Genomic DNA, 288,358 nt, shown 5'->3' with positions numbered 1-288,358 from the left:
GTATTCTGTTAGTACTCTGCTAGTATTATGTCAGTATTAAGTCAGTATTCTGTCAGTATTCTGTTAATATTCTGTTAGTATTCTGTTAGTATTTTGTGAGTATTCTGTTAGTATTCTGCTAGTATTCTGTTTGCATTCCGCGAGTATTATGTCAGTGTTCAGTTCATATTTTAGCAGTATTTTGTCAGTATTCTGTCAGTATTCTGTTAGTATTCTGTTAGTATTTTGTGAGTATTCTGTTAGTATTCTGTTAGTATTCTGCTAGCATTCTGCTAGAATTATGTCAGTGTTCAGTTTGTATTTTATCAGTATTTTGTCAGTATTCCGTTGGTATTCTGTTGGTATTCTGTTAGTATTCTGTTATTATTATGTCAGTATTAAGTCAGTATTCTGTCACTAATCTGTCAGTTTTCTGTTGGTATTCTGTCGCTCTACACAACTTTTTTGTTTCCACTTATACACCTTCAAATCCGATGATTTTCACTACTGGTTTTTCCTTCTTCAAAACACAATCAAGTAACAAACAAAACAACAACACTCTGAACTCTCGCGATTATCTCAATAAATCCGGTAGTTTCACTGTTTTCTTCTCCTTCAAAACACAAAAAGTAACAAACAGAAACAACAACAACACTCTGAACTGTCGTGATTATCTCTATTAATTCTTCATCGAGGCCGTTGACCTTCAGGGTATTACCGGTGGGTAATTAAGTCTCTTCGATGAGTTTAAACACGTAGTAAGAAAATAGTCCACAATGGCTCTTCGACAGAGTCAATAAGAAGCTGTATTCATTCTTACTCAAGGAACGCGATAACAAATGATCCCAGAAGAGACGCCGATTTGTAACTGACGCTCTCAACTAATGTCTCTTAAAGGGGCAGTCCCGTCACAAACAAATCTCGAAATTAATTTTAAGGGAACGAAACACAACCTCCTACTTTGCTGCGAAGTATACATATGTTGAAACAAAGTTGAAACAGATACATATGTTTCCTGGTCGCCATAGACCAGATGACGTCATGAATATGTTGCGCACTCTTTCCATTGAGTCTCGAGCGTGTCGGCAGTAGACTTTGCCTCAGATGTATATGTATTTGTTTTGATTGGTCTGAGGTCACCTCGGACGACCAATCAAAACACAGACATGGAAAGCTAAGTTTCGGTCGTATAGGCCTACATGCTGTGTTCGCGTATGTGTGTATTGTATACAGTACATGCACGTACAGGCATGTGCATGTACTTGCATGTAATGTTGATGTAGAATTTGATTGCGTATCTCTATGTGAAATGAATGTAGGTCAAAGGTGAAGATACACGCCGGCTGGAGGCCGGTTTCTGGCGTTATTCTCGAGCCTCAAGGTGTGACGTCAGATGTTCAAGGTATGTCGGCAGCAGCACGATCTGCCAAAATTTTCATTGAAGAAACTATATAGTTGGGTTGAAAGATGTTTATTTCAAAATTGAAACACATGTTTCCTGATCGTCTTAGACCTGATGACATCATAAATACTGCGCCCTCATGCGATTGAGCTATAAGGCGTGTAGACAGCAGCACGTGTCTCTGTCATTCATTGAAGAAACTACATCAAAATGTTGTCGAAAATCTTCAAACTTCTTCTCGCCCCCGGCTTTCCCCGAGACCATGCCTCCACTCGTCACTTGTAAACCGTTGCATCCCACCTTACACAAACAGGTATATTTGCAGAATTTGCGTATGGAACAACAACGACCGGACGATTGGAAAACAGCTGACGGGGGTCTGAGGGTTTGTAGTATACGAGGGAAGCCTTACACCTGGCGTTAATAAGACAGGTGATTCTCGCCACCTCGCACGCCCTCTTGCAAAGTTATTTATAAGATACACCCATAATGACGCAGTGAGTGAGAAAATGTTCTCTTTGCCAGCGTATAATTGATTTCTCAGAGGAACATACATGCATTCTATATTGTATTATTCATTGTATTTATAAACCATACCCCTTGGGGTGGAATATTATCTTTGGAATGGACATGGAGAGTGCTTGTAATGCTACGACAGCGTGTTTTGATGTGCGATTTCTTCGCTTACAATCAAGATAAGGTGCAACATCTTTGGAATGTTGGCAAAAGCCTGCTGTCAGTTGCACGTGTTAAGTATTCTTAAATAAAGGTACACCACCAGTGATGGTTCTTATAACAAATAAGTATGAAATCAATAAAGTGGTTTACTATATTTTGAAGTGCCTGATGAATTGAATTTGTTTATGGCACTGATTCCCCCTGATTTATTTGTTTGTCAACGACAGACACATATTTTGTTAAATGTCCTTTGGGTTATTACGGATGCGAAATATGCAAATAAGGAGTTTGAAGAACGAAGCCGACGAAAGCAGCTGCTACTGGTATGTTTACTCTTTGAATCAATATCAAGCAGTGTAGAGGTGAGGTTTGTATACACTCTGGACTAGTGTTTGTGTAAACTCTTGTTGAGTCAAGATATTGTACGGTATTATTGAGTCAAGATAATGTACGGTAACAATGGTGGCAATGGAGGTAGTTTTGCCTAAAAACAGTTTTGTCCGGATCATTTCACTATTTTCCCAATTCACCTGACGTTATCATCAAAATAATCTTGGCTGCGCTAAAATAAACCTTATGCGCTTGACGTCATTAGAGTAGGGCGCCCTCATATGCAGGTCAAAAAGAGGCTTTTTCATTGGCCAACCATGTGCGCCACGTGTACAAATCTCGGTTTATTTCCAAGATGGCAGTCAATGTCACCATGTGTATTGTGTGCCAAGCGCACTTTAGGACAAGCTCGGCTGACCGTAGCCGCGTGTGTGACATTGGTACGGGGGGGGGGGGGGGGGGTCCATAGATCCCTTGATAGGCTGCCATCCCTTAGTCACACAATGGAAGCATGCGCATGCGTACAAGCCATATCCAACTTTCAGCCAATGGTAGGTCTTCCCTTGACCTCAGTCAAGGTGCTATTTGAGATTCTGACGTCATACCCAACCTCCTCTCATCAGGTTGCAGAAATGCCAATATCTGTAAATCTGCTGCAGCTGTAGGAGCTATTCATACTCTCTTTGAATCAATATACAGTACACAATCGGCAATGATAACCTGCTACATTAAGAGTGTGCTAGGGTTCCTTTAAATATTCTGAGTGAACCAATGCAATTTATTAATTTACTTTTGTTGTTAAAACCATGACTACGTTTTAAAACCATCTCTGGGATTTGATACACAACGTGCTTCGACACAATGAGCCGGTACAGATTACTGGTGTAGTCCGTGTGTAATTGCGTGCAAATTGGCAACCTACGCTAACAATCTCAAGGACCTCTCAACACAAAACCCCTTATGATTACCTTGATATCCATGGCCATTACAGTGGCGGATACCCGACCAGATGCTACCTGCACATTATCAAGACAAATCAATAGAGGTTATAGTCTTCAATGGATCCAATTGTAATCGGCTGAGTTCATAATAATATGAGAGGAGTGGGATTTTGTTTTATCATACACACGACCATTATCAACATTGATATGTTACTCTTTTTTCTTTTCTTTTCCATTTAAACAGGAAGTAGAGAGACAATAAATGAATATATTTTGAGAGGTTGAGATGTGTGTTGGATCTGAATGTTAAAGATGCTATGTCAGATTTTTGGTCGATTTTACCCAAAAATTTGATTTAAAATTCAATAGGTATTTTGATGGAGGTCGAGAAAGTTACAAGCTTTCATTTGAGCCATTGCTCGAAAAAGTCCGCCAATTATTAGTAGCAGTGAAATAAAGTGCTCAAAATTAGTTTTTGTCGGGATCCCGACAATATATCACGTGACCAATTCTTATGTGTTTTATAAGAAACGTTTTAATTTTGTTCATGGTTCCTGACCATTAAAAGTAAAAGTTTACCTTTTTTTTCGTTAGAGTTGGGTGACACTCTTTGAAATACCTTTCACTCAAAAAAATTATATTTTTTAATGTCTGTGGCAAAAAATCTGACATAGCATCCCTAAAAGTGGGGTCATAGATTGGTGACTACTCCAAGGTGTGAGGATACTTTGTATTCGGAATCGTATCTACTACACCTCTATACTTCTTAAAGTATGGGGAAATGAAGACAATGCCCGACAATTATATATCTAATCTAGAATTGATGATGGGTCTCACAAGCTTGACCATATCTTACTTGGTGAGAAGCACTGCAGCTGTTGATAACAACTATTTTGAGAAAGGATTCCCCTCAAAGTTGTAATAAGTTTCGAGAAAAAAAATGCACCCAAATATATTCGAATCTTGAAGGTGTCATGGCCGAGCGGTTTAGGAGCATCGAATGCAAGTTCTGGTGGTTAAGTCATCGGGGTCTGGGTTCAAATCCCGATCATGGCACTTGTTTCATTGAGCAAGTTGCTTACATTTGCCTGTCTTCACCCAGGGGGATAAATGGGTAACTGAAAGGGGGGACGAGAATGTACTTTGCTCCAAACTTGGTGACATATCCCAAGGGAGCCCAATCATCGATGTCTTCTCTGTGTACAATATCAATAGTAAATGCTGATTTTAAAACAGGGGCACAGACTATTTCCCTTCCAGACTCGGTTTGGTTTACATTGATCTGTGTGGGAGAGGAAAAGATTCCTCAACTATTTCCATAGAGTTTTTTTACAAACGCTTCTTGAAATTGCCAGACAGTTTTCTACACATAGTGTCACTAGACTCGCGGATTCTGTTTATTTATTCCCTGGACGCTTTTGGTAATATTGTCAAAGTCTCAACATATTATGCATAAAATAACAAACCTGTGAAAATTTGAGCTCATTTGTTAGTCGAAGTTGCGAGATAATAATGAAAGGAAAAAAAAACCTTGTCACACGAAGTTGTGTGCTTTCAGATGCCTGATTTCGAGACCTCAAATTCTAAATCTGAGGTCTCGAAATCAAATTCGCGGAAAATTACTTCTTTCTCGAAAACTACGTCACTTCAGAGGGAGCCGTTTCTCACAATGTTTTATATTATCAACCTCTCCCCATTACTCGTTACCAAGTAAGGTTTTATGCTAGTAATTATTTTGAGTAATTACCAATAGTGTCCACTGCCTTTAACTGTTGGCCTTGTGATATACATCAGTAGTGGGAGTCAGTGCTCCTGGTTTTGGCGGCAAAATGTTTCACTCTCGTCTTTTATATTAAATTTACACTCGGACGATAGCTCTTGACTCCACGCTCCAAATTTGCTCACCACGCCGTATAAAATAATCACATTTGTTCCGGATCGTTCCGTGTCGGGGTTGTATTAAGCGTCCGGGTTACACAACTCCTGAGCACGATGTCCTATAGCTAAGACACAGGTCGGATCTGTGCTGATGATTGATCGACCCCCGGACGTAACTGGAACACGTTCTTCATTCTTTTGAATAGAAGCGCATAATTCAAGTTGTTCACTTTGATCCGTGGAGAGGTTCGGAATAAAAAATAAATTCGAAGAGTAGCTCTCCGGAATACACACAAAAAGGGTAAATGGAATTCGTGCATCTCGGAGACCTTGGGGAAATTACAGGAAGTGAAACATGAAACACAAAATCACAGAAGAAATACGAACAATTTGGTTGCATATTGACAATTATAATTTACCTCATTCAAATATAGATCTCAGAATACCTCTAACTAGATTTTACACATATTTGGGTTAAAAACGTGAGAATACCTCTAGAAAACCGTCCGCAAGAGCTGTTTCCTTTTGGAGTTTTATGCGGTCGCTTTCTCTTTTTTTCCACGACCTGACAGTTTATTAATTTAATAAGACAGTGATCGTCTTATTGTCTAGTTTCCACGACACTGGACACGTTTGGTAAAATCAAAGACCAGTAATCTCACTTGGTGTATCACAACATAATGCATAAAAGACAGAATCTGTTAAAGTTTGGACTCAATTGGTCATCGAAGTTGCAAGAGAATAATGCAAGAAAACAAACATCCTTGTTGCAGAAAATTGTGTGTTTTCAGATGCCTCAAACAGGCTTCAGGTCTGAAATTTTTTAGTGAGAAGTTACCTCTTTCTCAAAAACTATACTTAAACGAACACGTTGCCTTGGATCGGACGAGTTGGTCCATAAAAAGCGTTTGTAACCGTTTTTTTATAAAATACATATGGTTGGAAAGATGTTTTAAAAAGTAGAATACAATGATCCACACAAGTTTGCCTCGAAATTGCGTGGTTTTCCTTTTACTGTGCGAACTAACACGGTCGGTCATTAATTTTATGGCAGTCAAAAATTTGACTCCCATAAATGGCCAACCGTGTTAGTCGACGAGGTAAAAGGAAAACCACGCAATTATGAGCGATACTTGGGTGGATCATTGTATTCTACTTTTAAGATATCTTTCTAATCATATGCAGTTTATAACAAACGGTTACAAACGCTTTCCAAAAGCCAACTCGACCGATCCAAGGCAACGTGTTCCTTTAACTTCAGAGAGAGCCGTTTCTCACAATTTTGTATCAACAGCTCGCCAAAGTAAGCTTATTTTCCATCGAAGCAAAGTTTGTGAACGTTGAGAAGAATTTATCCGAAAACTCTAAATGAAATAAAGTACCAACCAAACTCAACTGAAGAAACCCAAAAGTCACCACTCTCCCCTGTGTATACCTTCTTCTGTTTAAACTGTCAAACGCGAGGTCGTAATTGATGGTGAAATGTTCACTCAAAATGATTAAAGCGTAAATCTAGGGCAGATTTTTTACACAATACGCTGCCAAACCGTGAGTGTGAAAACTGACAACGTGGGTGTTTCACATATTAGATACCCTAGAAGTGAATCAAAATTAACATCATATGGTTTAGGAATATACATCGGTGTACATTGACTGTCTTGTTGTATATAATATGACAAACCCATTGTGTAAATTATTAAATTATAACATCACAGTGTTTCCAGTGTGGATGGTAGACAACAATGATGTGGCCAGACATTTATTCGTTGCGAGGGGACATGACGTGGGGATGATCTTTTGAACATTTTAAGTCTCGGTCGTATTGGGATTTTTTTTTGTTTGGGGGGGGGAAGAGGTGGCCAATGGTTCTAAGCAAGGGTACCCCCCCCCTCCCTCGCTATCCGAAAAGTCATGTAACTCATGGATTCACACGTTCTTAAATAAATACGAATGATGCAAAAAGACAAAAACTCTCCTTGCAAGTATTGCTTTACGCTTTGCATGGTGTGGAAGACAAGTAAGAAGAAACTTTAAATAAATAGTAAGCTTGATGGTACAACCATGTGTAAATCTCTTTAGTGTGAGTGTTGGCTCTGAAAAGAGCCGGTATGTTCTCGACGTTTCGAACAGTTTAATCTGCTCGTCTTCATGAGAACTCTCTTATAGCCATGGGAAAACAAAACCAGACGAAAAGGTTGACCTACGACGAGTTAGTCTTAATAAACTAACCTGAATTCCCGGGGCATGTTATTTTTAACTACACGTCGGTCGTTTTCCCGCCAGTTTGAGTATGCAAAAAAAAATCTTTTGGGTTTTCTTTCCCCGACAGATGAGCCAGATGATCCGAGGGGTTATTTGATTTAATACAGAATCGCAAATCCAACCGCGGTCGCAGATAAACTCCTTTCCATTTGCATAATTCTACTTTTCTCCCGAGCCTTTGAGAATGGGCTCGTCCGAATTGAACCACTCTTCGAATTTATCAACTATGTAAATTGACATAAATTTAAATTAATTGCTTTTCCTAAAGAACTCCTATGTTTCCTTGACCAGGTTTTTTTTTTTTTTTACGGTCTTGATTTATCAGTCTTGTTTACTCGAGACCGTTGAATCGAGAGTGACTTTTATACGAGGTTGAATTTAACGCACGCCTTCATTTATATCCGTTTGAGGTAACTCTGGCATGGATGATCGAAGAATGTGCCAGCCATTAACCGGGTTGTGTTTTTGTCTGTACTAGCCAATCGTTTTAAAAGCTTGGACCAATAAACCAACCTTCATCAATTAAAAATACATTCCAGTTATTATGTTTGGACAAACCTTTTTCCTATAAGCAGTTGTTATTGTAAGTCGAATTCATATTTATTTATTTATCATTTGCTTTAAAGGCAGTGGACACTATTGGTAATTACTCAAAATAATTGTTGGCATAAAACCTTTCTTGGTGACAAGTAATGGGGAGAGGTTCTTGTGAGAAACGGCTCCCTCTGAAGTGCCATATTTTTCGAGAAAGAAGTAATTTTCCACGAATTTGATCTCGAGACCTCAGATTTAGAACTTGAGGTCTCGAAATCAACCATGTAAACGCACACAACTTCGTGTGACCAGGGTGTTTTTCTTTCATTATTATCTCGCAACTTCAATGACCGATTGAGCTCGAATTTTCACAGGTTTGTTATTTTATGCATATGTTGAGATACACCAACTGTGGAGACTGGTCTTTGACAATTAACAATAATGTCCACTGCCTTTAACATTGTATTAATTTTGTATACTTAATGCGCTTCTGTTCAGTTCTTATATTGTACTATTTTCCAACAAGAGTATGGAATTGAATTGAATCTCTACGGCTTAGGCCTGTTTTATTAAATATATTTGAATATTTTGTAAGGGTATAAAAACCCATCGGGAACCATGGCTCTTTTTAATTTGTTCATTTTGGTCCCTTTTGAGATGGAGAGTCGGCAACCATTGTAAAATTGTAGCAATGCAATAAATTAATTAAAGAGTTATTGCGCCGAAACGTGTTTTGCTCAACTTTTCGTGTTGGTTATAACCCCGGTGTTAAAACAACAGACATGACACTAATGTCTTTCTGATGTCATTGTTGGTAATAAACGAAGTTTAATCTTACCTTGTTGGAAAAAGCAAATGCCCTGTTGTTCAACCCGATCACCGGAACACCAAGAAATCCACCAGCAACGGATAAGCTAAACTGTGTTCTCTCATTCGCCAGAACCACCACCGCCGAGACATCGGTGCCGGCCAGCCGTTCACAAGTCTGTCTGTATACGTCCATGGGGTTAGGATGCGCGGAGAGCACCACCGGGCCCAGGTGGAGGGGCATACCGAGCTCAGAGGCGTTCACCTCCCGTATAGCCGTCAGCACCTGCTCCTGGAACAGGGTAAAGTTTGCGGAGTTGTCGGACACCACGGCCACCCGGACGTGTTGAAGCTGGGCGGAGAAAGCATGCTGCGTAAAGACAAACAACACCATATACTTGACGACATGAAAGCCGACGAGCCAACGAGAAGTTGGTAGCTTAGCTAAGGCCATTGTTGAAGCTGTTCTCCGACACGGGTGAGGGGTGTGTAAAGCTACGGGTGACTCGACTCAGCCGAGAAGGCGAAATGTCTCCGACAACGTTTACGCGGTTAAGTGTATCTCCCCCCTCCGAAATGTTCGAAGCAATCCACTGCAAGCGATTGTAATAAGAATCCCAATCTGAACGCTGCAACGGCTTGAGGCAATTAAACAAGACAACACCAATGCACTGCGGGGCAAGGATCCTTACTACAGAGCGATATGGAAATTACACAAGTCTATCAATCCGGGATCTGGTTTCATAATCTAGCTGAAGCAACAGGGGCTTTTCTGTAAGAAACGTTTCGATCACCGAGGATGGTATTACAAGATTCTCAACTAGTGTTGTCTAGACTCTCAATACAACGCCACTGGTCAAGTTGGGTGTATTGATGACCGGAAGGAGGCTGGGTAGGATTCGTGTCAGCACTCGGATCGGTTACCCCGGGACTGACTGACGGCACCCCACTTCAAACCAAAATGCCAAACTCCCCCGAAATGAACCAAAACACTTGTTTTTTAGAAAACAACGAAGGAGCAATTTCCATGAGCAATATATAGTCAATTCCACTCGTGCAGCACAACCCCAACTCACGATCAGTCCGTCAAATGACAGCCCTCCATCTCTCCAATCGTACTAAGGCCTGTTTCCGATACATTTCCCGCGGTCATTTTCTTTGCAAATGATATTGAAAACGGTTGGAATTACCCCAAAGTTCCATCATCACTGCCAAGGATCCACTGCAGACGGAGCGACTCGTCCTTTTTTTCCTTCTTCTTCTGTGGTGCAGCCAATCAGCCTCACGGCGTCGCACTTAACTTCGATCCACGGGTACTGCGGTGTGGGGACCCGGGTCAGCATCTACTACACGACTGAACGCGGTGTGCCGTACTGATACCTTTTACGATTGATGAAGGAGATACCAAACTGACTACCGCTGACGTGACCACGTGTACCCGCACAGGGCCCCAGCCAGACACTGCAAGCGAGGTAAATCATCGCACTCTATCCTTCTCGTTCGATCTATACCCATCCGTGACTTGATCTACCACAAATCCACGTATGATTACACCACTTCTTTTAATGGATAAATGCAACCTGGTACCCGGCGAGGATTCAACTCGAATTTGCTGTCGCGTGCCGTCGACCGGGGGGAGTTCGCTGCAATCACGCGCGTCACGTGCAATGAGTATTGCTTTCATGTTGTTTTGTGTGTTTAAAACGACTATTAAGGCGGACAAATTGTGCTGCCCACTCTGCTGATGATTCGACAGCCTCCCGCCAAAGTAAAACAAAAACAAAGCATTCCCTTAAATAGAAACACGAAAGCGAAAACATCATGAATATTTAGGGAAAAGGGAAATATATTCAGGTGTCCTCCGCCCGTAGATGCCGATTTAAACAGATTAATTTGTATGATGGTTATTGAACGGGTGGATTGAAGGACAAATTTAAGGGTTGATGATTTTTGCAATCAAATAATAATTTTATTCTGAAAGATCATTGATCATAAAAATTCATTTACCATTTATTTCTTTTTCACAGAAATTTTTCCGTTTGAAATACTGTAAAAGTCAATTGAATTTCATTTGCAGACCATCCTCACCAGGAAACAAAATCAATATTGTGTTATTTCAGTTGCCACAAGCGAAATAGATCCAATGTGAACGTGTACTAAATGGACAAGGCATAGAATATGGTTGTTTTCCACAGAACCGGATGAAATTTTTGAAAGCTGGATTTTACGATGTGTTATATTGAAATTATGGTAGCACGGATTTACTCATATGAACAAATTGTATTATTTTTTCTATAAAAGATCGCCTATACATCGCATTGCCTGGCGGCCACTTCAAGGTGAGGGAACTGATTTGGGTTGTCGACCCAAACCAAATGTCACTAGGGGTGAGTTGCCACCTACTCTTAGGGCTGAAACAGGCTTATCCCCATCACATTCCGTATAGGCATGGGTATATATGCCTTGGTAATAAGGATGTAGGTATGGGTATCATCCACTAGGAGCCTGGCTGGTAGGATACTGTCCCAACTTTGTACGAAGCATAAGTACCTTGCTCAAAAGGGCACAAGTGTCATGACCGGGTATCGAACCTACACTCCGCTGCTGATGACACTAGAGCTTTGTGGACTAGTCCGTTCGGCCACAATGATATTTTCTTTCATTGAGCTTCGTACTTGCATTGTGTACATGTCTAAAGATTGAAAATAAAATGTACGTCTCTCTCTCTCTTACAACAAAAAAGCAGCAGCAATCAAGTTGCAATCTATAATGTAGAACAAGTTTTATCCATCAGTGGATCATTCCCGATCCCTTCCATCCAACCGAGGTCTCCGTCATTTTCATTGAAGTACACGTTTTATCCATTACAGTTCGTAATGGGAACTATATTAATAGACCATTTTCTTGCATAATACAATGCAATCTTAATAAAATATAGGACTTCATGTATTCTTTCTTTGAGGTGTGTACAAATCATGCCTGTGTGAAATCCATGATGTGGCTTATTTCTATACATGTGACGTCAAAGGTCACATGGTGTATGTTTAACTAGCGATGCGTTCCATGTTTTCTAAAACATATGTTTAAAGGCAGTGGACACTATTGGTAATTACTCAAAATAAATATTAGCATAAAACCTCACTTGGTAACGAGTAATGGAGCTGTTGATAGTATAAAACATTGTGAGAAACGGCTCCCTCTGAAGTGACGTATAGTTTTTGAGAAAGAAGTAATTTTCCACGAATTTGATTTCGGGACCTCAATTTGAGAATTTGAGGTCTCGAAATCAAGCATCTGAAAGCACACAACTTCGTGTGACAAGGGTGGGGTTTTTTTCTTTGATAGTTATCTCGCAACTCCGACGACCAATCGAGCTCAAAATTTCACAGGTTTGTTATTTTATGCATATGTTGAGATACACCAAGTGAGAAGACTGGTCTTTGACAATTACCAATAGTGTCCAGTATCTTTAAGGTTAGTATAAAGTCACAGAAAGTTGTTGCGATTTTTGTTCACTGTAATGTTTATGGTTATCTATTTTGTTCTTATTTTTTAGAGAGGGCTTGAGAGGCAGAGGAATTTCCGATGTTTATGATTTATTTACCTTGGGTGGTTGAGTAAAAAAAAAAATCTTTTTATCCATTTTTTGTTCAATAGTTATTAAAACATATGGTTAAAAATCTGAAGAAGACAAATTGAAAACAAAATAATATCCTCAAATAACAAAAAATAGTCAGACAGCTTTACTACTACCATCCAAAGGCCTTGCCCCCTTTATAGATACCCCATTTTGAGTTATTTTAGAAAATCTGTTAAAACAACCCTCATTTTTCGTCACTACCCTTTAACAAGACTAGCATTACATGGCCACTGAGCAAATATCCCAGACTGTGAAGATAAACGGTACCTGTATACATTATAAAAGGAAGAGCTGCGAACCAACTTAGGTCGACAGAAAAAAATCCACTTGCACGAACATTTATAATATTATATTTCCATAATAGAACTATCACAATATCCCAACAGTACGTAATAGGCCTAGTACGCAATGGCCTATAGGATAAAGAACCATAAACTATAGATTTTTCTAAACAACCGTTTTTTTTATTGAATCAAATCCTCTCATTCTTAAATTGTCGCCATGTTAGTCTACGTGGATAGCGATACATTGTTCATAATTGTCCAAAGCATGGCTTTGTGAAAGTAAACTAAAGGGGTTTGGGATTTTGAGCTCACGGCAACCTTGACAATTGTATTATGATTTCTTCCATGACGAGTGTGTTGCGTCTTTGCCTTATGGTAAATATTATTTCATACGTGGGTTTGAATACAATACTGACCACATCCTTGACAAATTAACATCACAATAAAGATGCATTTATTTTGCCTAAGATGTCAGGCTTTCATAAAGATAATATGACCTTCTACGCGCTATATCCGAATTGTTTGTTTTGTTGTTTCTCACTCGATCTTGCTCTCTCCCTCTTTCTTTCTTGTTTTGTTTTCAAATCTTCCCTCGGGACTTGAATATTAAAGAGTTTTTGTGTACTACACACACCACATACGCCCAAAGTTTAAATTAAACGGGCATGGTTTAAAGGTTAATGATGGTAGAAAGCTGGCCTCAAAATATTACTTGCTTAATGATGATAATGAGTTTCTCCAAAAAGAGCGGGGTATACTGTTCGAAACGTCGAGACCAAACCGGCTCTCACACAAAAGAGATTAACACATTATGGTTGTGCCCGCATGTTTGCTATTCATCAAGTTTCTTCCTAAATGAGTGTCCTGGATATTACGTAAGAGCCTGACTCTCAGCCTCGTTTTCAGATGAGCTCCAGGTAAATCAAAATGGCCGAACCAATAATCTCGTTCTGTTCCCTGTATTCAATCATGACTAATGCATCGTATAACGCATGAGAGCCAGACTAATGCTATCTCTCAGCATCGCTTTCGATCAAAATACACTGCTGCCGCACAGTGAATGCATGCAGGCGTAGGGATGCACCCCACTAAATAGGAGAAAACAGAGCGTCGGCCTCATTAATATTTTGTAGTCGAACAAAGTATTCTGTATACTTGCAAAATTGAGAGCCCAAGAAAAGACATACGATGTATACGAATATTTCCTAATTGTGACCTTGGGTTGTTGACTTCCAACTTTTGGCATTTTGGATGACAAACGGCCTGCAATAAATGGTCCTGATTGCTGGAGGAGGAATGACTCGACGAGTCCAGGGATTCACCCACATCAACTTGAGGAGCAGATTAACGTTAAATGGTCAATGAATAATGTTCCCTTTTACTGTAAGAAGCTGTGAGACGTCTAAGTTGTGTTCGTGGGTTTTTTATATTGATTTAGCATTTTAGGAACAACTATAATAGAAAGTTGCGAGTACAACCATGTGCAAATCTCGTTTGTGGGAGTGTTGGCTCTGAGGAGAGCCGGTTTGGTCGTGACGTTTTGAACAGTAGGCCTATAGTCTGCTCGTCTGTATGTCATGGGAGTTTATTTTAGTTGGGTGCAACCGTATGTCCCACGGTACGTTATCTCTTTGGTCATAACGATGCGCAATCGATTAAATTTATTCATATTTTATTTTCACTCTTGGGAGATGCTAACACTGTTAATGCAATACACTAGGTAGCTACATCATCACAAAGTCTAGCCGTGCGTGACGTAACAAGATTAAACTTAATCGCGGAAATCTAATATAGAATTATTCGTCCATCCTCTCATAATTTGATGTTTCACCCTTCGTACTCTCTGGGTTTTGGAAAGTGTTATTGCACCGTGTTGCATTGTTCCTAGTTGCCCATGACTGATTGGGCTTTATGGTTTTGTGACCATAGTGGTACATGAACACAATTTATTTTGTACACGCAACGATGACTTTTTGGTGCAGGAAAATTTAATTTTGGTGGGCATGCACAACAACCAACCGGACTCCAGGAAACTGGACTAGAACAAAAGAGGGGACAAAACAGAAGTTTGAGAGAATGATGAACTAAGTAAATATGGGCAATGCTTGGCAACAGACAGCGCAGTATAGAGTAAAATGGGAAATTGGTGAATAGACTTTCCTCCTGCAGTGGAGTGAAGCGGGCTAAACAGAGAGACACAGAAATTAGTGGTTTTTTCTGTTGTTATTCTCTTACAACTTCGATGACCAATACTGAGTCAACATTTTCACAGATTGGTTATTTTTGTGCATTATGTTGGGATTCACTAACAGTGGGAATTCTGGTCTTTGACAATAAACCAAACGTGTATCAAGTGGTCGATTTCACAAAGAGTTAGGACTCGTCTCATCTCGAGTTACTTAGGATTATAAATCTGAAGATCCGCATGCTACAGTGCAGGGTTGGGAAGATTAGTCGTACGTTTAGGAAGAGTTTTGTGAAATCGACGGCAGTACCTTTATTACGCTATCGTCGGCGTGATCAACGATTGATGGCCAAGTTTTTTTTACGCAGCCACTGTACAAGGTAGAAAGTGGAATCCATAAATGCCACCCCATTACAATTGTGCATCTAATTCCATCCAGAGAAAAAATCCTGACTACGTTCTGACTGGGTAACATAAAGAACAAAAGGATTATGATATCTTTGATTAATCATAAAGGCCATTTTCTTAGTGGTATAATCTTACCTCCCGCCACCCATCAAGTCGCAATTATGACACCTTATCCAGCAATCATAATTGGCGAGTCAAACGACCGTCATTCAATGGCTTTTACTGTCTCGTTAGACAAGGCCTTTTACTGTCATACGGCTGTTTCAGTGTCTGTCGCGATCAGTGTCGAACTGCTTGAAGTTACGATTTTACACTGCTTATTTATTACTATCGTGTGTTACTCGATACATAAAACTGCCGTCTGTCAAATCTTGAACGAGCTCAAGACATAAAAATCAATTTGGTTATAACAACCAATATCTCTTCCAATGCGGGGCCTTGATCTACGAAATCACACCATTTTCCAATTTCGACAATTTGTCACGATTTTGAGATTTTTATCTCGTTATTTAATTTTCCACTGGGAGTCGTTAATGTCATGCAAGGAAATGTTCCCACTTAGCCATATTTTTTCTTCGTCGATACCAAACGTTGTTTTGAGTCCTTCAACCGCGGCGTGTCAAGAGCGTGATATCCAAGGGTGTAAGTGACACGGCTGGATGTGCTAATGAACATGTAATCCAGACTACGCTTCGGTTGTTTTGGCGCGAAAAAAAAACACCCGATCGGCTGCGAGAGTCATTGCGCGCATTGTTATTGCACGTTATTGTTGTGCACAGGTTGTTGCCGCATTGTGTTTCAGTTGTTTATATTCTCTGGGTGTTTAGGGGCTCGTTTTTGTTTTGTTTGGGGGTTTTCGGGGAGAATGGATGGGTGTTTACCCTTCATAGTTATTGTTGCTATTTCATCATAACTCAAATAATTCGTCCTTACTTATAATTATATTGATCTTTATGTTTTAAATACACTGGACACTATTGGAAATTGTCAATATCAAAGACCAGTCTACTCACTTAGTGTATCTCAACATATGCATGAAATAGCAAACCTGTGAAGATTTGAGCTCAATTGGTCGTCGAAGTTGCGAGATAATAATGAAAGAACCCTTGTCACACGAAGTTGTGTGCTTTCAGATGCTTGATTTCGAGACCTCAAATTCTAAATCTGATCGGTCTCAAAATAAAATTCGTGGAAAATCACTTCTTTCTCGAAAACTACGTTACTTCAGAAAGAGCTGTTCATCACAATACTTTATACTACCAACCTCTCCCCATTACTTGTTAACAAGTAAGGTTTTATGCTAATAATTATTTAGAGTAATTACCAGTAGTGTCCACTGCCTTTAAAATACAATGGCTATAATGACGTCACGTTTCAACCTTATAGCAGAGTCTTTCTCAAATACTAAATGATAGCAAATCCGCACACACTTAGTGTACAAGATACATATTTATGTTTACTTTTAATACATGTAGCCTAAGCCTAGTTATAACTCTTGAACTTTTAATTTAACGGCAATTCAGTCTGAGTAGATTATCTGGTTGAAACAATTATGTTAACAAGTTAATGAATACAGTATTATGCTCTCCCTTGACGCTGTCCGGAAACTCGACAAACGCAACACTATAATAATCTTCAGAATTGGGTGATAGGATCGCTTTAATTTGCACTCTTATAGATTCGAATCGGTTACGAGCCACCAGCCTAACTCGACCGAATTACCGGCATATTTTATGTCAAGTTTAATTCTAAATGTTCTCTCTGTGCCGTATTTATCACAGTCCATTAGTGGGTGTGTCAACAATCTAAGAGAAATATGGCCGTGACACAAAATAGAAAAGGAATAAACTTGCAAGCAATTGAGACAGAAAATTGGAGCAAAGTATAAAGAATACAAATCGCGGTCACGTTGCTTTCACGTCCTCTTCTTTTGTCGAAAATGTAATTGAAGTCTAGATGTGAAATACAAGGGCAGGAAACGAAGTCCCCTTTTTACACTAGCCCCACAGGCTTCTTGGATATCGCCTTGTTGTTCATACCTCACGACAACATTTGCACGACCTTAATCGTTTATCGTGTGTGGGAATGATCAACGGCCGTTTGAAGAAGTCATTAAAATTTGCCTTTCGCACTGAAAAACAGAACCAAGGATATACCTGTGGCGGAAGAAGCGATCGATGGAGCAGATTCTCTCTGTAATAGTTTGAGCGGGAAAAGACAGCACTTTCTTCTCCCGTAAGTGCAAAAGTAGGCCTTGACCCCAATCCCTCCTGATCATCCCCCGGCTTCGAGGCGACTTAAACCAACCTCAAACCTGCGAACAAAATGTTCACGGTAGGGTGGAGAGATGTCATATATAGGTCTTTTAACAAGCTCCTTTTATAAAAGGAGATATATTTGATGGGATGAGAGTCAAATTGTCAAGGCTTTGGGGGAGATAACATCTTGGTGTGAATGGCGTGATAGACAAATTCAAGACAATTATCCTGGATGGATAAAAAGCCCCCCTGATAGGTGCGAATCAAACTCCTTTACACTCGGTGACGTGGAAGTACCCTAGCTATAAACCCACGGGCTAGAAAGGTTCTCGATTATTGGACTAGATTTTTCTAACGGTTGGTAGATGAAAAGAATCGATTAAAAGGTATTATACATGATTTGCGAGCTGACAAAACAGACACAACAAGGGAGGGCAGTGATAGCACTTAAAGACTAACTAATTAAAGAATTTCAAAAACGGACTGTCTAAACAATACACGCAGACAGTGTTCACGTTCATCAACCATAATACATGATTAACAAACCTGTGAAAATTTAGGAGAAAATAGTGAAAGACCACGCAAGATGTTCAGCATATCAAAACATTGTTTATATAATAGTTGTTTTATAGGCACTGGGCATTATTGGTAATTACTGAAAATAATCTTTAGCGTAACAACTTACTTGGTAACGGGCAATGGAGGTATAAAACATTGTGCGAAACGGCTCCCTCTGATGAAGTAACATATTTTTTGAGAAAGAGGTAGTTTCTCACTCAAATGCTAAAACAGACTTCTCTTACGGATTGGTTATGATAACAACATACCTGCAATGGTTTTAAATCGTAAATATTATTCTGTTTTTTTTAATTGTCCCGTTTACAGTCAAACTTCCATGATACCAACGCCATCTTCGCCAAGTCATCTGAAAGGAGGTCTGAATAATAAAGTTGGTAGAGTGCCGGACATCCGGAGGTTGCAGGTTCACATCCACTCTTGTAACGTTTGTTCATTGTTCACCCAAAATTTCAATTACAACAGACCCTTTTTCCCTTCCAGCCTCGGTTTGGCAATGTTGGTTCTGATTTGGTGAAGAACAAGATGGCCGCATTCTGATAAAGGTCTCTTCTGTGACTGTCGAAAGTGAACCCAGAGAATCCAAAAGTCATCATGTAATCAAACAAATGGCTCTTTATTTCCCAGGTCTTTTACGTATGAGAGAAGAGCTGATCGTCCCCACGCTGTGATGCAAGTGCATTAAAGCACCAAACAACCAGCGCGTAAAGTACTTTTCTTCAAGCACCGTAACCAAGGCAACACCACCCTCTCTGGGATTGCATCCAGAAGATAAATCATTAGAAGATAAAAAGAAGAGAGGGAGCAAGAGAGTGGAGGGTAAAGAGAGAGAGAGAGGTTTGAAGAGTCAAAAACAGCTTTATGTCGTGAATGTTATACCGCAGGCCAAGGACCCCCATACAGATAATGTGTTCCAGTCGTAAATCAACATGAGCTTTTTCATGTTTTTTATCACGAGAGGGTGTTGGATGAAGACTCAGGCGATCAACAGAGAGCCTTGTCATGTTCGCACATGCTCAGGCAACATAAGGTGGCATTGTGTAGAGAGATCGAAGAGCACGCACGCTAATGTCTCTCCGTGTGTGCCTTTTGCGGTGTTTCACACACTCTTTTGTCCCGCCCAAATCCAGCGGGGATTTCTACGCCGTTCTCATTCACTGTTGACTCAGTAGAGTACATAGGGGGTGTATTTGCTCATGACGTAGACAACATCCGTGTACTGACTGCGTCAATGATTGCTCCGTGTGTGTGCGTTTGGTGTGACAACTTCACTGCGCAACGCACGTGGGAGTTTTCTCGTATTCAAGAAGGTACCAAGAACATGGAGGAGATGCAATTGAACACACAATATCAAGCAACTCTTAAGACTTCAAAGAAAACATCATTCAAGGAACATAGTTGAGATAGAATAAAGTTTTGGCACGCCCGCATTGCGAGGTCAAGAAGCTCTTGGACGTACTCAGACGCATGTAAATTAACTCAACTACCACTGCAAGTAAAGGTTGAGTACTTTTTATGTGGGCTAGTATGCAAATGAAGTTGACTTAAGCCTAATCATCAACTCGAACTCATGGGAATCAAGAGAGCCTATTTATCTAGTGGGTTCCCCTCTGCATTTAAATCATTTCAGAGTTGGGTTCTTATGCAAATAAACCTGACTTCAAAGCCAGACAGCATCAACTCGGTCAAAGGCATTGAGCAGAGTTTTCAGGTTCTCTCTGCATGTAAATCAACCAGCATTAAAGTCAATGGGTAGCTGCAGTTGAGTACCTTTTGATGAGTACGAGGGAGTTACTTTGCCACACTTTGTACTCATGACACAGTACGTCCCTCGTGAGTAGTAGGCCTACGAGTACTAGACATGAGTTTCCATGAGTTCGAGTATGAGCATGATGTTCATGAGTACGAGTACTAGGAGCGGACACTGCCAAGATTACGGGGAGAAAAGGTCTACTTTGTCATACTTTGTATTCACGACAAGGTACTTTGCCTTGAGTAAAGGCATGAGTTTCCGTGAGTTCGAGTATGAGCACGAGTACTTGTTCATTAGTACAAGTACGAATGGAGTGTTCTGCTACAAGTGCGGGGAAATACTTTGTCATACTAGTACTCATGTCAAAATACAAGAGGGGTACTTTGGTATGAGTAGGAGTACAAGTTTGAATCTTACGGCAAACAAAACAATAACCTTTATTCAAATCAATCTATAATTAAAAATAAAAAGCAAATAATTTAGTATGTCATGCACTCCTTGCAAAAAGTCTATCCGCCCTACCCCCCCCCCCCCCCCCAAACCAATCAGCTAGCCTAGTAACCTAGCGGCCTAGTAACTTAGTATGTCATGCACTCCTTGCAAAAAGTCTACCCCCCCAAAAAAAAAAAAAAAAAAAAAAAAAAAAAACACCTAGCCTAGTAACCTAGTAGCCTAGTATACACATCTCGAGTACACAATCATACTCATGGGATCATTCGCTGCCAAAGTTTTACTCACACTTAGACTCGAGCACCTTGCTCTTTCCAACCAAGATGTATTTAACCCTCATGCACCCACCCCCCCCCCTCCCGCCTCCCGACATCTTAAGTGAGTTAAAAGCACAGGACACCTTTGGTAATTTGTCAAAGACCATGCAGTATTCTCACTTGGTGTATCCGTGCTTATGCATAAAATACTAAATCTGTGATTGTTTATACTCAATGGGTCAACGAATTTGCATATGAAAGAAAAAGACACCCTTACACAGTGTGTGCTTTCAGCTGCGTACTTCAGGGCTGAGTGATTCACTAATTGAGGTAGAAATTCCCTCTTTCTGAAAAAAAAACTCCCGAGGGAGTCGATTCTCACAATGTGTTAAATAAAACTATCAAGAGCTCTATTACCAAGTAAGTTTCAATGCTAACCATTGTTTTGAGTAATAACCAATAGTGTCACTGTCCAGTGCCTTTAAACATTTCCCTCCCGTACGCTGTTATGTGTTTCTAATTTGAGTACGCTAATTTAGAGTTCTTCATACGACACGAAAGCCCCACCCCCGTTATTCCATCTTTTATGATAAACTTTCGTAGTACAGCCATCTTGTATGTCTTCGGAACGTGTGTCCATCATGCAGAGGCTGAGGAAAATAATAATGATTTTTCTTTTCATTGAGAAACTTGACCCAATTAAATAAGTTTTGTGAAGCGATATTCACTGCTAATCGGCTGCATGATTGTAATCAGGCGAAGGAATTTTTGCTCGTCTAACTGTTGTGTGTGTATAAATACAAGACTATACGTCAACATAAATAAGGTATTGAGCACTTGTTTTTATACTGCAAAACAGCGATTGAACCCTGGTTATACGTTGAACATTTAATTAGAAAACAAGTTGGTTGTAGTTTCTTTTGTTTAACTGATTGTTCTATAATTTGTAGCACCAATCTGTCGTTTGTGTCGATGATTATTGTTGGAATGATGATTAGGGTAATTTGGAGATGTAGATGCGATCTTGTTTTTAATGAAGACAAAACGTACACCAAAGCTAATATTGTTCAAAGTTTTAAACAAGCGCTGAAAAACTTCTTGGTAATGGAAAGTGACCGACTAAAAACATCTAGATTTAATCAACTTTACAAATTTCTGTGTTTTTTTCAAGATGACAGACTTATCTTTAAGTTTTAATTTTCGCTTTACCTAATGGCTATCATTTTGGGGATTTCCTTTTGAGATTGTTTTGTTTTGTTTTTAATTTAATTAATTCCCTTGTTTTCCTTATTTCGTGAAAATGTCACGCTAAAGTGTTTTTTATATATTTGTTTCGGTGTATATACTAGAATATTTATTTAATGTTCGTTTTTGCTATTTAATAGCAGTATTTAGTATGCTTCTTTATTAATGTGGATTAAGTGATGTATGTTGTCGTTTGTAGAATAAACGGAGTAGAATAACTCCAATCGAAAGAAAAAAAAATAAGGTATGTTTCTTGAGAACGCACAAACGGAGAGAAAACAGTCTCGTCGATCGATCAGGTGGAGACCAAATCGCTTGTCTTTGGGCTATGACCGATATATACAGAAAAAACAACAACCTAGTTAAGAGATAATATTGCCCCAAATGGAAGAACCGACACTTCCGACGATAAACACTGACTGCGAGCCAAGCATGCACGGGGGGAGTCAGGAGTTCAGACCTGACGTCATCACTGCTTGTCAAAAGCTGCGATCTCTAATAATAAGCTGCACCGTGTGGCAGCAGAAAACCGAGATGTGGGTTTATCGAACTGAAAAGGGAAAAATATACACCAAGGCCCGAGAAACAAGGAGAGCTCGCGCGTTAGTCTTAAACGAATATCGTAATTGAAACCGCTGGCATTTGGGATGAGATAGACGGTTTATGCCCCGGGAAAAGTCGATTTAGTCCCCATCGGTAACCTCGGGGTAAGGGACGGTGCGTAAGTGATAACCCATATAACACTAGCGGTGCATACTCCCCCCGTTACCGGTTGGAACAGGCTGTGTATAACTAATCCCCGCGAATTAATTAATTTGTTTTAATCCAACTGGGTCCGTCTTCTAGCTTAGAATAACGCCGAGGTTTAAGGGCTGCCTACAGCGGGATTATCGTCTCTTTTAAAGGGGAAGTTGGGGAGGAATGGGGGATATAACATCATCAAAAAGATGGATTTGTGTGGACGGTGCACGCAAATCCACCAAGTCACTGGGGGGATCTTAGATTTTCTGGGCAAGAAAAACAATAAAGTCTTCTGATAAAATCTTCGCTAATTTAATCTGAGTGGCTGTGGATGAATTCGAGCTGAATGGTACCTCTGGTTTTGTTTGATTTGGGTCACGTGTGTTGGGGAGATTCAACATTTTGTTTTTATTTTCTTAGGAAAACCCGGATCTTTAGTAAGCTACTTTAATAATAATTATTTGGGGTTGTGGTAACAATTAATCTTTGGTGTTTTTGTTGAAAAGCTTGAGTGACTCACTTTCTTAAATTAGCGATTTGAAAGGGACATGTTGCTCAATAAAGCGCCCGGATTTAGGCGCTTTGGACTGTCAAAAGCATGTTTATATAAAAGGAGAATAATAATGATTCACACAAACGAAATTAAGTGGGTTTCTTTTTACTGTGTATGAAGTATTATGGTCCGTCATTTTGTGGAGTCAGTTTGGTTCTACAAAATGACGGACCGTGTTAGTTTACGAAGTAAAAGGGAAAACCAAAAACTTTCAAGATTTTTGCAGATTATTATATTCTACTTATAAGAAATGTTTCCAGCCAATAATCATTGCAATAAAACAAACGCCTTTTTATCGCCAAAAGCGCTCAATCCGCAAGCAATGTGTACCGAGTAGTTTGGCTAAATAAATTTCTTTCTCCACTGTTCTTGAAGTAATTATTGTGTGCGACTCAATTTGAAAGTCGTGGATGTTGACGTTAACGAGAATCCTAAATTAAATGGACGTCATAATTATTTGTTATAAAACAAATACTATTAATTGTGTGTTTACCCATATACACCGATGTGTGTTAGCACTGTATATACTCAGTACTTACCCGAGTTCTGTGGAAAAAAATATCACAGGCATATTACTCGGGTGGGATTCGAACCCACGACCCATGCAACTCTATAGAGCAGTGTCTTACCAACTAGACTACCGAGACTGCCCGGCGGCTAATGGTAGTTCGAAGCCTATGTTTTGGCAGCGGGTACTGCAAACGATATACACGTAATAGATTTTAAATTTGCATCGGGGATGAAAGTATTCATTTTGGTTTTTACCCAAATAAACCGATATGTGTAAGCACTGTATAATCTGTGAGTTCTATGAAAAAATATCACAGGCATACTACTCGGGTGGTAATCGGTATTCAACCCCCCCCCCCCCCCCCCTGCATGTGTCATAATATAGCAACCACACCACCTAGACCGCCCAGCGGCTAGAGGCAGTTCCTACCTGTTAATTGACTTGACCGCCAGTGTTTTTCTTTTCTTTTTTCCTTGTTTTACTTTCTTCATTGTAAGCCAAAATACACACGGGTGAGAATTGACTCGGATCTTGGTCCAAGCGGTGCGTCTGGCCCAGGTTCAGCATAAGCCGAAATTTGTCCCGAAAATGACCCAGAAAGGCCGGGTCAAACTTCCAGAGAATAATAGTAGAGAAATTTATTTTTGACCAGTTTCCGAGTCAGCTTGACCCATATAGGTGGATCAGGCAGGATATTGTTTGTTCTTCTTTGTTTGATATCATCAGTAAGACTCAATCATTAGTGTACAGTGTAATATTGAAGAATTGTGTCCTTATAAGTTTTCTCAGTGATATGCAAATAAAACGAGATCGGACGGGAAGTTAATGTGTTGGTATGGTGCCTATCTCACCAAAGAGGTGAAATAATCAAACTTGGCACAAGTAGGACCTGATGCTCTATGTTGGTGACTCTATGAAATCTGGAAATTTCGAGTATGAATGGATAAAAGCAAGGTAGCCTAATTAATATAGGCAAACAGCAGCGCAAACTTGCCGTATGTACTCCGAAGGCTAACGAGTTCGCTCGTGACAATGTCACGCGTTCTTGTCACAAGGGGGCGCTACATACCATTAGCGGTCTCCCCGATTACAAAGTTCACATTGCCCGAGCGAGGGTAAACTATTATATTAAAAAGTAAGGCCCAATCCGAGCTGACGGCTTCTGTCTATGCACTGCATATTTAAATACAAGTACAAGTATCAATGTTGTCATGTCTCGACCCAGCAGATACGGTCTTTAATTAATATCAGATCTAGACTCAAACACTTGTGGATCCTTTTTCCCCCAGCCCTATTAAATTAAAATTAAATTATTGTTAAAGGAAAGGTACACGTTTGGTAATTACTCAAAACAAATATTAACTTAAAAACTGGTTTGGTAACGAGCATTTGAGAGCTGTTGATAGTATAAAACATTGTGAGAAACGGCTCCCTCTGAAGTAACGTAGTTTTTGAGAAAGAGGTATTTTCTCACCTTAAAAATGCAGCGCATATACTTGCCTTATTAACTCCGAAGGCTAACGAGTTCGCTCGCGACAATGTCACTCGTTCTTGTCACAAGGGGGCGCTACCCACCATTAGTGGACTCCCCGATTTCAACGTTCACATTGCCCGAGCGAGGACACAACTTTTATATTAAAATAGTTAGGCCGTATCTGAGCTGACGGCTTCTGTCTATGCACTGCATATTTAAATACAAGTACAATCAATGTTGTCATCTTTCCACCCAGCAGATGCGGTATTTCATTAATATCAGATCTAGACTTAATATCAGATCTCTAACACTTGTGGATTATTTTCCCCCAGCCCTAAGTAAAATTAAATTATTTTTAAAACCACATGGATTTCCCGTGCAGTTTCATTAAACATTTAAATTATTCATTTTCGTTATCACACATTCAAATTTAGACACTTTACCCTAATCCATTCAAACTAGGGTTTTATTTTTAGCTACTATAGCTATTTCATTCAATTTCGTTTACGTGCGCACGTGACTTCTTTCTTCTCATTCATGTTCGTCTAAAGGAGTTCTTCGGTAGATTGTTATTAGCTGGGATCCATGGGAGATCAGAGTGGTTCTTACTGAATGGATTTCGCGGGATAAACAAGAAATAAACAAAAAATACATAAATATACAAATTTCGTTTTTCTTTTATTTCTACTACTGGGCCCAATTTCATAGAGCTGCTTTAACAGAAACAGTGGTTAAGCACAATGTTTTGCTTACCAGAACATGGTTACCATTCTAATTACACCACGTATATAATATCATATGCTCATATCTGCTTAGCAGAAATAGTTTGTGCTTAGACCTAATTTTACTAATACCGATTACTTTATGTTGATCAGCAAATGCTGCTTGCGTTGCTTTTATGAAATTAAATTAGTTTTGCGGCCTAATGAAATTGAAAGCTCTTATTTTGGCCAGTGAATACTAAACATGTGGAATTGAATTATCCCCTTTGCCTGTTAAATACTGATTCAACTGAACATTCGTTTACGACGAAGAATGAACCAAGGTTGTTATAATGAATGGGTTTTTATTTAAATTTGTCAGGAAAATCTCTTATAATGGATTATTCAAAACGGGGGTTAACCCAAACCCCGTCAGCGAACAAAATTTGCATAGCCGAGCACTTTCATTCTTCTGAGATATTTTCTCCATTAAAAGGCTTACTGCCTGCCATTGTCTTCTTGTGCATTCTTTGAACTGGGGTTTAACTGTGTAATGCCAGGTGGCAAGACCCCCATTGTTGTGCAAGTAACGAGTTTGACCTATAATGGCGATTGCGGCACGAAAGCAGTACGGCATTCAGTAGACCCTGACAGTCGCAGCCTGGAAAGCACCACGCCCTGCAGCTTCAACGTGGGACTCGCACCTCGCCTTTTTTCTGATGAACTTTTACTATTAAATTTCTCGAAAATTCTCACCATGGCAAAGCGAGTGCATTCAGTAATATTTCGGCAAGAACTTTAGCACTTTTGCTACCATGTGATATTCTTAATTCTGAGTCTTGGACTTGGCTAAAATATGAAGTCAAGAACTATGAACCGTGTGCTGTCTTTGTTTCTCGCTAGCTAGACAAAGCTAGAGAGAGCTATGGCACGACTCGCCGTACACTGCAGTGTGAAACTTCGCTTCCAAAGCCGAACACAAAGCTCCAACGACATCTTGTTGAGGTAAGGATTGGGAAACTACCTTCAAAACTATTTAACGAAATTGCGCGATAAATTACACTCTTAGAGATGGAACTGTAATGGTGGGTTTGTATGTTCTTTTTTTGTTGGGGCTGAACAAAGAAAACTTGACTAGAACGGGATTTGAACCAAAGACCTCTCCGGGAAAACGTGCTCGCGCTCTATTAAATGAGCCATCTAGCCCTAAGTTGCCGGTCTCCCTATTTTGTCTCTTTTGTTTACTTTTTATCACACAAAGAATTGTTTAAAATGAGGGTTTTTCCCGTGGACATCATTACTCTAACTCCCTTTTTTTTCTCTTTTGGGTTGTAAAATGCAAGTGTCCTGTATACTAAATCTTATCCCAGTCAATTTGAGAAATTTAAGATTTTATCATGTTATCTCAAGTGAATTTATGAATTAGTTTGAATTAATATTTTCAGGTAAGAGACGGAGAACGAGCTTGGGCCTTTTCTTGAGCTGCAGGGTAGAGGGAACATCACTGTGCTGATGGCCCCCCATGAGAGATGGGTGTTGCATGTCTAAGGATATGTGGTTAGTGGACGTAACATTGGAGTTCGCCAAAGGACCAAGGTCAGGAAAACTTTGCCGTGTATCCGACTTCCACTTTGTGAAGTTCCCTTGTGCTCTTCACCTCTTTGATAAAAAATACTGGACTTCATGTCCCCTTTTTTAAATCCCTCAAGCAACTGTTTAGTAAACCCATTCTAGAAAATAAATGCAGAGAAACCATTAAAATTCATATCTCATATATATTGTTTTATGATGACAAAACTAAATTGGGATGGACGGAATTTACATAAAACTCGGGCCTTTTGAAATTATTATTGGTCTTAAAAAATAAAATATTTTGTATCTTTAAAAAAAAGAAAAAAAAAAAAAAAGTTAAATCAGATAGAAAACAATCCCGATATTGGATGCATTAGGGTGACACTGCTTGGTTTCGGTAGTTTCTATCTGTAAACCCAAGTCAACCAGTGCACTCCTCTTGCTCCACCCCCCCCCCCCCCCAATCCCCTCAAAAATGTCAGTGGAGGTCGGATAACGCAAGTTGGTATTCAAGATCAAGATCAAGACAAGATGAAGACTGCAAAGAGTAAGAGGAGATCTAACCCGTTCTCTTGCAGAGTCCAACCCCTTTGTATCGCCCCTTCCCCCACCAATGTTCGGCGGTCTTGTTGATGTTGTCCTTGCATGTAGTTTCAAGATGACTTCACTCTGTCTTGGTATTTCTTGAGATGCATATTGGTCGAAGCCATTGATGCTTTTTCATTGGGAGACTGTTCTTACTGGAAATTTCTGTCAGGGTTGGTACTTCAAGTCATCAGTTGGCATGTTTATTTTGAATTGTCATAATTGTATACTTCAAACAGTGTGTAATGTTAATAAAGACAAAGTAAAATATCAAACCAAAACTTTTAAAAATATTAGCAACTTTATTTGAAGAAATAAAGCAAGAGAATAATGATACCCTATAGGTTATCAAAGCAAATTAAGTAGATACTACTCTTTCCCCTATAATCGTCCATTTGATGATCAATGATTGATTTAGGAGTATTAAATATATAATTTTGACATTAGCTAAATTGATATTTACCTATTAACATCAGCATTACATCAATTCTAAATGCAGATAAAGTCCTTGAAAACTTATTGACAATAAGTGGGGGAAAATCATATATAAACTCAATGCTCAAACAGACTACAGGTTAAAAAAAATAAGCAAGGTCAAGTCCCGAAATTCAAATATTTTAGGGCTCGTTAATAAGGAGCTTCCTCAAAATGCTTATTTGTGAGCGCTGTGCGCGAGAGAGAAAAAATGGGGAAAACGATTACAAGACAAGACAGAAAAAGACTGAAGAGGACACAAGATGGCCAACAGGGGTTGAACAGGGCAGTTCATCAGTGAAGCGTGTTGCATTGGTAAGTATGAATGGTAAGATAGTCCAGGCCTAGGGGATTTATAGTTAGTTAGACTAGATATAAGACTAACTCTATCTTCTAACATGTTCCTGAGGCAATAGGTAAAGTATAAGGTAGTGTAGTGCTTAGTCTTGATTCAAGTGTCTTGAAGCAAAACTAACTACTATGCCATCATCAGTAAATGCCGTACTTAGATGTCCCTGATGAGTGACTGGAAGCAAGTGAGGCCGGGTGTTTGCAGCAATGGTTAAGTATAACAGGTTAAGTATCAGGGTAGTGACCGAATAACAATTCCATTCTTCAAAGGGTCTAATAACAAGCATTTTTTTCCCAGCCCATTAACAAGCGTTTTCCCCAGCCTATTAACAAGCGTTTTTTCCCAGCCTATTAACAAGCGTTTTTCCGCCCCCTTTTAACAAGCGTTTTGTTACAGTGACTCTCCCTTTGATGTCCATGAGGTTAAGTGTGAAAGAAAACTAACGATTCCTCCATAGCTTTTGACTTTTAATCTGCACTGTTTTAATACCTGACCATCTTTTTCTTTTTTTTCCAGGTCAGTGGGGTCAATGAGGTCAGATCCTTGCAGCAAAGGTTAAGTGCCCAGGTGAAGTATTGGGTAAAGTATCTGGTAAGTCTCCTCCACAGGTCATAACCTTCCTTCAGCATGGTATTAATGATGTTTTTGTTTGTCTTTTTTCAATAGATTGCGACATGTTGTCACTAAATGTTGTTTCAAGCTTTGCAGAGACGGCTGCTTGGGGACACCGTAGCTGACATTGGTTTGGTAACGTATTGAGGTTATCTCAAGTGGGGGGTAGTGCTTTCTGCTCAACAGCCAGTCTTTTGATGATTGATACCCAAGCTTACTTATTGTATGAACTATAAAGGGGGTAACCCTGTTTCAGCCCAAAAAGTAGGTGGCAATGGCCCCTCGAAAATAGTTGATTTTTAACCCCACACCTTGAAGTGTCTTGCGACTAATTGCATACAAAAAAAAATACAAAAACGTGATGTAAGAGGGTGGAGCTGACTTTGCCTAATTGATAAGACCCTAACATGCTAACCTTTTTGATATTTTTTCTTTCAAATTGCAGATCATGTTTTCTTCTTGAGGATGATGAAGTGTGTGTGCGATGACATCTTCACTGAGCCGATGTGATGCTTACAAGCAGGATTAGTGGTCCTGCAGAAGATTTGGTAATGTATTGGTAGTATCAATTACAAGTTACTGATGGAGAGATTTCCGTATCATTTGATAACAACTCATTTTTGAAATTTGGAGGATTGTGAACAAATCAAAACCTTAGTTTATTGATGACTTCGAAGGAAAAACGAAACATGCGCCAACAAAAACTAGGTTTTTAATCTGTTTAACAAAGCAGAGACAGTTGTTACCAACTGTCGTTGGGATTTCTACAACAGCGAATATGAAGGACCAGCCAACTTGAGAACCAGTTAACTTGCTTTTGAAAAAGAATTTCTTTGTACAATCCCAGCAAACTAAAATCCCTACTAAAACAACAGAAGTTTACTCTTCTTGCAGTTTATCGTAAAGATGTGTAAATTCATTAATAAATTTGTTTGTGTTAACTAAATTTACCCCCAGTGTTGAGCAGTCTCTTGTGGAGTGGTGACTACATCTGGAACTGTTAGAATGAGCAGCGTTGGGAGGACACTGGGAGTTGTGAATGTCAACAACTGGACCTGGTTTGATGAGCATCATTTTGAGGACAGGAGCACAGATTCAACAACAGACGACTTGATGGGCCCAATTTTAAAGAGCTGCTAAGCACAACAAATTTGCTTATCATGACATTTCCTTCTTGGTAAAAACAGGATAACCATTCCATTTGTTGCAATTGCTTACTACTAGTATTCAGCTGTTGCTGGCTAGTCCTGAAAATCACGTTGAAATTTGGTTGGCAATCCTATTTTTATCAAGGAAGAAATTTCATGCTAAGCAAATTTTTGTGCTTATATGCTCTAAGGGGTTAATGTTTCAGCATTTGCACTTTTTAAGGTTTCAAATCGTCAATTTGAAAATTTCCATTAATTTTCAAAGAAGTTGGTGGTGAATAAACTACCTACTAAATTGGACAACAACTAAATCTAAAGATTTCCAGGATTTTGAACAAATTTACCTATTCTTATTTTATCGACAACCTTGAAGGAAAAACTATAAACATGCACCAACAAGACTAGGTTTTTAGTTTGTCAAAAAATCTTTTTAGTAACAGTTGTTACCAATTGAGATTCTACAATAAAAGAAAACATGAACGACCAGCCAACCACCTAGAAAAAGAAAACTTGTGAAGAACAAGTTATCTTTTTGCTTTCACTCAATTGTCTTTGTACAACCCACATTGAAATCCATCCCGAGGAAGAAAAAGTTTGCTCTTCTTGCAGTTTATCATAATGAGGTTTTAAAGAGATTATTTTGTCTGTATATTCTCCCTCATCAGTTGAGCAGTCTCTTGTGCAGTGGTGACTACAACCGGACTTTTTCATGAGCATCGTTTGAGGAAACAGGCGTTATGAGACTGTAATACTGCATGGTAAGTTTAACAAATTCATGTAAAACTTTCATTTGAAGAGAAGGTTGTCCCACAAAATGTGGCAAGGGGTATTGTCATCTATTATTGGTTTGCAAAAGTGTATGAATAAGTGTGGGAAGGAAAAACAAACTGTGCACACAACAAAACAAGTTTTGAACCTGCAATCAAATCTGTTAACTGGATACAACTGTTACCAATTGGGGTTATACAACAAGCATGAACGACCAGCCAACCACGGAGCTAAAACAACTTTAAAAGAACCAGTTAACTTGCTTTTTAAAGGCAGTGGACACTATTGGTAATTACTCAAAATAATTATTAGCATAAAACCTTTCTTGGTGACGAGTATTGGGGAGAGGTTGATGGTATAAAACATTGTGAGAAACGGCTCCCTCTGAAGTGCCATAGTTTTTGAGAAAGAAGTAATTTTCCACAAATTTGATTTCGAGACCTAAGACTAAGAACTTGAGGTCTCGAAATCAAGCATCTGAAAGTACACAACTTCGTGTGACAAGGGTGTTTTTTTTCCTTTCATTATTATCTTGCAACTTCGATGACCGATTGAGCTCAAATTTTCACAGGTTTGTTATTTTATGCATTATATTGAGATACACCAACTGTGGAGGCTAGTCTTTGACAATTACCAATAGTGTCCACTGCCTTTAAAAAAATGTATGTGTACAACATCCAAACAAATTTTTGAAATCCCTCCTAAAAATTTGATTCTTCTTTATTTTAGTTTAATATAAATAAATTATGTGGGAAAAAAAATTAGTTTGTCTGGCTACTATTATCCCTCAGTTGAACTGTCTCTTGTGGAGTGGCACTGATTGAATGAGCATCATTTGAGGATAGCCTACAGGTGCAAGGTAAGTTTAAACAAAATTAAATCAAACTTGTTTTTGAAGAGAAGGCACATCCCCAAAAAGTTGAAAAAAGTAAAACGGATGTTTTAAAGGCAGTGGACACTATTGGTAATTACTCAAAATAATTATTAGCATAAAACCTTTCTTGGTGACAAGTAATAGGGAGAGTTTGGTGGTATAAAACATTGTGAGAAACGGCTCCCTCTGAAGTGCCATAGTTTTCGAGAAAGAAGTTATTTTCCTCGAATTTGATTTCGAGACCTCAGATTTAGAACTTGAGGTCTCGAAATCAACCATCTAAACGCACACAACTTCGTGTGACAAGGGTGTTTTTTTCTCCATATTATCTTGCAACTTCGATGACCGATTGAGCTCAAAATTTCACAGGTTAGTTATTTTATGAATATGTTGAGATACAGCAACTGTGAAGGCTAGTCTTTGATAATTACCAATAGTGTCCACTGCCTTTAAGACACAGAAAGGAAACAAAACTAGATTTTGTGTCTGCATGTGCAAAGAGCTCAGAAACTGATTGGAACTGGATGAGAGTTTTCTTGCACATGCTAGCATTTAGACTTAAACTAGTCATCAGAACAACTGATACATTTATTTTGAGAGTTCATCGTCAATATTAATCTTTGACAGTTTTATATTTTCTACCACAGATTGAGACGATGACCAATTGGGCCTTCACCCACTCTTGAAGCAATTAATTGTTGACCGTGCTACCATCCGAAGAAGGACTGTATCAAGTTTAGCCAGACGTTCTTTACACTGCAAGTTCACAACTGTGACTTCAAGAGGCGAAGAGATGTTGAACTGTGTGCCACCAACTCGAAGGACTGAGTAAAGTTTATATAAGGATGACTCTCCAAGAGTGACGTAGCAATGTTGATGAACTTTGAAACAAACACTTTTGAAGTGTCACAACAACTAAAGATAGACTTTTACAAGTCTAGCCAGTGATACTGAGGCCTAACCAACGCTTTTTGGATTGTGTGCAACCAGCTAACCTGGAAGGACTGCTTGAAGTCTTGAAGATGACTCACCACTAAAAGTTTTTTGGATGAAGTGACGTATAGTGATATTGATGAACTTTAACAATTTGGATTGCCACCAACTAAAGATAGACTTTGTCCCGTCTATAGAAACAGCTTAACAAATGTTCTTTGGACTGTGTACCACAAAAACTGCGTGAACACCAGTAAGATGATCTCCACTGCAAATTCAACTGATGAAGTGACATAATAGTGATGTTGATGAACTTTGCAACAAACTCTTTGGGTTTTCATCAACTAAAGATAAACTTTTAGTCAATGTTAGCAAGATGGTTCCCCACAGGTAAAGGGTGCACCACACTTGATGAGTTCCCCATAGCAACCAATACTAAATGCAAAGTTTTTGAAAATTATTAATGAGGCTCCTAGTGCATGAGCTTATTAGTGTAGTGCACCCCTTGAGGAAAGAACCAATCTCAGGCCGTGTCTGAAGTTATGGCTATGGCTGTTGCTGTTGCTATGGACCATAAGTCACATCCGCAGCCACTAATTTAGACAAGCTCTTTTAATGTTTTATGTTTACTTAATTAGCCATTCTGAGATATAGTGGACACTATATACCGAGACACTATTTGGTTTGGGTAAATTTGTCTGTTAGGATTCAAATCCAAACCAAACAGCGACTCCTACGATGTCCACCATATCTCAAAAAGGCTATCTCATCTTGAAGCATCAACATTCCAATACCATTGCTGTACAATGTAGCGCAGTATACTCACATCAGTTGCATAACTGCCAACATTTACATCTTGCTATCGGGGAGATTTTTCCACAATATCTATGAGGTTATTTTATGAAGATATTCAATGTAACCATGGAAAAGTTTCCATAATGATTTTCAAGTATAATGCCTCCCTTGCAGCAGAATCAGTAAGAGTTGGTAGCTTAACTGTGATTAAAAAAAAACGGCACGCCTGACATGCATGCTTCATAAAATGTAGATACATTATTCTTTGGATATTGATGGTGTCAGGGAAACTAGGATTAAAATTATAACTAAATTTATGGTGCAGCTTTTGTAATGAACAAACAGTCAAACAGTTTACAAAAGTGCTAGCTGTGTATGGCTTTATTTGCAGTTAAATTAACTGTTTTTCATTGTTAAAACCCTGAACTAAAAAGTGAAAAATTATAGTTACAAGTTGATTGCAAGTGAAGATTTTACACAATTTGGGCTCAAGTCCTTCAAGGACATTCCAAAACCATGAGAAAAAAACTCTTAAATAAACTTTGTTAAATATTTTATTTTATTAAGGTAAACATCTGCTGAACAAAATCGTTGGACAAAACTATGGTATTGTGCTAAGTATTTAGAGGTAATGAAATTTATTTTATTTTTTTTAATTCAATTTCGAGGCAAACTTTACACATTGCTCCATAAGTATAATTCAAGACGCGTAGGGAAGATAAAAGTTTACACCCGCGTGCAAAATAGACAGAATGCAAGTTTTAGTGAAATGCGAGAGCAGCACTCTACCTGTTGCGATGTAAACAACTAAGCAACAGTACAGCATGCATTTTGTCTATCTAGCGCTCAAAACAAAACAACTTTAGTAATAGTTTTATTGTAGATCATTATCAATCATTGTAATTATGTTGTAGGCTACACGGTTTAAAGGCAGTGGACACTATTGGTAATTGTCAAAGACTAGCCTTCACAGTTGGTGTAACTCAACATATATGCATAAAATACAAAACCTGTGAAAATTTGAGCTCAATCGGTCATCGAACTTGCGAGATAAAAAATGAAAGAAAAAACACCCTTGTAACACAAAGTTGTGTGCGTTTAGATGGTCGATTTCGAGAACTCAAGTTCTAAATCTGAGGTCTTGCAATCAAATTTTGTGGAAAATTACTTCTTTCTCGAAAACTATGGCACTTCAGAGGGAGCTGTTTCTCACACTGTTTTATACCATCAACCTCTCCCCATTACTCGTCACCAAGAAAGGTATTATGCTAATAATTATTTTGAGTAATTACCAATAGTGTAGTTTATCTATTGAACCAATGTTACTGCGACTGTTACAAAGCCCAGGTCATAATAAGCGGAAGGATTGAAATGGCTGTGGCAATACACAATGGTTTATAAGCTTACAGCCCACCTGCGACTTACTATAGTAATAGTATAAAAAGCACTCTGGGAAACATTTCACTTCGAAAATGCTGTTATGTCAAAATATATCGGTGTTTTTTGCTCGAATATTTTAATCCGAGAAGCGTTACCGCAGTTACGCTTCTTCAATTACATTGGGTAATAATGTTCGGGATTATTCTTTCTGCATGGACATAATTCGCTCCGGATTTTTGCCGGAATCTAAAGAATGCGACCATCTTTTATTGATTATTATTGTTAGTTTTATTGTATAATGCATTTATATCTATGAGATTAAAACAACCGAATGGTTTCAAAAAGTACACCTTGTCCTTATTAAGCATTACTTTTTTACATTAATATTATTCTAAAGTCTTATTGTCTGAAATTTGTTTTTTGCATGTTATGATCATTCCTAAGTAAAATTAAATGCCTCCGATCGTATTTAAGGCACTGGACACTTATTTTTTGTTTATTCAAAGTCTTCTCACTTGGTGTTATGCATTAATATGAACAAAATAACATCCTAGTGAAAATTTTAAGTCAAGTTAAATGGAAGAAAATTTTAAGAAAACGCCCTTGTCGCATAAGTTATGTGCTTTGAGATGCATTGAATTCGAGACCCTCAGCTGAGGCCTCGAATTAAATTCAATAATTACTTCTTTCTCAAAAACTCTGTTACTTAATTCAGAGGGAGCCGTTTCTTACAATGTTTTTATTATTATCAACGGCTCTCCATTGCTCGTTTTCCAAGTAAGTGTTTATGCCTACAGTTACTTTGAGTGTTACCAGTAGTGTCCAGTGCCTTTAAAGAACCTATGGGCTGAGAGAAGTTGAGTCAACAGAGGGCGCTATACTACCACATCAAGTTTCTACACAATCTCTGCGGGCTGTAGCACCCCTTGCTGCACTTGCACTGTCTAAATTATTATAGACTACCCAAGCAAATAATACTAAATGCTAAAGATTCAAATATTCTCAAAACAAATTTAAAATCTCTCAGCCTCTTAAAACCAATCAGACATAATTATTTTTAGACAACTAAACTTTTTCTCCGCACCATCGTTCGTTTGTGCAATGGGTCAATAACCTACCGTCAGGCGCCAGTGACGGTCGTATGCGGTATTTGAAGTTATGTTTTGGGGCTTCAATTTGGTGCCCACCATCCAGTCAGTCCATGGTCAGTCCCCGGCCGGCCAGGTACGATTTTAATGTCAGCTGAGTTTTCAACATTCCACTGCTCGTGCTATTTCGACCTCAAGCTGTTCACAAAAGTTATTTTTGTTTTCTCCATCGCTGGTAAGATGTGTTGTAAATATTAATCTTCGTTTCTTATTATTTTATTGTGATGATGAGTTTGAACCAATGTGATCAGAATTACGTTTTATATCGTTTGTGTGTTACTGTTAGCATTCTTTTCTTACAACAGTAAAGGAAGGGGCGGGGCTATTGCTCTAGCTTTAATGTTTTGTTTTAATGTTTCTTCTTGTATTTTTTTTTTTTTTTGTTTTTTTTTTTTTTAAGAGCAAGTCAGATTACATTTGTTGTGCTTTACTGTTTGTGAAGGACGTTTTATATAGTCAAATAAAGGGGTAAAATTACAAATTTGAACTGATGACACATTTTTTTAATTTTTTTTTTCTGCACAAAAAGTAGCTGAGCTCAGCAACAGATGCTAAGTCAGTAAGTGCTTAGCTAAAAATAGGTCTACACCATACGGTTTCCGGCAAAGAAAATTATGTCATGATGTAACAATGTACCATCACAAGCAAGAGTAGATAACGTTACCCTCAAGCAAGAGAATGATCATGCATGGATTTGGATTGTTAGATCATTACAATTGCATCACTCAGTCAGTCAGACTCAGAGCAGTCAGTAAGGACAGGTCAGAGACAGAACTGACTGCCTACGTACTACTCTCCTAACGAAACCGAAATAGTTCTAGGAGTAACTGCCTACCACCAGCTGGCAAGTTAACTTATTAAAGTAGTGAATACTAACTGCTTAACAGTTTCTGCTTACAGGATACAACTAGCAGTCACAATTGGTTACCTTATTCTGGTAACTTTGTTAAGCCAAAAGCTACTTTTTGTGCTTAAAAAAACAAAAAAAATTGAGGCAAACAGATATACAGATGAAATTTGACCTAGGGGCAGGGGAGCACAGAGGCAGTTGCCTCCATTACTTCTGTGTTGTACAGGCCTGGTATGCAACATGCACGCAAAGTGATCAAGTGATTAGACTGTCAACAGGTCTTACGATCACAAGGTTGTGGGTTCAAAGCCGGCCAAGCTAACCACTGAGTTCACAATGACTAGAATTTGCAACTCATAATGTAACCTGTTATACTCATCGTTAAACCAGTGTAGTAACCATCGTTTGTTATACCTGTTGTTTCTGGTTCACATAGCAAACACTTAACAGGTTTCCTTAGGCTTGCACGCTACAGTAATGAAGTTCACTTTTTACATGTATGAGAGGCATCATTGGTTTCATTATCTGAAAAATATAATAATAATAGCAATATTAATTTACATCCCAATCTTTTGTTTCATCCCTATAGCTTGAAGTAGGTGCAAGTGCGGTCATTGACTGATCTTCATTCTGTTCCAAGATGGCATCTTCATATTACGACACTGTCGTGTCCTACGCAGACTTGTACGACACCATTCCTATGTACCCACTGTTCGAGTTGAGCCACTACATTCTCATGATTCTTGCTGTGAGGAGTGACTTTCGTAACGGTATATTGTCTCAAGATTTGTCAAACTCTTTGAAAGCTTTAAAGCCATCTGAGTACAGCGGAATTCTGCGCTTAATGGCACCCCGTAAAACACACAGTTCTAAGGGATGTAAGCGCAGAATTACGCAGTGAGAAGACCCATAAAACTGGGCTCAGGTTTTTGTTTAAGAAATCACACCAAGGGTAAGCAGTAGTTTACCATTCAAGAAAAAACAATGGCGATCAAGTTAGCTTTGTGATATCTTGATCCTGGTACGAATCCCGCCTTGAACACCTGTACCTTGCATGTCGATCCGGTTTACAGTCCCTATATTTAATCATGTGACTTTATTGAGCTGCACGCATACCCCCTCTTCCTTACCATACGCAACTTTAGACCACTGCACTTTTCCCCCCTCTTCCTTATCAGACCGGCTTTAGTCCACTGCAATCATACCCCCTCTTAAAATATTGCAGTGGACTCCTTAGACCACGTGCTGCAACTCATACAAATTGTGCCAAGGTAGCCAGGGATCGCCTTAAAGCGGATGCAACTTTTTTATTTCAAACATCAAGTTTTTACTCACTTGATACCTCACTTGGCAAATAGTGATTTATGCGTGATCTGCAAGTCGGGAAAAAAACATTCTACATGTACTATTGCACTGTCAGACTGGATTTGACCTTTTCAACTAGGACCGTCAGTGTTTCTTTTCATTTTACCCCCATGCAAGGCTTTGAACTCTTCTTGCTCTTCTCATTCCTTTACTTTCTCTCCCTCTCTCTCTCTTTACCTGGCGTAGGTTCTAAGCATCTAGCCCAGACCAACCCCCTGGTGTGCTGGTTCTGTAGTATGCTAAGTAGCTTTGCAGGAACATTCATGGCCAACTTTCTACTTGGTCAGCCAATACTGGCTCCGTTTAGTAATCAGTTCAACATTGGATTGGCAACGGCTGTGTGGTAAGCCCTCATCCCTTCTTCATTCCCTCTTGAGCCCGGTTCATACTTCCTGAGAATGCGAAGTGAGTTTTGACTTCACATGGCTGTTTTTGCAGCCAATGTTTCGCAGGTTCAACTGTTACAAATTATTCATTTGTGACGTCTTAATTCGTATCACATTCGCAGGAAGTATGAACCAAGCTTTGCCCCTCCCCACCCTTGAGCCGCCCCCTACTATCGCAAGTTTTCATTCCATAGTAGTTTTGTTGCCCCGCCCTTACATTTACTCATGAACCACAGGCCCATGGCCAGTAGTTTTGGTGTCGGGCCAATAAACTAATGACTGGACGAGCCTGGACTGTACCGGCTTCAAGTTAGTTTGTATGAGATGAAAATTCTTTCTAAGACAAAAATTTCTTCTTTGAGAACTACATGAAAGAGACTTAAGTCAAACGAAGACTAAGAAATGTCAAATGTAGGACACATGGCTGGGAAACTGTTTCCAGAATTTTTTTTAAAAATTAGAACTCTTTTTATAAAGCACCTAATTGCCAAAGGAAACAAGGTGCTGAAGAAAAAAGGAAAACAAGAAACTTCAAAGACGCTGTTGACCAAGAAAACCAAAATCTTTCTGTGTTCCACAAATTCAGACCATGTTTTTCTCCTTCCAGGTACCTCATCTTCTACTGCCCGGGAGACATCTTCTTCACTATTGTGTCTTCGTTTCCCGCCCAGCTTGTCTTCATCCCGCTCAAGGAAGTACTACGTATGAGAAAGATTGCAGCAGGTGTGGCGCAGGCCGCTATCGTGTACCCAAGTAGCTTCTTGGTCATGCTGATCATTGGCACAGTCAAAGGTGAGAATGTTTGAGCTTAGTTGATGGAAGGAAATGAGTATGGTTGTGGTATTGGGATGGGGTAGCAGATAGCAGATTGGAAGGGGGAAGGAGATTAGAAGAGAGAGGGAGAAAGAACAATAAACTTTTGCCTTGTGGTATGAATTTCCATCTTTGTTTTGCTTATCGTTGGCAATGGTGGGAATGCTGGAGCTAGCTAAATTATAGGGGAAATATGTAAAACGGATTGGTATAGTTGTAGGTATCAATTTTCCAAAAGGATTAGTAATGTGTGATGCCATTATGATGCCATTTGTGAGTTAGATGTTCATAATATTTGGTGCAATGATTTGCTCAGTCCCACGTTACTGCTCTCACGTACTATAGAGGTTGTTGCTACCTCCAACCCACTTTCATTTCTCTTGGTTCAACGAAATGTCTCATTGACTTTTTGCACATTCAAAACCTTGATAGGAACTGGCAGTTTGCAAATGAGGAACATTGAGAGGTTGCTACGGGGATCCACCGGCCCTTCATCCAATCAGCTGACAACACCATCCATGTAAGTAACAAATAACAAACCGCGGCTTCTTATATAGCACGCATATCTGTCACTCAGTGACGCTCATGGTGCTTTAACATAAAGCCTGCAAGTTATGTGGGACTACGTTTTAATTGTGAGATCTACTCCTTATACATAGCACCATGTAATGGTTTACAAGGTGCCGTGGCGCAATATGCAGCCAAACATACCAGGATCACCGGGACGAACCCCTTCTTTTTTTCAATAAGTGCACTGGTTTTTTTTACATGTGTAACACAACACACAGGACCAACGTCTTTACGTCAGAACAAGTGTCACGACTGGGACTCGAACCCAAACTCTGCTGATCAGAAACACCAGAGTTTGAATTTGTTGCTCTTAACCACTCAGCAACAACACTTTCACAATATTAAGTATTTTATTTGTTTTTTTCTTTTTCTTTACCAGCACCATGAAGGCTGCGATCATTATCAGCCTTCTGATGGTTCTACAGCGCTACGCCATCTTGCCCATCCCACTCGTCTTATTACAACTCTGCTGCATGATGGTCCTCACCACCGTCAAGCTTTCAATGCTGTTTGGCATGCGGGATCCGTTCGAGCCAGTAGAGGGCGTGCTCCGTCCAGTCCTGTTCGGTAAGAAACCCAAGGAGTCTGGAGCTGCGAAGAAGGCCAAAGAAACCGAGAATAAGAACAAGAAAGAGTGAGTCCGGTCAGAGGTCATCTGGAAAGTCAGGGGGAGGATATCTTGCAAAAAAGACGGGTTGGCCTTTAAGGTGTCGTACTTTTTACACAAGGTAACATAATCAAAATGAGGCTGGGTGTGGAAATAGGATGGATATTGTATTCAGCAGAAACTTTCTCAGGGGACTATATATTGTATCATTATTGACAATTTGGCCTTTAAATCTGTATTAAGTTGACAAAACAAGGACTAGAAATCAAAAAAGGGGTATGTCTACAACTCAGTACTAACTCAATATTTGTTTTTTCAAATTTCCACAAAGTGATGTATGTGTTTAGGAACTTATTCCTAATTAAAACATAGGCATTGTAGTACTACAAACACATAGACAGTTCTGTACAAACACTCTGCTAGAGTCAAACGTCACACCAATGTTTAGTTTAACTAAAAAAGGGTGGTTGCAAACTAACTTTAAAGATAACCATTAACAATCAGCCAAAACATTTTGTGTTTTTCTTTTTATTGTACTATTATAATATTAGTTGGTTTGTTTTAAAATCAATTTTGTGAGGGTTACATTGTTTGTTGCCTGTCAATTTGCCAAGTTTCCATCAAGGCTGTCAAGCATAACCAACCCGCTTATAAAACGCTCAGAATACTTGTTAAACAATTGTTTATGAAAGATTGTCTATCACCACAGGGCCGAACAGCCACTACCTCAAATATAGGGCTACACTTTGCTGACATTCAAGAGAACTGCCACCAGGGGCAGGTTGCCACCTACTCCTGGGGCTAAAACATTATTACCCCTGGGTAATCATCCACTAGGAGCATGCATGGCTGGAAGAGCAGAATGCACTACCTTCCAAACTTTTTACAGAGCAGTTATGGCCGTCGATTTCACAAAACCTCTTCCTAACTTAAGACTAGCTTTAGGACTTAGGACGAGTCCCAACCCTCCACTGTAGCATGCCGACCTTAAGATTAATCCTAAGTCAGGACGAGTTACTTGTCCTAACTTGAGATAAGACGAGTCCTAACTGTTTGTGAAATTGACCCCTGCTCAAGAGCATGAGTGTCATGACCGAGATTCAAACCCACACTCTGCTGCTGACAACACCAGGGCCCCCAATTTCAATAGAGCTGCTTGTGCAGACAATAGACAAATAGTGTTTTGCTAAGTAAACAAATAAAAAGAATACCAGTCACAGATTCTATATGTGACATGTTATTTTGGCCAGTAACCTTATTCTGGTAAGCATCATTTTGTTTCGCTTAGCCATTTTGCTTAGCTATGAAATTGGGCCCAGAGCTTGGGTCTGGATAGAGCACTGCCACTCCTACAAGCCAGGGGGATTTAAAATGGGTTATTTAGTAACGATATTATGACATTCTTTATGTATAGCCTTAATTATAAGTGATAGTGGCTAGTCGAATGAGTTTTTTTTGCCAAATTTATTGTTGTAAAAATTTGTGTTTGTCATACACCGATGTGCTTTAAGCAAGTTCAAATTCAATTAATATCCCCTTGCAATTTCTGTAGTGCCAAATGACAAAACTTCAGTTTTTGTTTTCTGAAGAAGATCAGATTGTTTTTGATCGAAATGTTGCTTCGATTTTGAAAGCCATATCATAAAGCAATTATTTCCATGGAGTAATGCCACAAATCAGACTAAATTAAACCTTGATGAAATGATTCGGTATGCCTCATGCCAAAGAAAATAAAAAAAAAAATTGGTGAAATTTTTACTGGAATACCTAACAAAGTCATCTGGCCTGATACTTCACAGAGGCATCAGACGCAATGGCCTCCGTTGGCCCTGGTCATTGCCTTGGTGCCCCTTGAAATGGTTTCTTTACCAAAGAGAAAATGCCTCAGTGCCCTTGCCTTTTCAAGAATGAAGCATCAAGCCTGAAATAATGCTGATAATTGTGTTATTATCAGGAGTTATTACAAATAAATACAATTTTTTGTTAAACTATCATTTTTAATAATCTGAAATGCTGCCAATTGGTTTTTGTTTTGTTTTTAAGTCTTGCATGGCACACTTACAAAGCAAACCAAGGAAGAAGGTCATTAGTAAGGACACATTGCCTGGGATCGGACGATTTGTTGTCCTCTAAGAAAATGTTTGAAATCGTTTGTTGTAAAATGAATGGTTTGAAAAATACCTAGAAGTAGATTACAATGATCCACACAAATATGCCTCTAAATTGTGTGGTTTTCGTTTTACTTTGTGAATTAACACGGTTCGTCATTTTGTAGAACCATGTTTTTGACTCCACAACAGAGCGGGGTGGTGCTAATAATTGGACAGATAAAGTTATTACACAAGGCCGAGTTGGACATGGCAAGCAAACTCAACGTGCAACTCGACGCAAAATGCAGTGTTGAAATAGCTATACATTTTGCGTTTTTTTGTATAAATGATACAGACAGTGTTGTTGCCATGGATTGACAAATCAGAATCGTTGATTCAAGTTTGTTTGAAGAATAGCTTATTTACATATAACTCAAATTTAAAATTATATATACAGGAATTCAATGATGTGAATTTAAAAATAATTGTGTTCAATAGATGTTAACTTTTTGCATCGGAATAACAAATTTAATTAGGTTAACCCCTACACCATCTGCTCTAGAATTGCAAAGGTTGTAGGTTCGAATCCCACCCAAGTGATTTGCCTACAGTGAATATTGTTCACAGCTCAGGAAAATACCGAGTATAGAGTAATGAATACACATCGGTGTAAGGGTCAAAACCAAATTTAAATATGTTCAAATGTTGCCTTTGAGTTTGTTAAATGCGTTTTGATTCTGTTCAGTATTGAATTATACTTTACTCAAAAGACAAATGAGGTGAAATGTTAGTCTTCTCTTAGAACTAACTTGTTCAAATTCCAGTTTGGTAAACAAAGTGAGCTACAAACCCTGTGGTTTTGTGTGGAATTTATACCAAATTTGAGTCCTGCAAATAATTTCACACTGATTGCTTTGTTTCCATTTGCCTTTTTAAACTCATAGCTGGTTGTTTATAAGGATTTAGGCAGTGTGAATACTACATAGACTCAAATTGGTTGATTTTGAAGGATTTGGGTTGGGCTGCAGCAATCCGTCATAAGTTTACTCACATAGCAGGTGATTTTGAAGGATTGCGGCAGTAGGAATACTGCATAGACTCAGGTCAGTGGATTTTGTAGGATTTGAACGGCAGCCATCTTTTATAAGTTAACCCATATATATTAAGTGATTTTGAAGGATTGAGGCAGTGTCAAAACTCCATAGACTCAAATTGGTTGATTTTGAAGGATTTGGTTGGCGGCGATTCTTCATAAACTCATACCGGTTAATTTTGTAGAGAATGAGGCTGTAGGAGTCACTTAATTTTGAAGGATTGTTTTTAAATGGCTGTAGGAGTCACTTAATTTTGAAGGATTGTTTTCTGCAACCAGGGCCCAATGTCAAAAAGCTGATTGGGCATAAAAAAAACTAAGCTGAACACAACAACATTATGAGGAAAAGGGTACCAGCTAAAATACCACGTCACATGTACCTTATGTTGCTATAATTATTATTTATTCATCCAATTTATCGATACTAGACAATACAAAAAATACTTCCACATGGGCTTGGAGAAACAAAAGCCAAGTAACTACTGTGGTCCGTAGACCTGCCTCTAAACATCTGGTTGTAAAACAAGTAATAAAACGAATAATAAAATATTTATTACAATTTATGTTTATAAAAAAAGATAGGAAAATGAACTATAAATAAAAACATGTACATCAAAGGTTCACAATTTTAAAATAACAGTGTTCATTATTCCTCGCATTCTATTCGGTACTGATTCTATTTGCACAAGAAGTCACATGTGACTGGTATCGACCTTCTGGTTTCTGCTGAGCAGCTAATGTGTTTACAAGCAATGTTTTCTTCTTATTTAAAGGCAGTGGACACTATTGGTAATTACTCAAAATAATTATCAGCATAAAAACTTACTTGGTAACGAGCAATGGAGAGCTGTAGATAGTATAAAACATTGTGAGAAACGGCTCCCTCTGAAGTGACGTAGTTTTCGAGAAAGAAGTAATTTTCCACAAATTGATTTCGAGACCTCAGATTTAGAATTTTTAGGTCTCGAAATCAAGCATCTGAAAGCACACAACTTCGTGTGACAAGGGTCTCCTTTCTTTCATTATTATCTCGCAACTTAATGATCGATTGAGCTCAAATTTTCACAGATTTGTAAATTTACGCATAATGTTGAGATACAGCAAGTGAGAAGACTGGTCAATTTCCAATAGTGTCCAGTGTCTATAAGAAGCTATATGAAATTGGGCACTGAGACTGGTTTTGGAACGTATGAAATACAACTGATGTGTTTTTGTGCTACCCATTATTATACACTGATGATTGTTAAAGGCAATGGACACTATTGGTAAATTGTCAAAGACTAGCCTTCACAGTTGCTGTATCTCAACATATGCATAAAATAACAAACCTGTGAAAATTTGAGCTCAATCGGTCATCGAACTTGCGAGATAATAATGAAAGAAAAAACACCCTTGTCACACGAAGTTGTGTGTGTTTAGATGGTTGATTTCGAGACCTCAAGTTGTAAACTTGAGGTATCGAAATCAAATTCATGGAAAACTACTTCTTTCTCGAAAACTATGGCACTTCAGAGGGAGCCGTTTCTCACAATGTTTTATACTGCCAACCTCTCCCCATTACTCTTTACCAAGTGAGGCTTAGTGCTAATAATTATTTTGAGTAATTACCAATAGTGTCCACATGATAATCGTAGTATCAGTACTGTCCCGAGCTCTGTGGGGAAAAAAAATCATAGGTTTATTACTCGGGTAAGTTTGATGTGGATATTAAGTTTTGTGACATCAGATTAATATAGTTTGTTTTTTAATTGAAGGAGTAGGGATGTGCACTTTAACATCAGGTATTATATACTTTGTAAGTTTTTGGGTTCAGATATTTAACATTTTGTCAGTTGACATTTATTAATGTTTAATCTTTTGATTTATGCAAATAAAAGTTTGAAATAAAGGACAGTTTTTAAAAAAGATAAACGTGAAGTGTGTGGGTTCTTTATTTTGGACGAGGTAAAGCTCATAGGTAAAGCCGTGGACGCCTTTGGTAATGTTATTATCAAAGCCTTGTTCTCACTCGGGTGTATCCCAAAATAATGCATAAAATATCAAAGCTGTGAACATTTTGACTTAATAGTTGGTTATTCGAAGTTGCAAGAGAATAGTGACAGAAAAAACACCCTTGTTGCACAACTTTGTGTGCTTTCAGATGCATAATAAATGGCTCAGTGTTTCGGATGCCTAGGCTTCAGCTGAAGTGGTTTATTATTAATTGAGTGAGGGAAATTACCACTTTCTCAACAACTACGTTACTTCAGAGGGAGCCATTTCTCACAATGATTTAGACGAGCGTAGTTGGCAAAGCTTATTCCCGTCCACTTTCACAAAGCAGAGAAATGCTCTGCTTTTTCAATCAAGTAACATTGGATTATACTGATGTGGATGGTTTTGCGGTATTGTTGGAATGTTGGGGTCTTTGGGTTTTTTAATAATATGATAATTGAAAATAACGAACTCAAGACATAACTTGAAAAAAAGGTCACAAGAATGTTATTTTGAGAATAATAAGAATGTGGTTTTCAAGAAGTGACACGCCCATTTTTTGCAATGGGACCGTGCAAGCTGTATAGCGCCCTCAGTTGATTTGAACGGGCCATCTTACAATTTCATCGTATGATACCCAGACGCCAATTCTGTTTGTGTCTACGCACAATGTGGCATAGATGCCGACTATTTTTTTAAAGAGCGAAACACGAACAGCTGCCAAATAATGGTGGCCTTGATGCTGCGGAAAATCTCTTCTAATTTTAACACCAAATGAAAACAGAAACGAGTAGTGCAAACAGGGCTCATAGTCATAACTACCTGGAGTTTCCTAGCCCATAATGCTGCAGCGACCGTGTCGTCGTGGTCGTCATCCACCCAAACTAGACGGAGAGAGTAAAGGAAATCAAATTGAATTTTTTATTCAACTCAATAAAGCAAGGTAATAAAAATAGTCACACTTGTCAATTTGTTTTTGTTGTCATTATTTTTATGGCTGAATAAAAAAAATATTATGGTTACTAATCTAAAAGCGTTCTTTTCCAATAAATATGGCTGAAATTGGAAAAGATGCCGAATCCAAATCCAACTGTCACTTTGTCACTCGTTTTGTCCAATGTAAAGTAAAAACACAATCAATGACAATGATCACAATGTTCTTATTAATATTAATTATCAATCATGATCATTGCAGCTTCTTTGTTGTACGTGGTTTGTTTTGTTTGTTCTTTTGGTTTTTGTTTACAAAATGAACGGCTATTGTTTGACATTGAGTGTGCACTTAGTTGCTATAACGTAACCCTCCTCGCCTGGCGGCCGTTGGGAGGAGGGTTACGTTGTCGCAACTAGTGTGCACTGTGCAGTTGTAATGTTGGGTTTGGCATCTAGCACGAGCTGTATTAATTATTCGGCAAAGATTTGGAGAAAGGAAAATTTGTAAAATGTGGTATAGCTAGGGTTTTAAGATCAAGGTGATTACAATTTAGACAACTAAGAAAGTAAACATTTCTTTTTAAAATTTGTGTGTGTGATTGTTTGTTATCAATGAATGTGCATGATATTGAGAACCTTTTCTTCATGATTTAGTGGTTGCTGTCGTCATGGCAACATCCATCAGCGAAGACGATGAGAGATATTGCGACCGGAACCACGCCAAGAATCTCCTGGATGGACTTGACCGCCTGCGCGCTGAGAGCCAATTTTGTGACGTCGAGCTGCGTGTGGGAAAGACCAGCTTCTGCTGCCACCGTGCTGTCCTGTCTGCGTGTAGTCCGTATTTCCAAGGAATGTTCTCTGGGGGGATGAGAGAGGTTCACCAAGATGTCGTTGACATTCTTGGAATTGAGGGCAACGTCTTCAAACTTCTTCTGGATTACATGTACAGTGGTAAGTTTACTAAGGCCATGTTTTACAAAAAGTTGATTAGTATTCTCCACCAACCTTTTTATTTTCAAAAACACTCAGGGTTGTAATACCTTGTTAGATCAAGCTTTTGGCAAAGAAATGAATCCTTGATACTCACTGTGAATGAAGATGTATGTAAAAATTTACCTGTAGAAGTTTCAGCTAAGTCATTAGTTGTCAAGTTTTTGAGAGAGAAAAAGTGAAAATCACAGAGCAATGTTTTCAGGAGAGTCACGTCAATCCATTGCAGTTTTGTCTGTTTGACCTTCATCCAAAGCTTACCATCATTGGATTGAATTGAATTGAATGCTTTTTGTTTAATGCAGGATATTTGAGTGTGGAGTCTGATATCGTTGAGGATCTCTTAACAGCAGCCGACATGATTCAACTTCAGGGCGTGGTAAATCTTTGCTGCTCCTTCTTCAAGACACAACTCCATCCATCCAACTGTCTTGGCATCCTCTGCTTTGCCCGAGCCCACTCCTGTGAGGATCTGGCCGCGACGTGTCTAGCGTTTGCCTGCGCTTACTTCGCTCAGGTATCTGAGCTGGATGAATTTCTTGAACTGTCGCTGGAAGACATCATGACTTTGCTGAGAAGCGAAGAGCTGAGGGTGGACAGAGAGTTTGAGGTCTTCCAGGCTGCCATGCGGTGGATTCTTCACTCGCCAAGTGAGCGCCGTAAGAACCTAGTCCAGGTCTTGGAGCCTGTTAGGTTTCCGATCATCTCGCAGCATCAGCTGTTTGACTACATTAAGGCGTGTCAAGACCTGAGTCTTCGAGTGGCCCTAGGGAAGCTCTTGGAGCGTTTTAACCCCGATAAGCGACATAGCTCAACATTACGCCCTCTGCAATCAGTGTTCTCCAGCCCTAATCTGCACGAGCCTAGACAGAACGCCAGGAAGTACGTCGTGCTGGTAGGTGGCTACCGTAGGAATCCCGGTGATCGATTCTACGACATGGAAACCTTAGACTCCGTGATACAGCTGGACACCTTCACAAACAGTTGGACCTCGATGCCAAGTCTTCAACAGCCCCGTCACGGGCATGGAGTGGCGTTCTTAAACGGGTCACTGTACGCAATCGGAGGAGAGTGTGATGCTCTTATAAACAACATTGTTGAGATGTTGGATCCAGTGACGAAACACTGGAGCGATATGCCTCCTATTATGACCCAACGCTGCGGACATGGGGTGTGTACCGTTGATGGAGTCATCTATATCTTAGGAGGAATAGAAGGGAGTGATGTCTTAAGGAGCATTGAGAAGTTCGATGCGGAACGAGGAGGATGGTGTGTGCTACCAGAAAGGATGCCTGAAGGAAAAAGTTACTTTGCTATTGCAGAGGTTGGCGGTAAGAGACCTAAAATACTAAACTCTTTTCTTACCATTCAGGACATTTTTTGCATTCGTACTCCATGTTACTAGACATAATGTGGGTGTGATCCCTGGCTACAAGGCAGTTAACGGTTGTATGGTTTCTGACTAGCACCCTCGAACAAAGATATTGACAAAATAGGGACACCGCCAATAGAAAGCTCAGTTAGAAAGCTCAGTTGGTAGAGCGCCGGCACGTTAATCCGAAGGTCGTTGGTTCGAATCCCACTCTAGTCAATTCTTTGTTCAACCCCAAAAATCATAGACATAATTTGCTTACATAGCTGAAATTCGGCGCTTCGGCACAGTTAGCAGAGAATGGTAATTGTAACACAAAATATGGTGGTAAGCAGAGCCATAAAATTGGGCCCTGGAGACAAGCTTATTATGAAATCTCTACCCTAGTTCTCCTTGTGCTATCCTACATGTACGTGTAGTACCAAATCATTTATACAAAAAAACTCAACTCGGTAGGTTTTTAAAAATTGCATGGTGACCTTGTATACATGTAGACACCACGTTTTAAATCTCTAATAAATGAGCTGTGGTGGTTCTGAGAGGAGCAAGTGGTTTAGCAACTCAAGTTAATTAAATTAAGGAGTTGTTAAACCACTGATTCTTCTAGATTGATTACATGGTGCCTCCACAAACCTCACTTTACAAACCTAACTGGGCCTGATTTCATGGCTTTGCTTACCGCCAAATTCTGGGCTTGGGATTACCATTCTTTGCGACTGTGCAAGGGCCAAACTTCTGTGCTAGCTGTGTAAGGGGAGAATGCCTAGTAACAAGGAGTAATAAGCATGCGCACAAGCAAAAATTATCTGCTACATGTAACCCAGGATATACGCTTGCCGTAAGCACTTAAAGCCATTGGACCCTTTCGGTAAACAGTGTTGTCCAAGGCCCATACTTTGTGTATCACAACTTCTATATCAAATAACAAACCTGTGAAAATTTAGGCTCAATCGGTCATCGGAGTCGGGAGAAAACAACGGGAAAACCCACTCTTGTTTCCGCGCGTTTCGCCGTGTCATGACATTGTGTTTAAAATAAATCCGTAATTCTCGTTAACAAGAATTTATATTGTTTTGCTGTTTTCTCAAAAAGTAAAGCATTTCATGGAATAATATTTCAAGAGAAGTCTTTCACCATTGCCTTCTGTAAACCCTGTAAGTTATTTGTAAATCTGTGAACTTTTATTTTTTTTCTGAACCGAAAGGGTCCAATGGCTTTAAAGGATTTGGGTACTTTTATTAACACAAAACACAATGTCCACCGATTTACATTAAACTTACACCGTTTGAAGATAATGATAGTAGAAAGCATAACTTAAAATATTAGTTGCTGAGGTGCTGTAGTTTTTGGGAAATGAGTAAAACAATGTCATGAAAATACATTTTTACGTGCTAAAATAATTTTCGTCTCATGATCACTGAGACGAAAATTATTTTCATGACATTGTTTTACTCTTTCTCAAAAACTACAGCTTCTCACAGCAAATAATATTTTCAGGGAAGCTTTCTACTATCATTATCTTCAAACTGTGTAAGTTTAGTGTAATTCTGTGGACATTGTGATTTTTGTCCTACAAAAAGTACATAGACCCTTTAATACCCGGCTTCCATAAGCGCCAATGCTTGCCTGTAAACAGTTAGCAGAGCCATGAAATTGGGCCCTGAACTGACTTGCCTGATGAGACTTTTTCTTTCTTTACCTTTTTGTTTTAATGTAGATTGTTCAAGTCCAGAACATTTTGTTCGCAAGGGAAATGAATTTGATTGTTTTGTGTTTCTGTCGGCCAGGGTTGATTTACCTAGCTGGAGGGAGCACAGACCCAACTGCAACAGGGGTGGTTCTGAGATCGCTTGAAAGCTACAACCCTGTAACGAGTGAATGGAACAGTCTGGCCAGTATGAAGCATAAGAGATCCCATTGCAGTATAGGGGTGTTAGGAGATGATCTCTATGTTATGGGCGGACTCAGTGCAGATAAAAGTGTTCTGAAATCGGTGGAGAGATACTCCATACTTGAGGTAATCAGAGTTGACTTAAATACAACTAAAATTGTCAGTTGATGAAATAATAATAATAATAATAATAATAATAATAATAATAATAAAAAAAGCGATGCAAAGCGCTTAGAAATGACAATGACGTCGACATTTTTACTTTTGAAAAAAGTTTATATATTTTGTAATAAAGTTGGTGGTTCGCATTTACTGGACACTAATTACTCAAAATAATTGTTAGCATAAAAACTTACTTTATAATGAGCAAACATTGAAGTATCTGATTGTTACTCTCTTGAAAAAGACAAGCCCGCTAGACTTGTCAAGTTACAGGTTTTTCCAAGTCACTGGCCTTGAGTTCAAGCCCTGTCTCAAGCCCTGTGGTTAAGTTCAAGCCCTGTCTTGGGCTGCAAGATTTGAGTGGTTTATTTTTTTTTAAATCTATGAGAGTAATAATAAAGGTGTAGGGTGTCATGGTAGAGAGCATCAAATTCAAGTTCTGGTGGTTGAGTCATCGGAGTGTGGGTTCGAATCCCTGTCATGGTTGAGTGGTTTAGAGCATCAAATTCAAGTTCTGGTGGTTGAGTCATCGGAGTGTGGGTTCGAATCCCTGTCATGGTTGAGTGGTTTAGAGCATCAAATTCAAGTTCTGGTGGTTGAGTCATCGGAGTGTGGGTTCGAATCCCTGTCATGGTTGGGTGGTTTAGAGCATCGAATTCAAGTTCTGGTGGTTGAGTCATCGGAGTGTGGGTTCGAATCCCTGTCGTGGTTGAGTGGTTTAGAGCATCAAATTCAAGTTCTGGTGGTTGAGTCATCGGAGTGTGGGTTCGAATCCTGGTCGTGGTACTTGTGTCCTGATGCTTTACTTCCCCCATTGGGTACCTGCATGTGTAGAGGTTGATATTGTGTATTCATGAGAAAGCATGTTGAGCGCTCTGGTTGCCCAGTTTGTATACTCTCAAGGGAACTAAGAAAGATTAAAGGAATGCTATGGCCCAATGACCAGGCACTAATGTAAAGCGCATTGAGACGGTTATTGTGAAATGCGCTTTTTAAGAACTAGTCATTAGTAGTAATAATAATAACCAGTTTTTATACAGCGCTTTTCACACTCGAGTGGTTTCCAAAGCGTTTCCAACATTATTACCCCTGGTCACTAGGCCTTAAATCATTCCTTAAACCATTTCAACTCCCTGGTAAGTATACAGCCTGTGCAACATTAATATGTGCTACTCGGCTAAATCAATCACAAGATCCATCTCTGCCCTCACTACAGTTACCCATTTACCCCTGGGTAGAGAAAAGCAATTGGTAGTATGATTAACAATAACACCACTTTGCCAAACATTTCTGTAATTTTGTTTTATTAATCTACTATTTACTTGTTTGGTTTATTTTTCTAATTGAAAGGACCAGTGGACAAGTGTGAAGCATATGTCGATGCCCCGTGCCGGTGCTTCAGTGGCAACCGTGAATGGACTGATTTACCTCATGGGAGGGCGTTCCTCTGGAAAGAGTAACCGCGCCCCTAAGACGCTTGATTTGGTAGAATGTTACGACACAAGGACCAACTCTTGGATAGATATGGGCAAGATGCCAATAAGTCGTTGCGAGGCTGCCGTTGCAGTCATTTGAAATGAAAACCAGTCATCAAGAACAAAGCCACCCCTTGCCAATTCACCCCTTAGCAAAGCTACCCTTTGCCAAGTCGCCCCCTAGCAAAGTCGCCCCTTCCAAGTCGCCTCCTAGAAAGGTTTCTAAACTCAGGCATGATATTCTTCCTACTAAAGTCTACTTTCTGATTGTTATTTGTCCTTGGAAAATTGTTAAAAATTGTGATTAATGACCTGCAAAGTCTATAAAATCCATCACCAAGCGTATAGGTCAGCCCTTGTACTCCAAAATACAGTATGCTGTCTGGAAACCTTAGATTTTCATTCCTGTAGGAGCAAGGCCCAATTTCATTCAGCTTGCTGACCACAACAATTTTCCAAGCAAAGCCAATTTCATTTTGCTATTTGAAGATAAGCAAATATTCATGCTAACTAAAGCAGAAGAATGTGTTTAAAGACCCTGGACACCTTTGGTAACTGTCAAATACCAGTACTCTAGTTGGTGTATCCCAACATACACTAACATTATGCTAACAATTATTTTGAGTAATTGCCAATAGTATCCAGTGCCTTTAAGCATAAGAGTATTTTCAGGTTAGCAAGAAAGTAAGACGACCAGCTTGCGTGTTCACCATGGTTTTGCATGGTTACATCATTCATTTTCACGATTAAGCACCAGAAGGTTTGCTTACCTTTTTTCTGTACTTGTGGTTTAGCAGCTTATGCAATGGAAACTTTGGCAGTAGCACAAAGTCGTCCATTAAGCAGCTGTATGAAGCTGGACCCAGGGCTCAATTTCTTCCTCAGCAGAAACGGGTGACTCGCCAAAAATCACGAAGGTTACGTCGATGCGACTGGTGCCCTACTCATATTTTTGATAAGCAAAGTTGTTTTCCTGATAGCAGCTTTATTACTGTGGGCCCTGAATAACTCATAGCCCACTCACTTTCGGTAATGCAATTTTAAAAGATTGTTTAAGGTATTATACAGGATAGCTAAGGATAAAACAACATTGTTTCAATTTCAGCCTGAAAAGCTTACAGATATGAGTTTGAAACATATTTCTCTGAAATGTTTTCCTCTAAAATGAAGTCGTATTCAAGAAACCACATCTGCTGAAAACCTTTACAAAAGAACAGCTTATTTTGTTGTTGTAACCAAAATTAATGACAATGGGGTTTACATGTGGAACATTTTGTGCATGGTTCTTCATTATGTTTTCCTGGTTCACACAATGGATTTGGCCCAGATGTGTACAGGTTTGTTAAAAGCAGTGGACACTATTGGTAATTGTCAAAGACCAGTCTTCTCACTTGGTGTATCTCAACATATGCTTAAAATAACAAACCTGTGAAAATTTGAGCTTGATTGGTTGTCGGAGTTGCGAAATAACTATGAAAGAAAAAAACACCCTTGTCACACGAAGTTGTGTTCTTTCAGATGCTTGATTTCGAGACCTCAAGTTCTAAACTTGAGGTCTCGAAATCAAATTCGTGGAAAATTACCTTTCTCGAAAACTATGTTACTTCAGAGGGAGTCATTTCTCACAATGTTTTATACTATCAACCTCTCCCCATTACTCGTAATCAAGAAAGGTTTTATGATGATAATTATTTTGAGTAATCGCCAATAGTGTCCACTGCCTTTAATGCATGCAATTTTTGATCACACAAAACTTGAACACTGTCGTGGACTATTTTGCCAGCTTCTACCAATACTGTATAATACTTTTATTCTGTCTTGTTAGTACATTGCAGTAAAAAGGAAACGCTTTATTGAAAGGAAAGTATTTGAGTGACCAGGAACTCAAAATTTATTGTGGTAAATGGAGTTATGCAAAATGCATTTCACTGTGTGAAATATTTTAAATGTGACAATAAAACATTAATAATATTAATAATAAAATAAAACATGTTTTATCAAAAATGCAAATACTATTTATTGATAATGCATTTCCTACTGTTCTTGAACTATTTTGTCAGCTCTACCAATCCTGTATAATTCCTTTATATAAAAAAAGGAAACACTGCTTTCAAAGAAAAGTGTGTGAGTGACCAGGAGCGTACATTTTATTGTTGCAACTGGAGATCTGTAATTAAAAATGCAAATATTATTTATTGAAAATACATTTCAGACTATTTCGTCAGCTCTACCAATCCTGTATAACATCCTTTATAGGTCATGTTAGTATAGGGCAAAGGAAATGCTGTATTCAAATGAATTTATCGTTGTAAGTATAGATATGTTATTAAAAATGCAAATATTATTTATTGGTTAAACTTTTTCCACTGTTGCCTTGGTTCTTGTTGATGTTCTGTCACAAACTTTAGTTAAATATTTTATAGTTGATAGTTTGTTGAAAGTAAAATCATGTCGCATTTCACCATACTTACTGATGCATATTTTCATCTTGGACGTGTTTTGAGGAGGGGAGGGTGGGTCAAGCCTTTTATTATTGTTATCATTATTAATTATTTTACTCTGACCACCTCTCACAAAAATTCAAACAGGTATAAATACGATATCAATTTCTCAAAGACTAGATATACTACAAGGCAATGGACAAAATGTGGAATAAGCAATGCTGAGGATAAAACATTTTCCTGTAACCAAAAGGTTTAAAAAGGACTATCCACTAGGGGGGCTCTACATGTAGCAGTCAATGCTAATTGCTAAATATTAAACTTTCAAGTCTCTCAGCCTCTTAATAACCAATCAAATTATACTTTCGGACAACTAAACTTCAGATTTCTTTTCAACTTGTTGAAGGTCAGCCGTTTGGAATTGTTGCTTATTACCCCAGAAAAAAAAACGAATAAGTGTTTTCCCCAAACTGACGTGCTGCCAGTTTTCACGACACACCTCTAATTCCCCAGCAAAAAAAGACAAATTTTAAAGCCTAAAACTTTCAAATCTCCTCAAAAGTTAAAGCACATAACCCCCCGCCCCCATGTTGTGGTCACAATAATAAATATTGCTACCAAAAAATATATTAGTGCAGCAATTCAAGCATTGTACATTATTTGTAATTAATCAAAATAATTGTGACAATAATATTACCAAAGGTGTATAGCGCCTTTAAACATTTTAGAAGATGATTACGAAGCGTCCGTATGGAATACATTTTGCAGTATTATTGGCAGTGATAAAATACATGAAAAATACTTGCTTCGATATATTTTTGTGTGTGCTTTGTTGCTTAAAGGAACACGTTGCCTTGGATCGGACGAGTTGGTCTATAAAAAGCGTTTGTAACATTTTGTTATTAAATGCATATTGTTAGAAAGATGTTTGAAAATTAGAATATAATAATCCACAAAAGTATCACTCAAAATTGCACGGTTTTCCTTTTACGTCGCGAACTAACTCGGTCGGCCATTTATGGGAGTCAAATTTTTGACTCCCAGAAATGGCCGACCGTGTTAGTCGACGTGGTAAAAAGAAGACCACGCAATTTCGGGGCATATTCTTGTGTATCGACATTGTATTCTACTTTTACAACATCTTTCTACCCATATGCATTTTATAACATACGGTTACAGAACGCTTTTCAAAGACAAACTCGACCGATCCAAGGCAACGTGTTCCTTTAATATTTCTTGGAAAACTTAAGTCACTTATCGAAAAAATGAATTGATGCAGCCTCACGCTTTCCGCTTGTGCTGATGTTTTAAAAACAAAAGGTCTGTAAATCCGTAGAGTTGAAGGAAGCTTACGGGCCTTCGGACGAAGATGCAATTTTCATGGGTTCGTTACTGTCGTTCAATCTACCATCTCCGCTGGTGATGTAGTCTGTCATTACTCAAAATAGTTATTTGTAGCATAAATTCTAAGTTATTTGTAGGATGATAAATTCTTAGTTAACGGCTCGCTAAAAGATGCATAAAAAACATGATTTGTTTTCCTTTTCCCTATGCCTTAGATGTTTCTAGATCCTGGTAGGGGGAAACATATATAACACTGATGTTTTAACCAGGAATAATTCAACCGAATTTGAACTTTTATCCGAACGGGGGGGGGGGTGCACTCCGTAATACACAACCTCGTTCCCCGCGGTCAATTTGTTACTTATACGTGATCAGCTTTCACCCTCCCCTGGGAGCGACTGTCATTGATGGATCCATCTTTCGGTTTTGAAGCAAACATCATCAAAGGTATAGATGTAAGATTATAGGTTAGGCGCAAGATATCCTTGCTGGAAGTCATTGCGAAGATGGGGGTTGTTTTTATAATCTCAAATTTGATGGAAGGGTCTTATTTTTAAGGTACTGGACTCTATTGGAAAATACTCAAAGTAATTGTTTTAGAATTGAAACTTATTTAGCAATAGCAATGGAGAGCTGTTGATTTGTGAACGGCTCCTCTGAAGTATAGTAGGGGGTTTTTTTTTTTAAAGAGGGAATTTTTCACTCAACAAATTAACACTTTAGACCAGAAGCCTTTAAGCATCTATAGCACACAAAAGGTTTTGTTTTCTTTCTTTCATTACTCTCTTGTAACTTCGACGGCCAATTGGGTTCAAATTTTCACAGGTTTGCTATGTTATGCACATGTTGGGATACACCAAGTGAGAATACTGGTCTTTGACAATTACCAAGGGTGACCTGGGGTCGATTTCACAAAGAGTTAGGACTAGTCCTAACTTAGGACTAGTCTTAGGAGATGTGAAAAACGTACGGCTGGTCCTAAAGTTACGCGTAACGCGTCCTAACTAGAGATAAGACTAGTCTTAACTCTTTGTGAAATCCACAGCAGTGCCTTTAAATCTGAATAGAAAAACTTGCATTTTATCCACTGGCAATTTTCTTTTTAGAGTCGATCAAGTCTCTGGTTTTATCTTCCAACCGAAGGGCCCAAATCTAGCGGGTCAGCCCACACATTCACTATATGAGCAACAAGCCGAGCATGTGTGAGCCGCTATATAATTTTGTAGATCAAGTTTTGTTTTGCCGTGATATATAGGAACCCCAATCATCACTGTGAATGAAGATGTAGGTGATATAGTTTACGGGAGGAAGTTTCTGGCAAAGTTTTAGAGGGGAAAAGTGCAAATCATAGAACAATGTCTTCAAGTAGTGTTGTCGCACCGAGACGAAATTATTTTTTGGGGAAAATGTTTAACTCATTTCTCAAAAACTATCCGTCACCTCAGTAAGTAATATTTTAAGGGAAGCTTTCTATCATTATCTTCAAAGCGTGTAAGTTTCTAATGTAAATCTGCGGACGTCTGGTTTTTGTGTCGTATACCCAAAAGTACCCAAACCCTTAAGGTTTTATTTTTTTTCAGAACCGTTCGATTGTTTTAATCCTAGAACACAAACGCAGATAACTTTAATACAATACAAATTAACAAGGGGATTATGGAAATTTCATTTCAAGAGGTAGTCTCGTTTTTTTTTAGATATCGCAAAAAATCCGGAGCAAATGTCCACACAGGAAAACAATCTCTAATAATATACACTTGATGACAGGTCGTTTATCGCTGCCCCTCAAACACACATTATGCCGTTCATGCAACAAGTCACACAGTGTGATTATCGTTCTTGCAACGGGGTGTGTGTACCGTCCCCGTAACTACACCGCGCTTAACAATTACCGTCTTGACTTCAAGACTATCCTTAATAGGAATACACAATCTGAGAAACCTTACTGGTGGTAATGCTTCTCATTACATAACCGCTTTACTTCAAATTTAAATGATGTCAAAATGCTTTCTATTGTAAAAGCTGCAAAAAGTTATTGTTGCCATTTATTTTCAAGCCATTGAACACTTTCGGAACAGAAAACAAAAATCACAGATTTAAATATAACTCACAGGGTTTACAGAAGGTAATGGTGAAAGACACCTCATGGAATATTATTCCATGAAATGCTTTACTTTTTGAGAAAACATTCAAACAATATCAATTCTCGATATCGAGAATTACGGATTTTATTTTAAACATAATGTCATGACAGAGCGAAACGTGCGGAAACAAGCGTGGGTTTTCCCGTTATTTTCTCCCGACTCCGATGACTGATTGAGCCTAAATTTTCACAGGTTTGTTATTTTATATATAAGTTGTGATACACAACCTTTCTTGGTGACCAGTAATGGGGAGAGGTTGATGGTATAAAACATTGTGAGAAACGGCTCCCTCTGAAGTGCCATAGTTTTCAAAAAAGAAGTAATTTTTCACGAATTTGATTTCGAGACCTCAGATTTAGAACTTGACTAGGTCTCGAAATCAACCATCTAAACGCACACAACTTCGTGTGACAAGGGTTGTTTTTCTTTCATTATTATCTCGCAACTTCGACTACCAATTGAGCTCAAATTTTCACTGGTTTGTTATTTTATGCATATGTTGAGATACACCAACTGTGAAGGTAGTCTTTACCAATAGTGTCCACTGCCTTAAAACTACTAAACTTAAAAGTTAATGTGTAGCAAAAATGAGTTACCAGAAGAAACCAAAATGTCTCCGTTTGGGGGTAATGATTAAATGGGTCTGACACATTTGAAGTTCTTTACAAAAATCCTTTATTGTTTAAAACAATTTGTATTGCAAATTCCTCAGCACAATTGGCGCCAATAACAGGATGATGAATTTCAGACTTTGTAGAAATCCAAACAAATAGGCTAGTTCAGGTAGAAGCAAACAACATAATAACGTTTACTTTTGGTTTGCAAAAGTAACAAGTAGGTTTTGAAACTTTGCATGGTGGAAATAAGATATAGAAGAGTTTGCGGTAACACCATGTAATAACTATCTCTAAATGAGTTGGGGTGGTTCTAAAAAGAACCGTTGGATTAACTCGGCGTTTCGATCAGTATGCTCTGATCGTCTTCTGGAGAATGCTGTAAAAGTAACAAGGTATGAAAACAGCATAAGTTATTAATGATAATAGTAATAAAATCACATTATTTTATTGTGCGCATTTCACCGTAAAATGTTCAAAAGCGCATACAAAAATCTACAACAGCATAAAAATCAGCACAATCGAGAAAAGACAACAACAAAAAGAGTAATAAGTAACAATATTACAACAACAACAAAATTGCCAAAAGCTTAATGTTAAAAAAAAAAGTCTACAAAGTTAAATTTTAAAATAAAAGTAACGTCACCGACCATGTTTTCTTCTTATTCTTGTGAATTGCTCAAGTCTGTTTGTAAATGTCTAAAGAACACAACTATATGTCTTTATGCATAGAGTTTCTCTTAAGCAAAATTTGCTTTGGCCGTTGACAACTAAATGATGAATTCTTACCACTAAGTTAATTAATATATACTTGAGATGGAAATGAAGACTTCAACCCAAAGGTATTTTTCAAAATCTGTTGAAAAATTTCAGTGCGTATACATGTACATACGATTTGTAGTCGAAACTTATTACATTACTGTCCGTCATCAACGATTTAGCAACCATCCGTACAAGTCTTAGGTCACGAGACCGGTCTCGGTCTCCCCACCAGCCCCCCCCCCCCCCCCCCCGGACTACCTGGTCTCGACTGTCACACTGATCCATACACAGCAATTTAGAAACACTTTCGGTGGACGATTGAGGGACCACTCTCATCATATTCCTGTTTGTTGATCCACATCTGAGTGAACGTCGACAGAGAAGCCAAGATAGATCCACCCATCCACACCGAGTACTTCCTCTCAGGAGGTGCTATGGTCTTCACCTTCACAGAGTCGGGAGCAAGGGCAGTCACCTCCTTATTCATCCGGTCAGCCATGCCTGGGAACATGGTGGAACCCCCGGACATCACCAAGTTACTGAACAAGTCCCTGCGAATGTCCATGTCACATTTCTGGATGCTGTTGAAGACCGCCTCGTGGATACCCGTTGACTCCATGCCAATAAAGGAAGGTTGGAACAGCACCTCTGGGCATCGGAACCTCTCACTGCCGATGGTGATAACTTGACCATCGGGTAGCTCGTAGCTTTTCTCCAGGCTGGAGCTTTTCTGTGAAGTGATCATCTCCTGGTCGAAGTCGAGAGCTGAGTAGCAAAGTTTCTCCTTGATGTCACGGACAATCTCCCGCTCAGCTGAAATAGATTAAAAACACGGCCATCAATCAAACTATCGGTCTTTAAATACACACGTCGTACGTTGAAGACTGCCTCTATTCTTCTTTCAGAGAGAGTTGAATCCGTAAGGAGAGAAAAATTCATTCCAACCAAGTACTTTTTAAAATAATTCAATGTTCAAAATAACTTGTTCGTGCTTTAAAGGCAGTGGACACTATTGGTAATTACTCAAAATAATTATTAGCATAAAACCTTTCTAGGTGACAAGTAATGGGGAGAGGTTGGTGGTAGTTTTCGAGAAAGAAGTGATTTTCCACGAATTTGATTTCGAGACCTCAAGCTTAGAACTTGAGGTCTCGAAATCAACCATCGAAACGCACACAACTTCGTGTGACAAGGGTGTTTTTTCTTTCATTATTATCTCGCAACTTCGACGACCAATTAAGCTCAAATTTTCACAGGTTTGTTATTTCATGCATATGTTGAGGTACACCAAGTGAGAAGACTGGTCTTTGACAATTACCAATAGTGTCCAATGTCTTTAAGGCTTTTGCCAACTCCTCCGTCATAATGTAAACTGTGATTTGTATATTTTAAATATTGTTGCAACCCTTCCCCATGGTTATCACATGATTAAAAACACTGGACACTATTGATACTTAGTGTATCTCAACATATGCATAAAATAACAAACCTGTGAAAATTTGAGCTCAATAGATCGTCGAAGTTGCGAGATATTAATGAAAGAAAAAACACCCTTGTCACACGAAGTTGTGTGCTTTCAGATGCTTGATTTCGAGACATCAAAATCTGATTTTGAGGTCTTGAAATCAAATTCGTTTAAAATTTACATCTTTCTCGAAAACAACGTTACTTTTTCATTCATTCATTCATTCATAATTGGTTTATTATTTTAAAAACAAATTCCCTCGGCGACCGGAGGTCGAATTACAGGAAAATATACAGAGATTAAAAAATAAGAAAAAATCACACTATTTCACATTATTTAAGAAATAGTTGATTAAGGAGAGACAAATATTTACAATGTATAAAATAAATTGTTCTGAAAGTTGCGGGAAAAAAAAAAAGAAAAAAAAAAACCTTCAGAATGTTTTATACTATCAACAGCTCCCCATTACTCGTTACCAATGAAGGTTTTATGCTAACAATTTTTGAGCAATTACCAATAGTTACCACTGCCATTAAAGTATTATAGGCCTACCTGAGTTGGAGAATGAGTACCCTCGCTCCGTCAGAATCACCATGAGGTAGTCGGTGAGGTCTCGACCGGCCAAGTCGATTCTCTGGATTGCGTGAGGTAGCGAGTAACCCTCGTAGATCGGCACAACGTGTGAAACACCGTCGCCCGAATCAAAGACGATTCCAGTGGTCCGGCCGGACGAGTAGAGGGACAGGACGGCCTGGATGCTGACGTACATCGCCGGAACATTGAAGGTCTCGAACATGATCTGAAAGGAGAGGATGAGCTGCATTAGAGGCATCGGACTTGTTTGGTTATTTTCAAGGACCAGTATTCTCACCGGTGTACACCCAACACAATGCATAAATAACAAGTATGTGACTAGTTGGACTCAATGGTCAAGAGTTGCAATTAGAGAACACTGAAAGAAAAAAAACACCCTTGTTGCCCAAAATTTGCTGATTTAAGATGCCCCATGAAAAGATTCAGGCGTGAAGTCCTATCAATATTTGAGTGTGAAATACTTCCGAGGAAGCCGTTTCTCACAATGTTTTATACCACCAACAGCTCTCCGTTGCTTGTTACAGAGTAAGTGTTAAATGCTACAATTATTTTGAGTAATTACCAATAGTGTATACATTGAGTAGTTATTGATTAAGTGTCTGTCTCGTATGAACAGAAAATGTGAAATATGAAACAATATAGTCTCTAATCAACTTTAAAGGCAGTGGACACTATTGGTAATTGTCAAAGACTAGCCTTCACAGTTGGTGTATCTCAACATATGCATAAAATAACAAACCTGTGAAAATTTGAGTTCAATCGGTCATCAAAGTTGCGAGATAATAATGAAAGAAAAAAACACCCTTGTCACACGAAGTTGTGTGCGTTTAGAAGGTTGATTTCGAGACCTCAAGTTCTAAACTTGAGGTCTCGAAATCAAATTCGTGGAAAATTACTTCTTTCTCCAAAACTATGGCACTTCAGAGGGAGCTGTTGCTCACAATGTTTTATACCACCAACCTCTCCCCATTACTTGTCACCAAGAAAGGTTTTACGCCAATAATTATGTTGAGTAATTACCAATAGTGTCCACTGTCTTTAAAGTGCAGTATTTCAAAGTGAATTATTTCATTTACAGATATAATGGATATCGTGTTTGTTCTCAGATCATATTTTGCGGGTAAATCTGCACTATGAATTTTCTTTAAAAAAATACCAATAAATATCCTAAATACCTGAGTCATTTTTTCTCTGTTGGCTTTGGGGTTCATAGGTGCCTCAGTCAGCAAGACAGGGTGTTCCTCTGGTGCCACACGTAACTCATTGTAGAAGGTGTGGTGCCAGATTTTCTCCATATCGTCCCAGTTGGTGACGATACCATGTTCAATGGGGTACTTGAGGCTCAGGATCCCTCGTTTGCTCTGGGCTTCGTCTCCGATGTAGCTGTCTTTATTTCCCATTCCCGGCATCATTACCTGCCGAAAAAAAAGGATAATATATCAATGTTAACCTGTGGACTTGTATGTCAATATATTCACACCAACGCATGGTCCTATGAGTCAGGCGGCGACTGTACTGCTTAATGATACTGGACACTATTGGTAGTTGTCAAAGACCAGTCTTTTCATTGCCATGCGCCTTTGAACAGCTTTGCCTGGAATTGTCGCAGTATAAATCAATTTTTTCATTATTATTGTTGTTATTCTCACTTGGTGTATCTCAATACATGCATAAAATAACAAACCTGTGAAAAATTGAGCTCAATTGGTCGTCGAAGTTGCGAGATAACAATGAAAGAAAAAGCACCCTTGTCACACGAAGTTGTGTGCTCTCAGATTATTTCGAGACCTCAAATTCTAGTTCTGATGTCTCAAAATCAAATTCGTTGAAAATTACTTCTTTCTCAGAAACTACATTACTTCAGAGGGAGCCGTTTCTCACAATGTTTTACACATCAACAGCTCTCCATTGCTCGTTACCAAGTAAGTTTTTATGCTAACAATTTTTTTGAATAATGTTGTCCAGTGCCTTTTTAAACAACCTAGACATTTTTTGTGGGGAAATAATGTACCATAAAAAAAGTGAACCTCTTTGGTATCTTACCATATGACGAGGACGTCCCACCACGGCTGGGAACACGGCACGGGGCGCGTCATCACCGGCGAATCCTGCCTTGGTCATACCAGAACCGTTGTCGATCACAAGGGCCGGTATTTCATCATTGTCGAACGTAGACATGATGCTTGCTTGGTGGTGGGTTTTCTTTCTTAAGGTGTGTAGACAATACTCTGTAAATAGAATTATTGCACTGAGATTATTGCACTGAAATAACCATATTGTGTTCTGGTAGCGGTCTTTTCTTGATCTTTGTTGGGGGGAAATCTTAGGTAGAAAATATCCAGTAGGCCTGAATAGAATTATTGCAGTGAGTTAATTTTAATCTTTTTTTTTTATTTTATATTTTGCTCTGGTTTCGGTCATCTCTTTATAGTCGTAGAATTTTTTTCAGAAGTGTCCCTGTTCGATCGTAGGCCTTCACTTCACTTCATGGTATATGGGTGCCAGAGCAATCTTTCAGATAGACCGGTGTCAGATGCAATTGTGTTCGCAATGCAATACTGTCCGCACCGGACACTTTTGCATGTGCAATCGTGTCCGGGGCTATGCAAAAACCGTCCGGCGGACAACATGACTGTACTATGTGAGCGCGTAAGCGAGCGTGCATGCACTGAACCTACGTATATGCAGCATGAATATTCACGTATTATAATTGACATGCACTTAGTCAGCTTGTAAAAAAATGGCGAACGTGTTCCGTCGACCAAGGGCGTTTAATTTACTGCAAGGACGGTTTTGCACGGGGACGGACACAACTGCATATGCAAATGTGTCCGGGTGGACACAATTGCATTATGCAACAGCATCAGGGCGGACACGATTGCATATGCAATACCGTCCGGCGGACATTATTGCATATGCAATAATGTCCTCCGGATAGTATTGCATAGAGGACATAATTGCATGCGACACCGGCGACAGATCGTTCAGAGCTTTATAGATGTAGAAAAGTGTTTTAAACTTGATAACAAAAATGAACACTTAGAAAAAAGAGAAAAAAACTCACCTAAAATGGTTCCCACTATTCACGGCACTGGTCAAGCTGGGGTGAGAGTGGAACACGGCACTTCGAAAATAGTCTTCAAAAAATCTTGAAAATTGACGAGGTTTACAGTATCTTCTGATCTCTTATGCGAAAATAAACTGTTTACTTCGAATGCTCGCAAAGTGGTTTATTGTCTTCTTCTAGCCGAGCTAGCCCATTTTTATACTTTTTTTTTTTAATTTCAGCAAGAAACTTTCATTGCCTAATATGGCAAAGACTGGGTAATCCCTCGGCTACATGTGTTTGAATATTCATGGCTTAATATGGCAAGGATTGATCCCTCAATAATTTTCTCGGCTACCTGTGAGTCATTATAATAGGACTTTTTATTTGCACAGTTACATCATTTCGTTTATCACCCGATGTTTGATCAAGTGATCAATGATGGTTTTTTTTTCATAACACACAACATCACCAGAGGAAGGCTCTGTTAGGCCAAATAAAAATAAAATTATGTTTAGCGTCGCAGCCCGCTTCCTTTTTAGAGGCCGTTTTATTTTTCTTTAAAGGCAGTGGACAATATTTGTTATTGTCAAAGACCAGTCTTCTCACTTGCTGTATCTCAACATATGCATAAAATAACAAACCTGTGAAAATTTGAGCTCAATTGGTCGTCGAAGTTCCGAGATATTAATGGGGGAAAACCTTGTCACACGAAGTTGTGTGCTTTTTAGATGCTTGATTTCGAGACCTCAAATTCTAAATCTGAGGTCTCGAAATCAAATTCATGAAAAATTACTTCTTTCTCGAAAACTATGTCACTTCAGAGGGAGCTGTTTCTCACAATGTTTTATACTATCAACCTCTCCCCATTACTCGTTACCAAGTAAGTTTGATGCTAAAAACTATTTTGAGTAATTACCAATAGTGTCCATTGCCTTTAACAAAAAAATATTTACGGAAATAAATCATCACATAAAAAAAGAAAGAAGGGGTATTTTTTTAATTGTTCATTGCTGACCGACACATTCTTGTATACAAACGCCTGTTTTCCTGAGATCGTTAAAGTATTATTTTAACCATCTCAGGCCACGATTTCACAAAGAGTTAGGACTCGTCTTATCTTGACTTAGGACGAGTAACTCGTCCTTACAGGTCTGCATTCTACAGTGCTGGGTTGGGACTCGTCCTAAGTCCTAAGATTAGTCTTAAGTTAGGAAGAGTTTTGTGAAATCGACGGCAGGAAAAACAGCCGTTTGTATACAAGAATGTGTCGGGCAGCAATAAACAATTTAAAAAAAAAGACCCCTCCTTTCTTTTTTTTCAAAAAGAGAGGACGCGGAACATGTTTTTGTTTCATTTGGCCTTACTATAACTCTAGTCACTGATGTCAGTACAAATGTACATCATGACTCGTATACACACACTAAGAGAAAGGGTTGTTCAACATCTTGTTATTTTTATCGATGATATTTTTTTCCAGGGATTCGAGTCTCTGTACACCACTCGATCGGTGACGTCCCTAACACCATATAAGGCATTCTTGCGATGCATCTTGTTATATTTATTTTGATGAGATGAGATTTTGTTATCCAGGGATTCGAAGCTCCCTACACCGATCGATCGGTGAGGTCCCATAACACCATATAAGGCAAGGTTATACTATAGGTGAGATTAGTCATGGTTTAGTGAGACCTGTATCGTCAAGCTTCAATGGGCACCCCCATTGTACTGTGCCGTGCACACAAACTACATTGGTTTTGTTGGTATTGGTTCTGGTGTGGATCGTTCGTTCCTTGGTCGACCCCGGTGTGTGGCGTTTTCTTTTTCCAGGACGAACGTGTGCAGATAATTACCTACGTTAATAAACAAACAAGAAAATATTACAGTAGTCTGAGTGTACCCCGTTATTGCTGTTGAACAGTCGACAGCAAGGGGTTAAACATGCCGACTGCGAGCATGATTTGTTGGAAGGTCTCACCCAGACTAGTTCCTTTCCAAAATGTTATCAAAATTGTTAAAATAAAAATGATTTTCTTGTCTGTTTTCCATCAATTATATAATTCGCACACTGTGTAACCTTCAATTGTGCATCCATTATTTGGTTTCCTTTTAAGAATCAGCGTGGGCAAAGAGTTAAAGGCAAGAATTATCACAACATGAACAAGTAAAAAAAAAACTCAGCAAATTTGTTTCTTCTATAACAATGGCGTCAGGAATCCCCCGCAAAGAGTTGATGAGATTTGTCCAACAATGTGATGACGTTCGTCTTCGCCTTCTCGCTAACTTGAATCATTGTCAAATACATTTAGATTCATACTAGACATAGGCCCCACTAAAATAAAAACACAGCAAAGAAAAATATGCATAGCTCGTTTTTTAGCAATGAATTCAAAAAATCTTGGTGAAACATAGGCCTTTACTGTCATGATAACATCGTAGTGTTTTTCCCGAAGCGTCTACGTACAGTCTCGATATAGACAGTTGAAATGTATTTGTTTTCGAGCAGGTGCACTTTTAAAGGCACTTATTTGACACCTTTGGTAGAATGTCAAAGACCAGTATTCTCACTTCCCAACTCAAGCATACAACAACAAATCTGCGAAAATGTTGACTGAACTAGTGGTCAAAGTTGCAAGAGAACAATGAAAGAAAGAAACACCATTATTTGCCAGACTAGTTTGCTTTCAGATGCTTTAAAACGGGCTGTAGGGCCTGAATGTCTTTTAATAATGATTCGAGTGAAAATACCTCTTTTACTAAAACTACGTTATTTCACTTTTTTCGTACGGAGCTTTTAACTCCGAGCAGCCACGGGGGGAAACAAGTACACGCTGGATTCACTGGGTGCGATCGGAATTAGGCAAATTGTATTACGGGTAAATATAACTGGCATGTTTGGGGGCACAATTCTTGTCCTAATGGTCTGTGTCTACTTTATCGGGTTGATGGGTATAGTAAATTGCCATAGGCAAAGCCCGGAGAGGGAGACAGATCGGTTTTCCCTAGCCCTATATAGACCTTATCGCAAATACCAATGCGCAAGCGCAGACTGTTGAATGAGGTGCATTGTGGGATACATATGGATCAAATTTTGGATACCAGCTAGACCACAATGCACCTAATTCCAAGCTTTACGCGCGCACCCCGGTATTTGCGAAAAGGTCTATAGGACTATTCCTCTGTCCTGTAGAAAAAGAAAAAAAAGTGTAAGGCCGCCATCAGGGGCCAATTTCATAGAGCTGCTTAAGCACAAAAATTGCTTAAGCACGAAAATAGCTCGCTTATTTTACACATGTTACTGGCCAAAATGTCATGCCATGTACCTTGCTTGAGACTGGTATTTAACTGTTGTTTACTTCGCATAACAAAAGTGGGGTCTTGGCCGATAATCTGATTTTACTAAGCAAGGAATTTTTTGCTTAAGCAGAATTTTTGGCTTAAGCACCTCTATGAAATTGGGCCCTGGTCTAGTTTCACAGGGAGTGGTGTGGGTGATATTTTTCCGACGCGCGTGTTGGGCATTACGGGCTATTACACTGCAAAAAAACTGGGATGTTATAGATACCATGTTTTTTGCATGTCAATGTGAAATTAAGATGAGCACATCTTTCTAAGGTTTACCATAATAAACTTAGTAGTTACCCATCATATAATCAATTAGACTTGATTGGTTTTTGTTTTAGGACACGATCAAAATAAAAAATGGGTAATTTTTTAGCATGTCCTCTGCTCGTAGCACGAGTTACCGACATTCAGAGCTGTCCCATGCATACAACAATTAATTTTTTCTCGTCAAATTACTATGAGGATCTAGCCTTGGATGTTGGCTTTCAAAATACAAAACATTAAGATTCAAATCAAATATCATTAATAACTGGAGCCTAGGGAGGGTATGAAAAAGGACACCATAAAATGTAGCACGAGTTACCGTGGAATTGCCCATAAAATAACAAACCTGTGAAAGTTTGAGCTCAAATTGGTCGTCCAAGTTGCGAGATAATAATGGAAGGAAAAACACCGTTGTTACACGAGGTTGTGTGCTTTCAGATGCTTGATTTCGGGACCTCAAATTCTAAATCTGAGGTCTCAAAATCAAACTAGTGGAAAATGACTTCTTTCTCGAAAACTAAGTTACTTCGGAGGAAGCCGTTTCTCACAATGTTTTATACTATCAACAACTCCCCGTTGCTTGTTACCAAGTAAGGTTTTATGCTAATTATTATTTTGAGTGATTACTAATGGTGTCCACTGCCTTTAATTGGTGGAATGCGCCTGTGTCGTACTTTTTGGGGCGTATAGTTTACTTCGGCAAAGCTCCCAAATTTAATATAGGAGTCCTATAATAAAACAAACATCTGACACATGATTATCGTTCGTGCGTTGTCACAGGATAAACACTCAGTGAAGAGTTGCCATTTTCCATTTTGACGAGGTGAAGTCGAGTGAAAAGGAAGTTTAGTTTCGGCAACAATGCACTCAATTTCGAGTGGCATTTCCAAAGCTATCGTATTTTTTTTTAAGCTGTTGTTTTCGCGTTAAAATGACAGCCTTTTTCTTTATGAGAAGTTAAGATTTCCGTTTGAATTATTTTCTATAAGAAAAATAATAATCTGCTTTAAGTCTTCTTATAAATTTGAAGGCTGAATTGAATAGAGTAGAGTATTAACGAATTACCGAAACAAGAGGCTTACAGAACCCCTCCTTTTTGTTGTTTATTTTATTCACTCTGTGTACGTTTGTACTTCCTGATTTTTACTGTCGGTTGCAAGTTGATAAAGGCCTAAAGGCAGACGTATAGATTCAGACTGGTGAATGCCAACGTAATATTTCTCAAATTATTGGCAACTATCAAGAATATACAGTAAGAGTCATCTGCGAAATCTTCTATTGAATACAGTGTTCCGCTTAAAGGCAGTAGACACTATTGGTAATTACTCAAAATAATTATCATCACAAAACCTTTCTTTATTACCAGTAATGGGGAGAGGTTCATAGTATAAAACATTGTGAGAAACAGCTCCCTCTGAAGTGACGTAGTTTTCAAGAAAGAAATAATTTTCCACGAATTTGATTTCGAGACCTCAAGTTTAGAACTTGAGGTCTGGAAATCAAGCATCAGAAAGCACACAACTTCGTGTGACAAGGGTGTTTTTCTTCTTTCATTATTATCTCGCAACTTCTACAACCGATTGAGCTCAAATTTTCACAGGTTTGTTATTTTATGCATAAGTTGAGATACACCAAGTGAGGAGACTGGTCTTTGACAATTACCAATAGTGTCCAGTGTCTTTAAAGGTACTGGACACTATTGGTCATACTCAAAATAATTGTTAGCATACAAACTTACTTGGTAACAAGCAATGGAGAGCTGTTGATAGTATGAAATATTGTGAGAAATGGCTCCCTCTGGAGTACGTAAAATAGTTTTTTTGAGTCAGAGAGAAAATCAACAAGAGTTGAATGAAACGCAAATGGAAATTTATTTATTTATTTTAAATCTTTAGACATACACAATAGTTACAAGTTGTACAGGGGCTGTCAAGGTTAAAACAAAAGTATAAAACTGTCATCAAAAGAGGTGTAAAACCCGATCCCTGCCAACGATAAAAATATAATTATATCAATATAAAAAAGTGATTGCACTGAAACATTTAAAAATCACAACAACAACAAAATTAAAACACAAGCAAAACCAGACTGTTGAAGAAAACAAACCTGCACACACAACAAAACACCGTAGCAATAAGAGGGACGGACAACAATTTAAAAATAAAAACCATAGAAGTAAGTCGTATAGCCAATATGCCATACTCGTGTTGAATTTGAATGCTCGAATGTTGAAATCAATTGCCCCTGAACTAAAAAAGAAAAAATAACATCAGCTACAAACTCCGGAGCGCTCCGATGACTGAATCTTATTGCACATGTTGAGAAAAGTTTGTATGGTATACATTTATAAGAATATTAATCTCGATCTTGCAATACTGAATGTCGTATTTTTCAGAGAAATTGTTTTATAACCCACCCCTTACGACACACTACCACTCTAGGTACCCAAACGCTTAAGTTGCTATGGGTATAGTCAATGGCTGTCATAGTTCATTGGTTGCTATGGGTATAGTTAACTGGTTGCTATGAGCGAAGCACATCGTGTCTTGCAAGACATTCTGTGAAAAATAAGAACATGATACACTCTTAACCAAATCACAAGGCAGAATTTAACATGATGTTTTAATCATTGTGATGTGCACACGTAAACCCACGGACTCGGCGGGAGGGTGCGGGCCGCGTCAGTCTTGACGTAAATGCAAAACAGCATTGCCAACAGTCTGCTTCACAATCACGCCTACAAAAATAAGCAAGACGGCAAATTGTGCTATTTGATACAAAACCTCACACCGAATGCAATCTTACAGCTACTTTACGAGATCTCCGAGCTTAAAGGCTTCTCCGGCACAGTCACCCAACAACTCATGTACCGTATCCGACTGGAGACGAAATCATCAGAAAACTTCACAGATGGGATCGAGTTGAAGCTGATGAGATTGTTGTGAGTATAGACTGCCACGAGCTTGACTTTGTATCTGACTTTATCAACGGTGATGAAGGACTTGAATAATAAACCTAGTTGAGCTGAATAGACTTTAAACACCCTGGATTGTTAAATTATTTGGTTTGCGGTAACACCATGTGTTATATATCTACTTGCCAGTAGTGTTTTTTTAGAGAACTGTCTTGTTGCATATTTTACTACCGCGGTAGATTTTTGGAATCCGGGAGACTTCTCAGTTCAGAAAAAGAACTGCCGTGCTTTTTAACCCCAAAATCGGCCGGGACTACTACTTTTAGTGGATCGTTTGCACTACCGTGGAGTGAGTTCTCAATTGGTCTCAACGTTTCGACTAGCTTGCTCTATATAGTCATCGTCAGGAGACTGCGTTGGTTTTCAATAACTTGAGAGGAGTTGTGTTCTGAATCATGGGGGAGATAAGGAATGGGATGCAGTGCGAGTACGACAACGTGTTGAACCTCACGGCAGACGCCGAAGCAGCGGGCTACGTTGTCGCCATCACCGAGCAATGGGGCATCATCGTCGGGATGCTCCTGGTCCTCGCCTTCGGTCTCCCCGGCAACCTCGCTTTCCTCTTCGTCATCTACAGACTGCCCCACATGCGTACTATCACCAACTTTTTCCTAGCCAACCTGGCCATTGCAGACATCTCCTTTCTCCTGGTGACTGTGTTCATGTACATGATATTCCTGTCCAGCCCCATCCGTAGCGACTACAGTGTGGCGAGCATCTTCAGCTGCGTCGGTGTTTTCGTGGCGCCTCATATCACGTACTTTACCTCTACGTGTTGCGTTACTGTGGTATCTCTAGAGCGGTTTTACGCCATCTGTAAACCACTCCAACACCGTGCCGTCAACACCAAATCCCGAGCCAAGCGCCTCCTGCTACTCTCATGGGTCATCGCGGCGATATTGACGGCCATCGCGATGCCCAAGTACGGCGTCCTGGAGCTGTCGTGTATCATCTGGCCGGACGACGAGAAGTACCGGGATTTACCATTAACTCTCGGATACTGCCGACCTGTCATCCCGTGGTGGTTGGTTGTGGGTGAGGTTGCAACCCTCTCACCATTCGCCGTGGCTCTCCCGTGTAATGTATTCATGTACGTTCGCATCATCCACACGCTGAGTTCGCGCTCCGTAACTAAGGCGACCAGTTCACAGCGTTTTGCCCCGCAAGCTCTACAGGTCCGCAACCAAGTCGCCCGCATGCTCATTATCAACGGTATGGTATTTTTCATTTGTCAAGCTACAAACCAATTCGTCACTGCTATGTACATCATATCGTCAATCAATGGTGACAATGTGAATGACATCTACGACAGGTATGACACTGTCCTGGACGTTGGTCGCATCGCTGTTTTCGTCAACTCGGCAGTCAATCCGATAATTTACACCTTGTCGAGCCAACACTACCGCAAGGCGTTTAGAGAGGCGTTCAGCATCCCTCCCAAGAAATCGAAAGTTACTTCCAAGAAAGCTGAATTTCCCGCTCCTCGGAAAACTGCCTCACCGGATGTCAATCGCAGTGTCGACCCCGCCTTGCGCTTGCCTTCATTTCGTCTACAACATCAGCAGGGCACGTACTCCACCGAGGACCGAAGCATGCACCTCGGAAACGACCACGACAACAAGTCCAATAAACACAAGTGCACAAACGCTGAAATTGAAATAGGGTTCGAAAATGAAGGGTTTCAGAAAATGCCTAGCGATTTTGAAGCGGAAAAAGGTGGAAGAAATGAGGAACACATGGACGATACAGTTGGTGAATACAACAAAGAAGATGTCGGATTAGCTGATTTGGCTCCATCTACGCCCATCATAAGCTCCACAGAGGACATAAACGTTTCCGTCAGCGACGTCACAAAGTAGAACTGCATATTATTGTTTGTCTTTTACACATTACGGAAGCGTATTGCCGCCACATGAGTAAACAAAAAATTTTCTCAATAAGTTCTATACAATAACTTATCGTGTACGTAAATGGCAAATCCAAACTTATCGTTAACGTAAATGAAACATCCAAACTTATCGTGTATGTACATCGATTTAATGTACACAAGATTTAAACACAAGATTAAAAACAATATATAAAAAAATCGTGTATACGTAACTTATCGTGTAGTTAAACGTACACGATACAAGAGAGATTTTGTTTTATTCATGTGGCGGCAATACGCTTCTGTAATACAAAGCCCTACAAAGCCAATGAAGTTTAAACATAGAGCTTTAGTCTTAAGTACCTCTAATATTATTGTCTACGACGCTTAATCGAAAATTATTCGTTCTAACGAAGCAACACTCGATTTCCATGTTTAATGCACAGTGCACGCACTCTGTACAAAAATTTAGGGAAATCCTTCTCACAAGGGACACTTCTGTTACGCACGTAACACTGTCCTCCGTTTTCACGAAATTGCACAAAATGATGTAATTTGGCCTATGTGGCAAAAGGTGCCTCTCCCCTTAGCCCTATATTATAGGACTCTTTCTCTGTACACACGGCAGACTGTGAGAGACGAACAAAAATGGGAATTCCGTAACGTTGGGAGCTGCATTAGTTCATGAAAATGACGGACTGTGAAGAATATATGACGATCAAAACCCACCGCAGAAAAATATATGCTGCCATGGAATGTGAATCTGTTGAAATTAGTGGTTTCTCGCAGGTATGATTTTAGTTATGAAGCTTTGAAAATTTTCCGCCCCAGAAATGGACCCTGATATCCAGGACGTCACTGTATTATAATACAAAAGTGTAAGGCCGCCAGGGCTACCCCTCCCCTCAAAACAAAATATATCGGAACAGCTCTCATACTTTACATAATTTAAAGACACTGGACACCTTGGTAATTGTCAAAGACCAGTCTTCTCACTTGCTGTAAGCACAAAATAAACCTGTGACATTAATTGAGCTCAATTGGTCGTCGAAGTTGCGAGATATTAATGAAAGAAAAAACACCCTTGTCACACGAAGGTTGTTGCTTTCAGATGCTTTCGAAATCAAATTCGTGGAAAATTACTTCTTTCTCGAAAACTACGTTACTTCAGAGGGAGCCGTTTCTCACAATGCTGTATACTATCAACCTCTCCCCATTACTTGTTACCATATAAGGTTTTATGTTAATAATTATTTTGAGTATTTGCCTTTAATTGAAAACACTCTTGGGATTTTGCAGAAAAGACTTGTAAAAGAAAATAATGTATAAACACCATTTTCTCTGTTTTCTTGTTTTTACCGTATGTACAGGCCACAAGCGTATTTTTGTTTTCGTATCCAAATTGTACCGTCCATGCATATCCGAGGCTATCATCATCAATATCTTCATAAATTAGGCTGTACAGTGTTCAGTCTAGTGTTAAGATGTCCTCGTATAAATGCCATTCATGTCATGCCGTTCATGCTGTTCCGGCATAGTACATGTGCCCAATTGCATAGAGCTGCTTAAGCAGAAAATATTGCTTAAAGTCACCTGATAGTGGTATTTTGTCAAAATATCCGAGGCTATCATCATCAATATCTTCATAAATTAGGCTGTACAGTGTTCAGTCTAGTGTTAAGATGTCCTCGTATAAATGCCATTCATGTCTTGCCGTTCATGCTGTTCCGGCATAGTACATGGGCCCAATTGCATAGAGCTGCTTAAGCAGAAAATATTGCTTAAAGTCACCTGATAGTGGTATTTTGTCAAAATAAAGCTTTTGTCACTAAAATATGTGTTTTGATGAGTGAAATAAAATATGAATAAACAGTTAACTAAGGTTCTAAAAAATTAGTTACCATTTGATTTACAAATTTAAAAGTTGGCCCGACCCGAGAGGGCGCTGTTAGTGACGTCAATCGAGGCGCGGTATTTGAAGAGAAAATGTGTTGTCTGACCCCGTACACTACGTCTGGATACCTGACCGGTATGATGCCTGGATACCTGCTTGATCGGTATGATGCCTACGTATAGAACTACGGTCACGGAGCAGACTGCACGCACTGTATCGCTGCTGTGCGGACGGTACGGTCCACTCGGATTACCCAGCACAGTGAATCGCATACAGTGCTAACACAAGATAGTGACGCTTAGCGCAAGCTCTAAAAACATGCCCTCAAGGTTAAAACAACACCCGATTTTTTATACGTTAGGCAAATGCTCCTTTGGGATCGTCACGTCTTTCAGGTACCTTCTTCGACTTCTCACTAGCTAGAAAAATTGTTGGGATGGCGTCATGTTTTGGAAAATAACTTTTCTCTTCATGTCAAAATGTGTGGTGTATTCTGGATTCCCGACCGGCTCGAAGTGGTTGCTGCACAGCGCTTGAAAAGACGTCGGACCGGACCACTTTGCAAACTAACCCCATCTTTAGTTGTTTGCTGCATCCAGCAGCAATACACCTGGTCGACACTGCCAGAAACTTTTTCTCGAAACGTACAAACTCACGACTAGGACTTGCATGTACTTGCACGTGCGTGTGTTCGATGTTCGATCGAGGCAAAGTCTGCCTTGATTGACGTCACAAAAGGGGTAGGCGGAGTCACCCCAAACAACTTCATCTATTTGTTTAAAAAAAAACTTTATCTGCTTGTTTCGTTACAAACATTACTCAAAACAAATATTTTATTGTTCATAAACGTAATTATACTCTAATGTTTGAAGAAAAACAAATTCTATTTCCAGGTGACTTTAACAATGTCTGCTTAGCAGAAGTGAGCAGGGTAACAGTCAACAAATATGCTCATGTTACGTCGCAACGAACAATGCTCATGAGTTGAAGTGCACTCAACTTTAAAGCCATTAGACACTTTCGGTAAACAGTATTATCCAAGGCCCACACTTTGTGTATCACAACTTATATATAAGATAACAAACCTGTGAAAATTTAGCTCAATCAGTCGGGAGAAAATAACGGGAAAACCCACCCTTGTTTCCGCACGTTTCGCTGTGTCATGACATGTGTTTAAAATAAATCCGTAATTATCGATATCGAGAACTGATATTGTTTTAATGTTTTCTTAAAAGTAAAGCATTTCATGGAATAATATTTCAAGAGAAGTCTTTCCCCATTACCTTCTGTAAACCCTGTAAGTTATTTGTAAATCTGTGAACTTTTTTTTTTTCTGTTCCGAAAGTGTCCACTGGCTTTAACGAGAGCAGCAAAAAGGTGACGTCAAGATTCGCTTTGCATTCGCGTTAACCGAGCTTTACGCACTGTGGTCAAAGAATTTGAAAATACAAAAAAATGTCTTAAAGACCTGCTTGAACGAAAATGTCAAGTCGTGAACTTTGCTGAATTCCACTTAAAATGTTTTCGATGAATAAGGAAATCGAATCATATGATTATAAATAGGTTTCAATTGTGTAAAAAAACAATCATTTTGTATGCCCTTGTCCAGAGCTTTTCTGCGAGATTTGCGAAAAGCCCCGTTACGTAATCACTCTCAAAACGTTTTAAGTAGATAAAGCCGCTTTGTTGCAGCGTGGATGTATAACAAAGCAAACTCCCACAAATGACGTCAGCGGCATTGTCCAAAATTAATATGTTTTATCCCCAATGCAAATTTCCATCTATTAAATGTTTTGATGTCTATAGTGAATTAGATTATATTGTTCAATCATAGAAACAAGATTTAAAGGGAAAGCATATCTTTTGGAATCGTTCGATTGTTTTATTCATTATATCAATGTCGATGTATACAATAAAACTAACAGGTGAAAAAAATTCAAAAATTGGAAGCATTTTTTTAGTTATCGCCGACTGAGCGTTTATCTTATCGTTGATTGCAGTTACAGTAGAACACTTTAAAAAAAACTGTTTCTTAATGTTTCTCGGGGGTCGATTTCACAAAGAGTTAGGACTAGTCTTAACTTTAGGACTAGTCTATTAAGATATATGAAAACATACGGTTAGTCCTATTATAAATTTGGACGAGTAACGCGTCCTAACTAGAGGTAAGTCTAGTATTCACTCGCCCCTAGGACACCTTTGGTTGTTAAAGACCAGTGGGCCTATTATCACTTGGGCCCAATTTAATAGAGCTGCTTAGCACAAAAATGTGCTTAGCGTAGAATTTCATCCTTGATAAAAACAGGACTTCCAACCAAATTTCCATTTCGTTGCAAATTGCTTGTTACATGTATTCAGCTGTTGTTGGCTTATCCTGAAAATCACGTGGAAATTTAGTTGGTGATCCTGTTTTTATGAAGGCAAACATTTCATGCTAAGCAAATTTTCGTGCTTAGCAGCTCTATGAAATTGGGCCCTGGTGTATTCCATCACGCATACACATTTTGAAACAAGAGAACATTGAAAGAAAAACGTTGCACACAATATGCGTGTGCTTTAAGATGCCTTCAAAGGGGCTTCAGGTCTGAAGCATTTTATTGAGTGAGAAGTTACCGCTTTCTCTTTCTTAAGACCTCTAGGCCTACGACATTTCAGAGGGAGCCGTTTCTCACAATGTTTTATATCAACAGCTCTCCAATGCTCGTTACCGATTATTTTCAGTAATTGACCATTAGTTCCCAGTGCCTCAGTGATGAAACGCACCAATCGGTGCTTAATCGTTAAGGCCGAGTTAAGGCCGGTTTATAGTCGGTCGCGCGATGGTCGCGCGACGGAAATCTTGCGCGCAATCCTAAGACTGAGGCCTAAAAACCATGTCTTTTTATGATCGCGCGTCAAGAAAATCTTCACGCGCAATCATAAAAAGACGCGGTTTTTAGGCCTCAGGCCGTGTCCGAAACGGCGACTTCGGCTACAGCTACGGCTAGATCGCGCGCGTCTGCCTATTCTTCAACACTGGTAGACGCGCTGATCTAGACTATAAACCGGCCTTTAGACAGCTCAACTCTTCAATCTCTCTGATGATGATGACAAGAGCAAGCTAGTCGAAACATTGGGACCAATAAATCTCACTCCGCGGCAATGACGTTAATGTCCCCTTGGTATACCACATAAATAGAATCATCTAATCTGATTGATTAAAAATTGAGTCATGGAAATAGCTGTGCCCCCTTTTTCTATCAAGATGACGTCATATTTTATGCCCGCCGAAAATAACGCAACTTTGATATGTGTAATGTACGACGAGCGTTCCGTGTCACGGCGCGACCTTTCTTCGCAGACGACCTTTCACCGTCCGTAGAAGTGTTGTTGATTAGAAGCATCTTTTATTTCGGTGGGAATATTGACTGCTAAATAATCGGACACAGTTAAAAATTACAGGCCCTCGGTGATGTCTGGCTACGCCCTCAGCTTCGCTTCGCCATAGTCATGGTTTTGACATCACCTTGGGCCTATAATTTTCACTTTGCCCCTCATAGCAGTCAATATTTCCATACTTATTGTTAGCATAAAAAACCGTATTATGTTAACATACAATGAAGAGCATTGTAAATCGTCTAAAGTCATTAGTAGTTTTGTTGTACTACCCCCCCCCCCCCACCCTCCCAAAAAAAACAAAAAAAAAACACTCCAATGAGATCATGCTAACCAATAAAACGATCTCTTGAGCGGTATTAATTTTACATAATTATTCTAATTTATCCATAACACAAACAAACCCGTTTCATTCTCAAGAAAGTATAAAAAGCCCGAAAAAGTTACTAGGCCCTTCCAATTTCCAACGGAAAAATAATAACAATGGACGATATAGAGGGCGTCTTCCAACCGTTGGTTTAATAAAATGGCGCCGCCCTGTACCGCTGTGGCCACGACAGCTGCTGCTGCAGTAAACGACACCGTTTTACCGGGAGATGATCTTTCACACCTTCTCGTATCGTCCAAAGGAAAGAAGTTGCGTCTTGGTCCAGGGTTACGGCAGGAAACAGACAGTGTGGTTTCGTGTAAATGTGGAATTTTGAGAAAGAAAGAGCCCAACGTGTACTGGATTGACAATCACCAAAAACGGGTAATTGGCATTTCTCATCATTCGTCATTCGTCATTGATTGCACATGATGATGATGATGATACAATGGGAAAAGTTTCCGTATCACGCCACCACCACCATGAGTCATTCACTTTGGAAAAGTTTCCGTATGGCGCCACCACTTTTTCATTCGATATGAAATAATATAGTATTTAATTTACCTCAATGAGATATCCCTTTCTGTAAATATGAGTGAAAAAGTGGTGGAGCCATACGGAAAGTTATCCTTCACTTTTCATAATCATTCTAATTCTATAGTATAGGCTATCTTCTAATTTACCTCAATTAATTAGATTTAGAATTAGATCTCTTTTTATTTTTTATAAAAATGGGTGAAAAAGGGGTCCTACTACTTGCCGTCAACTCACTTGTGCCGTCAACTCGCCGTCAACTCCTCCAATATACATTTAAAATCCACAAAAGAAGCATAGAACGGTGACTTATCAGCTAAAAGAGAACTTGCGTAAGTTTTAGGTCGTATTTCGGAATAAAAATTTCAGAGTTTTTTTTCTTGTGAAAAAATTATCTCGAAGCAGCAAAACCGTCGGCCGCCATCTTGCTTTTTCATATGGATTAATCTTGGCCCAAGATGTCAATGATTGGTACTTTTTTTATCAACACAAAGTCGTTTTTGTGAATAAATTTGTACCGAAAACCATGCGAAATATGTAGTTCAGCCCAGACTTAACACTTCCGTGCCCCATTTATCAATTTTTCAAGTAAATTCAATGAGTTGACGGCACGAAAATGATTTGACGGCGAGTTGACGGCAAGTCGGCGAGTTGACGGCAAGTAGTAGGAAGAGTGGTGGTGTAATCACTGATTGATACGGATGTCCGAATCCTGCCACCACTTTTTCATTTGGTAATCCTTCATTTGTTATAAAGTAAAATGATTTGTTTTCAAATAGTTATTTCAATTTAAATATACTCAATTCAATATCAACAACTCAAATGTCAAAAGCTCACATGAAATACTCCTTTTTTTGTTTTGAAAAATGAGTGGAAAGTGGTGGCAGATGACTATTATATAGGTATTCTGTGACGCCATGTATAAAAAAGTTTAGTGTAAATTGTGTGCCGCTGGCGCTCTATCTTAATCATGCGCCGTGATAGCCCCACTTTTGTGGCTAACTTTGAATCCTTGGCCACTCGTCCGGATCCATTTTTTGTACAAAAACTAACCAATGACAAAATTGAAGGCGCACTCCCTTTGTTGGGCGGGTCAGCAGTTTAAGCTAATACTTAATTGTGTTTACTTGTGTTTTTAGTACACTAGTCTTACTTGACCTGGGTGTTATGGATGATTTTTTGTAAATAAATGACATTTTTGGTTAACAAAGACATTTGGAGAAATACTTATAAATTCCCTTTGGTTTGGATTACTTCCCTCAATGTTTACCGAGTGCGGTTCGGATTGCTCCCAATCATACCAAGGGTTGCTTTATATCGCTCCAACCAAACCCTGGGGCCGATTTCACTAAACTTTGTTTTGCGATCATCACTAAATTTAACGCAAGCGCGACGCAAACCACAAAATCCATTGCAGTTGCGACGGGCTGCATTTTCGATTTCACTAAGGTATTTTTGCGACCGATTTTATTTACGATGGATTTATATAAAAACCTTCACCTTGAACGAGGCTCTCGCAGGATTATTTGACCTTTGACCCTTCATCGCAGCAGTTTTGTATGAAAACTAAAAAGATCGTCTGCCATTTTTTCAAGAAAACACGTTGAAATCGGCCCTGTTGGTTGCTTTTTTTGTGACGCAGAAAAGTGCTATAGCTATATAGGTTTAATCTGAAAAGAACAGCCACACAGAATCATGTGCCACAAAAACCATCAAACAAAGTTTAGCAAAGAGCAAATACAGCCAATTCGTAACGTGTAGTAAGACTATCCAATGAAGAATCATAAATATTGAATAAAGGAAAACTTACGACTTTGCCTGGGCTGTGAGTGATGTAAACACAATGGTAGAATTACGTCAGAAAAATAATAAAAACGCAGCAGTTTATCGTGACCACACAATGTGCATGCGATCAAAATACTCAAAAACAAAAGTGTTACAATAAGCAAACCACTAAAAAACAATAATTTAACTGTGCCAAGGACGGGCGCGCCTGCAATGTATCGGATGGGTTTACAGAAAATTACAGTCTCTTTTTTTGCACGCAAAAATCAATCGCAAATTTGCCCATTTGCGATGGGCTTGCGACGGGCCTGCAAAGGATTTCAAAACGTCTGACTTTAGTGAAATCAGTTTTTTAAATCCGCGACTGATTTCGCGATTTGCGATGGATATTGGCTGTTTGCGACTGATTTAAAGTTTAGTGAAATCGGCCCCTGGTCGTGATTTGAAATGTGAATAATATAAATAACAGGAGTAGGCCTAAACAACACTAGAACCAGTTAAAATAACAAATGTTTTGTTTTGTTTTGTTTTCTCCCATCTGTGTGGCTGGCTATTTTATAATTTGTCCTTGGGACTCAATAGTATGTACCTGTCAAAGGAGAGACTGTGCTGGGGATTGTGACAGGAAAAGCTGGTGATGTCTTCAAGGTAGATGTTGGCGGAAGTGTCCCTGCAACTCTGTCTTATTTAGCTTTCGAAGGAGCAACAAAGAGAAACAGACCCAATGTAGATGTGAGTAAATTTTGGCGAGTATTTTAAATTTGTATCCAGGATTTTAAAGGCAGTGGACACTATTGGTAATTACTCAAAATAATTATTAGCATAAATTAAAACCTTACTTGGTGACGATCATTGGGGACAGGTTGATGGTATAAAACTTTGTGAGAAACGGCTCCCTCTGAAATGACATAGTTTTCGAGAAAGAAGTAATTTTCCACGAATTTGATTTCGAGACCTCAGATTTAGAATTTGAGGTCTCGAAATCAACCATTTAAACGCACACAACTTCGTGTGACAAGGGTTTTTTTTTCTTTCATTATTATCTCGGAACTTCGACGACCGATTGAGCTCAAATTTTCACAGGTTGGTTATTTTATGTATATGTTGAGATACACCAAGTGAGAAGACTGGTCTTTGACAATTACCAATAGTGTCCACTGTCTTTAACAAAGATATTGACACAATGGGGAGACTACCATTGAAGGGGCTATACAGCTTGATGTGGTAGAGTGCCAGAACTTTAATCCGGATGCCACAGGTTCAAGGCCATGGCCCAATTTTATAGAGCTGCTAAGCACGAAAATTTGCTTAGCATGACATTTCTTCCTTGATAAAAGCAGAATAACCAACCAAGTTTCCATTTTTGTTGCATATTGCTTGTTACTGGTATTCAGCTGTTGTTTGCTTCCTGAAAATTCTGTGGAAATTTGGTTGGTTCATGTTAAGCTAATTCTTTTGCTTAGCAGTTCTATGAAGTTCGGCCCTGCTCTAGTGAATTTTTCTCTGTTCAGTTCAACACAAAATTTACGAATCATTTTTAATTTTTAATTTTCCTCGCCTCCGATTGGCAATATCATCTATGGGCGTCTTGTCGTTGCCAACCCAGACATGAAAACCTGTCATGAAACTTGTGCCGTTTGAGCAGGGGTGGATTTCTCAAAGAGTTAGGACCAGTCTTATCTCGAGTTAGGACCAGTTACTCGTCCTAACTTAGGACTATCCATGCAATTTGTATATCTCCTAGGACTAGTCCTAACTCTTTGTGAAATGGACCCCAGGGCAGTTAACCACAATTGCTTCTGTGAAAAGTTGGTTCAAGTCCTGCCCTAGTAAGCTTTTTCTCTGTCCAACCAAAATTTATGATTATTTTGTAATTTTCCTTTTAACCTCAGATTGGCGATGTCACATATGGACGTCTTTTTAAAAGTGTGCCCTTGAGCAGAGCAGTTTACCATGATTGCTTCGTGAAAAAGTTGGTCCAAGTTCCTGTCCTAGACCCAACTTCAATAAGCAATTGTCTGCTAAAAGCAGAAATGAGCAGGATACCAACTTCAAATTGTACATGTGACACTTTTTTGAGCTTAAGCAGCTCTATTAAAATTTTGCCCCATCTTGTGAATATTTCTCTCTTCAACCCCCCCAAAAATTATTTCACATTTTCTTCTTAATTTAGATTGGCGATGTCGTCTATGGACGTCTTCTAGTTGCCAATCGGGACATGGAACCTGAGCTGGTGTGTATGGACAGCGCTGGAAGAAGTGGGGGCCTCGGGGTCATCACTGGAGGAAACATGTTTCAGTGTTCTCTTGGACTAGTCCAAAAGTAAGTTGTCATTGTGTAATGTGTTGCCTACATGTGGCTTAATAGTTTGTATTTTAGTTTTGTGTTTTTAACGTTGCAAAGTTCCAATTCCAATTTAAATGGCCCTCACACATGTGAAAGTGCCCTTTTTACCAGAGGTTGCTTTACCAATTGCTGCGCCCCTTCAAGAACGACATTCAGGGCTTGTACGTGTGACACAATAAAACAGACTAGGGTCTAAGACTTAGTTCAACTGACGAGTGACAAAACACAGTGTTAATTACATTTTCATGACCAGAATGTTTGCAATAAAGAGCTTTCTACAGAGTTTCAACATGTAATTTTGTAATCGTTGATCTTTATGTGATTTATCATTTAATGCCAACCAAACCGCACAAGAGTAGTTTGGGCCTCTCTGGGAAACCCCGCTGTGTCCACGCATTTTGTTACGTCGGTGCAAAAAAACTGTTTGTTGGTTTTAGTTTGCATGATATAAAGAATTTTCCTATAAACTTTTTTTTATTTTTTTTATTACCCTTCCTTCCTTTTCCTTGCCCCCTCTTCAGAATTTTATCTCCTCAGTCGTCGTTGATGAAACACCTCGGGCAGATCATGCCGATGGAGATAGCTGCCGGGATGAATGGACGGGTCTGGATTCGATGTAAAACAATCGCCGCCACAATAGCAGCTATGAATGCCATAACAAACGCAGAGTTCATGACAGAGGCCGAAATCAGACTCATGGTTCACAAGTTACATGATACAATTCACTAGACTCTTAGGCCCAATTTCATAGAGCTGCTTAAAGTCTAGCAGAGAATATTACTTAACTATTTTTCTGCTGAGCAAAAATGTGCAGGATACTAGACGCAGATGGTACAAATTGTATTTTGAAAGGTAACGTTTTCATGGTTAGCATAATTTTGGTGTGCTCAGCTACTTGTTGTGCTTAAGAATCAGAGAATATTGCGCAACAAATATCTGCTAAGCAAGAATTCGCAACAAACCAGTCACAAATGGTACATGTGACATGGCATTTTGGCTGGTAATCTTGTCAACAAAATTTGTTTTTGTTTTTGTTTACTTTTTTGTGCTGAAACAGTTCTATGAAATTGGGCCCAGTTCCTTTATCTTTAGAAATTAACCAGACCTTAAACACAGTAACACGATCCAGTATATTTTTTCTCTCAATTTTTTGCTATTGCTGAACTTCTAGGTGAAGACTTGGACTTAAGAAGCTCAAGGAGACATGTAAGTAACTCTAAAAAAGTGTAAGTTTGAAATAACAATAGACGGCAGGGCTTGTTCGGTTGCGATGTTGATGGCACAGTGCTGCTTGAATAACTAGAACCTGGGCCCAATTTTATAAAGCCTGTAGGCACAAAAATTTGCTTTGCATGAAATTTCCTTCTTAAAGCTATTGGACCCTTTCGGTAAACAGTGTTGTCCAAGGCCCACACTTTGTTTACCACAACTTCTATATCAAATGACAAACCTGTGAAAATTTAGGCTCAATCGGTCATCGGAGTCGGGAGAAAACAACGGAAAAACACACCCTTGTTTCCGCGCGTTTCACCGTGTCATGACATGTGTTTAAAATAAATCCGAGAATTTATATTGTTTTGCTGTTTTCTCAAAAATTAAAGCATTTCATGGAATAATATTTCAAGAGAAGTCTTTCACCATTGCCTTCTGTAAACCCTGCAAGTTATTTGTAAATCTGTGAACTTTTTTTTTTTTTTTTAACCGAAAGGGTCCAATGGCTTTAATATAAAGACAGGATTATCAACCAAATTTCCACATGATTTTCAGGATAAGCAAACAACAGCTCAATGCCAGTAACAAGCAATATGCAACAAATTTAAATTTGATTGGTAATCTTGTTTTTATCAAGGAAGAAATTTCATGCTAAGCAAATTTTTGTGCTTACAGGCTTTATGAAATTGGGCCCAGGCCACTGGTGAAGAGTGGATTTGGATAAAAACACTAAGACAGTCATAATTGTTCGGTTGTGATGTTACTCGAGTGCCTTCAGACCAACCTAAGACAGTCATAATTGTTCGGTTGTGATGTTACTCGAGTGCCTTCAGACCAACCTAAGACAGTCATAATTGTTCGGTTGTGATGTTACTCGAGTGCCTTCAGACCAACCGGTAACCAACTTTGGTTGGGGTCGCCAAAATGCACTCCAGCTCCATAACTATAGACTGGAAAGACAAATACGCTTTTTATATTTTTTTTCTCAATAACATTAAATTTATTGGGTTTTGGGGTTTGCACTTGAAAAGTTCGAGGAACAAGTAACTCGGACAAAGTGTAAGTTTGGAATAACACTAGACAGCATGACATTATTCGGTTGTGATGTGACTGGCCATTTTTATATACTGGGTAAAAAAAAACATTAGAGAGCAGGACTGGTGACTGTACTGGCCCAGTGCTAGAAAATTAATTACTAGACTCTGGCCAGTGGTCCAGTGGGTATTTTGAAGAACACTAGACAACAGGACTTGCTCAGTTGTAATGTTACTGACTCAGTGCTAGACAATGGCCAGTGGTCCATGGGGTATTTGGAAAAATGAAAACAATTTTTTTTTGCTGTTTTCACTCGATTAAATTAAATTTGTTGGGTTTATAGGGTAAAATTTATGTTGTGTTTGTTCAGAATGACTCTTCCAAAATAAATAGTTATTAATAAAGTATTGTATTTGTTTGAAAAAAACTGTTTTAGTTTAGAGAAAAGAAATTCCGTCTTCTGTCTGTTTTTTCTACATTGTGTCACAAGGTCTCCCACTCCAAGTTTGACCAAAGCTTCCTATTTCCTGGAAAATGACATACATGTGCCCTTTATGAAACTACAGCTTCAGTGCAGTCTCCACCTACATGTATTTTGAAACCTTAAAAGTGCAGATGTTGTGGGTGTTTTAAAAGTTCTTAAAGGAGCCCAAGCCAGAGTCGGTAGTCAAAGCCTTAGTTTCCTCACCTTGAGGAAGTTTGTAAACAAACAGTTCCTTCCGGCACGGAGGGGGCCGCGGAGTCGAGGGGAGATGCCGTCTGCGCGGCTGGGGCTGGTCGCCGTCCTGAACCCGACCAGCCTGCAGTCGGGCCGGGAATGGAGGACGACCACTTCCCTCCCGACGGCCGCGGCACTTCGCCTCTCGGTCGCTCTCTAACTGTAGAACATAATTCTATGGGCTGTAAGCACAACATTCCGCAGAAAGCAAAGCCATGAAATTGAGTGCAGTACGAAGCAGTGTCGGAGGTCTTGACTTGAGGTGTCAATCTCGGTGTCCCCCTCCTCGGTCTCTGAATACTGTGTCTCGGATTTTGAGGTCTTGACTTCAACTACAGAGGAAGAACAGTATGGAGGAAGTGCGGTGGATTTATCATAGAATTTGCCTCTTGTTTTTGGGTGGGTTTTTTTTTTTTTTGGGGGGGGGGGGGTAGGCTTTGTACTCTTTAAGAAGTGAAAGAGGGGTCCCATTATTACTGATAAGTACATTAGTAAGTTGATGTAGGCCTGCTGTACCATGGCATTATTTATTTTTAAATCAGTCTTGGGTTTATGGGTTGCACAAAATGACATTTCATTCGATGTGAACTCCCACTGGGCGGGGGAAGTGTTCCTGGGCGGGGGATTTCCACCAACCTCGCTCATGATAATTACACTGCTGTTCCGAATGCAAGCAGCATGGGGCGGATACATTTACAATGATGAGGATTGTGTGCAGTATACACTCGTGACATTATTTACAAAATTACAGCGCATACGACGCACGTGTTGGCAACTGATTTGTGTACAGCGCCCTCAAGAGAGCGAGTGAAATTGAGTGAACTGGTTCCCGACCAACTCGTAAAAACCGAAGCGAGTTTGCATAGAGTTAGTGCTGTTATAATATACTGTACGGTGAGATCTCACAGGATACCGGTTATACTGTAAATAAAGCAAAAACACTTCGTCTGCTAAACGTTGAAGTTCACAATGGTAAGGAATTTTTAAGTAATAAACTGTGGAGTTTTGTGTTACAGTAACAAATAATTCTAAACTTAAACCTTTATTTGTTATTAACGTTTTATTGCCATGTCTTTTCTTATGTTTAGTTGCCATTATCTCTGCTGAGAACTGCGCAAAACCACCCCATGGTAAGTTTCCATTTCGGACGATCACGATTGGATGAGGATCAATTTATATCATGAAGGCCTTCCATTTTCCGTCTATTTTCGACAGATGTATTTTAACACTCTCGTTCTCTCTGTTATTGTACACTTTCTTGTGTTTGAAAATAAAGTTCAGTTTAATTAATAACACTCATGACACGTTCAAGATGATGTTGTGTCAATGAGCATTGCCACTCATGTCAAATTTAAACCAAACTTTGTAAATCAAAAACTTGAGATACAACAAAAATTATTTTTAATTATATTCATAATAACCATTTTGAGGGAAAGTTGTCAAGTTTGGGAGTTGTGATAATCGTAACCTTCCATTATCTGTGACCACCAGAAGGATGGAGGGTTATGATTTATGAAATTAGTTAGAGAAAAGGTTAAAGGATGCCATTGCCAAGATAATTTGTAACTGAATAATTCATTCGTGTAAAATCTTCTTAATATAATTGTTCATTTTTAAACAATATTTTGTTCTTCATACATCTAATTTTCTTATAAGGCCCATGTATATAAGCAGAATTATGGCATGTGCTGCCTATCTATAAGTATGAGTGACTTTTTAAATGAGTATTTAAACTTTAAAGTTAAAGGATTCTGCTCCTGCTTGTACGGTACTCAACGTCCTGCTGGAGACGACTATCTTGGTACAGTTACGCTCTTAGTCTTACAAATATTAGCAAATTTTAGGCTTGTAGCAAATTTTATTACCTTTTGTTTTCATATATGTAATAGTGGAAAAGTTTCCGTATCACGCCACCACTTTTTTTATTCGATATGAAATAATATAGTATCTAAGTTACCTCCAGGAGATCTCCCTTTTTGTAAAAAAATAAGTGAAAAAGTGGTGGCAGGATACGGAAGGAAATAATTGCCACTAATTATTACACAGTTGCTTTATTTATAAACTGTATTTATTACTGTCATTTTGCAGTTGGTGGAGTTGAAGAATGGGGAAACATATAACGGACATCTTGTCGCTTGTGACAATTGGATGAATATTAACCTCAGAGAGGTCATTTGCACATCAAGGGTACGGATCACATTTTCTTTTAAAGACCCTGGACACCATTGGTAATTGTCAAAGACCAGTATTCTCACTTGCTGTATCTCAACATAATGCATAAAATAAAAAAAACTGTGAAATTTTGAACTCAATTGGTCGTCGAAGTTGCGAGGTAATAATGAAAGAAAAAAACACCCTCAAGTGTCACACGAAGTTGTGTTCGTTTAGATGGTTGATTTCGAGACCTCAAGTCTAAATCTGAGGTCTCGAAATCCAATTCGTGGAAAATTACTTCTTTCTCGAAAACTATGGCTCTTCAGAGGGAGCCTTTTCTCACAATGTTTTTTACCATTAACCTCTCCCCATTACTCGTCACCAAGAAAGGTTTTATGCTAATAATTATTTTGAGTAATTACCAATAGTGTCCACTGCCTTTAAAGACACTGGACACCATTGGGAATTGTCAAAGACCAGTCTTCTCACTTGGTGTATCTCAACACAAAATAACAAACCTGTGAAAATTTGAACTCGATTGGTTGTCCAATTTAAAAGATAATACTGGAAGAAAAAACACCCATGTCACACGAATTTGTGTGCCTTCAGATCCTTGGTTTCAAGACCTCAAAATCTAGTTCTGAGGTCTTCAAATCAATTTCTTGGAAAATTACTTCTTTCTCAAAAACTATGTTGCCTCAGAGGGAGCCGTTTCTCACAATGTTTTATACTATCAACAGCTCCCTATTACTCGTTACCAAGAAAGGTTTTATGATAACAATTATTAAGAGTAATTACCAATAGTGTCCAGTGCCTTTAAAGTCTTGTTTGGGTTTGTGTGGTGTGTTTTTCACTTAAGCCCTTCTAGTTGGTTGATTAGTCAAAACAGTCTAGTCAATGTACTAAGTTGAGCAGACGATGGCAGGAGAAAAAGTAATTAACGAGTGAATGAGACAGACTAAAAAGGGAAAACCTGTGGGGCAAAAAGGAGAAGACAAAAAGTTGTTGGTCATTTTCTTTTGTGGACGTTCAGACTATGGAGTTGAATGGTCAGGCAGGGTTCAAAACTAGCAGTCGCCAGTAAAGCGAGTGAAAACAGAGGGAAGTCAAATCCCTTCTTCACTAGTCTGCTTGGCGAGTCAAAAAATGTTCCTTGTTACAATAAATAAGGGTAACCATGGTAAAGAAAAAGTTGAGGAAAAACTTATTAGAAACCCTTGTATGGAGGCGACTTGTCCAGAAATTTGCCCTGTTAGTTGAGGCAGTGGTCAAGACTTGTATAAATTGCAAGGTTTTAAACGCATGAAGGACATGGTAATATCAATTTCAATTGTAAATCCCCCCCCCCCCTAGGATGGAGACAGATTTTGGAGGATGCCTGAATGCTACATACGAGGCAGCACTATCAAGTACCTCCGCATTCCAGATGAGGTAATAGACATGGTCAAGGAGGAAGTGGTCGCCAAGGGACGTGGCAGGGGCGGAGGTCAACAAAGAGGGCGTGGTAGAGGTGGACCAGGAAGAGGAGGTAAGTGTTTTCTATGCATCGTTTCCGTATTAGAGGCAGTGGACACTATTGGTAATTACTCAAAATAATTATTTACATAAAACCTTTCTTGGTATCAGGTATTAATGGGGAGATTGATAGTATAAAACATTGTGAGAAATGACTCCCTCTGAAGTAATGTAGTTTTTCAGAAATAAGTAATTTCCACGAATTTGATTTTGAGACCTCAGATTTAGAAATTGAGGTCTCGAAATCAACCATCTGAAAGCACACAACTTCGTGTGGCAAGGGTGTTTTTTCTTTCATTGTTAATATCTTGCAACCAATTGAGCTCAAATTTTCACAGGTTTGTTATTTTATGTGTAGTTAGAGATACACTAAATGTGAAGGCTAGTCCTTGACAATAATTACCAATTGTGTCCACTGCCTTTAACACAAATGTTCAGTTGGGGTTGTGTTTTTGTATTCTCTCTTAGTCCTTTGCTTATATTAACATTATCCATCAAGTCCTTAAGGTGATCCCCTGGCTGCTGCTTCCCAGGTTGTATCAAAAACTTAAGTGTGATGCCTGGCTTCTGACTGGCACCAGCAAAGATATTGACAAAATAGGGAGACTGCCAACATAGGGCCAGAAGTTAAGTTGGTAGAGCGCCCGCAAATTAATGCGGAGCCTAAAAAGTCTATTAAATCCTATGCCACATGTACATGTGGGTCAGCCCTTGTTTTAAAATTTCCTTGCCTTTTTTCCAATGCCCAAATTTCATGCCGTTGAGTTTTTGAGGATTTGCATTATTCACATCAATTGTTTTAGGGAAAATAGAAGCAAAACTGCTGTACTGTTTCAAAGTTGATCAAATTGTTTTATCATTAGGTTCTTAAGCTTTTTATTTGGGACAACAAACATAATGGATGTGGAGATGGGATATGCAACTACTGGTTCAAATTACGCTTAACAAAAACACAACTTATGTAAGAATTATAATATAAGTTTAGGCCAAGTCCAAATTTGCGGCTACAGCTACAGCGGGATTGCTACTTCATGCAAAATAGTATTGGGAGGTCCTTAGCAACAGTCACAGCTGCAGAGCTATAGCCAATTCGGATATGGCCATTATACCTGTCAGTCAAGATATCTGCTGGGCTCTTGTGGCCAAACAAATCACAGGAAAAGTCCTCTGTTTTTTTTTTCTGTCGCCCTCTTGTGTCCAAACACTTCTATTGGGAAAGTTTTTCAGGCCATCCAGCACAGGGCCCAGTAGCCTGAACATCTGACGTCACATTTCGAGGCTCGTGAATAACACCAGAGACGTGCCTTGAGACCAGCGTGTGTATTCACCTTTGACCTACCCTCATTTCACATAGAGATACGCAGTCAAATTCTATTTCGGACGTGACAGCAGTGACTGTTTAGGCATCTATGTCACTGCACGTTTATCAATGATATGATTTTATCCAATGGAATTGATGGATCCAGCGGCAGGGACCTGTCTTTATCCTTGCGGATAAAAGACAGGGGCCCAGTTTTATAAAGCCTGTAAGCACAAAAAAAGTATTGCTTAACAGAAACAAGTTACTCGCTAAGTTTACATGTTGTTAATGGTGCCCCACTCAATTTTTACTTTAAAATATATTTGTCAAGCAGTATTTTCTGCTTACCTAATAGCTTTATGAAATTGGGTTTTATCAGGTTTTATCATTTTCTGGGAGTCATGTTTGTTGTGGTCTTCCACTATGTCTGTCGCGCTCTTGTGTTTAAACACTTCCATTGGGAAAGTCTTTTATGAGCACATGTCTTATCATCTTCTGGGAGTTAAGTCTTCCGCTGCGTCTGTCGCCATCTTGTGTCCAAACACTTCAATGGGGAAAGTCTTTTCAGGCCATCACGCACATGTCTTGTCATCTTCTGCCAGGAGTTATGTGTGGCTATGTCTGTCGCCCTCTTGTGTCCAAACACTTAACTAGGGAAAGTCTTTCTCGGGCCATCCAGTTCTTATCATCTTCCTGGAGTCATGTTTGTTGTTGCAAGAATTATGTCTTCCGCTCAATGTGTGAAATTCCATAAATACTGAAGTCATTGTGTCATTGGGTCACAGTGCCAAGCCCATTGCCCCTGAAGGCTCTGATATTAAATCTACATGTAATATCCGTGCTAGAGGGGGATTTAGGGGGAGGGCATTAGGCCGGCTTTGTTCCTTAACGATGGGTGGCTTTAATAATTGGTGGTTGGTGAAAGGGTTGTATTGGGACAGCTTGACCTTGTAATTTTTATTATTGGTGGACCTTCTGCACTTTTAAGTCATGTCTGGTTAGAGTATACAAATGATGTAATCGGTCAAGTTGGGATAGAGCCCATTCTACTTAGGGTACCAAATTTTACTTAAAGGCACTGGACATGTTTGGTAGTTTTCAAAGACCAGTATTCTCAATTTGTGTATCCCAAAATGATGTAATGGGTCAAGTCGGGATAAGGGCCCATGCTACTTAGCGTGCAAAGTTTTACTTAAAGCCATTGTACACTTTCGGTAAACAGTATTGTCCAAGTCCCACACTTCGTGTATCACAACTTATATATAAAACAACAAACCTGTGAAAATTTAGGCTCAATCGGTCATCGGAGTCTGGAGAAAATAACGGGAAAACCCACTCTTGTTTCCGCGCGTTTCGCCGTGTCATGACATGTGTTTAAAATAAATCTGTAATTCTTGCTCACGAGAATTTATATTGTTTTACTGTTTTCTCAAAAAGTAAAGCATTTCATGGACTAATATTTCAAGAGAAGTCTTTCACCATTACCTTCTGTAAACCCTGTAAATTATTTGTAAATCTGTGAACTTTTATTTTTGTTTCTGTACCGAAAGGGTCCAATGGCTTTAAAGGAACACGTTGCCTTGGATCGGTCGAGTTGGTCTTTGAAAAGCGTATGTAACCGTTTGTTATAGAATGCATATGATTAGAAAGATATTTTAAAAATAGAATAACATGATCGACACAAGTATCACTCGAAATTGCATGGTTTTCATTTTTCCTCGTCGACAAACACGGTCGGCCATTTATGGGAGTCAACTTTTTGACTCCCATAAATGGCCGACTGTGTTAGTTCGCAAAGTAAAAGGAAAACCACGCAATTTCGAGGCAAATGTGTGTGGATCATTGTATTCTACTTTTTAATCATCTTTCTAACTATATGCATTTTATAACAAACGGTTACAAACGCTTTTCAAAGACCAACTCTCCCGATCCAAGGCAACGTGTTCCTTTAAAGGCGATACCAGATACATTTGGCTTTTGGAACTGTTTGATTGTTTTAATCCTACATATACTATAAAACTGGTAAAAATGTTGGTGGTGTGTTTTTGATATATTGCATAAACAAAAATCTGGAGCCAATGTCCATGCAGGCAGAACAATCCCTTATAGGAAAACATAATCTATACTCAGATTCAAATTTGGTAACATAAACGCAAAAACACAATATTGTTGACGATCCCAATAAGCCAAGACTTGTAATGAAGTGCCTTAAGAAGGGATAAGCAGAAGACATAATTAATTAAGTAACGAAATAATGAATTAGTTAATTAAAGACAAGTCAAACGATCTGATGTGGACAAATTAAGATAAGAGGCGACTTTAATCGGTAAACCTGCCGGGAGGAGGCAAGTCTGGAGAATACACCAAAGGGAAAGACTCTACTACATATCAGGAGATGAAATACCCTTTGGGTGTTCTATGGGAAATCCTGTAGTGTAGTAAGGCAGATACGGATTTTTAACCGTTCCCCGTAAATTTGTATTAGATTTTTTTTTAAAGTAAGCAATCGGGAGACGATAATTCTAAAGATTTGTTTTTATTTATTTGTACACATTCAATTTGATTCAATTCAGTTTATTTGTCCTATCAGGGAGGAACATTTTTTATCAAAGACATATTTATAAAGACGCGTTTGTTTTTGTTTTGTTTGAACTAAAACACGTTTTTGACTTGTCTTCGCCTTGAACTGAAGTTTCGAAAGGGACAGAAGTTCCCTCACTATTTCAAAAGGAAATTTCTGCTTCAGAAAATTTCAGGATATTTCTGTTTGGGACTTAACAAAGGGGACACCTCTGCATAATGAGAGGCACCATGCTGCTTGCCGAGGGGTAATTTGATGTCTAAAACATAGATGATTACCTGGCCCCAGGTGAGAAAGGAAAGAAAACACTTCAAAACACTTCAATTAATGTCAGAATTGTCGTGAGTCAAGGTGGCGCTAGCTAACGAGTTGCACTTTTGTGTGTACTGATAACGCACACCTGCACTGACCTTGTGTGTTTGTGTTGAAAAGAAACCATCATTTTTTATCAAGGCTGGTTATGTTGACTTTTTATGGTCTTGAACCAGGCGATAATTGGTCAACGACAATATTGTTGTGACAGCTTGCTCCTGTCTGTCAAAGCCAGTAAGACAACTGCACCCAAGTCCAGGAATGTTAAAGACCCATTAATACCAGTGAAGTTGTCCCGTTATTTATGTAAGCAGCGGTTTGTGGCAGTGGTGTAAATATACAGATGATCCAAGAGAATCCGAGTGAAATATTGCTGATGTTATGAGCGAGGTAGGAGGGATGATGAATTTAAAACCAATTTTGTTTATCTAAACTTAAAGCCATTGGACACTTTAGGTAAACAGTATTGTCCAAAGGCCCACACTTCGTGTATCACAACTTATATAAAATAACAAACCTGTGAAAATTTAGACTCAATCGGTCATCGGAGTCGGGAGAAAATAACGGGAAAACCCACCCTTGTTTTCGCACGTTTCGCCGTGTCATGAAATGTGTTTACTATAATCCGTAATTCTCGTTGTCGATAATTGATAATTGTATTAATGTTTTCTCAAAAAGTAAAGCATTTCATGGAATGATATTTCAAGAGAAGTCTTTTACCATTACCTGAACTGTAAACCCTGTAAGTTATTTGTAAATCTGTGCACTTTTAATTTTTTTTTTCTGTTCCGAAGGTGTATAATGGCTTTAAGGGAAGGTATACATTTGGTAATCACTCTCAACATTAATGGTAATCAAAATTTACTTGGTTAGAAAGAAATACAAAATCTTTTGAAAGATGGCATAAAGAATTGTTTCAATTTGAAGTATTGTAGTTACATGTATTAATGTAAAAGTATAACAGTTTTTATCCACAAAAATTAGAAAAATGAGAAGCGTTCTGATTTCCTTTTTGTTTCTCAAAAATATATGGTGTATTCCAATTACGGTTGATTTTTCCTGTGTGGACATAAAGAATTTTGGTCCAGTAAACATTTGAGCCACAAGCCCCTAGTCTTGATGACGTTTAAGCCAGTAACCTGCTTTTGATGAGCAAGATTTTTCTGAGCTAACTTCAGAGAGCCGCTTTAAAAGCAAAACAAGTAACTAAGAGCACAATAAATATGTTAACCAAAATTAAGGTTATCAGCCAAAACATCATCTTACATTTACCATTTATGAGTGGTCTCCTGGTCGCTTTTGCTTAACAGAAAGATGTTTAGCAACATTTCCTGCTTAAACAGCTCTATGGAATTGGACCCAGATAAAGCATTCATGAACTTGATCAGAGGCTATGTTCCGTTGCTGTACTTTTTCCCATAATGGATCCAAAGTTCTCTTCTTGATTGATGTCAATCTATCTTGGCAGTGTTTCACTGTCCACCGCTGCTTATTTATGTAGCGACAGTGTTTGGGTTTGCTGATGACACACACTTTCTTGTGATCAACTTTATCAACCGTGTGTGTGTAATCCTAGTGTGTAATTTCTCAATGTCATGGTACAGTGCAATTGAACTTGTGAACTTTATTAGTTGACCACAAATTACTGACAAATTATCCTCTCAAAATGCAAAACCCCTGCCCACTATTAAAGGAACGTTACAGAATTGGTAAGAAACAAAATCGAGAAGATCACGAATTACATTAAACTTACACGGTCTAATGATGATGATGGTAGAAAACGTCCCTTGAAATATTTCTGTCTGAAATTTCATATTTGATGAGAAATGAAGAATCTAGTTTCGCGTTTGGAGCGTTTTATTCATTTTTGTTTTGGCATCGGTGCAATGCAAAATTTGTAATCGTTTTTCAACGTTCTCTCGTGACCAAGCTAGCCGATGGATCTCAAACTAGCCGATGGATCTCAAACTTCTACAGGTTTGTCAGTTTATGTATATGGTGGATAACATAAAGTGTTTACATTGCCATCAACTGTTTTGCTAGCCAAACCAAATCGGTAATATTCCTTTAAAAAATGGAGGAAGGAATAGGATGTGGGAGAATAATGATAAATGATAACATTTAAAGGCAAAGCACCTTTGGTTTTTGGAACCGCTCGATTGTTTTTAAAATCCTATATAAAAGTATAAATGTATACAATAAAACTAACCTGATGATATCTTTAAAGCCAGTGGACACTATTGGTAATTGTCAAAGACTAGCCTTCACAGTTAATGTATCTCAACATATGCATAAAATAACAAACCTGTGAAAATTTGAGCTCAATCGGTCATCGAACTTGGGATAATAATGAAAGAAAAAAACACCCTTGACTTGTCACACGAAGTTGTGTGCGTTAAGATGGTTGATTTCGATACCTCAAATTCTAAACTTGAGGTCTCATGAACCATCTTTGCCCTCACAGGTACCCATTTACCCCTGGGTGGAGAGAAGCAATTATAGTTAAGTGGGACACAAGTGTCACGACCAGGATTGGAACCCACACTCTGCTGAACAGAAGCACCAGAGCTTGAGTTTGGTGCTCTTATCAACTTGGCCATGACACCCTACTGACAGTAACACTTATCACATTCACATTTTGTGGCATAAAAATCTGATATCTTTTTACATTTATAACCACATTACTTAGAAGTGAAATGTTTCTCAAAATTTTGTTATACTATCGAAAGCTGCTGTAGGCTTCTAAAAAAAAAAGAAGTTCATTGCCATTCATTTTAAGAGTGATAACAGAACGCAAACATTCATTTTCAATCGAGGTTTAAGACACTTACAATTCGTGTAGCCTACATGTAAAGGATGGATAAAGCAGGGTGTCCAAATTTATAACATGGTGTTCAAAAGACATACAGACACCCCTCGGGCTAATTTTAAATTTTCAAGACAAATTTTGTTTTATTTCGATTATTAGTAATAGCACTATGCTGACGATTTATAAAATAGTCATTTAGCCCTACTACTTCATGTGAACTGTTTCATGGTTCTTATAAGATCATGGTTCATAAGAACCTTGTTGGGTTTCTAAGCATCTTGAGTATTGCCTTGTCTGCTTTGGTCTTACATACATGTGTTCTGCATATGTGTTTATTTTTTAACGGAACTCAAATACACAACTCACCAACTCCTTTAAGGACGCTTATCAGCAGCTATACTTTCAAGGCCGCTGCGCCTTTAAGCGTTTGACCTTGCCGGAGCGTGCAGGGGTCGGTCACTTAAAGCAGTGAACTGAACGGGAGGTAGGGCCCACTTCCTTGTGTTTCTAAGTGACTTCTGATTGGCCCGCTGTGAGTGTAATTTTTAAAACGCAGGATCTAGAGGGATCATAGGGTATGGTGTTTGAGTAACCATGGTGCAACTGAGTGTAAAGTTTAACACCAGGAAACTGGGCGATTGCACTTTTTACTGGGCTCTTATTTCACACGCACAAGAATGTCTGAAGAGATGGTATTTTTGTATCTTGTGTAATGACGTGTTACTTCAGCTGGAGAATCTGTTCATGACCACCGAAGAGTTTTATGTGTTTCCTTTGTTGAACCGCCAGTTTCTTGTGGAAATTCTCAACATCAAAGTATCTTGCCGATTGCCTAAAACCATCAATACTAAGATGTGTTTGAAACTTTGTATAGAACTGTTTTGAGTGTTTGTTTTCTTCTAACCTTAGGGAACTTGAAGAAGAAAAACGTACACTATAATATTAACCTGTACCAATTAACACCCCTGGGTGAAGAGAAGCAATGATAGACATAGTAAGTAGCTTGCTCAAAGACACACGTGTCATGACCAGGATTCAAACCCACACTCTGATTTTAACTTAACCAGAACTTGAGTTTGATGCTCTAAAACACTCGGCCATGATTTCCACCCTGCCTCGTTGGTAAAAAGTGAGAAGATCACACAAGTACTGAAGATCAATACCATAAATGCATACCCTCTCTTCACATCTTTGATGTCGAAATTTGTCGCCCTTGACCACCCAAGAAATCATCAATTGTTGCCTTAAGACTCTACTAGACTTTGGTTTGGTCATTGGGTCACTTGAGCCATGCTGAAGCTATGTAATCATCTTGTGTCTTCATAATTCAAGTTTCATGACTTAAGTATACCACTTATTCTCTAGGCTGTTTCTTTTCATACTTCAAAAAATGTCGTCTGTCACCTACCATTCCCACAGTTATTAACTGAATGACTGTCTGTGTTGAATACTTCCAGAGTTACTGGCGCCTTCCACCACCATTTGCAAATCTTGACTGACATTTTTAATGTTTCTTAAAACAACTAACACCTTCCATTTTTACTCTGTTATAAATGTGGACTCGACTGTCCATCCTCGTGAAGCCCAAAAGACTGTCTACCACGTTTGTCAAGTTCTCGGCTGTGTATTCTAAGGCCGTGTCCGAAACGGCGACTTCGGCTACAGCTACGGCTAGATCACGCGCGTCTGCCTATTCTTCAACACTGGTAGACGCACTGATCTAGACGTAGCTGTAGCCGTAGTCGTCGTTTAGGACACGGCCTAAGTACAGGCCTTGACCTTAGCTCTTGAAGGGGCGTGGCAATTCTCCTCTGGTAAGGGGGCACTCTCTGACTGAGGACTATGTAAATTTGTATTGGAACTTTGCAGAGGGTACCACAGCAAAAGCACATGGCGGTTGCTCTGGGTGCCTTTGGTTATTTCAAGGCCTTCTCTTGAGATCTTTAGATTGTCTACTACCTTTGTTAAGATCTAATATCACGGTGTCACTGAACAAAATCTAGATAAACTCCAACGACTGCAAAACCGTGCCGCTCGCCTTCTGTTTTCCGTCGATAGGCGTGTATCAGCTTCGCCTCTTCTTTCCCAACTACACTGGCTTTCTGTCCGGCAAAGAATCATCTTTAAGATTGCTCTTCTCATCTTCAAATGTCTTCACAACACAGCTCCCCAATACCTCAATCTTTTCATCTGTCCATATGTACCTGGTCGTCCTGGTTTACGTTCCTGTTATGACGAAACATGGCTGTCAGTGTCTAGGTCCAGAAACTCCTTTTCCGACAAAGCCTTCTCAATCTCTGGTCCTAAGCTCTGGAACAATTTACCCCAGCACCTCCGAACACTTGACACGGTTTCGACTTTTAAAAAATATATAAAAAACTCAACTGTTTCCAGTATGACCATTATTTATCTTTATCTGCTTTGCTTGCTAGCGCCATGATCTAGATGGAATGGCGCTATATAAATCCCGCTATTATTATTATTATTATTATTATTAATATAAACTGCCTATCCTAAGAAGTGCTAACGTCTACAACCTCCCAAGATCTTGGTTGAGGGTTTCAGGGTTCGTAAACCCTCTGTCTACCGCCCTCTAATAAGATATGTCTAGTCTGTCATCGTGCCTCTACTCATGCTATCTCTTAATATATCCACAATACACCAACAATCTACCACCCTGTAATGTTACAAGGCTGTCTGTCTTCATGTTTCATAAGTTACGCTCTCTATCAGAATCGGTTTATAGCGATCCCTGCCAACGGGATTCTTATTTTGGCTGGGAGGCATTACCAAATTAACCTTCTCGCTCTCTGCACCTGTGGAGATGGGGGAATTTATCCTGTCTATTCACTCTCTCTCTCTTACTCTCTGCCCACCGGGGCCTTCTTGACTGTTTAGCTTTCTCTAGATCCCAGCTGCCGGCAATCTGGACTCTGGAAACCTGACTCGGTGCCAGTTACACCAGTGGGAGTCCCCGGTCGGACTGGTGTCCCTCCTCGTAGTAGAGTCTCCCCAGTTCTCTGGTGTTAGCGTGGAACAATAAACGAAACTGCTCCAGTGTAATCATGGGCTGTAATTGTTAGGAACACTTTTTCTTTTTTCTTTTAGGAGATTGAAGATGGTTGAATTGTTGAGGGTTTCGGCCGAGTGTTTCTGACAGGATTGTTAGGGGTGTGCCATGTTGGATTAAGGGGTGTGTGGATTGTTTGATATGATAACACTTAGTTTGTTTCAGGGAGGTTCTTCGTTCATGGTTATTGCTGTGATGTAAAACAGATTATCTGGACCCAGTAGTTGAGAAATTGCTTAGTGACAGGTCAGAGAAATCTTGCTTGGTTGAGACATCTTGCAAGTTGAAATCAATGTAGGCCTATATTGTCTTTGCTTTGTAGGCAAAGTAGGCCTAATTATACCTTTAATTTTTGGAACCGCTCGATTGTTTGATCCTATATAAATGTAGAAAGGCCTCCACTAAAACTATGTGAAAATGAAATTTCGAAAGGTCACGTTTTTTTCTAGATATCACTGATAATCCGGAGTGTATCTTGTCCATGTAAATTTTTGAGGATAATTTTTTAGAAAGGCCTACACTAAAACTATGTGAAAATTAAATTTCAAAAGGTCACGTTTTTTTCTCGATATCACTGATAATCGGGAGTAAATCTTGTCATGGCAAATTTGTGAGGATAATTTATTTTTTAAACATAATCAAGTTATTTCAAAGTGAAATGTTTCTCAAAATGCTTCATACTATCGAAAGCTGCTGTAGGCTTCTAAATCTAACCAAAACCTTTTATTACTGTTAATTTTAATAGTGATTACCAAACGTATACCTTCCCTTTAAAGGAGGAAACCATTCATTGTTTTGTTACCTACTAGATAATCCTTTGGTGACTTTGCATGTGCATCAGTTGTACCTCATCTTTGGAATCAACAGCCAGTAAAGCTACGCTGTATACAATCGCATAGAGTTTCAAGACATACTTGAAGACTTTCATCATATAGTTAAAGCTGATGCAAAGTTTACCCGACTTTTTCATTAGCCACTCATTTCATATCGTTCCTATTCTTTTCACATTAATTTGTTCACTTCGCTGGGATAAAAAATAACAGTGGTAGCCTTCAGGAGCTATGAATTCTTTCCGACAGTGACATATGATCTTCATTGAGCTTGCCTAGGGTCCTCCTTTGACCTACCCATTGCGCCCCAAGAACCAAGTCCCTTTGCTTTGGATGGGGATTCGATCCTCATGTTGATAAGCAAAACTGCGAGTGTAAATTGGTTTTTACTAGAACAGTCGTGTAGTATGGTGCCATCATCTTTGTCTTGTTCCCTGTTTAACTCACTGGCAATCTTCCAATCACTGAATGCTCTTTACTATTAGTATGGTGCCATCATCTTTGTCTTGTTCCCTGTTTAATTCACTGGCAATCTTCCAATCACTGAATGCTCTTTACTATTAGTATGGTGCCATCATCTTTGTCTTGTTCCCTGTTTAATTCACTGGCAATCTTCCAATCACTGAATGCTCTTTACTATTAGTATGGTGCCATCATCTTTGTCTTGTTCTAGTTCTTTGACTAGTTCAAACATCCAAGCATACCTTCATGGTATGAGAGAGATTGGCTGTTGCCAGCTTGGTTTTGCTGCATTTAGCAGCGTTTCCTTTTCAACTGTATTACAGTTTGCTACACCTACAACAAGGGTGCCTTGAGACCACCTAATAAGCCTTTTTGAGGTTTGGCCGACACACAATGTTTTACGCTCGCGCCCCAAACAGGGGAAACTCATGGATATAGAGTATAATACCTATATCGGCCGAGCGTATACGCGCCATAAGCCGCAGTAGCGTTGTAGAATTGTGTCCGCCATATCTCAAAAAGGCTTATAGGGTTAGGGGGTTTACTGCAAGAGTGAATATCATCAAGCCCTTGTGTTTGTTTTTAAATCTCGGCATAAAGCTTGAGTACTTCCGACCATCAACATCAATTTTCTATTAGAGCTTCAAATGGACCCTTGGAAAGTTGTTAAGAGGGATATTAGAGCCCATCGTAAATTGTGAAACAAACAATAAATGTCAAGGCAGTTTTGGAAGGAATGTTCTCTGGGGACCGACAAGAATCTCTCTCCATAGTCAGCTTTGTGTCTTAATCCAAGGAGGGTATTGTAACTTAACCTTGTTTATGCATTAATGTAAATTCTCAGGAGAGTTTCACATGTCTACTTAAAAAAAAATTTGTTTAATGTACTGTAATACATTTGATAGATAGATTGAGACAACTTCATTGTCCCACCAGGGGAAATTTGTGTGGCTTTTTGACAGTATAACAAAATAAAAAAATACTCAGGAAGTCTTCAAACATACAATGTAATAGTTCAGATGAAAACATAGTTAGTAACACTGCTTAAAGGCAGTGGTGGACACTATTGGTAATTACTCAAAATAAATATTAGCATAAAACCTTACTTGGTAACGAGTAATGGGGAGAGGTTGACGGCATACAACGTTGTGAGAAATGGCTCCCTCTGAAGTGACGTAGTTTTCAAGAAAGAAGTAATTTTCCACGAATTTGATTTCGAGACCTCAAGTTTAGAATTTGAGGTCTCGAAATCAAGCATCTGAAAGCACACAACTTGGTGTGACAAGGGTGTTTTTTCTTTCATTATTATCTCGGAACTTCGACAACCGATTGAGCTCAAATTTTCACAGGTTGGTTATTATGTGTATATGTTGAGATACACCAAGTGAGAAGACTGGTCTTTGACAATAATTACCAATAGTGTCTACTGTCTTTAAGAGAAGATTTATCTCTTCTGTTTTTTGGGGTGATACTCGGCAGGATTGAAAGATACTCAAACTCAACATTTTAACATCATTCTTTGGAGACAAAGATGTTGAATTGAAGAAGAAGAAAAACTTGTAAGACCACAAGACTTGTTCTGTCTTGATTTTACTGGCCTGACACTGAAATTACTGGCCTCAGGCCGGTGTTCCAGTGTAGAATTTGAGGCCTGCTATACGTACATGTATGGGTGAATGATTCAACATCCAATGAGTCTTCGATTAGGAACTTTTGTTTTACACTCAGTGAGCTCAAACGTTTAATGAAACTCGGACTATAGGGTCATTCCGTTGTCAAATCACCCCCAAAAAAGGCAATTTTAAACCCTACCCTCTTCAAATATCGGAGGTCAGGCGCATTTTGACCGAAATCAACGAGAATGAGCGTGCTGTAGCGCGAAAACCGTTCATCGGATGGAGCTAAAATTTAAATTTGAGCTTGTTTAGCCAAGATTACCCCCTAAACCAATTCCAGCAAATTTGAAGAGGGTAGGGTTTAACCCATTGGGTGATTTGACACGAAATGACCCTATAGTCTTGTTATGTGATGGTGCAAGTTTGGCAATATATAAAAAAGGAAATAACGGTTAAAGGTGAAAATATTTTTTTTTTTTTTTTTTATTTTTTTTTTTTTTTTATAAACCCTGGCCTAATTTCAAACATAATTAAAATTACCTACTACTGACAAACCTTTTTCGCAAGTACAAATAGGTTACCAAGGAGTGCTATGTACTGACATTTAATTTGGCTGGTTCCCTACAAATGTCTGCTTAACTGGACAGCTGAAAATCAGACCCCGGGTCAACTATGGGTCAACTTGAAACACAACAAAGAAGCCCAGTAAGCAGATTCGATCCCCCTTTCACAGCTTTTGAAATTAGCCAAAGATATATTTTGTTGGTTCACTGTGCCAGGGATCTTCGACCTGGGACCACAAACTGTCACTCTTCCACACCAGTGCAGTTCATCATTTACAGAGACTGGTGGCTGGGTGACTGGGGTAGTGTAGGGTGATGGCCAGGTTGCACCCACTAGGGTAAAGGTTAACTAGGCGTACAGGTGAGAGCAACCAGGTTTTTTTTAAAAACCGCAACCACAACAACCGGCTGTTTTTGATCGCGTGTGATTTTTCACTCAGAAAGTGAGAATAATTCATTTTTGTGAACATCTGGGGGAGCTCTTAAAATTAATGGCAATACAAACTTTTGGTGAGACGCCAACATTTGCTTTCAATAGTAGGCTCATTAAAGACAGTGGACACTATTAGTAATTGTCAAAGACCCGTCTTGTCACTTGGTGTATCTAAACATATGCATAAAATAACAAACCTGTGAAAACTTGAGCTCAATTGATCGTCGAAGTTCCGAGATATGAATGAAAGAAAAAACACCCTTGTCAAACGAAGTTGTGTGCTTTCTGATGCTTGATTTAGAGACCTCAAATTCTAAACTTGAGGTCTCGAAATCAAATTCGTGGAAAATTACTTCTTTCTCAAAAACTACGTCACTTCAGAGGGAGCCGTTTCTCACAATGTTTTATACTATCAACCTCTCCCCATTACTCGTTACCAAGTGAGGTTTTATGCCGATTATTATGTTAAGTAATTACCAATAGTGTCCACTGCCTTTAAAGCATTTTTGAGAAAAGTTTTCACTTTGAAGTAGTAATTGTTGTCATGTGAAAAGGTATCGGTTTTTATGCCCCAAAATTTGAATCTGAGAAATGTTACTGCCAGTCACTTCTCAGATTGTGTATTCCTGTTACTTGGGAGTACTGTTTTATAATCTACAGATGACAATATTTATTTTTCTCATCATGAAATCAGTAGTTAGCTTGGTAGGATTCGAAACCCACCAATTTGTGATTCCAAATCCTGCAGTCTAACCGCTGGAGCACAAGTTTCCCATTATTATAGAGTGTCCAATTGAAGTGGCCTTTTGCAAAACGAAAATGGCCTTGCCCTCTCAAAGATGAATTGCCAGGCCTGGGGTGGATTTCACAAAGAGTTAAGACTTGTCTTATCTCGAGTTAGGACAAGTTACTCATCCTAACTTAGGACTAGCCTTAATTTTTTGGTATCTCCTAGGACAAGTCCTAGGTTACTCTTTGTGAAATCGACCTCTGATTTGTTTAAATTGAAATCCAGACAGGGCCCAATTTCATAGAGCTGCTAAAGCAAAAAAAATCATGCTTAGTAAAATCAGATTGCCGGCCAAGACTCCTCTCAATTGTTATGGTAAGTAACAGCTGAATATCAGTCACAAGCAACGTATATTGCATGACATTTTGGCCAGTAATGTGTGTAAAATAAGCAAGCTTTTTTCGTGCTTAAGCAAATTTTTTGCTTAAGCAGCTCTATGCAATTGGCCCCAGATCATACATAGAGCAAGTTCCTTGCTCTATGGTAGGATGAACAAGAATGTACCCTAATGCCAAAAAGCAATGATGTATTGCCTTAAACACCAAACTACCCAAGCCTCCACTCCATTTATCCATGTCAGACCATTTATCATAACTAAAATGGCATACCAGTAATACGGGTGCTCCGCCTATAGGGCGTGTAACTTCGCGCCACATCCCGGCCTCCATCAAAGAGCCTCAAAACAATACCAGAGGCAGTCAAATTCCCTGGTGATCTGGAACACCTGGAAAGAATTACCCACTGCTATTGAAACCAAGCAGTAAGGTAAACCGGTGCCCTTATAGTTTGGCTTGACCGTGATATTGAGCCCATTTTTTTCCTTCGGAAGCTTTCTAACCCACCGCGGGCGGTGAGTAAGATCTGAAGATTCTGGTTTCAGTTTTGGCAAACTCTTAAATCTAAGTCGTTGCTCTCGTTTTCGGAAGGAGGGAAGTTGTTGGGATGAAATAAGTGACTTTTAAAGGGAAGGTTATACGTTTGGTAATCACTTTAAAAAATATTGGCAATTCAATGCTTTTGGAATACAAGCCTACAGCAGTTTTTGATAATAGGCAATGTGAGAAACAATTTAACTCGGCTTTCGATAGTAAGAGAAACATTTCATTGTGCGAAACATTTCACTTCAAGGTAATGTAGTTATGGAAAAAGATGTCAATTTTTATCCCCCCAAAATGTAAATATAAGAAGCATTACCGCAGTTACGCTTGAGATTGTGTATTTCTATTAGGGATTGTTCTCCCTGCGTGGACATATTCACTCCAGATTTTCAGCGACATTTTGAAAACGCGACCACCTTTTGAAATACAAATTCCACATGTTAATTCTATTGTATACATCTACATTCACATAAGATTAAAACAATCAAAGGGTTCAAAAACCAAAGGTATACTTTGGTAAGGTAAGCGTACATGAAGAGAATAAACTCAAAACCCAGCAGTTGATTTCACGAAATGCTAGGATTAATCCTATCTCGAGCTATATAGAACTTGTCTTAACTTAGGATCAATTTTAAGTTTTACATGTTACAGTGCAATGCGGGGACTTGTCCTAAGTCCTAGGATTAGTCCCAAGCTAGGAAGAGTGCGGTGAAAGGGACAGCTGATGTAGTATTAACCACTGCTTTCTTGTTGAGTGTGGCAGAGTTGGGGAAGGATTTGGGGATGGTACAATGAATTTGGCACACACCGTTTGGCTGTAGGGCCATCACAAACTATCTAACCAAAAAGCAGTTTTCAAACTGACTGCAATTGGCTCATTATTCTACCTTTATTTTGTCAAGGTCAACTCTGCAATGGCCCTATAGCTAAATTTCTCTTTCTCATGACATACTCCGACTGTGTGTCAAATTCCGGACTTGTACCATCGAGGCACGATGCCATCACCTACCTGCCATGCTATTTTGGGAATATTTTCCCCTCTAGCTTGAGATAATAGTGGCAACTGTACACTGAATTTTTCACTCTTGTTGAAGGGGCGCAGTAGTTTCCTCTTTTCTAGTAAGGGACTTTTAAAGACTCATTTGTTGGAATCTTTCTTTTGTAACAATTGCTTTTTAAAGGCAGTGGACACTATTGGTAATTACTCAAAATAATTATCATCATAAAACCTTTCTTGATTTTGAGTAATGGGGAGAGGTTGATAGTGTAAAACATTGTGAGCGACAGCTCCCTCTGAAGTGACGTAGTTTTCGAGAAATGAAGTAATTTTCCACAAATTTGATTTCGAGACCTCAAGTTTAGAATTTGAGGTCTCGAAATCAAGCATCAGAAAGCACACACAACTTCGTGTGACAAGGGTGTTTTTTCTTTCATTATTATCTCGCAACTTGGACGACCGATTGAGCTCAAAGTTTCACTGGTTTGTTATTTTATGCATATGTTGAGATACACCAAGTGAGAACACTGGTCTTTGACAATTACCAATAGTGTCCACTGCCTTTAATAGTGTATTTTGTCATTGTTTTATGTTTACATAGAGTGTCTCCCGCATTATGCGCAACATAAATGTATCCTTTTTTATTGGTTTATTGGTTAATTTAAAACATTTCAAAAGCACAGCAAAACGCCGAATTGTATTTGAATTACTACTATTGTTATTATTAGTACAATATTAATAGTAAGGGGCACTTATATTGGGAAAATGTGAGTTGTATTGGAACCTTGCAGAGGGCAACCCAACAAATGCTGTGGGTGCTGTGGGTAATTTTGAGGCCTGCTGTGGTACACCACCTTATTCTCGTGGTTTCTTTGTTTTCCAATATTTCATGGCTAAATTTTACTCTCTCAACAATATGATTTTATTTTTTTCTAGCCATAAACTAGAAAACACAGAAAGCACAGAAAACACAGAAAACTCAATATGGTTAGGCCCACCATCGAAAAATATACACGGGAAACGTGTACAGCCTAACTGAAACTTCAGGGGTGGAATGAATTTTCACCCAAAATCTAATTACGCTTTCCTTTTAAAACATAAGCCCTATTGTCAATCTTGTCCATTTTTCTTTTTGAAAGACTTGAACACAACTGTTGGCCACATTGATCAATTTCAACCCCTTACTAACAGGACTTGGCTCAGTTACATTAAGCCTGTAACACAAAAAACATGCTAAGCACAAAACAAATCTTGCTGTCAAAAATAGGTTATCAGCAAAAATGTCATCAAATTTACATTGCTGCCCTTGGTTTTTAACTTGTGTTTTGCTCAGCAAAGAAATTTGCTCAGCATTAGTTTCTGCTTAGCAGCTTAGTTTGGCCCTGTGCAGTTGTCATCTCCAAATGCCCTCGTAAGGTCAGGGATGACCTGGCAAGTCATCCCTGGTCCAACATTTGTAACAGGTTACAGGATTGCCTGAAGGATTACTGCAAATTACTGCAATTTATGGCCCAATAAAAATTAACAAGTGCTCATGTTGGAGTGATTTAAGACCCTGTAGTGACCTGAATGTCAGGACAGCATTCAGCAAGTTAGTCAATTAGTGAGATCCTCTAGTCAGGGTCAAGAAACCCTCCCCCACTCTCCCACCCTACCCCTCCTACCTTTATAGTTGTTCAATGCATTTCATTTGTGCATTGTCACATAATTTACTCACTTGATGAAATCTGGCTTTTCCTTTTCACATCAGAATTATTTATGCTTATTGTAATGCACTCATAAGTATCCAATAATTTGTATAATTTATACATATTAATTTTTTTTTTTTTTTTTTTTTTTTTTTTTTATGCCTCTGACAAAGGATCAAAGTTTGTATCGAAAGCTAAGCTAGGCCATCTCTAGTTTACAGTATGTCTTTATTTTGGTAGGATTAAAGTTCACTTCAGAAGCCAAGCTATGCTATCTCCCCTTCTAATCTAGTTTTATGTAGATTTTTTTGGGGACTTATTATTATTATCTGGGAATGATTAAATTTAATTGCAAAAGACAACCTGATTTATCCGCATTTTGTTTGCACATAAATATGAAATAGGTAGTTGTTTTCTGCACAATGATAAAGTCTGATTTCAAGCCCTGTAGAAAACATTAGGCCCAATTATATATTCTATAGACATATCTTTCAAATTCCTATAGACAACTGGTGGCTCTATAAAGTTAGGGTGAAATCTTAGGTTGTTCTATTAAATTCTATAGACAATTTTTGTGTGGATAGTTTGAATTCTAATATTTTAATCGTAAATTTCACATGTCCAGACTCGCCGTGGGCCTGGCACCACAATTTGTGAATATTTCTTATTCCCTCATCTCCCAGGTTCAAGTTGTTTACTACGGGAGAATGGATGTTTGAAAACCACAAATTTCGGGTCAGGAATAAATCTGTTTTCTGTCCCAATTTACTGCAACTGACCACCTCATTACTGCAGAACCCCACTGTTCAACAAACTCCAGAGGGAAAGAGGGGCATTTTCAGAATAGTTGAGTCATGAGATGGTAGTGTTTGGTTGATGATGGGGTCTTCGGGGGGGGGGGGGGGGGGACTGTTTAGGGTGAAGAGCCCAAGGTGGGAAGGTCGTCAGACCCATTTACACTAGATCTAGAATTTAAAAAAGGTTTATCAGACTCAGATCTGAGCTTGCAGTTTAACTGAAAGAAAGCTAGACTTGTGGACAAGTCGTTAATGGTCCCACGCGGTAACATGGTCGAGTTGTGGCGGTGCTCTCGCGAGATCACTGCTCTTGCGCGATCTGCTGGTTGCCCGACTTCTACTCCCCATTAAATGGGACTATTGTCATGAGAGCAGTAGCCTCAGGGGCGAGAATACCGCGGGAATCGCAGGGAGAGTCAGAATGCTATCACCGCAACAGACATTAAACGACTTGTCCACAAGTCTACAAAAAGCAGGATCAGACCCGGTTTTAGATCCTGCAAATTTATCCACTTTTTGAGGAGGATTTAAACCCTGCAACTGGTGGATCAGATCTGGCACAGTGGATTCCAGAAAAAAAAAATGTTAAGGCAAAGGACACAGCAATTCAATGTTCATTTGGGGTGTTGCTAGGAATTTGTTTTTGTGTGACCACTGAGATCAAAAGTGGGATTAGAGAAACAGGGTCATACATGGTCGGGTCCTAGCTCTATGGTCGTACAGACAGAAGTATCATGTGAATTAGTCAGATGATTGGAATGGGTCACTTTGCGATACTTGGACACCCCTCTAAGACCACCCTACACCCCTCTGGGACCACCATGTCTACATTTTTAGAGCTGTGCTAACAAGAGAATGTGATAAAATCATTCTTGTCACCCTTAGGGGCCATTCGGATTAGTCAATGTTTAAAAATGTCATTTTTTTGTCTTCAAAATTGTGGGTGGGTCAAAAGAAATAACTGAAAATCATCTTGTCACCCTTAAGTATGCCCTTACTGCTGGATGTCCAGCACACTTGATTATTTTTTATATTTTTTATCACACAATTACATTTTATCTCGAACTATAAAAGCCGTAACATTCATCTTATCATGTTCTGAATTTTAACTTGACTGCAGACTAGTGATTTTAACCATGGGCATTAAACCCACGATCGGACATGTTCGGTGGTCATGGGTTTTTCAATTGGATAAAAATCTTTCAATTTCATTGAGTATCCAAGTGTAAAATAACAAGTAAAGTTAAACTCAGTAGAAACTTATGAGAATGCTGGTCTTGTAAATTAATATATTATTTATTATTATTATTATTTATTCGACCAATACAAGGTACAACAAACAAGTTACAATAGCACAAGACAGAACATTAACGGGAAAAAAAAACAATTATGAAAAAGCAAGAAATAAGGAAAATAAATACAGAATTAAATAAAAGAATAAATAAGGTTAAATTAAATTAACTTAAATAAATTATTTGAAAAAGAAAACAAAAGCAAAAAATAAACACAATAAGAGGGCGGCTGAGGGCGGAGCATGCAGGAGGAAAACAGAACCAAATGGGAACGACAACCATAAGGGATAAAAAACAAGGACAAATCATGCGGGTCAGGGCTAACAAAAGTAAACCAAATTACTGTTGCTCGGAAGCATGCTGCCCCACGCATGACCAACAAACACAACTTATTATTTTTAGCTACGAACGGTGCAGTCTTGTGAAAATGTTACGCTAAAATTGAGCCCCACTACTTGAAATACATAATATTCTCCAAACGCTTATTTTTCAAATTAAAACATATATTTTATTTTAAGCTGTGTACTTAAAACAAATTCTGGTCGATTGAAATCTTGGGGCTATACAACCCTTGTAGCATTGTTGATCCCTAAAACTATATCAAGTTCCATGCTTCTCCTCATTGAACCCAAGTCTCGACACTCATGGGGTGACAGGTCTTTTTCTTCAGCTGCGCCACGCATCTGGAACTCTCTACCACTCAATCTTCGATCTTGTGTTTGTACCGCAAAATTCAAGTCTCTTCTCAAAACTTATCTTATGTCACAGGTTTTCAATGACTAATTTTGTTGTTTCTGTTTTTCTTTGTGTTGTGTTTTGTTTTTTGTTTTGTTTTTGGTTTTACTGCGCCTTGAACACCCAGCAGGGTGGATATGTGCGCATTACAAGTCTTATTATTATTATTATTATTATTTTCCACTATTGTTATTGTTATTTTGATGGTAAAGTGACCTTCAAAATAAAGGAAGCATGTTTGAAATTTGTCTAAACGTTTGCGGGACATCACAGTATAGACTGAATTTTCCAAACTTCCCAAAGTCAGCTTCCCCACCAGTCTCTGCCCTTGGGTGCCTGTATTAACAACAGACTGTAGACAGATCTACAAGTATAGTGGTTAGGCATGCTTGTTCCAAGGTGCTAAACCATCAAATTCAATCATTCTGATCAACTGTGAGGGCTTTTATAGTAGATAAATGATGGTTCTGTCCTCCAATTCTTCAGTGACACTCCGCCAACGTCGGCTTGAGATTCATCAAACCATAACATGGTTTTTTTTTCAGGTTTTATGGGTAACCTGTCTGTGCCTGGGTATTATATTGCCATTATTTTGCCAATCTGACAGATATTGGTGCTGGAAGTAAAGATAATATTAAAAGACTTGGCGTGTCATGGCCGAGTGGTCAAGAGCACTGGACTCGAGGTCTGGTGTTTCTGATCAGGCGAGTGTGGGTTCAAGTCGCAGTTTTGACGCTTGTGTCCTGATGCGAGACACAAAACCATACATTGCTTCGTCCTGTGGATGGAACGTAAAGCTGATGTAGGCGCAGAATTTTCTGCTTAAAGTATTGCTTACATATTGTAGGTGTAAGCAGAACCATGAAATTGGGCCTTGTAACCTTCCTAAACCCTTTATTGAATTTTATAAAGTTCAGCAAATGTCAGCTTTTTCACCAATTTCTGTCCTTGGGTGCTTGTACGTTACAACCGGGATACTGTGGAGTCATGCAACGACAGATCTCAGGTAAAGTGGTAAAGGCGTGCTTGTTCCAAGGTGCTAAACCATCAAATTCAATCATTCTGATCAACTGTGAGGGCTTTTATAGTAAATAAATGATGGCTCTGTCCTCCAATTCAGTGGCATGCCGCCAATGTCGGCTTGAGATTCATCAAACCGTAACAGATTTTTTACAGGTTTTATGGGTTGGGTCTGTGCCTGGGTATTTTATTCACATTATTTTGCCGTTTTGACAGATATTGGTGGATGTAAAGAATAGAATAGACCAGAAGACTTGGCGTGTCATGGCCCAGGACTGGAAGGGCAAGGCCATTTTCATTTTGCAAAGAGCACTTCCTTTGTAAAATCTTAAAGTCAATGGAAGTCTTTTGAAGTTGCACCACGGCCAAGACCAGGGGGCAACTGAGGGCATGGCCTGCGTGTTATTTCAGGCCTGATGACCAAGCAGTCAAGTGCACTGGACTCAAGCTCTGGTGTTTCGGATCAGCAGAATGTAGGTTCGAGTCCCAGTCTTGACACTGATGTCCTTTAGCGAGACACTTAACCATTACTGCAACATCATTCAGAGGGGGATGTTAAGCCATTGGTCCGTTGTTGTGAAAGCGAAGAACTGCTTGTAACGTGGAGCAAAAAATTCCCTGCTAAAATCTGCTTGATGTATGGGCAAAAATCCTTACTTCAATAAATGCTGATTGACGCGAAATTGGGCCATGTTACCTTGCCCCTTGATTGGATTTTCTAAACTTCACCAAATGTCAGCCTTCTCACCAGTTACTGTCCTTGGGTGCTTGAACATGTATGTAGTTAAACGGCCGGGAAACTGTGGAGTCGTGCATAGACAGATCTACACTGAAGTATAGTGGTTAGGCATGCTTGTTCCAAGGTGTTAAACCATCAAATTCAATCATTCTGATCAACTGTGAGGGCTATTATAGTAGATAAATGATGGCGTCGCCTCCAAATCTTCAATGACACGCCGCCTGCCTGTCGGCTTGAGATTCATCAAACCGAAACAACATTTTTTACAGGTTTTATGGGTAGGGTCTGTTCCTGTGTATTCTATTCACATTATTTGGCCAGATATTGGTGGATGTTAAAATAATATGACCAAAAGACTTGGCATCTGATGTCATGGTGGGGCGGTCAAGTGCACTGGACCTGAGCTCTGGTGTTTTTGAACAGCAGAGTGTGGGTTCGAGTCCCGGTCTTGACACTTATGTCATTTAGCGTTAATTGCTTCTTCCTTTGTATTGGACATAAAGTGGTTGGTCCTGTGTGTTAAAAAGGGTTTTGGGCCGACGTGGGCTCAATGTCATGGCTCTGCTTACTCCTGAACTCTGCCTTGCGATCATCATTCTTAGCTTACATGGCAAGCGCCGCATTGTTCAAGCTGTGCAAGCAAAGAATCTCTAGTAGTGTGATTAAGTATACTTGGGCACAAGCAAAAATTCCATGCTGACCTGAGAAATACACTTGTTGTAACAGCACAAATCCTTACTTCCATAAACGCTGATTCATTACTTACGGTAAAGAAGGCCATGAAATTGGGCCATGTTACCTTCTCCCTTGATTGAAGTTTTTTCTAAAATTAACCAAATGCTAGATTTCTCACCAGTTTCTGTCCTTGGGTGCTTGTAGTTTAACGACTCGATGCATTTTTGTGGAGTGTGTGTAGACAAGCTACAACTCTAGTGGTTGGACAGGTTTGTTCCAAGGTGCTAAACCATCAAACGCAATCATTTTGGTCAATATGAGGGGCAGTATTCAACTGAAGTGTGTGGTTTGTTTGAGTTTTTAAAGGGTGGGTGTATCTGTGTCTCTGTTGTGTTCAGTGGATGATTTGTGTGCTGAAGGATAAATTTTAAAAAGCCATCATGAATGGATGGGTCCGTGACCTAGAATTGCATGACATCGTCCCCACAATAGTCTGTGCAGGTCTTGCACATAATTTGAATGTAAAAGTGTGTGATGTACGCTAGATGGGAACCAATGGCTCACAAATCTGTTTGAATAGTAGTAGCGCAACTCTCATGGGCTACAATGAGGTTTTGCTGTCACTTCTATCACACACAGTTTCTGTCATGCTCCCCGGGTGCAATGGCGTTAAGGAATATGGATTCTTATTAAACCATAAAGGGGACAGCCTATTTTTGTCATTCAAGACCTGGTTTGGTATTGAAATGGCTTTGTAGTAGTGGTGCAGTATCAGGGAATGATTTTTCTAACAGCAATTTTGCATGGCAAAGTAGAGTTTGAAAATCAAACACTTATACTATCTGGCTGTGCTCCGTGGTCATGGGTTGATGTGGCTGGCTGGCAAAGGTGCTTTTGCATGCCTTCAACTTTTTAGCGGCAAGTAAGGATGACTAGCCTCCCAAATTATTTGATTTAGGTTTTATGATTTTGTTTGGGTAGGTACAGATACATTTTGTGTAGCATGTTGCTATGTTATATACAAGAGTAAGCATTCACTGAGTTTATTTTCACATCTAGGAAGAATGAGACTTCTCAATCATTCTGTGGCCAATTTTTATTTTATTTTTTATTATTCATTCAAACCAATGTTGACCAAACTGAGGCTAGAAGGGAAAACTAGTCTGGCCCCTTTCTGAGAATTCAGCCTATCAGTGTGAACATGGAATCTGACATTATCCTTGTGACCTCCTCCTCATCCCAAAAGATCAACAACCATTTCAGACACCCTCTGAAGACACTAGATGCCCAGGCATTGTAGAAGGGGACACCCAACCCACCCTAGCGTGAAATATAAAGAAAACATTGACTCGGTCCCTAGAAAAAGATCAGTAAGCATTCCTGACATAAGCAGTGTGCAAAAACCCATGAAGTTCTTAATAGGGCCTTCAAGGTGGCATCTGCGGCAAAGGGAAATTGTAGCCCTTGATTTTAGCCCTTTTTCTCATTATTTCACAGGAAATAAAACTCCAGCAACTTCCTTGGGAATTTTAACCCCCACTACTACCCCATTTTCGTTTCACCCCAGGGCTCGAAATTAACACTGGACAGCTACACTCATGCTTATTTGCCAACAATAGATCAGCTCGATATGCTAGCTAAATGTGCCAGAGCTAGAGTATTTCTCAGGACAAATTTCAGTTACTTTCTACAACTGTGAATCAAGTATAAAATCTTAAGTTAGACAAAGCATTCTGATAGGCACTTTGACACCTTTTGTAGGTAAAGTTTTTGGCCATGACATTACTCCCTACTCCTGTGAAAGAAGATCTATACATAATGTAATTTTTTAGTAATTATTAGTTGTCAAGTTTTTGAAGAAAACAAATTTTTCAGGAGAGTCGCATAAATCCGTTTTTACCCGCGAAAATAATTTTCCCTTCGCTGAGACGAAAATCATTTTTTGAAATAGTTTTACTTATTTCCCAAAAACTACAGCACCTCCTTAGCAGCTTTATGTTCAAACTGTGTAAGTTTAATGTAAATCTGTGGAAGTTAGTGTCGTACAAAAATAAACCCTTCAGGAGAATTACTAGGCCCCACAGTGTCTTCCAACGATCACTCAACATGTTGCTTACCAAACACACTCATCATCTCCGACTAATCGTAAGCAAAATAAAAGAGCGGGAAAAACTAAGCACAAAAAAAAAGGGAAAGTCAATGTCAGAAGTTAACTCTACACCTCTGCCATACATGTACATTGACCCCGGCTGCTGGTTCTTTTTGTCCCCTCTCACAGGACCACATCCCTCTACTTTGATGTCCATACAATTTCATGTTGACTTAAGGATGTTTTCTCAGTGCTAAAGGAGAACTTGTCATTCTGTTCAGATTTCCCGGCCGGCGAGCGACATAAAAGAGGGCCATTTCTCACACTTGGCCGGTGATCGTTTTTTGCCTCAGAGCCTGAAAACACGCTCTTTTCTTTTTATTGGATACAGAAAGGTCTCTGTTTTACCAATTGATCCGGTGAGGAGATTTTGATCGGCGCGTCAAATTCCCCGCCGTGTTGTCTGACCAAACAAGGCGAACCGCTCGGCCTGAATGAAAGATTGGAACATGCCGATGGGTCCCTATTAAAAAGTCAGCGCTTTCAATGCCATGTTTACCAAGTGGTCTTTTTGTTGGGTAAAAGTCGGCTTTTTTATGAACGTTCATTTTCTTAAAATTGAAAATAAATAACAGTTGGCCTTTGAAAGATTAGCTAGTCCTATGGGTTAAACATTATGTACATGTTTTACAAGCCTTTCATCTTTCGGTTTAATCTACCTATATGCCAACTGGGCACGTAAATAAGACACTACAAAGGCACAACAAACTGTTGGCAAAATAGAGGAATTTGTCTTGTTTGATGATTTGAAAAGCAATCAAGCGAATAGGTTACTTGATTGTAAAGTGAACTCATAGGAATTTTTGTTCTGATTTATTAAGGAAAAGACATTTGTATACAAATGCTGTTCTTTTATAACAAATGGTTATGCATAAAACTAGGTCGTTTTTATCTAGGTGCCTTTTATTAAACTAATTATCAAAGTACCTTGCACTTAATTGCTAGTAACTCTGTTCAATCCTTTACAGCCATTCTGAATTCACTACTGAAGGGAGCTCGTTGAAATGTATCCAAAAAATAACACAGATAATCTCTACCCTCAAATTACCACCTTTTTACTTCAGGGTTTTGTGACGCAATCCTTTAGAAGAATTCTGAATCCGATCGCCTTCTTTTTCATTCATTGTGGGCAAAAAGAGTATCCTATTTCCTCAAGTATATTTGTTATGGTCATTAATGTGTAGCATGTTGTTACCAAGCAGTCTAGAGCATTGAACTCTAGTTCTGATGGCTGAATCATTAGAGTGTGGGTTCGAATCCCGGTCATGACACCAGTGTGCTTGGATTAGAAACTTAAATGCAGTGGACACTATTGGTAATTACTCAAAACAGTTATTGACATAAAACCTCACTTGGTAGCGTGTAATGGGGAGAGGTTGGTAGTGTATAAAATATTGTGAGAAAACGCTCCCTCTGAAGTGACGTAGTTTTCGAAAAAGAAGTAATTTTACACGAATTTGATCTCGAGACCTCAGATTTATAAGGTTAGGTCTCGAAAACAAGGCATCTGAAAGCAAACAACTCTGTGTGACCAGGGTGTTTTTTTCTTTTGTTACTATCTTGCAACTTCGACGACCAATTGAGCTCAACATTTCACAGAATTGTTATTTTATTCATACATGTATTTTGAGATACACCAAGTGAGAAGACTGGTCATTGACAATTACCAACAGTGTCCAGTGTCTTTAATTGTAGAGGCTTCTCTTCTTTTGGTGGTCAGGTTCGTGTAGTTATTGCCTTCCACCTAGGACCCCCGGTTCGTATCACACTGAGGCACTATGTGGATTTGGTTTGCAGTCTCTTCATGGCTGTGTGGGTTTTCCCGATAATAAATTCTCTGGGGCTTTCCTTCTACATCTAAACCTGAAACTTCTTTCCCTGTCTTCTCTCCATTGGGTTCTTGGCTAGTGCAGTGATTAAGTTTGCTTTTCTGAGAGTCCCTGGCTTCACAACCAGAATAAGTTAAATGAAACAAGGATTGAGATTGTCGATGTAAATGATGAGGAGCCAGTTTGGCTGTCGGTGCTGCATCCATACTCCAAAGGAGTTGAGATGGTTTTAGGAATGCCGAAAGCCCAATAAGCAGGGGGTAGTAACAGTGTAACGCGATGTTTTAAAAGGGTGACTATATGCCTATACTGTATATGATCATTTAAGAATAGAAAAGTGAAGTTCGTTTTCAGCATTTCTACAATTCTAGATTTGAGCGATTCAATGTGTAGTTTCCTGACTGGGATTTGAACCCTCATATATGGTTGACTCAGCCACCAGAGCTTGACTCATTCCCTAGACCATCCTAGACCGATAGGCTAGTTCGGTGACTGAGATTCGAACCCGCATACTGTGAAGATCTTGACTCATGTCCTACACTGGTAGGCAGTACATGCAACACGCAGTGACTTCTGAAAAGTGCAAGTTCCCGGAAAATATCTGGAGGTGTTGTTTTGTAACAAGTTTACGACCCGCAGAATAACACAGTTTCAAAAGCGAGTGGACTCTATTCATCGGTCCCTGTTTAACAAAGAAAAGTGCTACAACCGTCCAGAACACTCAAGTCGAAGGAAACAAAATTGTAAAGCATTTTGTTAAAAACCAGATCAGAAATCCCAAAAGGGAGTTTGTGAAAAGCTTAGAGCATTCAATTTTAAGCAGCATATGGAAAAGGGAAAATAAAACTCCTAACTCATAATTAAAATTGCGTTCTTGGTTAATAAGGAACATGTTTGTTTTAGGGGTGGAAGTTTTCAAAGCAAAGGATACTTCTGCTAAGCAAAAATAAGCAGGATACCAGATGGTGTGATATTGTATTTTGGTTGGTAACCTCATTCTGGGAAGCATATTTGTGTTGCGCTTAGCTACCAGTTGTAGCTCTGAGAAATTGGGCCAAGATGATGGAGTTACGTCGGCGTTCTCTGTTTACATTGGTTTGCCAAAGCCCAGTAAAAGTCCAAATTATGGACTAGTGAAAAAAAGATGAATTGAAAACTGATCAATGAAATGAAAATTTAACTGGTCCTACTGGCTACTCAGTGAAAAAGTTAAGGACAAACCCTGAATTTCTCTCTGTTTTAAGAAAACATACAAAATAGTTTGTTCCTCACTCTGTCTGGCTACCTGTTGCCCGCCTTTTCCTATGTGGAGTAATCGTCATTGCTCACTGGATGAACAATTCTAAAATTCTCACAGCACTGCCTCAGGGAAATTCTATGACCTTCAAAAAAAAAGTACCAAAGACTCTGGCATTGGAATCCGCAAAGGGCCTCTGGAGATTTCCTCTCCACTAAATTAAATAACCACGCACTTGTAAATCATGTTACTCTTATAAAATGTAAATTATCTGTAATGAGTTTTGATTGTAGCTTTAAATTCATTGCATTATTTATTGCCAGACGAGAAAACTGATTTTGGATGAAAACAAAACTGGGGCCTGTCCAATCTGACTTATTCCTATCTGCAAATAAGACTTGTCAAAACTGTTTTTCTTTCAGTTTTAGTCCTAAGACATCTGATAGTGGACTCAATTGGTGTAAATAAAAGGGGATTTTGAAAACGGCTATTTGTGTTAATGCGGTTATACGGCAGGTGTTGTCTTCTTTGAGTAATTCGGGGCGTTCTATGATTGTGACATTTATGACCAAATATTGAAAGGGTTGCGCAGACGATGGCGGGGAAACAAACAAGTGCTTAAATTACCTGATTCGGGACAAAATTCATGGCCTTTTCGTCTGCGTTCTAACACGGAATCCACTGGGGGAAAAACCAAGACCAGAAATCATAATAATATACGTCCCCATGTTGACCACATGAGACCCATGGGTAAGACTAGAACACCAGAGACTGTGATAAGTCGTTCAAAATATTTTTCCATCCGTCTGTGGTGTAGATTATTGACCCTGGAAACAAACCAAAGAACTACCAAAATAATCTCCACAAGCTGTCTATGATAAGTGGGCACATTTTTTCCTGGTAGACCAAGGATTCCTTTGAGGAGTGGGGGGGGGGGGGGGGGGGGTGGGGACGGGCGGACACACACATCATCAGGGTAAAGGGAATATCTTTGGTGGCATTGAAAGTCCCGGCTTGCTTTCACAGTGTAACCTTGGAGTTCATGTACAGTACAATCAACCTGTTTCAATCAATTAGCTCTTGATTTCAAGGGGAAACTATTTAACTAGAGGCAGTTGTGTAGAAACGGCGGTCTTGCCGACAGCTATGACACTTCCACGCAGGAGTAGCCGGTACTTTTTCAAAAGTTGAATTATAACAGGAATGTTTGTAAGTCCGTAGAGATGGTTACTTGATTTCAAAATGGAGTTCTGGGCGGAATTGTTTATGACTCCATCCCCACCCCCACCCCACCCTCTGCACCTTAACCCATATCTGCCTGACTACATTACAAGCCACAGTACTTTTAAAAAACACTGTTCCTGCTTAAGCCCTGGGCCCAATTTCATAGCGCTGCTTAGCGACCGATTTTGTGCTTACTGTGCAATTTCTATTTCATAATAGCGCTGCTAACCGTAAGCACACGAAAAGGCATGCTAACCTTCCGGTGCTTACCGCACGAAAATAAATGACGTCACGATGCAAATCCACGGTAAACATGCAATATGGCCGTCCAATTTTTCTGCTAACCTGTGAAATACGCTAAGGCTTAAGCAAATTTTTCTGCTACAGTAAGCATGCAAATTTGCTTACCGTTAAGCAGCGCTATGAAATTGGGCCCAGGTAGTTTCTATTGCTGTATTACAAGTAACCATTTCTTATGTACTGCCTTGCATGCAAACATTCCCCCCCCCCCCCGACAAACTGAATACAATGGAAAGAGCACGTCATTCTCTTGAATGTGATATATAGATTTTGTCATGTTTGCTGTATCATGTCACAAGTACTAGCTTGTCATGGCCGAGTGGATATGACCACCAGACTCAACCTCTGGTGTTTCAGATCAGCAGAGTGTGGGTTCGAGTCTCAGTTTTGACACTTGTGTTCTCAAGCAAGACACTAAAACATTTATTGCCGCATCCTTCGGGTGGGAAGTAAAGTCCTTGGTCCTGTGTGTTGTGTACTTGTTGTGTAGCCCCATAATGGGTAGTGTGCGAAATCCATTACTGGTTTCAGATGGCTGGCAAATTGGATTACTGTGAGAGATTTACAGGGGTGGAGAGCTTCTATTTGGTCCCCCGTAGGAGGGGGCTGGAGGTGAGACCTTTTATCCTAGTTCCTGAATGATTGTGACAGCCATCACCTGTTTTTGTGGAGGAGGTGAGCTTCCTCTGGTCTGGAAAGAGGTTTAAGCCCTGTTTGCATTGGACTTTTGGGTGATAAACTAACGGAGGAAATAGGTATTTTGACCATTTTCAAGTCCAGTGTGAACAGCCCAGGAAACGTTCACCCAGGTAACTTAATCGAGTCTGTTTGCGTTGGCTGTTTTGGATGATAAACTCACCAAGGAAATGGGTAACTTGACCATTTTCAAGTCTTGTGTGAACCTCACAGGAAACGTTCACCCAGGTAACTGAATCGAGTCTGTTCGCATTGGACACTTTTGGATGATAAACTAACTAAGGAAATGGGTAACTTGACCATTTTCAAGTCTTGTGTGAACATCACAGGAAACGTTCACCCAGGGAACTTAATCGAGTCTGTTCGCATTAGACACTTTTGGATGATAAACTCACCAAGGTAATGGGTTACTTGACACTAAAACATTTATTGCCGCATCCTTCGGGTGGGAAGTAAAGTCGTTGGTCCTGTGTGTTGTGTACTTGTTGTGTACTTGTAAAAAAGCAAGTGATTTTGAAGCAGGGTCGTTAAGCAGCAGAAGTAAAACAGGGCCCAAAAAGTAGCTTACCACAACGAAATTATGCTTATTGCACCAGAGTAAAGTTACCAGCCAAACTACCATGTCACATCAATTCTACCTCCATAGTCACATGAACATCGTCTTACTGTTATCCTGATCATTTCTGCTTAGCAACTCCATGAAATTGGGCCCTGGTCACTCTGGTCCTGTGGGTTTAAGCAGAAGATCTTTAAGATCTCTTCACCCAGGTAACTTAATCGAGTCTGTTCGCATTGGACACTTTTGGATGATAAACTAAAGTCCAGTTTGAACAGCTCATGAGGCGTTCATCCAGGTAGCTTGACTGAGGTTAATGGGCAGTTTAACTGGCCACCTTCTGTCTGGGTTAGTTAACCTGGTCAAGCTAACCCAGTCGAAAGGTCAAGTGCGGACACCTCATCCCATTGAAACCATCATGTTAAGCCATTCCAACAGCTTTATTCCAATATCTTTATTCGATTGTCTTCAATAAGAGGAAAATATAAATTCCTACCCTCAGCTCCCCTGAGTTATTCTCATTGGTTACTTGTTCTACTTAATGTAGCCCCTTAATAACCAAGACTAGCTTTTATTAGCCTTGTTTGGGCAAACTTGCATAATGAAAATATTTTTTTTTTAAATAAAAACATATATATAACAACTCGTGTTAAGATGATTCTTAGTGCGTTGTGACATCGCGCCAACGGTCCCTAGATTTTGTATGAACACTGGGACCTTGATGACCATTTCAGAGAAGTACAGCGAAGATGTAGGTGCGAAGTTGGGGGGTGTAAATTAATAGCAGCTGCTGGGTGAAATCCCAGTGGAGGAAACTTGGGAGTCCTATTCAAGGTAAAACTTCTCCATCATGAGCAAGTGTCAATAGGTCCTTGGTGTTTAGTAGTCCTGATGTTCTGTTGTTAGATTAATCCGGTCCTTGCTCTATGGTTTAAGCTTGCATGTCATCACCAGTATTTAAGAGGATTGGTTATAAGAAATCCAAAATAATAGGTCCATAGTTCGATTCCAGTTTTAGTTCTGCAGGTTTTTTATTTACTTTTTTTAACCGATTTTTGTACATCAAAAAGTACCCATTCCTTAATCCTATCACCCCCAACCTACCACGTCCACAACCCAACAAATAAAATAGACCATGCAAGTTTTGCGCGTGTTTCTTTGTCATACATGTAGGTCGTTACTTACTAAACAACTTCACAATGTTTGAGAACATTTTGCAAGGAATGTAGGACAAGTAAAAATTTGCTGTCCTTTCACATGAAACTCATTTTGTAATATTTCACAAACATTGAGAGCGTTCCTGGCAAAATGTTTGGTTTTTCCCTGTCGTGTAATCTGCATATTTTACTAGTAGCCAATCCTCCTCTACCACTTTTTATTCCCCGACAAACAGGTGGTTGAGCCCCAAGAACGGGATTAAAACCATAATTATTGGCATTAATATCTAGGTTAAGTGGAGAACCGATACCCGAGCAGCGTGCCCAGGTATAAATCACCCTCTAATCAAACCCTAAAAGCCGCACTCCTGCGGGATAAAGAGGAATTAACAACAGGGCTTGTTGTGGGTGTAACTCCAAACCCAAGCAATTATTTTAAGTTCTGACTCGGCTTTTTTATTCTACTGCAAGAGAGCTAGTGTTTTCACGTTATCCTCATGAGTGAAGAATGTTTCTATGTGGTTTGGAACGTTGGGTTTCAAACGCAGTCCAATAAATTATGAATTTGTGTTCAGTCTGTTTGCTTTTTGAAGAGTTTATGTTTTGAAGAGTTTGCAATGTTTTCTTCTAAAAATTAAACTATCAAAAGCTTCAAATGAGCATTTGAAGAAAAAAAAAAGATTCTACATAATCAGAAATTATGAATTGTCAAAAAGATTTTCCCGGTCTCAGTATTTTAAAGATGTGTGTCATGGCTGAGCAGTCTCGTGCGCCAGACTTAAGTTCTGGTGGATAAGTCTTTGGGGGTGTCGGTGTTGAATCCCTGCCATGACACTTGTGTCCTTGAGAAAGATGCGTGCTATAACTTCTTCTTTTTACCCAGGAGTATATGGGTACCTGCAAGGGTAGAGATTGATTTTGTGTTTTAAAAAGCATTTGGGTGTCATTGCTGTCCAACTCTGTGATCAGATTGAGTTGAGATCCGCCATTTTACCACGACCAAAGATCAAAATCTTGTTTATGTTTTTACACCAGTAATTGATCCAGCTCTGATCCCATATTTGTTCACAGCAATCACACACAAAAAACATGCAAAAACCCTGCCATTCCTAGCAAACCCAAATAGCCACATTGAATTGACATGTCTGATCCACTGTTGCACCCTTTTTTCTGGAATCCACTTTGCTGGATCTGATCCACCAATTGCAGGGTGCCACTTTCCTCGAAAGGTGGACTAAATTTGCAAGATCTTGCCCCATCTCTGATCCTTCAGACCAAGTTCCTCAAATTGAGAGCCAATCTCTATGGCTTTGTTCTCCTCTCCTTGTCAGAATAATGCTCCAAATTGACTCCAAAAACCACAAAGTGGTGGTAAAGCTAACAACTCTCTGAAACCAAAATGGATGAGATTTTGAGCAAACTGGTTTCTGATACAGCACAGCTGTCCAGAAAGTAAATAAGTGTTCGATTGTTCCAGCCAACAAAAGGCTAAATAGCTCAGTTGGTAGAGCACCGGCACATTAATCCGTGGGTCGTTGGTTCAAATCCCATTTTAGTCAATTTGTCATTGTTCAACCCCTTATAACACCTTTCCTTACAATATCTGTTCCATTCAAAGGGGAGAAAATTCAAAAAAGTTTTATCAAAAGATCTCTCCCAAACCTTACACCAAATTCATCATGGATCTGGGGTGGTTATGAACCGGGGAAGGGTATCGTGAGAGAACGGAAGTCCGAGAAGTCCACCATATAAAAATCAGTTTTTTTATCGTTCACCGACTCCAATCACCCGAGGGGGTTAAAGGGTTAAACTTAATAAAAATACATTTCAAAATGGGAAATAACAACAAGCATTCTGCATCCTGGTTGGAGTATTTGTTGTTATAGTTGAGTGGCATGAGGAGTTTTTATGAGGACCGGGTCATGCCGAGAGGGATTTGACATGTTGGAATTAGTTACGCTGATTTTGCCAGCTTCTCAGCGGTTCGGGGAGAAAGTATTTTTAAGAAAACATCATCGGCGAGGAAAGTCAACTGTACCAGGAGGCAAGTTGATGGGGGTACTGAAGTCAGGTTTGGGTTTTTTTTCGCTTTCATGGTTAGTTCTGTTTTAAAGGGAACAGTGTGATGTGTTTGTAACTGCCTTGGGTGTAATCAAGTAACCGTTACAGCGTTTGCCCGTAACTTTTTCACTGACAAGCCAGCAGGACCAGTTAGCTTTTCATTTCTCCGATCCGTCCAAAATTCATGTTATTTAAGGATGCTCACTGAGCTATAAAGTTAGACCACTTTGAAAAAATTCTGACCGGTCCTCATGTGTGTTTTAAAGGCAGTGGACACTATTGGTAATTACTCAAAATAATCAGCATTAAACCTTACTTGGTATTGAGTAATGGAGAGCTGTTGGTAGTAAAAAACATTGTGAGAAACGGCTCCCTCTGAAGTGACACAGTTTTCGATAAAGAAGTAATTTCCCCTGAATTTGATTTTGAGACTTCAGTATTAGATTTTGAGGTCTCGAAATCAAGCACCTGAAAGCACACAACTTTGTGTGACAAGGGTGTTTTTTTCTTCATAGTTATCTCGCAACTTCGACAACCTATTGAGCTCAATTTTTCACAGGTTTGTTATTTTATGCATATGTTGAGATACACCAAGTGAGAAGACTGGTCTTTGATAATTACCAATAGTGTCCCGGGCCTGTGTGCTTCGTTTTTGAAAAGGCAAGGGCACCAAGGCTTTGGTAAAGGGCACTCTAGGAGGAAATTATGAATTTCTGCTGTGAGTATTTCAAGGGCATCAAGGCAATGACCAGGGGGCACGGAGGCCTGGTGTCCATTGCTTTAACTGGCATTTGGCCAGTGGACCACTGTAAAGAGAGGACGCTGCTGTAGCCCTGCCGTAATACTGACAGGATTCTGATGTATTAGGGAAGGTGTGAAGCACACCAGACTCAAGCGTAGGTGTTATGATCAGCAGAGTATGGGTTCAAGTCCTGTTCTTGACACATAAGCAAGGCATGTCATCATTATTGTTTCGCCCTTCAGATGGGACATAAAGCCGTAGGTGCGTGTGTTGTGTATATAAGTAAAAGAATGCGGTACACTAATGGTTAAAGGGAAGGTACACGTTTGGTAGTTACTCAAAACAAATATTAACTTATAAACTGACTTGGTAACCAGCATTGGAGAGCTGGTGATAGTATAAAACATTGTGGGAAACGACTCCCTCTGAAGTAACGTAGTTTTTGAGAAAGAGGTAATTTCTCACTAAAATAATAAAAGACTTCTAGCTAGAAGTCTTTAATTCTCATCTGAAAGCACACAAATTCGCCCAACAAGGGTGTTTTTCTTTCATCATTTCCTCGCAACTTCGATGACCAATTGAGCCCAAATTATCACAGGCTTGTTATTTTATGGTTATGATGGGATACACCAAGTGAGGACACTGGTCTTTGACAATTACCAAACGTGTACCTTCCCTTTAAGAGAAGGGGTTTGTTCTGGTGTTTGTGGCAATAGCTGCAAAATGTGTCAACACAAAACAAAACAAAACTACCATCTTCAACTGCCTTTAAATTGTGTGGCTCAAATCCTACTACAGACTGAGCTGGGGTGTAGCCCACTTGCATAAATGTTGGAGACATTCTCTGACGTTGGCTGACAAACAATTGCTGATTGATTTAGTTGACAGCCATTGTGTTTCTGATGGGTCTGCGAGTACTTTGAAAATGGCTGTAGACATTGTGTGTGTGTGTCGTCACAAAACAAAAATGAGAATGTATTTTTCAGTGGTGGATATTACCATTTTGTTTTATGTATTTCACATTCTCATTAGGGTTACGTCTATTTATGTGTTGGAATATTCAGTATGGAATATGAAATTTGAAGGATATGGCATGACTGTGGGCCGCCATATTGACATCGGTTATATGAGTTTTAGGCTCACATATTAACCGATTCCACTTGATGTTAACATTTGCCTAAACAGCTGCGATATGTTTGCTCAAGCAGAACTCGGCCTAGGAACCCTGCTTGTGGATTTGGATTCAGTCCCTGTGTTTCCCCATTTGGACTTTTCTTCCTGTTCCCATCCCTAAATTGAACCTTTCGTCAGCCGGACAGGGTGTAGAGCTTAATAAATATATAACCAGAATATAAAACATGAATAAATACATCTCTGAGGTGCTTCAACGTCCACTATCACTTCCTTCTGAGTCATATCTGTTGGCGAATAACTTAAAGAACTTGGAAATTCATAACTGGTATTGCCCTTTAATTATGATTGACAGGCCGGGCTCATATTGACTTCATCTGTCAATCAAACATTTGCAGATGTTTCGGTGCCCTTTGAAGCAGTGATCAGGGCACACAATAGGGATGTCTCGGTCGGCCGCCCTTCTCTTCCCCGGCCAGTCATGTTATCTTTGCTCAGGATTAGCGTGTGGAGTTGACGGAGTTGACGCTTTGGTTGTGCTATGAATGACAGATTTACATTGTGTACATACCAAAGTACCTTGACTTCTCGTGTAGTTTGGGGGGAAAGTTCAGTGATTTGGATTGAATTGATCGGAAGTGTAATTACGGGCGTTTATTGTCTGACGTGCTGGTATAATGTGAATAAGATTTGTGTAAATTGACGTTGACTCACCCCCCTCAGGTCGTTCATTTCAGTCCAAATTAAATTCCATTTTTATTTTAATTTTCCCCTTTTGGTTTGATTGTTGTATATTACTAGGGTTTTTACATTCAAATATGTTGTTTTTGGTTATTTCCTAATAAATTAAGTATCTGGCTTCAAAATATTCCAAGGTACCCACAGCAATTGCCGTGGTGCCCTGTGCTTTTGCTGTGGTGCCATGCGATTTTGCTGTGGTGCCCTGTGATTTTGCTGTGGTGCCCTGTGATTTTGCTGTGGTGCCCTGTGCATGGTTCCTGTACAAATTTACATTTTCCACATAGAGGTGGTTCTTTACCAGAGAGAAATTGCTGCGCCCCTTTCAGTAGAGAAGTTCAAGGCCTGAAGTATGAATGATAAAAAGTTCTGCACTGGTTTCAGGCTTTTTAAAACTTAAACTGGTAATAAACGCTGAAAGGATGTGTGAAATGTTAGTCTGATTGGAAGAAAAAGAAATGCTTTAAGATTTGCACATATAAATAAGGTCATTTAGCGGGAAACTTCCTTTCGAAATTGTTTTGCTCAAAATGCTATAATATTTGAGAAATGAGCACAGCAATCAGTTTTGATCTCACAAGACCAATACCGAATATTTGAAAACGGTGGGAGCAAGGGTGGTTTTCTTTAACTTTGTGTGACTCTGATGACCAATTGAGCTTGAACTTTCACAGGTTAGTTGTTTTAATGTACATTTGGGTCACACAAAGTGTGGCTACTGGTTTTTGAAAATTGCTTATGTTGTCGTGTGCTTGTAATTGTAAGCACGGTTTGTAATGCAAACTCGTCAACAGCCAGTACCAGAGTGAAAATTGATACACTTCAATCTGCTGATTGTGATGTCTTTTCATAAATAAACCGTTCATCTATCAATCATCACCATCTAACCTGCAACTGTTTAGCGTTGTTTCATCATGCTAAGCTGTTTGTGCCAGCTACTAAGCCAGTGACCTAATCCCATTGAATAAGAGTGGTGAAAAACAAACTTTGGATTTGGAAGGAATTGTGGAGGGGAAATGTTCTATCCACCCTGTTGCATAACATTACCTTGAATTAAGCGAGCCTTGTTTCGTTCTCTTTTCACAGGAACGTTCGGCCGAGGAGGTGGGCGTGGAGGTCGTGGAGGCAACAGGGGAGGAAGGGGAGGAGGTGGGGGTGGTGGTGGTGGACCCCCGTTGCGTTAGTCAATAACAAGATCTAGTCTCGTAGGTAGGATTATTTAGTTGCTGCGTTGAGAATTGGGGGGGGGGGAGAAAGCGGATGTTTTCGAGACAGTTTCTTTTTTATTGATCTCGGTTAAAATAACAAAACTACTGCAGACAGGAAATCTGTCTGCCTGAAATTCTGTCCCCCATATGGCAAGTTAACATGGGCTGAGGAGGATAATTCAAAAGAGGGCGCTATCAGAAGAAGTTTGTAGACAATTTGCCATATGGGGGACCAAATCTCCTGCCTCAGGATTAGTATTAGTAATAACAGGTATTTATGTAGCGCCTAACACGTTAGTCTCTATTCTAAGCATTCAGAGGAACAAAAAGATAGTTACATAAAAAGATGAATTAAACAGAAATGTTGCTTGCAGGGATGGGAAACTTGAGACTTTTATCTGAATTCAGACATGTTGAGTCAGCCTGATGAAGAGCAGTTATTGTTTTTCCTTTAAAAAAATCCTGCTCTTCTACTTCACTAGTGCTGAGGACACTGTTCCTTTAAAAGCTCTGTGAAATCTAACCACAGGGGTTACCAAAAAGGTGGAAATGCCATCATTTCGTTGCACCTTTTGGATTCTTGTTTGAGACATTTTTTGTCAGCAATGGCTCTCACCTCTGCGTGCCTAGAGAACAGAAATAGCCCCCCCCCCCTCAGAGATTTATATACGCTTTCGGTTTGAAGTAAAGTTTATTTGCTGAATAAGAGTACAATTCAAACTGTCTCTTTAAGACTTCTGACTGTCACATTCCGTTAATTTAGTATTTTGTGAGGAGAGAAGAATGAGTTTGACAAGGTGCTTGACCATTTCAACAATTGGTTGGTATCTCCATTGACAATGAATCAAAGACTGACTTCATGGGAGGAATCCATCCCAGACTTGGATTGTTTTTATACAAGACATTAAAAGAGAAAGAACCCCTGTGGTCTTGGGAAATCCAAGATGTCTCGGCCAGGTCCTTGCTCCTGGATCCAAGCCCTGTCTGTCAGCTGGGAGTATCTTCTTAGTGTTCTCCCTTGGGAAATCCTTAAAGAGTGTTTAAGAGTCTCAAGGCTTGTGTCCTGCTCTCCAGCTGGGAGTGACTTCTTTCTTGAGACATTCAAGAGAAAGTTTGATAGGCCTTTTTGTGAAATCCACACTCAAAGCTTCGGTTTGAATCTACCTCAGTTAGACAAGAACTGTCCTGTTGTCTGAAGGATTTTGTTTTTTATGAGCAGCTTTTGACAAATAAGTTTGCTTAGGGATTCCGGTTTATAGGAAAACCATCTTCTTTGGCTTCACATTCTACAAAAGAGGATTTCTGGGTGCGTCAGCGTGGCACTTGTTTGGGTTTTGGGTTTTTTTTTTTTGGGGGGGGGTTTGTTTTTTTGGACATACCTTAGCTGGGAATGCCAATCTTGACGTCAAAGAATCTCTGAAGGCAAGACCGATTCTTAGCGCAGCTAGATTTTGTAAATTATTCAGTCAGGAACTTGTTTTTTTTTTATACAACTGTCACAGAAAATGGAGATAGATTAAAGATCATGGAGAAGTTGGATGGTGTTTTACTGTTTTGTAAATAATTTTCCTGAGTTGTTAACCTTTCCATGCAGAAATACTGTGTCCCCCACCACAATTTTGTTTTTTAAATGCATTTAAACAAATTAACAATAGCCAAACAGAGAGCCATAAATAAATATGAGCTCCGGAGACACCCCCCAAAACAGAAAAAAACTTTATCGTACCATCCCTTTAATAATAAATATAGAAAGATCAAAAGACGCCGGCAATGAGTCAAGATCTGAAGTGTTTCGCGGAAAGGAATCCTTGGTCAAGAAGATAGAGTAGAGGCCATCCACCTCCTATCAATAACAAGGAGCAAAATGTCTCAAGATGGTGTCACCTTTCACTTTAGAGGCCAAGGCTTAAGGAGTATTCTTGGATGATTATCAGATAATGATGTTGTAAACTGAAACACATGTTTAAAACTCTACTGGCGGGGCGTATATTGTATTACAAAATTGCACCATTAATACCAGGGCCCTTCATAAAGCTGCTTGAAGTTAAAGTATAAGTCATACCTTTGGTTTTTTTGGACCGTTTGATCGTTTTAATCCGAAATGTAGATGTAAACACAATAGTGTGCAGTATTTTCTGCTTTACAGCTTTATAAACTTGAGCCCTGCTCTAGTTTGCACTTGTAATGGGTCGAATCTCACTCCAGAAGCCTGTTGATATATTCCCAAGGGGACATGGACAATGATTCAGCAGTGTACAGCACCTTATCACAAACCAGTACAAGGGTACAACCAAAATGAGTGGTTTTTATGTCACATTCCTGGTAGTTCATCTTTGAGAAGGGAAGGCCATGTGCATTATGCAAAGTGCAGTGCCCTTGGAAAATATCAAAGTCTATGGGAACCTTCTAAATGGGGCGCCTAGGTCAAGATCAGTGCCCAATTTCATGGCTCTGCTTACCGTAAGCACAGAATCGGCGCTTACGGAGAAAGGGAATTCTGTGCTTACGGCAAGCGTATTTCACGGGTTAGCGGCGAATTTGGGCTTCTGCGCGTGCATATTCCACGCTACTAGGCATTCTACGCTTACAAGGCTAGCGCAGAAATTCGGCGCTTGCACATAAGCGGGGAATTGTGATCGTAAGCGCAGAATTTGGCGGTAAGCAGAGCCATGAAATTGGGCCCAGGGCTTGCGGAAGCAGGGAAGTCTGCGCTTATGTCAAGCGTATATTTCACGGGTTGGCTGGGAATTTTGGCTTGTGCGCATGCATACTTCACGTTACTAGGCATTCTACGCCCACACAGCTAAGTGCAAGCTGAGAATGGTGATCGTAAGTGCAGAATTTGAAGGTAAACAGAGCCATAAAATTGGACCATACCTCTGTGGTCTCGCTGCTGTAATTCCAGGCATGTATCTCAATGGGTTTTGATAAAGATATCTACAATTGGAGTCAAGTATGTTGCAATTAAAGAAACATGTCTGGGTGGAGAGGAAGGCTAATTGATGACAACCACTTATTGGCTACAAAAGGTAAATAAAACGTGGTGAAAACTTGATGCTCCTATACATTAACCATTTTTATTTAGAAGACCCACTTCTCAGTTGAGTCAAGGAGGAATATTCTACCTTCATGGCTGAGTTCATGCAATATAAAGTGCTGTTTTCTCTTTAAAAAAAAAAAAAAAAAAAAAACACTGTCACAAACCTAACCTCCACTTTAATGAAAAACAAATATTTTCTTTCTCTTAAAAATAATGTATTGTTCATGTTGTCATGAGACAGCTGTCTAGGTGACCTCTGACCTTCCAGAACTTTTGGTATGTACTGGTAGTCCATGTTCAGATTGTTCCACCATCACAATTTGTTTTTTTAAGAAGCTCTTTGAACAGTAACTGCTCAGGGACTTGTTTGCTTGGCATCTTCCTTAATCCGTCAGATAATCCATCGGCATTTTGGACATGTTCCCTGTGTTCAATCGCATCAATGAAATCTGAATCACAGTGTACTGTCTTGGGGCCAGACTGTGCTGCCCTCTCAGCCTCTGTTTGGTTAGCACTGGTCTGAATGGGTGAAAACCAGATGACCTCACATTTACTAACATGTATTTGACTGAATTCATTGATGGATTATGGAAGGTTTACATTGAATGCTTTTTAGTATTAAAGCAAAGTTTAACCAAGTTTTTGTTTGGTTCCCAAAAGTGTAAATAAAACATTGTTGAGTTCTTACTAAAAAAAAGGTTTTTGCGGGTTTTTCTTCTTTTTCATGTGTTTTGTTAAAGACAGTGGACACTATTAGTAATTGTCAAAGACGAGTCTTCTCACTTGGTGTATCTCAACATATGCATAAAATAACAAGCCTGTGAAAATTTTAGCTCAATTGGTCATCGAAGTTGCGAGATAATAATGAAAGAAAAAACACTCTTGTCATACGAAGTTGTGTGCTTTCAGATGCTTGATTTCGAGACCTCAAATTCTAAACTTGAGGTCTCGAAATCTAATTCGTGGAAAATTACTTCTTTCTCGGAAACTACGTCACTTCGGAGGGAGCTGTTTCTCACAGTGTTTTATACTATCAACCTCTCCCCATTGCTCATTACCAAGTGAGATTTTTTGCTAATAATTATTTTGAGTAATTACCAATCGTGTCCACTGCCTTTAAAGTTACAAGACCTTACTCATTCCATCTACTACTGGGGTTTCAGTGATCCATCACATTCCATTCTCTATCACATTACAACATTGTACTTGTTTTGAGTGATTCGCACTTGTGTTGATTCCCAAATAGCAACATGGAATGGTTTATAAATATAGAAGCACACAGTCGGGCCATGTTATTTCAGTACTGAGGGTACGGTGGTCAGATTTGTGCCAGTGTAGTATGTATGCCTATCTGAATCTGAATTGTATAGTCGAAAAAGCATCCTATATGGGAACACCACGCCAACTTTTTGCAGAAGTCAATGAAATTCCAGTGTTAGACGTGGATGAAAAAAATAATACCTTTAGGGTTGACAACCCAGGCCGTCAGGTAGGGACTGAAAACCCCAAGTCATTATGCAAGGCTCTGGTCCTTGTATCGAACCGGGGTCCACAGAGGTGAAAGGCAGGGACAGAAACCACTGAGCCAACCTGACTACCTGGTCAGACCATGCGACTCTCTCTGCCTGTTCTGTTACCAATAAGAACACTTATTCAAAATGCCATGCTGATATTTTGATGTCCCATGTTTTTGTTGTGCTGCCCCTTGCAAAGCTCCAATACACTTTTGCATTTTCCTCGGTCATAGAAGTGCCCCTTGCCAGAGGAAATTTGCTGTGCCCCCTTCAAGAACGAAATGCAAAGCCCCCTATACACATAGAAAGGACACTTTCTCTATGGTATAAGCAACCTTCAACCCATCCGCCTGGTGGCTCTGGTTTTCCCATCGATGTCCTCCACGCTTTGATGTACTGCCGTGACAAGTGAGCGATCACCTACCCCCCTGCTCCACGTCCAAAGCCCTTCTATAGTTCTTGTGATCCTTTGCGCTTGTGGACCAGCGTGAGTTCACAAACGGACCCCTGTGAACATCAGTAAGTATAGCTAAAGTCACTCTTTACCACAGCAACGTATGTCTGTATTTTCTGGAGGAGGAATGAAAGCTTTCAAGTTCCAGTTCATAATCCTTTCAATTCAGTTCCGTAATGGCTTTACTAAAATTTTAATGCAAGTTCGGTGGTCCAAACAAAGCGAAAAGCCACTCTTATGTTGGGGCTATCAAGAAGAAAACATTCAAGATGGAAAATAAATTGGGGAGCTGAAGGTGGGAATTTATATTCCTCTTAAGACAGGTTGTTGTGGAGGGAAACATGCAACAGGCAAAGTGTTTCAAAGAGATACAGAACATGGAATAAAGCTATTGGAATTGCTCTTTGTTCTACATCTCAGCAAAGCTAGAGTGTTTTGGTGAGAGCAAGCAGAAAGCCTGTCGTTTACACACGTAGTGTGATAGTTCCATGTAGAATTGGGATTGCTCCTTGGGGTGGACAACGGAACAAAGAGCTCTTTCGGTGGATATGTCTTTTCAAACATCTTGTTCCCATCTTTTCTCACTTCGTGATCTGGACGAGTCCAGAGATAAATGGTTTGCCCTTCACCCGTAAATATTTATCTCGATTTAGTCTCTGTGTTTACGTCCGGTCACTCAAGGCGAGGATGAGAGCTTCACGTGGGTGATCAGGGAGCGAACCACGGGGGAGGGAACTCTGGTTGGAGTGATCTTCAATTCGAATCGCCGTGAGTGGGCTTTTTCTGTATCCCGAGTTTGACATGGTGGAAAGACACTACAGTAGTACAGGGCATTGATATCCAGGATTTCCACCATGTCCGGAACGCAATTTTTGTTTTCTGTAGGAAAGAATTTCCATCCTCAAAAGTGTTAATTTTAAAGATTCCCTTGTTTGAATCGATTTAGAAGAAAACAAAATTCTCAGTTGAAAAGTACTACGAGAGTGGTAATTTTGATGTACAGGGACAAAATTGCGTCCGGAACATCGTAGTAAAAAAATATGTGTAGCGATGTATAGTTCCACTTCGTTCACTATTTTGGACCTGTACGAAAGTGCAGAAAACCTCATTGAATAGGCCTACATTTACCCAATTTGATGCAAACAGTTGAGAGTCCACCAGAAACAAGCAGGCCTACAATCACCAATCAAATCATTTATATAAAAGTTTGGGCGCGAAACCAACCGTTCTGCACGAAGCGTGTATCACACGACCGTGAGTCTGGCCCCATGTACACCGTGTATGTCATCAATCTGGGCGGACTGCTGACCGACCCGCCGCCACCCGCCGGAAAGGTGGTAATTTACGGCCGCTCGTTACCATCTTTTGTTGACTTGCTAAAGTTTTATGGGCTGGACGTAATTGATGTACTTCAGGTCAGACTGTTAGTTTTTGCTCCTGAACCGAAACATTTTGAGGTGCTGGACACGGACCGTGATACTCCTGGGACCTTATGCCGTCCATCGTGTCGTTAAGGCCCATCACAAATCCGGGGATCAACATACCTCATGAACCCCAGGGTTCCACAACGTGTTCTTTCCTCGAATTCTAGGATTTGTGAAAGGTCAAGAGATAGGGATCTGAGCGCCATGATTATTTGATTGAGCTATCCCTCCAGAATGTAAATGAGCTGGACATAATTTGGACAAGGTCCCTGGCCTTATGCATGTTAACATGTTGCATACTTTACATGAAAACTTAGAAGTTAGGACACAATTCATAGCTGTATCCCATTCACGCGTGGGTAGTATTGGAGAAAACACGTTGGGCCCATACTTTTTTGAGAGACCACACAAAAGTAGCAATTGGTATTTTTGAAAACACCAGGAGAGAATGTGGAAATGCAAAATAACGCAACCCACACGTAGCAATACATGGTGAACTTTGATAAGGAAACAAAACAATGAACCAAGCAGAAATATTAGGATTTTGTCCCAGTGGTAAACGAAAGACCAAGATGGGGCATGCTAAAAAGGAGACTATAACCCCGTTGTGCGATGGCAATTTGTTTATTTCACTCGGAAACGGTGCTTGGAAAATGTATGCATACTGATCCCTGCCCTTGTCATACCTGGTCCCTACAATTTTCTCAGAAGTTGTCTTTTATTAGAGTCATACGGTTAGTCATTGTAACTTGTCACGTTACTTTTTACTTCTGCCTTGTTAATTTACTTTCTTTTATTTTAATCGCAAAAACTTCTTCCGCCTTACTTCACAAACCTAAATGAGCGAAACTTGTTTTGATCGTGTTTGAAACCTCTCACAAAAGTTCCACACAAACAATAACGAGATTATCTCCTCTTCTCTAACAAATAATCAATCCTCCTTCCTGCCTCCTATCTCATCCTCCACTTCCTCGAAGTCAAATTCTAAATAATCTCCTTTGAAGAAAATCTTGCCACTTGAAGGAGCCCTTGTCTGGCGGTACCTTTGATGAGGTGTTGACCGGGCGTTTCGCCGCTTTGAAGGGGGTGTTCAGGGGGGACTCTCGGTGTGCTTCAAGTGAAATAGAACCTATACAAATATCACGCTACGTTTGATTTTTTACGTGGGGGAGCGTTGGCCAACGGCACAGTTCAATTTCCTCTTGTGGTAACGGTAGTTGTTATCCGGAGTTGGTGGTTCCTATTTGATGTTTAGATCTTGGAAGAATTCGATGTTAACTTTCATATAAATCATGGCGACCAGTGTTGACAAAATCACTGCAATGGCACCTCATGCCCTCATCACTTTAACTTTAAAATCAAGTTTAATTATAGGCCTATAAATATGCACCACTTTTAGTTTGGGTAATTTTTGAGTCAAATTATGTGACGACACCGGTGTTGGGAATATGGCATTTGAATATGTGCAAGTGCAACTTATCTTCCCCTGATACAAATCAAGATTAGATAGGCTTTCACCATTGGTGATGCTGGTACTGCTGCCACTGGTATGCCCATTATCACAACATCGAATAAACTCAATCTCAGAACGAAACATTGTTACTATTTCTACTCAAAATCTTACACTGAAATGCCGCTTCAAATAAGTTTTCTGACGAATGAATCTTTAAGAGAAATGCAAGAAAGACCTGTGTTTTCGCGATGTTTTGACCATATTGACTAATCGAGGCTGTTGTAAAAGACCATGAGACATGGCCAGTCGCAGACGAACATCCACAAATGTCTCACAAAATCCACCAGTGTTCTCAAGATGTTTTAAGAGTTTCTTTGCTTGCTTGTTAAGCAGGAGAAAATTGCAACAGTCCTTTTCTGCAAGGTCGTTGAAACAAACAAGAAATAATGAAGAGTCTCCAACTGTGATTATACTCGCCGAAGAAGGCCGGTACATTAAGGAAACATCAACTTCTTCTTTGCCGTCATACTGAACTTATTTACCGGTAGTTTTTCCGGACAACAGTGGGCACCAGAACTTGTGTAATTGGCTTCCTTTTTAATGTCTTTTCGGGATTATATTATGAAGGTTACAAAAGCAAATAACAACTTGAGAGAAAATCTTGAAACAAAATCAAGCATGGCTAATTCTTGTCACTTTACGGAGGTTGGGGAAACCTGTCAGAGATAATCAAGAGGGAAATTGATGTATATCGTTCAGGCTGGCGTTGTGAAGTTAAATAAAATATTGAAAACTTGTAGATGTAGAAACATTTTATTCTAACCACACAAAATAATAAAATGGAAATTAAACAGAGAGAGTATTGAATATTCGCTCTATTTTCTTTAAAGGTTTGATAAAATGTTGAACAGATTAATTAATAGTTTGCCGCTACTATCACATTTCGCCTTTATTTCACCTTTGTATCACACCCAAACAGAAAAGTTTTCCCAGCCATAGATCGTATAAAATTTAAAAACATTCCAAGGTCCAATTTAAGCAATTTTTAATCGTAGGCCTATAAGTGCAGAGGATTTTAAAACAAAGTTACTTCCATTGTTTAATCATCTTCTGACAATCATCATCATTTGAAGAAAAAAAAAGATTATAGACGCAAAATGTGCAGCCGCAAAATATTGCAACCGCTGAGTTTCCATCTAGTTTTAGCGCCACCCAGCCAGTGCGGCTGGCTAGTCGTGTCTGGCATACATGCCTGACAAAATCACATACACGCGCACCCCACGGCTTCAAGATAGCTGCTGCACTAGTGCACCAATCAGCGTAGCAAGCCTGTGGCTGTAGTGTAGCATAGTAGAGATGCAGAGAGGTACCCTTCAAAAACGCCTGAATGCACAGGCCGGCAGAACACGGTGGACTCTCAAAGAACACGGACGGCTAACGTTAGTAAGTGACGTCCATGCGTGAACTGAAACGATGTGACAAGTCTCATGTAAAAAAGGGATGCTCGTCTTCAATACTTACTAAGGAATACATGGCCACAGCAAGGATTTCCTGAAGAAACACTCAAAACACAGACTGCAAGTTTCTCCTGTGTGTTCACCAACAGCTCCGTAGTCCGTGCCTCTTGACAAGGAAGTTTCCACCGGGACGATCGCGCCCTGTGCCCCCGCTAACAAACTCCAGAGATCCCCCTGCGGTAAACATAACTTGGGCTGACAGGTGCATGCGTTATGTACAAAGCTCTTACAACACACGGGCGGATCTACACCTTGGCACCGCTTGTATCCAGCCTGTCAACGAGTATTGATGGTCCTCACAAATGCCGGGAGTAAATCATAGGAAAATGCCTTGCTTTGGACACCTTGTTGTAGTCCTGATACCTGCCGTGTCTCTACTTCTACTTCCCTGGCCGATTTCAGCCTCTGTGGAGAGACTACGGGAAAAGTTACTTTGTGAAAATTCCAGTAATACAACTGGTGTGAGTATTTCTTAGCATCTTCTTTCATAGATCATGACAACAAAAATAGAACTATAAACATTATATTCCAAAGAATTTCCCCAAACCTTGTTTTGTTTTCGCACAGCTTTTATCCCCGTTGTCTGTTTCATTCACACAGGCAGAAAATGTTTTCTTAGTAAATCAGCTGGAAATCCCATGCACGCTCAAAAGAAATTTGCGGAAATGAATGTTTATCTTATTGTTGCGAAACAAACAAACAAACAAACACTCCACAAATAATATTTGATCAACCAAAGTGTGATGTCGACCGATACCGGAAGTTTTTCTGTTCTTTTCCCCCGGGGAGAAAAAAAGATTCACGAAAAGCAAAGCGTCAGAACGCGAACATTTGTAAGAAGTAACACTTAAAAAGTTTCATCACCACTCGTGTACAGAATACAGAATGAATAACAGTGTTGAACATCCATCCATGTGCGATCCTTTCTGACAAAGTTGAGTGGTATACCCCCAGGGCTGTATGCATTTCTACAAGGGCACTAAATAGTAAATGCGTATTCCATGAGTTGAACTGCCATTTTGGTGTGGTTTTATTTGTGTTTTTTTCTACAGGGCGTTAATTCATTTCTGTGGCGAGTGAAGAGAGATACCCCAGCATATTTCTTCGGTACAATACACGTTCCTTACACCCGTGTTTGGGACTATATCCCGGACAACATCAAGCAAGCCTTCGGTGAAAGTGAAAATATCTTTTTCGAATTGGATCTAACGGATACCTATACCATCTCCACCCTGACGAACTGCCAGCTCCTGCCCCATGGGGAGAACCTTAGCGATGTGTTGCCCAGGAGTTTATTCGAGAGGTTGCGGGACCACCTCGAGTACGTGAAGGTGATGATGCCGTCGTGGATGACGGCTGACCAGCGGGGGAGAGGGCTATACGCGGACTATCTCTTCAATGCGATCGCGGGGAACTGGGAGAGGAAACGACCCATATGGGTGATGCTGATGGTGAACGCTCTCACGGAGACAGATATCAAATCTAGAGGTATCCCTGTCTTGGACTTATTCCTTGCTCAAGAAGCCATGAGAATGAATAAAAGAACAGGCGCTGTGGAGCGAGTTGAGGAGCAGTGCATGCCGCTCAATGGACTAAACTTCACACAAGTAAGTCAACTTTCCAATACCGCCAAAATAAAATTCTCTCCCACCTAAAAAATATCGTCTAATTTCTAAAGAGTCACTCTCCAATACCCTCAAAACAAAAACACTCCCACAAGTTAAAAATATCTCACAGTTCCTAAAGAACCTCTTCCAGAGCCCAAAATAATTTGTTTTCCACCTAAAATATCTCCTTATTCCTAAAGAGTCGCTCTTCTTGTTTTCGTTTACAAGCCAAGGCAGCGAAACCCCATGCCCAACAAGATCGCCACGCGCGTCACAGCAAAACCCCCATTTCAAAAGAGCTGAAGAAATTTCGAGGACTTGATGCTGCCCCGGCTTGAATAGAAATACGAGAACAAAAGAGAAGGAAAATCTCGAGCCAGTAGCCCGTGTAATGTTTTCAATGAAGTTGACACCACTCCGCTAATTTCATTGGCATTAGCGCGTCTTTACAACTCGATTACGAGCAAGGATAAAAGAGGAGGGCTAGGGAGGGCTTTATGGCACGAAGGGTGGGATAGCTCACCTCACGACCGTGGGCTGGAGTTATCACCACAAACAAGAACACGATCCTAACCGTGCTTACTCATGAATTTTCTCTGAAATATCTCTTGATAAAAACCACGTCCGTTTGAAACCCCACACTCATTTTCCTTCTTTCTTGGTGGCTCTGTTTAGCGATTTTGCTACCGCACTTTGCGATCAAGAATTATTGATCTCCATAACAAAGACTCATTACACCTTTTACAGTGCTTATTGTCAGGCTGGGGCAGCCACAAAGCCGTTTTACCTCAGCGGCCACAAATGCCATTAGCAGGGGAGTTAAATTGTCGAAGACGTTTTGTAAGGAATTCTCACAACTTCATTATTGGTCGAAGTGTACTATCGAACTTTTGATGGGGAGGGTGAACCATCACATCAATAAAGTTGAAATGCAGGTCAGTTCAGAACAATGTCAAAAACTCTTTCCCACTGCAAATATTTTTACAAGATATTTTCATGGTAAATATGCCACGTGTGTCTGACCATTTTTAGGGTATTTGAATGTAAGGCCAATCTTTCTGCTTGTTCTCACCAAAGTCAGAAACACTCTTGCTTTGCCAATTCCAATAGCTGTATTCAATGTTCTTCATCTCTTTTGGAACTTCTTGCTTGGTGGAATGCCTTGAGCTCCCCAAAGTTATTGTCATCTGTGATACTTTTTTCTTGAAGCCCCTTGACAAGAGTGACTTGTAGCCTTATTTTTGATGAATTTGCTCACAAAAAAACTTTTTCAACCTTGCTTATAAACTATAACAAAACATCATCATCATTATAAGTGCATCAATTTTTATTATTTTTTTATCATTGAATAATGATGGTTTAAAGTAGGGTTTAACGGGTGCCTGCAGTGCACATCATTTCTAGAAATTATGCAAATATTATGTGTTAATTTGCATCAGTGATAAAATCATTGCGTTTAAACTCTCTCAAGTATAGGATACTAGCTACTAGGCAGTCCCAGTGGTCTAACGCTAGTGATAAGACTTGCTACTCTAGAAGGGTTTTGGGTTCAAATCCCACCAAAGTTATGTTTGTGGTTTTTTTTCTCATGGCTTTGGGGGTAATGATGTATGTGTAAAAGTACAAAAAATATGTTAAGAAATGTAGACATTTTGTTCATTGAAATTATTTCTTGAATTTATGCAATTATTTTTTAAACGGACATTTCAAACTACTCTGTATTCTTGGCGGTAGCTGTGTAAGTGAAGAATGTTATGTCGACGCGCTCAAGCAAAAATTCCCTACTTACCGTGAAATACGATTGATGTAAAATACGATTGACGGAAGCGTTGCATTCCCAGCTTCTGTAAGCGCCGATTTCTTGCTGATGAGAAACACCAGAGCTTAGGCCTGTGCTCTTACCCGCTCGGCCTAGACACGCCAGTTTGGTTTTATGTTTATCCTTCAGACGAAAAGAGAAACAAAATGGCTGCCGGTACCATCTGGTACTGTGTTTCATCATTCATCAATGATTCAGAGACCATTTTCCTGTCCATCACTCTCTCCATTATGGCTTCTCAACCCAAACTGGATTATGTCTTTATAAAATGGTGGATTAATGGTCTGGATTATAGCGCCCACCTCCCTGGCTCCTCCCTGGCCAGTCTTTATCAACTCATTTGGTGTCTGGCACCATCCCTGCCTCATTAACACTGTCCCCCAGCCATTGTTTATTGTTGTGGCTCACCAGCTGATTAAAGGGGATTAGGGGAACCCATGATTAGAGCGAAAGGGATTTGGGGAAGGCTCCCTTGATTACTGACTATCATGTTTGTATGTGAGTGTACTGTCTCTTCAGTCCTTGGTCTGGTGTGGTTGTCATGGAAACAAATGTGTGAGCTGATTCTTGTATTTATTCAACTGCTGCATAATAATGGATGTTTGAAGCTCTTGACACCATAAGCTACATACAATGGAAACGCGATGAAGGGTGCCACCTTGCATTGGTTAACTCACTAATGGTTGTTAACCATTTGTTTAGATCCATGAAACCAAACAACACAAAAATGTTTCAACACTTGGATGGACATTTTGAGTCTGGTCTTGTTAAAAACACATGTTTGAGTAAACGTTTTAGACCTGCAGGACCAAAGCTTTGTGTGGTTTTGGAAATTTATTCTTTGAGTAGAATATAATTTATCATTGTATAAATCCCCTTGACATATTGTGTTTTTGGGAGTGTAAATTCACGACAGTCACAGAGCACCGTTCGCTATTTTGTTGAACGAAATTTGTATCTCCAAATGGGGGACTGAAGGTTCCACTGGTTGCATCAGAGGCAAATTGATGTTGTTGTTATCCCTCCTCACTCATTTACAACACAGTGTAATACTAACATGTTTTAGTGAACGAATAACTCCTACAAATTCTAAGGAGTATGTTCCAAATGTGTTGAAATTGAGACCAGCAAAAAAAGACTACCAAATACCAGCCTCGACACCTCCAACACCAAATAACACATATCCACCACAAAAATTAGAACATGTTGCAGTGCAAATTTCTGAATTAACGGTGGGAATTTTTACCCAATGAAACCCAACACCCTTGCTCCTAATAACTCGAATCTAGGTCCGAGAGACCCACTGTTCCAACTAACCCTTAACCGCTCCTTTTCAGCCTAGTGCCCTCTACTCAAAAAGGGTCAATTGGTTCGGGCCCAACTTTGTTGTTTGTCCAAACCCCGAGTTCTAAAGATCCTTTTTGTAAAGCAAGAGAGAAAAAAAGGTTATCAGGTTAGGTAGGGTCTAGTTTTATTGGGGCAAGAAAGCAAATCTGATGAGTTTGGAAGTATAACAACTTTGTGGTCTTTCTGTCGTCAGTCTTAGAATCCATTTCAGCGGGTGAAAGTTGAACTCTAGATCTGCGATTGCTCTGGATTTAAAGGGATTTTTTGACTCTGTGGTATTTTTCATTTGTATGTAGCAAAGATTCTATTCTTTGTTTTTATCAAAGTAATTTATTTTAGACAAATCTCCTTTATTTGGTGAAAGAAACGTACACATCAATAGGGTCTGACCACAAGCATTCATTTTCACTGGCTGCAGTTGTTGGAGGAAAAACAAAAACAATTTCAATGTCAATCGATCTGTTGCCAGCAGTAATTACTCAAAATATATAAAGCAAAAATAACTACTTGGTAACATGATAGTATAAAACATTGTGATAAACGAGTCACTCCGGGTCTGAACATGGAGTTATAAAAAGGAAGGAGCATGCTCTGAAGTAACATAGTTTTTGAGAAAGAGGCAATTTCTCACTAAAATATTTGAGTCTGAGAAAAACTTCAGGCCTGAAGCCCTTTTCAGGCATCTGAAAGCACACAAATGAGTGCATCAAGGGTGCTTTTTCTTTCTTTATTTCCTTGTAAGTTTGTTGACTTATTGAGCCCAAATTTTCACAGACTTGTTATTGTCTGTATATGCTGGGTACTTTGTGAGAATTGCCTTAAACGTTTTGTTCGCATTTCTATACACTATTGGTCATTACTCAAAATTATTATTAGCAAAAAAACATTGCTTGGTAACGAATATTGGAGAGCTGTTAATAGTATAAAACATTGTGAGAAACAGCTCCATGTGAAGTAACAAAGTTTTTGAGCAAGAAGTTATTTTTTTACTAAAACAATTTTATTTGAATTTGATTTCGAGGCCTCAGAATTAGGTTTTGAGGTCTCGAAATCAAGCATCTGAAAGCACACAATTATTAGTGCAACAAGGGAATTTTTTCTTCTGTTATTCCCTCACAACTTCGACCACCAAATGAGCTCAAATTTTCACAGGTTTGTTATTTTATGCATATGTTGAGATACACCAAGTGAGACTACTGGTCTTTGAAAATTACCAATAGTGTCCACTGTCTTTAAGCTTTTAAACCAGTTCTCATCAGCTGACAGCTACTTCTATATCTACATCAAAAGAGCACCAAATTAATTCTATGTTGAATTATGGTGACACAGGTACCCACAGACACTTTACTAGTACTTGTTCTTACTGTACACTCATAAATTAAGTTCATGGGAGGCCATCAACCTTGTTGGCTTAAGGTTGTGCCCTTTTTTCTTGGTTTGTTTGTCTAAGCATGGCAACAATTTACCCTCCACGAAAACCAAATTGTTGGAGGCCCCATCCAGATGTTTGGTGTCCACTGTCCAATTCTTGGTAGTTTGTAGGCTTGTGTGGTACAGAGTCTGTCTTGAGTGACAGCTCAGAAGCTTTTGTCAATTCCATAAAACCATCTTTCATTGCAATAAAGTAATTTGTGTATGGGTTATTATTATTAGGTTATTTCTGATTTAGCGGCTGTGACCACCTTGTTAACAAGCACTGAAGCGTAGGGTCACCCTTAGCAACACCCTTTAGCAAATGCTGCAGTCATATCTGCCAATTTAGGACATATATGACCAGAATCCAATTTCATAGAGCTGCTTAATAAGCCAAAAATGTTCTGCTAAGCGAAAACAAGCAGGATACCACCAGTCACAGATTGTGTATGTGACCTTCCTCAATGATGTGACCATGACGTAGTATTTTGAGTAGTTAGCTTATTGTAGCATGGAGGAAGAAGTCTTCCTCCATGATTGTAGTAAGCATAATTTTGTTGTACTTAGCTTAGTTACTTTTTGTGCTTAAAGGATTTGGGTACCTTTTTCAAAATGTCCACAGATTTGAATTTAAACTAACAGGGTTTGAATATAATGATAGTGGAAAGCTTCCCTTCAAATATTACTTACTGAGGTGCTGTACTTTTTGAGAAATTAGTTAAAAAAGTCACAAAATAATTTTCGTCTCAGAAAGACGTAAATTATTTTACCATGTAAAATCCCATTAACCAGTTATGATATTATACCATAACCATAGCATACGTAGTTAATACGTTTTTACATGCTAAAATGGAGACGAAAATTATTTGTTTTACTCATTTCTCAAAAACTGCAGCGCCTCAGTAAGTAAAATTTCAAGGGAAGCTTTCTACTGTCATAATCTTCAAATTGTGTAAGTTTAATATAAATCTGTGGACATCGTGTTTTGTGTTAGGAAAAAATACATAGACCCTTAAAAAATTGAGTGTTATATAGTTCCCAATATCCAGGAGTAATAGATGGTAGCCTAATATATGCTAATATTCAAGTTTTCGTTTCCATCAAAGATTTTTTTTTTAATATTATGAGAAACTGTCCTTTCAGTTCCCTTAAAATATAACAATCTTTCTAATGTTCTGATGAACAAATTTGAAAATCTCCCTGATTCTGGACTGTTCTCTATTGTTTTGAATGTAGGCCTATCCGGCTATATATCTTAGTGTTGTACAAAATCTTCCTGATTTCCAGTTGCAAATGTTGGCAGTTCACAATTTTTACCATTGACTTTCCTTCGGGTTTGTGTAACTGTGCCAGAGTAAATCTCACTAGGGATTCCGTTGTTTCTCGGGTCACAAGTGTGGATATGTGATCTGCTGATTCCCTGTACCCCTCTTGGGGAATTGAAGTACTGTGTGAGATCAGAAGGGCTACTGGTGTATGTAAGCAAGTCAAACTGCTTGAGGAATATTGGTGGGTTTTTTTTAAAGTGGGCTCCAAAGCCAAATTCAGCAATCTGCTCATTTTGCAAACCAGTTCAATACAACATTTTATGAGACATACGCCTTTTGGCGATAGTTATTTCTTTAACTTTTATGCTCTCCTGGGCACACCACTGTTGTTTTACTTTGTTTTCTTAAGTATTTTTAATGTATGTACATGTGCTTGTAAATGTGATTGCCCGAATAAATACTACTACTAACATTTCTTTCATGTTGACATCCGTTGACAGTATAATACCATTTTTAAACGGTAGTTTGTAGTAGAAATCAAAATAACATGGTTACAGTAGTTGTATTTGAAAAGCACTAATTCTTCCTCCATGCTTGAATATAAAAACTAAAAAAACTACAGTGTCAGCATTTAGGAAAGAAGGTGAAGCATGTAGCCTTTGTATCTTTCCCTATAAAAACTGGACAACACTTCAATCCAACAACAGACAAGGACAGGACAATAAATAATAATTAAATTAGAGTCCTTAGGAAAATGGGGGTGGGCGGTTGCAAGTATCCAGCCTCTAGTCAGGTTATAACAGTGTATTATGCCCTTGCTTCTTTTTGTTAAACTGTCGCACCAATCAAAATAAGCTTTATGAACATGCACAAAACCTCTAAATATAGACCTACTGCTTTTATATTGTTCAATAAAATCAGACCTTCTTATTTAAGGATAGGAATTAATTTACTCTCCCCCCCAAGAAAAATATCTAAGAAGGATGCACAAAATTACAAAGTATTCCTTCAGCCCAGGTAGCATTTAATAAGCAGGATAGTTCTTTTCAGAAATGAGAAGTCTCCCAAATTCCCCAAAAACCTTCTCTTAGAGAGAAGTCTCCCGGAGTTCAGAAAATCTACTCAGCGGTAGTAGAATATAAAAGCAAGACGGGTTCTGAAAAGAACATAATCTACCAAGCAAGTAGATAAACATAAGGTGTTATCGAAAACCAAATACACATGTATGCAATGCCTCAAATCCCATTTATCCCTTAATTGTTACCTTGACCAAAACTGTTCGAATGTCAAACTTTTTGTTATGCCCCCAAAGAATTGAGAAATAATTTTTATCACACAAATAAGTGATAGAATACTTAAGTAGAATTACATCCCCTATCAGACTCCCAGCCACAGCCAAGGGGTCGAACCACTTGACCCCCATGACCTCGGTTGACCTCTTCCAGGTGGGCAAGATTTGTGGGAAGTTGTACTCACACAACTCTTAAATTCAGTTAGCAGGGTGTTGCCATGTCACCCATTTATCCTTCAATGAGTGCAGCCATTGACACAAAATGTTATATAGAGCTTGTAGGGAGGGTTCTTGAATTGGTGGGCCCTGAGGCAGTGGTATTTAATCTAGTAAATTTATTACATTGGAAGCAATTGGGGCTAGTCTGGTTTATTCTGCTGTTTGGAATCTTGACAGAATGGGGAGACAGGGTCTGTGCATGGTAAGGTAGGGGTGCCTGGTTGTTAAAAACAGTGGACACTATTGGTAATTGTCAAAGACCAGTCTTCTCACTTGGTGTATCTTATCATATACATAAAATAACAAACCTGTGAAAATTTGAGCTCAATCGGTCGTCGGAGTTGCGAGATAATAATGAAAGAAAAAAAAACCCTGTTACACGAAGTTGTGTGCTTTCAGATGCTTGATTTCGAGACTTCAAATTCTAAACTTGAGGTCCCGAAATCAAATTCGTGGAAAATTAATTCTTTCTCGAAAACTGCGTCACTTCAGAGGGAGCCGTTTCTCACAATGTCTTATACTATCAACCTCTCCCCAATACTCGTTTCCAAGTGAGGTTTTATGCTGATAATTATTTTGAGTAATTACCAATAGTGTCCACTGCCTTGAAGTCTGTGATGGTTCAGGGTGAAATCTAGACTCTGCTCTGAGTGGGTTTAGAAGCTCTATGGTGGAACAGAGGGCTGACTGAGTACTGTGTGGGTGCCTATATTTTATTGCAGTATGGATCATTTTTGTCTGTCATTCAAGAATAGATGGATGATGTTGAATTGTCATATGCAGGGTTGAATGTGTACTGTGTAGATACGGACTAACAAAGTTTGTCCATCATAACAATTAAACCAAAGTGGATGTTATTGAATGGTCATAGAGTAGGAGGGTTGACTGTGTACTGTGTATTGTGGTAGGCTAACATAGCTTATAAATCCATTAACAAATTCCATCATGCAAAACCGTAGCTGATTTCCCATAGAGAAAAGTCCGTTCTCTACTTACGATACTGAATGATCAGCAAAAAGTAAGGAAGCTTTTATAAGTCTTGTTTTGTTTAATTCTTATTCACTCTTGTACTATTCCACTAGACAAGAATATTCCTATTCAGCTCACATCTTCATTTTTATACCCGCTGGAAAAACAAAATACCCCACCATTCACAGATCTATTTTGATATTTGTTCTCAAAGGCTATTTAAAAATGAGCTTCCTCTTTTGAGAATTTTTCCCCCAATGTCTTGGTTATTCTTTTATCCTAGAATGAATGCTGGAGCATGCTTTCCTCGCAATCTCTCGCTTATTAGCCTGGCCTGAACAATTCACCCTGTATCTCTATTGCTGATTGTAACATCAAATTAGATGGGGGAATACAGAGACTAAAACGCTGCAAGCTTGCATAAAACTCATTTCCTACATGGTGATATTGTTCAGTGTTTTCCAAGGAAGTACAGCATTGGTAATTATGGAAAAAAAATTGCTTGATTAGTTTAATCTGACAAATGCATAGTCATAAAATGTGAACCACTACCAATCCTTCAGAATTGTTTTTCTTCAATTTACTGACATAGACGAGAAATTAGTATTTAAAGAGCCCCCACAAATAGCTTTTGTTTTTTATTCCCATAGCAGAAATCGAAAAAACGTGGAGTACACACTTTTATAACAGTTCACAATCACCTATCTTGTTTTCTTGTTTTACTCAAGTAGCAAACTGGGTTTGGGAGGGGACAAAATAGTTGGACGCAATTACCCTTTCTTTTTACTCTATTATGGCGACAACATAGTTTGACCCTGGTCATCAGCAATTTGCTAAGCAGTATTTTTTGCTCAAAGCAGCTTTATGAAATTGGCCCCAGACCTCTTTCTTTGTGTGATCTCCCTCGTCGAAAAATGAAAACCCACCACCATTGACATCTCGGAAGGTTACTGTACCCCCCCCCCTCCCCCACCCTCTTGATCCGGTGACTTCCAATCATCTTGATGAAGCTAATTTACGAGAAATTCTAATCCTCCTCGACTCCAACAAAGTCTCTCGTACCATGTCGAACGTTGATTGCTGAATTTAAGGGAAGAAAAGCGAAGATGCCCTGACAACTTTGAAGGCCGATTAGCGAGGCTCGACAATTGTTTGGCAATAAAATAAATCCAACTCTAATCCCTGTATTTTCCCAGCAAGAAGAAAATCAGGAGAAAAAGCTCCGGGATTAAAAAAGAAGCCAGAATGAACCCAATTTACTATAATCTGACCCTGTTTTAATTGTACTTTTTTGTCAATTAGAACACGAAGGACATGCCAGCTTAAAATGCCAATCGCTTGATTGTAAGAATTGGGGAGCTGAGATTGGAAAATGTGGTGATGATTTTTTTTTTGATTTTTTTTTTTATAATCAGTCTTTACTCTGTGGTTCTATTCTTATTTGACCTCTTGTTACTCTTTGCATGTGAGGTCAGATAATTCTACTCGGCATTTTGGGTTAAAAGTTTTAAAAAGTATTTTATGGTATTAACTTTTTGATGTGCCTGAAAATGCATACAAAGGGATAATCCGTCCATTGTAAACTAAAATGTCTAATTACTCAAAATAGTTGTATTGAATTAAGCTGCAATTGAATTGTATGCATTCCTCAAGGTATATATTTAATTATTTCTTATCAAAAACACTCATGTTTTAAAGACACTGGACACTATTGGTAATTGTTAAAGACAAGTGTTTTCACTTGGTGTATCTCAACATATGCATAAATTAACAAACCTGTTAAAATTTGAGCTCGATTGGTCATCGGAGTCGTGAGATAACTATGAAAGAAAAAACACCCTTGTCACACGAGGTTGTGTGCTTTCAGATGCTTGATTTCGAGACCTCAAATTCTAAACTTGAGGTCTCGAAATCGAATTCGTGGACAATTACGTCTTTCTCGAAAACTATGTCACTTCAGAGGGAGTCAGTCCTCACAATGTTTTATACTACCAACCTCTCCCCATTACTCGTTACCAAGTGAGGTTTTATGCTGATAATTATTTTGAGTAATTACCAATAGTGTCCACTGCCTTTAATGACTATAAGCCATTCTGCTCGTCAGCCCTATTCACACTACCAAGCCAATTCTCAGACAATAAAACCCTAGTAGAAATAAACCCCACCGTCACCCAATGTTCAATTTTCACTTGATGCAATTTTCACCCTTCCTGGAGGAAAATGCATAATGCCTCAATCCACCAAATACTGCAAATCTGTCGGTTTGAAGGACTCGGGATGGTTAGGGGGATAGTCTGCTTTTTTTATGAGCTGTAATTTTCATAATTGCATCCAAGCATCTTTATTCCTCCCATGGTTCTGTTACATGCATTGTGAATTTACAACAACAACAACTAAAAACAGAGAGTAGGAAATTGTATAGACAGTATGAGTAAAAATTGCTTTGACAACAAACGTCTCTCCCGAAGGACACAATTTCTTGATGAGAAGCAGGGAATAATGAAACCAATAATAACCCTGGATAGTAATAATTGTAGAATCTCGACAAAACATGACATTACAGTTCGCTTCGTCGATGTGCTGTGATGTACGCAGCATCTTGACCTTTCTATATCCTCGGAATCTAGGTTTTATTTCTGATATCATTGCGTGTCTGTGGGCAGACTTTGATAATTTTCAGGCGTTGTTATTTTCAGGGTTTTGTTTAAGACAGAAATGTCAGAATCTTTGAAATGGTTGACATGCAATAGATGTGTGGAGACTTTGATAGAGTGGTTGTCTGTTTGTATAATCCAGTTTGCTTTGTATTTTCAGTACCAAATGTCAAAATAAATTATTTTTGATAATTACTGTCAGACAAAAACCCATTTATGGATTTAAAATCAACCTTGCTTGTCTGTTTGTGGAACAGTGGAACTGAAATTCAGCCAATTTGCTAGAATAATGGAAGTACAACTCTCCGGCAACATAGGCATACACTATTTGCCTTTTCACTCATTTTTGTTGACTGCTTTCTAAAAGGTTCCTAAGTACACATTGCTGTGGGTGTGCACAATATTGAAAAGGAATGAACAAAATTTTATATTTGCAGATTGACTCAAAACTATGTAATAAAGAAACTTTTTACTCATTTCTAAAAAACTTCAGCATTTCAAGCAAAAATATTTCAAGGTACAATTTCCACCAAGTTTTTAAATCTAAGTTTGTGCAAATATCAAGTAGACATTTTATGGAAGATTTAAATTTCCAGTCTTTACTTGTGTTGGGCAAAAAAAATAATACAATCTTGTCGAGTTTAGCATATCTATGGCTGAGTTCAAGTCATTATGTGATTCTTTGTTGAGTGGTACTGTAAGAATTGGCTTAATTTGCCCTCAGGACAAAAACATACAGATTATGATTGCTTTCTATAATCATGTATAGACTTCACTAATTTGGCTTGTCTGGATGGAGAGAGGAGAATTTGGCTTTTTAGACAAAATGTCTGATTGCTGTTTTGGCAGACATCCTAAAGTTCTATTCACACGACAGCAATTTAACTGGGGTCCCTTGCTTAATTAAGCATATGTTGTAAAATGCAGAGATTTTGCAAGAGAACTTGGACAGTAGAAAACAAGTGTTGTCCTTTTACACGAGACACTTACAACCATGCTACAATTTAACAGGGACCCTTTCTCACGTGAAAGGGGCTTTATATGTTGCTAATTTGGTCTTTTTGTATGGGTTTTCCATGTAATAATTTTCTGAGGCTTTCCTCGCACATCTAAAACTAAAAATTCTTTCCATGTCTTCTCTCTATGGGGTTCTTGGCTACATGTAGTACAGTGATTTACTTTTCTTATTTGTTTTGAGATGTTTTTTTTTCTTCTTCTTTAGAAAAATATAATTTGTCCGCAATGTACATACTTGTATTGTGACCTTCACACAATTTGTTTGTTAATTGTTTCTGCATTGAGAATGCATCAAATTTGGTTTATAGGAAAGAAATCATGTGAATACCTTCGTATTTGACTGTCGTTTGAGTTTTAACTGCTTTCCAGTACAAATGCATGCAGAATTGTGAAGGCCATATGGGTGCTTTCAGGAAATATATTCCAGATACGGACTATTATCATACATGAGTTTTACACGTGTCCAAATTATTTCACGAATTTTATGGTGTTTCCTCATGGAGTATGGAATGTTACATTCTGTCTATGCAATAGACCGATTGCGCTACCAATGTTTACATGTGATCACGTGACCTATAGTGGGTATAGAAAAACACAGCTACACAGTAAAAACATGGGAAGACTCGTCGTACCGATGGACCATAATTGGCTGTATTTTCAGTAAACAACACTTATAACTAAAAACGGAGCCCTTTTTATAAAGTTGAATATTGTGACAATGATTTAATTCACATTTGCTGTTTGATGTTCCCAGTATTCTACTTCAAAAGAGGTTTCTTTTGAGAGTGTGGTTCGACTACTTAAATTACTGAGGTTTGAGCGAGCTCACCTAATAAGCATGATGCAATCATTCTACATGAAAACAAATAAACTCACAATGACAGAAATTCTTGAATAAACACACAAGGTTTTGATAGATGTTAACTGAATATTGAAAGGTTTCTTTTGATTAATCTGAAGGAAAAAAAAGCTCACCCCCTCCCCCCCCCCCCAGGCCAGTGGAATGTATTTTAACAGCATCTTCACCTGCATCAATGCATTGAATAATTTTGTTGTCACAGTGCGTGACTGCAGGTACTGTGTTATTCCATGGAGGTAGAATTCCGAGTCCCATTGTCCCCCCTAACTAAGTTATCACATCTCTTGGTTTTAATTCATACATTTGTTTTGTTAGGAGATATTTTTCCCTCTGATTTTTCTCCCCGTGAAATGTAATTAAAATGCCGAGGCTTGAAAACATCTGCTTTGGACAAAAGATTAGGGTCAGATTGGTATGAAATGAAGCTTATGTGACATTAAAGTTAATACAGCATGAACTATGCAACACTAGTACTGTTTTAAAATCTCAAATATTATTGGTTGACTTTTTGGTTATTAAGAGCAATTGCATTTTTAAGTAAGGAAGGGTCGTAGATGTATAAGTACTCATGACGAAAATTACCTTATAAAAACTTACTTGGTGAAAAGCTCTGCAGATGTTGATATAGTATAAGAGATTTTGAGAAAGGATTCCCTTTTAAGTAATATAGTTTTGCTTTGCTAATGAAACCAAGGACGCCTCATAAGTGAACTTAATCACTGTAAATGTATCTTGCAAGCTTGAGGAAACCTGTCATTGTCAAAAAGGGTGCTTGCTACACACAATTAGTGAAACAGAAGCACCAGGGTTTACCCCTACTCTCCCATGATAAGTGTTTGGGGTGCATTTACATGCACAACCGATCCTCATACACAGGACCTACAGCTTCTTGCCTTGGACAAAGCAATTGGTAAAGTATCTTACTCAAGAATACAGGTGCCACATCCATGACTCGAACCCACACTCTACTGACCAGCCACATTCATGACTCGAACCCACACTATACTGACCAGCCACATCCATGACTCGAACCCACACTCTACTGACCAGCCACATCCATGACTCAAACCCACACTCTACTGACCAGCCACATCCATGACTCGAACCCACACTCTACTGACCAGCCACATCCATGACTCGAACCCACACTCTACTGACCAGCCACATCCATGATTCGAACCCACACTCTACTGACCAGCCACATTCATGACTCGAACCCACACTATACTGACCAGCCACATCCATGACTCGAACCCACACTCTACTGACCAGCCACATCCATGACTCAAACCCACACTCTACTGACCAGCCACATCCATGACTCGAACCCACACTCTACTGACCAGCCACATCCATGACTCGAACCCACACTCTACTGACCAGCCACATCCATGATTCGAACCCACACTCTACTGACCAGCCACATCCATGACTCGAACCCACACTCTACTGAGTAGCCACATCCATGACTCGAACCCACACTCTACTGACCAGCCACATCCATGACTCGAACCCACACTCTACTGACCAGCCACATCCATGATTTGAACCCACACTCTACTGACCAGCCACATCCATGACTCGAACCCACACTCTACTGACCAGCCACATCCATGACTCGAACCCACACTCTACTGACCAGCCACATCCATGACTCGAACCCACACTCTACTGACCAGCCACATCCACGACTCGAACCCACACTCTACTGACCAGCCACATCCATGACTCGAACCCACACTCTACTGACAAGCCACATCCATGACTCAAACCCACACTCTACTGACCAGCCACATCCATGACTCGAACCCACACTCTACTGACCAGCCACATCCATGACTCGAACCCACACTCTACTGACCAGCCACATCCATGACTCAAACCCACACTCTACTGACCAGCCACATCCATGACTCGAACCCACACTCTACTGACCAGCCACATCCATGACTCGAACCCACACTCTACTTACCAGCCACATCCATGACTCGAACCCACACTCTACTGACCAGCCACATCCATGATTCGAACCCACACTCTACTGACCAGCCACATCCATGGCTCGAACCCACACTCTACTGACCAGCCACATCCATGACTCGAACCCACACTCTACTGACCAGCCACATCCATGACTCGAACCCACACTCTACTGACCAGCCACATCCATGACTCGAACCCACACTCTACTGACCAGCCACATCCATGACTCGAACCCACACTCTACTGACCAGCCACATCCATGACTCGAACCCACACTCTACTGACCAGCCACATCCATGACTCGAACCCACACTCTACTGACCAGCCACATCCATGACTCGAACCCACACTCTACTGACCAGCCACATCCATGACTCAAACCCACACTCTACTGACCAGCCACATCCATGACTCGAACCCACACTCTACTGACCAGCCACATCCATGACTCGAACCCACACTCTACTGACCAGCCACATCCATGACTCGAACCCACACTCTACTGACCAGCCACATCCATGACTCGAACCCACACTCTACTGACCAGAAATTTCAAAGCTTGAGTCTTGTCCTCAGTCACGACAGAAATACTTACCATACACGAGTGAAATGGCTACATAACATGTCCTAATTGTGTGTTATTTAGAAGCTCTACTCAACTCTTTTGATGGGCGTTAAAATAAATCTAGTTTAGAGGTTGGCACTCGTGGCAGGAAGTGCCAAGTTTTGGCATGCAGAGTCACATAAGTAGGATTTTTCTTTTAAAGTGAGAAGCCAGATTAGCTCTTTACCTCACCAATAACTCTTGTTGCGATTCTCAACAGAATTGAACAGAATTCCTTGGTAACACAGATGGCATTTTAAACACACAATCAAGACGATTTCCTGTGATTATTACAGCAGGTTTTTTTCCCAAAATTGTTCCACTCACTGAAAAATGCATATCTTACTCAACAACCTCAGGCTAACAGGTGAAGTGTTTGCGGGGCTCAAATGTTTACTGTTGCTGGAGTCTGGACCAAAGCACAGGTGCAAGCTCGCGTGTCACGGCTATGTTTCAACACTTTTTACTGGTCATTATCAAAGGTTTAAACATCCCACATGACGCGCTCTACAATAGGAATAGCGAAACTGTCTTAAGTATTTATGAATAAGATAAATCTAAAATATTTGAGTAGAAAATAACCCAACTTCTGATTCTGTCTTTTGTGTTCTCCAGGTACTATTTGCCCTAAATCAAACACTATGGCAACAAGAAGTCATGCGGTCGGGGCTAACCAGACGCTCGTACACAACCGAGGATCTCATCTGGCACTACAACTGCGGCAATCTCAACTCCGTCATCATCAACCAAGACACGGCGCAGGTCCCCAACATCCTGAACTCAACGCTGGGTCCATACGAGATAAGTCTCGCTCAAGAGATTGACGAGTATTTCCGAGAGGAGCTGATCTACAAAAGGAACCGGAGGATGGCGTCTCGCGTCAAGGAGATTCTCGATCTGTACCCGGACAAGAGTTTCTTCTTTGCTTTCGGAGCTGGTGAGTTTTTTCTACCATCTTGAGTTTTTTGTCCATTGTTTAAAGGCAGTGGACACTATTGGTAATTACTCAAAATGATTATTGGCATAAAAATGTACTTGGTAACAAGTAATGGGGAGAGGTTGATAGGATGAAACATTGTGAGAAACGGCTCCCTCTGAAGTGACATAGTTTCGAGAGAGAAGTAATTTTCCACGAATTTGATTTCGAGACTTCGTGTGACAAGGGGGTGTTTTTTCTTTCATTATTATCTCGCAACTTCGACGACCAATTTAACTCAAATTTTCACATGTTTGTTATGTTGTGCATATGTTGAGATACACCAAGTGAGAAGACTGGTCTTTGACAATTACCAATAGTGTCCAGAGTCTTTAAGAACATAGCGGTCCAGTGTAAAATTCAAGCTCTGACTGAGTGTGGGTACATTTCGCTGGCAACAACAAACTTTTAATTTGTGCTTAAAAACTCTTCAGTCACCACACTACAGGAAAATTCAACCCATTGTCCATTCTGTCACTATGACATGTATACACAGCCCAAGAACCTCGTCATCCTAACACCAGCTACTGTCACATGGCGTTAAACATTTGCCAAAGTCATCTCAAATCAATTGAATATCTGAGACAGAATATTTAAACAAAACTCAAGCCCCCAGGCCTGATAGTGTTATTACACTCTTGGCCTTTTCCACCGACCTAGTAAAAACAATTTAAAAACATCTGCAGGTATTTAATGTTAAAAACAGAACAGCCTTAAGACAAGAAACAAATTTGAGAGGGTGAAAACAAAATTGGCATACTGGCACTTCGGGGGTGTGTAATGTTCTCCCCAGCTTGGTTCCACAACATCAATAAAATAGTCATAAATGTCTATTTGATTGTTTGATGATGTTTTGTGTGTGTGGTCCACTAACTGGAGTTATAAGAATCTCAGTGTGAGATTGAATAGACCAGCATGGGCTCCCGAGCCATGAGACGGTTGTAGGCTGGCCAGGCCGCGCTGCCCGGACTTCTCCTCAAAACTATCAGATCATGGACAGGTATTCGATGAGATATTTATAGGAGGGTAAGCAGTGGTGAAGGCATCTGTGGAATGACTGGTGCTATGTTCCCAATGTCGGCTGGACTGTTTTTATTTCCTCGATCATCTCACGTTCAACCTTCGATGGAAATATATACACCTTCAAGGAAGTCAATAAAAATGAGATTTATTGGACTTATTTCAATCAAAGAAGTTGCTAAAGTATGCAACAACAAGAGCAGAAAATTGAAGCGATTATATTTTGTACAAGAGCGGAACATTGTTATACCATGTTGTAATTCCATTAGAGAAGGCGGGGACCTTCACAGGTTGATTTGTAAATGCGGGTCTCTAAAAAGAGTACCAGATGGCCAGCCTTGATAATGCTGTACCTTATCTTGATTCAAAGATTGTTACAGGAAAATCGAGAGACTTATTTGGGGCCTTAAACCGTTTAATTGTTTTAAGTCCTTTATCAATGTAGTGTATACAATTTAACTAACTTAAGAAAATGTCATTCCAAAAGTTGGTAACGTTTTTGAGATCGAATAGCCTTGTCCCTGCAGGAAGAATAATCCCTGTAGGAAAACACATTTGGAGAAGCATGACTGACACTGACAGAAACACTTGCATAATTCTGAGGCCGTGTCCGAAACGACGACTTCGGCTACAGCTACGTCTAGATCAGCGCGTCTACCAGTGTTGAAGAATAGGCAGACGCGCGCGATAGCCGTAGCTGTAGCCGAAGTCGCCGTTTCGGACACGGCCTTACTTCCATTCATTTTTCTTATCTTAACTCAATTAAGATGGGCTAAAGGTCGAACTCACTTTTGTGATGCACTAATTTTCCAACAAATAGAATCCTTTAGGTTAATGAGAAAACAATTTACAAGTCTTCAACCTTGTGTTAAGATTGTGTAAAATGCCACTGTGTTTGAAACCGTTCTCAAGTGCAATTTTTGTTGAAATCCAAAATAAGGTCATTGACGCACATTTCAAATGTAGGACTGTACATTTGTGTACAAAGTATTTTCAGTTCATTCCTGAATTCTATTGATATTCAATCATAAAGGCATGGAATTTGAGCTTATGACTGGCGCAAAAATTCATCTTTGGATTGTACAATTTGTTAGTGCTGTCTGGTGACTTCATGTTTCAAATTTCGCTCTGAAAGAGTATCATATAAAGTTATATGATACACCATTGACATGAGGATGAAGCCTACTTGTAACTTTTCCCCCACTTTCATGAGGACTCTATCTATAGACCGTATTGAATATGACGTCACCATTCAAATATCTGACCTACAACATGGCGTCTGTGAGCGTGTGCATGTGTGCGTGCATGTGCCGAAGAAATCGAACCGAGAATGCTGCATGCTTATCATTGATAATAATAATAATAATAATAATAAGACTTGTAATGCGCACATATCCACCCTGCTGGGTGTTCAAGGCGCAGTTAAACCAAAACCAACTTTGAGCCGCATATGAAAAAATCTGTTTAAAAAAAAATGTAACAACTTGAAAAACTTCAGTCAACTCCTCTAGTCTGCCCTAATTTTTTTTGTCCAGAAGTCGTACGACCACAAGTAACCTTTTTAGAGTACCTTATCCATCAAGCACAAGAAGACATAAAAAGCCCTCACTGATTCCATCAAACATCACTTTCAAACGAAAACACGCATTTATTTCTCCCGCTGACAAGACCGGGGTGTTATCACCGAACATCTGAACAAACGGCCCGGCCATCATCAGTCCCCTGGCTGCTCTGGTTGATGACTCCTGTAGAAGGAAAACCTCGGGGGAGAGTAAGGGGTACCTTGTAAACATCGACTCAACTTGTCTACCAGTCCCATTCTTATCCCCCAAGAGGATTCCTGTTTGGAGCAGACAACCAAAAGAAAGAAGCGAGACTTTAAGTTTTGTTTTTTCCCCCCACCTCTTCTATTGTGAACGGCCACCAGTTCATCTCTTCAACAAACTACAACCTGAAAGGGGTCCACGCCTGTTCTGATTGGAAGGGTTGAGTAACTTATCACGGGCGGTGGCCCCATTCAAACGCAGCCCCTCTCTACTGCTACAGCTAAGTGCATGTAAAGCTTAGACTGCGAAGAGAAACAGGGCCATTTACAAGACATTTTTGAAGTGGTTAGGACAGTAGTGGAAAGCTGTAACATAACAGCCCAAGGGCATGAGTAGGGCTTTCCCATACAAGGGACTTAAGCATATCCCCCCCCCCCTCTCCATTGACCGAACCTCTCAGGAGGGTTAACAGCTAGTCCTTGTGTGCCTGCCAATGAATGCCAGCGACCCCCCTATCTCAAAACAAGTTTACTTTGAAAAATGGCCAGTTTTGCAAAACAACCCCTGTCCAAATACTGTCATAATCAAGTACACAAGGCCAGACAGAAACTTGGGTTGTCTCGCACTTTCGCTTCACAAAGCACTCGGCTTCTATTGGTGAAAATGAAGAAACAAAATGGGTTTTCATGTTTTACACAGGAGGACAATAGGAGGAAGGGTTGTGCCAACCCAACCAACCCACTCCAGTCCTTGAGAAAGGAAATCCCAATTCTCTGAAGAGGGAAAAGGTCCCTCGGAGCCTAGGCCAGTGAACCCTTAACCCATATTTTGTTCCTTTTTTTCTTCCCCTCTTTCTGGGTGCCCAACTTTGACCAGACCTGACCTCAGATCGATGTTATTCGGGCTTGAATCTGATTTCAGTAACCCAGATGATAAAATTTCCAAAGAATAATAAAGGGCGGTCTGTTTAAGAATCTACGCCGAACCAACGCCTAAACCCTACCTCCCCTGTCCTTTCACCAATGGGCACGAGAATGATATTCATTTTATTTCCGCAGGGCATTTGGCCATCTGTGGCATTATTGACTTACAATTATTCGATACCCACAAAATGTTGCTATTTATCCATTGGCCTTGGCTTGAAGGGAAAATCTGTACGTCATTGGGTATTTGAAAGTGTAGATTTATCCCAAGCTCCAGTCTAGTTTTTTTTTTAACACACCATCTATCCAATCCTTAAAACTGTCACCAAACTTGGTAGACACATTAATAGGACTAGAAACATCAACAGTTGTTCATTTGCTCAGGTTTTTTTGTGCAAAGTGGGGTGTTTCTGCAGCTATTGTAGACCTTATTATAGATTTCATTTCCACCATACAAAGTTTCAAATCCTTCTCATGTACATGATGTTACCACAAACCTTAGTAGATTGTATCATGACTATGCAAAGTTTCAAATCCTACTCTTGTACATGGTGTTACCCCAAACCTTCTAGTCTGTGTACCATGGAAAGTTTGAAATCCTACTCATGTACAAACTGCATACCTTTACTAGATCCTATCTCCACCATGCAAAGTTTCATCCCCTACTCGAGTACATGGTGTTACAAGCAAAGTTGTATTGCATGCAAAATATACAAATCCTACTCATGTAGCCTAGCTGCCTATCACAAACTGTACTAGATTGTATCACGACCATGCAAAGTTAGTTTCCCCATAGAGCAAGGACAGTCCTTGCTCTATGGTTTCTCAGGTTAAATGTTACACACAAAAAACAGGTCGAAATTCCAGTTGAACCTAGTTAAACTGGGTTTAACTGGAACTAGTTGAAACCAGTTGATAAACTAACTAGTTAAACACAGTTAAAACCAGTTGGTTTAATATGGAAAATGGACAGAGACCAACTGGTGTATAATTTCAACCTAGTTGAACACAGTTAAACCTAGTCCAAACCAGTTGGTTAATATGGAAAATGGACGAGTTTGATCACTATCCAGTTGAACCAGTTGACCCCAGGTAACTAGGTTCAACTGGAATTTTGACCTGGGAAGCGAGCATGCATGATACTCTATACTTATATTCTGATCAAAATGATAACAATGTAGGTCTACATCACTGGATGTGCTGAAGTGATGAAGTCTACATTCATTTCAATCCTCACTGCGTCTTCAACCCCAGTACAATACTACAAGGTTACTTTATTTGTCTTCTTCATGTCTGCGCCAACGTTGTTCTTTTACTGGAATATCTGTGTCAGATTGATGGATTAACCACCAGAGATCACATTTTTACTGTAACGTTTATCCTCGCCTGTGGCTCACCTCCAGAAACATAAATAGCATAGTTGGCATTCAGAGACAAGCAAAAGAAGAAAACCTCACAATTACCTCGGATAATTGCCCTTCCTCAAAGTAACTTAATTTGTTCCGTCCGAATGCCTCGTTATGTTGTTTCCACGCCCTTCCCGAAATTGAATTAAAGGTGTCCAGTTTGTTTCCTAACCTTGCCCAATCAGTTGTGCTAACACATGGAGGGACCTCAAAGGTATCTTGCTGCCCAAGTCAACACTTGAAGACCGAGAATAGCAACAAGTCTGAATGTTTAGAGCAGAGATATTTATCTCTGCAATCCAAGGATAAATGTAAATGGCTATTTTCAGAACACTTATTGACCATTTGCCCCCAATGATGTATGCCCCTCTGTTTACCATTTTGGAGTCAAATTGCTGGGCAGGGTTTTTGGGAGCGTGTTAACGTGAGCGTGTTAACGCGCGAGTCACCAAAAAATGGGCAATTAAGATTTATTGTGCCAATAATGTCCGGTGAATTGGTTCCATATTATCGGATTATTCACGGATAACATAAAGTCACCTGCTGAGTATGAGATTGTGAAAAATAAAGAGGAAGATTTGTACTTTATTAAAGGAGAATATTAGAAAACATTTCCATACACACAGAATAATCATTATGGATACTGAAAAATTATTGACAGATATTCAGACCCAGTTAAAACTTTCACATGTGACTCGATAACTTCGCCTATAAATCAGAATTACATTGACCAAAATAACCCAATCTACAACCCTACCTTTAATACTCGACTAACCTGCCAACAGGTTTGAGCTGAATTTTAGTCCAAAAAGAAAAAAGTATGCAATGACAATGGGGAAAAGTCAATGAAGAGCATTGGTTTTTATTCCTGTATGACTTGCCCACTTAAAAAGCAGTTTTCTTGGCTCTGAAAAAGGCCTAAGAGACAGAATCTCTCATGAGTGTCCCCAAATGCAGCCAGTGCCCGAGGCCCCAAGAAAATAAAGAGGCCAACTTCTGAATTCCCAATTTCTGGTCTCACCACAAAATGAGATCAGTGCAGACACCGTAAGGCATCTGCAAACCGCACTTGAACGAAGACCCTCTGGATTCCCAAGACATTCCGAATGTAAGTCAACGCCAATAGCTAATGAAATCCAATTCACTCTGTCACCTGGCAGAAATTATGTCACAACTTGTTTCTAAGGGCACAATGGGCGCCCCGAGGGGATCGCCGATAATTGTACCATGTTCAAATCGAGGGGGGAAGTGTAGTTCGAATCGATTAAATGCGGGGGTAGAGATATATTTGAAAATCGGGAATGCTTTTTTTGGTCAGAAATAGTGATTATATGTGTGACTCACACGTATGTTGGGACCTGAAGCCATGGTTGGTTTGAAAAATCCAAGGTTGGGGGATAAATAAGCGTATTTAAATAAAATTAGAATATGCACAGATGAGAATTGTCTGTCCAAGCAAACTGAGGATGGAAATCGGTGTTAATTGAAGAGAAATTTAACAAAATCCGAGCTTTTAAGCTTGATGGTTGGATTTACCATCTTTAGTTTAATGGTTTAAGGGTCTGGAATTTATCCATCATTGAAGACAATGACTCAAAATTCAAAAAAAGGGCATTTCTGATGAAGGAACTGTCATCGCAAAACTGACTTGACTTCACTTGTTGACTTATCAACTAGTTTTAGTTACAAATGTGGAGAATTTGAATTAAAGCATAAAATTGCTTTAGCATTCTGTAAGATTTAAAACTTTGCATGTTAGGAGTATAATTAGGCGAGGTTTGGGTCAAGTGAAAATTTTTTTTTAAAGTAGTGTCTCCTCCTTAAAGCCGTTGGACACTTTCGGTAAACAGTATTGTCCAAGGCCCACACTTCGTGTATCACAACTGATATAAAAAATAACAAACCTGTGAAAATTTAGGCTCAATCAGTCATCGAGGTCGGGAGAAAATAACGGGAAAACCAACCCTTGTTTCTGCACGATGTGTTTAAAATAAATCCGTAATTCTCGATGTCGAGAATTGATATTGTTTTAATGTTTTCTCAAAAAGTAAAGCATTTCATGGAACAATATTTCAAGAGAAGTTTTTCACCATTACGTTCTGTAAACCGTAAGTTATTTGTAAATCTGTGAACCTTTAATTGTTTTTCTGTTCCGAAAGTGTACAATGGCTTTAAGGTAAAGAGCATACTGATCGAAACATCAATTCTCCATCACCGGTTCTTTTCAGAACCACCACCACTCGGAAGGGTTTTACGCATGGTGCCTGCAATGTGCTACCGCAAACATCTCCAAAGCTTTTTATTTGAAACTTCAATATGAATAACGTGTTTAAATGAAAAACTGAAATTGCTGTGGTATTTTTAAAGAAAAAATTCAAATTTAATTAGAAACCATTGATTTTTTTGTATGGAACTAGGACTAACACTTTGTTTAAATGAGAAGCTTCCAAACATAACAAAAAGACATTCTAATTAAGACAAGATGAGTAAATCATTAAATTAATTATTGACAAGGATAAAATTGAGACATGAAACGAGGACACAGGAAGTATGTCTATGCTACTGTCCTCGCTTGAAACCATTTAGATTGAGGAATCGTTAATTACTATCTTTTATGGTTCGTTAAACAATGGAAGGGAACAATGAAATCTGCCACAGCTGGAATTCCTGTGATGGTCACATAAAGTGCAAAATTAAATGGTGAGAAACAATACTTTTTTTTTCTTCTTGGGTTTGGTTTATTGGTGAGGTTTTTGATAGCTCTTCTCTTTTTAGTAGTGTTGGCTCTGAAAAGAACATGGTGGTTGATAACAAGTTTTGATCAGTATGCTCTGATCGTCTTCAGGTTTTGTTTTGTTAGGGGTTTATTTTTTGTTTTGCTGTGTTCAGCGTCAAATATAGAGTTGATTTAAATTATTTTAATAATGGTATAAACCACAATAACAACAATTAAATGTAATCACCAATATAAAACACAAAATTAAACTACAATATATTTTGACAGTGTGAAAATGTTGCCTCTTCTGAAATAGCAATTTTGTACGAAATTGAAGTTATATTATCAAAACGTCTATCTCACTAATCCCATTCCCGGTATTATCACTCGTGTGTTATCCAGTGATACAATCAATGCATGTTCAAAGGAGCCTACTGTGTCGAAGGTCACAGCTACAAATAGTGTACATAGTTGGAAGGATGTATAAATATTGCGTTTTTTCCCCCCAGATTTTGTGTACCAGAACATAATTCAATTAGGCCTATATTTCATATTTTCAACATTTTCACAGTCATGCATAGAATTTGACAGGGCAGGTCAAAAACCAAATGCGATTTTAAAATAAAAAAATAACATCCATCAATTGTGAAAGAAATATATTGACAAGTAAGCTCAAGACAGGACAAGTCCGGTGGTCTTGTTTTAGTCTTCATTTCAACATCTTTGTCTCAAAAGAATGAATTTCAAATGTTGAGTTTGAGTCTCACAAACATTTTCAATCCTACTGAGTATGACCATGGAGTTCCATGGTATGACCCATAAAACAAGAGAGCTACATCGTTTTTCCGATGATAAAACTGTGTTCTCGTTTTGATTCTAGTCTCTTTTCCTTTTGACTCTGGACTTGTAAATAAAATCCCGATCCAGTGAAGATTCTGAACAATAAATTTTGAGTCCTGATCTTTAAAGCCATTGGACACTTTCGGTAAACAGTATTGTACAAGGCCCACACTTCGTGTATCACACCTTATATATAAAATAACAAACCTGTGAAAATTTAGACTCAATCGGTCATCGGAGTCGTGAGAAAATAACGGGAAAACCCACCCTTGTTTCCGCACGTTTCGCCGTGTCATGACATGTTTAAAATAAATCTGTAATTCTCGATATCTAGAACTGATATTGTTTTAATGTTTTCTCAAAAAGTAAAGCATTTCATGGAATAATATTTCAAGAGAAGTCTTTCACCATTACCTTCTGTAAACCCTGTAAGTTATTTGTAAATCTGTGAACTTAAAAAAAAAAAAAAACGTACCGAAAGTGTCCAATGGCTTTAAACATCATGTTCAAGACCATTTTTTAAACCAATTACTTCTATAACTGTATCAATCCTAGGGCTTGAAGCAGAAAAAAAAACAGCTTCTACTCTTTGCTCTGTCACTCAAACCAAATAAACCAATAAATCCAGAACAGACTTGGGGAAAAAAAGGAAGCCTGTTGAATGGTTTGATGGTACATGATGGTTGTTGTAATGAGTGCGGTTTAATACACAATCCACCTGTCTCTCCCTGTAGTATCCAGTCACCTGTCACTATCTCTACCCTTTGATCTAAAAGGTGAAGGGACTGTAATTAACACTCTGTTGTAAGTCTATTTGTCCACACTTGGTCCCCCCTGCAAGCCTTTGATGTTGCACCGGGGCTCCTAAATCATCCAATGTTTGGCCTGTCAGTGACCTGTATGTTGTGTGGGTTTATTGTGTGTGAATGTGACAATAATTTGGATGTGGTGTGTGGGGTGTACTTGTTATTAAACCATGGGGAAACATTTTTGAGGTTTTGTTAAATGGTGGTAGTAGTTGTTAATTTGTGGGACTGGGTGGTTAGTCTGACATGTTCATTGTCTCTAATACTCAGATAGAAAGGGCCTACACTTTTACCATGTATGCAATAATATCTATTTTCATAGAATCGGCGATTAGAAAGTATTGTTGCCACTGGGGGTGGGGGGGGGGGGGTAGCAACTGTTTTCCAGTGTGGGCCAAGGGCAACCCTTTTCTTTGTTGAGGACACTAGGTAATCTTTGGGGGCACTGGGAAAATGTGGGGGAGCAAGGCCCCCCCCCCCCCCAGGCTTTGGCATCGGCAAGAACTCTTGTATACATATTTTTGTTTCTAGTTCATGCCTTTTTAAAAATTACAGTGATGTACAAATCAAGTACAAGATCATAATAGTAACAAAAGAAGAGACTTGAACTGCCCAAAAATGAACCAAATCAGAGGATAGGTTTTTTTTCTATAACCCCTGAGAGTTTTTGCTCCGAGATAAATCAATAGTTCTTTGGATTAACGAAACCTAAACCCAGCTCACAATAACAGGGAGCAGGTCCAGCTGCCCCCCTAAAAACAAAATCTGCCTGAGCTTTTAAGGGGGCTGAATGACTGAAGAGAGAATAGCCTCGATGTATGGGGGTGTCGGACCCGTTTGAAGTTTGTTCTGTTGCCGGTGTTTGCAGAGCAGATATCCCTTCTAGTGTTGATACAGGACTTAAATCGAGGAAAAGATACAGTTTTTCTTGTGGCAATTCAAGTCTGTAACATCCCCCCCCCCCCCTTCTACTTTTTTTATTTTTAAAGTTTGCTTGTCGAGGGCCGTGATTTTAAGCCGGGAATGGTGCGGCGTTACTTGAAGTTTAAGAGGAGTTCTTTGAGGATATTGTTTGGGCTGTTTGCTGAAGTCTGTTCAACCCCCAGGGATATTTTTTTTTATTTCATGCACTGACCAGTGAGAACTATTAGCAAAGAGCACCACCTGAAAAATAGTTTTTTTTTTTTAAATAGAAGTAAACTTTTTGTGAAGGCTGACAATATTTGGGTCACTAGAATGTTGTACAATTTTTGATAAACACATTTTTCAAATACTGTTGTTTATGCATAAGTTCAAACTATGGCTCCTGTTCACCTCCTTTGATTCATGTACAACAATGCCGAAAACAGTTGATTAGAAATTGACGCTTTCTTCATAAAATAAAAAATATAATCTTTCCGCTCTGTCCAAAAAAACAATCAGTATTGACGTTGCCTGGTTCATATACTTAACACAAAAGTGAACTCCTAAAAAAGCAAATTTGAATGACACAAACAATCAATTCGCCTTTTTTCAACTGTATTGCAAAATAATTGCTTCACCTTCCAAGTTGTGTGAAATTAATTGAACTGGAGGTAAAATGCTGAAAATATTATGTTGTACAAGTCCTTTAGACGATCAGCATACAAATCAGTTGTTTCACTACCATTGGGTTCCCAAATTCCTATTTTCCACCTGAAATATAAATATATTTCTATACTACTACAGCATCCATGGCTGCCAAGATTACATTTCTTTCATGCACTGCAAATTGTATCAAACAAAACAAATCCTGTATAACCTCTCTCCAACACTGAATAACTAGACCGCTGACTTATATGCCAAATATCATAAATTGGGGCCAACTTGAAATGAAAAGTGTCCGACCAAATGATCGTCATGATCTTATCACACCTAAGGTGTTAAGAGAAATCCACCTTGCCTATCAATCAATTGACTAAACCTCTTAACATGATAAAGCGGCTACTAAGAACCCATGGGTAACATTCAGATACTTCATGTAAATTAGTTAAGGGATTAAAGAGATTAGTAGATTGGGATAGGATTAGCTTGTCATTTGTGTTTGCATGTAGGGTGTGAATTTATCAGGATTTGGGGAGTATAGTGGAGCTGAACAGCTTCTGTGGGACACAGTGTTCACTTAATGAGGAGGCGGAGCTACAATATGTAAGAAGGGGGTCACTTGGAAGTATGTAACAGTTACATCATAGAGCTTGCTCGCTCTATGGTTACTACATGGTAACATGTAGCACATCATATCACCAGTCTGCCAGCTTTTTTTCAAACTAGCCAGCCAGAATAGTTGGACAGAATTTTGACTGGTCCTTGGCCGTTTTAACTGGCATATGGCCTTTGCTGACAGTTTGGCCAGTATAGACGCTGTGACCTCTGACGTCTCACTCGAAAACGCATACCGCCGGGCAAAACCTTTGGGTTTTGGCAGCCAGCTAGAAAGTACACGCAATCTTACCATGATTACGCGTCTTTTTGCCCGGCGAAACATGACGTGTACAGTGTTTTTTCAACAGAGGGCGGTTTGAATGTAAACATAGGCCACATAGGCATCACATAGAATAATAATGCAGAACTTTTTGCTGTAATTTGTATGTACTGAGCCTACGCGATGTAGATTTAAGGAACGTCGGGTGATAGAGCTGGAAATTCTCACCGGACCGGTGGCCAGAGTCTGCTGTTAATTTTTTTTGGTATTGACCCTTTGCACGCACGTCACACGCTCGGCTGTGTGCGCTAACCATTTTGGATGGTAGTTATGTTTACGTGTAAACGTCACACTTCACTAAATAACGGGCGTTGACATTTACCACCAAAATGGCGCATCCAAGATTATTTTGCTGATGACGTCAGGTCAATAGGGCTATGGTAAGATCACAAGTGAGCAAGTCATGCTGTCGAGTGTTTTTTTCACAATACCTACTGGACCACTGGCCAGAGTCTAGTAATTTGAGCTCCGTTGCTCATTTTTCGCTGCATCTCAATATTATCACCAGTGCTACACACACAATGTCCCCTTTTGTCTTCAACATCTTTACCTTCCACACGAAAATTTTTGTTTATGCGACTTACATTTGACACCGTGAAATACAAGTTTATCCCAATTTCTTAAAGCTATATGGCAGGAAATGCTGCTCAACAAATTTCTTCTTTGAGCAAAAGGTGAGTTGGGCACCAGTCAAAAACACTTAATGGGATGTTGGCTGGAAACCTGGTAAACAGGACTTTTTTCTGTTCCTTGTTTTTGTGCGCACAGCCTTTATGAAATTGGGCTCTATGCCCATCTTGGGTCAACCTTTTGTAACAGATCTTGCTGCGTCACTATCACAGAGTATTTACACAACAAAAAAGTTTCTCTTTTTTATCTCCATGCTTCAACTAGCTTCCATCAACCCATTGGCCTGCCACCCTGTCAAACATTTACCCACTCCTTGTTGTTGAGTGTTCCATTACATTTTACGCCCGCCTCTCCATCACACTGACCTAATTACGCCCATTCTTCCAGGGTAATTTGTCTGCAATGACAAGTGGTAGGGGGTTATTAAACTGCCCCTGTTTGTTAAACCAAACCTGTTGTTATACTCCCTTTTTTCCCTCCATCTGTGGAAGGATCCACATAATGCCCCTCAACCCTGAGCACAAAGGTCGCCCCGACCTGACATATATGGGGTGTGCACCTATGTTTTTGTCCGTGGACCCCCCCTGGGTGGTTGGGTTCATTGTTGAAGGGGATACATTTATCTTCTACCTGTCTCCGCTCCTTTGTGGTGTCTTTACCTTGGTGGTCTTCCAGGACCACCTTCTTTGGGATGTCAACCTTATCTGGGTAACTTGATCCTCGACTGTAAGGCTTCCCTACCATTGCCAAATCAAAAGTGAAATCACCTTCGCTGCAGGAACATGGCATGACTACCAACTGCAGTAATTTTCCTTGTATCAGTTCTTATCAAGTTCATGCTCTATGGTCTTGTAAACCTTTTTTGCAAGGTCACAGGCTGAGGTTTTGCCGCCAAGAGGTTGGAAAACTATGGTAAGCCATAAACAAAACAAATGGCCACAGTTTGTAACAATGTTACACAAACATTTTTATAAAAATGTTGGATTTGTTTGAAGGAAACAAAACAAAACATGGGAGGTATTTTAGTTAATTGAAAGTTTGCAGAAAATGTTGAATTTGGTCACAACAAATTTAATGTTTCGCTAACATTGGGCCAACCATGCCAAACAGCCAGTATGTTTATCAACAATAGTGTACGTCTATACTTCTGTAACAAGCCATATTGGAAAAGTACCCAACCGCAAGTAGTACCATAAACCAGAGCTGTGTATTGGGAGAGTTGCAAGATGGAGGGACCAGTTTGCCTTGGTCACGACGGTTGCTTGATGCCATTTTTGGTCAAAATGCAGCACAATCTATGTGCAGTCCAGACTGGCACCCGTGTGTACACATGTTTGTTATAAGGACAACAAATGGCTTCTTAAACTGCAAGTTGTACACAGCTCTGCCAAAAGCTTTACAGAGTGTGCAGGGCTTAAATTGGGGGGGGGGGGGGGGCGGGGGGAATCCACTAGACCACAAGGCTTGCAGCTCAAATGTTTTTACAAGACATTTATTTGACAAGTCCAGAATCAAAATGAGTTATAAGGATGAGATTTAGATAGATCTCATTTGTCTATTGTTACTCAAGAGAATTGTAAGATATTATTTTATTTATAGCCAACATTTTTTTTCACAAAGCTACATATTGAGGTAGCCCATTATTATTCAACAAAAAAAACAATACTGCCGGGCTTGTCCAGTTCTGAGTTTACTGGCCCGACGCTAAAATCACTGGGCTCTGGCCTGCGATCCTAAGTAAATTTTGAGCCCTGTTGTATTACCACCTTGGTGAGGTAGCCCTCTTTTTAATTTTAAAAAAGGCCAAAAACTGTTTTTAGAGCCAACTCTCCCCCAAAAGAGCATCAGTTAAGTACTGGTAATTTACTCATTTCCCCGCCTCAGACAAGATAAATCAGAAAAGACTCTGTAAATTTCAATTACACAGTGCTAACAGTAAACTCCTCCCGGCTGTGTTTCCACCACAAAAAAAAATCATTTTGCAAAGCAAACTCCAACCATCCCTCCTTCCCTCCCCTCTGAATGAGATCGAGCAGAACTTAAGGAGGAGGGTATTACTTAGCGAGATAATTCCCCGCTAAATCCATGAATCGGCAAAAAAAAAAAAAGAGTTAAGATGACACCTTTAGTGTTTGCATCTCATGAGAAGATGTCTTTATGAGCAGAGTTTACACGTCCTTCGACAAATCCCTCCCAGCCAAATGACATCTTCCCCCCATCCTTGACAAGTTGGTCAATATCCACAGTCGCATCTAATTGTCCGCATCTTGTTTTGAATGCCGCCTCATCATCTGTTTTTAAATGGTTCCTCCCCTTAGTCTAAGACAGGAGGATCAGTTTCAAGAAAGCCGATTGTTCGGGGAAGAAGAGGCTCGCCGGCTTATCCGCGCCGGCAAGCCGGATGAACCGTACTTAAATAAGTCTCTGAAATCCCATCAGGAATTCAGAGGTTTTTGTTGTCGCTCCCTCCGCTAACCAAATAATACATGTATGTTAGAAAAATAAAAGATCTGAACGGGGAGGTAGGATAATATGGATGGTAGAGGCGTAAAAGGCCCCTTTGACTTGATTGACCAATTTGATGTCGATTACAAGTAGAAGGTATGCGTAAAGGCCCTTTGACTTGAGTGCACAGTCTGATGTCGATTACGAGTGATGTACACTTTACCTTAGCACTAAGCCACTTAAATTGATATCTATCTTTATGGGTTGACTGCATTCAATGCAGGTACAATAGGGCTCATCAGATAGGCTTTGTTGAACTGTCCCCCATGTGCAAATAGGGATACTCATTATTGCTTATCGTGAAAAAAAGTAGGCTCATACTATTCTGTCCCTCCAACCTCAGTTTGGTATTGAAATAGGAAACAAGCAAGATGGGTGTACTGTGACGCATGTGAAAATGCACAACCTCATTCCCAGGGATGTTCAATCTCTCTGCACTGTTTTACCCACAGTACGACTTGCTCAATCGTAACCCCTGGAAGTGTGAAATATCGAAATATATTGGATATTAGAGTCCTGTGGTTGATCTACTTGTGTTAGAGAATAGAGCTATAGCTCCATGGTTAGACTCAGAGCGCGCTGTCAAAAGAAGCATCAAGTCATATAGAAACTGGTATCCTCTCATTCTTTCTTTGATCTCATGACATGTCTAACTGTATGCACTGTTACACATGTGAAAAAAAAACAAGATTCATTTGAGGTGGGATCACATAAACATACTTGCATTTTAACACCACACGGAAGTTGTGTTTTAAAAAAGATGAGTAACGTTGCCTTTAAAGATGGCGAATTTACACTGGGTGTGGTCAAGTGGAAACTATCTACAGATCGGCCTCTTGCACAATGCAAAACACACTTACATGCGCCTATCTTGTCCGCAATTTTGCTAGTCAAAATGTGCACAATATTGTACGTATTATTTTTGCAGGCCAAGTGGAAGATCAAATTTGTTAGGGAAAAGTTAATGAGGGAATCCTTTAAAAGTACATTAATGGTTCTGTAATATTCATCACTTTTTTCTTTTTTTCTTCTTTATCTTCAGGTCATTTTCTTGGAAATAATACGGTTTTGGATCGTCTACGAGATGACGGATTCGAAATTGAAAATGTCCCTGCTTATGAAGAAATCAGATTGTAAGTAAACTGTTTGTGGTTTTTTTGTGAAAGATGCTTGCTCGCTGCCTGACACTTCGTTCTTGTAAAGGGAAGGCAATTTTACCTTGGTAACGGGTAACTCTATGAAAAAATATATACTTCAAATAGGCATGAGGCAATGACCAGGGGCATGGTAGACTTGTGGACAAGTCATTAAGGGTCTGCCGTGGTGATATAGTCGAGATGTGGCGGTGCTCTCGTGAGATCACTGCTCTCGCACGAATTGCTGGTTGCCGACGTCTACTTCCCGTTAAATGAGACTGTAGTCATGCGAGCAGTAGCCACGCGAGAATACTGTGGGAAACGCAGGGAGAATCAGAATAGAGTCAGAACGCTATCACCACAACCGGCATTTAACGACTTGCCACAAGTCTAACGGCATGGAGGCGATTGCCTTGGTAAAGTACCATGGCCTGCATTACATAAGTACTTGCACATTAAGAGGTTCTTTTAGATTTTAAACAGCGGTAGTGAATGTCACTTGTCATTGATCTATATGCTACTGCAAGTCCTTTTATTCAGCTACATTACCAACAGTGTCAAATTTCACTTCAGCTTTAGTAGCCATTAAAATCTTAGAAACTTTAGAATCCGTGAATACTGGTTATACAAAAAATCATGATTTTGTACCTACTTCTCAATCTTTTACTACTTGGGAGAGCTTTTTACAACTGGGCAGCTCATTATTTTGACAACTTTGAGGAATGTGTTTTTACAGCGGGAGCACATTTGACTATACACTTAGCTAAGGGCCTTTTGTGGTTTTTCAGAGACAGTGTGTGTGATCTTAGGCTAAGTCAAGTCTCTTCCTAACTCGGAACCCATTATGGGTTTGCAAAGGAGCAAATCTCTCATTACTTTGGTTTCTCTTTCTGTGAGACTACCATTCGGAATGACTTGGAATCTTTGCCCTGCATCATACCAACATCCCTGCCCACCTTATTATAGTTCATTCAAAAATCTGCCCTTTGATACACCATTGCTTAACAGCCTTTTAACATCTGCCAAAAAAACTGGACCTGTCTTTCATTCCAAAAGTGGTGGGGAGGGGTTCTTAAATCCCCCTCCCCCCTTCAGCCACATCTTCTAAAAGTCTCAGTGTATTTAACAATAGATTTTGGACTCACAAGGTGTCACTAAATCTGGGGCAATTTGCATCAACAACATCCCTCTGATGGCATTTTGTTGTCTTCACTTTCTTTGGGCTCTCTTCCGACCCATACAAACTCTTCCATTTGCAAACAGGGAGACCACCAGTTAGACTTCTTACAGAGGGCTCCAAGAGTCTCTGTGTTTTCTTACTTAATCTCTATTCGTCTCAGACTCCTGCATCCATAAGAGCAAAAGGCTATAATCACCCCAGTTGTTTGTTCTCTAATGCATCAATCTGCCTGTAATCTTTAACCCATCGTTGGGGGTTTGGGAGAACAAACCAGTTTGGGGCTCATTTTTTTAAAGTTGATTAGCCTACGCCAACAAGTCTTGTAGGAATTTCTTTCCTCTTGTTTTGTGCCAGAGTGCCAGAGGCCCGCCCAGGCCGGAATGCTGGCTAACACCTTGGGTGCATGTAAGGAGTTAATTCTTTTATACAGAATCTAACAGAAAACGTCTTTCCGTCATCCTCCGTTGTGAAGATGTGCAATTAAGACACTCCAGTGTCCGATTTCTCTGCCTTTTCAATAAATTGAATTGCTTTAAAATGACCAAGTGTCACAGTTGACCTTTTGCTGCCACACACATTGTTTTTTTCAAACACCTTCAAGTTTTAATTATTGAGCAGGGAGTCAGTTCAACAAAAGACATTTCTTTCTTTCTTTCTTTCTTTCTTTCTTTTGAAGAAAGAAAGAAAAAAAAAAAGTTTGGCCCTGAGCGACTTTAAATTGAAATCTTTCACTTTTCTTAATGCTTTGAGTGAAGGTATCAGAAATAAACACACCAACAAAAAGAGTTCCATTTTGACAACTCGCTATGTTGGTTTTTGTTCCTCTGTCCACTTCTTGGAATTTAACACAGAGCTTTAAGACACCTTGCAGAAACCCAGCTTAAAATCCTCTTAACCATCACAAAAACAATTAATTGTTTTGTAAGGGGTTTTATTCCGTTTCTACTTAAAGACTGGCTCCCAAGGTAAAATACAGTTTTGGGATCCACTCATTTTTCACCGATCGTTCCAGAGAAATATTCCTGTTTAGAGTACTTTTCAAGGTTGAGAAAAAGGCATTTAAAGGCATTCACAATAAACCTGTAACTTGTTTTCTTCATTAGACTGCCATTCTATTTCCTTATTCGTTGAACGATGTTTTAGTGAAAGTGAAAAGATTGAATGAATTTCATCCTCCAAAAAGTAAATAACAGACATTCTTGTTCCCCTTATTGCCTCATCGTCACAATTCAAGTTTCACCTTTGACAAAACCGTACTTTAATCAGCTGATTTCCTCTTTTTCTTTTCGAAAACTGAATTTAAAAACACTGTACAAAAGTTAAGCGTGATCGGCAATTTCCTCTCTTTTTTGCAATAAGAAAGTTGCAAGTCTGTCTAACCACGAGTACCCAATTTGTAAAACCTTTTGCAGGAAGCACTCTGAGATGACCCCAGATGACCTGAACTGGCTCCTGGATGCCACGGAGACCACATCCAGAGGCAAGAAGCAACGTCTGCGAAGACGGAGAAAGAAGAAGAAGAATCTTCAGCAAGAGTTCCCGCCCAACGAGCAGCCCCAGAAAGATTCATCTGTAGAGACTCCGGAGGACAAAGACAGCAAGCCGGAGCGTAAATTCATCGACCTCTGGGTCCCACTCACGTGAGTTCTCAAGAATTTTTTCAACAATTATTCTCGATTTTACTCACGCAATTTATAAGAAATCATGTGAGTGATTTACTACACAATAAAGTTTTTGTACGAGGGAAATAAAGTTTTTGTACGAGGCTAAAAGTAGTGACCTTTGACATCCCACAACAAAATCGTCGCGCGTCGCGCAAAATGAAATGGCATAATTAAGTGCAGTTTATATGTAAATCGTTGTCATGTTGGTGCATAGGAACTGTTGTGTTTAAATTCTAGGCATTCATTTACAAAGGGTTTAGGCATTTGTAGGCCTATGGCCTCTATTATAATTTTAGGTTTCAATAAACAAATTTCGTAAATCTGTTCTAACGGTGGGATTAATGAAAATTCTGACATATCTGTCTCATAATACTAAGCTTCACACTGCCAATTTGCCTAGACCATTACGTTACACATTTAGTAAAAATGACGGTTAAAATAATCAAACCCAGATAGTATCTCCTTTTTACCGATATAAGCTCTCTTGGCTGCAGTTGCCCAAGAATTGGAAATCTGAAAGTAAAGAGAATATCATGACTGGTTACACCAGATACATGAAGAAAATTAGCAGTCACTAGTGATACCACATGTAAACTAGCAGCTACTAGTGACCCCAGATTCAAGATAAAAATGGCTGCTGCCCAAAACTTCTACAGGTCCAAAATATTGACAAGCGTTTACATTCTGTGTGGGACCACCCCTGATGGCTAAAGGCAAAAGGAAATAAAAGGCATTGATCCCAGACCTCATGACATGACTCTCAACAAAACGTCCGTCTTAATTCATTTCCGCTTTGCTTGAAAAGTGAGCAAATTTACCGAGTAAACATCGGTGCTTGTTTTGCATGGACATAGACCCTCGTATGGGGCTATATTTGTTTGCATATGCATTATTACCTGCTATGTGAATGAGGGTGGTGATGTATGGGCTGGGAGTAAACTGGTTTAGGACCGTCCAGGAAATTCATAGTTTAAAGCAATTGGACCCTTTCGGTAAACAGTATTGTCCAAGGCCCACACTTCGTGTATCACAACTTATATATAAAATAACAAACCTGTGAAAATTTAGGCTCAATTGGTCATCGGAGTCTGGATAAAATAACGGGAAAACCCTCCCTTGTATCCGCACGTTTCGCCGTGTCATGGCATGTGTTTAAAATAAATCCGTAATTCTTGATATCGAGAATTTATATTGTTTTACTGTTTTCTCAAAAAGTAAAGCATTTCATGGAAAAATATATCAAGAGAATTCTTTCACCACTACCTTCTGTAAACCCTATAAGTTATTTGTAAATCTGTGAACTTTTTTCTTTTTCTGTACCGAAAGGGTCCAATGGCTTTAAAGGCCGAGCTTTTTTCTAATGGGTACCTTTTGAAGATTCTATTAAAAATGCCTGATCAACACAAGGCTTTTTCCAAACTTCAGGGCCCAATTTCATAAATCAGTTTAGTGTATGAGCCTTCACCTGGAAGTGGCCGTGATATCTCTTTCCAAATATTGAAACCAATTTTAAAATGACTTGATGATGGCAGAACAACAAAGTTGGAGTGGCTTGGGTGGCTAGTGCGTAAAGCGCTCGCCTCTCACCACTGTGGCCCTGGTTCGATTCCCAGCTGTGAGTAGAGTTGTGCATTGGTTCTCTCCTATGCTACAAGATTTTTTCTCAATTTGTCCTCCCTCTGGAAATAACCAACACTGGCTGTGCTCCGTTGGGTTGATATGGCTGGCTGGCAAAGGCGCCTTGCATGCCTGCGGCTCGAAACATCATAGCCTTCTCAATTCAGCGTCTCATCTTCAAGTAAGGATGATTAGCCTCTCAAATTATTATTACAGGCATGATATTCTCTGTACTTTAGTTTGATTTCCGAGTTTTGTCAAAAATAGCCTGAGAAGTCTGTTAAAGCCTACACCATGTGTACATGTAGGTCAGCCATGTACTCTATAAGATGTTCGAACCAGTTTGCAAGGATAAATATTATACATGTTGGTGTTATTATTATTAAAATGATAACATAATAAATTCACAATTGTCTTAGCTATCACAATCTGTACACCCTTCCCCCATACACATTATGTAACTGCCCCTTGTTGCCAGAGGTGCCACGAATTGTAAGAAGTTATTCTGATTGTGTTGATTTCCATTTGTAAACAATCTTCGGAAGAAGTTTGCTCTGAAGATGCCAGCAAATTGGAAAACTCTGGGAGACCTCGGGAGTAATTAAAAGCGATGATGTTGGTTCTGTTGACAAAAGTGCTCTGATGAATGTACCTTGAATAAAAATTAAAATACTTTTTACCACATGAGGGCGCTTTCTTTACTGGCAATCACATTGTATGTATCACATGCATGATATTCTTCCTACTTCAAAAATTCCTTGCCCTTTGAAGAATTTGTTTAATTTTTGTATTTAAATAAAATAATAATACATTTGTTCCCACTTTTTCTAAAAAGCCAAATATCATCTGTGTCTCAGACTTATCTTATTTTGTATGTATGTATTTCACCTACATGGCAATGGCCAAAGAAATAATACAGATAATGGCAACAATGACCATTGACCAAAACCAAGTTTGCTTCACTTGTTTCACATAAATAACTTAAATTTGGTCCATACACATCCTAAATTTTTTTTTTTTTTATGCTTTATGCAAGTTGCCTGACACACAAGGCCTGAAGGCCACTTCAAGGTGTGGGCTACAATTATTTTTTTTCCAGAGGCCGTTGCCACCTACTCCTAGGGCTGAAACAGGGTTAACCCCTTTACAGTCCATACGGATGTAGGCTTGGGTATCATCAATTCGAAGCCTGGCCGGTAGAGCAGAAAGCACTGCCTCCCCAATTTTATGTAGCAAGTGTCACAACCGGGATCCGAACCCACACCCTGCTGATCAAACACCACTGCTCGAATCCGGTGCTCTTAACCGCTCGGCCATGACACAAAATTTTTTAATTCAATCCAATAACATACAAGCATTTCCATTTTCCTAAGTGTTTGCTGCACAGGTGAAGCAAGGCTCTTCATCAATCATTCACTGCTCCTGCTCTTCAATTTTGTCTGTGTTTTTTCCATCAACTTTCTACCTTTTATAATTGACCTCTTTCTCAGACATGCATTGTCCCTGTGAATCTCAAAACATCATCATTTTGAAAACATCCTAAATGCATCTCTACGTCCTGACCCCATTAGTAACAAATAAATTAACCCACAAAAAAAAAATCAGTTTCTGAGAGGACAACAATACTTGCAGAACAGAAATGGTGCTTTACGTGAGGCGCAGTTTTTATTTTATATTTTTCAAATATTTGGGAAGGTTCTTGATGTATGTTTTCAATGTTGTAATGTCACCATGAAGTCACCATCAGTGTGAATAAATTCAGAACTCATGCTTTGATCTTGATAGTATTTTATCTTGTGTAAAGGGCAACTCTGTGAGGAAGCTGTAATTGTATATTTGAACATTTTAAGGGACACCAAGGCAATGACCAGGGCCCAATTTCATAAAGCTGTAAGGCAAAAAATACTGCCTAGCGTTCGCTTTGCTTTAAGCAAAAACTGAGTGGGGCACTAGACCAGATGCATCAGTCCAAACCTTGTGGAATTTTGGCTGGTAACCAGTTTTTGTTTCGCAAGATTTTTATCAAGTTTTTATGCTTACAGGCCTTATGAACATTTCAAACATCATCTGCATATATACAATTGGGTCAATTCTACAGCCCCCATTACTTCAGTAATGTGACAAATTATTTGCATAAGTGTCAAAACATACACGCTGCCTGCTCCTGAATAGAGGAAGAAAAAATGCTGGCTAAAGAAAAATAGGGCATTGAAGAATGGGGAGGGACAGCTTTTGTCAAGTGTCTGGAAGCACTTGATGTGTTTTTTCATTATCCTAACATCAGCATTCAGCAGTGACAGCATTTTAAAGACGTCTGCATATATAAAATTGGTTCAATTAGATCACACACACACCTACCTCTTAAGTAGGACCAAGCTGTTTGTGTGAGTATGTGTCAGCGCTCAGCTTTTCTCAAGAAGCCCCAAGAATTTCAACCAGCCCCTTGAGGTGGAACCTTTCAGATGCCTTTTAGGAAGAGTGGATTGTGAAAATGGTTTGATGGAATGTTGCCGAAAGAGAGTAGCTTTTTAAGTGGTCCGGGGGATGGGGGACTTAATACGCCATCAGAATTATTCATGTGACTTTTGAATAAAAGTCATTCAGTCCTGGCAAATGTTGTCAAGGGTTGCAGTTCCTTTTATTTTTCTACCGGTGTGTAAATATTCCTGTATGATAAGAGTGGGTTTACTGGAAAGGAACTAAGTCCATGGATGATGCGTTTTAAAATAGAAAATATTGCTTCAAGAGCTTGACTTTGTAACTGAAACAAAAAGTTTTTATCAATTTAAGGAAAAACATTGGCATTGCAGATCCGAGTACAATTTGAGTCACAAGAATGTTACTTTCAATCTAAGTACTTTGCTAAACGAATACAAGTACCTTCAGAGCAGTACTTGAGTAGCCTACTTACATTGTACTGTGCAGGAATAGTCAACACAGTAAGCCCGGTTCATACTTCCTGCGAATGCGAATGCAAAGCGAATTTTGGCAGCGAATGTTTACAGGAGTTGAGCACATTTCAACTGATGCAAATTTGTGATGTCAAATTTCGTATCGCATTCGCATTTTCAGGAAGTAAATTGAGCCGGGCTTTTTTACTGGTGTATTTTCAACTTTGTGTGTGAATGTAAACTAAATTCCAGCACGACATTGCATCAGCGAAAAATATAATTTCTTTTCTTTCTTCCTTTTTTCTTTCTGCTTACAGTGGGAAACCGTTACCAAAGATTACTGAAGATCCGAAGGGAGTAACAACGATCTCTCCTTACCGTGACACAGGAAGTGGATACAACTTCCTGCGCGGATCAAGCTGCCTCTCTGCAATATCTAGTTCTCTTTACGTAACACTCGCGTTACTCCTAAATTTCCTCGTGACGAGACTTTGTGTCACACTCTCACCTGTGAGATAGTACCGTCACAGCTCCATGATATTTTTTCTAACAAGACTGAGCCAAAAAAACATAGTTGTTATTTTTTAGTATATCTCATGAATATTTATTATCCTATTGTACAGTCAGGACTGCCTTATTATATAATTTGCATAAAGTATTAATTTTTTTGTTTTTTCCTCTGCCGATTTTTGGGCAGGTTGTATAAAAGTTATTTGTTCATATGAAGGGCCTGTTTATCGATTACACATTTTAAGGTTGGTTTTTTTTCTCTCTGACTTGTGAGGCCAGTTCATACAAAAAGCCAAGCCATTTTTGAGATTCAAGGGAATATTTTCAGACAAATGTTTTTAAAATTAAGTTCAGGGACATCTTTTGAGTTATTGTTACTTTGTGTTACCAGAACAAAATATGAACTGGCCTTAGTTCGTTGTTTAGTTATTATATTTTTCTTCTATCATTTGATATATGGACCAAGGTGAACATTGAATGTAATTAGATTGGAAAGTCAGTGACTTTGAGCCACTTGATAGACTTGTGGACAATTTTGTTTGACTCTCTTCACGATTATCGTGTCACTGGCAAAGTTCTCCCGAGACTGCTGGCCCCCACAGGAACGCCCGTCGGGCGTTCTGCTCTCATGACTATGGTCTCATTTAGCGGAGAGCAGCTGGGGAGCCAGGAGCCTCGCGCAAGAGCAGTGATCTCGTGAGGCCAGTCTTCAACCGCGGAGTACTGTCTACTGAGTGTATTACGCTATAACGACATTTAGACTTGTCCACAAATCTAGCCAGTTTATGGTGTCCTCTTCAAGCTCCATTTTTGGTATTAAAAATAATCTATAAATTAGACCTGTATCACCATGCATTTGTTTTTTCCTTACCAACCCATATGGTTGGTTATAGTTGGGTCCCATTTTTATTTTGCCACTTAAAGCCCATTAGAGTATCCTAGGAACCATACAAAGCTGGCTGCTAATGTTAAAGATTTGTGTTTCCGTACGATATCAGTAATCTGTACAAATTAGCTACTTACAATAGAGTTTTACTTTAAACAAACATGTCACCAATCAAAAGTTGGTTTGGTTCCCAGCTTAGGCCAAGTCCGAAACGGCGCCTTCGGCTACAGCTATGGCTAGATCAGCGCCTCTGTCAGTGTTGAAGAATAGGCAGTATCTAGCCGTACCTGTAGCCGAAGTCGACGTTTCGGACACGGCCTTTCTTTGCTTCTTGAGTAAGTCATAGGCCATATACAAATTGGCAGCTACAACTACATCTTCAACTGTTGACAAAGCCATTTTGTCCTTTCAGCAGAGAGATAAAAATTCATGCAATTTTGAACTACCGGTAAAGTTTGATTTTCAAGTACTGCATTCAGGGTGGATCAAGATGGAGGGGGGGGGGGGGGGGTCTTCATTCACAGAGTCCACCATTTGCAATTATAGGATGGCACCTACTAAGCCTCCATCATTCAACAGCCTGGATATCTTCACCTTTCTGACTGAAAAAGTGAAGACTACAGCTAGATACCCAACTTACAGTCGAAATGACTTTTAACCTTAAACTTGAAAACATGTTCATGCCTTTTCCAGGCGTACTCATGCAAACTGCTGTTACTGGCTTCTGATTAAAAGCCAAACGGAGCATAGTATTAGGTGCTTTCATGCCAACTCAGAAGCTCCCCCAGTTTAAATTAAACTATAGTGCAAGTCAAACCATGGTCGAACCCACTGCCACAATTCAGTACTTTTGAATTTCATTGACACTCAAGCACACACAGGTGTGTGACAAAGTAGGGCGGGGGCAACTGCCCACCCAATTTTGACAAACATAGTGGAGAAAATTCCCAGGTTTAAATTAAACTAAAATAGTGCAAGTCAACCATGGTCGAACACACAGCCACAGCCTTCAACCCTCTCCACAATTCCAGTACTTTAGAGTTTCATTGACACTCAAACTCAAAGGCGAATGACACAGTGGGGCAGGGGGCAACTTGTCTCCCAAATTCTACGAACACAAAATTTGGACAAAGTAAGAAGAAGAGAGACTGAACAGGGAAAGCAAAACAAATACTTTTAACCTGTGTCTATTTGGGGCACATAACCCCTCTCTCTGCCCTGCTAACCATAAGTTATATAGCCTATGTGCCAATGCCAATGCTGACTTTCTAGGCAAGCAGGCAAGACTTTTTGCTATTGCAGAAATTTAGCAAGAATTCTACTAAATAGCCCTCAAATGCACATACAATCCGTCATCATATATAGGTGAGCACAATGTTGGCCACATTTTTTTTTTTTTTGGGGGGGGGGGGGTAAAAGGTCACATCTGCAAAGTAATGTGTTTCCTCATTGCACTTTATGCTGGATAACATACTCTAAATATAAATTGCCTTTTAGTCATTTAATTTTCCTTAACCCATACAAATTTTCTTCAAATACCCATTGTTTTTATTCAGCTCAATTACTTAATTTTCTGTAACCCTAATTTTTTTTTTTTTACATGTAGCGCCTACTTGGAGTAAGAGATTTCCAGAATCCGTCAGAACCCTACAGAATTTTGCTTAGCGACAAATGAACTTTCATGTCATTTAACTGATACCAGCCAAAATTTACTCTCGCATACTTATTTGGTAGCAGGTTTTGTTTTTGTTTTTTCGCTTACAAATTTACCCCAGGGCCCAATGGCATAGTGCTGCTTACTATGGATTTCTGCACTAATATAGACCCTTTCTATTGTAGATAAACAAACCAAGCTTGTTGACATGGATGGCCAAATGTTTGCAAAACATTCAACTGTGTCATAGATGTAGTGACCAAATTCAAAACTTCTGCAAACTTTCAATTTACAAAAAAATCATACCACGATTGATTGCTTTGTATCAAAAAAATTCAACAATGTTAATTGTGAATATTGGTGTAACATTGTCGAAAACTGTGGCTTCCCATAGTTTTTCCAACCTTTGCTGGCAAAAATTTGGGCTTTGTCATTGCAATAGAAATGTCTATGGCTCATGCTGTGTTTTGGGTTCCAGTAGCGCAGAATTTAGTCGTAAGCAGCATCATCTAGTTTGCCCAGGTCAAAATTCCAGTTGAACCTAGTTAACTGGGGTCAACTGGTTCAACTGGATAGTGATCAAACTCGTCCATTTTCCATATTAACCAACTGGTTTGGACTAGGTTTAACTGTGTTCAACTAGGTTGAAATTATAAACCAGTTGGTCTCTGTCCATTTTCCATATTAAACCAACTGGTTTTAACTGTGTTTAACTAGTTTATCAACTGGTTTCAACTAGTTCCAGTTAAACCCAGTTTAACTAGGTTCAACTGGAATTTTGACCTGGGTGGCCACATACCCATTCTATTCATGGCTGCTGTTTTTTTTAGCAAGAACTCATATAAGACTGTGGTGGAATTTTGGTCCATACTCAATGAATTTATCTAAGGGAAGGGGAATAAGTATGATCATGTGATTATAAGTGCTTGCATAATTAACTATGTAAATACAAATTATACATAATTATAATTAAAATGACAGGCAGTGCTTTTATTCATTGTCTATACTATGTATACATATTGTAGTTCTGTACAGATGACATTGCATAACAAAGTTTTAATGAAACATAAATCATGAATAATAACACAAACCTTAAAATATTTGCATTGTTCAATGTTTTTAACTTTTACGATACATGTAATGGGAACAGGAATCTTTTAAGATTCTTGTATTTGGAAAATCGGGGAAAAAATGTAATTTTTAAAGAAATGTGGCATAACCAGTACTTTTCTCTCCGTTTTTGCCAAGACAAAATTTGGCTATAAAACGTATGGAACCATTCATTTGTGTGTATTTATTTCATAATCTCATCTGGAGTGGGGGGGGGGGGGGTCAAGAGCACAAGGAAGGGGGGGGGCTCAATCCCCTCTGCCCCCCCTCCTTTATGGGGATACTTCAAAAAGGGCAGTCTAGTCTTCACCCTCCTTGGGAAAAAAATATCAAAATCAATGGTCTTTATCGCAAATAAGTGCAATTCCAACTTCTAATCCAGTCAAGTTATAACAGGGAACCACAATAAGTCTCAAGTGGTTTAGATGCAAAGGTTCATACCAAAGGTTGCCCACTTCTCAGAAGCTCCAAACGCTGGTGAAGCAGTTTGGCCTTGACTGTACATCCCCCCCCCCCCCCCCCCCCCCTGCGCGCAAGGGGTACCCACCTTCTTTCTATACCGTATTTGGCCATGACAAGAGTGCATGTAAAAACTGACAAACAGTGGCCTGCACACTGGCGGCAATTAAATTTAAAGTAATTTTTTATTTTACCATATAGAAATGACTGAGTGCCTTACTTCTATGCCCCCTTTACAACAAGTAAAGAATAGCTCCATCGACGAGCCGCTGAAAATAAAGTATTTAAACCCAAATCCAAACTGTCCTTTGTCCATTGGATAAATTCCTCAACAATAGTTAGGTACGGTCAGGCCTGGGTACGGTCAACAACAATACACCGTGGCTAATGCCAAATGATTGACAAATGCCGCGCTTTTTATATATCTATTCTTTGTGTCAAGACTGTCACTCTCATAATGTGCTTCGGTTGTCAAATACCACGTAAAAGTGGATGGGAGTATCGTCTTGAAGTGAGGCTATGTTATCACTGGAGACAATTTGAACGCCATGTTTTTTTTATGCACGTTTCTACTCTTCAGCTGTACTGAGTTCAACCATAGAGCAAAGAGATGGAGTCAAAAATGGTGAGTAGGCCTAGATTTCACAAGAGTTCTCTGCCATATATTGTGGCCAGGGACTAAACATCATTTTTATTGTCTACTAACAAACTGAAACTGTTTGTAAATGTCAGTTTTGAGGAAGAATTAAGCCCGCGAAATTTAGTTTCCCAACACGTGCAAATCCCGCGGCCGTCAGCGCCCACGAACGGTCGGTCCCATGTTCGAAAGTATGAAATTACTAGAGAAGGTGCAGAAAAGTTGCCTACGCCTGTGCAACGAAGATATTAAGTTGGAATCTTTACAAGAGAGGAGGACAAAAACAAACCTGATTGAAACCTATAAATACATTAGGATAACGGATAACTTTCCGTATGGCGCCACCACTTTTTCACTCATTTTTAGAAAAAGGGATTTTTGATTGAGGTAAATTAGATACTATATTATTTCATATCGAATGAAAAAGTGGTGGCGCCATGGAAAAGTTTCCGTATGGTGCCACCTCTTTTTCATATGAAATAATATATAGTATCTAATTTACCTCGATGAGATATCCATCTTTGTAAAAAATGAGTGAAAAAGTGGTGGCGCCATACGGAAAGTTATCCAAACATTTTCCTAAAAAAGAAAAGGCAAAGGAAGCAACTGTAATTTGTTTTTAAGGGAGTTCAATGTAAACTGTGGTTTTCCATTTTTGTTTTAACAAATTTTAGAGGGCGTTTACTCCGAATGTGGTTTTCAGATAAATAAATCCAAGTTATTTATTTATTTAAAGATCTTGATACGGGATACAAAGATCAGCACAACAGGTACATTACATTAAGGTCATGTATAATAAATAAAAACAAGGGAAAAAGGAAAACATTACGTTGAAGAAAAAAAGTATATGTTATTATAATTTTTCGCTGGTACAATTGTAAAGCCGCGACAGGCTCCTGGGGTCTGCAACATGCATGCATGGATTGGGTAAATTACACCCTGTGCAAAATCGACCTACTGTGAATATACTTTTTATTGACAAAAGAGGGCGCCGTTCAAATCTCACCACAATCAATTTCAGAAAAAAAAAATGCAATGTATGCCCCATGCCAAAGTAAACCTTTATGTTGGTTTTCAGGCACAGCAATTTCAGGGGAAAATGCAAATACATAAAACTGCTGCACACAGACAAATTTGTTCAAGAACCGAGCCAAAAAACAAAACATTCAGGGAACCAGGTAGATATTTGTTGCTAATGACCAAGGTCCAAGCTAAAATAGGAAAGCGTTATATACACATAATGAATGTTTATGAGTGCAATGGTGCAAATATGTTCATGAGTTGAAAGATGGAATGTTCTATTCAACGAGGCGAACAAAGCGTAGGCCTCCAATTTTTAATTGTAGAAGACGAATGCTAGTAATTTTACTAATATGCCTTGCTGCGTTACCGAAGACAACGCGCACGCAGTGATGTTTTTACTCAGCTTTTTCGTTCCATCCAAAAAGTACCATTGCACGCTGGCAGCGTGCAATGGTACTTTTCGGATGGAACGAAAAAGCACGGTGAGTGACTCAGCGTGCAATGGTACTTTTGCTTGCTATCACGTGACGGACAATCCTCCAATCAAATGGCAAGGATCTGCTTGGGTGTTATATAATATAGACTATTGATTAATGAAAAGAAAAAAAAATAATATTATCAATTATAACTTTGACTTCATCGCATAATGAATAAGCACAAGTGTAACTTAAGCTCATAGTTATAAATTGGCATTTTATATAAGTAACAAATATTTAAATTCATATAATGAATTAGCATATTATTGTCATAAATATAACTTTATTGCAGGATCTAGCATGAGTCGAAATGATGACTTTATCTCATAATTATGAGTTTGCACAAGTCATAACTATACCGATAATGAATAACCATACGTTTCCTTTTGATATGGATTGAGGGAGGGCGCAGAAACTAAATGATACTTCATAATTTTGTGAACACAAACTTATGATCATGATAACACAGCCCCTTCAACTTCAAGCAAAATTATATTCTAAATCATCAATAACAATACTATCTATCGCAAAAAAATTGCAAGAAAATCACAAAACAAACTCAATGTTACTATTTTCAAATCAACCAAAATCCATTTTATTAGATTTGGAACCATACAAAAGATCATGCAGAGAGTACATCATGGACTAACTTCATTATTAAAAGTTCAAAACTTAAAACATTACTGAAAATATGAACAAGATATGGTATTTCAGAATAACATTCAGCGAATCTTTAAATGTACTTTCGGATTAAAAACTAGGATAATTTTGTTGCCATCTTGTTTCCACATTGTTTAACAAACCAACTGGAACTTCAACATCTCTCAAAGTCATTGTTGCCTAACTTAAATTTATTTGATACAATGATCCCATGCAACTGATTTTTTTAATTTCCTGATTTAAGATGACAAATTTCAACGGGGTAAAGAAAATTAATTTTGGTTTTACCTTGTAATAGCACTGTATACTTGGTGCTTACCCAAGCTCTGTGAAAAAAACCACCAAGTAATGTGCCTGTGATTATGTTCACAGAGATATTAAATGTTTCAGGTAATCACACAAGGATGCCATTTAATTAACTTAATCACTGTAGCTTGCTAGCCCAAGGAAAACCGTAAGTAAGGTCCGGCTTGCTATGTGTACCAGGAATACAGGGTTTAACCCCTACTCTTCCATGATACATGTAAGTGTTCTGGGGATTTTACCAATCCTAATATAGGGACCTATAGCTTTTACAAAAACTGATAAAGCAATTATGGTAACTTATCTTGCTCAGTCCACCACTGTAAACGGCTTGACCACAACACGCCACAGTGAAACATTGCGGCCAATAATATCTCACTCCGCGCACTGAAGATAATTCTAATATCTATGAAGAGCTCAAAAATGCCGCTTCTTAGCGCATCAATGCAAAGTTACAAAGAGATGAGTCTTTCATAGAGTTTTATATGAGCCAGTTGACGTAGCTTGAATGATATTGAGAGAAAGATTTTACAATTACGTATCAGTGCACTTTACATTAGCGACCTGGTCATTGGGCCAATAACATTCCTTTATTTTCTCAGCTCCCTGGGGGAGTATACAGCCCTCGGCTGCCGTGACGCTCCAAAGGCTTAAAAGCGTCTTGCTCAAGGAACAAGTGTCATGTCCGGGACTCGAACCAAGCAACACTCCGATTACTAAAAAACCAGGACTTGAGTTTGATAGTCTAAACCGTTCTGCCATGACACCACACAGTAAAATGTTTATTCAAACAGTAAAGTTTATTTGTATTTAATAATACTACATCATAATTGACAGGAATGTTCTTTAAGAGATAAGAACAATATTTCAAAGTCTGATTGTTGCAATCAAAGATATAACAATTTGTCTTCAAAAACAATTGCAAGACAGTGGAAAAAGAGTACTTTCAATATGTCAGATTAAGGCACATGCTGATAACAATTTTTTTTTTACATATTGACATGAATTCACAAAAATAACTAAATCAAAAAATGTATAAACTATAACTCAGCTCAACATTTTCAATTAAATTACTCAACTCGTAAAAATTGTTTGAATATGTATTAATTATTGCACAATTTATCATTTAATTTTGATTAATATAATCAATGATTAGTAAATATTATACACATAATGAATGTTTATGAGTGCAATGGTGCAAATATGTTCATGAGTTGAAAGATGGAATGTTTTATTCAACGAGGCGGAGCCGAGTTGAATGGAACATTCCAGCTTTCAACGAATGAACATATTCGCACCATTGCACGAATGAAAAACATTCATTATTTGTTTTATATAACATCCAAGTAGATCTTTGTCATTTTGATTGAAAGATACAACTTTCAAAACAAACAAAGCGTAGGCCTCCAATTTTTAATTGTAGAAGACGAATGCTAGTAATTTTACTAATATTATGCCTTGCTGCGTTACCGAAGACAACGCGCACGCAGTGATGTTTTTACTCATCAGCTTTTTCGTTCCATCCGAAAAGTACCATTGCACGCTGCCAGCGTGCAATGGTACTTTTCGGATGGAACGAAAAAGTACGGTGAGTGACTCAGCGTGCAATGGTACTTTTATTTGCTATCACGTGACGGACAATCCTCCAATCAAATGGCAAGGATCTGCTTGGGTGTTATATAATACCAAATATTTTCCCAATATCATCCCAAAGTCATTATAAAACTAATTTTTGTTTTTAAAGTTTTTAATATTTGCAGAGTTTATAAAAAATCACTGATACCAAGACCGCATTTAATGCGACTCTAACTTGCATAAATTTACCCGAACTCTCTGCCTTGAGTCTAACCATTAACAAATTGAAACCAGAACAAACAGCCAAAAGTACGATTGGCATTAATTGTCATGACAACTCCAGGTCCAGTTCCCGATCGTTGCTGACTGCGATCCACCGATTCATAATCCATTTCTTGCCCTTGGTGACGGGGCATCCGCCGTGCCAGGTGAAGGGGTCAACGTCCCCAAGCCACCCGGTTGTCTCGTTAATGAAGTGATTGTACCAAATGACCGCTTTGCCTAATTGCGGTTGGACCCGGAGGTTGGACTGGTGACATCGGGCGTTGAGATTCATCATGCCGTTCAGACGGAATACCTTTAAGGAAAGGGAAAAGAAAACAAGATTAAAAAAGTTATGATTACTTTTACTCATGGCATGATGTGGCAGAGCGGTTTAGTGCATTGGACACAAAAGTATACCTCAGCACGACAGAAATATGATGCACCAGAATAAAGTTACCAGGCAAAATAAGATACCATATCATATCCGTTGTGACTGGAATCCTTTTATTAAAGGGCCCAGTCAGGATAGTTAATATTATTGAAGACACTAAAGAACAAAGTAGTGCCTAAAATGAACCAGATACTTTATTTTTAGATCCCAAATCAGTGGTTTTCAGTGGTTTTTCCTGGCTTAAACAAACATCATTTACTTTGTAGTTTATTCAAGAATGATAATGAAATTGACAATCTTGGTAAGCTGGTTATGTTTTCTTCTTCTTTTTCGTTGTTAACATTTATTTCTCTCAATAAGCAGCTCTGTAACATTTGCCCCTGGCGTCTGAGTAACCAGGGTATAGCTTTGAGTCCTGGTCTTGACACCTGTTTCCAAGACACTCGAGTATAATTGATGGTTAAAAAATTAGATAAATATAGACCAAGAAATTAGACAAATAGCCCAGTGAACATATGTTGGAGAGTCATATAAGCGTCACTGAATAATGGACTTGAGTGCTTTATAAGCAGCCAGTAACATTTATTACTTACCATCATTTGAAAGGTTTGAGGCTTTAATTGCACGCCAGATGTAAGTTAAGGTTTGGTGTAATATTAAATGTATGATTAACTCAAAACCTCCCTGCTGAAAAAAATTGCCCCCTCTATTGACAACCATCTTGCAGTCATCATCACTTCTCAATAAATGTTTGATGGGACTCTGATGATGGTGGTGCGCCCTTATCACAAAGCTCAGTTTACTAAAGGTGCAGTCCTCAGTCCAACACCCTACTTTTACTCAACACCCAAACTGTTGGACTCAGCTTTATGCCTGATGATCCCATGTAAAGCATAATCAGTTTATTACTAGTGCAGTCCAAAGGAATCCAAACAAGCAAACGGTTGAATTTTGAAGAGTTTGGGACGTACTCCAGTTATACCATGGAGCTATACCGAGGATATACCATGCATGATTATACTTACATGTCTGTCATAAGTGTCATTGTTTGCGATGGGAAAGGCTGTCTCACCTCCCTGTTCAACTGTATTTAGGTAGACCATGATTGTCATAAATCTGCAATCCAAAATGGAAGTTTTGGTTAGAAACTTTCTACAGGTGAAATTAAATTTTGTTATTACCTGTTTTTAGTGGTAATAATTGCACTGAAGATGAAGAATGTTGTTTGAGTGACTGAATCTAGATACTCTTGCTGTGGCTAATGGCTACTATTGGCTACAGCGACAATGTTGAAGAATATGACTTTTTGGCATAGGGCCTAATGCACCACAGCCATATAATTCAGACATGGCATTTAGTTTCAACCTTACACTGATCAGGGCTCGAAATTAACACTAGACTGTAGGCCAGAGGGCAGTGTTTTTAGCATCGGGCCAACGAGTTCCATAGGTAAATCTTAAAGTCTATGGGAAACTGAAGGGGGCGCCAATGCCCAAGACCAAGCAAGGGCAAAAGACTGCCATGGCATCCATGTAATGCCAGCCGTCGATTTAACAAAGAGTTAAGACTCGTCTTATCTCAAGTTAGGACGAGTAACTCGTAGTAACTTAGGATTAATCTTAAGGTCTGCATGCTACAGTGCAGGGTTTGGACTCGCCCTAAAGTCATAAGATTAATCCTAAGTTAGGAAGAGTTGTGTGAAATAGACAGCAGGCATGTCAGGTTCAGACATCTGCTCTAGAAATCAGATCAGTCTGAATCAGATTGCTGACTTTTGCTGAACTTTGCATCATTGAGGTCAACAGCAAGATTATTGGCCAATGGCTCTGGCCTTAATCCTGAGGTCCCAAGCCAGTTATAGCCACTAGATGTGGCTTTGGTTAAACCTCTACACCTGTGGCCACAGCCTCGTCTAACAAAGCTCACCAATCCAGGCAGGCACGACCAGGGCCCAACCATTATAGAGCTGCTTCAGCATAATATAGCTAAGCACAAAATAATTATGCTTACCAGAATAAGGTTACCAACCAAAATACATCTCATACATGTGGCTGGTCCTGCTTAATTTTGTTCAGCATAATTTTTGAAGCAGTATTTTTTGCTTAAAGCAGCTGTAGGAAATTGGCCCGGGCGATCCTTTTACCTGCATATGCGACACCGTTTGCTCTGGGTGAGGTGGCAGCATGTCATACTATCAACGTTACTCGAGTCATGGTGTGCGTTATAATGGCCGTGCTTCCCATAATGCACCACCTGAAAGTAACTGAACTTGTCAATCAGAGCCTGGGGTAGTCGAGTTAACCTGGAAATTCTAGAACGAGACAAGGAAAAAAATGTAGCGCTCCTTATATTCAAGCATTGTATCTTAGGTGTTAGGCAACACATTTCTATCTTATAAATCATGCAAATTGCAGTGGATCTGTGTTCCCATTGAACTTTTTTACCAAGACCGTGATGTAAAACTAACAGGCCGAAAGAGGTCATGGTAGGCCAAAAGAGACTTCAGCGCAGCCACGACCTCTTAACAGGGCCGCTTAAAAGTCAAATGGGAACAGCTCCACGCTGTAAACCTACCACTTATATCACAGGTTGTTTTTGTTGGTACATAAGCTATTTCCAAAGCTAATTCCCCCTTGTTCCAAGATTGAGGAATGTACAAACCTTTCTTGGAAGGAAAGAACCAGTGGGTCTGTCGTCTTATCGGGATAAATCCAGGTCTGCTCACTGAAGCGAGATTTCTTGGACGGCATCTCTTCCTTCAGCTTGGAGACGTAAGCTTTGATCAGGCCTATCGACTTGGAAGTAACCTCCTGCCTTGAGAGGAAGTCTGGGTGAGATGGAGGAAGATGTACAGACTGGGGTTAGAACTGTTCGAGAGTATAGACCATTAAACCTTGTACATTCCAGGGCATTTCTGGCAGGCAAGAGACTACCCTGGTCATACGGGAAGTTTGACATTTTCTGTGTGTGTCAAGTTACAACATAATATTTAAGAGTTATTGAAAAAGTAACGTCTGAACACGTTTTGAGGGAAACTGATTCTATAAAAGGAACCAGTGGTTGACAACAGTACTCAAAAGAGATTTACATTCTCTGACCATTCAATAGGAGACTTTCCAACGCTAGGCGGCAGCAGACATACCGGGTAAATTTCCATTGTTTACGTAGTTCTGAACATGCGCATAATTCTGAGAACAATGGATTTACCCGGTAAGTCTGCTGCCCTCTATTGTCCCAGAAAGTCTCCCATACCATCCACTGTGGCTTTGAGAAAGGACCAAGGGTATAATGCAAGTCTGTAATGATATCACATGGTGAAGTTAATTCAGTGTTTAAGTTGTGCAGTCACACACAACCCTTGTAATTAAATGGTTGGTGAACTCTCTGGAAATTAGATAAAAAAATAATAATAAAATACAGTTCTTATATAGGGTGAGATTGAGAAAATAGTCTAACCCCTCATAAAATTAGTGACAATCAAATTATTGTCAAAAGCCGGCACGTTAATCCGGAGGTCGTTGGTTGGAATCCCACTCTAGTCGATTCTTTGTTCAACCCCAAAAATCAATAAAATTATTTTGTTAGAAGACTAGAGCAGCTTTTGATACTATTTAAGCATTTTGATAATCACTTCACTTCAATGGAAAAAAATAGGTTTTTATCCCAAAAAATTAGAACCTGAGAAATGCTAGGCCTACTGTAAGCAATATTTCTCAGATTGTGTATTCCTATTAGGGATTATTCTTCAGGCATGGATATATTCACTCCATATTTTTGGCGAGTTAAAAAAACAAAAAAAACAACAACAATCTTTTGAAATTTTTACAGGTAAAAGCAGTTAAATCAAGTGGTTCAAAAACAAAAGGTATACTTTGCCTTTAAGAATAAACCCACTTACCATCATGGTTCAGATCAATGCCAAGGTCAGAATACCTTGAAATAAAATAAAATAAAAGCCATTATGTAAAACATACAAAATTAATTACACTGCATTTTAAAGACACTGGACATTAATGGTAATATTGTCAAAAACCAGTCTTCTCACTTGGTGTATCTCAACATATGCATCAAATACTAAACCTTTGAAAATTTGAGCTCAATTGGTCGTCGAGGTTGCAAGATAATAGTGAAAGAAAAAACACCCTTGTCACACGGAGTTGTGTGCTTTCAGATGCTTGATTTCGGGACCTCAAATTCTAAATCCGAGGTCTTGAAATCAAATTCATAGAAAATTACTTCTTTCTCGAAAACTACTCCACTTCAGAGGGAGACGTTTCTCACAATGTTTTATACTACCAACCTCTCCCCATTACTTGTTACCAAGTAAGGTTTTATGCTAATAATTATTTTGAGTAATGACCAATAGTGTCCGCTGCCTTTAAAAGGAATACAAAAAAAAATGGAAACACATTTCAAAATTTTGTTTTAAAGGGAATGCACATTATAAATGATTGTGGGGATTTATTTCAATTTTATTTATGTTCTATAAACAGTACCTTCAAAAATATACTACTAAATGAACAACAATAATTAAACCAAATTTATATTAGTTTCAAATAGGGGCTCTGTGGTCAAATTCAGTTTTGTGCGGCACTCGTTTTCGAATAGATAAAGTCCCTAACCTTGTGTTAAAATGGTGTAAAATGAAATTTTATTTCATTTTACATAAAAAGCCATTGAACACTTTCAGTAAACAGTATTGTCCAAAGGCCCACACTTCGTGTATCACAACTCATATATAAAATAACAAACCTGTGAAAAATTAGGCTCAATCAGTCATCGGAGTCGGGAGAAAATAACGGAAAAACCCACCCTTGTTTCCGCACGTTTCGCCGTGTTATGACATGTGTTCAAAATAAATCCATAATTCTTGATATTGAGAATTGATAATTGTTTTAATGTTTTCTGTAATGTTTTGGTAAAGGCACTTCGCCGCTCGCGGTGAGGGTCTTTTTTCGTGCGTTACATTTTTGGGGTTGTGCGTGCCATCCGGTGTGCCGCGTGCGCCTTGACTAAAGGCTAACAACACCACTGTGTTGTGAGGTGGAAACTTGCAAAATTATATTTTGTTATATTTTTTGTTCATCCACCTTTCCCTGGCGCCAAGTATCTGTGTGATGCTTATACATGCTATTAGTTTTCTGAAAACTAAATTCATTCCAGTTCTTCAGTTTCAAGAGACATACTGTAGCATCATAAACCGCATAAGTGCATAAATGCACCGTCTTTAAAGGTTTATTACATTAATATTAAGTTGACTCTTTCGTACATCAATATTGCATTCAAAGTTTATCCTTCGTAGTAACTATGGTTTCTATTGTTTACATGGCACATTAAACGTGAACTTATAAATGAGAGCGACTCTGTTTCCATGGTGACGCATCCGTCAAATACCAGTAGTTCAAAATTACACAGATCAATTCTGAATTGAGAGAGGAAGAGAAACAGCTGCTTGTCGCATCACACATGCATGACGCTCTTCCTTCAGCCAGCTTTGCTCTACTGTAGCAACAACTTGTCCACCATTGTGTTATAATTGGTTACCATAGTGACTGCCGCCAAGCAATAAATCTATGGGCTTAGAGGGTCTTGGTAATGACGCTGAAAATTAATGGCAATAAAACATTATTTGGTAAGATAAGAAGTATAGCAGTTTTGGGTAGTACATGTATAAAGCATTTTTGTCACTTTGAAGTGCTGCGCTTATGGAAAAAGATAATGGCATTTTTTTTATCCCTCAAAATTTGAATCTGAGAAGCGTTACTGACAGTAAATGTTTCTTAGATTGTGTATTCCACTTGCAGATTATTCTTCCTCCTTGGGCATATAACCAAACTACAAACAATTTTTGAAAAGTTCCAGCATGACAAGTATGAAGTGTTATGGTGTCTATTATTTATTTTTGTTATTTTATTTTTTGCAAAATCAAGTTTATAATGCTACAGTATGTCTCTTGAAACTGAAGAACTGGAATGAATTTAGTTTTCAGAAAACTAATAGCATGTATAAGCATCACACAGATACTTGGCGCCAGGGAAAGGTGGATGAACAATCAATACAACAAAATATAATTGAATACAAAAATATTCTTTCACACTGCAGTATCCTGTGACACAAGGACAGGTGTGATCTCGGCTGAGGCTACACCTGAGGGCATCAAAGTCAAGGTAGAAAGTTTGCTTGTAAATTTGGTAAATATTCATGTGAGTGAATTACTTGAGGACTGACGAGGAGAAATCCATTTTGTAAACTTGAACGTGGACCAGTCGTTTAATGTCTGTCGCAGTGATATACCGTTCCCTCTCTCTGATTCCGATTCCGATTCTCTCTGCAATTCCCGCGAATATGGCGATATTCTTGGGACACTACTGCTCTCACAACTACAGTTAATGGGGAGTAGAAATTTGCAGCCAGCAGTTTGCGTGAGAGCTGTGATCTTGCGTAACTTGTCCGCAAGTCTATCCTTTTTGTACTAGAGAGGACAAGAAAATGAATCGGGCAAAATGAGCTTCCTCCTTTCTAGACTGTCTTGTCCAGACTGATACTGTAAGCTTCACAAAATGAAGAAACTGCGGCCTAGCCGAGGGGGTGGGGATATGCTCCCCAGAATCATGAGTCTTCCTAAAATTATGTTGACATTGCACATTGTTGCCTGAGGAGTGTTCAACGTGTGTTTTGTTCGCGTGTTGGGTGATGGACCATGCTACTTTTTCCAGTAGACAAACAAAAATTCAAGAATTCAGCAGTCAGGACCCCCAGATATCAGGGTATTCCGACTGAATGTTATTTTGGAAACGTTCTACTTTATTCTCTGTGGCTGTTTATACATGGAGTCCCATGGCCCATCGAGTTATTCTCCTTCCAAATAAAAACACCCCCTACACTGGAGTAATTTTGTGAGTCCGAGCATTAATCAATGTGTTCCTACAGTAACCTCTCTGCAAATAGGACCATTTATTTCAGGGCCTAATGCATACATCAAGTTGGAAGTCAACAACCCCCAGGTCACAATTTTAGAATTTTTTTACACTGTGTCGCTTCCATTAGAATATACAAAATATTATTGAGGCAGACGCTCTGTTTTCTGCCTATGGGGTGCACCCTACAAATGCTGACTGATAACAAGTTATTTTGGGATGTCAGACACACCCCCCCCCCCCACCACCACGCAACACAGAGCATCCTCAAGTCAAGATGACCACGTTGTCTTTGGTAAAAAGGCAAGACAGCAACTGTAAAAATGCTCTGTGGCTGTGTTTTCTAAGACAACATCCAAATTCAATTTGCTTTCAGCTATGTCAGCTCCACCTTTCAATCAACATTCACAAGGATCGAAAGGCTGTTAACAGCCAAGTAGTTGTGTTCCCGTCTCAGAGTCGGCAATGTAAAAATGTGTTTCTCTGTGAGCAGTGTTACGAAAAACTGGCCCCAGCTTGTCTGGGACACCCCTTTGCTGGGTGTTGAATTTAACAGCGTCAACACCTTGAACTAAATGAGTTTCGGAGAGCTGCGGTAATTTACTCTGTTGCATTTCTTCTTCATGGATAGTTATAACCGTTTGACATTTGGATTAAAAAGGAATTCTGGCATTTGATGAGTTTGATTAAATTGTGAGGTTTATACATTATTAATCCTGTGTTTGCAATCGCTGTGTGGCTGCGCATGTATTTACACCTCAGTTCATTCTCAGACAATTTCCAAATCGATTTACATTTTTTAAGATCAATTACAAACTGATTGTTGAATAATTCAGTGTAGGTTGGCATTCAAGAGAATGTACATGTCTGGTAATCACTGTTTTAAAATGTATGGCGATGAAACAAATTTGATAGAAGCCTGCAGTAGTCTTTGATAGTAAAAACATTTCAAGAATGGTCCACTTTTGAAGTAATGTGGTTATGTAAAAAGATATCAGTTTTGATGCTTCTGTTTTGCATGGACATATTATCCATTCCAGATTTGTTGCTATACTTAAAAAATGCTAACGTGTTAGTTTGATTTTACATGCCGTGGGCATTTTTGATACAAAGCCCTTTTTGCCCCTTTTGGTTACAAATCTAACAGGTTGATTAGGATGTTTATTGGGGAGCCGGGTTTGGGGGGGGGTGTTCCCCCATCCCCCAACGAGAAATCCTCTAAAAATAAAACAGAAAGACGATGGTACCTGGGTGGCAACCTCCCTCCCTCAAAGCACCAACACAACCTCCCTCCCTCAAAGCACCAACGCAACCTCCCTCCCTCAAAGCACCAACCCCAATTTCCGTTCCACTGCTCCTCACCATCCTCAACTAATACCCTCAAAGGGAAACCCTCAATCCATGAAATGTTGTGAAATTACCCGAAAGTGCATCGCACTTAACCAGCACCCCGAATCTGTACATCAACACACAGGTGTAGCTTAGAGCATGAAATGTGGATTCAACTGAGCTTGAAATCTTACACTACCCAAGTGTCTTGACCGAGAATAGGTGCTGATTGCCTGAAAATGACCCATTTACCAAGCGAGTGTGCGATTGCCTGAAAATGACCCATTTACCACGCTAGTGTGCGTTTGGTCTTTAAAAGGACGAAATTTACTGGCACTTCTGATGCTATCCACACTATCGGTATGCTGACTATATTTGAATAAAAAAATACAGTATAGCAGCCCTTTCCATGGCAAAACACCCTTACACCAAAAAACTACTTTTGAGAACAGGTGAACAAAAACAGCAGTAAGTGTCAAAAAAGGCCAAAATCGGCCATTTGATATTCACATTCAATTAATAGTATGCCTTTTAAACCTTGAAATTGAAAAAACACACCTAAAATTGATGCAGAAATTATCTTATACAGGGAAACCAAATTATTTTAGTTAGGCTGTTTGCCATGAAAGGCCCGATCAGGGCATAAAAAAAAATGCAACTTTGTTTACATATTTCTTTGATTTAAATAATGAAAAAAAGACCAACGCTCAAAATGTTACATTGGACCACTTGCCCAAAGCCAATAGTTTTAGTGTCGGACATGAAAAAGTCATGTGGTCTTGTGTTCTTCGGTCCAAATGCAGCCATGCAATTTGTCACAACTCCCTCAACATACCCTCTGGAGAAAATACTAAATCTTTCTTGAGAAAAAAATGAGAAAATAACCTTATAAGTTTTTAACTGTTTTCAAACATCAAGTTTTGGACTCAAAACTAATTGTTTTTACTCATTTCTCAAAAACTACTGCATTTCAAGCTACAATATTTCAAGGGAAGTTTTCCACCATGAATACTTGCACTTAAAGGAACATTACAGAATTGGTTTTGCTAGCAAAAAAGTAGCTGGCAGTGTAAACACTTTATGTAATCCAATATACATAAACTGACAAACCTGTAGAAGTTTGAGATCTATCGGCCATCTGGGCCACAAGAGAATAGTGAAAAACCGATTACAAATTTTGCATAGCATCGATGCCAAAACAAAAATGAACAAAACGCTCCCTGAGCGATAAACTCTAAACGCGAAATTTGATTATTTATTTCTCATCAAATATAAAATTTCAGACAGAAATATTTCAAGGGATGTTTTATACTATCATCATCATTATACAGTGTACATGTACCGTGTAAGTTTTATGTAAATCTGTGATCTTCACGATTTTTGTTCTAACCAATTCTGTTACGTTCCTTTAAAGGCAGTGGACACTATTGGTAATTACTCAAAATAATTATTGGCATAAAACCTTTCTTGGTGACGAGTAATGGGGAGAGGGGAATGGTATAAAACATTGTGAGAAACACCTGCCTCTAAAGTGCCATAGTTTTCGAGAAAGAAGTAATTTTCCATGAATTTGATTTCGAGACCTCAGATTTAGAACTTGAGGTTTCGAAATCAACCATCTAAATGCATACAACTTTGTGTGACAAGGGTTATTTTTCTTTCATTATTATCTCGCAACTTCGATGGCCGATTGAGCTCAAATTTTCACAGGTTTGTTATTTTATGCATTTGTTGAGATACACCAAGTGTGAAGGCTAGTCTTTGACAATTGCCAATAGTGTCCACTGCCTTTAAGTTGGTTGCAAATTTATTAACGATTTCAATTGTCCAGCTACCAACTTTGTGCACACCCTTTTTAAGGTTGGGGAGACAACAACAAAAACCGCTCTGGTAAATCACTTGAAATATTTTAGTAGACTAAATTATTTTCCCCTTAAATGCTTAAGTAGCTTGCAGACCATGCACATAATTTCCCATTAACATTTTTAACTCATCAGTGAGGTAATAATTGGTATGGTAATTAAAAATAAATGATTCATAAAGGTTCACAAAATGTCACAATTTGGAAAGACCATAGAGCTGGATGGGTTAATGCTATTAGCCGAAAGAAATTTTTTAATATTTAAAAATATTGATGTAAAATGCAGACCTTCAATTTTTACTCATTGTCTGATGGATCTCAAATTAGAAAACCAAATGTCACATACACACTACCAAGGGGGCACTGCAGGAAATAACATAACAGCACACCGCCTTTATGCATTGGTGGGAATTTGATTATGCCACAAGAAAGAGTTAATGAGAAATGGGAAGGAAAAAAACACCTCAGTTTATATTGGTCAACAACATTTCTACTTGTGTCTTTGCACTCTCGCTTTGAATGAACCATGTGAGTTAGATCTGAATAAAGTCTGGTACAATGACTTGCTAAGTCAGCTGCTTAATTTGCTTGAATTCTCCGACTACGAGCTGTTATGTCAAACAGTTTGGGGAAAGCTTTTGGAAAGCAACCTCCAGACGAGAAAATACTGACCAGTACAATTATGTTCTTATGTAACCACGCAGAAAATTGTCCCAAATCATGTGACATAGCAACTGTCTCGATAGTTTGAGGAATTCAAATTTTATTTGTAAAAAAAAAATTGTAATTGGGCAAGTCATTGTTCCAGACAAAACTAAAAATCTATTTCCCAAATGGCTTATTGGAATGATACCAAAGAGTTATACGAAAACTGGAGAGAATACAAAACCCTGTGAAACACCAGCCCAACAAGAAGTAATTATTGCAATGGGAGACTTTCTGGGACGATAGAGGGCAGCAGACTTACCGGGTAAATCCGTTGTTCTCAGAATTATGCGCATGTTCAGAACTACGTAAACAATGGAAATTTACCCGGTATGTCTGCTGCCGCCTAGCGTTGGAAAGTCTCCTATTGATAAATGGTGCTGGGATCGATTTCACAAAGAGCGAAGATTGATCTTAATTGCTAGGCAACGTTTGATGTCACAATACAAATACTGACAACTCATCGTTGATCCATCAACTTTGAAATCTAATCGAATGTTTAGTTACGTGTTTTTATGAGCCTAAAGAACAACAGTTTTGTTAGTCCCCAAATGTTTAAAGTCGAGAGAGTGCTAGGATAACTTCCACTCCAAAGTTAAGTCTGGATTCAACTGAAGTTGATCCAGTTGAATAGGACCTGGCATGGAACCCGGACTCTTATCAAATGAGCTGTGTTGTTTGCGCAGGCACAGCATTGACGTTATTAAGTAGATTTCACACTTTGTTGCCCCAGCTTGATGGCAACCCATGCATGGGTAACCGACATATCTCAAGAACTAATTGGATGAAATTTGCATACGTCAGACAGCACCAATACCTACGTGACAGCTCAGTGTCAGAATAACGTTCAAGAGGTTTTTTTTACTACTGTTTTAATAATTTTGTATTTTTGGTAATGAAACAAAGGATGCTTCTTAACTTAAAAGCACTGGACACTTTTGAATATCTCTCTACAACTATTGATTAAAGAAATGTTAGCATTAAAAAAAATCTTGGTAATGAGCAATGGAGAGCTGTAGATTACATAACACATTGTTAGAAACAGCTCCCTCTGAAGTAACTTAGTTTTTGAGGAAGAGGTATTTTCTCACTCAAATATTAAAAAACCTGAAGCCTTTTTAAGGCATCTGAAAGCACCAACATTTGTGTTCTACATTCTTTTACGAGCACTTCCAATCCTAGTATACGGGACCAGCGGCTTCACGTCTCATCCAAATTATGATGGTAAAGTGTCTTGCTCAAGGACACAGGTTAAATGATCGAACACTGATGCTGTTGATCAGAAACGCCAGAGCTTGATTCCGGCACTCTTCAAACTGCTCTACCACGACAAGCCAGTTGATATTTTGTTTCTGACAACATGCGAACATTTGTTTCCACTGTAGAGTTACCTTTATGAAGCTTGATATATTATAATATTACTGGAAGAATTTGTGAGTGTGCGGTAGATACAGTCACCCTGTAAAATGCAATATATTCTTGAGGATTGTAACAAGCTCTAAACACTTATGGGTGTCCAAACATAAGGGTGTCAGAACATACAAGTAGGGGGTGTCAGAGCATAGGAGTGTTGAAACATATGGGGGGGGGGGGGGGTCAAAACATCCAACTTTGACAAGCCAGTTCTTTGTTTATGGGTTTTGCAGGAAATTTTGATTATTGGACTTGGCTTGTACTCCGTGCTTGTACATTCTTTCTTAGAGAACTTTGAGCTAATGCCTTTGACGGATGAAGTGGCCGATTTTGGGATAAAATTAAACACTCTGAGCTTCAGAGCCGAAAGATTGCGCGCGTGTGATGTACTCATGACTTTCAAAAAGCTGTAAGCAAAAAATACTGCTTAGCAAATTTCTTTACTGAGCAAACAATGAGTGGGGCACCAGTTACAACAGTGTAACCTTGAATGATTGAATTTTGGCTGACAATCGTATTCTACTAAGCAAGATGTTTGTGCTTACAGGCTTTATGAAGTTGGGTCAAGCATACAGGGCCTATTTTCATGGCTCAGCTAACCACTGAATGTGATCATCATTCGTGGCTTACAGGGCAAACGCCGAATTACTGCACTAAATGTAGCTGTGTAAGCAAATAATGCCTAGTTACTTGGACTATACACAGGCTCACAAGCAGAAATTCCCTGCTAACTTGTGCAAAATTGTTGATGTAGGTGCAGAATTCCCTGCTTCTGTAAGTGCAGATTCTTTGCTTAAGGCTGCTCAGCAGAAAATACTGCTTAGCAAAATGCCTTGCTAATAAGCAAAAGGCGAGCTTGTACCCAGTTTCTGCTAAGCAAGATGTTTCTATGCTCAGCACATTTTTTAGCTAAGGCTTTATAAAAGTGAACAATTGTCGATTATAGAGTGCACAGTTTTCCCAATGGTTACCGTTCTTACGGTAAGCAGCGACATGACATTACAAGTAGATTCCTACTTTCAATCCCACCCCTCCCCTTAAAACGTTTCTGGCTGAATGGTAAATTTACAGGCCGTCTGTTTGACTGACTTGTAACTCGTTGGGGAAATATTTACATTAGACGGTGGTAAATCTCATAACATGGATTAGAGCCACGAGCTCGGTAAGCTGTTACCCGACGCCTGGCCTATATATACCCTGCCCTCTTTAAATTAAAGATGAGGGAGATGCTGACGAAAGCAGCTATACGGGAGAGAGAGTGATTTTTATCTTTGAATCAAGATAAGGTACAGCATTGCCTGCAGAAATACTAGTTTGCTCTGATTCTCACAATCATGACCCAATTTCTCAAGCACAGAAAAGTATGCTTAGCAAGAGTAGGTTACCAGCCAAAACTACATTTTGTTTTTACCTACTGTATACTCACACTTGAGTATTTCAAAGTCTCCCAGGAACAAACAATCACCAGGCTACTTGGGTGATATTCGAACCCATGACCCTGTATTCGTGAGTAGACGTTTAATAACTGCTAAATTGCAAAGTGTTCCCTAGTGATGAGAGGCAACATTGGCCTCAGGGTGAATCCAAATGAAATCCTTTTCTTCCATGATGCAGTTATTACATCAAAAAAACCTTCAGGCTTATGAACCATATTTAAAGCTGTCAAAAGTCGGCCACATTTTCTTGATCATAAAAGGAGTATGCCAGGAACGGGGGTGGGGGTTATGAAGGTGTATAAGAAAATTGAAACATTATATTGCAGGAGACATCGAAGGCCATGATCTATAGTCACAGTTTTCTCAAATCAAAGCAACACCTTTATACGCTATCGATAAAAAAAAAAAAGGTTTCAGACCATTGCTTTTTGATAAAAACGTGACTTTGTCATCTTTGAAACGTTTTAGAAATTTGACAGCAATGTGCATTGTCGCTGAATAACCAATGTCTGCAATATCTTTAACAAACACAGTCCGTGGCTAGACGGCGGGAATTCTGAAGATTATTATCTTGCTCCCATGAATCTGGGTCTCGGCAGACCATCGAGGGTGTGATTATTGGATGACATTATTACTACAAGGTAAGGTGATTATGAAATCTGAACCCTTCTAAATACGTGTGTCTCTCTTACTGGGACACCGCTCCGGGGTATGAACGGGCAAGAAAACAAACTGAGGACCGAGTCCTTATCATCAGACCAGACTCGGGCGGGGTCACCAGACCATGGCAAAAATTACTTTAAGAGATGTACATATTTTTTTGCAAAGCAATCATCGAGTCAAAACATTGGGACATAACTAGATTATTAGTATTTTTCTTGGGGGGGGGCAAGCAAAGACATAACTTGGGGGTGGGGGCTCTATTTCATGTATCTTACCATGTATTTGTGCATGTTTTTTAAAATCTCATTTGGGGTGGGGATAAGTTCCCCCACCCACTACTGTGTACTACCAGTAATTTTGAAACTTACATTTGTCTGACATCACCATCGTCTAAGTACACATCAAAGCCATCCTCTAAAGTTTGCTGCATCTAAAAAGTGAAATATTGAAGTGAAAGGGAATGTGCACATTTGGTAATCATTCTAAAATTATGGCAATAACAAATGTTGGTTAGAAGCTTGTAGCGCTTGTAATAGAAGGGGTTCACCCCAATGTTCCTGGTTGTGCCACAGCATGTTGTAAAACATTGCACCTTGTAAAATGAGTTGGTCTCATACTTCAAAAACTTAGCTCCATATACCTTGCAGGAAAATACAGAATGTTGAAGCACCTTGAGCGTCACTGATGAGTGATGGAAATGAGTGCTCTATAAGAAGCCATTATTATTATTAGAATCTCACGAGCCTTGAGACTAAATTTGTTATCTCTGTTATCATCGTAGAGTGGCAGAGCCTCATAGGTACCAGAGGAGGCCTCATATGTACCAGAGGCAGTTTTGCTTTATAAGAAGCCACTTTTATTAATTAAAATCTCACCTCCTTGAGACTAAGTTTGTTATATATGTTATCATCGTAGAGTGGCAGAGCCTCAAAGGTACCAGAGGAGGCCTCATAGGTACCAGAGGGGGTAGTTTTGCTTTATAAGAAGCCACTATTATTATTATTAGAATCTCACCTCCTTGAGACTTAGTTTGTTATCTCTGTTTCCATCATAGAGTGGCAGCGCCTCATGGGTACCAGAGGATGTAGTCTTACTCTCTTCCAATCCTTGCTCCTTTGCCAGGGCGATCATGTGCTTGCACTCTTCACTTGTGAAGAAATCTGGAATCTCTAATTGACATCAATGAAAACAGAAAAAATCAAAAGCTTTAAAGGGAGGGTACATCTTTGCTAATTACTCCAAAAATCTAGTACTATACAAACTTATTGGCAAAGAGCATTGGGTATCTGTTGTTACAAAACATTGTATTAGAAACAACACCCTCGGAAGTTTTAGAGAGAGAAGGAAGTTTTTCACCAGCAAATTTGAATCTGAGAAATGCTTTAGGTATGAAGCCTTTCTCAGGCATCTGGATTAGTAAAACCACACAATTCTATGCAATAAGGTTTGGTTTTTTGTTTCATTCTTTTCTTGCAACTTAGAGCAGACGTTTTAACTGCCAGACCCATGAATAGTCTGTGTTACAATCCTGTGAAATTATCCTTGCAAATATAGACCTATATGAATATATGCAAATACAGAAATCAAGGAAACACCAACCAAATATGACTGGCTTCATGCTGATGGTCCTCAGTAAATGTTTCTTGCCGGGGATGAGTTCCAACTCCTCAACATGCCCAACCTGAGACCAGAGAATTAGGGAAAACATAAACTGTGTGGTGTATCTTTACTCTTTTTCATAAATTTATTTTCTGTGAGAGGGAATGTATACCTTTCATTTAAAGGCAGTGGACACTATTGGTAATTACTATTGGTAAAATAATTGTCATCATAAAACCTTTCTTGATCACGAGTAATGGGGAGAGGTTGATAGTATAAAACATTGTGAGAAACAGCTCCCTCTGAAGTGATGCAGTTGTCGAGAAAGAAGTAATTTTCCACGAATTTGATTTTGAGACCACCTCAAGTTAGAACTTGAGGTTTCGAAATCAAGCATCAGAAAGCACACAACTTTGTGTGACAAGGGTGTTTTTTGTTTCATTATTATCTCCCAACTTCTACTACCGATTGAGCTCAAATTTTCACTGATTTGTTATTTTATGCATAAATGTTGAGATACACCAAGTGATAAGACTGGTCTTTGACATTTACCAATAGTGTCCAGTGTCTTTTTAAAAAAAAGGTTGAAAATAAGTAGGTTGCTATAGTTTGGATCATCTGTTAAATGTTTGGGTGTTTTTGTCCTCGCTTTTTAGTTATCATCAGTTCTCTACGGTCCTGTTTATTCTTCAAGTTTTCTGATGTAATGTTTTTGTGCTGCCTGAGTCAAGTCTATTTAGAAGTTTACAACTTAAAAAATAAATTGCTCAGAGAAAATGTGCCTTTAACCTCCTTCCCAAACAGCTTCTTAAATCCAGCTCTACTGCAAATTAATTCTGCTCAGTCTCCCCCCTTGGTCAATGGTCGACCCAACCAGAGGACCCAAGTAGATTTGTTTATCAAGATGTCTGATACACCATACTCTGAGGGCCCAAAGTTGTTTTAACCTCATCCAACCCCCAACTCCCCCATCCCTCTCAACTCAGTCCATTACATCCCAATGGAAACTATACTCATTCGATCACTTGTGTTTAGTTCTATTTAAACAGATTTGAATTGGCAACACTAGGAGTGTTAGTGGTATAATGAGATTGCTAGAGCCAATTAAGCATTTATTTTAGACGCAGGGGGTAATTAGGGTAGACGGGTGTAATGAAACCTATCCTTATCTCAACTTACTTAACTGCATTTCCGCAGCTATGCACACATTTGTACTGTTGAATAATGCAGTAAGGTTGTTGAATACTGCATAAATGGTGAATTTTTTTCGCTGAGCAGCATAATGCACATACTGACTTCTTGTGCTCAAGCAGCTCTTCTGAAACTTGTTCATGTTTTCTGCAAAGTAAGACTTTTCTCATGAATGACACATGCTTTTTGCTTAGTGAGATTTCAAAAACCATCAGTTCATCAGAACAAAAACTCTAGCAGTTCTTTCGAAACCGAGTCCTGTTTTTTGCTAAGTAAGATTTCTCCCGCGAATGACACATTTCTTTCTGCTTAGTAGCATAATGATCCACTGGACGAAAACTCAACATGTTTATCAGTATAAAAACTCTAGCAGCTGTTTGGAAACTGAGCCCTGTTTTCTACTAAGTAAAATTTTCCCCTTGACACATTTTTTCACTAAGCAGCATTAATGACATTTTTAAACTAGGTCAAGGGTGGCAAGATACACCAACTTAAAACCTCAATGCGCTCATCAGTAAAAAGACAAACGATGGAAACAAAATTCCCCTCAGCGTGAACATCGTAACGACCACACTATCTTATACATGACCTTGAGTTTAAATTAAAAACCGCAGTATAGACACATAAGCAATTCCCCTGTGACGGGAACATCTGGTGAGGCTCCGAACTCCCTTTTGTCCGCTAGATATTCCTGTCAGGAGGAATCAGATTGTCAAGAGATAAGCGAAAAATTCTGTCAATTCATAAAATTATATTTCTCTCTTTTACTGCAGGGCACAAATCCACAATACCACAGGTTTTATAGGTTATAGTTTTTAGTGGACAAGCATTAATTTTTTTAAATACAGGCCGGAAAGTGATGTGAGAGAAGTTCCTAAACAGCTTAAAATGGACATGTCAATTGTAAACTGTTTTTGTTTGAAAAAGCACTAAGAAATTATCTCATAAATTTTGCTTCAATACTCAACAATTGAAAGATATTTAAAGAATTCACTACTTGGTGAGGTACAGTTAGTCAATTGAAAAACACAAGCCAACCGGACTGGTCTGGTCATGAGTTAACTGGTCCGAGACTAAAATCACTGGTCATGAGTTAACTGGTCCGAGGCTAAAATCACTGGCCTCTGGTCTGCGGTCCAGTGGTTATTTCGATACAGGTACTGGTTTGCGATTGGCAGATTTTATCTCTATGCTTCATTGATTTTAATTAACAATTAGTTGTTGTCCATTGAGGGGAGATGATCACATTTCACTAATTTATTATCTATTGATCTGGTTGTTTATGTTTGGGTATATGTGTTTTTGTTATGTGTTTAATATCTGTTTTGTTGTTTGTTTGTTTGTTTGGTTTTTTTTTTGGGGGGGGGTTCTTTTTTCCATTCTTCTAATTTTTCACCTTAGATTTCCTGACAGCTTTTTGTCCTATGCTCTATGCTTCATAAATTCTAGTGATTTTATCCCCTTAAAATTTACTCTTTATTATTTATTGATATATCTATGTTTGGGCCTGTGTGTCTGTGTGTGCTCTTCTGGATGTGTTAAAAAGTCTTTGAATGACCGCCTTTTGTATTTTTTGTTTTTTCTTCTTTTGTAAATTAGCAGGAGGTATTTCAACCTATCTTGTCACTTTCCTTTCTGTAATTACTTTATTAATTTATTATTGCTAGTTTGTTTGCTTGTTTTGTTTTGTATGGTTTGCTTTGTTACTTTATTTTTTGTTGGGAAGGGCGGGGGGGGGGGGTGACACAGTGTTCTACCATGGTTCTACAGTTTAAATATGTAGTGACATTTTTTCTTCTTTTTCTCAAAGAGCTTTCAGCCTGATTTTAAACCTCAGATGTTTCTAAAAAAGTACTTCTGTTGACATTCTAAATTTCCCGTCTCCTGGCAAAATCTAGACCTGACACAGGTCAACCCTGAGGCTGGATAAATTGATTAATTTGAACATACATCAGTCCTGTCCCATCCCCAAGAGGATGTGTGAGATTGTAGGGGAAGACAAATCCACAGTGACCCTTGGATAACACTTGGGGTGTGACTTTGAGCTTCAGGCACTATTAGCTCAGAGGCGAGAAACACCAAGGCAGACACCTTCTTAAGCTCTGCCCAGACTGCCCAGACTCATGGTTGTTCTCCACACTACATGCTTTAGCCAAGGACACAGGAAATGTTAAACATTGCTTATAGTATTTTTTTACTTGTCTATACAAATAATCATTATTATAATAAGACCTATATATTTCTAAGAATTTGTGTACCCTCAAGGCCGAGTTATAGTCGGTCGCGCGATGGTCGGGCGTCGGAAATCTGGACGCGCGATCATAAAAAGACACGGTTTTTAGGCCTCAGTCTTAGGATTGCGCGCAAGAATTCCGTCGCGCGACCATCGCACGACCGACTATAAACCGGCCTTTACACCGATGTGTATTACGTACTGTATAAAGTATTTTTCCAAGTTCTGTGAAATGAAATCATCAGGCAAATCACTCGGTGGGATTCGAACCCACAACCTTTGCATTGCTAGAGCAGATATGTTACCACTATAGACGACCAAGCTAGCCCGGTGGCTAAATGCAGTTTGAATCCATGTGTTAGCAGCAGGTAAAGGATATAGTTTCCAAAATTGTGAATACATAATCAACAGCTGCAATGGCTTCTTACCATACATTTTTGGTAACCACCAAAGGTATATCCTGTTTGAAATGGGCAATTCTAACTACCAAACATGTTGTCTTACTATTGGCATACCGCCCAAAGTACGCACATGTTACATACGAAGAACAGTCAATCGATCACAAGCAATTTCAGTTGTCACAGCAGTTCATGATATAGCCACCTGTGACTAATGAATGTCAAAGTTGTGTCTCAATGCACTTTGAGTCTGATGTCCATATACCCGCTTATGAACAGTGTACAATCCTAGCTTTATATCAAGGATCAAAATTAGTTAGTTAGTTAAAACATTTCATTTCAAAAGGTGGTTGCATTTTTGAAATATCGCTGAAAATCTGGAGTGAATATGTCCATGCAGGAAGAATTATCCCTAATAGGAGTACACAACCCTAGAAGCGTTACTGCAGTTGTGCCTCTCCTTTTCAAATTTTGGGGCATAACAAACTTATATCTTAGTTTTAACCACAAAGCACTCGAAGCAGTCAAAAATAGTATACAAATATTGAGTGGCTTAGAGTGGAATGGGAGGAATATTATCGCAAGGTAAATAAATTTGGACTAGTCCAAATTTTACCGAATTTTGAAGCCACTCAATATTTGTTTTATATAACTGACAAATAGAACCTTGTCATTTGATGTATTTTAAAAGTATAACATTATGAAAAATCACACAAATTACTGGTTCGGAACGTTTGACAACCAAAAATCATATAGCGCCGCGTAGCAGCATGCAATGCACAAATTTAATAGCAATCGGATCACAACCTTTTGCACAGGTGCTCCTTTGTTTTAGCAGCAGTGCGGCGACGCTGTACTGCTCAAAAACATTGGGAACAAGGATGATTCTAACTGTTGAATGGGAAATGCTATTCCCCATGGGCGAATAGGTCTTTTTGATCGCCGGTGCGGATGGGAGTAATAGTGAATGTCACGTGAAGTAAGTTCCACCAATCAAATGACAAAGATCTGTATGTCAGTTATATAATTATTATAATCCTTGTCCTTTCTTTCATTGCAAACGGCCATGCATACATTTTGTGAACAATTTTGTTATATTCGTCACGAGAATTGATAGAAGGAGTAGAATGGATGCCACCACTTCTTTAATAATAAGATAGCAATTATTGCATTGAGGGTAGACCTTGATCAGACCATTTGACATAAACCCAGCATGTCCAGATGGCACTCAGCACCCACGTAGAAACTGAGCTTTCATTTGCCAAGTCTAGCCTTAAGTCAAGGTGCATTGAGCACAGTAGCACGATGCTATACTCATGTATACATTACATAGACCAGCATGAGCCCACAAGGTGTTGTGTAGTGAGCCTTGAACAGAGACTACTTATCGAAGAAGGTGGGCACGCTTCAGTGTACAGTACTGTACTCTGATTCCAGTGCACAAAATCACTTTTTACGAGTTGTGACAGTTGGTTTTAAACAAAGCTGACACCGTGCCAAATTTTAAAGATTTTCAGATGCAGAGCTGTCAACTCTCCTTGATTCTGCAGAAAGTTCCCTGAAAATAAACCAATCTTTACCATGCTCTGATGAACAAATTGAAAAATCACCCTGATTTTTTAAACCTGTTCCCTAGAATGTTGAATCTAAACAATTTAAAACTTTTTCCCTAGAATGTTGAATCTAAACAATTTAAAACTTTTTCCCTAGAATGTTGAATCTAAACAATTTAAAACTTTTTCCCTAGAATGTTGAATCTAAACAGTTTAAAACTTTTTCCCTAGAATGTTGAATCTAAACAGTTTAAAACTTTTTTCCTAGAGTGTTGAATCTAAACAATTTGTTGTACAAAATCTCCCTATTTGCTAGATGCAAATGCCGGCAACTCTGCGGATGTTTGCAAAGATGTTCTCAATTGCTCACTTTGATTTTGCAAAAACTAAATCACATCTTAAAAAACTTTCTCATGATTTAAACAATAATATTAAAGTAAATTTTCACCTACAATTGTTTTGTTGTTGTAGTTTTTAAAGAGCAGAACATTGATTATTATCATAATATTAAGATTTCACATCTTAATTTGTTTTCCCTGGTCGCCACCAAAGCTGAGGCAACCCTTCAAGAATCGATTATCAGAAACTTTCTCGCTCAAACTGTTCAATCTGAACATAATAATTGACCACCTGTCCATGATATCACAACCTGTCCATGATATCACAAGTATAACCTCTTCTTTGCCGCCAAGACGAAATTGAAAATGCAATCTTCACCATGACCGCTGGCCTATAACAAGCTATGAATCGTGAATGCACCAAGGATGCATCTCATTGATATCAAATTAATAATAAAAACCCTCCACCCTTTTCCAGGTGGCCTCGTTTCTTTCTTTATCTTTCCAGCGAACAAACAAGGCAAAATTCAGTTTTGTGATCCACTCATTTTCCAACAGATAGAGTCAACAAAATTACAAGTCTCTAAAACCCTTTTAAATGAACACGTTGCCTTGGATCGGCCGAGTTGGTCTTTGAAAAGCGTTTGTAACCGTTTGTTATAAAATGCATATGGTTAGAAAGATGTTTTAAAATCCCCGAAAAATTCAATGACATAACATTTCATTTGGTCTATGTTTTTGTACGGAGAATTTTTATTTGATAACAGAATTATTTTTCATCCAAACAGCATTAAACTTGATCTTTATCTGTTACAAATATTCTTTGTAACAAACAGTCCCATGATATCCGAGTGACATCACGTTTCAAATTTTGCTCTCTTAGTTCCAAATGTTTGTTGGGCAGCATTTAGCTTTCTTGCTTACAAGACCGAAAAAGAAAATGAGAAAAAAACTTCCTGATACAGTTGAACAAGCATTGTGTCTTTCTTTAAAGCCATTGGACACTTTCGGTAAAAAGTATTGTCCAAGGCCAACACTTCATGTATCACAACGTATATATAAAGTAACAAACCTGTGAAAATTTAGGCCCCATCGGTCATCAGAGTCGTGTCATGACATGTGTTTAAAATAAATCCGTAATTCTCGATATCGAGAATTGATATTGTTTTAGTGTTTTCTCAAAAAGTAAAGCATTTTATGGAACAATATTTCAAGAGAAGTCTTTCACTGTAAACCCTGTAAATTATCTGTAAATCTGTGAACTTTTTTGTTTTTCTGTACCGAACCGAAAGTGTATAATGACTTTAAACTGAGATCTCATTTGTTTTGATGGGTATTAAGAGTTCTAATTATTTCCTCAACATAATTGAACATTAGTTTAAAAAAAATTGACATCTTGGTTTTTAATTTTGGCTGTTATCTCAATAAGTAGGCTTTGTGTTCATCTGAAACTTTCACATGTGATTTGTGTTGTATCTTTCTCATGATTTGGCCCATTAAAGGTAGTGGACACTATTGGTATTTACTCAAAATAATTATTAGCTTAAAACCGTACTTGGTAACGAGTAATAGGGAAAGGTTGATAGTATAAAACATTGTGAGAAACAACTCCCTCTGAAGTGATGTAGTTTTCGAGGAAGAAGTAATTTTCCACGAATTTGATTTTCAAGACCTCAGATTTAGAATTTGAGGTCTCGAAGTCAAGCATCTGAAAGCACACAACTTTGTGTGACAAGGGTGTTTTTTCCTGTCAATGTTCTCTCAACAACTTCGACGAACAAATAAGCTCAAACTATCACCGGTTTGTTATTTTATGCATGTGTTGAGTTACACAAAAAGAAATAGTGTCCAGTGTCTTTAATTCAGAATCTTGTTAAAACCATGAAAAAAAAAAGTTCACAGATTTACAAATAACTTACAGGGTTTACAGAAGGCAATGGTGAAAGACTTCTCTTGAACAATATAACGAGAATTACGGATTTATTTGAAACACATGTCATGACACGGCGAAACGTGCGGAAACAAGGGTGGGTTTTTTCGTTGTTTTCTCCCGACTCCGATGACCGATTGAGCCTAAATGTTCACAGGTTTGTTATTTGATATAGAAGTTGTGGTACACAAAGTGTGGGCCTTGGACAACACTGTTTACCGAAAGGGTCCAATGGCTTTTTAAAAAACAAACAACATGATGTAGGCCTACCCTTTAAAGTGAGCAATATAATCCAGAGATAGATGTACATAGACTTCAGTTGGAGATTTGGCTGTAGCAATTTGACGACATAGCTTTAGAGTTTGCCGAGAGAGAAACGAGAGAGAAACACTCTGTGTCTCTCATCCCTGTTCACCCCAAGGCTAGTTACAGACAAACGAAGGGAAAATGCTAGTACATCGTTAATATCCTTGGGCGAACTTCGGACGCTATCAATGCATCGCTGCCTTCAATATTCCTTCCACCAAACACCGACTGCCAAGATTTCTTCTTCTACTTCTTGCCCCCCCCCCCCCATTAAAGGGTTTGGGTACTTTTTGTAAGACAAAACACAATGTCCAAAGATTTACATTACACTTACATAGTTCGAAGATCATGATGGTAGAAAGCTTCCCCTAAAATATTACTTACTGATTTGCAGTAGTTTTTGAGAAATGAGTAAAACAATGTCGTACAAATACATTTTCGTGGCATTGCTCTAAAAAACTACAGCACCTCGGCAAGTAATATTTTAAGGGAAGCTTTCTACCATCGTTATCTCTAAACCGTGTAAGTTTATAATGTAAATCTGTGGACATTGTGTTTTGAGTCCTACAAAAAGTAGTCAACCCCTTTAAGGCCCCTGAGGGAAGTGAAGAAAGATTGATTCCTGTCTGTGAGTCTGGGTCTATGAGAGATATTGACTGCTCTGTTTGCTCACTCACGACTACAGAGAGAGAGGACGATCACGACGATGATGACATGTCAAATTTTTGCTATTTTGTTATTATCATCTGCAGGGCACTGTCTTTTTAATGGTGGGGAATCAGGCAAGAAAATATGATCACAAAATGAAAACAATTTGACTTTTTATTTTGTACAATATCAACTTTCAAACTACAGGATTTGTGTTAGATTCACGTTCAGGGTGGATAGATCGGGGGCAGGGGCGACTAGTGCTAAGGTATGTATTGGTAATTGTTTGAATTTAAATTATCATAGAAACACTGGGGATTAATTAAGTTAGCCACCACCTGGAGGTGACCCCCCTCCCCCTTCTCCTTCGAATGTATTAACTTGCATCCCCTGGTAGTCAGTGACGTCAGTGGTTTTATTTAGCAATTCAAATCAGGAATTAAATGAGAGCGAGGGGATGGAGAAAACAAATCTATATACCTTTGTTGCAACCATCTTGATTTTTTCTCCCATTCAAATCGCTATATAACCAAACTGAGGCCGGGAGGAGAAATAGTCTGGTTCTTTTTTGTCGTAATGAATATTAGCATTCAGCACTTTCCTATAACCAAGTGTGTTGGCCTGCCAGCCACACTGCAAACCCTTAAAGCAATTTTTTTTTCTGTACATCAAAATTACCACGGTCGTAGTGCTTTTCAATGGGGAATTTATTTATTTATTTCTAAATCAAAAAAGGGAATCCTTAAAAAAGAAAAAAAAATGTTCTGAGTATGGCAATTCTAATAATAAAAAAAAAACATTGCGTCCAGGAAGTTGAAATAATCAAGTCCAATGATCTCTTGTTTGTCAAGATCGAATAAAAATCTGAGGCTGAATGTTCCACTCATTCATCGCATTCCCATGAAGAGATCTTGAACGGCCGAACCTCGTCACATTTCCCCTCTCACTATGCTGCATTTTTCTCCCCACGAGAACTGTACTAAGAGGATTTTTTTTTACGAGCCAAAGACGAGCCGGCAGCTGTCAGGTTAATTCAATCAAAAAAAGGCAGAATATACAGAGAGTAAATCAAAGGTTCAAACATCAATACGGGAATTGAATTTTGTCATTTTCTTGTCGAAGATGCTTCTGCTGATGGTGCATATGGCCCTGTATGGTTAATAGCTGTACTGATGTAAGCAGTTTGCAACAGCTAACACTATTTCCTCAATATTTCCTGTTAAAAACTTGTTGTTTTGTGTCACTCAACCCCACCATGTACTGGCAGTGACTGCTAAAAACTTTACTCAGTGATTCCTGACTTTCCTGAGTTCTATGAAAAAAATCTACAGGCAATCACTCAGGTGAGATTCAAACCCACGACCTTTGCTTTGCTAGAGCACCACTAGACCAACCAAGCAACAGAACACTGAGAAAGAACTGAGTAGACCTACAGTGCTTTGTACATATCAGTGTCAGGGTGGAAATAAAATTGTATGGTTGAGTATTGTCAATTTTTTTAAACAAACAAAACAAAACAATGATAATTTACAGACTTTAGACCTGAAACTTAAACTTTTGGGTCTAATGAGCATGTTTTCATGTTATTGTAGTTTCAATCAAGCGTGAGATTCCATATATCACAGTACACATTAAACGGTATCTGATGTCAGCCAGAGATAATGAAATAATGAAGAAATGAAAAAATGAAACCTTAACCGAATGATCGTCTTCCATAAGACTGTCCTTTGTTACGTCAATACGGGTTATTTTTAAATATCTGGTAATGGTAGAGCATAATCCAATACATTCACGTCACACGTAAAGCGTGTAAAGTTACAATGTGAAGGAAATCCAACAGTGACGGACAATAACAGTTTTTGTATAGCTATATTTTAGGGAGTTGTGGATAAAAATAAGGAAAACCTTTTTTCTCAACGAACATACATGGTAGATGGTGTAGATCTCACAGAAATTTGATCACTCCAACACTTTTTCACAAAAACAATTAATTATAAACAAATTAAATGCTCCTTTTTTACTTTGTTTCGTTGAGTTGACAACTTTTCCAGTGGGTTATTATTCAAAGTGTTTGTTTTGCAATTTTGTAAATGATTTCTTCATCTTAGTGTATTGTCTACAGGCATTGCCTTTGTAAATTTAAGCTTAATTAAGTCTTATAATTTGGTTTATCTACCATTGGCAATTTGTGGCTTAATTGTGAGGAATGTGAGGAATTTGTTTTTAATCAGAAATAAAGTCAAACATTTTTAAAAAGTACAAAAGGTATTATGACTCAAATCTCGTGACATACAATGTCATAACTGAACCAGACATACAATATCCGGTAGTATTTCGTAAAAACAGTATTCCGTCTTTATAGCAATATAATCGTTCGCTAACTTGGGTTGAATGAAAATAGGAGACCACCAAATGCTACGGCTAGATAGATAGCTCAGTTGGCAGAGTGCTGGCACGTTATAATGCGTTTTCCTAGAACTATGTATGAGGGTTCAATCAACTATCATACGTGGAGATAATAGCGGAACGATTCCTCATAGTTCTAGGAGTTAGGTAGTTAATACGGAGGTTCCTGGTTCAACACAAAATTGTCAGTTTTAACTTGTTTACTTAAAGCCGGTGCAAAATATCGTTAGCCACATAATAAATAACAGGACACATCACATCCACTTCGATTGGCCAATTACTTGTATTTTATGAAAACCTACCCTTTCTCCTTCCAATCGAACCAAGCGCTCTTCCAATCTTTGCTCCTTTCCGCAATCACCCAAACCACTGAGTTTACAACTGTCCACCGCCTTGACCTTGTCCTCACCATCCTGACCTCGATACAGATTCTCAGTCACGGTGTCTCCGGCATCAAACGAGGCCCCCTCCTGAGCGAGCTGGCACAGCAACACCGCGCAAAACACCAACACGGTAACGGGGGCATCTTGTAAAGTCCAGCGGGGAAGTGTGACCTCCCTCCCCCGCGTGATCGCCTCCGAGACCCCATCAAACATTGTTCTGTTGGGACAGTCAACTGAGTCGATGATCAGTGTGGTATATCCCTCGCCACAAATCGATTGCACTGACCGGCAAGAGAAATGAAGTTGACGAGTGGTTGGCAAGCAACTCGGCCGCTCAGGCGATCATTGCTGTACCTCTCTTGACAGCTAGCTGGTGGCTGGCACGTGCAATGTGTCGATCCGGATGTTGTGTGCCTATGAGACCGTTATAAGGAAAAGCACGGTATAAAGCTAGCCATGCCCGGCATCTCTACTTCTTCAGTGTGGAGATAGGGGGGGGGGGGGGGAGGAATTTAGACCGTTTATGTGTAAATAACGTGCGATCGGCGTACACACCCCCTTAGATCCTCCAGTCGCGCGCCAGCACGCGACTGATTTCACGAGACTGGAGGTTACTTGTTTATGTTACAGCGCCACCAAGTGTTCTATGTGCAGACATTCGGGGCGGTGTGACATCGGCGCGCATGTTTTTTTTCTTCTGTGAACAGCAGTGCGTGCAGTGTATCAAACTTGAATACAAACATTTACTTAGTTTGGCTGCTTTGAAATCGACTTTCAAGTTGTTTTGCAGAACCATTGTTTGAAGATGGCAGGTGACGATTTGCCAAGAACTAAGCAGGTATGGTACGCGGAACGGGGGACTCACTGTGCGAATTTCCATGATAGAAAACTGAGTCACTAACTGTAACTCAACTGAGATTGAGAAGAAACAAATTATGTTATTTTATATATGATCATAGAGTAAATTCTGTCCTTACTCTATGAATATGATTGACCTAATTGAGTGAAGGGGCGACTTTGTTAACCTTATCCTAGTGGATGAGATGACTGGTTTTCCTGTGCATTGTAATGTTTTGTGTTATGATGATGAGTAAGGGCTGTGTTGCATTTGATTTGGGTAAATGATCTTTGTAGTTGCGATCACGTAACCCTACGCCGTCGGGAGGAGGGTTACATATCGCAACTATTGTCATAAAAGTAGCCTTCCTGCAACTTATAACACAAGATATGTTTACAACTTAAAAGTTAAATAGGTCAACTTTTGTATGAATTTGTAATTTCGTCAAGCAATGTTGTATACAACAAGTGCCACTTTGATCGTTTTTTTTCCCTTTTAATTATAATATAGCAGAAGGGGACTCCTAGATTTATGCGGTTTCGTTCCACTATTGTCTCCCGTTACGTGAGACAATAGCGAAACCAAACCGCATAGTTTAAGGAGTAGCAGAAGGGTTGACGGAATGTATACAAAAAGGTTTGCTGAGGTACTGGTACTTCAATAATCAATTTTTGATTTTACGTTTTGTAAAAAAAAATGTTTTACCGGGAACCATGAAGGGTGCCCCCAATCGTGGGAAAAACACTCTCGAGTCTCTTGTCAAAAATTTAAGGGGGGAGGGGGGGTACTAGTTTTCCTAGTTTTTCAATTATGACCGAACACAAAATCAAAAAGATAAATTCTAAAATAGTCAAACTAGTTTGAGTGATTTTGTTCCAGTATTGTAACCAAGTATTTTTTGTTTAACTCAAGTCAAGTTGCAAATCATTTTACTCTTAAGTCAAGTCAAGTCACAACTTCTTTTCACTCATGTCTAGGCACAAGTCACAAGTACAATTTTATTCAAATCCAGTCAAGTCATAAGTCAATGAAATTTGCGACTCAAGTCCAAGTCACCAAGTGAGTTAATAACACTGTTTTGTTGAAGTTTATCTTTAAAGGCAGTGGACACTATTGGTAATTACTCAAAATAATTATCAGCATAAAACCTTACTTGGTTATGAGTAATGGGGAGAGGTTGGTAGTATAAAACACTGTGAGAAACGACTTCCTCTGAATAAGTGACGTAGTTTTTGAGAGAGAAGTAATTTTCAACGAATTTGATTTTGAGACCTCAAGTTTAGAATTTGAGGTCTCGAAATCAAGCATCTGAAAGCACACAACTTCATGTGACAAGGATGTTTTTTTCTTTCATAGTTATCTCGCAACTCCGACGACCAATCGAGCTCAAATTTTCACAGGTTTGTTATTTTATGCATATGTTGAGATGCATTAAGTGAGAAGATTTGTCTTTGACCAATAGTGTCCAGAGTCTTTAACCATTGATGTCGGCAAACATTATGCACTCATGATTGTTCAGTATCTCACTCCTTGACTTTGCTCTTTGTCGTTTCAGGGAGCTGCTGTGATTGATGGAGTCCACACCGATGTAGTTTGTTCAGCCTTTTCTGACAGGATATTTGTGATGATAACACAATATGAAAAAATGGGAACGCTTGTAAGTTGATTTTTGGGGTTGAACAAAGAGTTGACTAGAGTGGGATTCGAACCAACGACCTCCGGATTAACGTGCCGGCACTCTACCAACTGAGCTATCTAGCCCTATATTGGCGGTGTCCCTATTTTGTCAATATCTTTGTTCGGGGGTGCCAGTCAGAAGCCATACAACCGTTAACTGCCGTGTAGCCAGGGATCACACTCTTGCATCACTTCACTCAGTGACTCTCATGTAGGGTTCAAATTTTACATTGGCCCATAACCAGTAGTTTAAGTTTTAGGCCAGTATACTCATGACTGGACTAGACCATCAGTCTTGTCTTGTTAATTGAATAATAAAACCTCACTGTGTAATATTTTGAAGAAGAAAAAAACACGGTATGCTCAAATGTTGAGTTTCAATTCTGTTGAGTAAATGAAGAATGTTTACCCATAATACCCAAGATTTGCCTGATTTAATTAACTGCTGCAGGTCCACATAACGCCAGACACAACACCAGCTGACACGAGGCAAGGCAACTTCACCACAAGAGTGCTCCTTGGAAATGATGAGGTAGGTTAATTTTCTGTCTATAATAATCCATCCTCTAGCTACCGGGCAACCTTGGTAGTCTAGTTGGTAAGACACTGCTCTAGAATTGCAAGGGTCGTGGGTTCGAATCCCACCCGAGTAACATGCCTGTGATATTTTTTCACATCGGTGTATGGGCAAACTTAACATCTCTTATAATAATCCATCTGCTAAACGTCGTACTTTTGCATTGTCAAACTTAAAGGAACATTACAGAATTGGTTTTTGCTAACAAAACAGTTGCTGACAGTGTAAGCACTTTATGTATTCCACCACATACATAAAATGACAAACCTGTAGAAGTTTGAGATTGATCGGCCATCTGGGTCACAAGAGAATAGTAAAAAACCGATTACAACTTTTGCATTGCATCAATGCCAAAATAAAAATAAATAAAACGCTCACTGAGCGATAAATTCCAAACGCGAAGTTAGATTATTTATTTCTCATAAAACATGACATTTCAGACAGAAATATTTCAAGCGATGTTTTCAACTATCACCATCATTAGACCGTGTAAGCTTTATGTAAATCTGTGATCTTCATGGTTTTTGTTTCCTACCAATTCTGTAATGTTCCTTTTTGTCCTTATTATTACCATCGTTGGTGAGTGGCGTTCACTGTCTTTTTTGAAGAGTGTCAAACAATGATTGATTTTAATTCTGAAGTCTACAGATTATTTTTCCTGGCATCCTCCCAGCTACTAGGAAAAAGTTCACATTATTAGAATATGCACATCAAATATTGTTGTAAAGTTTGGCGCTTGCGAATTCCCAAAGGGCACCGATCGAATGAAAATTTATTTCAATTTGACATGGCAAGAGCGCTACAGTTGGCAACTACCGTGTAACAGTGTTACAACGGCAGTACCCATCTTACATGATTCATATCAAAAGTTTGTGCTAAATGTCGCTGTTTAAAGCCATTATACACTTTCGGAACAGAACAAAAATTAAAGTTCACAGATTTACCAATAACTTACAGGATTTACAGAAGGTAATGGTGAAAGACTTCTCTTGAAATATTATTCCACGAAATGCTTTACTTTTTGCGAAAACATTAAAACAATTATCAATTCTCGATATCGAGAATTACAGATTTATTTTAAACACATGTCATGACACGGCGAAACGGGCGGCAACAAGGGTGGGTTTTCCCGTTATTTTCTCCCGACTCCGATGACCGATTGAGCCTAAATTTTCACAGGTTTGTTATTTTATATATTAGTTGTGATACACGAAGTGTGGGCCTTTGGACAATACCGTTTACCGAAAGTGTCCAATGTCTTTAAGAGGCATCCAATCAGAATGTTTTTGCTGTTCTGACTTGTGGGATGCTCCCTCAAGTGCCACACTTTGACATTTAAAAAAAAAAAACAATTTTTAGGCATGTCGCCAGAAACACAAGTCCTGAATGCCACTACAAGGTGTCACAGGTGTGGGCTACAATTATTATTTTTTCCAGAGGTCGTTGCCACCAACTCCTAGGGCTGAAACAGGGTTAACCCCCTTTTTTTTTTTTTTTTTTTTTTTTTTTGTGATGGTTTTACTGCGCCTTGAACACCCAGCAGGGTGGATACGTGCGCATTACAAGTATTATTATTATTATTATTATTATTTACTGAACACCAGAGCTTGAGTCTGGCACACTCGATCACTCAGCCACAACACTTTGTCAAAACTTGTCCAAGTATATCACTCATTACCCATTGCCATGTAATTTGACTGAACCTTTTGCTTATGTCATTTACTTCTTTCCCCAGCCTGTCACACATGTCTTCGCCAAGAATATAGCTTCGAAGATCTGTTTAGCACCAGACAGTAAACCGATTCTCTTGTCCATCGCCTTAAAGGAGCACTCCCCGGCCCTCCTCAAATCTCTTCAAGATCTCGTCATGCAGTATAGAGTGTGGTGAAACTTCCTTTAAACCTTTAAAGACAATTCATTTTCTTGTATTAATCATCACAACAAGCCCAGTCTTTGCTAACATAAGTCATCATTTTGCATCATTTTTTCTTTTCAGTAAAAATGTCAACAACAAAAATAAGATTTTGTGTACTGTATGGATGTGTTCACTGCATGGCATATTGCAGGTTGACATAGTGGATCTATCCTTCAAAACTACTGTTGATGGTGTTGAATGGTCAGGCAGTAGTAGGGTTAACTGTGTGCTGGGTAGATGCATTTACCACATGATATCTCATTACAGGCTTGCATATCTATCATTCAAAACCACGGTTGATGGTTGAATTGGAATGGTCAGAAAGTTGGACGGTTGACTGTGTAGATGCATCTATCACATGATATCATATTGCAGGCTGGCGTAGCAAAACAAAACAGTTGCTGGCAGTGTAAGCACTTTATGTAAATCCATCATATACATAAACTGACAAACCTGTAGAAGTTTGAGATCAATTGACCCACTGTTTGTTTCAAGCCATTACCATAAAACTAACCTTTGGAAATTTCATTTCAAAAGGTGGTAGTGTTTTTGAGATTTTGCCAACAATCGATAGGAGCAATTACATCCATGCAGAAAGACAAGTCTGAATCATAGAGTTATAAAAAGAACTAGAGGGCGCATTGGCCTGAATACGCGACCAGGCATGCGTGCAGGCGACCATTTTCTTAGTTGAACAAACAGGCATTGCTTAGCGTGTGTTTGTGCGGCCATTTTGTAAGTTGAAAGAACTGCATTGCGTAGCGTTCAATAAACACAAACTCCACTGTGTATTTCTTATTCAACACGCGTACAGAATGGCGCGCGCATGTCTCCTTGCGGTCCCGTGGCGTTTGTGCAAGCAGCATCACCAGTGCGCCCTCTAGTTCTTATATTTAAGTCTATGGTCTGAATACACAATCTGGAGGCGTTAATTGGTTAGGGGGGGGGGGAGGGGGTGAAAAGTAATATCTTTTTTCCCCGTAATCGCAGTACTGCATTATACTATCCAAAAGCTGCTGCACTTCTTACCACACCTTACCAGATAAAGTTTTTATTGGCACTAATTTTCAGAGTCATTACCAAACGTATACAGACCCTTCAACCATGTCAATCAATTAAGTGATAATAGAGGTTTTTCCATTCAATTTCAGCAAAAATTTATCAGTTTCATTAAATTCACTAATATTTTCCTTAATTCATTTGAAATGTGCGTTTTTGTTTTGTTTTTGTTTAAGCTACTTTTGCATTTGTTTCCTGCACATACGATTTGTTTTTCTCATTCAGTTTTATTCGGTCTTTTTTTTTATTTATTTTTATTTTTTTATAGACATTCAGTGCTATATTTTTCAATTTTTTTCCACTAACTATTTACAATTTATGAAATTTGACCATTGAATGTGTTGAATTTAAATTGCTCATTCTGACTGTTGAATACTGATGCAACGTTCCATTTATTTTCAAGTGAAGTTGAATGAGCCAGCATTTTTTATTTTTTTTACACAAAATTATAATAACAAACAAATTCTGTATTTGTTTTATTTGTTTTACTGAATAAAAATCATTAGACAAATGTTCTGTGGGTTAAGCAGCATGTTTCTTATCATGGTTTTATAGAGCCTATTAAAGATTACTACCATTGGTGGTTTCTCCACACTAAATGGAGAGAATATCATGCACCTAGCGGCCTCATGAATAAAATGAACAACCCACAATCTTTTTATGTAAGCCAAAGATTTGTAGGTTGAGACTTTTATGGATTTTTGAAAAAGTACCAAAGATCTTGCTTGGATACAAACTTCAAAATTGAGTACTTTAGGCACACTGCCTCAGTGACTTTATCTTGTGATAAGTTTTACCAATTTTCTCCTGAAGGGCTGATTTCATTTTAGAACAGAATACTTCAAAAAGTCAACGACTAACCCACAACAAATTTGAACGCAAAATGTTGTTTTAAGAGGCTGAGAGACTTTAAAATATATTTTATTTTGTAGCCCATTAATTTAAAAGTGTGGTTGTAATGGTCCAATTTTAATAGAGCTGCTTAAACACTAAAATGAGCTTGAAAATGGGCCCTGTGGAGAAGTTAAATCTTTAAACAGCGCCCTCTATTGGTTACCACATCGACCTTGCCTTTGTGATGGGCGGTGCTTTGATGTTCTTGCATATTTTGTAAACTTCAATTATTGAGAAAACAAGGTTTTTATGAGAAAAGTTACTCACGTAAAATTGTTACATTTGCACAAAACTTGTGAGGGAAAGGTCGTTACAAATGACCCAAGTCATTACATGGTTTTTAAAAACAAATTTAAAGATTCACTTATAAAGGGGGCGTGGCATTGGAATGTGATTTTGAACTTGTCTCGGTTTAATGATAACTTCAAAGAAACCAATGATTTTTGAGAAAGTAAATAATAAATCGTGATGTGAGGCTTGTTATAGATAAAATTAGGACAATCTTCGGCGGCGGGTTTGGGGGGGGGGGGGTCCAAAAGATAATTCAAGTAACCCACCCATACCTTTCCCCTGTTTTTGAAATACATCATGGTGGATGTGGATGATGATTTCATTTAATTATTTAAATTTCAATACAATTCCTTACACTTTACTCAAACAATTACACAATTTTGCACTCTTCGATCATTTTCACAACAAAAATAAACAACCAGAACATTAGTCTAATCAAACCTTTGTTTCTTTTCGCTTGTGAATTTAACGAGTGCGTGGCAAAAGAGATGTGACTGTTTATAATGCCCATTGATTTCCACATTGGTAATGAACTACCCACCAGTTAAACAAATAAAAACACAAGTGATACACCATAACAAATAAGTCGATGACAATGTGCTATTGTTATTCAATGACCCTCACTACCTTCACAAAATCACTGACAGAATTAACACAATGACGATGTCATCATGCAAACCTTGCGTTTCGTCATCATGCAAGTCATGACTTTTTCATGTTTGTTCGTGTGTGTATTTCCCAAACCCAACTCACAAAATTTATAAAACAATCATTTTGTTAATTCAACTGGGCGGGTTTTCATCGTCATCCAGTAATTAATTCACTGATCCCGAATTAATCAATATGGTCAAGCATCGGCCGCACTGTCTTAAGGAGGGTTTCAACGCAATCACGGTCTGCGACCAGACTACGCTAAGCAGATCTCATTATGTGTAATGACGAGTGGATGACGTGGGGCCGGGTACCAGGAATATTCGAACACCTGTTTAATTTCATGTAGCGATGCTGTGTGTGTAGTTTCTGTGTACAAACGAATGGCATTCGCTCTCCGTAGAATCGCATGTGTAGCTGGCTCTTACAATATCGCTGTGGGATTTTTTTAACACAACCGGGTAATCTAGGCTTATTTCAAATTACGGTAAGTAAATATTTCTCAATTTATTTGTCTGTATTTTGGTCTGTAATTTTCAAGCACATATATGGGTCTGATATGGGTGCTTTTGAGCATTTAACACCCATCAGGGAAGTTGAAATAAATAACGTTTTTCGACTTCATTTTGTGGCAATATGTGATGTCCGACGGACCGTGGTGATATTTGCTAGACCGTGTCAGTTGCGGGCTGTTGGGTCACTTTCTCTTCGCGTTTTCAACATATTTTGTTTTAGTGCGTTATCAAAAACGTGATTATATTGTTCACCTTGCATGGCAACAATGAAAATTAAAATGGAAACTTATTATTATTTGTTCGGTTCCGATTTTTTTTACCCGGTGATGATGAATGTTTTTCTCTTGTATATCATCGTTTTTATTCTGAGTATCAAAATATATTCTACCTCCATGATTTACTTTATGTAACATATGTTTTTGTTTCTTTGCTATTTTATTTGGGGAAGAGTTTGTTTTGTGTAAAAATTAGACTTACATTCGGGAGAAAGTATTTTAAAATCATATGCATTTAAGATCAGTCCTTCAAATGACGTAAATAAAAATCCAATTACTATTTTTATCTCATGAAAATGTAATGACCAGAAACACGCACGACGGAACGCCCACCCCGTTGGCCGTTGGCAAGCAAAGTGGTCACGGCGGAAGGCCGATAAACCGGTGAAGAAACCGTGAAACCATGGTGAAACATAGCCGGTAAAAATAAACCTGATAATAATATTTAGTCGTGATCGCGTCAAGTTGCATATTTTGTTTTTGCTCTATCATGTAAATTGCTACCTGTGAATGAACGGCCAGCCTTACCTAACTCTCGTGCTAACAACTGGAAATCCGAGTATAATGCAATGCATGCAACCCCCACCCTCATTTCAATATTAAAAGGCCCGGTGAATTATGTGTGGGGGTTGTGGTTGAATCGATCGAGTGTGATGTAGTGAGTTCCCAAGAATTTATTACAAGCAAAGTATCCCCGTGCACATAGCAGTCAGGGCTTGCTGATCAGTGAATAAAAAAGGGCCGAGTCTGTACTGCTACTTTGCTTGCTTGTAATATTTTGTATGGTGGGAGCATAGAGAACGTTTCGTGTGTATAGGAAAGGACATTTTTTCATGCTGTATTGGGTTGGTGCTTGCGTTTTTCTGAAGCATGCGACACGACGGTGGTTTACAGGTAGGGGGTTATTTTTTCTTGTGAATGAAATTTGATCACGCTGAGTCTAGCAGTCTAGCTTCTCAATAATTATTGAATACGGGGGGCCATTCAATGCAGTTGATATGCTTCAGTTAATTGGGATGTTTGGTTTAAGCGTAGGTTCATATTGCAGGGTGGTTTTTGGGTGGTTATTTTTATGACATGTATTCATTGCTTGATGTTGATCTAATGGCAGGGGTGTGCACACACGTTTTGTTTGTTCATGCATGGAGCATGATTATGTCAAACTGTTATTCATTTATTATGAGATGAATTGGGGTGGGCGGGGACAGCCTATTTTTAAGGGTGGTGATTTTGTTTTTTAAGGTAGATGGAAGTTGCCATGTTTACTAAGATGTTCGTGCTCATATGTTTGTGTTGTTGTTGGCTTTAAATTAAACCTGTTTATTATTTTCTTTTTACAAATTAACTATGCAAATCAGCCCAATTTTTAAATTCATTATGAAATCTTTTATCCAGGAGAATTTTGACCGTTGCTAATTGTTGTGTTATGTACGTCTGCGCCATGATTAACATTGCTTTAATTAATAAACATTTCCCTCAAGATTGATACACTCTGATAAACACAAAAATAAAACAATGACAAATAAGTACTGCCTCATTATGAATTTATTTATGCGCATAATTTCCTGATCATGTTTTTTGACAGTTGATATTTTATAAACAGTAAGTTCCTGTGAGTTTTATGGTCTTGTTTTTAATAAGGCCACACAGATCATTCTGTGCAGAAAAATAATTCAATAAATTAGTGTTCATCCATCTCCAAGGCATTTACAATTAAATGTCACTTCCCATGGTCAATAAAATTTAGTTATTTTTGCTTTTTCATTTTACAATGAATGATTGTTCAAATGTTTTAATTGTTTGTGAAATGTTAAAATACAGCGCATAAAATGCAGCTTTTGTTTCAGAATAGGCACCATCTTCCATGGTTGAAGCCACGGCTGAAACGCTCACACTGGAGCCTATAGGCATAATCAAAACCATGGTTTCGTAAAGGCCCTCAATGCAGAGACTGCTAAAGGCAGTGGACACTATTGGTGATTACTCAAAATAATAATTAGCATAAAACCTTACTTGGTAACGAGTAATGGAGAGCTGTTGATAATATAAAACATTGTGAGAAACAGCTCCCTCTGAAGTAATGTAGTTTTTGAGAAAGAATTAATTTCTTACTAAAATATTTGAATTTTATTTCGAGACCTCAGAATTTGATTTTGAGGTCTCGAAATCCAGCGTCTGAAAGCACACAACTTGTGCAACAACGGTGTTTGTTCTTCCATTATTCTCTCACAACTTCGCAACCAATTGAGCTCAAATTTTCACAGGTTTGTTATTTTATGCATGTTGAGATACACCAAGAGAAGACTGGTCTTTGACAATTACCAATACTGCCCAGTGTAAAAAACAATTGCTTGAACAATTTCTGCTAAGCAAAATAAACAGGAGACCTGTCATTCAGTTATGTGACATGCTATTTCGGGCTGGTTTTATGTAAGCATACTATTTTTTGTTGCGCTGAGCTAATTTCTGCGCTTAATCAGCTCTATGAAATTAGGCTCCTGATCAGGCTGGAGAAAATAGTCGGGACTCTCTTTGGTGTTGATGAGAATCAGAATTCACCTAGTTTTACTTTGGATTAGAAAATATCGTTGTTCACTGATACTTATTTTGCTTAGAGAAATACATTGTGACAAAGATGGATCTTGATTTTAAATAATGAGGAAAGTATTTTCAAATTTTCAAAAATAAGAAAATATTTAGAGAATTTTCTGTTATTATTTGAGATGTTGGAGGAAATCCCCAACTGGGGAGGAAAACCCCACACTAGTCAGAAACAGAAAACTCGTGCGTAATACTGTAAGACTCGAGTCGGGAGTCAGGCTTCAAATCAGGGCTAATGAGATGAAAGGCAGATAAAGAAACCATACAGCCAATCCTGCGTTGTCTGAAAGTGGTCCAGTGCAGAAATTGTCTTAGAATTTGCACACTGAATGTTGTTCCCCTTTAATGACATTTAAGTATGGCGCACAACAACAGCACTCTAACTAAAAAATTCAAAAAATCAATTAAGGCAAGGTTTCTAATGACAGTTGGCCTCTTGTCATCTGGCATGTAGCTTATTAGTTATGCAAAGTACCTCCTCGCTATGTCCAAATCTAATTATTAGTTGGTTATCCACGGCGGCCTATATATCGAATACTCCATCTTTCAGTCTATGTAGGCTTACATGTTTTTTTATTGATTGCCTTCCTTGTTATTCACCACAAGGCTTCCTGGCTATGTTTTTAATGGTGTTTGTTGGATAAATGTTTTATGTTTGTACATTTACTGACATTTTATGCTGCAGGCTACAGGGTTAGAAAGCTGTTTCTGCTTTTTGATTTGTATTGTTTACCTTCTTTGTTGTTTGTAAACGTGCACCGAAGAATCAGAATCAACGTTAGTGGCGTAGCTAAAATAGAATTTTTTGTATTGATATTAGAAAAGAAGCGTTCAATAATTGTCCACCTTATTCATAGGAGTGCAGAGGCTATACTTTGTACACTATTTGTAAGCTGTTTCTGAATTTTAATTTGCATTTTTTATCTTCTTGGTTGTTTGTATGCCCAGAATTATAATTTGATATTACGAAAGGAAATTTTCATAATTGTCAACCCTTTTCATAGAAGTACGGAGACTATATATATACTGTAAATGGTTTGTACAGAGTATGAATGAACAAATCAACAAAGCCATATAATTGTAAGTGCGATTTGAATAATGTCACAAGTTAACGTTTATATTTCCATTCCATCAGACTACAGAGATTTAGGCAAGGTTTGTAAACACCCATATATGCAGTTGTGAATGAATTTGTATGGCACAATGGGACAGGGTTCATCTAGAGGTTGCTACACAGAAACCTCGCCCTGAATCATTTGAGACTGCAATTTGTGTCAATAGTCTGAGGCATTTAAATTGAAGTGGTTTATTGTGACAAAGCAAGTCTTTGTACCCGACTTTTTGAAATCTTACTCGCAAATGGCTTTGATGGCATTCAAAATCATTACTGTGTATTGCCAAAGAATTTAATAAAATAAAATAAAACTAATTTTCGCAAAAGTAACATTAGTATTATTAAATATTTTTTCATTGCCCATTGAGTCTGGGAACCAGACTGCTGTACTTCTCCCCCTTAATTATTGACAAGTAAAAATGATATTAATTATTCACGTAAAATACAAATCTCTTGGAATAAATGCTATTTACTGGCAAGTAATTTGCATCCACTTGTCTTCAATATGGAAAAAGACTTTAAAGACATTGGACACTATTGGTAATTGTCTAAGATCAGTCTTCTCACTTGGTGTAACTCGACATATGCATAAAATAACAACCTGTGAAACTTTGAGCTTGATTTGTCGCTGGAGTTGCGAGATAACTTTGAAAGAAAAAAAAACACCCTTGTCACAGGAAGTTGTGTGCTTTCAGATAGTTGATAGCGAGACCTCAAAATCTAAACTTGAGGTCTCGAAATCAAATTCGTGGAAAATGACTCCTTTCTCGAAAACTACGTCACTTCGGAGGGAGCTGTTTCTCACAATTTGTTATGCTATCAACCTCTCCCCTTACTCGTTACCAAGGAAGGTTTTATGCTGATAATGATTTTGAGTTATTACCAAACGTGTCCACTGCCTATAAATATAGTTCTGGGATTGCAGTTCTGGGGTCGGGGTAAGTTTCCGATCAGTGCGTTTTGCTCATAACAGGCACCCCTGTTTAAAGTGGGCAAATGGCTTCATGAAATCCTCTAATTGGAAACCATCAGCAATCTGCTTTCTGTCACTTATTTGCCTGGAACTCTTCTGTTGCCCAGCAACAATGTAATCGCAGCACTTATGTAGAACTCTTGAAGATAAAACATTGTGCCAAACAAGAGATAGCCATCCAAGTGTGCTGTCTGGCATTTTTTTTTTTTTTACCATGGTTAAACGTTACTGATTATGGCCTTAATGCATTAGGAAAGCTGGGGTATGTTTAGTGATCTATTGAATCGCAGCCTATAACATCCAGATAAAAAGAGCCATTGAGTATTGTAATCTTGTGATGTCTTGATGCGCCAACATCCCCTTTTTAAAGCCCAAGTAGGCGATTCATTTGGTTTTCTGAACTGTTCAATTGTTTTAGCCCCATATAAATTTGAAAATACAATTTCAAAAGTTGGTCACATTTTTTGGATGGCAGTTTATGCATGGGCAAAAATCCAAATGTAATTGACATACAACTTGTGAGAAACATTACAGTAACGTCTCTCATGTTCAAAGTTTTGGGGGTAAAAACTGATATTTTTGCACAACTTCCCCTTCTGTGAAGTGAAATAAATTTCAAAATGCTTTATATTATCAAAAGCTACGTCCCATGCATCTGAAGGACAAACCAATTATTGTTAAGTGTCTTGCTAAAGTAAAAGGGATAATTGTCAAGACCAGGACTTGAACCCAGATCCTGCTGTTCACAATACCAGAGCTTGAGTCCAGTGCACTTGACCACCCAGTCACACCATGCCTGATGGCATGCTTTGAGTTCTTGTAATGCTCCGAGCGACAATACAACAGAACATTAGTACACAACAACACAATTTACCACCATGGAAAGAACCCCTTGACTCAGTAAACCACAATCATTCACAGTTTGAACAAAGACAACTAAGAGTCAAGGATGGTAGAAATTGGACTGACCTTTAAATTAACATTTCATTATTAGAATGTAGCCACTCATCCGTTACCATGGTTTTAGAGTGATCAAGTTACCTTTACATTACTCCTCTGCTGTTTTAATATCATAATGATCTACTGTGGTTTTGAATTATAATATATAAATTAGAATAGATGCCAGCCTGAAATATGATATGTGTTGAATGCGTACACAGAATGCAGTCAAACCACCTCCTGTCTGACCATTCAGTATCATCCACTGTGGTTTTGAATGATATTTATATGATGGATAAACTATGCCAGCATGCAATTATGATGCATCTACACAGTCAACTCTCCTATTTTCTGACCATGCATCGTCTAAGATTACTGTGGTTTTGAATGATGGATAAACTATGCCAGCCTACAATGTGATGTGTGGTGAACGCATACACAGTAAACAGTCAACCCTCCTACCATGGAGGTAGGCTCTTACCGTCTGACCATTCAATATCACCCACTGTATTTTTGAAAGGATATATAATTTAAGGCATGCTAACCACCTCCTGCAATATGATGGTGAAATGCATACACAGTACACAGTCAACCCTCCCACTGTCTGACCATCGTTCACTGTGGTTTTGAATGAAGGATAAACTTTGCCAGCATGTAATATGACGAAATGCATACACAGTACACAGTCAACCTTCCCACTGTCTGACCATCGTTCACTGTGGTTTTGAATGAAGGATAAACTTTGCCAGCATGTAATATGACGAAATGCATACACAGTACACAGTCAACCCTCCCACTGTCTGACCATCGTTCACTGTGGTTTTGAATGAAGGATAAACTTTGCCAGCATGTAGTATGACGAAATGCATACACAGTACACAGTCAACCCTCCTACTGCCTGACCGTCATCCTCTGTGGTTTTGAATGTCTGGTTTATCTAGATGCCAAACAAGTCACAGACTGCAATTATGTTGGCAATGCGGTTTGCACCACTGTCAACCCTCGGTCTTGGAATGACCATTCCACATCATCCTCCATTTTTTTTTTTAATGGATGGTGAGGTAAATGCCACCCTGCAATGATGTAGAAAGCGTCTTTACAGTATACAGTCAACCCGTTTAATCCATGATCCTTTGTCTATGCTCTTACTGCTATCTGATCACTCAATGTGTCATCCATGCTACGCTGCACTTCAATAGCTGTTAGTGGCAAACCTGGGCAATATATAAAACCGTTGGTCCTGGACTCCCGGACATAGTTGTGCTCTCTAAATGCAAAAGAGTGAAAAGGCACTCTTTGAAAAAGCCATATGAGGGACAACTCTTTTTCAAGTGGTCTTCCACTCTTTTAGATTGAAGTTTGCATCTTTTTGAGTGATTTTTCACTCTGTCCTGGGGTAAAACCCCTCTAAAAGAGGGAAATAACCACAATTTTTTTTTGAAGAGCCATATGAGGGACAACGCGAAATATAAAGAGTGGTGTTTTTCACTCTTTTTACATTTAGGGAATGGCAACATGCACAAGCTAGTGTTTTAGGCTGATATGCGCAATTTGCACGCTGATATGCGCAATTATTATTATTCATTTGTATAAATCAGAAAAATACCAAGTGAAAACCATATTAGAATGTTCAGTAAATACTGCTTCCCAACTTGCCCTGTAGGCTGCTAAAAACTGTGCTATCTTTTTGATTTAAGTAAAAATAATCAAGTTTCTTCCTTTTGAGTTTTGAGTGAGTTAAAAAAGTATAGATTTATTTTTGAGTTTGTGAATATAGCTTCATTTGACCATTAAACTAGTTGTGATCGATATCATTTTAAAAATACACCATACAGATAACATTTATGACAACTCATGTATAAATCTGGGATTACAAAATATCCTGGGGGGTAAGTCAAATGCATAGTTGTCTAGCCCTTTATACAAAAAGCCACAGCAATGCCACAGTAAAAAAAAACCACCTGGCTATTTACATCGAGTGCATTAATAGCGTGTGGTACAACCTACACATTCATTATAATTCTAGTGTTCATTATGAACACTATGTACACAATTATACAGCGTACAACTTACCAATGTACTGCCTATTGTACCCCTTTTTTTCTTCTTCTCAGTATTCTTGCTGGGTAATTAAGGCACGAGTAGACCGTCAGAATTTGTGTCTTAAAGCATTCAATTGTTCCTGGTGAAAACTGATAATTGGTACGAGTACAAAACGAGCCAATCAACCTTTCAGCTTGAAACCTCGTCAATTAATTATGCACCTGTCATTTTTATTGACTCTCTATAAAGGCAAAGTGTATCATAGATTGTGTACGTGAATGAAATGTTTTAAGACCATGACCATATGGTCGGTACACAACACTTGAGTACCCGTATGGCTGGCCATTTTAATCCTCTGAAATCTATCCTTAATTTATACACACGGAGAGAGTCTTTGTGTTCAATGATGAAAGTGTAGTGTAATGTTGATCAAGAGTTTGTGTTAATTTATTTTCAAGTAATTAAACAACAAGGAACAATGACTGGAGGAATTTGAATTAGTTTGGGGTGAACAAAGAAGTACAAAAAGAAGGTTGCATTCCCCCAATGGTGACCCTCTCTGACTGCCGCTTCCCAGGTTGTATCAAAAACATTGGTGTATGGATCCCTTACTAGTAAAATAACTAGCTTACTTAAACTTACTTTCCTGCTTTACTTGTCATGTGTTGAGCCACACCATTCTACAGCAGTTTGGATGTTCCATCACAGGAGAGTTACCTCCTCTGGTTGCAGACCCCCATTTGTACTTAATTTGTTTTTGTATAACTGTATTTATTCACTAGTAACCAATCTTCCTGTACTTTTGTTGTTGAAAAAATGGAAATGAAAAAAACAAACAAAAAACAAACAAAAAACAAACAAACAAACAAACAAACAAACAAACAAACAAACGAACAAACAAACAAACAAACAAACAAACAAAGAAACCAGCGGAAAATGTAAGGGCAAACACTCAGTGGACTCTGGCCAAGGCGATTCATAAGAATTGTCCAGAGCTGTACCTGTTTTTTAAGGTTGTACATGGTACTAATTGTTAACCCCCCCCTCTCTATACCCCAAAGTACTTGTCAATATTGTGTGTCAGAATCAATATGCATTAATATTTCATAGACCCACTCCTCCTCCACCAAACCAAACAGCATCGACCTGAGTGCATGATCAATGATCAATTTTTCAGTACATCCCGGGAGTTTCTTCTTTGAGAAGGCAAGGCCATTTTCACAAAGGGCACTTTTTTTACAAAGGGCACTTTTTGAATGTTAACAAAGGTCACGGCCGAGTGGTTAAGAGCATCGAATTCAAGTTCTGGTGCTAATTCACCGGAGTGTGGGTTCAAATCCCGGTCGTGACACTTGTGTCCTTGAGCAAGATACTTTACTATAATTGCTTCTCTTCACCCAGGGGTATAAATGGGTACCTGCGAGGGTAGAGGTTGATATTGTGAATGACAAGCTTTCGGAGCGCCACGGCAGCTCGGGGCTGTATACTCCCTAATGGGAGCTGAGAAAGATTAAAGGGATGTTTATTGGCCCAATGACCAGGGGACTAATGTAAAAGCGCATTGATACGGTTTATTGTGAAATGCGCTATATAAGAATTTGTTATTATTATTAATTTGTTATTATGGGAAACTTAAGAAGGGGCAAGAAGGGCTAGACCAAGGCAACAGAAGCCATGACCTACAAGTCATACAGGCCTATTTTCCCCATACTTCTGATTCTACTGAAGAAACACCTTTTCAAACATCTTTAAAAGTCCTGCACATCATCAGACACCCCCTCCCTCTTTCTAAAGAATAACCACTCCCCCATAGTAAGATTCTTAAAATGTTTGTTTGTTTTTTTGTTTGTTTGTTTGTTTGTTATTTGAATGATCTTCCCGCAAAGGGAACTCGGCAAACTCCCACAAGGGGATGATGACAATTATAGACAGTCCCTAAATGTGTTAATGATCGGAATGAACCTCAGTGACCCTAAAAATTGGCAAAAATAATACCATCTGCCAAATTCTAATGTTATGAGTAGAGTAGAACCACCACTGGGAATGTTGCACACTTGAGCAGCCACCAGGGCACACATTCTTGACAATAACCGGTGGACCATGACATCATGACTACAGTTAACCAGCTCAATCATACCAATTCTGCAGTTTTTACGAACATACTCTCCAATTCAAAAACTCTTCCTGAAAGTTCAGTAAATATACCAAAAATATATGTTCAGCCCTTGTCAAAAATATGTTGGGTTTGGTGACATTTTTTAGGTACAAAGGGTCTCTGGGAATTGTTTTCCCGGTTTCATAACCAGAAATATATTTAATAAAAACAAAAATAATAATAATAATAATGCCTAGATCACTCTGCATCTTTTATTTATAACCCTCAAGCTACTCTAGAGAAAAAGAAGACAGTTGGAAACTTCAGCCAAATTTCAAAAATGGCTAGATTGGGCTACACTAACAACAGTAGTATAAGCAATACGTTATTTAGATCCACACTTGTGCAATGCACCTGTAATGTGCTTGTAAGTAATAGGTATGCGTGTTTTCATTCACAATTGAAATACCAAATGAGCCTCTTGATGACACTAACATGGCCTTGCACTGTGTAGCTGTACTCTTTATTGCAATTGTGCCTAGGGCTTTAAATGCTGAGCATTATACCTGCAATCTTTCAATGATTACATTTCCTTTCTTAGAAAAATCAATGACCTTTGTGGCAGTGACCTCCATTTTGTTGATCAAAGAAGTTTCTGGATGGAACGTAGAATTTTGTTGTTGTTGTAAAGCCTTTTGAACAGTATTCATGTTTCTGCCCTATAAATAGATATTTTTGAAAGGGCAATTGGACAGATATGCCGATTCTTCTTGGTATAAAGGGCGCCCTATGAGGAAATCCTAAAGCTCTTCTTGCGCACCTACTAGAGGGGCATAGAGGCACTCACCTTCGTTGCCTCCGTGAAGTATTAGGCCTGCTATACATGTTTACATGTGTAGGCTTAAACCATGTTAAACCTATGGTTAAACAAGGACAAATTTAATGGAGCAGGACTTGAGGTCCTAACTCTATGGGCTGACCTAGCTCTATATTGACAATATTATATTTGTTCCAGGTTGCCATTCAGAAGTCATTTAACCTGTAACTGCTGTATAGTGCATCCAAGCTAATTTAAAAAGAAGAAAACTTAAAGCCCCCCTTTTCACTTAATTCAGTTGGGCTGTGAAACATTTTTTTTGTAATTCACTGAACAAGAGCTTCCATAAAGTCCCAAAGCTAGGCTAGGCTAGGCTAGGCTATACATACATGTACATCATTAACAGATTCAAATCAAAACTGAAATTCCACTTATTTTAAGTGGCCTCTTGTCAGCCACTATTAGTCTTGTAATTTGTTTGTTTTTGAAGTACGTTGAGATTTGTTTCAGTTCTGTTCTGGTCTGCACTCTAATATGATTATCTGGAATGTTTATGCCAATATTGTGCCTAGCTGAAGTGTGCGCACAAAACTCCACAGCCAATGTCAATATGCCGGCCAGCAGCCATGGCATTTACTTTTTAGCCACTATAAGTCTTGTAATTTGTTTGTTTTTGAAGTACGTTGAGATTTGTTTCAGTTCTGTTCTGGTCTGCACTCTAATATGATTATCTGGAATGTTTATGCCAATATTGTGCCTAGCTGAAGTGTGCGCACAAAACTCCACAGCCAATGTCAATATGCCGGCCAGCAGCCATGGCATTTACTTTTAACTTCATTGTTCTTTACTACATTTTATTCCTGTATATTAAAAAAAAATCACCCAACTAAGTACCCAGAACTAAAACAATTCCTGGTATTAATTTTCTGGCAACCGAAAGACCAACAACATTTGTTTACATGTAGCTATGTGAAACATTTTAGGCCTGGAATTAAATGAAGGCCAAAACTTTCCCTTAGACTTTGAGATTTTCCAATAAAAGTGCCCTTTGCAAAATGAAAACAGCCTTGCCCAAATCGAAGAAGGAATTCTGTGGCAAAAAACTTCCTTCCTAATTTGAATGGAAAGCATTTCAGTCATTGAATTATCTGCAGGCCATAGGCCATATCCATTGTCTTGGCTTTGGTGTCCCTTCAAAACTGTCCTATCGACTCTAACGATTTCCCTGTGGAAGTGTCTTTTGCAAAATGAAAACGGCTTTGCCCTATTAAAGATACAAATTCCAGCCCTGACATTTTAAAAACAAATCTTTCCTTTCTTATGCAATCATAACTTAAAGATGGAATTCTTCCAGGAGTTTCCAGGGAAATTATTAATTTTTTTTCTCTTGACACATAGATGGCGTCAGCAGGAGTTGATAACAGATCATGGCAAAAAGATGCCGCCGACCAGAATTTCGACTACATGTTCAAATTGCTCATCATCGGCAACAGCAGTGTGGGTAAGACGTCGTTTCTCTTCCGGTACGCAGACGACTCGTTCACGTCGGCGTTTGTCAGTACGGTGGGAATCGATTTCAAAGTAAAGACAGTCTTCAGGCAAGACAAAAGAGTCAAACTACAGATATGGGTAAGTCTATTTTTAACTTTGTTGCAAAGAGAGAGAGAAACGATCTGCTGAGAGTGAATGTGTTTAAAGAAGAATAAAAAAACGCCTGTCCAAACGGAATGAGCAGGTGAAAATGCAGGGGCAGGCGAGCCAGTGCCAGAGTGTGGATTTGAAGATTGGTTAACGACTCTGAAGACGTTAGGAACTGAGATTCTGGAAATGCCCAAGCATTAAGGAAGAAAAGCAATTGTTGGAAATAGGGTCTTTTTTACAAATGGTTTTTCTTGCAAAATCAAGAAAGATGTTTATATCAATCAGCATTCCTGAAAAGGAAGGTATGTGTGTACATACACTTGGTAATCACTTTTGTAATAATGGCAATCAAAACTTACGTGGTTTGAAGTACAGCAGGTTTAAAAAATATAAAGCATTTTGAGAATCATTTCGAAGATGTGAAGGTATGAAAAAAGATATCAGTTTACACCCTGAAAAATTTGAATCTGAGAAGCGTTTCTCAGATTGTATATTCCAATTGCGGATTGTTCTGCCTGCGTTGATATAACCACTGTGAATTTTTCGGCGAAATCTCAAAAACTCGACCACCTTTTGAAGTGAAATTTTCAAAAGGTTAGTTTTATATAGGACTAACAAAATAATTGAGCAGTTCCAAAAACCCAATGGTTAACATTCCCTTTTTAAGTTACTGGTGCATGTACACTTGATTATCAAAAAATCAATTACCTGAAAATAAAAGAAGCACAGTAGATGTAAGACGCATCTTTGCAATCTCCACAGAGGAATATATCATCTTGGCCCTTTCACTGCCTCACTAATTATAAAATAGCATCCTCTTCAGTAGTCTTCCGCTGATGTAATAAGATGGTCAGGTTCTGCCTATCTAAGATGCATGTCTCCTTATTATTGACCTCCCTCGGGCACAGAGCGCTGATACAGACCCATGTGACGAGAATAGGCACTTTACACGTTCCATAATCACAAACGCACCTCCACTCCCCCCCCCAAATTCCCAGAGGATTTGGCAGATCAGTCCGATTTCTACGAACTTGTGACAATATTTATTTTATTATGTGTAATGATTAATTAAATAATTATTTGTCGGATGCATTTTTTATGACGCACACTTTCATGACGTCTTAGATCCCCCTCTCCCTCAACAACTGCCAGAGGATTATTAGTCTGATTTTAACGAAAGTGTGACAATATTTCTTTCATTCTGTGTAACGATTACACAAAATTTTCTTCAACGTGAAATTCAGTTTTGTCCACATTTTTTTTCTTCATTATGATAACAAGTCTCTAACATTGAACTAGTTTGATACATTTCAAGTGCAACTTTGAAAAAGTTTGTAAAAAAAACAATCAAATATGTGGTCTGTTTGTTTTTGTAGTTTAACCTTTTGACTTGCACATAAAATTTCACTTTAGACTTATTTGTTTTGACGTCACGTTTCAATTTTATTTTTTTTCTTTCTAGAGTATCAAATAAAGTGGCTTTTTACACCGTTTCAACTTGATAATTAACTTTTATCAAGTTATAAACCACAGTGGAAACTGACACGGTAAATTCAAAATAAATTGGAGTTGAACAAAGAAAAATCAACTAGAGTGGGATTTGAACCAACCGCTTTATCTATTTGAAAATGAGTGCATTACAAAACTGTATGTGACTTTAAAGCCTCTCTTTAACCTTAAAGAATAAGATTTAATTCAAATTGCATTAAGCCCCCTGTATTTAAGAGCCATCCAGAACCCAACTTCTTTTTTTTTTTTTTTTTTTGCTAGTGCAGAAGTCTGAAAAGATTGAACTGCACTCTCTGAGTTAAGTCCTAAAATGAAAGTACTCGTTGAATCATTTTGCCCTTTTTCCCACCCTTTTAAATTCAATTGCTCAGGTCACTGAGACTGAGCAGATTAAGGGATTATTGATTGAAGATTTAAGGAAATGTCAAACGCATCCTGCAGAAGAGGAGCCTCCTTAGTTTAAGAAGGTTGGAAGGTGATCGGCCATGTGCAAGCTGGGTCATATCTTTATTTCATCAAGCGGTTTAAAGGAATGCAGAGTTGAAAGTTCGTAAATTCAGACCTAAAAGGCAACATACTGTATATCTTTGGTTGTAGGAACCGTTTGATTGTTTTAATTTTTATATGAATAAAAAATATACAATTAAACTGACCGGCAAAATTTTAATTTCAAAAGGTGGTAGCATTTTTGAGATGTTGCCGAAAATCTGGAGGAGTTATATTCATGGAAAACACAATCTGAGAAACGCTAAAATGCAGACAAAATTTCTGTTTCTAAAACCACATTTCTGAACTGTAGCGCATCATACTGTAGTTCTGAAGGCTGAGTTACCGGAGTATAGGTTCGAATCCCAGTCATGACATGTGTGTCGTTTAGAAAGATCACCTCTCAGTGAAGCTACTCTCAGTTTCATCACCCAGTAGTGATGATGGGCTCCTGTGAGTGTAGAGTTTGTTTTTTGTGAAAGGTTGCAACCTGTGTGCTTATTTGGCTTCTGGTGCTGCATACTTCCAAGGAAGTTGAGATGGTTTACTGATACGCCGCATACTCCCAAGGAAGTTGAGCAGGTTTTCGCAATGCTTAGGGCTCAATTAACAGTCTCAGTAAGAGTAAGGTTCCTCTATTATACAAATATTGACCGAAAAGTACTATTGCACGGTGAGTAAAAACATCACTACGTGCGCATGTCTTTGGAATGCAACAGTGCAGCACTGCAAGGCACATAGTACTACATTACAAGGTCTGCGTGTCTCAAAATAGCTGAACGCACATAGTCACTGTTGAATCCAACAGGTCCAAAGAAACGTTGTAATTTCACAGTTAAAAATTGAAGGCCTACGCTTTGTTTGTTTTGAGTTGTATCCTCCAATCAAAATGACAAAGATCTACTTGGATGTTATATAAAACAAATAATGAATGTTTTTCATTCGTGCAATGGTGAGAATATTTTCATTCGTTGAAAGATGGAATGTTCCATTCAACTCGGCTCTGCCTCATTGAATAGAACATTCCATCTTACAACTCATGAAAATATTCGCACCATTACACTCATAAACATTCATTAAACGACTATCACAAGGTCGCCGGGTTTCTAGTAAAACTAAGACATATCATTCATGTGACGCGCTCTTAACCAATGAAAAGGTATAATTTTTGTATAAAGGGGTGTTATATATACTTGGTTAGATCATAGAGGTACTTATACATGTACATAAGGAACACTAAAGAAAATATGTTGCTCCTACTAATTACTGTGTTTCTGTGGACCGAATTCCCAACACAAGGTCTAAATGACAACATCTCCAACCAAAAGTGCCAGTGCAGTGTACACAAATGTCACTTCCCTTTAATTAAGGTCAAACTTAAAATGCCACGGTAAGGGTGTAATGGCATAGGTTTTTATTCAGTTTCGTCCGCTGAGTCAATTTACATAGTGGGGGCCTTTTACAGTGAATTACGACGACGGGTTGATAACTACGCACATTCCTTCCTCACCACAATTTGACGAATAAATCAGTGGACTCAGACAGGTTGGGGAATCTTAATCAAGCCCGTATTAGTTAATGGATCCGGAATGCATTAGCGCAGCAGTGTTTACAGTTTTTATAAATTTTCTATTCAATTCTTTGCGTAGGTTGTTGTTTTACATCGAATGACTGATTTGCTGCACACTAAATTCTCGGAGGGCATTAGCACAGAAGTGTTTACGGTTTATAATTATAAAAAAACATTCTGCGTAGGTTGTTGTTTCACATCGAATGACTGAGCATTAGTATTTTCTCATTGAATTCTGGGAGGGTATTAGCGCAGTAGTGTTTATGGTTCGTAATTTTCTTTTTCATCGCTTTGGGTAGGTTGTTGTTTTACATCGAATGACTGAGTAATGTCTTGGGCGCTCACTATATTCTGGGAGGGAGTTGGCACAGTAGTATTTACGATTTACAAATTTTCTATTCAATTTTTTGTTTAGGTTGTTGTTTCACATCAAATGACTGAGTAGCTATAGCTAAACTAAATTTTGGAAAGGCATAAGGGCTGTAGTGTTTACAGTTTATAAATGTTCAATACAATTCTTTGCGAAGGTTGTTGTTTACATCGAATGACTGAGTAGTCTTATTTATTAGCTCACTAAATTTCCGATCGGCAAACAAACCTGATCCTCCGGGGGTTGTACTAATGCATTTACTCTGAAATAGCATTGATAGTAATTAAACTGAGTATTAAATCAAACAATAAATTGGTTTTCCTATAAGACAATCTGATCGGCAAAGGAAACAAAAAATGTCATTTTTTAATCACTTCACTTTGTCATTGAACAAAAAATTATAACCATGCCTCTGTGTGGCCTTTTTCTCTAGATCTATTTTTGTCTGGACTTCCAAACTTATTATTTATTTATTTGTGTTTTTAATTTTTTTTATTTTATGTTGCTCAAAATTCCTCCATGGCCTTCAACCGCTGTGATATAGTTATACTTTGAATAGCGTACCTTACACGTAATGCATAATAATATTGTTCTAATTCCAGGCCTAAAGTACTCTGTTTGTTTCTTGACGAGTGATGTATTTATTTATTTTTCTTATAAAAGACATTGCTAGGATCAAAACGTCAGGCCTCTTATTGTTGTTTTTATTTGCATTTGTACCATAGGTCCTTTTGGTTGGTTATAGCAGTTCGCAACAATTAATACTATTTAAAAAAAAAAAAATCATATGTAATAAGTTTTTGAAGAAGTAGCTCATTTTTTTTTTCCTTACACCGATTTCACTTGTGTATAAAGCACATACTCAGTACTTTATTGAGTTCTATACAAAAACAATCCACAGGCAGATCATTTGGAAGGGATTCGAACCTGCTAGAGCAGATGTCTTTTCACTAGACTACCGAGTAACGTTACTACCGAGCTAGCCTGTTCACTAGAGGCAGTTCAAATCTTATGTGTTAGCAGTGGGTAGTTTGAAATTGCTCATTACAAATAAACAGTCTCCGATTGAAAAGTAGATGCAATCTGATTAATAATTCGGTCAAAAATTCATGAAAAACTGAATAATTTAATAAGTTGAAAATTAATGTTCACACTCCCCTGCTCCCTTGCTTATTTTTATTTATTTGATTTTTCCCTGTTGTAAAAAAAAAAAAGGTTGGAGTGCTCTCTGTCCCTTAGCCACCCACTTTAGCGCAAACCCTGACCGTTAAGTCCAGGATTAAACCTCATGATGATAAACTACTTTGTTGATTGCGCGCTCTTGAGCTGTTCGCTTAAGCTCATTGGCACCATCGCTAACTCTTTCTCTCTACCCTTCATTCTTTCTCATATTATTCTCCCACTCTGAATTGGCCAAACAAAATAAAGATCTGGTTTCTACCCACCAACCACAGTTTTCTAAACTAAATATTTTCTGACAAAATATTGGAGGCGCAGGGTTGTAGACCTTCGTTATCTTTTTTTTCTTTTCATACAGCCGAACTGATGGTTGAAGGGAAAATAGTACAAATTGATATGGACTCAAAAAATATGTTTTTGTTATTACCAAAAATAAACCTGTCTACAGTGAAACATGCTTTTGATATTTTTTATAAATTAATAAAATTATTTCATGCGCTTTTTATTTGTACTCAAACTTTAAATAGAGCTTAACTAAAACTGTTTTTATAAAAACAGAAATGTGTCACTGTCCTGCTGACCATGCAGTGTAAGAAAATAACACAACTAAATAAATATGGTGCCTGGCCACAGTTATTCAATTTCCCTAATTTTATAAGACACAATAGAATCAAGGATGAAGGAAACTGGATCGGCTTGAGAAGAAACCTCCAGCCTTGCCTTGTTGGCCGCACACTGCCTTTGAAATCTTTCCCGAGCCAGCCAGCCGTAGAAGAGCTTTAATGATATTGGCAGGTTTTTGTTTACACGTCCTCTCGAGGGTGAGAGATGGGGCTGTGAGGAGGATGCGGAGGATGGATTCAAGATGGCCGCCTGGATGCAGTCTGACAAAGAATCTGCACCTGTATCTATTGAGGACTCTTTTCATCGTGTCTTCCATCATTTCTATCTTGTTCCACGTGTACGTCATCAATTTGTTAACACTGATTGTCAGTTAACACAGTGGAGTCAAACTGATAACAAAGTTTATTTTGATGGGGGGGGGGGGGGGCGAAATATGTGCATCAAAGACCACTTTGTTACTCTTCTGCCTCAAGATTCCTCTGGAGACTGTGGAGACTCAAGTCCACGGTACACAAGACACGAGGTATCCTGATAGAACAAACAGAAGAAATCCAAGTCAGGGTTCTCCAATGCTCAAGCTAGCACATTTTGGGCCCTTACGCACGGTTTGTGTGCTGAGACGCCCAAATTTTGGTCGATATGCAAAATAAAACCATGGGTTAATTTTTTTACCACACAAAAAGCGACAAAGGAAACCATATCGAATGCTCCAAATGGCACATAAGGTTTTTTTTTCTACCATGTAGAAAACATTCCATGTTTCAATCCAGCGTTCCTCGGCTAAACCTATTTTCAAGAATATTTTTGTGAGTTTTAAAAAGAAGATTTGATTCCCCCCAAACAAAATTTTCGACTTGTTTTCTCGTTTACAATACATGCACGACTTGTTTTCTCGTTTGCAATATGTGTGAGACTTGCACAGTCTATTTAAAGGAAACTCTTTAAGCTTATTCATGAAACTCTTGTACGATGAATACAGACGGAGGGGGGGGGGGTTGAAAGAAACACCAGCTTCCTAGATGTAGGGTAAAGAATTTATCAAAACACCTTGGCGTCAGCAACTCTCTCTGGAAATCGTTACAGATCCTTCAACGAGAAAGGGGATAAGATTACTGTATGGTTCAACGATCACCGCCGATGGACCTGCCAGAGCTTCGATATCCTTTAATTAACAATGATCAGGGTTTTTTTCTGTTTTATTTATTGATGTTATCTCTATACGTCTTCCGAACTCCCACGTGGCGGCCCTTGCATGTAAAATGCCAGGGCATTGAGGAGAAATATTCAAGGAGCTAATTAGCAGACTTGGCGCGAGGATGAATTACGAGGGACTTTGATTTTATGAAAGTTGTGTTTGTGGAACTGTTAGGAAATGAGGTGTGATGGTTTGTCTTGTGGTGACGTTTTTTTTTTTTCTTCTGGAGCATGGCTTCAATTTTACAATTCACCAATGGCCCGTGGCCAGTGAATTCAGTGTCGGGCCAGTAAATTCAAATAGGACAAGTCCCGTGGCCTTTGTTTTTTTTCCCAAATTAATATCTTCGTCTAAAAAAAGTAAATGATGCTGATTTCCAGTCTCACAAATATCTTTCAATCAAGCTGAGTATCACCCATAAAACAGAGCAGATAAATCTTCTAAGTGTTTTTCATTTCAAGTGAAAAACTTTAGATGATAAAAACAGTGTTCTCATTTTGATTCTTAAGTCTCTTTTCATTTTTGGATTCAGGTTTTTTAAAGACAGTGGACACTATTGGTAATTGTCCAAGACCAGTCTTCTCATTTGCTGTATCTCAACATATGCATAAAATAAAAAAAACCTGTGAAAATTTGAGCTTGATTGGTCGTCGGAGTTGCGAGATAACTATGAAAGAATAAAACACCCTTGTCACATGAAGTTGTGTGCTTTCAGATGCTTGATTTCTAGACCTCAAATTCTAAAATTTGAAATCAAATTCGTGAAAAATTACTTCTTTCTCAAAAACTACAATGTTTTATACTATCAACCTCTCCCCATTACTCGTAATCAAGAAAGGTTTTACGATAATAATTATTTTGAGTAATTACCAATAGTGTCCACTGCCTTTAAAACTCCTGGTCCAGGAGATGAGTAGAATATACTGTTTGAAACACCGAGACTCCATCGGCTCCTTTCAGAGCTGTACCAGATCGGAACTATAACAAGGCCACTAATGGCGATTTCATATTTGTAACGATCTAAAGGTCTAATAGATGTTAAATTTGCATCGGGGATAAAGAATATTAATTTTGGTTTTTACCCATACACCGGTGTGTGTGTTAGCACTGTATACTCAGTACTTTCCCGAGTCCTGTGAAAAAAATATCACAGGCATGTTACTTGGGTGGGATTCGAACCCACGACCCTTGCAATTCTAGAGCAGTGTCTTACCATCTAGACTACCGAGGTTGCCCGGTAGCTAGAGGCAGTTTGAATCCTATGTTTTGGCAGCAGGTACCGCAACTATATAATAGATGTTAAATTTGCATCGGGGATAAAGAATATTAATTTTGGTTTTTACCCATACACCGGTGTGTGTGTTAGCACTGTATACTCAGTACTTTCCCGAGTCCTGTGAAAAAAATATCACAGGCATGTTACTCGGGTGGGATTCGAACCCACGACCCTTGCCGTTCTAGAGCAGTGTCTTACCAACTAGACCACCGAGGCCGCCCGGCAGCTAGATCTAAAGGTCATTAAATGAAAAAGCAAAGGCCTACATGTATATATGCATATCAAAGTTTGAAAATACATATCAAAATCAACAAATGAATGGTTGCCTTAGATGATTGTTTGCTTTGTGCCACACAATTACTTGAAAGACCACTTTTGATCAATAAACCCCAATTACCAGGAGCTCCAAAATACACAAAAGGAATTATTTTATCAAACCCATACAAATTGCACTAATGACCTATAGTTCTGAGCAGCCATATTTCTTTTATAATAATTTTACGGGTTCTTGAAGATTTTTCTCCTCTGAGGGTTCTGCAGAGATCGACTTCAATAAAAATATGAATAATAATTTGTATTGCTCATCCGGACGAGGCATGGCTGTTACTATACACCAGAGACCCCTCACGGATTTGTAAACGAAGGCATTGGGGTCAAGTATGCACACAGCTGAACAGGTTGAACAAAGTCTCTCAGACAAGTGGTTTTTCCCCTGTTTGTTTGGGTTGATAGAGTATGCACTTTATAAGAAAATGAAAATATTGGAGTAAAAATTAATCAGTTATTAACTATTTAATGATTGTGTGGTGTCAGCTACACCTAGGGTGCTGATGTAATGTGATCGATAGGGTTGAAAGTAGGGCAGCACTTTTACCTCCGATAACACAAAAAGTGAATGTTAAAGGACCAGTATGAAGGTCATCGTCGTGTCATTGGAAGAGGGTTTTTTTTATCTGTTATTCAGTACATGTATATCAATATGCCCAGACTTGGCTTAATGTTTTTACTTTTCTACTTATTTTCTTTCCAAGTAATATTGACCTGGACAATTATTTGAATGAGAAGTTGATTTTTTAAAATTTATTTAGAGAAATGTAATAATATGTTGTTATTGAAATGTTTGAGAGGTGAATTCGAACACGGCCTTTACTTTAATGGCATTTTAAGTCGCCTTCACTCATACCCCCTCTTCCTTAGGCCTACAATCAGGACTGTTAAAGGCAGTGGACACTATTGGTAATTGTCAAAGACTAGCCTTCATAGTTGGTGTATCTCAACATATGCATAAAATAACTAACCTGTGAAAATTTGAGCTCAATCGGTCATCGAAGTTGCGAGATAACTATGAAAGAAAAAAACACCCTTGTCACACGATATTGTGTAACTTCAGATGGTTGATTTCGAGACCTCAAGTACTAAATCTGAGGTCTCGAAATCAAATTGTTGGAAAATCACTTCTTTCTCGAAAACTATGGCACTTCAGAGGGAGCCGTTTCTCACAATGTTTTATACCATCAACCTCTCCCAATTACTTGTCACCAAGAACGGTTTTATGGCACTAATTATTTTGAGTAATTGCCAATAGTGTCCACTCCCTTTAAGTTTTTTTATTTCACTAGTCTGTCAGCCTTTGCACTTATATTGAGATGCCTCTTCAACACTGAACTAGACAGCGGGACTGCTTGGATATATTTTTGACTGGTCTTCGGGTGTTTTAACTGACATTTTAGCCGGCAGACCACTGAGGGAGAATGCGGAAATACTTTATTAAATTCTTTTTTGTTTATTTTGATAGGACACTGCGGGTCAGGAGAGATATAGAACCATCACAACAGCTTACTACAGAGGTGCAATGGGATTCATTCTAATGTACGATGTGACGAATGAGGAGTCGTTTAACAGCGTTCAAGATTGGTAAGTATGAAGATCTGATTCCTGGGCCCAATGTCATATAGCTGCTTAAAGCACAAAATACCCCAAGCACAACAAAACTCGCTAAGCACAGCAAAACTATTCTTAACAGAATAAGCTACCCAGCCAAGCCATCTCACCTTTGTGACTGATATTCTGCTTATTTCTATTTTTATCAAATTTTAGTTAATTCTGTTGACCCACCCACACACATATATTATTAATTGCCTCCCTAACAACACAATCATCTGTTCTTTACGCTCCAATTGTGACAACTAAAAAAGGCTCAAGTTGGACCCATGGTTTCTGTTTGTGTCCCATGTTCACACCTCGGACAAAAGTTAGCCGACATTTTGCAGCATTTAGTAGTGTAGGGCAGTGACACTTAGTTGAGAAATTTCAAGAAAAATGTGACTTTTAAATATGGAAACAGTGAAACTTTACTCGTTTGCCCTTATGTGCTTAGAGTTTTGAGTAACGGACAACACTCAATTGACATCAACGCATGGATGCACAATTCCATTTCGACATGGTCCACTTAGATACACAGTTTCCCCAAAATGCCACAATAGTGTCTCTAAATAACTTCCAATTCCTGAAAAAAAAAACCTGATTGAATCCAAAATCTCCTTTATAAAACTAACTGTACCCCTCTTTTGTACCCACTCAATGTAATTGTACTCTTTATACACAGTCCATTTTGATTAATGTTCACCACTGCATAACCACTGTACCGTTGTACTGTATTATTGTGCCATTGATGCAGATTGTGGCAGTGCCCGGGTGCACTTTGTAAAAGCCATGCTTTTTCTCCTTTGTTGCATTGCTTTTCTCTCTTTTCACCTTACGTTCGCGAGGTCACTTTCTCGTATCTTAAAAGCAAAAATCTCACTACACATTATTTATATTCATCCTCAATCGTCCTTCAACACAGAGATAACCAAAAGCCACCATAAAGAGCAAACAAGTACATGTACATCAAGCAAATTCCAATGCAAAGTAAAGTTTGACTGAAGTTATACATGTAGCTCTTGGTCCAATTTCATAGAGCTTCATTAAACAAGCATGATATTTCATCCTTCTTTAGTTTGGTTTCTGATCTTGTTTGCCCTTATGGAAAAAAACTTTAAAACTGTGATTATATATATATATATATATTTATTGACCAAACCAACAGCGGACGAGCCGCCAATTACAGGAAAGGATAAACAAACAAAAAATAAGAAATATTCATATAGCCTATATAAAAACAATCTGATATGTACAAAGTTAACAATTAAAATAGAATCATCTTAGGAAAGGAAATTAAAGCATACATTGAAGATTAAGTAAAATAAAATAGGGAACAGAAACAGACCACCATGAACGACTGTGAAAATATATTTAAAATAAATTTTAAAAGTAAAAGCCTACATTAAATTATTAAAAAAAAAAAAAAAAAAAAAAAAAAACACTGTAAATACATGTATACATTAGTTACTGGAAGAGAATATGGCACTCAAAACCTGACCACGAAAGGAATTAAGAGACGGGGCTCCGAACACATCACAAGAACCATGGATACTATTATATGTGGAGGAAATCCTTGACAAAAAGCCACGCTTTGTCAACCTGAAAAGTCTCTGAAACCCTTGACCATATTATCAACAAGCAGCTCAGCCATTGTGTCTTTATACAAGACACTTAACCATGATTGCTGCAATATTTGGATGGGACGTAAAGCCGTTGGTCCCATGCGCTGTGTAATGTACGTAAAAGAACGAAGTGCACTTATGAAAAAGAGATGGGGTTAACCCAGGCGTTTCTGGTTTTATTGGCTGCATATTGCGCCACAGCACATTATTGTAAAACCAACATGGTGCTATGTAAAAGCAACACATAGCTCCACATCTTGTAGGAAAATACTGAGCCCCGGGACCTCACGATGATATGCACTATATTAGAAAGGTTACAATTATCATGCCTGTATGCTTCGTTTTTGAAAGTGCAAGGGCACCAAGGCATTTTCTCCTTGGTAAAAGGCACCATATGAGGAAATTATAAATTTCTACTGAAGCATTTCAAGGGCACGAAGGCAGTGAGCAGGAGGCATGGAGGCAATTGCCTCCGTTGTCTCCGTGAATTATCCGGCCTGTATTATTATCATTTACGTTGGCAGTGAGTCTATCAACAGAGCTTTCTCCCAGGTCCCAAAATAACCGTCTCCTAGATGCTATCGCCCAACACCTGTTCATCAACACTGGAATTGTGTTTATTGTCTTGTTGATTGCAGGTGCACACAAATCAAGACATATTCATGGGACAATGCGCAAGTCATCCTAGTAGGTAACAAGTGTGACATGGAAGATGAGAGGGTAATCGCTGCCGAGAAAGGCAAGACATTGGCAGATCAACTAGGTAAGACATTTATTCTGAAACCAGGTCAAGCTTTTGTGTCTTTAATTCTACATTTTCCTCCCTTGTATTGTCTTTAGTTTAAAGGTAAAGTTGTTTTTATCTTTTATAAATGTTGATGTAAACAGTAAAACTAACCTGTGAAAATTTCACTTCAAAGTGTGGACGTGTTTTTGAGATACCGCCAAAAGTTTGGAGAAAGAGTTATGTCTGTGTAGGAAGAATAATCACTAATAGGAATGCACATCTGATAATGCTACAGACAGTACACCTGACTGACACCCCTGAACAAAAAGATATTGACACAATAGGGAGACTGGCAATATTAGGGCTAAGAGAGCTCAGTTGGTAGAGCACAGGTTGGAGTCCCACTCGAGTAAATATTTCTTTGTTCAACCCAAAATATTTACAGAGTTAGTTTATTTGAAACTCTTTTCAATTTTATTTGTAGAACTTAAAAAGGGAATTCAATTTACACTTTATTCTAAAATTAGTGATGGATGTCTTGACCTAGATATTCTTGGAGAGCGACCAATTATAATATCACCATATTGCGAATCGCTACAATAAAACATCAGCGTGCCTTCACGGTGCAGTGAATACAGTACTCGTGAAACTGTATATAGCAAACACAATCCTCCCTCGTCGCTAGACCGAATGAAAAAAGATGCTGGCAAATGCCACAATCATGTCATTAATTAACCTACTAGATCTGTTATTACTAGAGCATTGGGTGTGTGTATAGCTCAGCTGCATATACAGGATGATAAGCTGCGGAGTATATATGCCATCAGACTGGGCGCGGAGATGCGATCCTCGTTTCATCGCCGTGCTTCGGGCATCAGGATGTAGCCAAGTTGCGGCTCAAATTAGGGATTACAATCCCCCCTCCCCCCTCCAGCATTGGTAACATATATTCATTATATAATGAAGATCTGGAGGGAAAGAGTGCAATAGATTTGATTCGGGACATATATTTGAAGGAGAAGTCTGAAGGGAAATTGGTAAAAATTTAATTTAATTGTTTTTTTTGGTTTTTTTTCAGTTTTAAAGAGGCTAGTTTGGATATTTTGCTGATTTTGTTTGAAAATAATGTGGTTTGAAATTTGAAATACATGTTGCTATTTTTATTGGTTTGAGAAAGTTATAAGCTTCCATTTTTATATGTTGGATAATGATTGGTATTTGTCTACGTCATGCTAATTTTTACACAACATTTTGAAAAAAGAAAACACTAAAAGTCACATGTGAAAGTCAGCTGAATACAGTGTCTACTTGCTGAGAAAAACAGCAAAAAAGTGTCACAGTATTTTCACAAGAACGTTGAATCCATCTACATTTAGCGAAATGACTGCGGGTGCCAACCACATCTCTAGCCACAGCATTCACAACTAGACACCAACCCTCAGAAATCATGTAGAAATCATGACACCAACCCTCAGAAATCATGAGTCATTCATGAATTATTTCAGATTCAAATTTTATGTGGGTGAATAATTATCCAAACCATTTTACTTCAAAGGGAATCCTTTCTCAAAATAGTTAACACCATCACAAACTGCAATACTGCTTACCAAGTAAATTTGTATGACCATTATTATTATATATGATTTGAGGCATTGCATGGTGAGGTATCAAAATATTTGGTTTGCGATAACACCATGTGTGTATATCTACTTGCCAGGTAGAGTTTGTTCTTAGAGAACTGTCTTTCTTTATTCTACTACCGCAGAGTAGATTATCTGGTGGTCGGGAGACTTCGGGAGACTTCTCAGCTCTGAAAAGAACTGTCCTGCTTTATTAACTACTACCCGGGCCGAAGGTATAGACAATTGGCTGGGACTACTACTTTAGCTTAGAGGATCGTAATTTGACTGTACTACTGCGGAGTCAGTTCTTGAATTGGTCTCAACGTTCGACTAGCTTGCTCTAGTCAATCGTCAGGAGACTGTGTATTCACCAAAATACTTTTTGGAGTATTCACCCATATGTAGTTCTGCCGATTTTGCTCATGGATTCATGTCGTGTCATCCTTCTTCTGCCTTCTTCCCGGCCACCTCCCCATTCATCTGCAACCTTTGATATTTGTAGCCGTGAATAATTTTATAGTTATCGACCAGATAGCTTTTACTTCAGGAAAACTCATGTTCATCAGCTCCCCTTCCTCCTGCCCCCCTCCCTTTCGCCCCTCCCTCCCTTTTCCCATCATCAGCTATCTTGGATCAGCCAGTGCCCTTTCAATTCAATTCTGAGAGCTCTTGTGTCGTGAAATCATAGCGTATTTTAATTCTTTAAAAGGACAACACCGTTTGCACAGGTGAATGTTTTTATCAATAATGTTTGAAACAACTAAAAGGGTAAAATCAGTCGCTGTGAAATATCCATTCCCTTGGTTGCTTATACTGAAAAAAAATATAATCAATCATAAATACAGAGATGTTGGGTCTTTTAGTCACCCTGTTTTGAATCTTGACAGCATACTTTTGTTTTCCATGCCTGCATAAAAAGACAAGTAAATGTTGGTGCGCCTTTTTTCCCCTCCAGTCAAATCTGGGACAACTATTTCAGAATTCTGGCTAAAACCATTGGGAAACCTGCAAGGTGTGTATCAAGACTACCTGACATTCTCAGATTATGAAATGACAAAATTTGTTTAAATTTTTGCATAAATTCATCCTCACCCCCCCCCAAAAAAAAATCAGTGTTAATCTTAATAACGAGAACGATTTTATAGATGTTAAATTTGCATCAGGGATACGCAATATTCATTTTGGTTTTTACCCATAAACACCAATTTCACACAAAAACCATAAAGAGAATGCTGTATAGATTGCTTTATATAACTGATACAGATCCTTGTCATTTGATTGGTCATGTCGGTAGAACTTACTTCCATGACATTCACTATTACTCCCATCCGCACCGGCGATCAAAAAGACCTATCCGCCCATGGGGAATAGCATTTCCCATTCAACAGTTAGGATCATCCTTGTTCCCAATGATTTTGACAGTATAGCGCCATCGCGCCCCTGCTAAAACAAAGGAGCACCTTTGCAAAAGGTTGTGATCCGATTGCTATTAAATTTGTGCATTGTTGCCGCTACGCGGCGCTATATGATTTTTGGTTGTGTGATTTTTCATAATGTTATACTTTTAAAATACATCAAATGACAAGGATCTATATAAAACAAATATTGAGTGGCTTTAATTCGTGGAATGGAAGGAATATTATCGCTCGGTAAAATTTGGACTGTTCCATTTCACTCGGCTTCGCCTCGTGAAATGGAAGAGTCCAAATTTTACCTTGCGATAATATTCCTCCTATTCCACTCTGAGCCACTCAATAATTGTGTATTAGCTTTCACAGTAGGGCATTCAAAACCAAGATAAACACCAAATAGAGAATGTTTTGAGACCTTGTTTTCAATTCAGCATGCTTCGGTCAAACATCCATAAATTTTGGTCTGGATTGCGCCAGAGTTTTAAGAATGAACAATATCATGTTTGGTTTTGCTCTGCGGCTGTGTGCATATGATACTAAGTGCATAATATACATGAGATGGTTTATTAATGATGTGACAAACCATGCTGAAGCGTGAAAGGTTTTCTCGTATAATTTTAAGCCATCATGAGTCATCACTTTGCGATCGTTTTTGTTTTTAATGCAAGCGCTGGCTCAATAGCAACGGCACTACATTCATCTATCTAGTAAAGACAAATTGATATGACTACAATATGATTCATTAAATGCTCTAGGGCTTCATGTTTTTTTGAGCTGCGTGTTGAGATGGGAAAAAAGGGGTTTATTTTCATTTGGCGTAATGCATTGGGTTGTTCGTCCATAGAGCCCTATCTTGCCATGCGTATCAAAGCCTTCTGCAGCCGATTTCACCAAACGCTAGGATCAATCCTATCTCGAGTTAGGACGAGTAACCCGTCCTAACTTAGGATGAGTTCAATGCGTCCTACCTATTTTGATACGGAACTGAACCCGTCCTAAGTTCTACGATTAATCCTAAGTTAGGAAGAGTTTGGTGAAAACGACGGCTGGGCGCGTCCATGGTTTGGAACAAACTGATGTAATTTTGTACAAACGTCTGTTGTGACCATAGCTATATCGAATCAGTCCTTTATTCTGTATAATATATTTATTGACCAAACCAACAGCGGACGAGCCGCCAATTACAGGAAAGGATAATACACAAATTAAAAATATTCATATAGACTAAAATATAATATGTATGTACAAAGAAATCCATAATCCATATGAATGCACAGTTCAGTAAATGTGTAGAACTTGACTACTGTACATGCGTAATGCAAAAGCCATCCAGATATATGTGTAAAAACATTTGTACATGAGTATATATCCGGGGTGGGGGGGGGCTCCTGATACTGTGCCTAGGTTCGTCACGAATGTCCGTTCTGATTTTTAAAAGAAAGCAGATTTGGAAAAATTTAGGAGATTTAATATATTTATACGTATTATTTATTGCTGTATTTTTTTTTCTTCCCTTGATGTGGAGTTATACTAGTCCATTTATTCAACAACAGCATCAGCAACAACATACATCAATAAAACAAGCTCCAATAAATACACATAACAGATACAATGAGCTAGGGAGGTAATACAAAGAAATTAAATTGATAACCTATATTCAAACAAAAAACCATAAATATTGAGGAGACTTTATATATTTATACGTATTATTTATTGATGTTTTTATTCATGTATTTATTCATTTATTCACTAATTTCCATGATCCTGACTTGCGAGGGTAGCCCCATCAATTTTCAAAGGGCTGTTCTTCCTGGCTGTCAAATGGTACACACAATTAAACAGTGGGAAATCTTTTTTCAAAAGAAACCAAATTGCATGATATACGAACACATCCATCTTAAAATGTGGTCTGATTTTCTTTTTTAACCTGGCTTGCTTGATGCTTTATCTTGCAACACAAGTGGAATTACAGCCGATTCACACACAGATAATTGTTGGAAACTTTCAGAATTCTCTGTGAACAATTCCCGGTACCAGCAAAAATTTGACTGCAAGTTCATCATTTTGGCAAATTACAACTGCAGAATAGGTGTGTTTCTTGAATTGAATCTTTGAGTTTACAATTTACCGCCATCAAGTTAATCACTGGTGATATTTCATGTGATATATAAGGTAGAATAAAATACTGGTACCTGCATTTTTGTTTAATGTCATCAACAACACTCTCAAATCACTGAGTTGAAGTATAAGTATACCCAAGTGTGTTTTTGTAAACGTCATTCGATGTTTTAATCATATACAAATGCAGATTTATACAATGAATCTATCATGTGTAAAGTTCATTGCAAAGTGTGGTTAAGGTTTTAGACACTGCCAAAAATTCAGAGCGAATATGTCCACATAGGATGAACAATCCTTAAAGGCACTGTACACATTTGGTAATTGTCAAAGACCAGTGTTCTCACTTGGTGTATCCCATCATAAGCATAAAATAACAAGCCTGGGAAAATTTGAGCTAAATGGGTCATCAAAGTTGCGAAAAAGTGATGAAAGAAAAAAACACCCTCGTTGGACGAATTTGTGTGCTTTCAGATAGGAATAAGAGACCTCTAGCTAGAAGTCTTTTAATATTTTAGTGAGAAGTTACCTCTTTCTTAAAAACTACGTTACTTGAGAGGGAGTCGTTTCCCACAATGTTTTATACTATCAACAGCTCTCCAATGCTCGTTACCAAGTCAGTTTTTAAGTTATTATTTGTTTTGAGTAATTACCAAACGTGTACCTTCCCTTTAATAGGAATCTACAATCTGAGAACCATTTAAAGAGAGTACTGTTTCTCAGATTAAAAATTTTGGGGCATAAAAACTGATATCTTGTTACATAACAGCGTAACTTAGAGGTAAAATGGTTCTCAAAATGCTGTATACTGTTGTAAGCTGCTGTAGGCTTCAAATCAAAAGGTTTTATTTGCATTAATTTTAAGAGCGATTATCAAACCTATACCTTCTCTTTAAGATTGTCTTGCCTTTTGTTGTTATCCTTTTTTTTTAGTGGGGGGGGGGGGTGAAAGACCCACTAGACTCAACATTTCTTAAAATAATGATTCAGTTTTTATTCAAAACAATGCTGTTTAAACCTACTTAATAAACCTTTGTTTATGAAAACAGTGACCTTGCACATTCCAGGTCTTTTCTGGCAGGTAAGATACTACCTAAATACACTGCTTACATGGAAAATTTTTGCACTTTGTGTTATGATTTCCAGCCAAATCCAAGAGTTCAAAAGGTAACTGATGAAGTTTTGAGATATTTTGTTGTTGACAGCACAATCTCCATAAAATATACATATTATTATGTAAGATATCATGTTTTCTTCCGTCGAGATGTGTAGAAATCATGCCTCCAGGAAGCCAAGGGCTCGATTTCACAAAGCACTAAGATTCATCTTAAGATGGGTTGTCACAATCACCATAGTGATTTGAATTGTGACATCACACTTTGCTTGCTTAACAATTAAGATTGATCGCAGTAAAGATTGATCTTAGCTCTTTGAGAGACGAAGCCAAGGCTCTGTGATTGTTTTGTAAACATGTTATGTCACAAAGAAGGGGACATTCATAAAATTGATTTTCCCTTTTTCCCCCGAAATTACGGGTGGGAAATAAGTGATGTTTTTTAAAATTCAACCGAGAAATATATACATATAGTAAGGAACAAAAAGAAGAGGAAAAATACCCATGTGGCCAAGGTTGTCAATATCATTTCCGATTAAACAAAAGCCAGGAGAAGCCAATGAAAACCAATAATGTTGGAGACCTTTGATCTAAAATATCTGGTTTATTTGAGGCATTATTTTGTTATTCACCGTATAGATTAAATTATGAAGGCATTTAATCTTTCAAAATTGAAATTTGGAGTGGGTAGGTGGGTCAACCCAATTTTGAAAAAAACAAAATATAAATTCTTTAATTGATTATTCTTCATGGCCTCAACATTGCTGGTGATAAAGGAACATGATATTTATGTAGGATTGAATCAGTTGTTCTAAAAACCAATATTGAATTTTCTCTTTAAAGTATATGCACCACCAAACATGCACACAAAATAAGAATTAGCACACAAAAAAACAAACAAGATAGACTATTTTTTAATTAAAACCGTAAAATGTATGCAAATTTGTTCTTCAAATATTTCCTTGATGTAAACCTGAGATTTGCTTTTTGCATGCGTGTTTACACAAGACAAATCACCCACTCTTCAAACAATACCGAAAAAAAAAATAATAATACGTCAGGATGGAGGTCTTGCACAGCAATTACCTATGCAAATATGGTATTCTCCTACTGCCATTGTTCCCTGGAGGACCCCATGTAGTAGTGCTTCCTTGCGAAGGTTGAATACATTGATATTAATTGAACCAGGAGTAAATTAAATATCTCGTTTACCTTCGTCGTCATCCTAGCAAGGTATATCGACGGAGAGTTCTGTAATTGGATGATGAAACTCCGTCCTCTCCCTCCCAGCCCCCCCCCCCCACTCCCTATCACAAGAACGATTTTGAGCGCAAAGCGAGGCTATTCAATTGGCTTGAATCTCTTGTTTTTCATATCTGTGGTAATTTGTGATGAAGGTTGTTGTGTGAACTAGAAGCGCTTTATCAATTTGCATTAGTATCTAATCAAGAGATCTCAGTAAGAAATTCGGTTTAAACTGATTTTGTGATTTTTGTTTCTTCTGTATTTTTTATTTTTTTTAAGCCTTGGCTTTTTTGTCATTATGCTGAAAAAGGTTTTTGGTTGTTGAGTCTTGGCTTCTAAGTTCTCTCTTTGGTTGTTTTTGGCGCAACCTTCATGTTAGTTAAAGGAAAACCATGCAGTTTCGAGGCATATTTGCGTGGATCATTATATTCTACTTTTTAAACATCGTTCTAACCATATGCATTTTATAACAAACGGTTTCAAACACTTTTCATGGACATATCAACCACAGACAACGTGTCGCTTTAAGCTGGAAACTAGGGGTGTGGCAACTTAGAGGAGGGTGAATGGAAGGGCATTTGCTAACTGGTTTTCCTTTAGGGAATGTACAAATCTGGTGCCAGTTTGCTTACTTGCCAACTTACTAACCAGTGTTTCCCCAACTATATGTATAATTCACTGCCTTGTTTCTGCTTGAGTTGTGCCTCATTTGCAAACTGAGGCGCAACATTCATATTGATAAACATCATTTGAGGTGTCCCTGCACCCCACTTTGGAATTAACAAACCGAAACTGCACCCATTCTCAAAAATATGTACTCTTTTTATACATGTGTTCCCATTCTCCCCTTCCCGGTGTCGCAGCACTGAGGGTTTTGTTTTTTTGTCTGAAACGCAAACAATGTTGCCGAGTGATACGGAAGGATTTAGGATTAGGGACTGGTTGATAATGAAGGGGAATGCGGGGATGGGCAATGCAAAGACCACGATTATCTGTTTACACTACCCACAATATCATAAATGGAGTAGGGAATCACATTCCGACGGAACTTCTTTTTATAGTTGCATGTATCAGGACCACATACATGTATTTCACAGCTGTCGTGAAGGGCAAACATGAGTGATGAGCAAATTGATTTTCAGAGATAAAATTAGCCGGAAAGCATTCGGTATTGATCAGTTTGTCTGTTTCAATTGTTTGGAGTTATTTCTTCTTCTTGCTCAATGTATTTTTGTGATGAATTCATCCTTGACATGATCTTTCAGAATTTTGTAAAAGATAATTTGTCTGATGAACAGGTGACATTACCGAGCAAAAGAGGGTAGACTACTCTAGCAAGATGGGGTACACCTTCCCTATTCCATAGGCAAAAATACGATTTATTTGTCTGTAACGACCCTTTTCCCTGAGCGACTGAAGTTGCTTTTTCATGCTGGATCACTGAGTAATGATTCTTGGCAGTCATTTGATACAAATCATATTATTAAAAAAAGCTCTTGCAACTGTACTTCCATCCATTGCTTTCAAAGCAACTAATAGATCCATCTGTTACAATGGTCTGTAAAACACTGATTGCAAGTACAGTAGCCAGAGTATTTTTTTTTTTTTTTATAATACAATTTGTTTACCGACCTGAGTTTTATTTCCGTGTTCAATTTAGTTGTTTTTTCTTAAAGTGAAACACAACAGTAGGTTGCGTCTCAAGTCCTGCACAAATAATGATATCAAATTACACTTATCGTACACCCAGGGTCTTAGAGTTACCAGGGTCCCTGTTGCAGACAGTCAAAAGGAATCTTGAAGTGATGAAAAACATTTTTTTTTATATCTTCCTGATGTTTTTTTCTCATCTAAAATGTAAAAATATTTTAAATTGAAAAAATGTATTTGGTCACCATAGGCTATTGTATTTTACAGTACCTGTATATTTATAGATCAACCATTGGGGAGTTGTAAACAAAGGCGTTGAAGTGAAGTATTCACACAGCTGAACAGGCTGGATGAAGTTACGTAGACAACCGAAGATTCTCCTGGTTGTTTGCGTTGATATAAAGATGGACTATACAACAAGATTTAAAAATGTTTTAATCAAAAATTGTATTCGTTATTGACTACAAAGTGATGTTTTACCATCAGCTGCAGTAGAGTCATTGGGTTTGCAGGGTTTTGTGTTGCCTTTGAAAATTAACCAGCTTTGACATGGCCTTATCAGTGACTAGTGTGACCAAATTTTGATTCCAAAGACTGTTCAGATTTTCAGATTTCCAATACTCACCGCATGGACATAACCACTCTAGATTTTTAGTGATATCTCAAAAACGCTACCATCTTTTTAAATTAAATTCTCATGAGTTGGTTTTTGCTATAGACATCTTCATTTATATGGGATTAAATTAATCGACTGGTTTTAAAAACCAAATGTATACTTTGCCTTATAAGCTGCCAATGGAAAAATTGCATTGAATTGACCAACAAAATAATCGTTAAAAATATCTAGCAGTATTAGATAGAAACTTCGGATGGTTTGAAATTGAATTCGAAATACCCATAATCATGGCATACTCATGTACACATCCGTTGGGTGTAACAAGGACACTGTCCAACGTATAATTTTTCTCAATCCAATTAAAAGGTCTCAGTTACGAATCCATCGTCCCACCTTATAGATTTCCCAAGCAATATCCACAGACATATAAAACCTAAGACGTTGACTGCAATTCCTTGTTATTTGTCAAGACGTGATTACATTTAGTATCTTTGGGATGTGAAGCCGACACCACCCCAAGAGAACATCCAAATCCTATTTGTCTCTCTATTAGATGCTCCGCCGGCATGGAATGACTTCCAACCATGGCTAAATCCAAATTTTCCATCGCTCTTTTCCAAAAATACATAATGGCATCTCCTTTTGCGTGTCTTGTGGGTGTAAAGACGACTCTGACTCACTTTGATTTTACACTAATTGCTATCATTCCATCACCCTTTTCCGAAATACTTAATGGCATCTCTAACTGACGTTTTTTTTTGTCTTCTCAATTGCTATCTTGCCCCCCTCAGGGTTGGAGTTCTTTGAGACGAGTGCTAAGGAGAACATTAACGTCAAGCAGACATTTGAGCGGCTGGTTGATATCATCTGCGATAAGATGTCGGAGAGCATCGATACGGATCAGAGTATGCGACCAGCGGCCACCATCACACCGACGGATCCTGGACAGACGCCATCAAATGCGTCTTGTGGATGCTGATCAACTCAAGATCAGGGTTAATGGTCAATGGACGGTAAGTTTTTCTTCTCTCATGACTTAACCAGATTTCTCCTTGAATCCATCGGAACCTAACGGCAACAACTGCTTGATTTGTTTTGTGGATGTAAGCTCTAGTGACTATAGTTCTCTACAATTTAAAGGAACATTATGGAATTTATTTTTGCCAACAAAACAGTTGCTGGCAGTGTAAGCACTTTATGTAATCCACCAACATAATAAACTGACAGACAAGTTTAAGATCTGTCGGCCATCTGAGACACAAGAAGATAGAGAAAAACCGATGAACATATTGCATGACATTGATTAAAAATATATATATAAAATGCTTAGCGCTCACTTTTGCCACTTTGCAAAAGTCAAATAAACTATCACTATTAAAAATGAATAGTTGATGACATGGTTGGTGCAACTCAATATTTTAGACTCAAAAAAGTTTCAACAGTTCACTACCTCTATGCAAATTTGGTTCTAATTGTATCATTTCTAGAAGTTATATCTATCTAGAGTCCATCTAGAGTTGCTGAGGAAGATTTCATGAATGTGAGAAAGTTTACTTAGCTTTCATCCCTGCGTGCTGTTATTGATCATTTAATTAATCAGTATTCATTAATGAATGTTGTGTAGTGATTGAAAATGTGGTTTGCGGTAACACCATCTTGGTAGATTATGCTCTTTTGAGACCTTGTCTTGCAATTTCTACTACTACCACCGAGTTATTTTCAGAATTAAGGAGACTTCTCTACTATGGTGGAGTAGATTTTCTGAGTTCGGGAGACTTCTCAGTTATGAAAAGAACTTTCCTGCTTAAGATGCTCCTCATCAAGTGTTTTATGTTGAATTGCGCAAAGCTCATATAAAACTACATGGATGACAAAAGTATAATGGAAATGTCTCGTACGCTCATCGAAATTGAGTAAGAGGATCGTCGTTGGATTCTGATCGATGAAGGAAAGTTACTTTAAGGTCCTCATTGTCTGGTGTCCTGCCTCGTAGTATGTGGACTGGAGTTAATCAAAAATCAATCAAGAGGCTCAGTAGAGTGACAAGCGCAGTGATTGAAAAGTCTTGCACCGTCCCGGAGAGAGGAATCTTATCGTTACCATGGGTTTTAGGTCTGACACATGAGAGACTCTCCCACCCCCCCCCCCCCCTTTCATTATCGTCTGGATCCAGTCTTGCGACATTTAACGGTAAACACCTCGTAGGATAATGCAAAACCTGTCTCGCTGAGTGTGAAACCAGGGATGGTTGTTTCTTTGTTAGCTTGTTATAGAATGTCAACTCGTTTCAGAATGTTGATATGGCCAGAAGAGCGGTGTTTTGGAGTCTTTTGTACACCTGCCTCATCTTTATTTGTTTAGTAAAAGTAGTGTTTATTTAGTATTTCAATGTAGTGGACAGTTAGTGGACAATGTAGTGGATAGTTAGTGGATAGTTAGTGGCAGTTCTCCCGAAGATGATCAGAGCATACTGATCGATATGTTGAGTTGTGAACCACCTGCTCTTTTCAGAACCAAAATTATTTAAATGAGATTTTCACATGGTGTTCACAGCAAACCTCTCTTAGACAATATAGTGGATAAGGTAGTGGATGATCTGACAAACACTAATTATAGTGGACAATTTGAATCCTACGGTTTTGAGTTTTTTTTAAATTAGGAAAGTAGTGAACAATGTGGTGGTGGATAAAGGTAACTGTTTAACTATTTGTTAATTGGGGTGAGGGAGTCGGGGAGGGAAATTCATATCAAAATCACAAAAAACACAATCCATTAAGAATGTCCCAGGGGACTTATAAAACCAAAGATAAATACTGAGGACATCAGTTTAATTCAGCATGCCCAACTTCCAAAACTGGTTGCTACACCCTCACCACATATCAGGTGATCATGGGGGCAAGCAAGACAATGAACAAATAAATAGACACATTTTGTCAGTGTGTGATACTTATTCGAAATCCGTTTATGTATCAGCAATATGTGATTATAAGCATTGCAACCCAGCAGCCTGAGTATGTGTGGGTGGGCTCGCTGTGAAGTTGATTGAGAACCGACCCTGCCATCCTCAGCTGTGCTCCAATTAAAATGTGGAATAAGTGCCACGAGGGCTAAACCCTCTCATCAAAGCGTGGTGGAGATACAACACAGCCGAAGACGATAAGTGCTCGCTGGGTTTGTTGCTACACCGCGATGGAGAACAACTAACATTTAGGTTGGACTCCGGTAATACAATCGGCTCTGTAGGTGGGCGTATTATTAACATGGTTCACTGTTAAGGACTGATACAGTGTAATTGTAATCATGAGCTGCAGCTATCGCTGTTGGGTTTGGCTGTTTGCTCAGCGTCATTTAGGGCCCATTCACAATAATTATCAAATTGTACAACCATAAACTTGTTAAAGAAAACAGGGTTTTTTTCCCCATACTATGCTACATTTTTGATTATTTAATGTAGTTTACATACAAACCCTGTTTATTTCGAGCACAGGTACAGATAGACAAGTTTTGAATTTAGTGGGGAAAATGCCCCTTCCTCTACCTTTAAGACGCCCAATCAAATTCATTTGTGATCTGATCTGCTAAGATACCCAGTGATACCCACTAAACACTGTACTTCTTTGAGACTGTACCCAATTGTTCCCATTCTGTTGTCTTCTCATTTTAAGACACCCATTTACACCCACTTTGTGATCTTATCCACTATATGCCCAGTGTTACCCACGCAACACTGTCGGTATTCTCACTAAAAACACCCAATCACATATATGTGATCGATCCACTCAGATCAAAGACACCCAGTGTTACCCACACAGCGCTGATACTTCTTTAAGACAGTACCCAATTTGCATCCAAGTCTTTATCGCAGTGCATCACTCCCATTCTGTGGTCCGCCCAGCTCTCCTTTAAAAGCACCCAATCATACCCCCAACCCGTGATCTTCTCCTTTAAGATACCCTGAAGATTTCCTGAAGAACCTCAAGAAGCTATATCCTCCTCAAGGGAAATAAAGAACACAGATGAACGATTGCAGATCAGATCAAGAAACCTGTCTCTCAAAGTGGATGATAAAGAAAAAACAATTTCCTGTTTGGCGTTCATGTGCAAAGTCCATGCGCAGATGATGCTAATAACCTCACTGTAAATCATCCACTCAATATAAAAAGGCTCACTTTTCTTGGCGGTTGATATTAGGCAAATGAACATGTTAAAGTGTCGCTTTCGAAAGTTTATTTTTTTCCCCCTTTATTCGGTGGAATATCTACATATAACTTTGCGTGGTGGAAGTATAACTAAGAGAGGTTTATATAAAATGAAAAAGTGTTACTTTCCAAAGTTTTTTGTTCTTGCCCTAGTCTCCAGTTTAGGGATTTGAAACTTTGCATGGTGGAAGTATAACTAAGAGAGATTCTCGACACCAATCAGAGCATACTCGAAAATCAGAGCATACTGATCGAAATGTCGAGTCGTAAACCACTGGTTCTTTTTAGAACCAACACTACTCAAAAGAGAGTTCCACGCATTGTTACCGCGATCCTCTCTTAGTCTCAAGTTGATGTTTTTCAACAAGTAAATAGATTCAAGATGGAGAGAGGTTGAGATGATCTGGGAGGCAGCTGGGAATAAATTGACAGTTTCTTCCTTTGTTGCTTTCAAAAAGGGACATCTGAGACTTTAGAAAACTTGACAGGAGAGTTTTGTTTGACTTGTTTGAATTAACCGATACGCAGAACCATTAATGAGTGTTTATTTTAGTCTGGTTTGTTTGAAACCTTTAAAGGCAAAACGTAGCAAAATGCAAAAAAATTGTGCTTACCAGAATGTGGCTACCAGCCAAAATACCATGTCTCGTGTATAATCTGTGACTGGCCTGCTCATATCTGTTAAGCACAAAATATGTAAGCAAAATTGTGTGCTTAAACTGGCTCTATGAAATTTTGCCCAGGTCTGTTTGGAAACAGGCAGTACCTCAGACTCCTCTAAAATCCGTTGATGGACAGTACCTTTAAGGATTAATGCACTTTCAGTAGAACAGATGGCTACTTGTGACTCCAATCAGAGAGGTCTATTTGCTGCGTACTTTAACATAAATGACAGGGTGTTCATTTGGTCAATCTGTCGCCTTTATGTACACTCTCATAAGGACGACGCTCGTTAATATAGTCACAGTGAATCCTGTAGTCATTTGGTGGTAGACTTTGCTCTGAGCACATCAGCAAAGACATTCCTGTGAGTACATGTAGCTGTGTTTTAGCTACATGTATGAATTTTTCAAACACTTGCCAACCTGTGAACGTTTCTGTCCATTGCCGACCATTTTGGGAGTTAAGATATGATGCCCGTGTTATCACGCGGATGCCTTTAAATGCTCACTGCCTATACCACACACACACACCTTCTGACTTCAAAAATGGTACTCTGAAGATGACATCCAGTGAATTGGGTAATTTAATGATAACTTTAGATTATTTCTCCTGAGCTAAGCAAACTAGACAGAACGAAAATCAAAAAATATATTTGTAAATGTTAAAATACATGTAACTGTGTATAAACATTTTAGTATTCATTTTTGAGGGTGAAATTATGCCTATAGGATTTGAGGAAAAGAATTTTCTATGAATTTGTTGTTAAACCAAGATGGTGGCAATAAGATAAAGGTCTAAAGAACCTCATCTTACTAGGATTGAATACTCCTCACCACCCACTCCTCGTAAAGGTCAAGCATGGTTGCCACAACTTGTTGGCATTAGATCCTGCAAACACTTCTGTTGCCTGCAGCTCTTCTAGGTAATGTGCTGATCTCAAGTGACTTTTTTATGTTACCATTTAATCTTACTGATTGGAGAGAGAGAAAATCGCATCTACTAAAACATTTATTTTTGTGACCCTTCTGATTGCGGGCATGGAATTTCATTCAGAGGGTAAGGCCATTGTTATTCTGAAAAGGGCACTTCCATGCGAATAACCAGACAAACAACCAGACATAGACCATACCCATTGTAAACAACTAAAACGAAACTGTTTCCAATCACACACATGCAGGTGTTCAAATTAGCCAATCAGCAGAGGAGCATCATCAAATGGTGTGCATCGATCGCATTTGGTTTAAGAATCTACTCTTAATACTGATTAATCATCTTAGTTCTTATATGAGTAAATGATTATAAGATCTGGTTTGACTAGCCGACCCCTAAACCTCTCTCATCAACCTCTCCCCATCCACCCAAAGCAGTTTTCCCCATCTCGCTACAGTGCATTGATTTTCTTATTGATCATCCACTATGGCCGACCCAAGGACCCATCGGTGTGTGTTGATACATACACACAGTGTGTACTTTGCTCAGGACAGGGGACTTTCTAGCTGACTAGGGCCCACATATTCAATGTCTTCCAATGTTATTAGTTTCGATTAGTCAGGGGGGATTGGTGATGTAGTATGTGGGGAGGATATTGCACCATCCAAGAGAGGAGGAGGGTGTTTGTTTCGCTCCTCAATAAATGCATATATTCTCCATCTCTCCCTCTCATCCAACCAGTCCTTACTGATGTAAGGATTTGGGCTGAAGTTCATTGCAAATTCCCCCTAAAATATGTCACGTCGCGTCACAATTTGTGAAGATTTCAGTTCAAAAGGTGGTAGCCTTTCTTTTTTTTTTAAATATCTCTGAAAATCCAGAGTGACTATGTCCACGCAGGAAGTATAATCCCTAGTAGGAAAACACAATCTGAGAAACGTTTTTGCAAGATTCAAATTTTTGGGCATAAAAACTGATTTGTTACATTAACCACATAACTTTGAAGTGAAATGTTTCCCAAAATGCTTATACTACGAAAAGCTGCGTCTAACCAAATGTTTTTATTGCCATTAATTTTTATAGCGATTACCAAAATCTATACCATCCCTTCCAATCATGTCCAGACCTTTTTCAGAAAAGAAATATTCCTAGAAATTTTGATTTCGTTTTGCGATGATCAACTAGGACAACAATCTTTGGGATGTTGAATTTTTGTTTTGTACTCGGGTGTGAAACCCCCCTCAGCTGACACTGTTCCAGACCATGAAATGCAAACCTTTACTGTCGTCGTTGCGATTTAACGAGATCCACTCTGTGATCCGGATATTTGTTTTTAGAGCGTTGAAGATTCAGAGAAGATGTCCTTTTACCTCGATTGTCAAAATACCTGGAGAGATCAAGTTTCCCCAATGGAGTGACTTTCTGTGAAAAATTAAACTTTTTCAAAATTCATGTTTGCATTGTTGTATGACAGTAAACTTTAATCTTCTGCACCAGTTTAACCCTGCCATAAATATTGAGACCTTATGAACATTTTGGAAAGAGTAAACTTTGAAATTATAAGTTTGAATAGTGTCAGCTTTTTGGTTATTTTGTGATTAAAATGAGCTTAATATACAACAATAAAAAATGATGTTATGAGAATCCATTTTGAAACTAAAAAGTCACTAAAACACAGGGAAATTTTCAATTTGTAACTTTAATTATTGGTTTGCGATAAACAATCCTCAAAGGAGTTTTTTCACAAGGGGTAACATTTTTCGCTGTTTTGATTAAGTAAAGTGGAAATTCAGAAATAGTGCTAAACCATTCTTGGTAAAAAAAAAATTCACCTCCCCTTACATTTGACACGCGAGCTCACTTGATGTTTTTGGATGTTACAAAGTTTCTGTAAGGGTATCAAATACAGCTTGGCATTTGACACAGTTTTAATGAGAGGTAAGAGACTTTTATCACAAAACTCAATTTGACGAGAAAGCTCATCTTACACCATTGGCCATTCTCCTTGACCCTCTTTTGCATGGTATCTTGAACAGGCAATAACGAGAAACTCGCTGTCTCCAAATATTATGCAATATTTTCCTTTTAAAGGTCACTGCAGTCAAGCTATACTTGTCACTCAAAGCAACCATAGGGTCCTCATTACAATGCCTGTCTTTCCTGTTCTTTACTGTTCGTTCGTTGGAGTCACAAGAAAAACAAATTGATAAAAAAAAACCTTAACTTTATTCATTGTTTTCGCGTTGAGTTTTTGATTTGCAAGGTCATTTGTTTTACTGATTTCTCAAAAACTATGGCATTTCAGACAAAACTTTTTCAAAGGATGTTTTCCACCATGACTGTCTTCATACCATGACAATTGTGCGCAAATCTGTGAACATCTATATTTTCACTCATACCAATGTTATGCACACCCTTTAAACCAACGTTCCATATTCTCCTCTCATTTTAATTTATGCGGTTTAGTTTCTTCTTCCGGACCAGCGCGATACACTCAATATCTTGTGAGACCCTAAAAAAAGAAAAAAATCGCTTAAACAAAATTGTCCAAGATTTCCTTGGGGTTAAACAGCGGAATGAGGTATGGAATAATTAGTGTCGGTGTATATGTCGTGACTGTCCCTCGCTCCTGTAACTGCATTGGCAGAAACTCGCTGCGGGCTAGACAACGACAATGCATTATGCATCCCATGCGGATGTGCATCGTACATGAGGGGGGGGGGAAGAGAATGAGGTCCGAGGAACACTCCATGTTAGCGGGTCTAATCAATACGAAGCAGTTGAAACACCGATGATGTATTGCGAATTTGGATAACATCTGCCGGTGTTGGACTCTCTCTCTCTCTCTCTCTCTCTCTCTCTCTCTCTCTCTCTTAATTTCATTCTCTGTTGAGAGAAACACGTACAGAAAATTACTCATGTGTGTAGTGGCAGATCCGGGGGATCCGCTAATGTGTTAATTAGTGCATTCAGTGTTGGCTCTTCATTGTGCAAAACACCAGATTACAGTGTACAGAGCAATACAGTACACAAAATTAACATTTGCTCTAGAATTGCAAGGGTCATCGGTTTGAATCCAACCCGAGTAACATGCCTGTGATATTTTTTTTTACACAACTTGTGAAAGTACTAAGTATACAGTGCTAAAACACACCTGTGTTTGGGTAAAAACCAAAATTAAAGCTAAAATTTGTTATTGTTCCGGTACCAATGATGAACACAAGAAAATCTATTGGAATCAGATGACAAGACAAACTCATTCAAAAATAGCTAGGATAAATACAAGTGAACCAAGCCACTGTGATATATTCACTTAGGAAAAAGCTTCTTGCGTGGACATAACCGCTTCAGATTTTCAGCGATATCTCAAAAACGCAACCAACTTTTGTAAGGAAATTTCACAGGTTAGTTTTATTGTATATATCTACATTAATATAGAATTGAAACAATTGAACTATTCCGAAAAACCAATGGTATATGTTCCCTTTAAAGACACTGGACACTATTGGTAATTGTCAAAGAACAGTCTTCTCACTTGGTGTATCTCAACATATGCATAAAATAACAAACCTGTGAATATTTGAGCTCAATTGGTGTTTAAAGTTGCGAGATAATAATGAAAGAAAAACAACCCTTGTCACACGAACTTGTGTGCTTTTAGATGCTTGATTTCAAGTTCTCAAAATCAAATCCGTGGAAAATTACTTCTTTCACGAAAACTACGGCATTTCAGAGGGAGCCAATTCTCACACCATTTTGTACTATCGACCTCTCCCCATTACTCGTTACCAAGTATGGTTTATTACCAATTACCATCAATGACTAATTACCAATAGTGTCCACTGCCTTAAAATAAGGATACAATTAAATACACAATTTAGATGCTTTGTTAGTTAAGAGGTAGATCAGTGGATATGTTAATGACAGTAGTTCTCTCCTTGACTCAGACTCATGGCTTCAATGAGACCAGATTGTGGTCTTTGTGTTCCCTCCAATCTCCTTTCAGAGCCATTACTTACTGAGCCTCGTCGAGCAAGCGAGCCGCTCATCTTCAAGCGCTATCAAAACTGCCATTTTAAAGGCACTGGATACTTATGGTATTTACTCAAAATAATTGTTAGCATAAAAACTTACTTGGTAACAAGCAGTGGAGAGATGTTGATAGTATGTAACATTGTGAGAAACGGCTCCCTCTGGAGTATCGTAGTTTTTGAGAAAGAGGTAAATTCTCACTCAAAAGTTAAAAGACTTAAGGCCTGAAGCCCTTTTTAGGCACCTGAAAGCACACAAATTTGTGCACTAAGGGTTTGGACAAAAAGTTGTTGGAGACAGAAAAGAAACAAGATACAGACAGTGAAATGGTTAGAGAAAGCTACATGTAGTTGCAGATGTTGAGTGATTCAAGGGTAGATTTAGGAAATAAGTACCTTATGTCTGACTAAATTGAGTCAACATTTTCAAAGGTTTGTTATTTTATACATATGTTGGGATACACCAAATTATTAAGAATACTAGTCTTTGACAATTACTTAACGTGTCCAGTGCCTTTAAGAACCATGCATATCCTCATCTGCCCATTCTCCTACTCCGCTTTTGTTCTCTTGTTGTTTCGGCTGTGCGTGCTCAAGACGGTTTGTGCAGTGACGGATAGAGAAAAAAAAAGTGGAGAAATTGCATCACGTTGCTATGGCAACGCTAACGTCATCGCCTTGTATTTTCTAGATGGATTCACGAAGGTTGAGAATCTTGCGTTGGCGATCGGAGGTTACTCTTAGGTTTCTCAAGCACGAAGGTTGAGAATCTTGCGTTGGCGATCGGAGGTTACTCTTAGGTTTCTCTCTGCCTAGCATCGTTGAGTTCAAGGCGGACTGCCAATTTGTAGATCTGTGGTAACTCACTAGCAATTAACCTCATATCTTAGTTTTTGATGTTTGCACTGGAGAGGGAATTTGATTATTCCCTCGGCCGTTGGAATAATCCAATTAAAATTGGACTCAAACCCTAGTTTGGTTTGTTATTGTGATTTTTGTATTTTGATGCTTTTCTTCTTTTGTTGTTTCGGCTGTGCGTGCTCAAGACGGTTTTATACATTCTGTTTTGATGTATTTATTTGACATGTAAAACGTTTTTACTTGAAATTAATTATTTTGGAGTGGGGGTGCATTTAGCCAAAGTCTTTTGGACACCCTTATTTAAATTTGGACACCTGTTTCATTTGTCATTTACATGTAAATGTATGGTAATTGAACTCTTTGGACACCCAGTTTTTATAAAAGCAAATTTTGACACCCTTTCACCAAATCTTGGCTGAAACCTCGCTGGGGGACTCCTTTGTTAAATTTGCCTCATATCTCTGTCTTTTTGGAAAAAGGGCTATTCAGACATTACACAACAATTGCTTGACTTTGTTCATGAATCAATAAATAAACCATTTTACATTCATTCTGCATTTTAAATTGATGTAGTTTAAAAACTATTTTTTTAATGGGTCCATTTTAATGTTGTTGTGTTATCAGGAAGTGTATTATTGAGTGAATAAAAAAATATGAGATTTATATTTTATTCAGTTGTGGCTGTTTTGTATAAATCGTGCCTGCAGGAAGTCCAGGCTCCATGACTCTTTTGTAAACATGTTATGTCATGGATTACATGGTCTAAACAATATTAAATAGTATCATAAAATATTTTAACACATCATTTATAATGCCGCGATTGTATTAAAAAATGTAAAGTATTGTCAGGGTTCTTTCCATGCACAAGCTAGCATATCAGGCTGATAGGCGTGGATTCTGTGCATTATGGCCGATCCCAAAAATAATTTTTTGGTTTTAGTTTGTTTTATTAGTAATTTCACAAAATTCACTAAGTTAAAAAAATGGATATGCTCCAGAATACACATGAGAGCTTTTAAAACCAATATAAACACAGAAAACATTCGGAAGACCTATTAATTTTTTGTTTTTTAGCCATACACCGATGTGTGTTAGCACTGTATACTCAATACTTTCCCCGAGTCCTGTGAAAAATATCACAGGCATGTTACTCGGGTGGGATTCAAACCCACGACCCTTGCAAAATTAATATTCTTTATTCCCGATGCAAATTTAACATCTCTTTATTCTGAAGACCTCATTTCAATCCAGCATCCTTTGGCAACAATTTTGCCCGCAGAATGCCCCACAGTTTTGAAAAATCTCGGGGAGGTCCCTGACTGTATTTACCTAACACCTTTTTTCATTTTTTTTCTTTTTTCATTTTTTTATATTTTTTCTTCTGGTTTTGGCCATTTTGGGTTGATTCCAACTAGGTCAGTTTTGGTTAAGGACATTTCTTTACAACCACCCTACAAAAGATATGCCAATCATAGTTAACCTACATATTTATGTAACTGTCAACAATTTTGTGCAATTTCTTGAGGGTGCCACCTTCTATCCACCCCCCCCCCCCCCCAGTTGTTTCTCCTTCCCTGCGATATTCCCTCTTGTGGTTGTTGTTTCGTCAGTGGCAACGTCTAACGCCTACACGACGCCGCTGTGTGGGCACATACAGATTGCGTTATTATTTTGCAGATTCTTTTCAACGACGTGTAAACACAAGACATTTTATGAAACCTGTGGGAGTCCGGAGGTTTCTAGTGTCAGAAGAATTCTGTTCCACGTATCTTAGCGTTGCTAGATTTTCATTTCTTTGGGTCGGGGTGGCGGGGTGTGGGGCGGAGCTGAATTACAATTGCTAATCTTGTGTCCACAAGGGAGGCAGAGGGCAAATGTCGAATCCAACCTACTTAGGCCTTGGCTATGTCAGGAAGATACTTTGACATCAAAGATTTGAATTGATCAGATGATAACAAAAATCAGATTTCTGTTGTTTTTTTATTCAATTTCAAGTAAAGCCCAGTTCATACTTCCTGCGAATGCGATGCGAATTTGACGTGAATTTGACGTCACAACTCTGTTTTCGCTGCGATATTCGCAGGAGAGTTGGGCTTAACTCAACCGCTGCGAACTATTTGTTGCGAATTTGTGACATCAACACTCGTATCGTATCACATTCACATTCGCAGGAAGTATGAACTGGGTTTAACACACCCACGCAAAGATTATGACAAACAATGGGGGGGGGGGGGTTGGGGGGTAGGGTTATGGGGGGTCTTTGAACTTTCTGAATATTTTTAATTTGTGGCTTCTTAAATGGAATCAGAAATGAGTTTTTTAATTTGTGACTCATCCAGTGCACTCGGTTTGTTTTAGTGGCATTTGTTACTTCAAATGCCAGGGTTGTTGAGAACACAATTTTTGTTGGCCCATAAGTGTTGGGATTTCATTTTGTGTATCAAGATTTGTCACTAAAGCTTTAAAAAATATGCCATCAGTAAGATGGATTGTGCCACAGCCTGATTTGTCAAGTCGGTCTGAGTCCGTCTAGAGCCGAAAGTGAATCCCATAAGTCCACTCTCTTCCTGTCTAAAGTGACTTTTATTTGAAAGCTGTCAAATGGCATTATGTTGTTCAACAATGAATGGAGCATTGCGAAGGAGGGGGGGGGGGGGTATGCCACTGGCATATGAAGTTCCCTCGAGAAGTAACCAGACTGCTTTTATGATGACAGTGTCTCACCATACATCCCCCTCCCCCTCCACCCCCTCGGAAATAAAGCAAATAACAGCGTTGTTTTCTCTTTGAATGGCATGTGTAATAATAAAAAGTAAACAAGGTTTGAGATTGGATGCCTGGGAGTGAAAAAAAAGGAACTGCAAAACGGCAGTTTGGCAAAACAAACAATGTGGTTTGAACTGTACAGAATGGCCCGTCTTTCTCCAGTACCTGTGTAAATTTGTCTGGTACCTTGCCTTCCGGTTTGATTGTAAAGTTAAAGAGTTGAATATTTGCTTCGTTCTAGTAGTGGAAAAACATGCTAACTAACAGACTGCTTTTCCGAAATCAGCTGTTCAAGTTTTTGTTCATTAGCTGTGATAGTTATTGTGGTGTGTTGTGGCCAAGCAGTCTAATGCATCAGACTCATTTTCTAATGGCTGAATCATCAAGGTGTGGGTTCGATTCCTGGTTGTGACATGTGTGTCCTTCATACACGAAACTTGTTGGAGAGATTTTGATAGTATAAAACATTGTGAGAAACGGCTCCCTCTGAAGTAACGTAGTTTTTGAGAAAGAAGTTGTTTCTCACTAAAATGTTTAAATTTGTTTTTGAGACCTCAGAATTTTGATTTTGAGGTCAAATTCAAGCATCTGAAATCACACAACTTCATGTGACAAGTTTTTGTTTTTTCATTATTATCTAGCAACTTCAACGACCAATTGAGTTCAAATTTTCACAGGTTTGATATTTTGTGCATATGTTGAGATACACCAAGTTAGAAGACTGGTCTATGACAATTACCAAAGGTGTCAAGAGTCTTTTGAAAGTATAATAATAATACCCAAAATTGGAAATGATTGTTGGCAATTAAAGTAACTAAAGTAAATTTTCTTCCATCCTTCTTGTGTTTCCTCTTCACAGCTCCTTACATGCGTCTGGATTCAACATTAAGAAGAACATCTGAACTGCCAGAGACGACCCCACCCTCAAAATGTAATTATACAAATCACTTTCACATAGACTTCTTCTAAATGAGTAAGTGCTACTCACCCCGGCACCGTTGGTGGCAAGACATTAATTACTATAGAGCAATCAATATCACTCTATTTTTAGGGACAAACATAAATCGTATTCAAAATTATCTGCAGGGTCAATTTCAAAGAGCTGCTTTAAGCACATTTAGGTTGGAAAGCACAAAACAAATGTGCTTACCCTTAAATAAGTTGCCAGCCATAATGCAATGGCATGTGTATTATTTTTGCTTTTGTTTATGCTTAGCAGAAATCTGTTAAGCAGTATTTTCTGCTTAAAAGCAGCTGATTGAAATTCAGCCATGACCTCTCTTGTAATTTCTTTGTATGTCTGGCTCAAATCACCAGCTTCAGAAATGCTTGACCCTGTTACCAGCGTCTTGTAGTCAACCTTTTATGACGGAGAATTGTAACAAACTGCTGCAAACTCTTTAAGTATGGTTTGAGCCAGACAGTGTCTGAAGAGAAGGAACAAAATTGTAATTTGATTTGGGGAAAAGAAACCACATTTGGGAGGATGGGTTTCTAGAAGAACAGTATGTTCTAGCTCTGAGTTGATTAGATTCTTATTACGCCTCACTGTGTTTATTAAATACGCTGAACCCCTCTGAGGGATAAAACCTGACAGGCTCATCACGTTCTGGTTGGGTAGGAGGGGGGCCTATGTTTTGCTACCAACGAGGGGGTTATATGCTGGGTAATTCAGTCGCTTGAGGGTGATATGCTCAAGTATTGTTTACAGTAGAGCACTTTGTGGGGAAGGGGGAAATAATAATATGCATACAATGGGTGATGGATATTTTATCATATTTTTAACTTGGCTTTTGATGATTGAGTCATATCTCAGCTGATCGACCAATCACTAAGGCTCAATTTAACTTAAACGATTAATAATTTGTAGCGTTGAAGTGGTAAGAACGCGGTTTGTAACATTCACAAGAAAAATGACACTCACAAAATATAAGTGATATTTTACCACGAACCTGTGACAGTGATTTAAATAATGTTTGTTTGCTATTTATCTTGAAATTATTTAATAATATAATAAGTGGAGACACTATTAATTAAGATGTCATGAAATTTCTTTGTGAAAGGAATCAAGTAAACTTGATCACCATGTAGACATCTTGTAGTCCTTTCCCCCGATAGTTAATCGTGCCGCCTGAAACAGAGGCTTGATAGAGTAGTCTGGTCTCTTGAATATTATCTATGCTATAGTTATTATAACGAGACGGGAGCCAAAGAAAGATAGCCTCTAGGTTATTGTCTCACTGAGCTTTTCCGTAATTCTGGTACATATTCAGGGCTGGATTTACCTACTGCATAAGGAGAACATGATCTTTAAGGCTTTGTCTGTCGAACTTTTCTAGAACACTATCACGCTGGGGGAAAAAAGTTCCCTTTGACAAAGGCATAAGATGCTGGAGAAAATCATCTTCAGCGAAACAATGCAGTAAGTAGCTTTCTGGACTAATGCTTAATAATGGAAGCTACATGTATGTACCCGGATTTTAGATAAACAGATCAAATTTCATTGGTTTACTTGCATGTCCTGATTTTACTATTTGTGTGCTGTTTACCGCGTTGATGATGCGGTGATCGCATAAGCTTTGGAATGTTTGTCTGACAGCCGGGTATTATGAGCAAAAGTTACATCATTAGTGCGGAGTGCTTGATTGAAGCTAATGTACAACATTTTTATCTCTATAAACACAGTGTAAAATTCACACGTTTTTCTTTGGGCGTTCTTTAATATGGTATAACTTGTAGGTTACTGAGGTTTAGAATCTTAACGTGAGAAACAGAGCCAGGGTTTGTAGAACGTGTATATTTAACTTTAAAAAGAAAAAAAAACTATTAAAAAAAAGTATTGAAGGCAATATATTAAGATCTTTAGGTACACTAACCATATAGTTTAGCATTCCATCTATCACATATATGTATGTAATATGTACTTTTTTCAAGTTAGACCAAAAGAATATAAGATTTGTAGAATTGGCTGTCATCGTTGAGAACCCGGTGAAGGAAATATATGTCTTGCCATAAAAAAAAAGCTGCTGTTTTTCGCCACCGAGTTTTCTGTTGGATTGAAGTTAGTAGGGATGTATAAAAGCCACCTTTCAAAATGTATGAGAGCTCCAAAAGTTGTGTCAACATTTGTTGTCTCTTTTCGTTTTCTTTTAACTTTCCATTCCAAGGAGAAGATAATCTATTTAAAAAAGCAACACTTCAAGACAATTTAGTTATTTTGTTTTCAACCCAAGTGTTGGCACACCTTTTTCTCACCCTGATGTATGATTTCATTCACCCATCTAAAACAATGGGAGACCTTTGGTCGCTTGACATAGATAGTTTTCCCATTGTTTTTCATCAACTCGGTTTTGAATACGATGGGTTACTCGGTAAGTCTGCTGCCACCTAGTGATCCGAAAAGTGTTGTCGTAGTCGGATTCATTAAGCCTCACCCACATGGTGTATTGACCAATCGCAATATTCGAGTAGGCAAGCCAAAGCATGATCAGGGCACGGTTGGACCATGTGGTTGGTTGTTTTCCTTCATAGCGTGGGAAGGCTAACTGAATCCGTCTTTTGTACCATTACGATGGCTTTCTTAAATGCATGTACGTGGGAAAAACATTATGTTATAATTGTACGTATAATATCAGTATGATCATTCCAGTAGAATGTATTCAACAGAGTTTCAAGGACTAATCCAGACTTGTGTTTTATAGAGACTCTTTGTCTTGGTGCCACCATTTTGTTTCTCCCCATTCAAAACTGTCACCAAACGGGGTCCCTGAAGGCCAGAATAGTCTGCACCCACATGTGTATAATGAGAAACTGTATTCATAATGCATGCAATGCAGGCGGGGAACATGGCAAAGACGGCGGGAAGCAAAAGTTTTGTATTTCTGGTGATGCACTGGAGTCTGTAAATCTCCTGAATACATCTGAGAGGTAATTGGTCTAGAATGTTGAGGGACCACGGGCCGAAAGCCCCAGGAATTGTCACATTTTTTTCCAAATCTCATCCCTGAAAACTGCACACACTTTTGATTGAAGGGTTTACTTGCAGATAAATGGATAACCTTTAAAAAGTGTGTGCACTTGCTCAGAGCTCAAGCCTTTGCTGTACAGCCACCCCCCCAGCATCACTCCATGGGGATCCAATGCTAAGGATGTTGAAACTGTTTGCAAGAGGGAAAAGTCTTGACCACCCTGTTCTTATTTAAAGCGGTCAGAGACTGTTACAACATGCTTTGACATTACCACTAGGGGATATGTAAAGGTCTGGCACGGAGATCAGAAACATGCTTTTAGCAAGAATTGTCGTGTTGAGATCCTCCTTCCCAGGTATTCTTCCCCAGCGGGATCATCCCCCCCCCCCCCCTCAAACTCTTACAAGTCTCGACTTGCCCGTATTATCTGTGGATGTTAAACTTGACTTGTTACTTTTCATCTTGATGAATGAGTTTGCTGGAGGGGAGAGTAAGCGGTGGGGTCATGTCAACTTAGATTTTTGTTTCTCGGTGTCTGTGTGTGTTTTTAACAACTCGTCTTTCAATGATATGCCCCCGGTATTCAAATAAAATGTAATCTTCACTCATGTGCAATGCATGCTCGTTTAAAATAATTATCATGTACGATTCAAATCAATTATTTATATTATTATTAAAAACAAATTATGTATCATTCCGAAAGTTAGGGAGGTTTTATTTAAATTACTCACTCATGGCTTTCAAGAATATCTTTTCTTGTTCAGTTCTTTCTTGATATTCACTAAGTATGAAAGCTTTCTCTTCACATGGAGTTTTTATCAGCAATGGTAATTGCAAAGTTTTAGTTCCTATTTCAAATTTGTTAGGGACGTTACGACAGAAACTGTTACAATTTTTTTGTTCAAACATTCCTCAATATTTAACAAGTTTTGGGTCACATGTTCTATCCACTTTCAATTGTGAAAACTAAAATTCAAATTAACTTTTAGTGACATTGAAATGTAATAAGCTGTGGTAACCCCCTAGTCATTGTTCCATGTCATTTGTAGTCAAAAACTGTATTACTATTTCACTGTTACTCCAAAAGTACTAAAAACCGTAAAACTTCATTTATTTAAGAAGAATTAAGAGAAAGAAAAAACGCTTCATACAGTGGTACTACATGTAATTACCTTTCTACTTTCTTTTGTTGCAAACATTGCTGTTCTATTTATGTAATTGAGAAATGATATTCTATTACTACTGTCTACCAACTGTGGTACTTTTATCTAGGTTTATTGTTCCAGAGCTTTAGGGTGTATTTACTTCTTTATTGCAGAAATCTGTATATTGTTGCTTGGTGATCCGATATAATAAAATATTCATGTGTATAGTCTAACGTATGTGGAGTGTTTGAATGTGAAGTTAATTTTGTCAAAAATTAGATGAAATTTGGTAAAATCAAAGGTGTAATGTTAGCCATGCATTTTGGTCAGAAATGAGCTGAAATTGCAAAATATCACAAAGGATAAGTCAAGCAAAATTTGACAAGTACACAGAGCTATATAGCCTTGTGTAAATTTGTAAGCAAAATTTGACAAGTACACAAGGCCTTGTGAACATTTTCAAGATTTGACATTTTCAAGATTTGACAAGTACACATAGCCTTGTGAACATTTTCAAGATTTGACAAGTACACAAGGCTATAGCCTTGTGAACATTTTCAAGATTTGACAAGTACACATAGCCTTGTGAACATTTTCAAGATTTGACAAATACACAAGGCTATTATATAGCCTTGTGTACATTTTCAAGATTTTCAAGATTTGACAAGTACACAAGGCTTGTGAACATGTTCAAGATTTGACAAGCCTTGTGAACATTTTCAAGATTTGACAAGTACACAAGGCTATAGCCTTGTGAACATTTTCAAGATTTGACGAGCCTTGTGAACATTTTCAAGATTTGACAAGTACACAAGATTTGACATTTTCAAGATTTGACAAGTACACATAGCCTTGTGAACATTTTCAAGATTTGACAAGCCTTGTGAACATTTTCAAGATTTGACAAGTACACAAGGCTATAGCCTTGTGAACATTTTCAAGATTTGACAAGTACATATAGCCTTGTGAACATTTTCAAGATTTGACAAATACACAAGGCTATTATATAGCCTTGTGTACATTTTCAAGATTTGACAAGTACACAAGGCTTGTGAACATGTTCAAGATTTGACAAGCCTTGTGAACATTTTCAAGATTTGACAAGTACACAAGGCTATAGCCTTGTGAACATTTTCAAGATTTGACAAGTACATATAGCCTTGTGAACATTTTCAAGATTTGACAAATACACAAGGCTATTATATAGCCTTGTGAACATTTTCAAGATTTGACGAGCCTTGTGAACATTTTCAAGATTTGACGAGCCTTGTGAACATTTTCAAGATTTGACGAGCCTTGTGAACATTTTCAAGATTTGACAAGTACACAAGGCTATAGCCTTGTGAACATTTTCAAGTTTTGACAAGTACACAAGGCTATAGCCTTGTGAACATTTTCAAGATTTGACGAGCCTTGTGAACATTTTCAAGATTTGACAAGTACACAAGGCTATAGCCTTGTGAACATTTTCAAGATTTGACAAGTACACATAGCCTTGTGAACATTTTCAAGATTTGACAAGTACACAAGGCCTTGTGAACATTTTCAAGATTTGACATTTTCAAGATTTGACAAGTACACATAGCCTTGTGAACATTTTCAAGATTTGACAAGCCTTGTGAACATTTTCAAGATTTGACAAGTACACATAGCCTTGTGAACATTTTCAAGATTTGACAAATACACAAGGCTATTATATAGCCTTGTGTACATTTTCAAGATTTGACAAGTACACAAGGCTTGTGAACATGTTCAAGATTTGACAAGCCTTGTGAACATTTTCAAGATTTGACAAGTACACAAGGCTATAGCCTTGTGAACATTTTCAAGATTTGACGAGCCTTGTGAACATTTTCAAGATTTGACAAGTACACAAGACTATAGCCTTGTGAACATTTTCAAGATTTGACAAGTACACATAGCCTTGTGAACATTTTCAAAATTTGACAAATACACAAGGCTATAGCCTTGTGAACATTTTCAAGATTTGACAAGTACACAAGGCCTTGTGAACATTTTCAAGATTTGACAAATACACAAGGCTATAGCCTTGTGAACATTTTCAAGATTTGACAAGTACACATAGCCTTGTGAACATTTTCAAAATTTGACAAATACACAAGGCCTTGTGAACATTTTCAAGATTTTCAAGATTTGACAAGTACACAAGGCTTGTGAACATGTTCAAGATTTGACAAGCCTTGTGAACATTTTCAAGATTTGACAAGTACACAAGGCTATAGCCTTGTGAACATTTTCAAGATTTGACGAGCCTTGTGAACATTTTCAAGATTTGACAAGTACACAAGATTTGACATTTTCAAGATTTGACAAGTACACATAGCCTTGTGAACATTTTCAAGATTTGACAAGCCTTGTGAACATTTTCAAGATTTGACAAGTACACATAGCCTTGTGAACATTTTCAAAATTTGACAAATACACAAGGCCTTGTGAACATTTTCAAGATTTTCAAGATTTGACAAGTACACAAGGCTTGTGAACATGTTCAAGATTTGACAAGCCTTGTGAACATTTTCAAGATTTGACAAGTACACAAGGCTATAGCCTTGTGAACATTTTCAAGATTTGACGAGCCTTGTGAACATTTTCAAGATTTGACAAGTACACAAGATTTGACATTTTCAAGATTTGACAAGTACACATAGCCTTGTGAACATTTTCAAGATTTGACAAGCCTTGTGAACATTTTCAAGATTTGACAAGTACACATAGCCTTGTGAACATTTTCAAGATTTGACAAATACACAAGGCTATTATATAGCCTTGTGTACATTTTCAAGATTTGACAAGTACACAAGGCTTGTGAACATGTTCAAGATTTGACAAGCCTTGTGAACATTTTCAAGATTTGACAAGTACACATAGCCTTGTGAACATTTTCAAAATTTGACAAATACACAAGGCCTTGTGAACATTTTCAAGATTTTCAAGATTTGACAAGTACACAAGGCTATAGCCTTGTGAACATTTTCAAGATTTGACGAGCCTTGTGAACATTTCAAGATTTGACAAGTACACAAGATTTGACATTTTCAAGATTTGACAAGTACACATAGCCTTGTGAACATTTTCAAGATTTGACAAGCCTTGTGAACATTTTCAAGATTTGACAAGTACACAAGGCTATAGCCTTGTGAACATTTTCAAGATTTGACAGTACATATAGCCTTGTGAACATTTTCAAGATTTGACAAATACACAAGGCTATTATATAGCCTTGTGAACATTTTCAAGATTTGACAAGTACACAAGGCTTGTGAACATGTTCAAGATTTGACAAGCCTTGTGAACATTTTCAAGATTTGACAAGTACACAAGGCTATAGCCTTGTGAACATTTTCAAGATTTGACAAGTACATATAGCCTTGTGACATTTTCAAGATTTGACAAATACACAAGGCTATTATATAGCCTTGTGAACATTTTCAAGATTTGACGAGCCTTGTGAACATTTTCAAGATTTGACGAGCCTTGTGAACATTTTCAAGATTTGACGAGCCTTGTGAACATTTTCAAGATTTGACAAGTACACAAGGCTATAGCCTTGTGAACATTTTCAAGTTTTGACAAGTACACAAGGCTATAGCCTTGTGAACATTTTCAAGATTTGACGAGCCTTGTGAACATTTTCAAGATTTGACAAGTACACAAGGCTATAGCCTTGTGAACATTTTCAAGATTTGACAAGTACACATAGCCTTGTGAACATTTTCAAGATTTGACAAGTACACAAGGCCTTGTGAACATTTTCAAGATTTGACATTTTCAAGATTTGACAAGTACACATAGCCTTGTGAACATTTTCAAGATTTGACAAGCCTTGTGAACATTTTCAAGATTTGACAAGTACACATAGCCTTGTGAACATTTTCAAGATTTGACAAATACACAAGGCTATTATATAGCCTTGTGTACATTTTCAAGATTTGACAAGTACACAAGGCTTGTGAACATGTTCAAGATTTGACAAGCCTTGTGAACATTTTCAAGATTTGACAAGTACACAAGGCTATAGCCTTGTGAACATTTTCAAGATTTGACGAGCCTTGTGAACATTTTCAAGATTTGACAAGTACACAAGGCTATAGCCTTGTGAACATTTTCAAGATTTGACAAGTACACATAGCCTTGTGAACATTTTCAAAATTTGACAAATACACAAGGCTATAGCCTTGTGAACATTTTCAAGATTTGACAAGTACACAAGGCCTTGTGAACATTTTCAAGATTTGACAAATACACAAGGCTATAGCCTTGTGAACATTTTCAAGATTTGACAAGTACACATAGCCTTGTGAACATTTTCAAAATTTGACAAATACACAAGGCCTTGTGAACATTTTCAAGATTTTCAAGATTTGACAAGTACACAAGGCTTGTGAACATGTTCAAGATTTGACAAGCCTTGTGAACATTTTCAAGATTTGACAAGTACACAAGGCTATAGCCTTGTGAACATTTTCAAGATTTGACGAGCCTTGTGAACATTTTCAAGATTTGACAAGTACACAAGATTTGACATTTTCAAGATTTGACAAGTACACATAGCCTTGTGAACATTTTCAAGATTTGACAAGCCTTGTGAACATTTTCAAGATTTGACAAGTACACATAGCCTTGTGAACATTTTCAAAATTTGACAAATACACAAGGCCTTGTGAACATTTTCAAGATTTTCAAGATTTGACAAGTACACAAGGCTTGTGAACATGTTCAAGATTTGACAAGCCTTGTGAACATTTTCAAGATTTGACAAGTACACAAGGCTATAGCCTTGTGAACATTTTCAAGATTTGACGAGCCTTGTGAACATTTTCAAGATTTGACAAGTACACAAGATTTGACATTTTCAAGATTTGACAAGTACACATAGCCTTGTGAACATTTTCAAGATTTGACAAGCCTTGTGAACATTTTCAAGATTTGACAAGTACACATAGCCTTGTGAACATTTTCAAGATTTGACAAATACACAAGGCTATTATATAGCCTTGTGTACATTTTCAAGATTTGACAAGTACACAAGGCTTGTGAACATGTTCAAGATTTGACAAGCCTTGTGAACATTTTCAAGATTTGACAAGTACACATAGCCTTGTGAACATTTTCAAAATTTGACAAATACACAAGGCCTTGTGAACATTTTCAAGATTTTCAAGATTTGACAAGTACACAAGGCTATAGCCTTGTGAACATTTTCAAGATTTGACGAGCCTTGTGAACATTTTCAAGATTTGACAAGTACACAAGATTTGACATTTTCAAGATTTGACAAGTACACATAGCCTTGTGAACATTTTCAAGATTTGACAAGCCTTGTGAACATTTTCAAGATTTGACAAGTACACATAGCCTTGTGAACATTTTCAAAATTTGACAAATACACAAGGCCTTGTGAACATTTTCAAGATTTTCAAGATTTGACAAGTACACAAGGCTTGTGAACATGTTCAAGATTTGACAAGCCTTGTGAACATTTTCAAGATTTGACAAGTACACAAGGCTATAGCCTTGTGAACATTTTCAAGATTTGACGAGCCTTGTGAACATTTTCAAGATTTGACAAGTACACAAGATTTGACATTTTCAAGATTTGACAAGTACACATAGCCTTGTGAACATTTTCAAGATTTGACAAGCCTTGTGAACATTTTCAAGATTTGACAAGTACACATAGCCTTGTGAACATTTTCAAGATTTGACAAATACACAAGGCTATTATATAGCCTTGTGTACATTTTCAAGATTTGACAAGTACACAAGGCTTGTGAACATGTTCAAGATTTGACAAGCCTTGTGAACATTTTCAAGATTTGACAAGTACACAAGGCTATAGCCTTGTGAACATTTTCAAGATTTGACGAGCCTTGTGAACATTTTCAAGATTTGACAAGTACACATAGCCTTGTGAACATTTTCAAAATTTGACAAATACACAAGGCTATAGCCTTGTGAACATTTTCAAGATTTGACAAGTACACAAGGCCTTGTGAACATTTTCAAGATTTGACAAATACACAAGGCTATAGCCTTGTGAACATTTTCAAGATTTGACAAGTACACATAGCCTTGTGAACATTTTCAAAATTTGACAAATACACAAGGCCTTGTGAACATTTTCAAGATTTGACAAGTACACAAGGCTATATTATATAGCCTTGTGAACATTTTCAAGATTTGACAAGTACACAAGGCTATAGCCTTGTGAACATTTTCAAGATTTGACAAGTACACAATTTTCAAGATTTGACAAGTACACAAGGCTATAGCCTTGTGAACATTTTCAAGATTTGACATTTTCAAGATTTGACAAGTACACATAGCCTTGTGAACATTCTAAAATTTGACAAGCCTTGTGAACATTTTCAAGATTTGACAAGTACACATAGCCTTGTGAACATTTTCAAGATTTGACGAGCCTTGTGAACATTTTCAAGATTTGACAAGTACACATAGCCTTGTGAACATTTTCAAAATTTGACAAATTCACAAGGCTATATTATATAGCCTTGTGAACATTTTCAAGATTTGACAAGCCTTGTGAACATTTTCAAGATTTTCAAGATTTGACAAGTACACAAGCCTTGTGAACATTTTCAAGATTTGACAAGTACACAAGGCTGTAGCTCATGTTCAAAACTTAACAAATACACAAGGCATTTTCAGGCAAAGTTTGACAAGTACATTGTCAAGCAAAAGTACACAAGGCCTTGTGAAAATTTTCGTACATTTTCACTTAAAATTTGACAAAACAACAAAATTGACATACAGCCTTGTAAACATTTACAAGCAAATTTTGACAAGAATACAAGCCTTGTAAACACTTTCGTACATTTCAGTCAAAATTTGACAACACCACAAAACTTCTTCAAAATTGACAAGTTTACAAGGCTAAAATCGGAAAAAGCCACAAGGGGTAAGCCTAGCATTTTGGTCAAAAATGAGTGGAAACTGCAAATAAATCACCTTGCATTTTTGTCAAATTTTGGCTGAAACTTGATAAAATCACAAGGGGTAAGCCTTGCATTTGGTCAAAAATGAGCTGAAGTTGCATATAATCACGAAGAGTAAGCCTAGCATTTTCATTAAAAAAATGAGCTGAAATTGGATAAATTCACAATGGGTAAACCTTGCATTTTGGTAAAAAATGAGCTAAAATCGTCAAAAAAATGACAAGGGCATGTAAAGTCTTGCATTTCGGTCAAAAAAGAGCTGAAATTGCATAAAATCACAAGGGGGTTAGCCCTGCATTTTGCCAAAAATGAGCTGAAATCACATTAAATCACAAGGGGTAAACCTTGCATTTTTTTCAAAAATGGGTGAAATTGCATAAAATCACAAGGGGGTAGGCAAGCCTTGCATTTTGGTCAAAATCAGCTAAAATTGCAAAATATCACAAATGGTAAGCCTAGCATTTTGGTCAAAAATTATAGCTGAAACTGCATAAAATCACAAGGGGTTAGCCTAGCATTTTGGTAAAAAAAGAGAGCTGAAATTGCATAAAATCACAAGGGGTTAGCGACGCCTTGCATTTTTATCAAAAATAAGCTGAAATCGAAAATAAATCAGGTAAGCCTTGTCAAAAACAAGCTTAAATTGCATAAAATCACAAGGGGTGAACCTTTCATATTTTTCAGAATTTGGATGAAATGAGGTAAAATCACAAGGGGTGAACCTTTCATATTTTTCAGAATTTGGATGAAATGAGGTAAAATCACAAGGGGTGAACCTTTCATATTTTTCAGAATTTGGATGAAATGAGGTAAAATCACAAGGGTTAATTTTTTTTTATTTATGCCCTCGTAGTATATTTCCAGTGTTTTAGCAAATAAGAACACCTGACACAAGCTCTGGTGTTTCAGTTTGGGTGTTCCAGTTGAGAGTGTGGGTTCGAGTCCCGGTTGTGACACTTAAGACACTTTAACCATTAGTGCTGCATCGCAACGTGCAGCCATAGGTCACATGTGTTGTGTAATGCACGTAAAAGAACCCAGTGCACTTATCAAAAAGAGAAGGGGTTTGCTCTGGTGTTCCTGGTTTGTTTAGCTGCATGTTACACCACAGCACCTTGTAACCCATTACAATACATGGTACTGTGTAAAGGAAAAAGGTCTCAAGCTTCATAAACATAGCTCCACAAATACCTTGCAGGAAAATACTAGATGTTGATGCGCCTTCACCGATTGATTGAAAATAAACACCAACACAAACCATTAGAAACCTTAACGCAAATCTAAACTCTGGCCCCAACTACCACAGTACGTAATACGCCATTGGCGGTCTGTACTTATCAAGAAGAACTTCCAACACCAACACAAACCCTTCAGAAACCTTAACGCCAATCTAAACTCTGGCCCCAACTACCACAGTACGTTATAGGCCATTGGTGGTCTGTACTTATCAAGAAGAACTTCCAACACCAACACAAAGCCTTTAGAAACCTTAACGCAAATCTAAACTCTGGCCTCAACTACCACAGTACGTAATACGCCATTGGCGGTCTGTACTTATCAAGAAGAACTGCCACTGTCCACTGCCTTTTAACATTCACAAAAAGGAAACATGAGTCAGTACATTTGTTTTCTTTCACCCAATAGCAATGTTATTTTGTCCGTGCAAAGTAAACAATACATCAAGGCATGGTTTGTTATAATAAAAAGGGCTGAGACAAAGTAGAAGGTAACAAAACTGCAGTCCTAGGGGAAAATGATATGCAAGAGATTTGTGCTATAAACAAGCAAGAATGCCATACAAAATCTGCTGCTGACAAAACCATTTTAGTTTAAATTCCCCTTGGCTAAAACAATCGATATAAAAATTATAGTTAACCATCATTTTAGTTTT

General features: G+C 38.7%; 10 protein-coding genes and 2 long non-coding RNA genes across 15 annotated transcripts; 10 read left to right on the top strand and 2 right to left on the bottom strand.

Annotated features, from left to right (window-relative positions):
• The first annotated feature begins 29,122 nt into the window (after positions 1–29,122).
• Positions 29,123–32,216, top strand: LOC117297741. Of its 2 annotated transcripts, XR_004519908.1 has the most exons (6): positions 29,123–29,397; positions 29,497–29,577; positions 29,888–29,990; positions 30,400–30,619; positions 31,256–31,348; positions 32,150–32,216. It is a non-coding gene; the product is annotated as an uncharacterized LOC117297741 (long non-coding RNA). The 2 variants fall into 2 exon arrangements; XR_004519909.1 differs by having other exon boundaries at positions 29,123–29,577.
• A 4,334-nt stretch (positions 32,217–36,550) lies between these two features.
• On the top strand, positions 36,551–42,051 carry LOC117297497 (trimeric intracellular cation channel type 1B.2-like). Of its 2 annotated transcripts, none has more exons than XM_033780572.1 (6): positions 36,551–36,663; positions 37,935–38,108; positions 38,890–39,046; positions 39,697–39,881; positions 40,335–40,422; positions 40,852–42,051. In XM_033780572.1, exons 2-6 carry the CDS (start codon positions 37,979–37,981, stop codon positions 41,108–41,110), a joined length of 819 nt encoding a protein of 272 aa, XP_033636463.1. In that variant the 5' UTR covers positions 36,551–36,663; positions 37,935–37,978; the 3' UTR covers positions 41,111–42,051. The 2 variants fall into 2 exon arrangements, with proteins under 2 accessions (XP_033636463.1, XP_033636462.1); XM_033780571.1 differs by having other exon boundaries at positions 37,928–38,108.
• A 4,901-nt stretch (positions 42,052–46,952) lies between these two features.
• Positions 46,953–54,467, top strand: LOC117297496 (actin-binding protein IPP-like). The gene is made up of 5 exons (XM_033780570.1): positions 46,953–47,179; positions 47,824–48,123; positions 48,468–49,493; positions 51,322–51,551; positions 52,938–54,467. The coding sequence occupies exons 2-5, from the start codon at positions 47,838–47,840 to the stop codon at positions 53,160–53,162; spliced, it is 1,767 nt and encodes a 588-aa protein (XP_033636461.1). The 5' UTR covers positions 46,953–47,179; positions 47,824–47,837; the 3' UTR covers positions 53,163–54,467.
• Positions 54,468–60,659: 6,192 nt separating this feature from the next.
• Positions 60,660–64,601, bottom strand: LOC117297495 (actin, cytoplasmic-like). The gene is made up of 4 exons (XM_033780569.1): positions 64,467–64,601; positions 63,599–63,838; positions 62,382–62,628; positions 60,660–61,177 (listed from the first exon to the last, which is right to left on the bottom strand). The coding sequence occupies exons 1-4, from the start codon at positions 64,599–64,601 to the stop codon at positions 60,660–60,662; spliced, it is 1,140 nt and encodes a 379-aa protein (XP_033636460.1).
• Positions 64,602–72,447: 7,846 nt separating this feature from the next.
• Positions 72,448–73,911, top strand: LOC117297751 (thyrotropin-releasing hormone receptor-like). Its single transcript, XM_033780899.1, has one exon. It carries the CDS (start codon positions 72,448–72,450, stop codon positions 73,909–73,911), a length of 1,464 nt encoding a protein of 487 aa, XP_033636790.1.
• A 5,803-nt stretch (positions 73,912–79,714) lies between these two features.
• On the top strand, positions 79,715–85,229 carry LOC117297750 (exosome complex component RRP40-like). Its single transcript, XM_033780898.1, has 4 exons — positions 79,715–79,939; positions 82,457–82,606; positions 84,048–84,196; positions 84,742–85,229. The coding sequence occupies exons 1-4, from the start codon at positions 79,715–79,717 to the stop codon at positions 84,947–84,949; spliced, it is 732 nt and encodes a 243-aa protein (XP_033636789.1). The 3' UTR covers positions 84,950–85,229.
• A 2,799-nt stretch (positions 85,230–88,028) lies between these two features.
• LOC117297749 (U6 snRNA-associated Sm-like protein LSm4) lies at positions 88,029–129,445 on the top strand. The gene is made up of 5 exons (XM_033780897.1): positions 88,029–88,157; positions 88,274–88,315; positions 89,274–89,372; positions 90,693–90,867; positions 129,348–129,445. The coding sequence occupies exons 1-5, from the start codon at positions 88,155–88,157 to the stop codon at positions 129,443–129,445; spliced, it is 417 nt and encodes a 138-aa protein (XP_033636788.1). The 5' UTR covers positions 88,029–88,154.
• A 9,258-nt stretch (positions 129,446–138,703) lies between these two features.
• On the top strand, positions 138,704–184,139 carry LOC117297925 (metalloprotease TIKI1-like). The gene is made up of 6 exons (XM_033781110.1): positions 138,704–139,332; positions 139,924–140,478; positions 156,537–156,858; positions 173,052–173,142; positions 175,738–175,965; positions 180,815–184,139. Exons 1-6 carry the CDS (start codon positions 139,174–139,176, stop codon positions 181,014–181,016), a joined length of 1,557 nt encoding a protein of 518 aa, XP_033637001.1. The 5' UTR covers positions 138,704–139,173; the 3' UTR covers positions 181,017–184,139.
• Positions 184,140–185,591: 1,452 nt separating this feature from the next.
• LOC117297613 lies at positions 185,592–205,905 on the top strand. The gene is made up of 3 exons (XR_004519904.1): positions 185,592–185,741; positions 204,640–204,747; positions 205,824–205,905. It is a non-coding gene; the product is annotated as an uncharacterized LOC117297613 (long non-coding RNA).
• Positions 189,862–218,202, bottom strand: LOC117297611 (transmembrane prolyl 4-hydroxylase-like). Its single transcript, XM_033780731.1, has 9 exons — positions 217,674–218,202; positions 206,369–206,450; positions 205,784–205,938; positions 205,138–205,199; positions 194,344–194,378; positions 193,107–193,272; positions 192,589–192,756; positions 191,471–191,561; positions 189,862–190,367 (listed from the first exon to the last, which is right to left on the bottom strand). The coding sequence occupies exons 1-9, from the start codon at positions 217,965–217,967 to the stop codon at positions 190,119–190,121; spliced, it is 1,302 nt and encodes a 433-aa protein (XP_033636622.1). The 5' UTR covers positions 217,968–218,202; the 3' UTR covers positions 189,862–190,118.
• A 202-nt stretch (positions 218,203–218,404) lies between these two features.
• Positions 218,405–223,171, top strand: LOC117297612 (proteasome assembly chaperone 3-like). The gene is made up of 4 exons (XM_033780732.1): positions 218,405–218,592; positions 220,148–220,249; positions 220,721–220,801; positions 222,582–223,171. Exons 1-4 carry the CDS (start codon positions 218,560–218,562, stop codon positions 222,732–222,734), a joined length of 369 nt encoding a protein of 122 aa, XP_033636623.1. The 5' UTR covers positions 218,405–218,559; the 3' UTR covers positions 222,735–223,171.
• Positions 223,172–226,030: 2,859 nt separating this feature from the next.
• On the top strand, positions 226,031–278,666 carry LOC117297457 (ras-related protein Rab-3-like). 2 transcript variants are annotated; one of them, XM_033780502.1, is made up of 6 exons: positions 226,031–226,143; positions 238,427–238,657; positions 248,674–248,792; positions 251,062–251,186; positions 261,719–261,940; positions 275,237–278,666. In XM_033780502.1, the coding sequence occupies exons 1-5, from the start codon at positions 226,066–226,068 to the stop codon at positions 261,904–261,906; spliced, it is 741 nt and encodes a 246-aa protein (XP_033636393.1). In that variant the 5' UTR covers positions 226,031–226,065; the 3' UTR covers positions 261,907–261,940; positions 275,237–278,666. The 2 variants fall into 2 exon arrangements, with proteins under 2 accessions (XP_033636393.1, XP_033636394.1); XM_033780503.1 differs by lacking the exon at positions 226,031–226,143 and adding an exon at positions 227,146–227,340.
• Positions 278,667–288,358: the final 9,692 nt, after the last annotated feature.

This window comes from Asterias rubens, chromosome 12, assembly GCF_902459465.1.
Source record: "Asterias rubens chromosome 12, eAstRub1.3, whole genome shotgun sequence".
In the NCBI taxonomy this organism is placed as follows: domain Eukaryota; kingdom Metazoa; phylum Echinodermata; class Asteroidea; order Forcipulatida; family Asteriidae; genus Asterias; species Asterias rubens.
This window is presented reverse-complemented; position numbering and strand designations above follow the sequence as displayed.

Bases quoted from the DNA above. Each gene is read 5' to 3' on its own strand.
- LOC117297925 (XM_033781110.1), top strand. From the start codon at position 139,174: ATGCCGGGAGTAAATCATAGGAAAATGCCTTGCTTTGGACACCTTGTT. The intron at 140,479-156,536 runs GTAAGTCAACTT...TGTGTTCTCCAG, and splicing joins ATGGACTAAACTTCACACAA to GTACTATTTGCCCTAAATCA. The intron at 175,966-180,814 runs GTGAGTTCTCAA...TTCTGCTTACAG, and splicing joins GACCTCTGGGTCCCACTCAC to TGGGAAACCGTTACCAAAGA.
- LOC117297611 (XM_033780731.1), bottom strand. From the start codon at position 217,967: ATGTTTGATGGGGTCTCGGAGGCGATCACGCGGGGGAGGGAGGTCACA. The intron at 206,451-217,673 runs GTAGGTTTTCAT...CTCTGGTCTCAG, and splicing joins TTCGATTGGAAGGAGAAAGG to GTTGGGCATGTTGAGGAGTT. The intron at 192,757-193,106 runs GTTTGTACATTC...GTCTCGTTCTAG, and splicing joins GTTCTTTCCTTCCAAGAAAG to AATTTCCAGGTTAACTCGAC.
- LOC117297497 (XM_033780572.1), top strand. From the start codon at position 37,979: ATGGCATCTTCATATTACGACACTGTCGTGTCCTACGCAGACTTGTAC. The intron at 38,109-38,889 runs GTATATTGTCTC...TACCTGGCGTAG, and splicing joins GAGGAGTGACTTTCGTAACG to GTTCTAAGCATCTAGCCCAG. The intron at 39,882-40,334 runs GTGAGAATGTTT...AAACCTTGATAG, and splicing joins GATCATTGGCACAGTCAAAG to GAACTGGCAGTTTGCAAATG.
- LOC117297750 (XM_033780898.1), top strand. From the start codon at position 79,715: ATGGCGCCGCCCTGTACCGCTGTGGCCACGACAGCTGCTGCTGCAGTA. The intron at 79,940-82,456 runs GTAATTGGCATT...GGGACTCAATAG, and splicing joins TTGACAATCACCAAAAACGG to TATGTACCTGTCAAAGGAGA. The intron at 84,197-84,741 runs GTAAGTTGTCAT...CCCCCTCTTCAG, and splicing joins TCTCTTGGACTAGTCCAAAA to AATTTTATCTCCTCAGTCGT.
- LOC117297495 (XM_033780569.1), bottom strand. From the start codon at position 64,601: ATGTCTACGTTCGACAATGATGAAATACCGGCCCTTGTGATCGACAAC. The intron at 63,839-64,466 runs GTAAGATACCAA...TTTTTTCGGCAG, and splicing joins TGGGACGTCCTCGTCATATG to GTAATGATGCCGGGAATGGG. The intron at 62,629-63,598 runs GTATTTAGGATA...CTCTCCTTTCAG, and splicing joins ACAGAGAAAAAATGACTCAG to ATCATGTTCGAGACCTTCAA.
- LOC117297496 (XM_033780570.1), top strand. From the start codon at position 47,838: ATGGCAACATCCATCAGCGAAGACGATGAGAGATATTGCGACCGGAAC. The intron at 49,494-51,321 runs GTAAGAGACCTA...TCTGTCGGCCAG, and splicing joins TGCTATTGCAGAGGTTGGCG to GGTTGATTTACCTAGCTGGA. The intron at 51,552-52,937 runs GTAATCAGAGTT...TCTAATTGAAAG, and splicing joins AGAGATACTCCATACTTGAG to GACCAGTGGACAAGTGTGAA.
- LOC117297612 (XM_033780732.1), top strand. From the start codon at position 218,560: ATGGCAGGTGACGATTTGCCAAGAACTAAGCAG. The intron at 218,593-220,147 runs GTATGGTACGCG...TTGTCGTTTCAG, and splicing joins ATTTGCCAAGAACTAAGCAG to GGAGCTGCTGTGATTGATGG. The intron at 220,802-222,581 runs GTAGGTTAATTT...TTCTTTCCCCAG, and splicing joins TGCTCCTTGGAAATGATGAG to CCTGTCACACATGTCTTCGC.
- LOC117297749 (XM_033780897.1), top strand. The intron at 88,316-89,273 runs GTAAGTTTCCAT...GTCATTTTGCAG, and splicing joins CTGCGCAAAACCACCCCATG to TTGGTGGAGTTGAAGAATGG. The intron at 89,373-90,692 runs GTACGGATCACA...CCCCCCCCCTAG, and splicing joins AGGTCATTTGCACATCAAGG to GATGGAGACAGATTTTGGAG.
- LOC117297457 (XM_033780502.1), top strand. From the start codon at position 226,066: ATGTGTAGCTGGCTCTTACAATATCGCTGTGGGATTTTTTTAACACAA. The intron at 238,658-248,673 runs GTAAGTCTATTT...TTATTTTGATAG, and splicing joins GAGTCAAACTACAGATATGG to GACACTGCGGGTCAGGAGAG. The intron at 251,187-261,718 runs GTAAGACATTTA...TGCCCCCCTCAG, and splicing joins GACATTGGCAGATCAACTAG to GGTTGGAGTTCTTTGAGACG.
- LOC117297751 (XM_033780899.1), top strand. From the start codon at position 72,448: ATGGGGGAGATAAGGAATGGGATGCAGTGCGAGTACGACAACGTGTTG.